Consider the following 274,795-nt stretch of genomic DNA (forward strand, 5'->3'; position numbering starts at 1 on the left):
TTCCGTAATTATCTTCATTCTATTACTGAAGAAACTGATATCAGGTTAAATAACTTGTTCAAGATCACACAAATGGTTAAGTGTCAGAGCTAGGACTTAACCTGGGTCTGACTCCAAAGCCCAATAAACCATCAAGCGAAATTATTATTTTAAAGGTGACCAAGTCCTGAATATACGGTCTCTGAACCGTCCTGTCTCCCAGCAGGAATTCCCAGCGCCTACAAGCGCGCACACTCCGCCTACCGCCCCTCCCTCCCAGCGGCAGGGCCTCCACAAATTGCGCAGGCGCGCTTCCTCTCAGAGGCGGCTCGGTGCAGCCTGCGCGTGCGTAGCGCTACACTCTCAGTTCTGAGATTAGAGATGGCGGAGGCTGGGGAAGCTTCGCAGGAGTCGACGACTTCAGAACAGCCGGCGGAGCTGCCTCCCTCGGTGCGGGCGAGCATCGAGCGGAAGCGGCAGCGGGCGCTGATGCTGCGCCAGGCCCGGCTGGCGGCCCGGCCCTACTCGGCGACGGCGGTTGCGGCTACCGGAGGTTTGGGTCCTGGCGGCGCCTGCCCCTTCCTTCTCCCAGCCGACCGGGTGCCGCGTCCCGAGTGTGGCGTCGAGTCCCCTCGCGCCTGCGCGCACACCCTCCCGCTGCCAGGAGGGATCCGCTCGGGGTCTTGTGGAAGCGAGCTGTCCCAGACGACAGGACGATTCCGCGGTAGAACCCAGCCTCCTGCCTCCCAGCCCGCGCTGTCCTCGCTGCACCTGGCTGTCCAGCCGCGGCCCAAATGCAGCCGCCCTCGGCGTCGGGAGGTGACAGCCGGGCCATCAGCGCCTCTGCTGTCCCTTTCTGTTCTCTTCCTGCAGCCTCCACCGGGACCAGAGGTGGCCCTTGTATACAGCATTTAGAATTGTTCTGTTTATGTACAAGGGCCCATATGGGCTTTCAATCGGTGACCACGTTTACTTACTTTTTGTAGGCATGACTAATGTAAAAGCAGCCCCAAAGATAATTGACACAGGAGGAGGCTTCATTCTGGAAGAGGAAGCAGAAGAAGAACGGACAATTGGAAAAGTTGTTCATCAGCCAGGTGAAGTGTGTTTTCAGAAAATAGATACCTAGGTTGGTCATTTTGAGTAACATGCATGATTCTTTGCAAGTTGATGTTAAATAAATAAGACAGTGGGCTGGTTAGCTTTATGAGAGCGATCAAGTTTTGCTAAGTTAAAAATTTAACAAATTTGGTCGTGATTAATAAACTTGTGTTTTGTATACAGTAATTCTTCTCTTAACACCATGGATAGGTTTTGTGAATTTAAGCAAAAACGATGTAAAAAACCCCTGATTTTATTATAGGCTAATTGATAGAAACAACAGTTAAAGTTCCTCTGGCATTTCATCAGTGTTGTAATGAAATGGCATTGAATGAAATGTTATTCCAGGACCTGCTGTACTTAGTGTTGACACTCCTTATTTTTTTTGTTTTTGTTTTTAGCGAGCGTTAGACAAGACAGGAAGGGAGAGAGATGAGAAGCATCAACTCGTAGTTATGTCACTTTAATTGTTTATTGATTGCTTCTCATACATACCTTGACCAGAGCTCCAGCTGAGCCAGTGACTCCATGCTCAAGCCAGCGACCCTGCATTCAATCCCACACTCAAGCCCGTGACCTCTGGGTTTCAAACCTGGGACACCAGTGTCCCAGGTTGATGCTCTATCCACTGCGCAACCGCTGGTCAGGCCACTCACTCTTGTTTTGTAATGAGCAGACACAGCCGATATATTGACTGATGGACTAAATACTCAACATTTCTTTGATAGGCTGAAATGAGAGGCTAGAACCAAAGAGATAAAATTTAGGACATTCTTTCATATTTGGAGGAAAAAAGCTGTTTACAAAGGATAAGATAGGGAGACCTGGCATAAAAAAGAGAATATAAGTATTACCTAAGATTAAACTTTTGGTAAATCACTTAAATATAGCCATGTATATATCCTCTCAGTGAGGATACTTTCATACTCTTTGAAAAAGTTCAAGTTTTATTTGATCATAAATTTGATAGCCAGTGGTGTAATATAACAGCTTACAAAACCTATTCAAGTTTTAGCTGCAGCCACAGAAGTGTTATGTGTTCATTAAGGTAGGTAATAGTCCTGTTCTGTTCAATGAGTGTCTATGCTATTGTTTGCAGAAGCTGAGACTTGAACTAGGATAAAGGTCCTTACCTAGGTATGTGAAGTTCTTGAAAGTATCTAGCTTCACTTTACCTAGAATAGTCTTTGTGCTAGGTGTTGAGGATGTATTGCTAAATACTATCTCTACCCTCAAGAAGTTTGTACTCTAGTGATCGAGACAAAGAGGAAGCAGTTTTCTCTTTTGGTAGGGGGTGAAATGGAAGGAGAGAAAAAGTTTCCCATTTTAAAAGTGAATTTTGTATTCTCTCTCTTCTTCTGCTGCCTTGCTCTTCACTGTTCTTTTATGTTATGTGTGAGTCAAGGAATGCAGGCAGCCCAAGGACAAGGTAATAGATTGTCTCATGAAACATCTAGAAAGAAGATAGCCCTACCAATATCCTTCTTTTTTTTTTTTTTTTTTTACAGAGACAGAGTCAGTCAGAGAGAGGGATAGATAGGGACAGACAGACAGGAACAGAGAGATGAGAAGCATCAATCATTTGTTTTTCGTTGCTCATTGCGACACCTTAATTGTTCACTGATTGCTTTCTCATATGTGCCTTGACCATGGGCCTTCAGCAGACAGAGTAACCCCTTGCTTGAGCCAGCGATCTTGGGTCCAAGCTGGTGAGCTTTTGCTCAAACCAGATGAGCCCACGCTCAAGCTGGCGACCCCGGGGTCTCGAACCTGGGTCCTTGGCATCCCAGTCTGATGCTCTATTCACTGTGCCTCCACCTGGTCAGGCCTTTTTTTTTTTTAAAAGTTTCAGTGAGAGTAAGGAAGGCAGAGAGACAGATTCCTGTATGTGCCCAACCGGACCCACCCAGAAAGCCCATTAGGGGGTGATGCTCTGCCCATCTGGGGCATTGCTCCATTGTTCAGCAGTTGAGCTCTTCTTAGCCCCTGAGCCATCCTCAGCACTTGGGGCCAACTTGCTCTAATCAACCCATGGTTGCAGGAGGGAGGGAAAGAGAGAGAAGCGAGAGGGGGAAGGATGGAGAAGCAGATAGGTGCTTCTCCTGTGTGCCCTGACTACTAATCGAACCTGGGACATCCACATGCCAGGTAACCATCTACCACTGAGCAAACCAGCCAGGGCTTTACCAGTATCCTGACTTTAGCCCATTGAGACCTATGCCAGACAAACTAGATCTGTAAGATAATAAATTTGTGTTATTTTAGCCATTAAATCTGGGGTAATTTGTTACAGTAGCAATATAAAACTAACACAGGCCCTGGACAATTGGCTCATTGGATAGAGTGTTGACCCAGTGTGTGGATGTTCCAGGTTCTATCCCTGGTCAGGGCACACATGAGAAGGGCACACATGACCATCTGCTTTTTCTTCCTCTCCCTCTCCCCCTTCTCTGTCTCTTCCCTTCTTGCAGCCAGTGGCTTGGTTGGTCTGAGTGTTGGCCTCAGGTGCCGAGAATAGCTTGGTTGATTTGTGCACTGGCCCAAGATGGGTTTCTGGGTGGATCCTGGTCTGGGTTCATGAGGGATTCTGCCTCACTATCTCTCCTCCTCTCACTTAAAATAAATAAATTAATTAAAATAAAACTAATACAAATAGGCCTGGCCATGTAGCTCAGTTGGTTAGAGTATTGTTCCAATACTCCAGGGTTGCAGGAAGTCCCAATCAGGTTACATACAAGAATCAACCAATGAATGCATGAATAAGTAGAACAACAAATGGATGTCTCTGTCTCTTCCTTCCCCTCTCTTCTGCTCCCTCCCCCACTCCCTCTGTCTCCTTCTGTCTCCCTTCCTCTCCCTTTTTTCCTTCTCTCTCTCTCCCTCCCTCTCTTCTTCTCTCTCTTTCTGCCTCTCCCTCTCCCTCTCTCCTTTCTTCCCTCCTCTCTAAAAATTTTTTTTAACTAATACAGATATCTTACACATTTGGGTTCAAAACTACTTGATGAATTGATAGGTACATTTTCTTCCTGATGTTATTTCCTTTTTCTTTTTCATCTTCAAAAATTTTCTTTAGTTAATATATAAGATTACTTAATCAATCAAGCTTTTATTTTGTCTTTATGTAAATTACTTGTGTCAGGCATAAAATACATGTTGAGAAGCTAAAAAAATAGAAGAAAATCTTCTAGTCACAAAAAAGGAAACTTAAAGAATTAATCTTTTTTTTTCTTTAGGACCGGTAATGGAATTTGATTATGCAATATGTGAAGAATGTAGCAGGGAATTTATGGATTCCTATCTTATGAATCACTTTGATTTGCCAACTTGTGATAACTGCAGGTACTTGGTTCATTTCAGACAATGTCCTCAATTGCTAAAGTTTAATGTTTATACATAGGCCTAGTGTAAAACAATTCGATCCATTTGGATTTAATATTCTTTTAGTAATTGTGATTTTTACTTTGGGAGTTCCCTAACATTTCTGTGGTTTCCATTTTGCCAAAGAAATACAGGAAGCCTGTGCTTGTCAAGGTTATGCTATCATGCCATAGATAGTTTTTTTTTTCCTTTCTGCTGGTCTTGGGTTTTTTAGCCATCTCTTCGTATCAGGATCCTTATTGTACTGGCCTCAGTGTTCGCTGACCCCTTGGTCAAAGGACTGGGGCTGTGACTGAGAGAGGGGAGTCACACCTCTCCGGCTACTCCCCTAATGCTCTCAGACCCCTCTTTCCGCTCATTTGTTAATTCTCCTGAATAGTCAGGAAGGGAATAGATAGGAAAAATGACATTCTTCTGTCATTCTTTTCTTCTCTCAGCCTTGATCCTCTTTTTACTTCACCCCATAATAATCCTTATTCCACATGGGTCTCCTGTTCCCTGTTTATCTCAGCCAAGTCCTGTGTTGGTGTTTTTCACACCTTTAGATCCTGTCTTAAATCTTACTTAGCCCTCTCACCTGTTCCCTGTTCCCGCTTACACCTACAGCCCGGATCAACTCCTCACCTGCTTTTTCAGCATACTGGGAGCCATCACCATTGACTTTTGCTCAGTGGAATCCTTGGAAGATGGAGAGCATGGAGTTGTTTTTGGTCTCATGATCACATCGGTGACTGGAAATGTCCTGACACCTGTTGGAATTATCAAGTGTAAACTCTTTCCGCATTGACACAGTGTCTTTAATGCCCAGGGTGGTGAAGGGCCACAGTATCACCACTCTCCTTAGAGTACAGACAGCTTTTGGAGACTGCATTAGCACATAGAATCTTACTTCCATGAGAAAATGAAAGCAACTGATGTATCGATTTAAAGAAAGTTGTGGGGTAGTCTGGAAAAAAATATACAGGGACTTTTAAAATTTAAACATAATTAAGAACATAGTCCTCCATTGTTTCCCTTTAGCATCTTCCAAGATTATAATTTTAGTTCAGTGTAGTTTACCAGTCCTCTCCTTTAGTTGAGACTTCTCAATTATTTAGCTTTTTTTTAAAAGATATTTCCAATTTTAAGTCTCCCTTCCCTGACCTACGCCTCCTCTTTGGTGTTCATTTGGCTTTTTGATTTCAGGTGTACATGGCTCTCTGTTCAAACCGTGTCCTCCTCTCTCCCACAGCACTTTATAGTAGGCTAGCCTCAGCTCTTGCCTGGGCCATCAGTGGGGATCTTTTAACTAGGCTCTTCCCCCAGCTTTGCACTGTTGGTCTCTTCTCCACATAGCCTTTTACTCGGAGCTCTCTAATGGTTTCTAACCCACTTGGAATAAAACTGTCTTCATTGTTGCTTACAAGGCCACTGCCTGTCTCTGACTTTCTCTCTCCTCACTCCGCACCATCACGTCAAGATCTGGCCGCAGTGGCCCTCTGCTGTGAGCTCCAGCTGCAAAGCACACTGTTGTCTTAGAGCCTTTGCATTCGCTCATCTCTCTGCTAGGAAAGTTCATTCTATTCAGTGTTCTCTATATTCTTAAGGGCCCTGCTCAAATGTCCCCTTATCAGTGACTTTCTCTGATTGCCAGTCTATTGGAAAATTTTATATTCCTTCATAGCACCTTTAGCTGTCATGTTTGGAGTCGACTGGCTTCTCCTTTACTTGAATGTAAGCTTCATGAAAACAAGGCTTTGTTTTATTCCTTGCTATATTCCTCATGCCTCAAACAGTACTTGCCATGTCACTATGGACCAGTGAGGAAAAATGTAACTGACCCTGTCTCCTTTGAGAAGCTCAGCACCAGCTGGAAACTTAACTGTTGGACCATGTATATCAGTATTCCTTCCATTTTGCTCATCCTGACTTTATGCTTTAGTTGATATTTTCATACTTATTGAGTCTTAGTTCTCATTTATATTTGTTCTACCCTTATGAGTCATTTCAAATCCTTTGTGGAAAAGAGGGACTTTAAGTAGAAAAGAAATCCTTAACATGGTAAATAACATGGATTTGCTGCTAATATAGCTTCTCAGGATGTGTAAAAAATAAAATATTTTTCTGTTAGAATTTTTATGCTGTTAATTTGACTATGAGAGCTGCAGGAAAAAGTACCGTATATGTCCTTGTGGCGTGCATACACCTCAGTTGTTGGGCTATGAAAACTTAGTTTATTTTAACTAACTAACTTATATAATGGACTTAATTTGTTTTCAGAGATGCAGATGATAAACACAAACTTATAACTAAAACAGAAGCAAAACAAGAATACCTTCTGAAAGACTGTGATTTAGAAAAAAGAGAACCACCTCTTAAATTTATTGTGAAGAAGAATCCTCATCATTCCCAATGGGGCGATATGAAACTCTACTTAAAATTACAGGTCTCTAATAAGTTATATTCAGTTATTTTATACCCTAGGACAAAGGGAAGTTTTATTTTATTTTATTTTTTTATTTTTCTGAAGTTGGAAACGGGGAGGCAGTCAGATAGACTCCCACATGTGCCCAACTGGGATCCACCCAGCATGCCACCAGGGGGTGATACTCTGCCCATCTGGGGTGTTGCTCCGCTGCAACCAGAGCCATTCTAGCACCTGAGGCAGAGGCCATGGAGCCATCCTCAGTGCCCGGGCCAACTTTTTGCTCCAATGGAGCCTTGGCTGCAGGAGGGGAAGAGAGAGACAGAGAGGAAGGAGAGGGGGAGGGGTGGAGAAGCAGATGGTGTTTCTCCTGTGTGCCCTGGCCGGGAATCGAACCTGGGACTCCTGCACGCCAGGCCAATGCTCTACCACTGAGCCAACTGGCCAGGGCCACAAAGGGAAGTTTTAACAAGAAAATAGTTGCTCATAGAGAGTTTTGAAAAAATCCTTTGTATTTTGTTGCTTTGTATATGAATCATAGTCATTCGTAATGACAATAACATGTTTTCTTACTATGCTTTTTGGTGTAGCACTTTGGAGCAAATTTATTTTTACTGAGTAATGTTAGGAGTACAGTGGGAAACTAAAAAAGCTTGGAGTTAGTACCTCTTTTTCTGGGGTCCCCCAATCTTTTTTTAAAATTTAGGAATTTCACAAATGCCTAAAATCTTACTCCACTTTGGAAGCTCTCATCTGAAACCCTATCAGGTGTCCATGTAACTCTAGTATGTCCCAGAGTAGATTGCCTCAGCTCTCCCTGCTGCCACTGTGTTACAGGTGAGCCGAGATGCTTAATCCTGGCAGCACCTGGTGCTGCTGTATCGCCCGGGCTGGGCGCCCTGAGCCACAAGCAGCCTCCTTCCTGCATCTACCCCAGAACGATACAAATACTGTAATATTATTTTTGTGCCATTATATAAAAAATATTGGGAAGCATTGCTTTAGAGCAATTTGAATTAGAATGTACTAGAAAATCCTAATATCCTTAAATAAAATTAAGGAGCCACATGTAAAACCAATCGTATACTGAATTTTATTAAACATAAGACACTATCCATTAGAAGAGTCACCATTATTTTATGTGCCATTAAACATTAAAAAGTGCTAAAAAAAAGTGCTAATTGAACTGATCCAGTTGTTACTTTTATAATTACTGAAATAGTGCCACAGGCTTATACTGTTTTTTGCTGTATATTGTGCTTGTGTGTATATAAAAAGGAAAACGTATAATGGATTTATTATGTATCCCTAAACTTCTTTACATTGAGAGTTCAATTTTTAAAATTTTTTTTATCTTTTTATTATTATTAAGTGAGAGGCGGGGAGGCAGAGAGACAGACTCCCCCATGCCCACTGACTGGGATCTACCTGGCAAGCCCCCTACCAGGCAATGCTCTGCCCCTCTGGGGCCACTGCTCAGCAACCAAGCTATTTCGTACTTGAGTGCCTGGGGCCAACTTGCTCTAATCCAGCCATGGGTGAGGGAAGGGAACAAAGAAGGAGAGAGAGAGAGAGAGAGAGAGAGAGAGAGAGAGAGAAGGGGGAGGGGTAGAGAAGCAGATGGTTACTTCTGTGTGCCCTGACCGGGGATGGAACCTGGGACTTCCACACAGTGGCCCGATGCTCTACCTCTGAGCTGACCAGCCAGGGCCAAGTTCAGTTCTGAACCATTTTGAGTTGTTAAAGCACATTGATGATGCAGCATTTTCAGGGAGTTCAATTACAGAAAATGTTACATAAGTTTTAGAACTTTAGAAGTAATAATATATCTCTATTATGTTAAGAAGAAATTTGAGTTTGGCTACATTGATTGATATTTTAGTCCCCTTAACATACAGTGAGACATAGATATCCTGAGCATAATTCTTAGTGGGTATAGTATTCTCCTAAATATAAATACATTTTATAAAGAGTAAGGCTATATAATTCAAAGTTTTAAAACTAGAATCAATTTTTAGGTCACTCAGCTACTAAAGTTTTTTGGGTTTTTTTGTGACAGAAGCAGAGAGAGACAGAGAGGGACAGACAGGAAGGGAGAGAGATGAGAAGCATCAATTCTTTGTTGTGGCACCTTAGTTGTTCATTGATTGTTTTCTCGTATGTGCCTTGACCAGGGGGCTATAGCAGAGCAAGTGACCCCTTGCTCAAGTCAGTGACCTTGGGTCCAAGCTGGTGAGCCTTGCTCAAACCAGATGAGCCCGCACTCAAGCCAGCAACCTCAGAGTTTCGAACCTGGGTCCTCTGCATCTCAGTCCAATGTTCAATCCACTTCAGTACCGCCTGGTCAGGCTAAAGTTTTTAAAATATGTATATGCTAAAGATCAGAAGTTAGTCAAGTAGATGAAAACTATTATTGATTCAGGAGAAGAGTAGTAGTGATTGCTTTCCTGTGGTGAGAGATTTTTGGAGATTACCTCAGACTGATCTGATGTGACTAATAAGTAAATTTTGGGGGTGAGCTTTCCAAAACTCATCAGACCCACTGACTTACATGTACTTACAATGATTCAAGTGAAAGAGCTGGTGAGTCAGAAACTATTACAGTCAGGACAACTTTTCTAGTTATATTCAAAGTCAGCATACATTTCCTGAGGGCCCCATAGGTTTAGATAGAGGTACTAATAGACTTGTTTCTCTATTTAAAATATTTTAAACTTCAAATAAGTGTTTATAAAATTGCACTTGAATTATATCATTCTTTGGAGCCTATGGATTTAATAATTATAAGTTTATAACTTGCAGCTCTGAATCACAGCTAATTTAAATATGGATTCTGTGTTAAAGATTGTGAAGAGGGCTCTTGAAGTTTGGGGTAGTCTGGAAGCACTGGAAGAAGAGAAGGAAGTTCGACAGAAAAACCGAGAAAAAATGAAACAGAAGAAGTTTGATAGAAAAGTAAAAGGTAAATGGCTACATTTATATCAAAAGACTGTTCTGCTGCTTTGCAAAAAGCCATTAGCTAAGTTCTTCATGTTTAAAGACTTAATGTCACTAGTAAATTGGATATTTTGTCACATACAATGAAGGAAAAAGACTTAATGTTTGCTCTTAGCTATTGTTTGAGGCTCCAAGTCCAAACCTCACAGTACTGCATTTCTAAAAGGTATGTAAGCCTTCATTTTAACGTGAGTCATGTTTTTATTTTTTTAAATTTATTATTATTATTATTATTATTTTTTAATATTTTTCTGAAGCTGGAAACGGGGAGAGACAGTCAAACAGACTCCCGCATGCGCCCTACCGGGATCCACCCGGCACGCCCACCAGGGGCGACGCTTTGCCCCTCCGGGGCATTGCTCTGCCGCGACCAGAGCCATTCTAGCACCTGGGGTAGAGGCCAAGGAGCCATCCCCAGCGCCCGGGCCATCTTTGCTCCAATGGAGCCTTGGCTACGGGAGGGGAAGAGAGAGAGAGGAAGGAGGGGGGGGTGGAGAAGCAAATGGGCGCTTCTCCTATGTGCCCTGGCCGGAATTGAACCTGGGTCCCCCCGCACGCCAGGCTGATGCTCTACCGCTGAGCTAACCGGCCAGGGCCTATTTTTGTATTTTTTCTGAAGTGAGAAGTAGGAAAGCAGAGAGACAGACTCCTGCATGCACCCGACCGGTGTCCACCTGGCAAGCCCACCAGGGGGCGATGCTCTGCCCATCTGGGCTATTGTTCTGTTGCAACCTGAGCCATTCCAGTGCCTGAGGCAGAGGCCATGGAGCCATCCTCAGCGCCTGGGTCAACTTTGCTTCAAAGGAGACTTGACTGCAGGAGGGGAAGAGAGAGACAGAGAGGAAGGAGAGGGGGAGGGGTGCTTCTCCTGTGTGCCCTGGGCAAGAATCAAACCCAGGACTTTTACACACTGGGCCGATGCTCTACCATTGAGCTAGCCGGCCAGGGCCCGTGAGTCATGTTTTTATATGGGATCATGGATGTGTCCCTGGTCAAAGATTTGACATCAGTTTAATCTTAAATATGACCAGAAGGGTTAGAAAGAGTGAAGATATCCACCAGCAAGCCTCTGTAAAATTAAAAAAATCATGACTAAGTCTTAGTTATTTAATTTAGCAGCTTGAAGGAACCTTTTCATGTCGGCTAGTCTAATGACGTTTATCTTACATATGAGTAAAAAGCTTAGAAGGGCAGAGTGACCTGCTGTATAGTTAGCGTGTTGGCCTGGAACCAGGCTTCCATGACTGAGGGTCGCATTCCTCTGTCCACATGTCTATCTCCCCACGTAACTGTCGCTCTGTTGTCCACCTGTCTCTACTTGTCCATGTATCCATCCCTGTGTGCATGTGTGCAGAAGTCTTCATCCCTCTCTCCCTCAATCCGTCTATTAGTGCAGCCAGTAATAGTGTGTCAGCTGTGGTCCAGGCGCTGTGCTGATGTAAATGCTGGAGTCCCAGTTTCTCAGAAGAGAAAGGCCAGGAAACTTGAAGTCGTAAGAGTGAAAAGTACTGTGATAGTGGTGAACACAGGGTACTGTGAGAACTGAGCACTTGCTGCTGTATCACAGAATCCCTAAAAAGTCTTAAAGAAGCAGGCACAGATGTTCGTCACACAGTATTTGTAGGGTCCAAGTATAGTGTATAGTGGATGTAGAGAGCATGCATTTTATGTGTATACAGGGTTATACATATACTAAATTGGTATATTTAAACTGAGGATCAGTGATGTGTACCTGGTCAAAGATTTGGCATCATTTCAATCTTAAATATGACCAATGGGATTATAAAAGCAAAGCTATCCACCAGCAAGCCTCTGTAATTGCTTAAAATAAAAAAACATTATTTTATTAGTAACATTTTAATGTGTATTTTTCCAGGTCTTTCTGATGCATAGACACTAAATATTTTTTATAAAAGTGGAAGCACTGTTGAACATAAATAACCCCATTATAAACATCCTTATATGCATCTTTATATAGATTATAATTAACTTAAAATATCAATTCTAGAATCAGAGTAGGGTAAGTGTACATTTATGGCTTTGTAGAGAGGGTTCCTATAGCAAACTATGCCAAATAAGAGCATTTATTTCACTAAAGCATCTTCCCCAAAAGGCCCCTGCTGTACCAGAAAGACTTCTTTGGACCTTTTGATGTCTACTGTAGCCCTTTCTCTCTTCCAGCATCAAAGAGAGCCTTGAAGGAGAAAGTAACAAGTGGCATCTTAAGGGACTGAATTTATAAACCAGTTACTAGTAGCCCAGGGGTTTTGTTAATCCTACTTTCCTGAATAACCTCAATTCTTCCCTCTGCTGCCTCCTTAAACCCCTTTCCTGACGGTATTTTAGTGCAGATGATAATATACAGATAAAGAAATTAAAAATTTGTAGCTGCAAAGTGAAGAAATATTTTTTAAAGGAGGGCTATGGTGATGTTTTTCGTAGATACTATTTCTATAGTTTGGTCAAGATATCATCTAAAGTTGACTAAATTTTTATAATTTGACTAACAAAAGATTATGGCATCTGTTTCAATTCATTATGCTTTTTCCTATAAAAATTCTATTAAGTAATATAATTTAAATTTTTTTATTTTTTATTTTTCTGAAGTGAGAAGCAGGGAGTCAGAGAGACAGACTCTCACAGGCACCCAACCAGGATCCACCTGACATGCCCACCAGGTGGTGATGCTCAGCACCTCTGGGGCGTTGCTCTGTTACAACTGGAGCCATTCTAGCGCTTGAGGTGGAGGCCATGGAGCCATCCTCAGCACTAAATAACTTTTGCTCCAATGGAGCCTTGGCTGCCAGAGGGGAAGGGAGAGATAGAGAGAGGAGGAAGGGTGGAGAAGCAGATGGACACTTCTCCTGTGTACCCTGGCTAGGAATCGAACCTGAGACTTCCACATGCCAGGTCAACGCTCTACCACTGAGCAACCAGCCAGGGCCTAATTTAAATATTTAAGATTTACACAATTTTCATAGGTGTTTTAATTGGCTGTTTTTCTCACTGTATTAAAATAACTATTAATCACCAGCTAAATTGCTGTGAATTTTTCTCATCCTTGAGGAGTTTGAATCTGTCCTGAATTCTTTCTTAGATCTCTTTCTTGTTTGGATGAAGCATGTCTTTAGAGGAAATTTTTCCAAGTTACATTAATGGTATATTTTCCAAGTCCCTACGAATCTAAGAATGTTCTGTTTCTTTTGCATATGAAAACCTAAGTTATCTCTGGTTTATGAATATTACTCTGTTGTTTTCTGGTATTTAATGTGCAGAGGTCAGTATGATGCCTTCTTTAATTATGGCCTCTTCTTGTTGATTTGCTTTAGAGGTTGGTGGATATGTTCCCGCCCTCCTGATTAGGCCACAGAAGGCTGAGACTGGCATAGACACTGTAGAGGTTAAGAGACAAGAAGCTTACTATGCAGTTTGCTTGGAAGGCTGAGAACAGAGAGGAATAGAAGCAAGTCTAAAAGTTTTTTAGTTGAAAAGGAGTTGGAACTTGGTCCCTCTGATTATGACCCACAAAGAAGCTGACACAAAATTTACTTCTTTATGGAAAGGTAAGAGATTACATTTACCTGCTCCTCTTAGGGATCAGTTTTTAGTTGCGACACCTTAGTTGTTCATTGATTGCTTTTTCTTTTTTTTTTTTTTTTTTTTTTTTTTTTTTTGCATTTTTCTGAAGCTGGAAACAGGGAGAGACAGACAGACTCCCGCATGCGCCCGACCGGGATCCACCCGGCACGCCCACCAGGGGGCGACGCTCTGCCCACCAGGGGGCGATGCTCTGCCCATCCTGGGCGTCGCCATGTTGCGACCCTCCTGGGCGTTGCCATGTTGCGACCAGAGCCACTCTAGCGCCTGGGGCAGAGGCCACAGAGCCATCCCCAGCGCCCGGGCCATCTTTGCTCCAATGGAGCCTTGGCTGTGGGAGGGGAAGAGAGAGACAGAGAGGAAGGCGCGGCGGAGGGGTGGGGAAGCAAATGGGCGCTTCTCCTATGTGCCCTGGCCGGGAATCGAACCCGGGTCCTCCGCACGCTAGGCCGACGCTCTACCGCTGAGCCAACCGGCCAGGGCCTGATTGCTTTTTCAAATGTGCCTTGACTGGGGGGCTACAGCAGACCGAGTAACCCCTTGCTCGAGCCAGCGACCTTGGGTCCAAGCTGGTGAGCTTTGCTCAAACCAGATGAGCCTGCACTCAAGCTGGCGACCTTGGGGTCTCGAACCTGGGTCTTCCACATCCCAGTCCAATGCTCCATCCACTGCGCCACCGCCTGGTCAGGCTGATCTGTAGCATTTTGAGGCTTGATCTTACTACAGAAGAGAATTAGAAGTATAAATAGTATAAGGTATATGTAAATATAGATAAAGTGAAAGACAAGAAAGAATTTTGTCAGCAAATCAAGGCTGCAGGAGTAGAAATGATGGCAACCCTGCTACACAGTTTAATTGGATTTCCCAAACCGCGGGCCCTGTTGGCCTTGATGCTGGATGGGAACTTTCACTGCTGCAAATACACAGAACGTTTTGGGATTGCATGCCTCCTTTCCACAAGTAAGGTGGAGATAGGCTTTTCCTTAAAGATATACTCAGCTTTCCCTTATTTAGTACTGGCAGAGTTTAGCTTTCCAAAAAAAGAAGATTGTCACTGTTCGTTACTATGCACTTCCCCCCAAAGAGGTGGGTAAAATATTCCATTTGGTGTTCCCTTCTAAATTTGTGGATATTTTACATGTTGGCCTGTGGTTATATATGATTTATGACTGTTTTAGGACTTCTCTCAGGAGAGGGTGAAGGACACAGTTGCCTGTTACTCTGCTTCAGTTTGTGGAGGTCAAAATAAGACCAAAGCTTCTTATGTTGTCATTTCCTAGTGGTTTTTTCCCCTCTAGTTAACAAGGGGCACCTCTGTCAAAGCTTCTGCCTGCCCATCGGGTATTTCAAGGATCAGCCTCCCTCAGCTGCTTCTCTTGTTTACATCATAAGCAGCATTTGGATTCTTTGAACACAGGCTGCCTCTTTTGCAAAATTAAGATATTAAGCTAAATAAAATGCAAATTTCAGAGTGGTGGAAAATAAATTTTTCACTGAAACAAGGATTTAGGGGAAAACTGTTTTGGGTAAAAATGATAAGCAGTCCCTGAAGATAGCAGTAACAAGATTGAACATTTGTGCATTTTAGTACATTTCCAGGTGAGGTACGGTAGTCCACAGCTTTCTGTGTGGTGGAATTCTAAGCCAGTATGATGAGGTTGTGACACTGCTGATTTGTTTTCCAGCTTCAGTGAGCTTTCAAGGCTGCTGGCTTGTCCCCTGCCACCCCCCCATCCAGGGCTCCTGAGCTCCCAGGGCCTGTCAGCCCTTTGCCCACCCTTCTGAAGCCTCTGACCTTTCGTCCTCTTCCCATTGGCAGCAGTAGGTCGTCGATCTCTACTTTACGAAGTTTTAAGTTGCTTAAATGAAGTAATATGAACAACATATTAACCTTTAAACAAATTTTTATTTCCATTTTGCCATAAATGTTTTTTCTGTCTCATTCACACATATACACATATTTTGCTGAGCTATTTGAGTTACTTGTAGACATTGTGATTCTTATTTAGTACATCAACACATTATCTCCTAAAAATATGACATTATTCTATATAACTAAAGGCGATCATACCCAATTAATTTAACATTAATATAATGCTGTTATCTACTGTATATATATTTCCCCAGTTGTTCCAATGTCTTTACCAGCATTTTAGTTGTTAGATCCAGGGGCCTTCAAGAATGATGCATATCTATATAGTCTGTGTTCCTCAGCCTTTTTATCTTTCATGATATTAAACATTTTTTAAACCAAGAATTGACAGTTTTTACATTTTACAATACAAATGAAAATTGCTTCTTTTTGTACCACGATTCCCCTACCGAACTACTCTTTGATAGTAAAAGGGAAGTGAGTCTTCCTTGTCATGCTGTTAGGAAACACCCAGAGTCCTAGTCCCATGATTTCCTGGTGAAATAGAACAAGTTATATATACTGCCAGAGGCCACCTGTTTTTCAGAATGTCCCTCCATTTGGATTTATTTGCAGCTTGTTTCCGCATCATTAGATTTCAGTCAGCCTGACCAGGCGGTGGCTGGATAGAGCATCAGACTGGGACGTGGAGGACCCAGGTTCAAAACCCCAAGTTCACCAGCTTGAGTGTGGGCTCATCTGGTTTGAGCAAGGCTCACCAGCTTGAGCCCAAGATCTCTGGCTTGAGCTCAAGGTTGCTGGCTTGAGCAAGGGGTCCCTTGTTCTGCTGTAGTACCCCCCCTCCCCCAGTCAAGGCACATATGAGAAAGCAATCAATGAACAACTAAGGTGCTGTAACAAAGAATTGATGCTTCTCATCTCTCTCTCTTCCTGTCTGTCTGTCCCTGTCTGTCCCTCTGTCTCTGTCTCACACACACACACAAAGATTTGGGTCAAACATTTTTGGTAGGAGTACTTCCTAGGCGATGTGTCGTCAAGTGCACTACATCTGGACATATACTGGTTCTCCTCTAAGCGAATGATACTTGGTTTGATTGCTGGATAAGGCAGATTTCTTCATTGTGAAGGAACTTCCCCTGTGGGGTGACTTTCTTTCTTTTTTTCTTTTTAAAGTATTTGTTTTCATTATTATTATTATTTTTTTTTTTTTTTTTCCATTTTTCTGAAGCTGGAAACAGGGAGAGACAGTCAGACAGACTCCCGCATGCGCCCGACCGGGATCCACCCGGCACGCCCACCAGGGGCGACGCTCTGCCCACCAGGGGGCGATGCTCTGCCCATCCTGGGCGTCGCCATGTTGCGACCAGAGCCACTCTAGCGCCTGGGGCAGAGGCCACAGAGCCATCCCCAGCGCCCGGGCCATCTTTGCTCCAATGGAGCCTTGGCTGCGGGAGGGGACGAGAGAGACAGAGAGGAAAGTGCGGCGGAGGGGTGGAGAAGCAAATGGGCGCTTCTCCTGTGTGCCCTGGCCGGGAATCGAACCCGGGTCCTCCGCACGCTAGGCCGACGCTCTACCGCTGAGCCAACCGGCCAGGGCCATTATTATTTTTTATTGTCGAGTTTATGCATTTTTAGAGAGGAGAGAGAAGAGGGGGAGGAGCAGGAAGCATCAACTCCCCTATGTGCCGTGACCGGGCAAGTCTAGGGTTTTGAACTGGTGACCTCAGCATTCCAGGTCGACGCTTTGTCCACTGCGCCACCACAGGTCAGACCTGTGGGGTGACTTTCTGACAGTATGTGAACATCTTATTCTGTAAGTTTCATGCAGTGGATTTTAGTACATGAGAGTGATTCTTGCCTGAGTTATTATTAAGGTGGATATAAATGGCAATTTTCTATGTTAGTCTTTCTATTATTATTTGGCATTTTTAGTACCATTTGGATTCATGGATTCTTATTCTCAAATCAGTTACAATTTGTTCCTATCATTTATTTTGAGGCTCATGGTTCTAAATTTGGTCAGTGGAAGCTCCCTTCAAGCTAGATCCTATCTCTTTTGTTTTCATCTGTAAATAATTTCAAACTTACATAAAATTGCACTAGTACAAAGGACACTCGTATAGCCTTTACCCAGATTTACCTAACACTTTACCCCATATGCTTCAACATTTGCATTCTTTATCTCTACACACATTTTTGTTCCCTTTTAAGAATGGGTTGCATACATCACTCTTTACCCCTAAGTACTACAGTATTTTCTAAGAATAAGAATGTTCTCTTACAGAATCAAATTATAATGTTGATTTTTTTTAATTCAGTGAGAGGAGGGGAGGCAGAGAGACAGACTCTGGCATGTACCCCAACCAGGATTCACCCAGCAAGCCCACTAGGAGACGATACTCTGCCCATCTGGGGTGTTGCTCAGTTGCTCAGCAACCAAGCTCTTAGTGCCAGGTAGAGGCCATGGAGTCATCCTCAGCACCCTGGGCCAACTTGCTCCAATCCAGCCATGGCTACAGGGGCATGGGGGAAGAGAGGGAGAGAGGGAGGGAGGGAGGAAGGGAGGGAGGGGGAGAGAGAGAGAGAGAGAGAGAAAGGGGAGCCAGAGAGGGAGGGAAGGAGAAGCAGATGGGCGCTTCTCCTATGTGCCCTGATCAGGAATCAAACCTGAGGAACCACATGCCAGGCCAGTGCTCTACCACTGAGCCAACCGGTCAGGGCATAATGTTGACATTTTTATCTAATGTCATCCATATTCTGGTTTTTAGCTGGCCCAGTAATGTCCATATGATTTTTTTTTTTTTTTTTTTTAAATTTTCTGAAGCTGGAAATGGGGAGAGACAGTCAGACAGACTCCCGCATGCGCCCGACTGGGATCCACCTGGCACGCCCACCAGAGGCGACGCTCTGCCCACCAGGGGGCGATGCTCTGCCCCTTTGGGGGGACGCTCTGCCGCGACCAGAGCCACTCTAGTGCCTGGGGCAGAGGCCAAGGAGCCATCCCCAGCGCCCGGGCCATCTTTGCTCCAATGGAGCCTTGGCTGCGGGAGGGGAAGAGAGAGACAGAGAGGAAGGAGGGGCGGGGGTGGAGAAGCAAATGGGCGCTTCTCCTGTGTACCCTGGCCGGGAATCGAACCCGGGTCCCCCGCACGCCAGGCCGACGCTCTACTGCTGAGCCAACCGGCCAGGGCCTCCGTATGATTTTTAAGGATCTAATCTAGGATCAGTTACTAGCTTTAGGTACCATGTCTTTCTAAATATCTTTATTTTAGACTATTTCCACAACCTTAATCATTTTTTTCTTTTTTTAAGCGAGAGGGAGGACAGACAGGGACAGAGAGACCGGAAAGGAGAGAGATGAGAAGCATCAATTCTTTGTTGCAGCCCCTTAGTTGTTTATTGATTGCTTTCTCCTATTTGTCTTAACCATGGGGCTCTAAATGAGCCAGTGACCCCTTGCTTAAACCAGTGACCTTATGTTGTAAAGTACCCAATCCACAATTGCGCAGGTTTTTGTAGAGACACCACGTCCCGATAAAATTTGAAAAGTTTTATTAAAGGAGGAAATTTATGAAATATGCCAGCCGCATATATCTTACACGGGGCAGCAGTCCCAAATTGTGTGTCTCATTAATATTCTAGAGGCTGGTTATATACCCTTAATTATACATGGGCGGGGGGAAAGCATGACATCACGACCTTTGTCTTTACCTACACAGGTTTGGGAAAAGGATGAAGGAGAGGGGACATAATTCATTAGCAAGTTCATAACATCTGTTAGGATCCACAAAAAATGTTTCTCCATATTAAAACTTACAAGGTAACACAATAGTAAAAGTGTCACTCCATACATTAAAAGACATTCCTACATCTTCCAGTGTTCACCTGCCATTCCTTTTTTCAGAGAGAGAGATATATATATACATTAACTACACGCTTTCAGGAGGGGAGGGGTAATTTCCATGGGGACAAATGCCTGCAAACGGCTCATCAAATAAGAAAAGGTTTAATTTAATCTTTTCTTTTCCTGTACCTGGCTAGCTATTCACTTGCTTCCCTACAGGTGTGGGGGGAGGTCAGAGAATCCAACTCTCCTTCACCTCTGCATTTACAATACAGTGCTATCGGCCATCCTAGTTTTGAAGCTAATCACACAAGCATAGAAATCACACTTAGAAAATCTTTCTGCATACCTAGCTCAAATTAATAAAATGTTCTTTAAGCTTCCTAAAATATTAATATTAATTCTGTAACTTTTTTTTTTATTTTAATTCTGTAACTTTTAATACCTTACGACACTTGGGCTCAAGCCAGCAACTATGGGTCATGTCTATGAACTTGTGCTCAAGTCAGCGACCCTGAGCTCAAGCTGATTAGCCCACACTCAAGTCAGCAACCTTGAGGTTTTGAACCTGGGTCCTCAGTGTCCCAGGTCAATGCTCTATCCACTGTACCACCGCCTGGTCAGGCTCCACAATCTTTTATTTTGTCAGAGACAGAGAGTCAGAGAGAGGGACAGATAGAGACAGACTGGGAGAGAGATGAGAAGCATCAATTCTTTGTTGTGGCACCTTAGTTGTTTATTGATTGCTTTCTCAATGTGCCCTGACTAGGGGGCTACAGCAGAGCGAGTGACCCCTTGCTCAAGCCAGCGACCTTGAGCTTCAAGCCAGCTACCTTTGGGCTTAACCTAGTGACCATGGGGTCAAGTCTATGAGCCCATGCTCAAGCCAGCCACCTCGGGGCTTTGTTTTTTTATTTTTCTATTTTTCTGTAGTTGGAAACGGGGAGGCAGTCAGACAGACTCCCGCATGCGCCCAACTGGGATCCACCCGGCATGCCCACCAGGGGTGATGCTTTGCCCATCTGGGGCGTTGCTCTGTTGCAACCAGAGCCATTCCAGTGCCTGAGGCAGAGGCCATAGAGCCATCCCCAGTGCCCAGGCCACTTTGCTCCAATGGAGCCTTGGCTGCGGGAGGGGAAGAGAGAGACAAAGAGGAAGGAGAGGGGGAGGGGTGGAGAAGCAGATGGGCGCTTCTCCTGTGTGCCCTGGCTGGGAATCGAACCCGGGACTCCTGCACGCCAGGCCGACCTCTACCACTGAGCCAACCGGCCAGGGTCAACCTTGGGATTTTGAACCTGGGTCCTCCATGTCCCAGACCAGCAGTCTATCTACTGTGCCACCACCTGGTCAGGTGAGGCTCCATAACCTTAATCTTTTAAGACAGTGACATTTTTTTAAGAAGTGTCTTCCATTCCCCCACCCTGATTTTTTAGAAATGTTTTCCTTTTGGGGCTTTTCTGCTTTGCCCTGATGGTACAAGATTCAGGTTGTGCTTTTCAGGAATAGTACATGAATGTTGTCTTTCTCGAGCATCACGTCTGGAGCCACATGATGTCTGTCTTCAGTTGTGATGTTAATAACATTTTTTATTTGATAAGCAAAACCTTGCAAAGATTCTGCTTCTCCTTATCATTTCCCCCTAGAATTTAGCATCTATCCATGGCTGATTCTTGCTTGAACCAGTCTTGAGTATGATGATTGAAAAAAAAAAAATTAGCTTCCACACACTCTGCATTTAAACAGTTAGAAGCCAGCATTCTACAGCATCCTTTCCCCCATTTGTTCCTTATTGGTTTGGAGCCATGACTTCCTGTTATCAGTTCATTACTGTCCTTAATTATTTTGCTGCTGAAATTGTCTCAGATTTGGGCCAACAGGAGTATTTTGAGACTAGCTCTTGAGTCCTTTTGACAGGTCTTCATCAGTTGTTGAGCACTCCTGTTTTCTACACAAAAACATTTTTTGTTTGCATATATACATATTATATATTAAAACCTTGGAATTCACACCGATAAACCCCATTCAATTCAAAATTTTAGGGTTCAGTTTTTTCCCCTTATTTGTAACTCCCTTCTCTGACAGAAATTTAATTGCCGTTATCCTTAATATAGCTGATTAATGTCCCTGTATGTAACTGATTTCCTATCACTGTGGCGCCTCCTCTGTAAGGAGAGCCTCCTTACCTTTCTGGGCCGCCCCACCCCACCACAGGTGCTTACTTTACTTGCTCCACTTAATAAAGGAAAAGGGCAAAAAAATGTAAAATGCCAGTTTTTCAGTATTTTATTAATTCCTAGCATGTTTTTTCCAGAAATGTAAATATTAAACATATGACCAATTATGGCTAGTAAGCTATATTTTTGTAGTTAAGTATTCTTTTAGTGTTGATAATTTTCTTCTCTTCCTAAATTCACATAATGCTCAGATTAGGCAAAGGTTAGGTTAGCTTAGCAGTGATGGGATGCAGTCAGATTTGGAGAGATTTTCAGTGGGGCAGTAAAGTGGCCAGGATACCTTACATCAGAGCAAAGTCCTAGTTTATAAACTAAGTGTGCATGTTGAAGCTTGAAAATAACCATCTCAGATGAACTGCTTTCATCCTGGAGGCATGAAAGGCAGCACAGCTCGGTGGTTAAGAACACAGACCTAAGATAAGATAGACTGTGCCTCTGCCATCGACTAGCTGACCTGTGGCACAAGTTAGTACCTTCTCTGTGCTTTACTTTTCTCATCTATGAAATTGAGACGATAGCTGTACTTATTTCAAAGGATCTTGAGGATGGAAGTGCTTAGAGCAGTGCCTGGTATGTTTGCTAATCCTCATGATATATTACAGATTAAAATGGAGTAAAGACAATGTGTGATCTCTTGGTGTACGCTGACTTGATGGGTTGATACAGAAGACAACTGGTGTATTCTCCTTTAGGTTGTACTGCTGTCAAAGACAGGGCTGGACTGGATCGATCATTGTTCAGAATAGAAAAACTGCAAACAATTCCTATTGCTTTTTGTTCATTCGGCTAGAAACTGAGAAGTTATTACCTTGTTAATTTCCAGGGGGTGCTGAGAACAGCTCCATGGCCTCTGCCTCAGGCGCTAGAATGGCTCCAGCCTCAACGGAGCAACGCCCCAGATGGGTAGAGCATCACCCTTTAGTGGGCATGCAGGGTGGATCCCAGTCAGGTGCATGCTGGAGTCTCTCTGCCTCCTTGCTTCTAACTTTGGAAAAATACAAAAAACAAAACAAAACCCCAAACCCAAAAACCACGTTCTAAACATAGGAACAATGGGTTTCCATGCTATTTTTGCTCAGTTTCCCTACCTGCAAAATAAAATGAAGTAAAAACCATGGTTCTTTCTAGCTGTTAATAGTCTATGATTCTTATATTTAGATTATACTTTGCAATAATAATTAGCAGTCTCCCAAAATATTATAGACTAGTTGCATAAACAGTTTTTCTAAGATAGAGTATCGGCACAGTGGCAGAGTTCTTGGCTTTCTTATTTTCTTGTAAGCAAAGCTTGACTTATCTCCCAGCTGACTCCCCTTTCCTGCTGTGGCATCCTGCCTTCAGTTGCTTGAACAAAATCCTGTTCTTTTACTCATCTTCTGACTTTCCCATTTCATACTACTACAACAATGGCATGATTGGTTTCATAGGCCAACCTAGAGATGTAAGTTTGTATAATCAATTTTGAGGAAAGTTAAGGTAAATCATACTAGATTTAAACACATACACAAGCATACACCCCACTTGTCTCCCCACCACTCCTCCACCCCAACCCCCAATCAATGGATTTTAGCTGAATAAAAAACGGGTTTTTTTTCCCTCCTTAGAATTACGGCGTGCAGTAAGAAGCAGTGTATGGAAAAGAGAAGTGGTTGCTCACCAACATGAGTATGGACCGGAAGAAAATTTAGGAGATGATGTGTACCGGAAGATCTGTACAATGTGTGGCCATGAACTGACGTATGAGAAAATGTGACTTTTAGTTAAGTGATCTGTTTTACAGAAGTTTAGGTTTAGATAAAGGAAATTTAGATTGGTCTTGTTCAAAATTCACTCAGGCACTGAGGATGGCTCCTTGGCCTCCCCCTCAGGCACTAGGAGGAACTCAGTTGCTGAGCAATGGAGCAACGCCCCAGATGGGCACAGCATCACCCTCTAGTGGGCTTGCTGGGTGGATCTGTCAGGGTGCATGCGAGAGTCTGCCTCTCTGCCTCCCCTCCTCTCATTGAATAAAAAAAAGAAAAATTCTTATAGATGAATGAAACACTTGTATAAATACTGCTTCATTAATACGTATGCATGTAATGGCTTAACTTAAACCAAGTTTCAGTTGAGGTCCAGCAGGTCTGGTTGTGGACAAAATATTGGGGTTGTGGTCATCTTTTTTTTAATTTATTTTTTTATCTCTTTTAGAATAGGATGGGAGCTGAGTGGTATTGTAGGTTCAATTGTTAGGTGAGAACTAAAGTTGAGAAATAAACCAAGGCAAACCTTAGATTGGGTTAGGAGGATGAGCTTAGTAAAGGCTGGTTGAACTGGATTCTTATCCCAAGAAACAGCAATGGTGGTAGACCCTGCACTTCAGAATCTGGGTTAGGACTGCTAGACTATTTGTCTCCAAATCAGGGGGAAGAAACTACTGCTGGACAAGTCCTGACTAACCAGAGGAATAAACATTGACTTGTGGGAGTCTGATCATTTTCTCTATCTCTAGAGTTTACTATAGGTCTTAATATTAGTTGCTAGCTAGCTGTTTATCGTAACTTGCTAACATTTACTGAGCACTTACATGCCAGGTAAGCAGTATGCTAAGTGCCTTACATGTACTCTGACTTAATCCTGGCAGGCAAGACTGCTTGCTTCTGTGGTTATTTAGCACTTAGAAAGGAAATGATAACCTAAAACCAGACATCATGCCAGACCTCTGGATCGTTTAGCTAGTTAAAATTTCCCTGATTATCTGAAAAGGATTACAAGGTAGTTACAGTTACTAAGAGGATTTGATCCCAGGTATTTGATTACAGGGCTTATGTAATATATATATATATATTTTTACAAAAACGAATTCAAGTTAAGATAAACTGGATATTTTAAAGTTATTCTTTGATAAAACTTTTATCCTACTGCTACAAATACAATAGGAAGTTTATACACTTCCATTTTTCTTTCTCGATCAATTCTTGGAGCTTATGCTCAAAGAAAGGCAAAAGTCAAAACAAGTCAAACCCAAAGAGGTTTGAGACTAAATTATTCTTTATATATGTAGTCGATACAGAAATGTTTAATATATTTTTGTGTTGATTTCCTTTACATGCTATGCTCCATATCAGAGTAGAAATTGATTCTGGTTTGTTTTGGGTTTTTTTATTTTTTTGTATTTTTCCGAAGCTGGAAATGGGGAGGTAGTCAGAGAGACTCCCGCATGCAACCGATCAGGATCCACACGCCCACCAGGGGGCGATGCTCTGCCCATCTGGGACGTCACTCTCTTGCAACCAGAGCCATTCTAGCACCTGAGGCAGAGGCCACAGAGCCATCCTTAGCGCCTGGGAAAACTTTTGCTCCAGTGGAGCCTTGGCTGCAGGAGGAGAAGAGAGAGACGGAGAGGGAGGAGAGGGGAAGGGGTGGAGCAGATGGGCGCTTCTCCTGTGTGCCCTGGCCAGGAATCAAACCCGGGACTCCTGCGACACTCTACCACTGAGCCAACGGGCCAGGGTAGAAAATTGATTCTGAACCAGCAGCAAGACCTTCCTGGAACTATAAAAACAAAACAAAACTTCCAGTTTGAGCTCACTGCCAACAGAAACTAGGGCAGGGGTTGGGAACCTTTTTGGCTGAGAGCCATGAACGCCACTTTTTTTTTTGTATTTTTCTGAAGCTGCAAACGGGGATAGACAGTCAGACAGACTCCCGCATGCGCCCGACCGGGATCCACCCGGCACGCCCACCAGGGGCGATGCTCTGCCCCTCGGGGGGTCGCTCTGCCGCGACCAGGGCCACTCTAGCGCCTCGGGCAGAGGTCAAGGAGCCATCCCCAGCGCCTGGGCCATCTTTGCTCCAATGGAGCCTCGCTGCAGGAGGGGAAGAGAGAGACAGAGAGGAAGGAGGGGGGGGGGGTGGAGAAGCAAATGGGCGCTTCTCCTATGTGCCCTGGCCGGGAATCGAACCCGGGTCCCCCGCACGCCAGGCCGACGCTCTACCGCTGAGCCAACCGGCCAGGGCCTGAACGCCACATATTTTAAAATGTAATTCCATGAGAGCCATACAATATGTTTAACATTAAATACAAGTAAATGTGCATTTTATGTAAGAACAACACTTTTAAAGTACAATAAGTCTCTGAATTCTTTTTAATAACATTGTTATGCTGTTGCTAACCAATGATGAATAAAGTACTTCTTACCATTAATGCGACTTCTGGTGCTGCATGGTTTTGCTGATGGCTTTGTAGTCTGGTTGATACCTGGTGAGGTTAAGCTTCATGCAGGCATTGAGACCCTCCATCCGTTAAACGTGATCGTAGGTTGGTCTTAACATTCTTTAGATGTGAGAAAGACTGCTCACATGCATACGTAGAGCCAAACATTGTCAGTACAGCAGTACTCACACTGCAGTGTGTGGTATGCGACAGGAAGTGCATTCCAAGTTTTGACAATCAGCTGGTTCGCGGGTTGAAGTTTTTTTATTTCTCCCCACTTGTGTTTGCTCGCCAACTCTGCTTGCTGTCGTGCAAGTCTTTCCAAATCTTCATTCTGTGACTTGAACTTATTCCATGAGAGCCATACAATAGAGGCCTACATGTCTGAGGCCTTCAGGTCAGCAGCTTGTAGTTCAAAATCTCTGATGGAGACACTGGGGATGTAACTCAGGTGGGTGCTGTCCACTGCACACTCATGTGGATGGGTGATGAACTTAAAAAGATGAGTGCGCTCATGAAATTCTCTAAAGCACACTTTGAATGACTGCAGATTAGATGTGAAGCCCGCTAGCTGCTAGAGATCAAGATGTTGAGCAGGGTCACTTGCTGTGCATTAATCTTTAAACTCTCCCAGTTTTAAAAGTGTAGTAAACTACCTGTTTCAATGTCCACAATGAAGAGTTCCAGCTTGTTTTCAAATGCAAAAACACTGCTTGTTGAAGGGATAAGACTGTATTTCCAATGCCTTGCATTTTCACATTGAGCTGGTTCAGATGTTCAGTCATGTCCATGAGATAGTAGAACTTCAGGAGCCACTCAGCATTAGCTAACTCAGGATGTTCAATGTTTTTCATTTCAAGAAAAGTCCAGATTTCACTCAGACAAGCTACGAAATGGCTGAGCACCTTCCCTCTTGACAACCAATGCACATTGCTGTGCAGAAGCAGACCAGGATAATTATTCTCAATTTCATCCAGCAGTGTTTTAAACTGGCGATCTTTTAAAGCTCGGGCAACAATAAAGTTGACCACCTGAATGACCAGCGACATCACCTCACCAAGCTGCTTACCACACATCTGAGCACAAAGCGCCTCCTGATGTAGGATGCAGTGAAAACTTAGGATGGGTCTCTTTTCATGTTCACGAAGCGCTATGAATCCTGTTTTTCCCCACCACGCACGGAGCACCATCAGTACACACCAAAATAAGTTTATCCATCGGTAGATTTTTTTTCTTTAGTGAACTCTGTGAAAGACTTGAATAAATCCTCCCCTCTTGTCTCTTTCATAGGCAAAACAGCAACTTTCCTCACATAGTGTATCACCGACAGCATACCTTGCAATCACACTGAACTGGGATAAATGGCTTACATCTGTTGACTCATCCAAAGCGAGAAAAGAATGGTGCTGCATTTATGTCCTTCACTTGTGTTGCCTCAATTTGATTTGCCATCATGATGGTAAGATCGTGAACAGTTCTTGCCGACAGAGGCAAGTCTTTTATTCGTTTGATATCTTGTCTTTATCTGAAAAGTCATCAAAAAGTTCATTGGCAACACGAAGCATGAATGTTTTGGCATACTCCCCATCTGTGAATGGCTTTGTTTCTCACAATTGCTAAAGCACCAGCAAAGCTAGCCGAATTCCAGTCACCTTGTTGGGTCCAAACACAGAGTTGCTGCTGACTAGCTTGTACTCTGCACAGTAACTCTTGACATACTTTCTTCCTGCTGTCCCCCGGTGGATACTTCAATGCAAATGTAGTATGGCGTGTGTTGAAGTGCCGCTTTATATTTGACTGTTTCATTGATGCAATTTTATCACTGCATATTAGACACACTGCAGAACCTGCTCTCTCCACAAAGGTGAATTCCTATCCATTTCTGCTGAAAATTATGATACTACTCATCTTTTTTTTTTAGCCATCTTCTTCATCAAAAGGGTTTCTGCAATTAGGTAGCTGATTACTTGATTAAAAGGAGGGAAGTTTACTTTCTGACCTCACAACGACCCGTGTACATTACACATTATCCAATAAAAATTTGTTGTTGTCCCGGAGGATAGCTGTGATTGGCTCCAGCCACCCACAACCATGAACATGAGCAGTAGGAAATGAATGGATCATAATACATGAGAATGTTTTATATTTTTAACATTTTTTTTTAAATTAAAGATTTGTCTGCGAGCCAGATGCAGCCATCAAGAGCCACATCTGGCTCACAGGCCACATCTGGCTCACGGGCCATAGGTTCCCAACCCCTGAACTAGGGGTTTAGGCTGCTGACAACAGCATTACTACATTAGGAGAGAAGGACCCCTTGAGCCACATGGATTTAGGTTCAAGTTCTACTTACTAGATGTGGACCTTAGGTAAGTTTTTATGTCAGATGGGCATAATTCATCTCTTAGAAAACTGTATGAGGATTAAATGTGGTGCATCTGTAGAATGTGGCATGTAACAGCCACTCACTAATGAGCACATACTGTCTTTAAGACAAATACAGTTACAGATTTGTCTAGCTCAGGTATGGTTCTAATCACTGTTTGCCTTATTAATTTAAGACAGTCCTGACATCCAGATATCAATGACAGCCAGGTCTGCTCTACTCAGGTTGGCAAGTTCTTTAAGTTATACAAATCACTATTAACTAAATATTAATAACTTTTACTTGTCTAAAAGTAAACCAACTTATTTTCATATGAGCTGCTTCCTGAATAATTCCTGGGAGATTTAGAATCAGGCAAAACAAAGTATATGTTCATGTTGACAAAAGCATGGTAAGTGGACTCAGTATAAGTTAATAGAATATTGATATTCTCCCCCCCGCCCCTGTACAATGTACAGTGACATGCTATTCTTTTGTCTGTGTGAGCTTCATTAATGAGAAAAGCGATTGCTAAATATTCACTCTTGTCCTCTTATTCCTTTAAAATTCAGTCTCTAGTCAGTTTTTTCATGTGCTTAGCTATCAGGCTGGGAAAAGGCAGGGCCATTCATATCAGTGCAGTTGTTAGAAGCAACCATAACACATAAAGAAAGGATCCAAGAGAATGGAAATGAAAACCTAGAAATTCTTCTAGAATCTGGATCAAGTGTCATTAGTGAAACTTTGCAATGTAAGGAGGAACAGTATGAACAAAATATTTATATATATTTAGCAAACAACCCGGGTTTTAGTCCTCTTTCTGCTTGTGACTTGCCACACAGCTTTATTCTTGTGAGTACCGTATGTCCCCATGTATAAGACGCACCTTAATTTGGAGGCCTGAAATTTGAAGGAAAAAAATGTATTACATAAAGTTATTGAGCTCAAGTTTTATTCATCATAAAATTCATACAACTCCTCATCACCGTCAAAACTCCCATCCATTAGCTTGTCTTCATCTGTGTCTGATGATGAATCACTGTCTTCATAGATTGCCTCATCCTCAGTTCCATCTCTGGCATTTGAAATGCCACAACCACTGTAGAAGATGCACCTAGTTTTTAGACCCCAAATTTTTCAAAAAGGGGTGCATCTTATACATGGGGAATATGGTAATCGTTTGTCTTAAGTGGTAAGGTATTTAAAAATCCTCGGAAGTCCCACCTTTTCAGTAGAGTATATTCTGTAGCCACTAAATGCATGGTAAACCAAAGAGATTATATGTTAATAAGGAAAGTGCTTAATGTACCAAAACTTATTTTATAAGTTTTAAAAAGACACATGTTGTACAATTGCTCAAAAATACTAGCAGTTGTGGGGTTTTATTGGTAAATTTTCCCTAAGGTTTAATGGAAAGTCGTGAAAATGCTAGAAATTGAAATGTCAGATAATCCCTTAAACTTGTATATTATTTTCCAGTGTACTCTCATTTATTATGTTAATACGCCTCATCACCATACAGGAAACAGGAAACTATTACTTGGACCAGGATCCACAGAAACAAAATCCAAATCTACATTTAATTCCAATCTAGCTACTTCTAGAGGAAATGACCAGGGCCTCAAAGATGATTCCCAAACTGTCTGCACATGAGCACCACCTGGGGAGCCTTAGGAACGTCCAATGGGAGTGCCCTCGCCCACCCAAGACTGTGGTTTTAAGGTGACTAAAGATTCCTAGTTGATTTATATTCAGACAAATTTGGGAACGGCTACTTGAAATAACATTTTTAAAAAATAACCAGTAGCATCTTAAAATTCTAAAGAAAAGTTTTTTGAAGGGAAAATTTCAAATAGAGTTAAGTATACCTTTAGAAAGAAATCATGAGTTTTAAAGTAGAACTGAGATGATAAATCATGAAATACCAAAGTTTAAAAAAATTTTTTTTTGTTTTATTTTAGCCATGTTAGGTTACCCATGAGCTGTGAAAAGCTATGCTACTTGGTAATAATCCCATCGGTTTTATATACTACTTTGTAAGCTTGACCTCTAGTGTTCACATACTTCAAATCAGTTATCTTTTGTGCCTTAAGGAAAAAAAATTATCAGAAAAGTTGTATCTGTCACATATATAATACATCCTATGGTCATCGTCACATTGTCATTGGGAATATTTGCTTTGTAGGGGCAATTACAGTGAATGCATATTCACTGTCCTCCATTTTCTTTAGAAAGTGAAACGATGCTACAGAAAGCAAGCATTCAAACCATCAAAAATAAGACAAATTATTTTGAGATATTAAAAAACAATCTTGACATAAGGGGGGAAATGACCCTTAGGCCTGCAGGGCACAGAACTGCTGGAACACAGCCAGGATGTGAGGGTCTAACTCAGCAGTGAAGAGCAGGTTCTCCAGGGTCACCATGTACTGCTGGATGATCTGGTGATGCTGTGGACACAAAGGGGGATGTTTAGGTCAGGAAAAAGCACCTAAGCAGGTCCTGGACGGTTGGCTCAGCGGTAGAGCGTCGGCCTGGCGTGCAGGGGACCCAGGTTCGATTCCCGGCCAGGGCACATAGGAGAAGCGCCTATTTGCTTCTCCACCCCGCCCCTTCCTCTCTGTCTCTCTCTTCCCCTCCCGCAGCCAAGGCTCCATTGGACCAAGGATGGCCCGGGCGCTGGGGATGGCTCCTTGGTCTCTGCCCCAGGTGCTAGAGTGGCTCTGGTCGCAGCAGAGCGACGCCCTGGAGGGGCAGAGCATTGGCCCCTGGTGGGCGTGCCGGGTGGGTCCCGGTCGGGTGCATGTGGGAGTCTGTCTGACTGTCTCTCCCTGTTTCCAGCTTCAAAAAAAAAAAGGCACCTAAGCAATTCTGCACATCATTCCCCTCAGCAGCCCCACCCACAATGAGGAATGATGGGAAGAGGCATGGGGGGGGGGATGGTTATGCTGATGGGAATGATGGCCCCATAAAGAAAATGTAGAGGGAAATGAGGGGGGAACAGGATGTTGAATAACAAAGAAAAATCTGACCAGCTTCTATGTAAACACAGCTCCTGCTTCAAGGCAGTGACTGCTGCTCCCACTATTAGACTAGGCTAAGCTGGATCTCTCCCCTAATGAGGACAAAACACAAGTATAACTGTAAAAGTAGCCCACCAGGGACTGAACTAGGAAGATTTTTTGTTTTGAAAAGGAAAGGTGGTACATGTTATAAATAGAAATGAATAGCACAACCACTACTGTTACGGTTAAAACCATGGTCCCCGAAATGTAAGAAAAATAATTTTGGAATCTTTTTATTTTTGGTTAGTGTTAAAACAATCTCTTTTCAAAAGATAAAAATTTAATTAGCCAGTGATCTATTAAGTATTTCACATAATAAACTCAAACCTCATTCATCTTTTATCTTTTAAAAATAGCTCATCTGTCCTACTGGAAATCAGACTTGCTGAGCTTACATGGAAAAAAAATGTCTAGGCTCTGGCTGGTTGGCTCAGTGGTAGAGCATCGGCCTGGCGTGCAGGAGTCCTGGGTTTGATTCCCAGCTAGGGCACACAGGAGAAGCGCCCATCTGCTTCTCCACCCCTCCCCCTCTCCTTCCTGTCTCTCTCCTCCCCTCCTGCAGCCAAGGCTCCATTGGAGCAAAAGTTGGCCCGGGCGCTGAGGATGGCTCTATGGCCTCCGCCTCAGGCGCTAGAATGGCTCTGGTTGCAAGGGAGCAACGCCCCAGATGGGCAGAGCATCGCCCCCTGGTGGGCATGCCGGTGGATCCCAGTCGGGTGCATGCAGGAGTCTGACTGCCTCCCCATTTCCAACTTAAGAAAAACACACACACACACACACACACACACACACACACAAAGTCAGAAAATTGAATAATCTATATAACTTGAATATACTCAAGAGATCCCTGAAGGACTAGGGGCTGTTTAAATTGGCAGTAACTAAATCTACATTTTTATTTGGAGGCTTAAAGAACTTTCTTTGCTTTTAAGACTTCTAATTTAATAACTTTTCTGGGATAAGTGAGGGTTTGGGCTCTTAGTTCTGAAAATACAAAGAATTAATTCCACTCTCTTACAAACCTTTAACATAACCTTGATTCTGGGGGCATTGTCTGTCATGTGAACATTAGATTTTGAGAACCTTTGTTAAAGTAATTACTGTTCTCTTAGCATTTTGTAATATAGCTAGGCTTCCTAGCAAAGAGAATGGCAATTAGGAGTGATAAAAACCAATTCAAGACTAAATAGTCTAATGAGCAACAATAGGAGCAAACGGATATGAACTAAAAGGGTATTACATAACCTCATAACAAATTTGACGATTTTTAAAAATGGAATAGCTTTGCAGTTAGAATAGTGATGTTCATTATCTAATCAAAGTTCCCACACACCTGTAAGAAGATCTGCTGGAGCCTTTCTATACAGTTCTTATACCATGGTGTTAATACGCTGGTCCCATCAGTCTCACATCGTACTAAGTGCTCGGTCAAGATCATGATAAAGCGCTGCAAAGGAGGCACAAAGTTAAAGATGTTTTAGAGAGTGAATTCTTCAGAAACAATCACATTTTTGACCAAGGGATATCAAAGGTATTGTTTGATCCACTGTCTTTCATAATTCAATAAATGCTGTCTAGAAAGGTACACCAAATCAAGTGAGTTTGCATATACTTTTTGGCAATATGTGAAGACCTTTATGTCTAGATTACTTAGCTAGTACATAATCAGAAATGTTAAGAGGACTTAATACACAAAAATGTTCAGGAAGGAAAATAGTCATCTAAATGATCACAACTGGGAATCATCATAACATAAACATAACCAATTTTTAAAAACTAACTAAAAATAACATTTTTGATTAAAAGCAATACATTATACTTTTATATGATATATTAATGTCCCAAGCCAAATTACCTGAAATATGACAAGGAAGAGGTTCTTCTGTTCACTCTGAGCAGATTCCACCTTTTCCTGCAGTCTTTCTATTTGCTCCTCAATAGCCCTAACCTTCCTGTCACTGCTTCTGTCATCATCGTCACTTCTCTACAGAACATAGAGGAACAAAAGGAAAATGCCACTTAGAATTCCAGTGTATTTAATCCCAAGTAAAAGGAAATATTTTGTTCTGTCTGGCCAAATACTATTTGAAGACTTGCATTCCACAGGGCAAGTACTCCACCAAACAAACACACATACACCCGGAAGTCCTAGGGCCAGAGAAGTTTAGAGGTACTTGTCTTGGATAAGAGCAATGGGAGTGTTGGCTATAAAGCAGAAGTGTGTTGCACCTTTAACAAGATAGCCCAATCAGGGAGGAAATGTGTATCATAATTTTCCTCCAGTCAAAATGAAAACAACTTTGAGCCCCATGGAAAATGTAGTTGATCCCTGTCATTCATCATAGCTGTATTTTCTGATGTAGCTATGAACCCTGAATTAGTAAACACCGAACCACTGATCCTAGGGGAAATAAGAGGGCCGGTTCTTGTGAAGCCTCGTGTCCTGTTTTCATCAACCGTTTATAACCTTATTTTATGTGTGTTTCTGTTTAAAGACACCTTATTTACTATGTCTTACAAATAGTTGTACACAGTATTTCTTTTACTAAAACACTCGCTGAGGAGGATATAACATTTTCCTGATCCTCAATAATATGACTAAATTTCTTTGGCTTTCAGCCTCACAAGAATGTTGCCCACTGTAGCTTTTTATAAATCAGTCATCATCTCATAAATCAGTAAATTTTGCTGCTCTTCCATAGCTTTATCACACACTAGAGATGCTACTTTAGTGCTTGATGAAGCAGCCACATATACAGATTGGTGAGTTCCTCTTCCTTCCTCTGGGTTATATGGTTGATCCATATTGAACACACAGCCAGTAGCACTGTAACTCATGCCTGGATGAAGTTTATCTGACACGTTCTTTTCCCATCAGGCACATCATGACCTTCTTGTGCTTAGAACACTGGACAGCCATTCAGTCCTGTGCTTGGGACTGAAACAGTAACACCAACCAAAAGGCCAGCACAGTGTGAAAACAAAAAGCACAAATAACATGGCACTAAATAACACCACGGAATGGACATTTATAGTAGTAGGAGAAATGAAACAAGGCAGAGAGTTGCCCTGTTCGATTTCGGCTGCAAACAGGTCCACTTGGTAACTCATAATTTCCACTGCTCTGCCAGTGCCCAGGAAAGTACTGTGAGTACTGATTTTAAGATTACAAAGAGGCCCTGGCCGGTTGGCTCAGCGGTAGAGCGTCGGCCTAGCGTGCGGAGGACCCGGGTTCGATTCCCGGCCAGGGCACACAGGAGAAGCGCCCATTTGCTACTCCACCCCTCCGCCGCGCTTTCCTCTCTGTCTCTCTCTTCCCCTCCCGCAGCCAGGGCTCCATTGGAGCGGAGATGGCCCGGGCGCTGGGGATGGCTCTGTGGCCTCTGCCTCAGGCGCTGGAGTGGCTCTGGTCGCAATATGGCGGCGCCCAGGATGGGCAGAGCGTCGCCCCTGGTGGGCGTGCCGGGTGGATCCCGGTCGGGCGCATGCGGGAGTCTGTCTGACTGTCTCTCCCCGTTTCCAGCTTCAGAAAAATGAAAAAATGAAAAAAAAAAAAAAAAAAAAAAGATTACAAAGAAATTTTAGTGTGTAGGTAATTTTCTAAAAATAGAACCTGCAAATAATGAGGACAATGTTCTTATAACTCTACTACTCCTTATTCCACAAAGTAGATGACCAATAAAAAAACCGACAGTGCCTTCTTTTCAGTCATTAAGAAATCAATTTGACCATGTGAGCAGTAACAGACAGCTTGCTAATTTTCCATTCTAATGGGCAACCAGAAAAACTTGGCAAGTCCTTATGTAGCTCAAGAGCCATAGGCTGCTCAACCCTGTAATAATTTAGAAATGGCTACAGCAGACTGTTTTAAGACTCTGCTGGCAATATGGGCTCAATGTACCTCTGTTAAAGTTCATCAATTCCCTCCCAGTGCACTGTGAAGAACTTAGAGCATTTGCTTAGATGATGTTATTTTAAAGACAGAAGAAAAGACTTTCCAGATAAAGGAGGCTCAGAGGTCCCATGACTTTTCCAGTGTCACATAGCCGGCCAGTGGCAGAGCCAGAACCTGATCCTAGGTGTTATATACCAAGGTTCTTGTAGCAAGAAAGTAGGTGTCACCAAACCTAGAAAGCCCATTTTTTTCTAGATAGCAACTATTGGTAAAGCCCCATCTATGATAGCCTCTTTTACTCTTGAAACAAAATTATCAGAACCACCCATTTTTACAAAATTCTGCTTTTATCTCTAACACACCTGTAATGGGGTCTGCCTTATTATGTTCTAGGCAACTTGACACATTATTTGTATTTTCGTAACACCACACTAAGGCCAAGTTCTAGTGTACCAGTACCTAATACACTATTCTGCAGGGAGGGAAATGTGACATAAATCTGTACTGTCTGTTGCAATAGCCACTAGATACACATGATTATTGAGCACTCAAAATGTCATTAGTGTGACTAAGAACTGAATTTTAAATTGTACTTAATTTTAGTTAAAGTTCTAAGGGGCTAGTGGTTATTGTGTTGGACACCACAAATCCATAAAAAGTGGTGTGGCAGGAGGAAAAGTTCCTGGACTTGGGCAGATCCTAGCCCTATCTATCGCTTGTAAGCCATGGAACCTTTAGCAAGTTATTTAACTTCTCTGAGCCTCATTTTGTAGTTGTATAAAATGGGGATGACATTATTTACGTTGCAGTGTTTTAGGTCTGCGAGAGTGTAAACTACATAATACATGTCTATATAGAGACTAACAGCATTTGCACTTGCTATTGGTTTGTGTAAGACTATTAAACTTGTTCTCACCTTCTACTCTGGTAAATTTGTATAATACTGGAAAAGACTATCATGAAAAAAACCAGCATTACTATGCTAAATCACAGAATACAGCCAGCTCACTGCCTCCCCACAAAGTGGCAAAGCACTAGATTTCTAATTAATATGAGAAGTACACTGTGAATCTGGCAAAGACTGCCTCACCTCTTCCCAGGACGGGTGAAGCAATGACACCAACAGTCTTCTCCTGCCTCCCCCCTAGCCACAGAAACGTTATAGAAACAGAGCTGTTCTCTTTCACTGTCCTCTTCCCATCTGGGAATGACAAGCCTGAAATGGATCCAGAGATGGTGTACTATGGAAAAGTAAGGTTTGTGGCTTCCTTAACAGGTTCACCATGCAAAACAGTAGAGAGCAACAAACCCCCATGTTCTTCCTCTTCCTCCACGTCTACAAACAGCTCTGCATAATCTGAACACAGAAAAATAAGTTCCCATACAGGTAATGAACTCTGAATAGTCTCAAGTTTCTGATATGCTTTCTTTGGCCATTCATGAATTGAAACAAGACTTACCCGTTTGTGTTGCTTTGTGAGTTTTTCTTTAGCTTCTTCCAGCTCTTTCTGGATCTTCAGAACATGTTTGTTCATCTTACGAATTGTGGAGTGTAAGATTTCCCAAACAAACAATCTAAAGTAAAATAGAATTTGGTTACTGTATGTTAAACTATACTCATAGGAAATAAGACTGCTCAACTTTCATAACCTATTCGCTCTTAAGGTCTGATGTAGCCTTCCACTCTTTAGGCAGAATTAGTCATATCTCCATCAGCATTTAAGCTTCTATCTTTACCCATGAGACTCAGGTGAGGCTTCCTGAAGAGAATACTGGATCCTTGTCATTTTTCCTATTTCCATCACCTACTACACACAACTGAAGGGATGTGTAGTACATATTCATTGAATTGAAATGGCCAACCAGAAGAAACAAGAACAAAATTACATGTTCTCTTATTTAAACACCAAGTACTGGAATTTTCTCAAAATGAAAAAACCTAATTTAAGGCTCATTTTATATGCTTTATATATTTAGCACATACTCAACTAATTCTCTTGGAATGTAACTCATTAGATGATAATAGCAATAAACTGCTGGACTTTTAAGAATGAGATATTTTTATATCAGCTACCTTATCAGCAAATTACTAAAGTACCAGGATTGTTTTGCAGATGCTTTAAAATGTTTGTTACATAAATGATTTATTTTTTTTAAGCAGCTTCACTTTTCTGTCTACAGAGTAGGCACTCCTGAATTATAGCACAGAAGAATATTTCCTTCTACAAATTTTGACTTGGATGACAGTTTAAGTAACCAACAGTAAACCAATCTGTTTATAAAACTCAAAGTTTAGAATGTCAGCAGATGGGATAAAAGTACAGAATACTTTAACTTTGGAAGGGGTGTTCAGAGAACACTGCAGAGTTAGAAGCTGAGCTTGGTGAAGAACAGGAGTTACTGAGCAATGTGTCCATTCTAGCTCTGCACTTAGCACTCTGCAACTTCTTTCTGCTTTGTAAAATACAGAGGACAATGTCACCCTCTACAGTGATGCAGTGAGGAGTACATGAGCTGCAATTGTAAATCACTCAGGATAATGGCTAACATAGTAGTCAGCAAACTCATTAGTCAACAGAGCCAAATATCAACAGTACAATGATTGAAATTTTTTTTGAGAGCCAAATTTTTTAAACTTAAACTACATAGGTAGGTACATTCCTTATCTTGGTAGCACCCGCACGTGGTATTTTGTGGAAAAGCCACACTCAAGGGGCCAAAGAGCCACATGTGGCTCGCGAGCCGCAGTTTGCCGACCTCTGGGCTAACACATACTTGGGTGGCCAGTTTTCTGAGTTTACAAATCTGAGAATGTCTTTATGTTGCTTTCATTTGTGAATGCCAACTTAGCCAGTATGATAACCTTAGTTCACACCACTTCACCCTAAGGACTCAGTTTATTTCAGACCAGTGTCTTCTGCCAGTAAAGGACACAAGGAAGAGGATAAAAGCTTGTGAGATTTGTGACAGATCTGTATGTCTTTGCAAGTAATTCTCCCTTCTTTCCTATTTTGTGTCCACTCCTGCTGTCCTAGTCCTGATCACTTAAAAAACTGGGGACTCAACCACATGAATAAAAACCAAACTTAATGAAAAGTCTCTTTCCTTTAGGGGGAATGGGTCTCAAATGAACTCTCTGCATTAGGTCTATTATTTTTATGACTAAGGTGTGACCTCCATCCCTCATAGGCACCTGGGTGCCAGACAAGCTTCCTTCAACCTCTCCAAGGATGTGTACTTAACCTATTGTGCTTGGTTTCTCCTAGTTTCTATCCCAGTGTGCATTCCAGGTTCCAAAGGAGCTGGAATTCTTTTCCATGTCCCATTATCTAGCCAAGACCCTGACACATGGCCTGATCTTCTCTCCTAATAGTCTAGATCAGTGTTTCCAACTGCCGCTCCACAGATGGGAATGCTATAAATTTTGTGTCAGTCTGTGAGACTGTGAAAGAGTACCCTGCTTTATGAAGACTATGAACTCAATGATCTTAATCAAATTTGCTTATGCTCAGGATAATTTCTGCCTTGGCAGTCCTCAAAATCCTTCTATTTTCACTGGTCCCCAAGTGCAAAAAGGTTTAAAATCACTGATCTTGATCCTCAGCAGCATTTCTACTTGACTGATTTGAGTCCTGATTCAACTTACATGTGTGTCCCTAGAAGGTCCTGCAACCTGACTGGCTGTATTACCACTGTCCAGGTATAATCCTACCAGACCGTAACATCAGTATATGTTACTATCAACCTGGTTTTGATCAAAATTTGGAGCTTATGTATAAGGGACCACACGAAAACCAATTCTTAGAGAATATGAACCTTAAAATAATTCCTGTTACCTAGTAAAATCACGAGACAGTTCTGGAGAGAAGATCCAATTTGCTACTGCAGCACAGTCAACAATCTGTGTACGAATCATCTTATCCACGAGTACAGCAATCATCTAGTGAAGAGACGACAAGGTAAATCACACTCACACATGGCCATAATAATCCCACCGCTACAAAAGTATAACAGGGCTGTGAGACTCGCTTTCAATTAGTTTGACCATTAGGCCTTAAGAATTATTGCCCTGTGCTTGGCTCTGGTACTTCCTCTAAGAATACTTAACACCAATGAAGACTGAGCAAAAAGAAAAACTCTGAATGATAACACAAACTTTTAAAAATATTTTAGACTATACCTACAGAATTATATAATTTCCAATGAATTCTAAAATTTAATATGTGTTTTATTATAAAAAGTCTTAAATGTATTCTGATATTTAAATGCCTTTTTATAACATGGTATGAAAACGATATGTTGAGATTGAGAAATGTGGGGCGTATTTTCAGAAATTAGATAAACTACATAATTATTTCCTACCCAAGTGGTAGAATCTTTAAGCAACAATTATTCTTACTAGTTAAAATGTTAATAGTATAGTTTGAAACCAAATCATACTTGTTCTTTAAAAAAAAAACAAAAACCAAACATCATTAATTCCACAGTATTAAAAATTATAGATTTAAAAACCAATCTATAAACAAACTTCATGTTTTACAAACTATAACAATGGTAATAGCCTTATTTTTATATCGATACAGTCAGAGCCTCAACACATCTAATTAAATAGCTTTTACCTGTGGATGGTTCCTCCAGACCTCAAACATAACTCTTAGAATGTGTAGCTTTCCTTCATCACTTTCTGCTAGGGTTTTGAAGACTTCATGAAACCTTTGGTAGCGGAGGAAAAAACACCTCATAAAACCTTAAGCATTTTAATGTTTCAAAACCTTTTCAGTATTACTCTATTACTCAATTTACAGTGCAATATATAAATGCAAAATAACCAGATGTTAACCATTAAGGATATAAAAGGTATGAGTAGAAATTCATAGTCTGTATGGAATTTGTCACAAAATCCCAAGAGATTTACAATATACTATTGTTAGCCCAGGACTACAATTTACTGTGTTCTCTAAGAATAAGTGAAGGCTAAGGAACCAGCTCCAAACACAGGTAATGTACTTTGTGTGACTTACCCTGTGGGAACCCTGCAAGTAATACAGAGACTTGAAGTTGAGATGAGGTGGGGAGCCAAAGTTTCTCTGCTTGACTGGAGGAATATCTGTATGTTCTTTCTTCTTTAAACTGCCTGACCAGTTAAAAGCTGTCTTTAGATGCCAACCTTTAAAGTGGCTTCCAAAATGTAGTTGGCTTTCATTTCTGCTTAACTTCCTTTAGGAAGATGTATAGATGGTGGGAGCTTCTTGACTATATACTATATACTATATATGACTGTCCTATGGACCCAAGTTTTTCACTGGTTTCTCTAAAAGTCTACATAAAAAAATACCCCCTTTCCATGTATATATGCATACTGTACATGCAGATGATGGAAGCCACAGGACAGAGATTTTAGCTATCACATACCAAACACACTGTATCAAGTTATATCATAAGACTGTTAACATCTTCCTATTCAACAATTTCAGGTAAAAATGGCTATACTGTTGATATTCAAGCAAACTTCTAAAACCTAAAGAAAGGGTGTTTGTTCTTGTTGCACTTACTTTGCAAGAGCACTGAAGGAGTGGCTGAATGACTTGGCTGCCAAGTGTAGCAGAGTCTGCACAAAGACCTCAATTTTTAATGGGTTAAAGCTGAATCCTTCATCTGAAAAATATTCCCCCATAAAAGAGTTAGGAAAACGTATACAATTCCTTGCTCCCTCACCTGGAATGCTAAACAGATGGCATGCTCATATCCAAATATTAAGTGAGACAATTCACATAACATCTTTGAGTACTAAAAGACGATCAAGACCACCACTGATTTCAATTACTCAATATAAAACTAAGCATAATCTTAATTCCTCAATTTCTGGGTGCTTCTGTAATTCTTCTATATGATCCATGTCTTTTACAAATACCACACAGATTTCCTTTATTCATATCTCTCTATATGGTGGCAAAGATAAATATATTAATAGAAAAAAAAAATAAAGCCCCAAACACTTAAGTCTGTATCTTCAGATGTCTAAATTTAATACCATCATTTTGACTTAAGCTTTCTAATTACATTTTCTCTAAAATCCTAAATGTCTTAGAAAAATCCCAGTAATAAATAATACAAAGACCTTAATGTTTTGTTTTGATTAAGCCCCTTTTTATGCACATGTCCTTATGTATATATATCTAACAAAAAAAAATTTCCCCCCAAAATGGTTACCCAGTTGTCCCATTAGACTTGCCGATTTGTCTCTTTTTATGTCAGTACCACACTGTTTTAGTTACTATAGTGTTCAAGATATAGTTTATATGTGATCAGGCAAGTTCCTCTCATCTCTTGTCTTATCCATTTACTGATTCAAGTAAACTTATAGATTACCTTGCCAATTTTCCCATTCTTACCTCTCCTCCCTAAAACCTAGTTGTTGTTTTTTGTTGGAATTCCATAGTACGTACTCAGTCAACATCAAACACCATTATAATAGCTTAATTTGGAGAAAATATCCAACTTTATAATACACCAAGTCTTTCTGTTCAGGAACCTCTCTACTGAAAGCTGGGAATGCTTAAAAATCTTTTAGTGTTAACAGTATATTTGACTTTGTTCGTATACTTAATGCAAGCTATTCCATAAGGATGTTAGGATGTCTTTTTACATAAGGGAGAAAATACCTCTGTTCTAGGAACTTGCAGGCTAAATAGCCCAAAGGAATACATCACTTTGTAAGCATCCAGAGAGACTCAGGAGGCACTCGTGTTGCCAGTTATGTTTACAATCTAACCTGGCCCATATGTAGTTACACTCAAGAAATAGTTAATTCCCTTACCGTCATCATCATCCTGGTTAGGATTTGGTACATCTTTCAGAATGCTGAAGATTTCACCATTGGTTGCTTTACTTTTAAAGGCAACAGCTAAACAGAGGGCAACCGAATGTCCAGGGAGGGAACCTAAGCATAGAATAGGGCGGTGAGTAGATCAGTTTAAGACTATTCTTGCCAATAGTTATAGACTGAGAAATTTAAAAAATCCCTTTCTTTCAAAATAGAATACTCTTTACCCCAAGATCAGTATTTAATCTGTACAAAGATAACCACATATGAAAGTTTCATTTAATAGGTCAATGGCTTTTCACCTAAGATAAGGCATAATTCTCACTTCAATACTTCCCAAGAGCACTTTGCTAATTGAAATTTACAGTATAAGAGGTGCTGATCTTCAGGGATGGGGGTGAACGGAAATGTGAATATAGTGCATTGTCCTTTGACAGTCCTTAAATCCCTAGGCTTTAATAAGCAAAAAGCTGAGAATCAATTTATCTCTTTCATTTTTGCCAGTTCCTCTTTCTTCTTCCTTTTCTGAGATAGTAGAAACTGAGTTTGAGTCTGAACAATGAGTCTGAAGCCAACTTAAGACAGATGCTTTGCTTTTCTGAGTCCATCTATAAGTCTGAGGCTCATGTGCTGTGACTCCACGTGCGTACTGTTGGTCAGTCTGTCAAGTCCTTGGTGTAGAAAATCTGTGCTAGTATATCCTGCAAGGCCTCACCAGAGCAATCCACCTTTTTTTTTTTTTTTTTGTATTTTTCTGAAGTTGGAAACTGGGAGGCAGTCAGATAGACTCCTGCATGTGCCTGACCGGAATCCACCTGGCATGCCCACCAGGGGGCGATGTTCTGCCATCTGGGGCATCGCTCTGTTGCAACCAGAGCCATTCCAGCACCTGAGGCAGAGGCCATGGAGCCATCCTCAGCACCTGGGCCAACTTTGCTCCAATGGAGCCTTGGCTGCGGGAGGGGAAGAGCGAGACAGAGAGGAAGGAGAGGGGGAGGGGTGGAGAAGCGCCCATTTGCTTCTGTGTGCCCTGGCCGGGAATCAAACCCCGGACTTCCGCACGCCAGGCCGACGCTCTACCACTGAGCCAACCGGCCAGGGCCGCAATCCACTTTTAATGTAAGGCAGACAAAGGTAATAAAGGCAATTCTGACTTGGAATATGAGTTACTAAGTACTGGAAATGAATAAATTCAATTACAATAGGTCACATGTACTTTGTGCTTTTCCTTGAAAGTGAGAAAGAAACTAAGTGACAAAAAGAGAAAGGAATCCCTGCCACTGAGGAGTCTATATTCTAGCTGGGGAACCAAAATATTCAGAAAGGAAGTAGCCAGAGAGCAACACAGAAGTGGCTTGCTTAAGGTTAAAAAATATTTACAGCTGTGGAGGTGTGACTAGACACTAGAAAGAAAGCAGGGACTGGAGACAGAAAGGGCTGCCCAGCCTCGCGTAACGGCACAAAGGCAAAACCAAGAACCAGGAGGATGGAAAAAATAAACAAAGAAGTGGGCCTAGCTAGAGCAGAGGTTCATGGGGGAAGAACTGACAAATAACAAGCCAAGAACAACTCTTAAAAGAGGGCCTTAAATATTAGACTGAGTTGTTTCTATGGGAAAAAAGGAAGCTCAGTGTCAACAAAAGCCTGAGCTTCTTGGTATCAAAGACTGTATCTTATGACTCTGAGGCAGCACAAGGCAGGACTGAAAACTAGGCACTCCTGCCTGACTGGGCAGTGGCACAGTGAATAGAGTGTCGGACTGGTATGCAGAGGACCCAGGTTCAAAACCCCAAGGTCACTGGTGTTTGTGCGGCCTCATCGGTTTGAGCGTGGGATCATGGACATGACTCTATCATCACTGGTTTGAGGCCAAGGTTGCTGGCTTGAGCAAGGGGTCACTCATTCTGCTGGAGCCCCCTGGTCAAGGCACATATGAGAAAGCAATCAATGAACAACCAAGGAGACTAAGGAGCCGCAATGAAGAATTGGTGCTTCTCATTTCTCTCCCTTTCTGTCCCTCTCTCTGTCTCAAAAAATAAATAAAAATACAACTAGGCACTCCCTAAGTGCCGCACCAAGCACTGCTCTTCCAGGAAAGCACAGTGGTCAAGAGCATGGCTGCTCAGTCAGTAAACCTGGTGTGAACCTGGGCCCTAACATTCAGAAGCAATCACACTCTCGCTTATTAAAGCCCTTTCCTCGTTGTTAACTTGGTATAATAAACATATCCATTTCTCAGAGTTGTTTTAAGGATTAAGTGACATAATATTGGAAATACACTTAGCAACAGGACCAACTGAGCTCATTTCAAGGAAAACAGGCGTAGTCTGTCTGAGGTGTAGGTGAAGAACCAGGAGAGCAGTATGAGAAGGCAAGTTTCCAAACACAGAGAACCTACACAAGATAAAATGGAAATGGAAAGCTCGTGGAGGAGCCATGTTCAGTGCCATTTGAAAAGACTCACTTGGAAAAACTTCACCTCTAACTCTCAACCAGTGACCACTAGTGTATGCCTTACCTTCATTAAGTGTAAAGCATAAAATGGCACATCCAATTATCATGCAACCTCCATGTAAATCTAGTCTGTGTACACCTGTGTTCTCACACTGAACTGGTATCAGCTGATAATCAATCTTCACCACCATGACTAATTATCATCCCCATCTTAGTAAGTTCTGGCCATAAATTCATCTTGCTGTGCTTTGCAGCGTACTTAAAATAATGTCATGACTATAACATATTAACCAATATTAAAAGAAAAAAAATTAGCAGTAATAACTAAGTATATCACAATGAATCTTCAAAATGATGACAGGGTAAATAAGACAATAGTGGCTAGAAACAGATCACCTTTCAAATAGAGAAAATATAAGCCCAAGAAAAAGTTCACTTTTTCCTTCTTAAAATAACTGATGTCAGAGAGCACTTGCATTGTTACTTTTTATTACTTACTGCTACTTTCATCTCCATACTTGTAAATGCAGGTTGGGTTTGCAGGACACAGAGCTGAGAAGGTAGGAGGAACAACATCTAATATACACTGATGGTAAGACAACCTACAATACAAATAAGAGTCTCAGAAAATACCATTCACCAGTTCCATTCTTACCCAGAAACTCACACTCTCCAACACCCTCACAGTAGATTGCCACCTAATAAAAGAAGCAATAATAGAAAAAGAGAAACATTACTTTGCAATCATCATAATGGTGGCAGGTAAAAGAAGTTGTCAGTGGGAGTTTAATGAACAGGATGAATGTAACCTCAGAAATTGCCTACAAAATAATCAATTATGAAGGAAAAAATGGTGAGCTTAGGTGGAGAAGCTGGCAGACGCTGACATGGCCAGTATTCAGGTTACTATCTTCAGTGGTGGGAGCCTTGTGCCTCCCAGTGTGATGCACTGAGAAAAGCACCAACAGCATAAGACCTGAGTCTGGTCACAAGGACACAGCACGGTGACCCAAGAAAGTGGGTTTAGTCTTCAAAACTGTTAAGGACATGAAAAATAGAATAACAACTGCTCAAGACTTAAGAATCTGAAGATAATGACAACTAAATGCTACACATGTTCCTGGATAGGAAAAGACATTGCTGGGATGGCTGGCAAAATTTCAGCAGCATCCACGGATTATGTGGTAGCACTACTGTACCATGGCCGAGTTCCTGATATGGGGGGCTGTATGCTGATTGCAAGACAGCGTCTTTGTTTTGGGGAAACAGTCAATGGACTATTAAAGGTGAGGAGGTGTTGTCTGCACTTTGTTTCCAAAGGGTTCAGAAAAAGACCAGTGTAACAGGTGTAAACATACAAAGAGAGGAGAAGGAGAACTGGAATGAATGTGATAAAACATCTGGATAAACAAGATGGAGTAATTTGTACTATTTTGGCAACTTTCCTGAAATTTGAAATTATTTCAAAGCATATTAGACCAAAAAAACCCCCAAAAACAAAACCCAAAACCCCTTTTTGGCTTAATTCACAGAATCTAAATGTTATGGTTGACTACTTTATTCAGCCTAAATCTTGATTAAAAACTAAGAAAGAAGAGAGGCAGGTACTTGGATTTTAAAAATTATATTCTGGACATAAAAACACAAATTTAGAGGAGAGAGAAATTCTCCCACAGAAAGGAGATCTAAGTTAACAAGAAAACACAAAAAACTTACCTCATACATTTTTCTAGAACTTCTCTTACAAACTTTGGTTTGGGACTTTCAAGATCTTGAGAAAGACAATCTGACCTAAAGAGGAAACATAGTTTTGTACATTCTTACACAGAATCTGCACTTAACTTGTACTTAGCTAAAAATAGTTTCCTTCTGCCTAAACTATAGTTATATTTACATACGTAAATCAAAAATAAACTAAATTTTTTTTTTTTTTTACAGAGAAAGAGTCAGAAAGAGGGATAGACAGGGACAGACAGACAGGAACGGAGAGATGAGAAGCATCAATCATTAGTTTTTCCTTGCGACACCTTAGTTGTTCATTGATTGCTTTCTCATATGTGCCTTGATTGTGGGGCTACAGTACACCGAGTAACCCCTTGCTCAAGCCAGTGACCTTGGGTCCAAGCTGGTGAGCTTTGCTCAAACCAGATGAGCCCGCGCTCAAGCTGGTGACCTTGGGGTCTCGAACCTGGGTCCTCCGCATCCCAGTTCGACGCACTATATCCACTGTGCCACCGCCTGGTCAGGCACTAAATATTTTAGATGATGAAGATTGCTTTTATGTTATAGATTTAAATTTTTTTGTGTGACAGAGACAAGGAGGGACAGCTAGGAACAGACAGGAAGGGAGAGAGATGGGAAGCATCAATTCTTCACTGCAGCTCCTTAGTTGTTCATTGACTGCTTTCTCATATGTGCCTTGACAGGGGGCGAGGGGTGACTACAGCAGCGACCTTGGGCTTCAAGCCACCAACCATGGGGTCATGTCTATGATCCCACATTCAAGCCAGCGACCCTACTCTCAAGCCGGATATGCCTGCGCTCAAGCTGGTAACCTCGGTATTTTCAACCTGGGTACTCTGTGTCCCAGTCCTACTCTCTATCCACTGTGCCACTGCCTAGTCAGGCTATATTTAAATATTAGCAGTATTTTTTAAATAACAGGAGACTGTAGAGAAAGGAAAGCTAAAACCAAATACCACTTACCAGTCTTCCCAGCTCCAACGAAACCGGAAGTTACTTAGGTGATGGGAAAACCAATTAATAAATCTGTACAGAGAAGTGGGAGTAAGGAACACAAAAAGATGAATTGTTAGTTCCCACCAGGAACTAAGTAATCCTCAGGCAGATAAAACCCTATTTTATAGAGTGCAATGACAAGCACATAACCCCACCTACAGCTGAGTCTCCACCACTTATCCTCTTTCCTGCCAATCCTGCAACTCATCTTCTACTCCCAATGGTAAGTCTCCTATCGCATTCCTTTTAACAGTGCTATCCTTTTAAAGTAAATAATATGAATGCCAGTTTCATGCCAGGCACCTTTTATGTTTATATAAATTAATAACTTCTGAAGAATGTAGTATTTTTCTATTGACAATGAAAAAGGCATTAAATAAATTGCAGATAAAACATTTTATAAATGGCAGAATCAAAGTCTTGTTTCTCATCATATGTGCCTTCTTCATCACAAAGAACAACATATGCCACCAAAATCCCCCTTTTCCATAACAACACATCTGATCTCTCTGACTAGATAGAAATCACCTTAGCAAACTATAATGTTGCAAAGTTTTTCAGAGCCCAATAAACATTTGTTGAATGAATGGCATAATTTGGATGTACAGCACAACTGGTAGTTTTATTAATTAGACTGGGAGGAAAATCAGAAGACACTTTTTTTTTTGACAGAGACACAGAGAGAGTCAGAGAGAGGAACAGCCAGAAATAGACAGGCAGGAAGGGAGAGAGATGAAAAGCATCAATTCTTTGTTGCGGCACCTTAGTTGTTCATTGATTGCTTTCTCATATGTGCCTTGACGGGGAAGCTACAGCAGAGCAAGTGACCCTTGCTCAAGCCAGCAACCTTCGGCTCAAGCCAGTGACCATGGGGTCATGTCTATGATCCCACGCTCAAGCCAGTGACCCAGTGCTCAAGCCGGATGAGCCTGAAACAAGCCAGCGATCTCAGGGTTTTGAAACTGGGTCCTCCGTGTCCTAGTCTGACACTCTATCCATTGTGCCACCGCCTGGTCAGGCAGAAGACACTTTCTGAAAGCATGTTCCTCAGGTATCTACAATTTCAATCACTGAAATTAACCAACATCATAGGTCCCCTCCCGCAGCCAAGGCTCCATTGGAGCAAAGATGGCCCGGGAGCTGGGAGCTGGGGATGGCTCCTTGGCCTCGGCCTCAAGCGCTAGAGTGGCTCTGGTCTGGCAGAGAGCATCGCCCCCTGGTGGGCAGAGCGTCGCCCCTGGTGGGCGTGCCGGGTGGATCCCGGTCGGGTGCATGCGGGAGTCTGTCTGTCTCTCCCCATTTCCAGCTTCAGAAAAATACAAAAAAAAAAAAAGCCAAAATAGCCAAAGCAAGCCTAAGAAAAAAGAACAAAGTCAGTGGCATTACAATACCTGACATCAAATTACACTACAGAGCTGCAATAATCAAAACAGCATACTGAAGAAGAAGAAAAAAAGCCTGACCAGGCAGTGACACAGTGGATAGAGCGTCGGACTGGGATGCAGAGGACCCAGGTTCGAGACCCCGAGCTCGCCAGCTTGAGCGCAGGCTCATCTGGTTTGAGCAAAAGCTCACCAGCTTGAGCCCACGGTCACTGGCTCGAGCAAGGGGTTACTCAGTCTGCTAAAGGCCCACAGTCAAGGCACATATGAGAAAGCAATCAATGAACAACTAAAGTGTTGCAACACGCAATGAAAAACTAATGATTGATGCTTCTCATCTCTCTCCGTTCCTGTCTGTCTGTCCCTGTCTATCCCTCTCTCTGACTCTCTCTCTTCTCTGGAAAAAAAAAGAAAAAAAACCCAGCATGGTACTGGCAGAAATATAGACACACAGATCAATGAAACAGAATCAAGAGCCCAGCCCTGGCCCGTTGGCTCAGTGGTAGAGCGTCGGCCTGGCGTGCAGAGGTCCCGGGTTCGATTCCCGGCCAGGGCACACAGGAGAAGCGCCCATCTGCTTCTCCACCACTCCCCATCTCCTTCCTCTCTGTCTCTCTCTTCTCCTCCCGCAGCTGAGGCTCCATTGGAGCAAAGATGGCCCGGGCACTGGGGATGGCTCCTTGGCCTCTGCCCCAGGTGTTAGAGTGGCTCTGGTTGTGACAGAGCGACGCCCCGGAGGGGCAGAGCATCGCCCCCTGGTGGGCAGAGCATCGCCCCCTGGTGGGCGTGCCGGGTGGATCCCGGTAGGGCGCATGCGGGAGTCTGTCTGACCGTCTCTCCCCGTTTCAAGCTTCGAAAAAAAAAAAAATAGAGCCCAGAAATAAAAGCATATATATATGGGCAAATCATCTTCGACAAAGGAACCAAAAACACACAATGGAGAAAAGAAAGCCTCTTCAATAAATGGTGCTGGGGAAATTGGAAAGCTGCATGCAAAAGAATGAAACTTGACTACAGTTTGTCCCCCTGCACAGAAATTAATTCAAAATGGATCAAAGACCTAAATATAGTATAAGATATGAAACAATAAATTACATAGAAGAAAACATAGGTACTGGCCCTGGCCGGCTGGCTCAGCAGTAGAGCATCAGCCCAGCATGTGGATGTCCCAGATTTGATTCCCAGTTAGGCCACACAGTTGAAGCACCCATCTGCTTCTCCACCCTCCTGCCTCTCTTTTCTCTCTCTCTCTCTTCCCCTCCTGCAGCCAAGGCTCCACAGGAGCAAAGTTGGTCCGGCACTGAGGATGGCTTCATGGCCTCTGCCTCAGGCACTAGAATGGCTCCAGTTGCAACAGAGCAATGCCCCATATGGGCAGAGCATCGCCCCCTAGTAGGCTTGCCAGGTGGATCTTGGTCGCGCACATGTGGGAGCCTCTCTCTTTTTCCCCACTTCTCACTTAGAAAAATACAAAAACAAAACGAAAGAAAAAAACATAGGTACTAAATTCATGGACCTTGGCCATAGACAACAATTTATGAACCTGATTCCAAAGGCAAGGGAAGTGAAAGCAAAAATAAATGAATGGGACTATATCAAACTAAAAAGCTTCGGAACAGCAAAAGAAGTCAACAACAAAACAAATAGGCAGCCAACTAAATGGGAGATATTTGCAAACAACAGCTCCAATACAGGTTAATATCCAAAATATATAAAGAACTCACAAAGATCAGCAACAAACAAGCAAACAATCCAATTAAAAAATGGAAAGAGGACCTGAACAGACACTTCTCCCAAGAGGGCATACAAATGGCCAACAGATATATACATGAAAAGATGCTCATCTTCACTAGCTATTTGAGAAATGCAAATCAAAACTACACTGAGATTCCACCTCACACCTGTTAGATTAGCTAGACAGGTAATAACAAGTGCTGGAGAGGCTGCAGAGAAAAAGGTACCATCATCCACTGCTGGTGGGAATGCAAATTAGTACAACCATTATGGAAGAAAGTATGGTGGTTTCTGAACAAAGAATAGAACTAGCATATGACTCAGCAATCCCTCTACTGGTTATCTATTCCCAAAACTTGAAAACATTGGTACATTAAGACACATGCACCCCCACATTCACCACAGCATTATTCACAGTGGTCAAGAAAATGGAAACAACCAAAGTGTCCCTTGATAGAGGACCGGATAAAGAAAATGTAGTACATATATATACAACAGAATACTACTCTGCCATAAGAAACAATGACATAGTGACATTTACAACAACATGGACTGACCTTGAGAACATTAAACTGAGTGAAACAAGTAAATCAGAAAAAGCTAAGAACTGGATGATTTCACACATAGGTGGGATATAAAAGTGAGACTCACAGACATAGATAAAAGTGTAGTGGTTACCAGGGGGAGGGGAGTGTAATGAAAAGGGGAGGGTGGAGGGTGGAAAGAGGGACAAATGTAAGGTGACAGAAAATAATTTGACTTTGGGTGATGGGTATACAACATAATCAACAGTTCAAATACTATAGAAATGTTTACCTGAAACCTATGTACTCTTATTGATCAATGTCACCCTGTTAATTTTATAAATAAAAAAAATTCTTAATAAGGCAAATCAAATCCTTTTATAAAGTACAGGGAGTAGAAGCTGTTAACCAGTACAGAAATAAGGCAGTCACTGTACCTGTCTACGCACGTAGTATTCATTGTGTCCAAACGCATGTAAAGCATTTCAGTTGCCTGTGCAAGCTGTGAATTTGAGGATAAGGAAAACTATTCTCCAACCTCCTTCAAAATAAACTGTAACAGAGAAAATAACCTTTCCTAGACGTCTGTATAATGACTAATTATGTTGAACACCTTTTCTTGTAATTGAAACTCTTTAAAAAAAAGCTTTTAGGTATCAATCAATGTACAATAAATTTGACCTGTATAGACACCTACGAAATCAAGATAATATTTACATCACGTCCAAAATTTCCCCGTGCTCCTTAGTAATCCATTCTCCCTTCTCCTCAACCCTCGCCTATGTTCCCAAGCAAATATTGGTCTGCTTTCACTAGATTACTTTGCATTTTCTAGAATTCTGTGTAAATGGATTCATATTGTTTGATGTTCTTTACTCAGAATAATTATTTTGCAATTCATTCATGTTGTTGCCGGCATCAAAACTTGTTCCATTTTATTATGAAGTAATGTTCCACTGTAGAGGTATAATAACATTTGTTAAACCACTCATGTATTGATGGATATTTGGATTATTTCCAGTCTGGAGTTATTACAATAAAGTTTCTTTGAACATTAGTGCCTAAGTCTTTGTAAGGACATGTGCTTCCATTTCTCTTGGGTAAATACCCGAGTGGAATACTGGACTGTATGGCACATATGTTAAACTTTCAAAGAAATGTCAAGCTGTTTTCAAGAAGTGATTTACACCCCAAAGCAGAAATATTTAATAATCTTTTAAAGCTAGGCCAACGAGAGTAAGTTTAAAAACAAAAGAAAGGATACAACTTGGGGTAGAGAGCCAGGCTGAAGTCTACACAGTTCAATGAGAAGTGTTGTGTACATCACATCAATGTGAGGGGGTGCTGGAAGTTGAAACAGCTCTGCGAAGATCACCTACAAAAGAATCAGGAATCAAAATTCAATTCAGTAGCTATCTATGCACTTCTATCTACTATTAGAAAGAACTCAACATTCCAGACATAAACTCTAACTCCATAATATTTATAATGAATTACTTTATCTTTAAAATTATCCACTTTAAAACATGAAGACCTGTAATTTAATACTGTAATAAAAGTTTCTTATCTGTAAAACTCAATCAAAGGAGAGTATGCCAGTATTAATGCTTACTTGACACTTCCAGAGAACCATGCAATTAAATTCCAACTCTAGAAGTATAGGAGTTGATTTACCGAGGCACTCACAGATCCATCAATTTCATTTTTGTAAGTAGTAAAAACCCTTATGAGACTCTAAGGATGCAAACAGACGATAGTCAATTCATTCCACTCTGCTACTTGAAACTGGTGCCCAGAAACCTTTTTGATAATCCAGGACTTCTTTGCCATGGCTTGTGTCCAGAGCTTGTTTCCACCCTCCCTACATAACGTGTGGATCATCAACCTAGAATTTTAAAGCCTGATCTGCATTCCTTCCTCTGACCCCCAACTCCAACACTTCTGTACTTCATTCTGATGACTTTCTATACTTCTTGCACACTTAAAGATCTGACTTATATTTTGCACAACTGACACATCAGTGAGTCAAATTCAGAGCCTAAACTTACGCTCAAATTTTATAAAAACTGAACAGATGCAGTACTTTTAAGAAAGCATAGTGTAGTGTACCGTAAATAAAAAGTGAATCTGAAATAATATATCATAACTACTCCCATGAGTATTTTAACTTAAAGGAATATGTAATTGACAGTATCACTCGTGTGTCAAGTGAATATACTTTTTTGGGATATAACTCTCACAAGGTGTTCAAATTATTACCAATATCATCCTCTATGACTTAAGATAGGGTCAAAAGCATTATTCATTCTTCCTACCTGCAAAACAACTGGCTCTTTCGATTTCTAAGAATAAAGATTCATATTTCACCCTACTTGTGATATAGGAAATAATCTACTATTCAGGTATCTACAACTAATATGAGGCCAGATAAACAGTTAAAAATAGATTATCTGGCTGAAGTAATATAATATTTTATAGCATTTAAGCCATTTATACATCTATTAACAATGTATTGACAGCTAGAGGTAACTTACATTATCCATGATAACTATCCATGAATGAAGACATATTATATAATTTATAGGCAACTCAAAATTCCATTTTTCTATTGGTTTCAACCTCCTCTTTTCTCTGTACTAACATGGCTAACAGAGCACCAAAACAGACAGAAATTTCCTTGCTCCTCTGTTAACTTTCAGTACCTGACAAGTAGCAAGAAAAAACAGTAAGCCAAGAGGAGATTACACTTTAAGTCAACAGAAAGATTCTGAAACGGAGAAACAAGCTCCATGTGGAATGCATACCTCAACTATGTGGTAGTTCAAGGGGATCTTGTTTTTCCCTGGATATCTCACCAGCTGCGCAGCACTAGAAAAAGTATAATTGAAGTTTAGTAAGTATATAAAGATACATGAACTATCCAATAAGTAGCTTCAAAACAGTGTGTTTAGACAGAAGGAAAGAAAATCTTTTCTGAAATGTTACAGATTTTACTTACTTCACCGCAGCAGAAATTATTTAATCTACTACCACAAGGAAACTCTTTAATGCATCCAAAATACCTTGAACAGTCAGGAGTTTAAGTAATAATGCTAAGGGAGCATTTTAAATCTATTAACTTAAAAAGTTTTTATAGGGTAGACCATTCCCAAAAGACTCTTTCCACCTTAAAATCTAAACCAAACTTACCAAGATTTAAAAAAATATTAAAAGAAAACTTTTGCATACCTAGATGTCTAAAACTATAAAGCACCCAGGAAAGTACTATTTTGAAAAAGCACAGCAGACTGGTTATAGCAAGACAGGGGTGTCAGGTAGAGACTTTCTTATACTCTTAATATCCATTTAATTGCTACCGTTTCTCAGCTCTGAAAGTAAGAAAAAACGAATCTTACCAAGTCTTTCTTTCCTTCCGGTAGGACTTAATGATGCAGTGAAGATTCTCTTCTATTACAAATCTTTCCACCGAATGACTCCCTGGCATCACAGGACCCTGAAAAGAAAACCACATGTATATAATACACACTTAGAAAAAATATTTTCTTTCATTTATTCAACCAATGTTTGAGAGCTTATTTTGTTCGATATTATATTGGGGGCCAGGGATAATGAAAGCTCTGTATTCTCAGCAAACTTCACTGGCATGTTCACTTGTATCTACAACAGAAGTAGAGTGTCAGCTAGTTTCTTCTACACATCTGACACTATACTGTCACTGCCCACCTCAATTCTTAGGTGAAGCAAAAGTAATTTTATTAGCCCTACACAGTTTGGTTTATTTTTTTAAACTATAAGGGTATATTCCTTCCATAATAAATAAGGAGGAAAATTTTTTATTTCAAATACTATATAGACTTAAAAGAAAATCATGTATGCATTGTAATATACCCAAATTACATTTTTGAAAAAGGTTAAAAGGCATTACCAATTATTTAATTTTTTAAAAAAAAGTATATGCAGAGGAAACAGGTTCAAAGAGTGTATCTTTACTTATTTACTATTATAGACTCTTAATGGTGACTTTGACTTTTACTTTAATCTTCTTTATACTTTGATTTTTAAAAAATAAACACTTTTTTCAAAGGCTAGAACAAAAGAACCCAAACCCTCTTCATTTTGAGGGGAACAGATATTTTGTATTTTACGCTCTTCTGGCAAAGGACGATGGGCACATTCCAGAGGCAACACCCAGTAAGTGTAAATAGTATAGGCAAAACAAATCTTGAGGTCTCATTTTAGTTCCCCTTGTATAAAGATACCTAATCACAAACTGTACCAGTCTTACATGTAAATTTAGACTTTCAATTAAAGATACCTAACTAGCCTGACCAGGTGGTGGCACAGTGGATAGAACGTCGGACTGGGATGCAGAGGACCCAGGTTCGAGACCCCAAGGTAGCCAGCTTGAGCGCGGGCTCATCTGGTTAGAGCAAGAAGCCCACCAGCTGGCCCTGGCTAGTTGGCTCAGTGGTAGAGCGTCGGCCTGGCGTGCAGGAGTCCCGGGTTCGATTCCCGGCCACGGCACACAGGAGAAGCGCCCATCTGCTTCTCCACCTCTCCCCCTCTCCTTCCTCTCTCTCTCTTCCCCTCCCGCAGCCAAGGCTCCACTGGAGCAAAGTTTGCCCGGGCACTGAGGATGGCTCTGTGGCCTCTGCCTCAGGCGCTAGAATGGCTCTGATTGCGGCAGAGGAACGCCCCAAGATGGACAGAGCATCGACCCCTGGTGGGCATGCCAGGTGGATCCCGGTCGGGCGCATGCAGGAGTCTGTCTGACTGCCTCCCCGTTTCCAGCTTCAGAAAAATTAAAAACAAACAAACAAACCCCAAAAACAAAAAACAAAACAAAAAAAAGAAGCCCACCAGCTTGAACCCAAGGTCACTGGCTCGGTCTGCTGAAGTCCCGCGGTCAAGGCACATATGAGAAAGCAATCAATGAACAACTAAGGTGTCGCAATGTGCAACGAAAAACTAATGATTGATGCTTCTCATCTTTCTTTTCCTGTCTGTCTGTCCCTGTCTATCCGTCTCTCTGACTCACTGTCTCCATAAAAAAATAAAACAAATAAAAAAAACAAAAAGAAATAAAGATACCTAACTAGCCCATTACATAATGCTGACTATACCCAAGTGTTAAAGTTGATAATTTCATACATTTAACCAATTATCTGACAACTTCTTCCTGTGCGATACATTATATATATAACAAATATTCATTGGTCATTAGCAATTTATGGTAGGACAGAAAAGAAAGGAGAAAGAAAACTCAAATTTGATCTTAAGAAATGATAATATTGGTTCTTATGCCAATGGTTCTCAATGGGGGGCAATTTTACCCCTAAAAGAACATCTGGCCATTGCTGGAGTTATTTTTGGTTCTCACAACTGACATTAAACCTCTAAATGCTACTGACAATTAGAGGGTAGAGGCCAGTTAATTCACAGGTAGATGCTGTTAATTCACTGCCAGCCCCCAAAACAAAAAATTATCCAGCCCAAAATGTCAATTGCGCCAAACTTGTGAAACTGTTCTGTGCTGACTGGTCTGCACTAAGCAACAGGTATGGTACGTCAGCCGGGTGCGTTTCTAGTCAGAACGCATCCAGTAATCACTGTGCTTGCTGCCTGGCTATTAAAGTTGAGACAGTCATTCAAATGCAGAGTTAGAAAATAATTACAGCAGAGTAACAATGTAAATTTTTATACTAAATGTTAATGTTAAAATTAGACATCTTTGTAATTGCTGAAGTATAATGTCTTCCAACAACTTGACTTCATAATAATACAGATATTTAAAGACTACAGATCCAGCTTATACTCATCTTTGGGTTTTTTTTAATGAAAAATACTTTATTTTAAGAAAATAATTACATAATATGAATAGGACAAGCTGTAAATGTTAGAGAGATGGGCAATCTCTAAAACTAGGTATTTTTTTTTGAAAAACAGCTTTATTAAGAATAATAGCTAAAATTATTGAGCATTCATCATATATTACATTATGTTATATATGTGTTATGTTTATTAACTCTCATACAAATTTATGAGACACTATTATTATTTCATTAGGAAACTGAGGTACAGAGGCAATTACTGTATTTCCCCATGTATAAGACGCACCCTTTCCCAAAAAATTTGGGGTCTAAAAACTGGGTACGTCTTATACAGTGGTTGTGGCATTTCAAATGCCATAGATGGAACTGAGGACAAGGCACTATATGAAGATAGTGATTTGTCATCAGACACAGATGAGGACAAGCTAATGGATGGGAGTTTAGATAGTAGTGAGGAGTAGTATGAAGTTTATGCTGAATAAACCTTGAGTTCAATAACTTAATGTAATACATTTTTTTTCAAATTTCAGGTCTCAAAATTAAGGTGCATCTTATACATGGGAGCATCCAAGATCACATAGTCAGGATCTGACTAAACAGGATTAAAACTCAAACCAATCTAGCTCTCGAATCTACTCTCTTAAATTGCACACTGTGCTGTCTCTTAATCTATATGCACACACTAAACTTAAATTCTTCCATAATGAGGTGCTATCATTCACTGAATTACACTGTTAACTCCATTGCCACTGACTCTCTTCAATAATAAACCAATCAAAATCACAGGCATAATACAAACAAGATTAAACCACATGTACGATGCAACACAGGCTCTTTGACAGGAACTTTTAGCTGGTCACCCACCTCGGGATCATCTGTGTAATCGAACATTCTGAAGATGACCCTCGGCATTGGGTACGCCGAGTCCTCCGTGTGAGGAGGCGGTGTGAACGGAGGCAGACTGTGCTGCAGAGCTTCACACAGGATGCTGTCAAAGGCAAGATAAGGTCTTAGGATGTGCCGCTCCTGCCAGCGATCCTTTTTCAATTTCTGAATCTGGGCCCACAGGCAATCTAAATACTAAAGACATTAATTTTTAATAATTAATATATGTTTGGAGGCTAGAAAAAATAACATGTTGAGTAGACAAAACCCAAAATCACTAATTCTAAAATACAGGGTATAGCAGTAAGCTAACTTGCTATTAAATGTAGTACAAACGAATGGTGCTAAGTTTTTGTTTTAATGATTTTACCTAGTCTGTCTGAGGCTGTTACATTTTTCAAATTAGGCATTTAAGTAAAAAAATAAATAAATTGTCAACTCTATGACATCTGGAATCCCCAAGAACAGAGATGTTTCAATTACATTCTAACATTTATTAAAAATCCACCATATGTCTAGGCAGGGCAATAGTGGGCCCCTGATATAAAATGTGGAGACCTAGAGGTATACAATGGAATGATGCAAACACATCACACAGCTAAGACTCTACTCCAGAGCTGACTGCCTACGTCACAAGAGATGGAAATCACTTTACCTCTTCTTGGGGATGTGGCTTCTCAGCAGTCCATACTTGTAACATGGGCACATGAGTCTTCTGGCGTCTTCTAAAGACAAAAATAAAAATCCACATTTAGGTTTTTAAAAACATGAAAAGATGTTCAGTTGCTTTTTTAATGAATAAAATATATTTACCTATCAGACTGGCAAATATAAAAATTTTTGGTAGTATACCATATTAAATATATATAACATATGCATATATTACCAAAATGTAGGCAAATATGCAGTTTCAAACACTGATATCATCTCTTAAGATGATTTAGAAGAGTATAATGTCTTTGGAAAGTAATTTGACTACATTTATCAAATTAAAATTACAACACTTCAATCCTGCAATGCCATTTCTAAGAATTCATACCCCCAAATATACTGCTCTCAAAACTTAGAGGATATTTTACAGCTTCATATTCATTTTGAAATATCCCCTAATTTTTATTTGCACATGTACACAAAGACATCTGTATAAGAATATTCACTGAAACATTGTTTATAATAGCAAGAGACTAGCAATAACCTAAATGTCTCCAACCGGGGACCAGTTAAAAAAAAATTATGGCACATTAGAAGAGTAGACGACTGCACAACTGTTAAAAAGAATGAGGTAAAGCTGTATGTATTTATGCAACAAATCCAAGTTACATTATGAGGGAAAGCAAGCAAAGAGCAGTGTGCATGCTGGACTACCACATGTATAAAAAAGGGGATGGATACATATCAGTACTCAAATGTTAGTGTATTTGTACACTTTTATTTTTATTCTTTGGCAAATGCCTACATTTTTTAAGAAAACTAGTACAACTTTTCAAAAATATATAAACATTTAGAAGTCTAACATTTAAAGGCAACTTAACATAATAAAAGAGCAGATTTCTACATTTATTTGTAACTAAGTAGATAGTAATAATATCCAAAGATGTACCTACAAATAGATAAAAAATGAAACCTGTAACAAAATTATTCTGAAAAACTTAAAGCCATTACCTAGCTACTGGGTAATTAAGCATAAGTTCACTAATAAGACCTATTATTAGTATTAAAGGTTAAGGACCTCTGTTTTAAGGACTCGGTTTAGGATTAACCTACATGGAATAAATACATTGTATGGTCTCCACCTGTGGAATAAATTAATAAGACGATGTTAAAACCTCTAAGACATTGAGATTCAGTAGGTCTAGCGGCTGAGGTTAGAGTATATTTAAATGTCACATGTATTTTTATGTACACTAATATCTGAAACCACTGTGTAAAGACATTTATGCCTTTGCAATATTTACAAAAGCAACTTAAAAGCAGCTATGTTACCACTCCGTTGCACAAATAAAGCAAGTAACGTATTTGATTACTTTGAGATCTCAGTAGCTACATAGTAAGAGTATGAGACTACACAGAGAAAGCCTTGGGACCTCTACAGCATATTTTTGAGAAACGCAATTCAAATGGCATTACTAAAACAGATAAAACATAATACATTTATAATATCAGGAAGACAGCCTTTATCTAAATAATAAAGAGAACTGTATGAGCCATGCCCTTACTTAAGGTAGCTTTCAGTGTTGGCGAAGATGCGGTCCATCTCTGCATCTTTCTTCTCATACAACTCCTTTCCAACCCAGGGCAAAGATGACAGAAATGCATACACGTACCAATCGCGTCGCACCTAAAAAAATTTTTTAAAGGTATGTTTAAAACATGTGCTGATTAATTTTCATTCATACTGTATTTATTCTTGAATGAAATCCTGTGAAAGCTTTTTAACAGGGCTTGAGTAAGACATCTGGTTCCTTCAAAGCATTTCTAGATATTTCAGTTTTAATTTTCCTAGATAGAATCACTGAACGTACAGATACTATAAGAACCCACCAGTATACCAATTGACTTAACTTTTAGATATTAAGAATTTATAGGCCCTGGCCAGTTGGCTCAGTGGTAGAGCATTGGCCTGGCGTGCGGGAGTCCCAGGTTCGATTCCCAGCCAGGGCACACAGGACAAGCGCCCATCTGCTTCTCCACCCCTCCCCCCTCTCCTTCCTCTCTGTCTTTCTCTTCCCCTCCTGCAGCCAAGGCTCCATTGGAGCAAAGTTGGCCCGGGCACTGAGGATAGCTCTATGGCCTCTGCCTCAGGCACTAGAATGGCTCTGGTTGCAACAGAGGGATGCCCCAGATGGGTAGAGCATCGCCCCCTGGTGGGCATGCCGGGTGGATCCCGGTCGGGCGCATGCGGGAGTCTGTAGGACTGCCTCCCTGTTTCCAACTTCAGAAAAATACAAAAAAAAAAAAAAAGAATTTATTAATCTATTACCTCTTGTTTTTTAATAACAAGGGTTACCAGTAAAAAATTCCTGATACTATATGGACAAAATTCAGCCTAAGAAGCTATCTTTCTTTTTTTTTCTAAGAAGCTCTCTTACCTGAGGTACATCCTCTTCCTGAGTCACACTCACAAAATTTTCAAACATAGCAACCATGGATGGGGCTGCAATGACGTGACAATTCACAAGATCAGATAAAAAACGAACCTGTTGTGGAAAACAATTTCTATTAAGTTGAAATGTCCTTTATAATAATTATACAACAAATAATCTGATAAGATTGAAACCACACATCTGAAAAACTAAAGCTCAAGGGCCAAATCTAGCCTGCTGCCTGTTTTTCTGTTTTGTTTTGTATAACCTGTAGACTAAGAATAATTTTTACACTTGGAAAAAACCCAAGACTACTTTACGATTTATATAAATTATATACAATTAAATATCAGTGTCCACAAGTAAACTTTCTTGGAACACAGCCACGCTCATTTGTTTACAAGTCTACGCCACTTCTGTGCTACAACAGTAGAGCCAAGTAGCTGTGACAGAGACAGTATGAAGGACAGGAATCGTGCATTTACAGGTTTCCATTTTATATTATACTAAGAACCTAGACTATAATATTCTAGCTTTCAACCGATCACCTTTTTTTCTATTCAACTGTGGTGCTGCAAAAACCAAGTTATAAGTGTAAAGCGTCAGGATTAAGAAACCAATGGACTTGGTAATGAACTCTGTGGTACCTTTAATGAAAATAGTTTCAAAAGAGCAGCTGTTATAGTGAGTGGGGAACTGTATTTCAAGAGAAAGGACCAATTACTTTGTTGTAGTTCACCTCTCCTCTTTGTTCTTGTTTTTTATACCAAAAAAAATAACTTACCAAATATACAGCTTCATTATAACTGTTTGCTTTCAAAGATTCTTTAAGTTGACGAATCATGGCTTCTACAAATTCTCCACCAAAGTTATAATTCCTGGCATTCAGCAGTCCAACTAATGTTGTATAAATTGTCAACTTCTCAGGTAACAGACGTGCTCTGATTTGAAAACCCAGTACAGCAAGAAAATCCCAAAACAATAGCATTATGTTAAATTGCTAATTTTTGTATTACATAAATCTTTTGTCATTTTATTTTAACTTTGGAACAGTATTACTTTTAGCTGATTTTTATATTACTTCAGAAAAGGCATAAACATTGAGAGGAATTGTAAATAGAGGTCCCACCATTTTTCATTTATATTCTAATTAGTTAATCTAAGAGTTAAATAAGCAAAACACTATAATTATGAAGTTACTAAACTGAAAAAAAATGATAGGCCAGTTTTTATTCCATGTTTAGTGGAACTGAGCAACAGTTCTACAGAAAATGGTGTTCATAGTAAAATATATGGGAAATAATTGGGTGAAACAAGTTGCTTTAATGCAGGATCATTAGAGAAAAAATTCAGAACTGAAACTAGTCTCAACTAAGATTCTTTCAGTTAAATTATTGAATTTTTAAAATAGTACTCTGATATAGTGACATTTCTTTACATCCCAGTTTGTTTACTCCAAGTGTGTGAAATTTTCATTAAGTTATTTGAAAAGAACGGAAGAGGATTACAGTAATAAACATTTGGAAAAAAGCAATGTTACTTCCTAATTTATGCAGCCTTTAAAAATTAGCTCAAAAAGAAAAGCAAATAGGAAACTCATGCTCATTCAGATTCTCATATACTTTCTTTGTTTTTCCAAAGTACCTAGCAGAGTGTTAGGGCAATTTAGGTTAAAAAAAAAATCTTTCCCTGGTAGTAACCCCCATGCTCCTAAAAGTCATGACTTTCATCAGAACCTAAGCATAAATCTATTCTATTCTAATAAATGCTTTCAAAACAGAAGATATCTTATGGATAATTACAACAAAATGATTTTTCTTAGTAGTTTCTTAGTCTAAGAACATGTCTTCTGGAAATGCTGAGGTCGCCGGTTCGAAACCCTGGGCTTGCCTGGTCAAGGCACATATGGGAGTTGATGCTTCCAGCTCCTCCCCACTTTCTCTCTCTGTCTCTCTCTCCTCTCTAAAATGAATAAAAAAAAAAAAAAAAAAGAACATGTCTTCTTGAATATTAACTGGATTCTTCTTAAATGATAACCTAAATTATTTGTATTTTATGAGGGATTAAAATAAATCTAACAGTAGTTTCAATTTGGACATACATTACTAAATTTCAAAAATTGAGTCATAAGCATTAAAATCATTATTTTAAAATAACTGAAAGGACACCTTAAAAGTAACCTTCACAGCCCTGGCCGGTTGGCTCAGCGGTAGAGTGTCAGCCTGGTGTTTGGAAGTTCTGGGTTCGATTCCCGGCCAAGGCACACAGGAGAAGTGGCCATCTGCTTCTCCACCCCTCCCCCTCTCCTTCCTCTCTGTCTCTCTCTTCCCTCCCGCAGCCAAGGTTCCACTGGAGCAAAGTTGGCCTGGGTGCTGAGGATGGCTCCATGGCCTCCACCTCAGGCTCTAGTATGGCTCTGGCGGCAATGGAGCAATGCCCCAGGATGGGCAGAGCATCGCCCCCTGGGGGTATGCCGGGTGGATGGCGGGGGGGCGCATGCGGGAGTCTGTCTGATATCTGACTGTCTCCTCGCTTCTAACTTTGTAAAAATACAAAAAAAAATCACCTTCATAATTTAAAAATACCTAATAGATAATTTATAATTTCACATAAAATACAAAACTCCCTTAATTCAGAAGCCATAGTTACTTCTTGCAAGTCATATAATTCAGAGTCTGAGAGATGAGAAAGTCAATTCTACCACTAAGATAGACTGTTTCATGACTCCACGCAAAACTTTTCCCACTTTAATTTTCTTACAAATTAAATGCTGATATTTGTTCTAGCTAATTTAACTCAAAAAATTATGCCTATTAATAGCTTCAAAAGCTTCTTCAGTCTTCCAAGAAGGACTATTACTTGAGTGATCAGTTCTCAAATTTGTTTGGTACTAGTTAAAAACACAAGTTAAATTCTAGTCCATTTATTTAAATATACATCCTTTTTTTTTTTTTTTTTTTTTACAGAGACAGAGAGAGAGTCAGAGAGAGGGATAGAGTAACCTCTTGCTCGAGCTAGCGACCTTGGGTCCAAGCTGGTGAGCTCTGCTCAAACTAGATGAGCCTGCACTCAACCTGGGTCCTCCGCATCCCAGTCCAATGCTCTATCCACTGCGCCACCGCCTGGTCAGGCTAAATATACATCCTTAAAAGAAGATCTCTGAATGTGAAAGTGTCTACTTTCTCATTTCAAAACAGTCAACTCAAATGATTCTCAGGCCCCAAGAAACAAAACATAAGGAAAATGCTCAATTTTATTTCTATTTATCTCTAAGAAAGAGAGTTAACCAAAGGGCCAGAAGTCATTTAATTTGTACAACTTTCCCAACACAAGGAAAACTGTTCACATATGGAACATGAACACATCTTTTGAACATTTCCCCAAAGCATTAAGAGTAGATAATACATTATCACCTGGATTCATAAATCTTTTGCATACATACACTGTACAAAGAAGTCTTAAGATCGTGCTCTTGTAGTTAGGAAGATCAGCTTCCAAAACACCAGCCAAGCCTTCTAGGTTGCTCTCCAGAGAGTGGGCACTCTGTGGGGAAAAGCATATTAAATACCTGTCAAGTATTCACAAGTAGTAAATTAAAACTTTTTAGGTGATCATAAAAAAAGTTAAAAGTTTTACATGCACAAGACATTAAGACAGGTTTAATATAAATAAATTCAAGTACTTATTGATTTTTAGAAACCTATGAAAAAAGAATGAATGAATTTTAAAAGAAGTCTAAGATAGAAGAACAAGCATTAGAAATAAGGACACTACAGGCTCTATTTTATCTGTCTAAATCATTCACTATATGACTGAGCAAAGTAAGTATCCAGGACTTGTTTGGCTCTTCATTTATAAATAGAGAGGCTGAATATTCCTTAAAATCTCTTCTAAGACTCATAGTCAATGAAAATCACTAAAAACATTTAATTCTCAATGATCTGCATCCCAAGGTTTTATAAGATGTACACTTTGGGATACAGATGCATGGCAATACAAGCTTTGCCTACAACAGACCATCACACTGTCAGTTGATGAAATTAAAGCACAGTCAACTCAACCCTAACCCATCATAGTTTGTGTCTACTTTAGTGCGTACCTTTTCTCCTACTCTGCATATTAAAGATTCCAAATGATCTTCAGTTTTATTTGCATCAGAGGTCTTTCTCCTTTTGTGAGGCTGTCCCCCTGTTTCAACAATGAAAAGAAATTAACATTACATGATAAATTCACTGTCACAAATTTTATTTAATTTTTTAAATGTAATAGTTCTCTTTTCTACCAGAGCCCTACTTTTTATACACAGTAGAAGCTCTTAACTAACCCTCCACTTCTCAGACTAGGCTGGATTAACCAACAGTCTCCATACCTAGGGCCACTGTAACTCTAGGAGGTATTCTTTGTTAAATTTTGTGTGAAAGGTGGCCTATGGAGCTATGAATGCAGCTGCTCTCTCTATGCCTGTGGATAAAAAGGAATGGTGCTAACCACTGGCAGACAGAACGCCATGTACTCACTCTCTCTCTAACAGCATGTACTGCTACTGCCATTCTTTAAGAGTTGTTTACTACTCCTCAGTTGCCTATTCCTAAAACCTGTTAGTGCCAGCAGTACTCACTGTAATAATAAAAATTATTTTGTAAGCTGATAAAATATGGTGCAAAACCAAATGAAAGCTTTGGAAAGACTTGATTAGAAGATAAAGCTTTTTATATTAGGTATGAAGAGGAAAACTTCAAAAGATTAGAAAAGCATAAAACATAATTTTTCACAAGCATTACAAGTGAGCTCTTAACTCTTCAATTAATAGTTTTGGTTCTGTAGACCACACACAGCACTAGGGTAGTTTACTACAAGCAATGGGAATTACAATCAGCAGACATATATTCAAAGTAAGTTCTTAGCATTACACCAAATAATTGGTGGGGAAACAGTAAGTGTTTTATGATTTCCTGTTTTAACTAGATCTTGATTCCTGAATATAACTACTGATCCTATTATGTTCAAAACTGTATCATTTCAAGACTCTTTAAAAAAAAACTACCATTCTGAAATCATTACTAATCATCTATCTGTCTTGTTGGTTGCTCAAGAATTCAAGTTGAATGAAGTTGTGCTACAAATCAACCTTATGTAAGGATTGTCTACTGTTCAGACCGCTGCTGTTAATGATCTTTTACTATTTTGTTTAAAACTCTAATATACTGACCTCACATCCTTTTGTAAAATAACATAAGGCTAAAAAATTTAAAACTAATGTTGTTAAGTATGGAACATAATGCTGTTGCCACACGATGCTCACCAGTTTCTCAATTCAATTTTTGACTTCCAACAATTAGATTATTGGGACAGCATGTGGACAAGCAGTAGTCTATAACTGTGCTGGGGATCTGTATAAATCAGGGGTCCCCAAACTACAGCCCGCGGGCCACATGAGGCCCCCTGAGGCCATTTATCCGGCCCCTGCTGCACTTCCGGAAGGGGCACCTCTTTCATTGGTGGTCAGTGAGAGGAGCATAGTTATTGAAATACTGGTCAGTTTGTTGATTTAAATTTACTTGTTCTTTATTTTAAATATTGGATTTGTTCCTGTTTTGTTTTTTTACTTTAAAATAAGATATGTGCAGTGTGCATAGGGATTTGTTTATAGTTTTTTTTTATAGTCTGGCCCTCCAACGGTCTGAGGGACAGTGAACTGGCCCCCTGTGTAAAAAGTTTGGGGACCCCTGATATAAATAATGAAAATCTGCAGTTGGAGACAGGGTTACCCAGGAGCAAGCTATATAGAACTTCAGTCTTCTCCAGATTTGTATGGCCAGAAACACTGAACCATTTTTACAGAATTCATCACCACTTACTTGCCACTGGAACATCTGGCTTGAAATATATGGTAATTATCATAAAACACAGCACTTATCTATTCAAAGGTTGGAGTGTTAAGGTTGCTCCAATGACTGAAATGATTTTCATGTACCACTTCAACGTATGCTGCATAAAACCAATCTATACTGCTCACAAAAATTAGAGGATATTTCAAAATGAAGTGATAAAATATCCCCTAATTTTTGTGAGCAGTGTGTTACTATCCAGGTTGGATCAGATGGAAGTATTACATAAAGCTACAAGGTAAAGCACTCAGTGCCTTGCCCCCCCTACCCCTAAGTTATCATTATGATCTGGCTTAAATAACCACTGAATATAGTTTTGAGCCATAAAAAACACAAAGGCATATATAGTAGGACAGCTGAGACAGATATATTCTTGGAGAAAATAAAATGTAAACCTAAGCCACAGGAGCTATAAATGTTCCACCACCTGAAGAGCCAACTTTCATACAAAGGTTTTCTATTTCTAGGATTCACTCACTGAAAAACAAAACAAAACAAAAAACAAACCCTGCATATTTGATGTAATGTTTATGTAACTATAAGCTAGGGCATTAAAAACAGCCTTTTCCTAAGAAAAGTGGTTTACAACTGGGTGAGATTTTGCTCCCAGCAAAAGGGAGCACTTGGCAATCTCTAGAGACAATTTTAGTCATCATAACTTGGGGACTGTTGTTGGCATCTAATGGGTAGAGGCCAGGGATTCTGCTAAATATACTACATCGCACAGGACAACTCCCAAACACAAAGAATAACCCACCCCAAAGTGTTAACAGTGCTGATGTTGAAAAACTCTGTTCTAGAAAGCAGAATACTAATAGTTCTTCGGAACCAGATTCAAGTATGGTTCGGGGAATGCACATGTTAAAAAACCAGCTGAATGAGAGCAGTCTGTTACTGCTTTAAACCCAAACCCCTGCTCCCTTCTTTCTGGCCCATCTACTTTGCCAACCCTTTATTCCACAACCTCCCTAAATTAACCATCCAGCTAGCTTGTTCCCATACCAGTTTGGAATCATACTCGTCTTTAAAGCTACCCTCCCAGGCCCTCTTGTAAGCTTGAGAAGGGGGAAATGACGCTGTAGGGAGAGAAAGTAGGGTCACTGAAGAAAAGCTAGGTAATACAAGTATACAATCCTATAAATAGGCTACAACAGCTCTTTTTTTCCTCTTCTTCCCACTTTGATTATATCAAAAGACAAATTTATTTTGGAGAATGGAAAGAGGCAAAAAGTATTAAGAAGAGATGCCTCACTTTCATCTGACATTAGAGAGAATATGAAGGGAGGAGGGCACTATGGACACAATTTGAACTCATGGACAGTAACAGGATATTGAACTCAGAAGAGAACTTGGGAAAGAGCATAGAGTAGGATAATAAAACACCTTAACTAAGAATAAAGTTTGGGAATATTGCTTAATGTTTTCACGTACCCTCAAGAAAATGTATTTATGGTAGCTCCCAAAAGAAGAACAGATTTTATATTAAACTGTATGCAGAAGTTTTGCAGTATAAATTAAATATTGCACTTCATACCCTTGGCTAATACAGAACAGAGAAGCAAGTCTTTAATAAACCCATCTAAAAGGATCTTAATATACCAAATAATTTTCTCCTTTGTAAGGTGGTTCTAATTTTATATGGATATGTTATCCTACAGCTTATATATAATTATACTTTCTTAGAATTAGGTATCCTATAAGAAGTTTTAGACCCACAAAGTCAAAAACAAAAACATACATAGTAATAGGGATAAGTACCTTGACCTGCAGATTTAAAGCAGAGGTAAGCATCACTACTAAAACACTTCCCAGTAATAATTTCCTTTATTTCTAGTCATTGTTGTTCTACAGTTAAGTGAAAAAACCCAGTTAGGATCTAATTCTAAGTAGCTTAAATGGGGTAATGTGGGTTTTTGGCTAAGATTATGGACAATCTAAATACTTCCTTAAAGAACAAAGCAATGTATTTAACAAGTTGTTATCCTACCCATATCCTACAATAACCAAAAAGCTGAGATATTCTTAAAGAAATTCTAACAGATTTAGGACTGGACTAATATCCATACACCCTAATTTCTATTTAGGACTTCCCTTTCCTTGTCTATAAATTGACCTCTGGGTAAACTGTTGATACTGTCTCCTGTCTCCCGGGATCCTGCAGTTGCAACACAGAGATACAATTTTTAAATCTTCTTTTATGAGTATATCTTCTGCTATTTTTTATCTTATCTTCCACAACTCTCTCCCTCCCTCACTCACTCTGTTCCAGAAACACTGGCTCCTTGCTGTTTCGTGAATAAGACAGGAATGTCCTAGCCCTAAGGTCTTTGCACTTGTTCCCTATGTTTACAGACCAATGCTTTTCCCCACATAGAGCCGTTTAGTTTGTTCCCTTACCTCCTGCAGATGCCAGTCTGGTGAGACCTTCCCTGAGCAACCTATAGAAAACATAGCAACCCCCCCCCCCCCCACAGCAGTATCTACACTCTTTAACTAGTTTTATTTTTCTCCATAAAAGTTATCACCATATGATACACTGTATTCTACTTGTTGTTTTTTTTTTTTCTTTTCCATTTTTCTTAAGCTGGAAACAGGGAGAGACAGTCAGACAGACTCCCGCATGCGCCCGACCGGGATCCACCCGGCACGCCCACCAGGGGCGACGCTCTGCCCACCAGGGGGCGATGCTCTGCCCATCCTGGGTGTCGCCATGTTGCGACCAGAGCCACTCTAGCGCCTGGGGCAGAGGCCACAGAGCCATCCCCAGCGCCCAGGCCATCTTTGCTCCAATGGAGCCTTGGCTGCGGGAGGGGACGAGAGAGACAGAGAGGAAAGCGCGGCGGAGGGGTGGAGAAGCAAATGGGCGCTTCTCCTGTGTGCCCTGGCCGGGAATCGAACCCGGGTCCTCCGCACGCTAGGCCGATGCTCTACCGCTGAGCCAACCGGCCAGGGCTACTTGATTGTTTTTTGATTTTCATCTTTATATTGTCCATTGCTGTACCAACACTAGTTAGGACAATGCTTGGCACTGTTGAATATTTGTTGAATAAATGATTATATCTCAGTGTTGTTGTTTTTTTTTTTTGTTTTGTTTTTATTTATTCATTTTAGAGAGGAGAGGGAGAGACAGTGAGAGAGAAAGGAGAGACAGAGAGAGAGAAGGGGGGAGGAGCTGGAAGCATCAACTCCCATATGTGCCTTGACCAGGCAAGCCCTGGGTTTCAAACCAGCGACCTCAGCATTTCCAGGTCGACGCTTTATCCACTGCGCCACCACAGGTCAGTCCATATCTCATTGAACATATGGAAAATCATGGCAATCACTGACTAAAAGCTGACAATAACCCAGAAATGCTCTGACATATCTATTAAATTATAATTACAATAACTCAGCCTATGATTATAATAATATAACCTTCAATAATATTTAAGCTTCTAATAGTTCTAATTTAAAAAAGAGATGCTCAACTAAAAGGAAAGTATATAAAATATTTGATTCAGATCACTGTTTAGGGTAAGCCCTAGCAAATCATTAGCCAAATTATGGCAATTTATAAAAGTTCCAGATTTGGTATAGTATACAAGAGGCACTATAAACCTCTCCATTACTAAATTAACTGTCACAGTAAAATTTTACTAACTCCTTATTTTACTGTTTATTTACTTATTTATTTATGCTGAGGCTGCTGCAGGAAGACCCAAATGGACAATGATTTAGAAGCCAGCTGATATAAAAAGAAACTAACTCCTAAGAAAATTATGCCAGCATCCCAATAACCAAAGCAAAAATTGCATTTCTACATATTGAAAGCCAATTCTCCAGGTTGTCTTCTGGAAACACTTTCTCTCCCTTTAGGTTTACTCTAGGAGGCTGAAGAATGGAGAAATAAAAAGTACAAGAAAAGCAAAGAAAATGAAAGAACTTCAAAAGCACAAGGTCTCTAAATCCCAAGTGATGACTTCAAGCACATTAGCTTTTAATTAATCAAATACAAAGCATATGAAAACTGTATTTTCTGTGCCTCAAATGTACATTACACAAGAAGCCTCTTACATTAAAAAAAAAAAAAAAAAAAAAAAAAAAAAAAAAAAGCCTGGCCTGTGGTGGCGCAGCGGATAAAGCGTCGACCTGGAACGCTGAGGTCGCCAGTTCGAAACCCTGCGCTTGTCTGGTCAGGGCACATATGGGAGTTGATGCTTCCTGCTCCTCCCTCTTCTCTCTCTCTCTCACACACACTCTCTCTCCTCTCTAAAAAATGAATAAATTAAAAAAAATTAAAAAAAAAAAAAAAAAAAAAAAAGCCTGACCAGGCAGTGGCGCAGTGGATAGAGCGTTGGACTGGGATGCCGAGGACCCAGGTTCGAGACCCCGAGGTCGCCAGTTTGAGCGCGGGCTCATCTGATTTGAGCAAGAGCTAACCAGCTTGAGCCCAAGGTCGCTGGCTCCAGCAAGGGGTTGCTCAGTCTGCTGGAGGCCCACGGTCAAGGCACATATGAGAAAGCAATCAATGAACAACTAAGGTGTTGCAACGCGCAATGAAAAACTAATGATTGATGCTTCTTATCTCTCTCCATTCCTGTCTGTCTGTCCCTGTCTATCCCTCTCTCTGACTCACTCTCTGTCTCTGAAAAAATAAATAAATAAAATTTAAAAAACAAACAAACAAAAAAACATGAAGCATAGCACCTGCGTAGTGAAGAGAACCCTGGACCGTGGACATGCTTTCCCTGGTATCTGGGCATTGCTAGCTGTGACTCCATGTTTATATTAAATTTGTGTTGTTGACTGATTATGTAATATATCAGCATCTTTTTCTGGTTTTGGCAAAATTATTCTTGGTTTTTATGATACACCATGATCCCCATGAGCACAACCATCCAAATGGGGATGGTAATCCCTAATCTAAATCTCTAAGAACTTTGCAGATAGTTTTCCAACACTCTCTTACTCAAGGGCAATATAACTAGCCAGTTCAAAATCTAACATAATAGTATGTATCTGTTTATTGGTGACCTCTTGGGTGTGGGTAAGAGATCTCTTTCCCTGCAGCTTTTTTTTTTTTTTTTTTTTTTTGTATTTTTCTCAAGTGAGAAGCAGGGAGGCAGAGAGGCGGACTTCCGCATGCACCTGACCGGGATCCACCCGGCATACCCACTAGAGTGATGCTCTGTCCATCTGGAGGCACTGCTCTGTTGCAACCAGAGCCATTTTAGCACCTGAGGCGAGGCCATGGAGCCATCCTCAGCGCCCAGGCTAACTCTGCTCCAATGGAGCCACGGCTGCGGGAGGTGGAGTGAGAGAGAGAGAGAGAAAGAAAGAAAGAGAGAGAGAGAGAGAGAGAGAGAGAAGGGAGAGAAGCAGATGGTCACTTCTCCTGTGTGCCCTGGCCAGGAATCGAACCTGAGACTTCCACACGCCGGGCCGACGACGCTCTACCACTGAGCCAGCCGGCCAGGGCTTCCCTGCAGCTTTTAGGAAGGCAAGTCAAGGCTAACCCATGGGGGGAGATCACATTGCGATTCATCAGATCTCTGTCACGGCTTTGTTCCCTGCCCTCAGTACTCCGCCGAGGAGTCTTTTTCAGGTGCAGTTTGAGAATCAAAACCAGACAGTGAAACTAGAGGGTCCCGTCCCTGTCCCTAAGAGTCGGCCATACAGATACAGGTGTATTGCTGTGTTCGGCGGTGCTAAGGCTCAAATCCTGAAAAGTCGTTAGAGACGTGGAGCCCCTCCAGGGCCTCCAACCAGCCAATCGCTAAAGAAGATGCGCGGCGGGGGTGGAGTGGAGGTGGGGGGGTCAGGAGGAGCTTTCAGATGTCGCCTGGCCACACTCGCGCTCTTCCACCCTCCTTCCGAACGCTCTCGGGTGGGAAGGGCTCCCTGTTCTCTTCCTAGAGTCTCAAAGACTACAGATGCCAAACCTCGACCCCCAATTGGGCGCGGCCTCGGCGGCCGGGCCCAGGGCACTCACCGTCGTTCTCGTCGCTGTGCCGCCGCCGCGACATGCCGCACACCCCGAGCCGAGCCGCCGGGCTGAAACAGAAGGAACCGTCCGAACGCCGGCCGGCCCGAGGACAGCGGCGAGGCGCGCGGAGTGGCCGGCGCGCAGGCGCACTCGCTTCTGACGGCTCCCGGAAGCGCAAGGGAAGGCTGCCGGGTGGGCTCAGCAGCGTCCAGGAGCGCCCTAGGCCTCGGGCTTCAGAAGGTCCGCATGCAACCGCCCCCTCGGCCTTCTCCGCCTCTCAGCTGCTTCCCTCTCCCGCCGTTCGCTCTAAGTCCTTCCGGGCCGCACAGATAGCACCGCCTCTTCAGCCAGCCAAATCCTGGGCTGCGAGCCACGCCTGGAGGCGGGCGGTCTACGGCCACTGCTTTAGCCCCCGCCTTAACTTCAGCCCCTCCGTCCGCGGCGCTCTGGTTTTTCCCAGCGTTCCATTCACTAATAACCTCGACGACTTCCGGAGCGAGGTGACGTCTCCAGCGCTCCTTCCTACGTAAACTTCAGGCGGGGCCTGGAGGTTAGAGGGCGGTGAGCTTTGTTAATTTCTAGGCGGAGATCGTTCAATGAGGAAAAGTCTAAAGAGAGAATTAGGACGGGCAGGTATGTGCTCGTCTCACTCCCACTTCCGGGCCTTTTCCTCTTCGGCAAAGCTGGGCGGAGAGATTGGGCTAGGCCCGTCGCGCCGTTACGGTAAATAGCACTATTCATCCGATTGTTTAATCCAAAAGTGTAGGTAGGGGTCGTTCTTGGGTCTTCTTTTTTCTTCACTTCTTACGTAACAGTGGAACTGTAAACCCTCTCGGCTCTACTTTCAAAAAATATATATCTAGAATCAGACCACGTCATTTAGGTCTCAGCTCAAACATCAGGTCCTTAATGAAGCCTTCTCCGTTTTATTTCACTCAACAAATACTGTATTTATGAACATTTAGCACCCCCTGTGTGCCAGGCAGTGTTGTAGATGCTGAGGATGCAGAGGTGAGCACCCTGTTTTCTTGGTGCTGATGACAGATTCAGGAATGGGCAAACAGTGCAATCAGAGGGAATGGGCAAAGGGACCGTAGTAGAAGATGAGATTACAGAAGTAGTGGAGGACCTCTTGACGGACCTCGGGCTTTATCTGAGTAAGTTGAGAAGCCTTTGGAAACTGATCTGACTTATTTTTTAATAGTTACCACTCTGGCTCCTACCTTGTTTCCCTGAAAATAAGACCTAGTGCAATTTTTTTCAAGCTTAGAAATATAAGGCCTCCCCTGAAAATAAGACTTATAATGTCTTTAGGAGCAAAAGTTAATATAAGACACTGTCTTATTTTCAGGGAAACAGGGTACATGAGAAGAGCACTTAATCTATTGCAATAATTCAGTCAAGAAATGAAGGTACCATGAATGAGATTAGTAGTGAGGGTAGTGTAAAGTGATCTGACCTGATTGTGTTTCAAAAACAAAGTTGATAGGATTTTTTGAGGGACTGGGTCAGGGCTTGGGAACCTATGGCTCGCGAGCCAGATGTGGCTCTTGATGGCTGCACCTGGCTCGCAGACAAATCTTTAATAAAAAAAATAATGTTAAAAATATAAAACATTCTCATGTATTACAATCTATTCATTTCCTACCGTTCATGTTCATGGTTGCGGGTGGCTGGAGCCAATCACAGCTGTCCTCCGGGACAACACCATATTTTTATTGGATAATGTGTAACGTACACAGGTTGTTGATGGCTCTCATGGAATTACATTTTAAAATATGTGGCGTTCATGGCTCTCTCAGCCAAAAAGGTTCCCGTCCCCTGGACTAGATGATAGTGTGAAAGAATAAGGAGTCAAGAAGAAGCCCAAAGTTATTTCTCTGAGTAATAGGAAGTATAGAAATGTCGTTTACAGAGGTAAGGATGACTGGGGAAGAGCAAGAGTTTGGTCTTGAACAGTTAGTTGCATTTGAACAGCCTAATAGCCATGCAGTTGAAGCTATCCAATAGACAGTTGGCTATGCGAATTTGGAGTTCGGGAGAGAGGCCCAGCCTGGATACAGAAATTTAGTGTCAGTTAGTGCATAGTATTCCAAACATAAATTTCCTTTTATTTATGATTGCTTACCTTTCCTTTCCTTTTTTTTTTTTAACAGAAGCTTCAAATATTTACACAAGTTGAGAAAATTATGTTATGAACCCCATGTACTTTATCAACCAGCTTCAGCAATTCCCAACTAATGGCCAATGTAGTTGCACATATATAATTCCCCTTGCACAGTTAGTCTGAGGAAACTTTAGTTTTTCAGTTCTTGGAACTAGATGAGATCACTTAGAGGGTGAGTATAGATCAGCGGTTCTCAACCTGTGGGTTGCGACCCCAGCGGGGGTCAAACGACCAAAACACAGGGGTCGCCTAAAGATAAAGTAATTCAACATGTAAAGGCTGGGGTGGATGGTAAGGAGGATCCCAAGCAAAGGAAATTGAGAAGCAGCAGCTCTTATCACTGATATTTTCATTTAGTGTCTCATCTCTTCCTAGAATATAAACTTCAAAAGATCAGCGACCTTGACTGTTTCATTAAGACTTTCATCTGCGGCACAATTGTATGTGCCAGGCACAAAGCAGTCTCTACACAGAATGGTTAAGAATATCTAAATTAAAGCGAGAACTGAAAAGGATTTAGAGTGAAGGGAGGTCATTTTGAGGTGGTGGGTAGGATATGCGTGGAGGCTGTGAGGCAAGAGAGGGCATGGGTCATTTGTGGTAACTATATATAACTATATATAACTAGGCAAAGTCTGTTATGGCCAGAGTAGGATACATGACAGGGAGAGTGTTCTCTGAGATGAGCCTAGAGAAGTAGGGGAATTAAGAATGTGCCATACTCGACATATTCCTTTCCAGTCCTCACTTCAACCCTGCAAGGTAGATGCTGTTGTTGCATTTTAGAAATTAGGGAATTAGTTTAAGAATTAAACTAATTTAATTCTTAAAAGTTTAATATCTTGCCTGGGTTCATATTCTTGGACTCAGCTACACCAGGATCCAGAGCAAGTGCCTTTAGCCTGGTGTTTCATGTTACCTTTTCTTGTTTCATGCTGCCTCATTTTCACCTTTAACATTTGCTTTAGAAAAGAAAGAATGCAGTATGTTGGTTGTAGTGTATCGACTTTGACAAGATTTGGCTACACTTGCAATTTGTATGTTTCTTTTAGCTCATTAAAATGGGGCTCTCTTGGTAGTTATTTAGTCTAAGAAAGGGAATTTGCACAGCTCAAAAATTATGTAACAAAAAGGAACAAAGTGTTTACGACTGAAGTTACTAGTACACAGCTTGGTTGTACCTGGTGCCTCTTTGGAATCACTTATCTTAAATATTTGGGTGGCTTATCCCCTAATTCGCATTTTTGCTCTAATGCTACTGCCTCAGGCTTTACCTGCCCTCTGTGTTTATTTATTTATTTTTTTAAAAAGGACCTTATTTATTAAACTGTTTACCCACACAGTCTTCCATTATGTTTTTTTTTTTGTTGTTTTTTTTTTTACAAGGACAGAGAGAGAGAGAGAGAGTCAGAGAGGGATAGATAGGGACAGACAGGAATGAAGAGAGATGAGAAGCATCAATCATCAGTTTCTCATTGCGACACATTAGCTGTTCATTGATTGCTCTCTCATATATGCCTTGACCGCGGGCCTTCAGCAGACTGAGCGACCCCCCTGCTCCAGCCAGTGACCCTGGGTCCAAGCTGGTGAGCTTTTTACTCAAGCCAGATGAGCCCACGCTCAAGCAGGTGACCTCAGGGTCTCAAACCTGGTTCCTCTGCATCCCAGTCTGACACTTTATCCACTGTGCCATCGCGTGGACAGGCTGCCCTCTGTGTTTTAAAGATCCCCTCCGTCACTCTGGCTCCTTACCATGCTTGATTGTCTTCATAACCTCTTTTATCATCTGGCTTTTTAAAATAAATAAATAAAATTATTTAACTCATCTCTTCTTGTTGGAATGTAAACTCTAAAAAAGCAGAGACTTTTCCTGTTTCATTCACTGCTATATCCCCAGTATCTAGAACAGTGCCTGCCAAATAAATATTTATTGAATGAGCAAGTGAATGAATGGATAGCTTGGGCTACTGAGCCCATGCTCATTTGCATGATTGATTAACTTTAGAGTTTACTTTGCATAGTAAACAAAGACTTGGACAGTGTTTCCCTTACTCTCTTCCTAGGAGATAGTCAACGGAAAGGATTCTGCCCCACTGCTGCAGCCAAACCAGATGCCTTCCTCCACTTCACCAGACCAAGGAGATGACCTGGAGACCTGTGTGTTAAGATTTTCAGACTTGGATTTGAAAGACACAAGTTTTATCAATCCCAGTAGCAGTCTGAAAGCAGAGCTAGATGTCAATACAAAGAAGAAATACTCATATGCAAAGAAAAAGGTAAAATTGCTGTTTGTTTCAGGATCACTTATGTATAGTTAATACAGGTAGATCTAGAAGTAGCTTATCAAGTTTGGCCTCTGGCCCTGGCCAGTTGACTAGAGTGTCAGAATCAGTGTGCAGAGTCCTGGGTTCTATCCCCAGTCAGGCACATATGAGAAGTGACCATCTGCTTGGCTTGCCCTCCCTCTCCTCCTCTCTCTCCTCCTCCCTCTACTCCTCTCTCTTCTCCTCTCACAGCCAGTGGCTTAATTGGTTTGAGCTTCGGCTCCAGGCATTGACGGTAACTTGGTTGGTCCAAGCATTGGCATCAGGCACTGAGGATAGCTCTGTTGATTTGATCATTGGCCCCAGACAGGGGTTGTTGGGTGGAACCCAGAAGGGGAGCATGCGGGAGTCTATCTCTCTATCTCCCCTCTTCCCACTTAAAAAAAAACAGAGTCCTCCAGGGAGTGGAGGGATAGTGAGATAGTAGGGTGCTGCCATGCTCAAGGTAAGGTGTGGTCAGGGCCATTACCGGTGACCTTAACTAAGTGCCAGGCAAAGGAGAATCATAGGCAAGGTGTGGCTCAGGAACATGTATGTGGAGTACTTGAGGACAGATTGTAGACAGATGGGTTGGATTCTTTGCCCACCTAGGGTTATGGGAGGAATCCCCTAATCACAAGAATAGACAGGCAATAGGCCAGCTGCTGTCTAAGACTGCTGATTTGGTCCAGCTGGTATGAAGCTTATTAATAAAACTTACTTTTCCATGTTCTTCCATCAAATGGTAGGACTGGAAACTCCTGTGAAAAGATAATGAAGGAATTTCACTGAGATTTCCATTAGTCTTAAACCTAAGGTTATTTAACACTGACAATTTGAAATGTAATTGCAGGCATTTGCCCTTTTTGTACAAACCAAAGAAGTTCTGGCACCTTCTTATAAATGTAAAGAAAAATGGTGGAAATGCTGTCAGCAACTATTCAGAGACCAGACCACATTCCATAGACACGTGGCAACACAACATGCCGATGAGATTTGCCACCAGACTGCTGCCATTTTAAAGCAGCTGGCTGTGACATTGAGCACCTCAAAGAGTCTTAAATCTGCAGACAGAAGGAACCCTGTAAAAGAGTGCCTTACTCGAAACCGTGAAGTGTCTGCTTGGCTCCCTGATATTAGTTGCTTTAGCCCTGATGAGCTGATAAGGTAAGAATTTCATTCTGTATGTACTTTGTTTAATTTTAAAATGTTTTTATAACCACAGTGAGATATCACTGCTCATCCTCTAAAATGGCAAGATCCTAAAGGCACAGAATGTCTCTTCGGGCCTAAGCTAGACCAGTAAACATGTACTATGTGTCATAGATGATGATAGCCCGTGCAGTAGCATACACTCACACAGCTGGTAGTGTCGCTGAGTTTCTCGAAAGCCATCCTACATCTTATCTTTAGGGAGAAGTGAAGAGCGAAAACGATATTATTTTCAAAGAGAAATTGGAAGGCCCAGAAACGCTAATGATTCCTCTACTCTGAAAAATGTCAGAGCTTAAAAAAGGTTTTTTGCTACCAAATGTGGTTTTCTGAGCTGCATATGCTTTAGAAAGGATGTTAACTTTTAAAACGGGGGCGTAGGTTAGAGGTTTAGATTCTGCCTTTGAAAAATTTACCAAATCATACTGCAGTATTCCAGAGGACAGATTTCTTATTTTAAGCAATTCCTGAACTATTTGGTGAATAGAAAATGTCCAAATATAATATACTTTTATCTCTAATATTTAGTGCCAAATTCACCTGTTTATCAGAAAGAAAAGGAGAAAGAGTCTTGAACTTGGAGTCAGACTTGAGCTAGTCACTAAAATTTTTGTGCCTTTCCTCACATCTATCAGTTAAATTGTATGGTTCAGATAATTTGTTACCGGAGTTTAGATATAATAGGCTCCAAAATAGAGAAGGTGGCTTTGGGGGAAGCCAAGCCCTGAAATATGATGAGGATATTGGTGAGTTACAGATTCCAGAGCTGGACGGGACCTTAATTAACTACTATAGCATTCTCTAAAATATGTCTGTCTGTGCAACATTTTGTAATCGAGGATGCTATCAGATGTTAAAAAGAAGTACTAAGGAAAATAAGTTTGAGAAGCACTAGTTTAAAATATTCTCTACTGAGAAAGAAAAAAAATGTTCTTTATTGTAGGACTTCTCAGAGCCTTCAATAGGTAAGGGGCTTGGGCTCTAAGGGAAATACTGTCTGCAGGATTTCTCAAACGTGATTTCAGAGAACAGCTTCAGAGTACACTTTGGGGAAATGCAGCTTATTTCAGTTCTCTAATTTTACAGATGACGAAATCAAGGCTCAGGAAGGATAGGAGACCTGCCCAGATCCCACACTAGTTAGTATAAGACAGCACAGTGCAAGAGAAAGGGTATGGGTTCTAGTGTCAGAAATCTGGTATTCGCGTCCTGACTGGCACTTCGTAGCTGTCGTACCTAGAAGGAACTGGCCTCAGTTTACTCGGCTCTGAAGTGCAGAGACTGCCTTCTTTAGAGCAAATTCAGACAGGTGTTGCTTCTCATTTCAGGAGAACAATGGTAGGTGCAAAGGCAGACACGAGTGCTCCATCTAGGCCTTCCCTCTGATGCTGACTGGGTATACTTTATGAATTGTGGCTTCCTTATGTCAGGGCCTCAGATGCTCATTCCCAGTGGTTTTCTTTTACAGTGGCCAGGGCAGCGGTGACGGGGAAGTGCTGCTTTATTACTGCTACTGTGACCTGGAGGATCCCCACTGGCTCTGTGCCTGGCAGACAGCCCTGTGTCAGCACCTGCACCTCACAGGCAAGGTAACTAACACGTTCTTCTGCACCCCATCCTTCACTGGGCCCCTCTGTCCTCTACTTGGATTGCAGAGCCTGCGCTTCTTACAAAAAGATTCACTATTGAGGTCTTAGAAATTAGCAAACTCCTGCTAGGCATTTATAAGTAGAATACTAAATAGCTATTCACGTGGTGTTTTACGGAAATATTTAATGGCATAGACCAGGGGTGAGCAAACTTTTTCTTAAAGAGCCAAATAGTAAATCTTTTAGACTTTGCACAAAAAACTACTCCACCCTGCCACTGTAACATGGAAACAACTGTGGACAATATGTAAAATGATGGATATGCCTGTGTTCAATAAACCTGTGTGCAGAAGCAAGCATAGTTTCCCCTGGTGTCAGGAAATGTTCTTGAAACAGTAACTAGAAAAACATTTTACAGAAATACATAAGGTGTGATTCAAGCTGCTTCTTCATTTTTCTAGAATATTATGTCAGGGCCTTTACCATTCCTGGTACTGACCTTTGCTATTTTCTTTCCCTCTGGAATGCTTTTTCTCATAACATGGCTCATTCCTCACTTCAAATTTCTGCTAAATGTTACCTCCTCAGAACTATAATCTGAAGTGGTCCTCTCTGTGAGCGTTATCACTTTCTATCTTCTCCTCAAAGAATTAACTACGGTCTGAAAGTATAATCTTTGTTTAATTTGTTATTTCTATCTTCTATCTTGTAGAATGTAAGCTTCATGAGGACAGGAATTTTGCCTTAATTGGTGCTTTCTCAGTGCTAGAACAGGGCTTAGCACGCAGTAGACAGTGAATATTTGGAGAATGTTGAATAAAGGAATGAATGTGTTTGTACAAAACCCACAAGTGTCTGTGTAAAGATGGAGGGCAGTGGATATCAAAATGTTAATTATGGTGAACTCTATGAGAGGATTATGGATGATTTTTTGTGTGTGTGTGACAGAGAAAGAGAGAGACAGAGATAGGGACAGACAGACAGGAAGGGAGAGAGATGAGAAGTATTAGTTCTTCATTGTGGCTCCTTAGTTCATTGATCGCTTTTTCATATGTGCCTTGACTGGGAGGCTACAGCAGAGTGAATGACGTCTTGCTCAAATCAGCGACCTTTGGGCTCAAGCCAGCGACCATGGGGTCATGTCTATGATCCCATGCTCAAGCTAGCAACCCCACGCTCAAGCCTGATGAGCCCGCGCTCAAGCTGGTGACCTCAGCATTTTGGACCTGGGTCCTCTGCGCCCCAGTCTGATGCTCTGTACACTGTGCCACCACCTGGTCAGGCATGGATGATTCTTTTTTAAAAAATATCCTCAATAATTACATATCTATACATGTATGTGTATATTACAAAATTTTTAAAAATTTAAATCAAAAGTGAATTAGGTTCCCTCTGACATCCCCGCTAGCTATGACACTACTATCTGTGCTAATCTTTCCCACACATGCCCAGGTTTTAATTCTCTTTGGCAATCATTTGATCAGTCAGTGACATTATCCTTTTGTACATCCAGGTTTTCTAACAGACTCAAAGCTTCATTTATCTCATTCAGCTCTTCACCTAGTCCTGCCATTTCTACCTCTAAAATGTCCCTTGACTCCTTTCACTCTGTCCTCCACTTCCACTACCTTAGACCAGGGTAGTCAACCTTTTTATACCTACCGCCCGCTTTTGTATCTCTGTTAGTAGGTCTAGGTCAGGGGTAGTCAACCTTTTTATACCTACCGCCCGCTTTTGTATCTCTGTTAGTAGTAAAATTTTCTAACCGCCCACCGGTTCCACAGTAATGGTGATTTATAAAGTAGGGAAGTAACTTTACTTTATAAAATTTATAAAGCAGAGTTACAGCAAGTTAAAGCATATAATAATTACTTACCAAGTACTTTATGTTGGATTTTCGCTAAGTTTGGCAGAATAAATCTTTATAAAACAACTTACTATAGTTAAATCTATCTTTTTATTTATACTTTGGTTGCTCCACTACCGCCCACCATGAAAGCTGGAACGCCCACTAGTGGGTGGTAGGGACCAGGTTGACTCCCACTGCCTTAGACCAAGACCTCATACTCTCTTACCTAGTCCATTTCAGTAGCTTCCAAACTATTCTACTATTCTCCATTCTTCCATCCCTGCTCACCATTTAATCCATTCTCCACATAGCAGCCAGAAAGCTCTTCAGAGGTAAATAAAATTGTATTTCTCCTGCCTCCAAATCTTTCACTGGCTCTCCAGTGCACTTAGAGTAAAACCCAAGTCCTTCCCATGCCCTCAGGCTCCTGCATGATTTAGCCTGTTCTTACCTTTTCTGCTTCCTATATATCCTTGACTTATTCCAGTCCTTCAACACGGTCTTCCAGTTTCTGAAGCCCACAAAGTTGTTTTGGGGCGTTTATACAAGAAAAATCTTCAGGGAACTCTCCCACACTCCCTTGGTTTCTCCTGTTTAATTTTTACTCAATCTTCACTTCTCAGAGTTCTTTGTTGACCTTTAATTATTTCTGTTTTTCCAAATAAACTCTCTTCTATCATATTGTAGTTATGTTTTATACCACTTGTCAGTTTGTAACTTTTTTTTTCTTTTTTATGGAACGCTTTACAAATTTGCGTGTCATCCTTGCGCAGGGGCCATGCTAATCTTCTCTGTATCATTCCAATTTTAGTATATGTGCTGCCAAAGCAAGCACTCAGTCTAACTTTTATCTTAGTATCTGTGACCTCCCTCAGTCTGTAAGCTCCAAGAGGGTAAGAACTGTATTTTTTTCAACCACTGTATCCCTAATTCCTAGCACAATTCGAGGTGCGTAGTAAAAATTATCACTATATCTTAGATATCATCTTAAAAGATAAATATTCTCACAGTAAACCTGAATTACAAAATATCGAATCAATTTCTTTTCTTGGTTTAGGATCAGATTTTTATTGGCCTAGCGCCCTAGCCCCAGGTGAACTAGCAATGAGGGTCCTTCACCACCAGGGGGCAGCATCTGCCTGGATCTTAGGTCTATCATAGGTTTCACTGGTAATGTCCGGTTTACTATTTTCTGCTGGTAGATTTGTCAGAATATTGGCATTTAGATAGGGAAAGAGGAGAACTTGAAAATTCTGGGATTATAGAAGGAAGCTTCTTGTCCCTATTGCTATACATTCCTTATTGCCTAAAGAGACCTAAGGGAATGCCTTGGAGGCTTTGGAAAGGAAAAATTACAAGATTCAAAGCCAATAAGATCTGGTTTTGAATACCAGATCTCCAGCTACTTGTGGGCCAGTTACATGATTTCTCTGAGCTTCTGTTTCCTTTTCCGCTGAATGGGGATTATGACATCTACCTTTCAGGTTTATAACATAAAGCTCCTGTCTTATAGTAGGTGCTCAGTAAATGCTAACTACTGCTCTTCATCTCTGAGGTTTAAGGCCTTCCTCACCAAGGAGCTGCTTGGAAGGTTCCTGTTGAAAAATCCTAGAGACTGAAAGTCTAGAGCAGTGGTAGTCAACTTGGTCCCTGCTGCCCACTAGTGGGTGTTCCAGCTTTCATGGTGGGCGGTAGCAGAGCAACCAAAGTGTAAATAAAAAGATAGATATAGCCCTGGCCGGTTGGTTCAGTGGTAGAGCGTCGGCCTGGCGTGCAGAAGTCCCAGGTTCGATTCCCAGCCAGGGCACACAGGAGAAGTGCCCATCTGCTTCTCCACCCCTCCCCCTCTCCTTCCTCTCTGTCTCTCTCTTCCCCTCCCGCAGCCAAGGCACCACTGGAGCAAAGATGGCCCCGGGCGCTGGGGATGGCTCCTCGGCCTCTGCCCCAGGCGCTAGAGTGGCTCTGGTCACAACAGAGCTACGCCGCAGAGGGGCAGAGCATCGCCCCCTCGTGGGCAGAGCGTCGCCCCCTGGTGGCGTGCCCAGAAATACGGTGGTCAGGCACATGTGGGAGTCTGTCTGACTGTCTCTCCCTGTTTCCGGCTTCAGAAAAATACAGGGGAAAAAAAAAAAGATAGATATAACTATAGTAAGTTGTTTTATAAAGATTTATTCTGCCAGACTTAGCAAAAATCCGACATAAAGTACTTGGTAAGTAATTATTATATGCTTTAACTTGCTGTAACTCTGCTTTATAAATTTTATAAAGTAAAGTTACTTCCCTACTTTATAAATCGCCATTACTGTGGAACCTGTGGGCAGTTAGAAAATTTTACTACTAACAGAGATACAAAAGCGGGCGGTAGGTATAAAAAGGTTGACTACCCCTGGTCTAGTGAATGAGTTTAGGCAGGGGTCCCCAAACTACGGCCTGCAGGCCACATGCGGCCCCCTGAGGCCATTTATCTGGCCCCCGCCGCACTTCCGGAAGGGGCACCTCTTTCATTGGTGGTCAGTGAGAGGAGCACATTGACCATCTCATTAGCCAAAAGCAGGCCCATAGTTCCCATTGAAATACTGGTCAGTTTGTTGATTTAAATTTACTTGTTCTTCATTTTAAATATTGTATTTGTTCCCGTTTTGTTTTTTTACTTTAAAATAAGATGTGCAGTGTGCATAGGGATTTGTTTATAGTTTTTTTTTTATAGTCCGGCCCTCCAACGGTCTGAGGGACAGTGAACTGGCCTCCTGTGTAAAAAGTTTGGGGACCCCTGGTTTAGAGATTGCTCCACCCAGCCATGTAGGGTGTGGATGTCCTTGTTTTTACTTGGGTTCTGAGATTAAAATAACATAGGAAAGACTCTATTAACCTACCAAAAGACAGTTACATAGAAGTATGTACCTCTTCATCATATCTGTCACAGTCAGAAAGGGTCAGGGTAGATTTCCTCACCCTTACACTGATTCAGCTCTATTTTTCTATATAATCACTTAAAAATAAGTAAGTTGAAACACCTAATCAAAAAATTCTTTCCAAACCTGGTTTAGAAGGAAGTTTCAGGTTTAGTGGGAGAGTAGATAGTTAATATTACTCATAGTAAAAATAAACTTTAAACATTGACCCATCATTCAGACCCAGAAATACATTCATTTTAAATTATCTCTGTCCTTTGCATACTTGTTATTAAAATAACAAGTAGAAAAGTGTATTACATATATTTGTGTTTTTATTATTAATACCTATAGCCATCTCAATTTTAAAATGAAGCCTCCTTAGTAAAGAACTTATTAAAGTTGGTAATAGGTATAGTAGACTGTATAGCAGAGATGATGTATACTGCCAACTTTTTTCTCCCGTGCTGAGAACAGGCTTCCCTAGACTTCAGTACTCTTCTCGGGGAGCCTAGGTGTGGTGCAAAACGCTCATCATGGAGCTCCAGATAGCCACTCCCGGTGAGCTGGCATTGGCCTGTAAAATGAATCCTGTTTATATCCGTGACCTAAAAGAATTAAATCAAATATGGCAGCAATGAAGTATCTTCTCTGGCCCTGAAAAAGGGGCAGCCTTTACAAATTTTTCAAATTCTAATTCATTGGGAGGTATCATCATTACATATATATAGTAATAATAATATAGGACCTTAAATTACCTCTCTTTCCAGAGAGTATCATGCTCTAAGTCAGGGGTCCCCAAACCTCGGCCCGCGGGCCACATGCGGCCCCCTGAGGCCATTTATCCGGCCCCCGCCGCACTTCTGGAAGGGGCACCTCTTTCATTGGTGGTCAGTGAGAAGAGCATAGTTCCCACTGAAATATTGGTCAGTTTGTTGATTTAAATTTACTTGTTCTTTATTTTAAATATTGTATTTGTTCCCGTTTTGTTTTTTTTTTTACTTTAAAATAAGATATGTGCAGTGTGCATAGGGATTTGTTTATAGTTTTTTTTATAGTCCGGCCCTCCAACGGTCTGAGGGACAGTGAACTGGCCCCCTGTGTAAAAAGTTTGGGGACCCCTGCTCTAAGTGTTGCACTTTCTCTCTAGCACGTTTCTCTAGAGAGCTCAGCTCCCTCTAAAGATGATCCGTCTTTAAACTCATCCAAGGGTTTTTTAGAACTAAATGACTAAAAATGCAGGGTCCCTAGAGCATTGCCTTTTCAGGCAGGGACCTTCATCCAGGCTCTAATGTCCCCTAACCAGTGAAGTATTTCAAAGAGAGCACAGGGTTTGAGAAGCCAGAAAGCCCCAGATGTGGATGCATATTCATTTGTTCAACAGGTACATATTGAGTGTATGGTGAGGAGGGCACTGGTGTAGGCACTAGTTATACAGCAGGGAACACAACAGACACACACTCCTCCTGCAACTTGGTATTCCAGCGAGTGGGTTTGCAGTGGTGGGCTTTCCCCAAACACAGTGTGGAGATGGACTCACTCCGTTCCCGGCTCTCAGGTGTACTCTGCTTTAGCAGTGGGTATGTCTCCCCAGCAGTAGTTTTCATTGTTGGTTCTCTTTTGTCCCTGTTTTAGCGAGATGAAGAAATTGAGGTTCAAAGAAGAAATTAATTTTCTCAGGGCACTTGGCAAATAAGTGGCAAAGCTGAATCTTGGTTCTAGATCTGCTGACCTAGATGAAAGTCAGAATTTGTTCTTTGGCAACTGGAGCTCTCCGTAGCAGATGGGGCTTACCAGTAGTTTCATCCATTTCCTGCTCTTACTCAGCATGCATTAACTGAGCGCCTCACCTCAACTATGGGCAGGACCATTTGGAGAGCTACAGTATCTTGGCATGGCAACACTTTGGTGTCCAAAGCAGTGTTTCTGCATTTCCTTTTAAACTTAGCGACGCACCTGAGCCTGTTCTTCCTGGGGAAGGTTTAAACTAAGCTGAGAACACAAGGAACTTCTCTCACCTTCTGTGTCTCAGGTGCGAATTGCTACAGAAGGAATCAACGGGACAGTTGGTGGAAGCAAATTGGCCACGAGACTGTATGTGGAAGTCATGCTTTCCTGCCCATTGTTTAAGGGTTATCTGTGTAAGGATGATTTTAAGGTAAGAGAAATTGAAAATAGCTCTATAGCCATTTGCTCCTGCCTCAGTGCCTCTTCCTGCTGTAGGTTATGAAGAGCAGGTCAGTGTGGAGACACAGCAGCGCAGGGATAAACACCCTAGTCGTCCATTCCAGGGCAGCGCCTTGGAAGGATGTGCTTGCTCTAGTCCTTCCACTGACTTGCCATGTGATCTTGGACAAGTTAGTACCGTCTCTGGGCCTCGGTCACCCTTCTTAAAGAATAAGGATGATAGAGTTTACACAACCTAAACTCTAAATCTTAGATGTGTTTGCTCATTATTTTGGTAAACATGGAATGATCCGATCAGCACGGCACACCACACGGGAGCAAGGTTGCTCTGACAGCCAAGCTGCTGTGAGTGACTCTGCTTTACTGTGGCAGGTCATAGAGGGGGTGGGAAGTACCTTGCTAGTGTTTGTGCTGGTGGGGGTAGTGAAGAGGGGACATTGCTCCAGAACAGAAGCTGGGATGTACTCTTACATGTTGAATTACTCAGCAGCATTTCAGTTTTAAATGTTTATTAGTGTAAAAGCACCTTTTTAATGTAACATTTCTGCATATGGTAGACACGCAATAAATAAGTACCAAACATTAGCGTTAAGTCTGTTTTATAATAATACGACAGCTGCATTAAAAAGTCTCAAATTAGAAACCTGTTTTAATGGGAAAGGGAATTATGGTATAGTCTAGAATGTTCCAGATAATTCAACATTATTAAATGTCTTACACTTGGAGATGGAAAGACTGTGTTCTGCTTTGTTTCTTATTGGCTAGACCAGCAAAGGAGGGGCTTGCTGTTTTCCAGAATTGCGTGTTGGTGTATTTGAAGAAATCGTGCCTATGGGGATCAGTCCCACCAAGATCTCCTATAAGAAGCCTGGTATGCTCACTTTTATAAGAAAAATTTTGCTTTTCTTCAAAAGGACAAAACAACATAGAAACAAATGTGAAATTTAGATCAACTACAGTTGTGATGAACCTTCTCATTAAAATAGCTATGGGGCAGCCAGACCAGGCGGTGACGCAGTGGATAGAGTGTCGGACTGGGATGTGGAGGACCCGGGTTCGAAACCCCGAGGTCGCCAGCTTGAGCATGAGCTCATCTGGTTTGAGCAAAGCCCACCAGCTTGAGCCCAAGGCCCTGGCTCGAGCAAGGTGTCACTCGGTCTGCTATAGCCCCCCAGTCAAGGCACATATGAGAAGTCAATCAATGAACAACTAAGGAGCCTCAACGAAGAATTGATGTTTCTCATCTCTGACTCTGTCTCTGCTTCCCTCTCCCCAAAACAAATAGCTATGGGGCAGGGCTCTATCTGGAGCATGCCCATGCTTATCTCAGGTGTGAACTTTTTATTTTCTTTCTACTAAACCAGGGGTCCCCAAACTTTTTACACAGGGGGCCAGTTCACTGTCCCCCAGACCATTGGAGGGCGGGACTATAAAAAAAACTATAAACAAATCCCTATGCACACTGCACATATCTTATTTTAAAGTAAAAAAACAAAATGGGAACAAATACAATATTTAAAATAAAGAACAAGTAAATTTAAATCAACAAACTGACCAGTATTTCAATGGGAACTATGGGCCTGCTTTTGGCTAATGAGATGGTCAATGTCCGGTTCCATATTTGTCACTGCTAGCCGTAACAAGTGATATGACGCACTTCCAGAGCGTGACGAAGTAGTACTGTTCATATGCTACGCTGTGCTTTGTGGCGCCGCCACATACAGCATCTGCATCCTGTGCTCCTCTCACTGACCACCAATGAAAGAGGTGCCTCTTCCGGAAGTGCAGCGGGGGCCGGATAAATGGCCTCAGAGGGCCGTAATTTGGGGACCCCTGTACTATAACTGTCCCCAAGCTTTAATAAATGCACCTTTTTTTTCTTCTTTTTTTTTTTTTAAAGTGAGGTTAGGGGAGATACAGAGACAGACCCCCATATGTGCCCTGGCCAGGATTCACCCGGCCACCGCCATCTAGGGCCGATGTTCTGCCCATATGAGGCCGTGATTGCAACCAGGCTATTTTTAGCACCTCAGGTGGAGGCTCCATGGAGCCACCCTTAGCACCCGGGCCAACCTGCTCAAACTAATCAAGCCATGTCTACAGGAGGGGAAGAGAGAGAGGGGGAGAAGGCGGGTATAGAGAGAAAAGCAGATGGTTGCCTCTCCTTTGTGCCCTGACTAGGAATCAAACCCAGGACTTCCACATGCCAGCTTGATGCTCTACTGCTGAGCCAACTGGCCAGGGCCAATAAATGCACTCCTTTTTTTAAATTTATTTTTTTTTACAGGGACAAAGAGAGTCAGAGAGAGGGATAGATAGGGACAGACAGGAGCGGAGAGAAATGAGAAGCATCAATCATCAGTCCCTCGCTGCAACACCCCAGTTGTTCATTGATTGCTTTCTCACATGTGCCCCGACCACAGGCCTCCAGCAGACCAAGTAACCCCTTGCTCAAGCCAGCGACCTTGGATCCAAGCTGGTGAGCTTTTTGCTCAAGCCAGATGAGCCCATGCTTAAGCTGGCAACCTCGGGGTCTCAAACTTGGGTCCTTCCGCATCCCAGTCTGACGCTCTATCCACTGCGCCACCGCCTGGTCAGGCTAAATGCACTCTTAAGTCACCAGAGTCCCCACCAGTGAGGTGTGGTTATTCCACACTGCCAAATTCACCAAAAGTTCCTTAACAATCTATTGAGATGTCTGAACCTTGAAAGACACAGGAATTTCTTTCCTAGAGAGTCGAGAAGGCAAAGGGCCCCACCAGACAGGTTCTCTCTTCCTCTCCTTCTCTCCTCTGTCTTCTTCCTTTTCATTCTTTTCTTTCTCTTGCTCTTCTTTCTCATACATCATTCCTGCTGTCAGCCCCTCCCATCCTTTTCTCTGCTTCTCATGCACACAAACTTAGACACATTCTTCCTACCCTTTTTTTCTTTTTATTTTGTATTTTTCCAAAGTTAGAAGTGGGGAGGCAGTCAGACAGACTCCTGCATGCGCCCAACCGGGATCCACATGGCATGCCCACCAGGGGACGATGCTCCATTGCAGCTGGAGCCATTCTAGCACCTGAGGTGCAGGCCATAGAGCCATCCTCAGCGCCTGGACCAACTTTGCTCCAATGGAGCCTTGGCTGAGGGAGGGAGAGAGAGAGAGGGGGGAAGGAGAGGGGGAAGGGTGGAGAAGAAGATGGGCACTTCTCCTGTGTGCCCTGACCAGGAATCGAACCTGGGACTCCTGCACGCCAGGCCGATGCTCTACTGCTGAGCCAACTGGCCAGGACCTACCCTTTTGTTTTTTAAAAAAACATATTCTTTTTCCCACAACTTTATGCTAACCCCTGCCTTGAAATTAGGCTCCATCTGGTATAAAACAGTTTATAAAGTCTGTAGTCAAGCATATAAATGTCCAGGCTCCTTCCAGTGTAGTGACAATATAAGACTGGCCACAGAGTGGACCAGCAAACCCACATGGCAATTCAGATCCCAACTGTCTGCCTTTTATTGTTGGATTAGGCCACGTATGAGGATGTAAATTTCTCTAATTATTTCTAAACTGCCAGGTCTCCTAGTGCTCATCTTAGGAGGAGGGAGGAGAGGACTAGAATTACTAAATTATTTCATTGTGATTGTTATAGTGTTATTTTGAGACATAATTGTAATTATGAAAAGAAAAAGTTTAGGTGTAAATAAACAAAGCAACATATAAGTCATTAGCCTGGGCCAGTTGTGATTGGGTTTTGTTTTTTCTTGTTTTGTTTCAATTAATTTTTTGGTTTGGTTTTAGGAATCCATTTGTCCCCCAGTGAATTTCATAAAGAAGTAGAAAAGTTTCTGTCTGAAGCAAATCAAGAACAAAGTGATACTATTCTACTGGACTGCAGAAACTTCTATGAAAGCAAAATAGTAAGTAAGAACAAAAATTGAGTCCCCAAAGTATGGCCTGGTCTTAAAGGGGGCCCTGTGGGTGCCCACCTGTGGGCAGGTCACGTGGATCTCTTCCCACTGCCAGCAGCTTCAGAAACAGCCCAGGCCTTTGAACGCAGGATCCGGTGAGAAAGCCTGAGAAAGTATGAACTAAAGACATCTTGGCACGTGTGCATTCTAGCTTCTGTGTGCCTCCCCTTGACATGTGTCAAGGGCCTTGTAGAGTTTGCTTGGGCACCCCTCCAGTTCCCCTGAAGACTTGGGGCAAGTGTCCCATCACCCACCAGCCTTGTCTCTAAGTCCCAGATCTTGAAGTGGAAAGGTCAGAGTGTGGGATGAGGGCAGCAACCAGCAGGTGTTTCCTGGCCGGGGTGGGGGTTGGGGAGGGGAGATTGACAGAAAAAAAGCTTACCAGGTATGCTTCTTAGACCATTTTCCTTCTGCTTTCGCATTATAGGGACGCTTTCAGGGCTGCTTAGCCCCAGACATCAGGAAATTCAGTTACTTCCCTAGCTACGTTGACAAAAATCTAGAACTTTTCAGAGAGAAGAAGGTACTGATGTACTGCACTGGGGGCATCCGCTGTGAGCGGGGTTCAGCCTACCTCAAAGCCAAGGTGAGTCACTGTGCTTGGGGGCACTACAGACCTGGCAGCTGAAAGGCTCCCCCCACAGCATGTGCAGAGCACCCTCCACCCCTGCTACCTTCATTCTCGGTCCCACCCCCAGCCAGTCAGGGGTTAATTTTCCGCTTGTATGGTTTCAGCTTAGAGTTTATAAGGACAAAATCTGAAGTTCTTAATCTTAAGATGTGAAAAACACTTAACAATCTTAAAGAGTCTTCAGGTACAAGCAGGAAAGGTTAGTTAACATCTCCCTTTACCTAATTAATACTCCTGCTTGATCCTGAGAAGAGCAAATTCAGTAACATTACATGTCCCAACAGGTGCCTTCCTATATTTAGGGGGCAGCAAAAATAGTTGAGCTTCCCAGGATCTAGAGAGTGAAGGCCCTGAGTGCTGCCATCACCCATCCCCCCGGAAGGCAAGCTCAGGCCAGCCGATTCCTTGACCCCTTGGTCAGCAGTTCTGTGTCCTGCGCCGGGAGCCAGGAGCCGCACTCTGGCATCCCTCCCCGCGCGCCACGCCTCCGTGCGGCCTCTTACGGGTCTCTGCTGGCCTCCTCAAGTCTCCTGTGTTTTCTTTTTCTTTGTGCATAGGGGGTGTGCAAGGAAGTGTTCCAGCTCAAGGGTGGCATCCACAAGTACCTGGAAGAGTTTCCTGATGGTTTTTACAAAGGGAAGTTGTTTGTTTTCGATGAGCGTTATGCCTTGTCCTACAACAGCGACATAGTGTCAGGTAGGTCAGCATAGGCCCAGACCCCGGGCTCGTGGTCAGGCACACTCTCCGCGTTAACCATTCTGGAAGGCAGGCCAGTGCTGACTACTTGAAGAGTTAGAGAAAAGGAGGACGTAGCCCCACCATTGCCCATCAGGGCTGGAGACGCAGCACTGGAGCATCAGGAGGCCTGTATCGGGATCCTGGCCTCACCATTTATGAGTTAGGCGGGTCCTTACATGGAACAATGTCCCTTGTTCTGTCTACCTGGTAGGGTTGAGCGAATAGGCTGCATCAGAGGTCTTCACTGAGGGTCAATATCAAGGATTCAGGGATTCTATAAATTTGGAAGGGAAAATAATTATAGTAATTTTATCTCTATTTTTATAACCCCTCACTAAATGTAAAAACACTGCCATCAATTATGAATTTAAGCAACAAAACCTATAGTATTAGTTGTACCTGTGACTTTGTCAATAGAAATTACAGTATTTTCATTGATTATAGTTGTTACCAATATCTCAAAATAGCATTTATGTTCATCATTGCTTCAAAATGGAAACAGCTGTTAGGCCCACCACTAATTTATTTAATGTGCTAATATCTTACTATATTCCAGATTTTTTTAAAAATTGAATATTTTGTATATCTGTATAATTGGTTTCCTTTGTAATCCTATGTAGTTTCCTTTGTAATCCTATGTAGTTTATTTTATGCATTTAAAAACTTTTTTTCTAAGAGTTCATAGTCTTCATTAGACTGCCAAGTAAACCTATGGCACAAAATAAAAGAACCCCAAGTGTAGATGTCTGCATACACAGGTGGTGTGCACTTTGCGTGGTGGGTGGAGCACTCTGAGGTCGGAGCTGAACCTAGGGCCAGAGGCAGGGTGGTCACAAGAAGCATGTGGTGTGGCTGTCGTTTGCAGTCCACATTAACTTGTGGTATCAAATGAGGGCAGACAGTGCAGGATGGAAATAATCCTTTAGAAAAATGGGTCTTACCCCTGGATGCCACAGTCAGCAGTAGGCAAGGTCACAGGCAGACAACCCTAGTGGCTGTTCCAGCTTTCTAGAACGGGGATCAGAGACAGATTGCATTCCTACCCAGGTAATAACTAAGATGTGAGTTTGTACTCCCCCTCTTCTTGATCTTTTAATTATTTTGGATGGTCTTGTGTTTGTGTCTCTTATTGAAAGCTACTTCATTCACATCTGTTTTGGAGCCAGATGGAGTATCCCAAAGGTAGCTTAGATAAGCTAGGTAAGGGGACTTGAAGAAGAATGATGTTATCAGTGGTAACAGATCAGCAGGGAAAAACCAACTAAGAAAGCTGATAATGTGAATTTGAGGAATCCTGGTAGTAAGTGTCCACTAGCAACAGCAAGAAAACCTCAGGCCAGGGAAGAGGGGCATGGGCTGCAGAAGCTGAATGTAGATGTGGGATCATTTGCAGTCAGGCATGTTGTCTCCCAGTGACAAAGGGGGTGATCTAAAAGAAAAAGACCGTTGACTAGGTTTGGGATCGTTAAAGAGAGAAGCAGTACTACTTTTTTCTAAATAAGAAAATAAAATAATGGTTCAGTGAGTGCAGGAATCAGGAAGACAATTCCCAGGACCAGTCTCCCCCCAAAAAAGTAGAGATGGGGAGCATTTTTTGTTAGAAGATGGGAGACTTACTAGTTAGAAACCTTCCCCAGGCCCTGGCTGCTTGGTGGTAGAGCGTCAGCCTGGCGTGCGGGAGTCCCAGGTTTGATTCCCGGCCACGGCACACAGGAGAAGTGCCCATCTGCTTCTCCACCCTTCCCCTCTCCTTCCTCTCTGTCTCTCTCTTCCCCTCCCACAGCCAAGGCTCCATTGGAGCAAAGTTGGCCCGGGTGCTGGGGATGGCTCCATGGCCTCTGCCTCAGGCGCCAGAATGGCTCTGGTTACAACAGAGCGATGCCCCAGATGGGCAGAGCTTCGCCCCCTGGTGGGCGTGCCGGGTGGATCCCGGTCAGGTGCATGCGGGAGTCTGTCTGACTGCCTCCCCATTTCCAACTTCAGAAAAATACAAAAAAGAACAAAAAAAAAAAAAGAAACCTTCCCCAGGTACAAAAGGATACATTAAATTCTGATGAGCTAAGGGTTATATTTAGGACCTGGAGAGATGCCTGTCTGTGTGTATGTGAGTGCACATGTGCCTGTTTATAACAAAGATTTTCTTCCTTCCCCAGAATGTTCATACTGTGGAGCGCCATGGGATCAGTATAAATTCTGCTCCACTCCACAGTGCCGCCAGCTCGTCTTGACCTGCCTTGCCTGCCAAGCACAAGGATTCACAGCCTGCTGTGTCACATGTCAAGACAAAGGGAGCAGGCCAGCTTCAGGCCCTACCCAGAACAGCTTTAAAGAGGAATGTGAGTGTACAGCCCGACGGCCACGTGTACCTAGTGAACTTGCACAGCAGGTGCAGCTCCCCAGGAGCCCAGAGCCGAGACCAGATGTGGGTGAGGATGGGGATGGGCCATGCTTGTGTGAGCGGCACCATCAGCAGCTCCCCAGGAGCCCAGAGCCGAGAGTGGATGTGGGTGAGGATGAGGATGAGCCATGCTTGTGTGAGTGGCACCATCAGCAGCTCCCCAAGGGCCCAGAGCTGAGAGTGGATGTGGGTGAGGTTGAGGATGAGCCATGCTTGTGTGAGTGGCACCATCAGCAGCTCCCCAGGAGCCCAGAGCCAAGACCAGATGTGGGTGAGGATGGGGATGGGCCATGCTTGTGTGAGCGGCACCATCAGCAGCTCCCCAGGAGCCCAGAGCCGAGAGTGGATGTGGGTGAGGATGGGGATGGGCCATGCTTGTGTGAGCGGCACCATCAGCAGCTCCCCAGGAGCCCAGAGCCGAGAGTGGATGTGGGTGAGGATGGGGATGGGCCATGCTTGTGTGAGTGGCACCATCAGCAGCTCCCCAGGAGCCCAGAGCCGAGAGTGGATGTGGGTGAGGATGAGGATGGGCCATGCTTGTGTGAGCGGCACCATCAGCAGCTCCCCAGGAGCCCAGAGCCGAGAGTGGATGTGGGTGAGGATGGGGATGGGCCATGCTTGTGTGAGTGGCACTGGCAGCATTTCCCTAAGCCCTCACAGAGCTAGGGTGAGGCGACCACGTGTTGGAGAATATCAGGGCTGCAGCAACAGAGAAACGGAACTTCGGTGCTGGCCAGTACCACCGTGACAAACCGGTCACCATACTGACCACCTGTACTTCACAAGACGAGGGAACAGGGAGTTGGTCCTGACCACTTACCTGAGACATCTGACTCAGAAGATGCTAGAACACAGACAAGGTGAGCTGTGTGGGATCCCACCGCAGCAGAGGGATAAAGTCTTGAGCCTGGTGACCAGGTCCTGCCCTTTCTGTGTCACGCAGCAGGCTGGTAATAGTCATTCTTGTCATCAAACCTGTGTCCTGATGGCAAACGTGTGAAAGCCATGTCCTGGGAAGTGGGCTCCTTGGAACCAGGCTCCTCAGGTCACCTGCCATCTACCCCTACCCTCACCTTGTCTGTGTTAGCGAGAGCTCTAGACTAGGATCTGCAGACTATGGCATTTAGCCCATCTCTTGCTTTTGTAAATAAAGTTTTAGTGGAATAGCCATACCTGTTTGTTTGTACATGATTTATGATGGAATAAAATCTTCAGAAGAGAAAAATTATGTCCTGAAAAACCTATATTTATTATCTTGCCCTTTACAGAAAAAGTTGCCACCTCCTGGTCTAGACCAACAGCTTGTGATGGAGCAGTGGGTCTTAAAGATGTGGCCCCCTTCCTTTTTCATTGATGAGGTTCCTAACAGAGATGTCCCCCTAATAGCCTCTGAATTCCTCAACACTCACCACACTTAGTTTTTTTTGTTTGTTTGTTTGCTTTTTTTATATAGCTGAAAACGGGGAGAGACAGACAGACTCCCGCATGTGCCAGACCGGGATCCACCCGGCACACCCACCAGGGGGCGACGCTCTGCCCCTCCGGGGCATCGCTCTGTTGCGACGAGCCACTCTAGTGCCTGGGGCAGAGGCCGAGGAGCCATCCCCAGCGCCCGGGCCATCCTTGCTCCAATGGAGCCTCGCTGCAGGAGGGGAGGAGAGAGACAGAGAGGAAGGAGAGGGGGAGGGGTGGAGAGGCAAATGGGCACCTCTCCTGTGTGCCCTGGCCAGGAATCGAACCCGGGACTTCTGCACGCCAGGCTGACGCTCTACCACTGAGCCAACCGGCCAGGGCTACCACACTTAGTTTTTAAGTATTTTCTATGAGAGGTTCAGGTGAGCTTGATGACACCGACATTTGGGCAGTTTTAGAGACAAAACATTTGGAGTGAGGTCATTCAAGCAAGGTTGTGGTTTCCTGGCCTTGTCAGGCACATGTCCCTGTCACACAGGTTCCAAGAAACACATCACAGCCATTCAAAGACCAACAGATTTAATGTTATATTGCTGTTTCCAGTGATGCAGAATACAGCTGCAGCTGTGTTTCAAGGAGAAGCTGGTGGGGTGGCTGTCCCTGCAGCACGGTGCCCTCGTGGGCCCGTCTGCAGCCTCAGTCAACACTCTTCCTAGTGGGAGGCCCTGGCTCCACCTCTGGTTACCCGGCACCGTCCGCGTCATTACAGTTCAGTTGCAAGCCTCTTCCTTCTCCATCAGAAGCCCCGCTGCTCAGTGCTCGGCAGCTCCCGGCTTGTCCTTTAACGTAACATTTGTCCACTCACTCATGAAAATAACTCCCCAAGCAACAGAAGTCCTAGCTTAACTGGCACTGTGGCGTGTTAAAAGGCACAAGGGCATCGTGGCTTCACATTTTTGCTGGATCCCAAGCGGCACACGAAGTTAGAGAGGGATGCAGAGGAGATACCAAAATTACATTTTCAGAATAATCATCTGGGGATGGTTTGGCCAGGGTTTCCTAATTCTTTACTATCTGGAGCTTCACCATTGGCCTTGAGAGGCTTAATTTTTACAGGCATGAGATTAGCAGTGACTTGTCTAATAAAGTGCTGCCCCAGGTCGAAGTCTGTCAGCATAGCTACAGTGGACCTGAAAATTATCCCTGTTTGACCTCACATAGCCATCAGCCCACTGTGCAACACAGGAAGGTGTTTTCAAGTATTTGGCCATAGGTATTCACATCCATCATAAGGCTGGCATTTGATAAAGAAACAAATCTGACTCCGGTTTAAATTGTAAGTAAATCCCAGATGTCATACAGAACACTGCAGGAGCTGTTTGGTGCCTGGGATTGGTAAAGAAAGGCCGGTTCTGATACCTGGAACTTCACTATTGGCTTTTCTGTCATCTCCTGGCATCCAGCAAAGGGAAGCTTGTGTTCTTTGGTTCCTGGCAGCTCTGTGGCTTCAGTCTTTGTCTTTCTTGAGGGGCAAAATTGTCTTCTTGATCCGATAATCAATTTGGCAACTTGAATCTTGAGGTTCTTAAAATTTAAAGGAGAGTTAATAAAGAATCTGTTCTGTTTGCTAAATAGCTAAGCTCAAACTTGTAATAAACTGTTTATAATGCTTCTAAATCCTGCGGAAGGGTGTGCTGTCTGTTCACACGTTAAAGACACCCGGAACAGCTCCCGGCAAGGCCACCACAGCCAGGCTCTGGGGGTTGTCACTGCTGCGAGAACTCCGTCTTCAGTAAGATCTGCTGGCTCAGGGGCATCTTAGTTTTTAAATGTTAACCAGACTGAACTTCTGTGACTAAAGAAAAACTTCACATTAACCACAGTTTATAAAATTTTCAACTATAATCACTAGTTATCTTAAAACCTTAGTGCATAAAGAACTGAACCACAGAAAGGGTTTGTGCCGCATTCTGCTTTCTGGTTTTCACTGCAGAGCACAGTATCAGTAGAACATGTCCAGTTCAGAGGCGTGGTCGTCACTGCCACCACACACTAGACTCCACTCCGGCACTTGGGAATGATGGGCCCAGTCAGGTCCGCGAGCCTCCTCTTCCTCACTGGAAGGGAATGGAGACGAGAGGTAAGTCCGTTGTCCCCTTGCACTGGGAGCCACCTGTGGCCCCGAGAAGGCTCCGTGAAGCCTCTCACTAACTTCCTGGTTAGCAAAGTCTGAAGTCAGTTTCTAAAGGACAGTTACATGGGGTAGTGTAACATCTGTCAGCATTCAGGGACAAGGGTCTGTGGTTCTTAGTGTAGGTTCATTCATAAATTACTTCTACCTCGCTGGCCTCACAGCAATAAAACCTCCTTGTCCAGCCCCGCCGGTTCTCCTCTGCGAACAGAGGCCCTGCAGCTGGAGAGCCGCACTCCGGTTCAGGTCAGAGTCAAGCTCGGCTGATCTTAATGAGACTAAGGTCCTAACCTGCTGGAAACGTTCTTCAGCTCTTTCTAAGAGCTCCTGGCCTGCCTCCTGCCTATATAAACAGTTTCTACCCTAAGATTTCCCTGCATTATGTGTGCTACGGCTAACCTTAACATTTTCCCAGGGGCAAGATAAGCTCAAACACTGATCACATAAGCAGGTAAATGCCGTACAGAAGAAAGCACTAGTCGGGGTCGCAGGCTGGAGGCGTTGGCTTATAGGATGATGGGACAAGGAGGTGGGGGCTCCCTTTGTTGTAACGGGAGAGTGTTTTGAAATGAATTAAGTGCCTGCAGATGAAGACCAAGCAGCAAGCTAGATCAGCCCCAAGAGAAGGAGGTCTGTAGAGCAGGGAGGTGGCAGTCAAGGGGCTGCTGGTGGGGCAGAGACAGGAAGCAGAGGAAAAAAGTCTGTCTATGCTTAGATGTCTTCTGGTTCCCGGGCTGAGCTGGTAGACCTGCGGCCACCAGGTCGATGCCTACGAGCTGCAAGGAGAACCGGATCAGCCTGTGCAAACACTGAGCATTTACAGAACTATCCAGGAAGGGGCGATCTCAGGTTGTGGCTGGGAGCCGGCGAGGAGGGCATGGGGGCACATAGATCACCCAGTAGAGGTTCAGCTGTTGCCTGAGCTCCCCCATCATAACAAATGCGACTCAAAGGGCAATCCCCTGGTGAGAAAACACTGGCCAGATTCCCAGCAGTGAAGGTCCCACAGCTTGGGGCTAGATGTGGGGAAACAAAACCCAAAGAGCAGAAGAGGTTCCTCTCCGCATTAGCTGTGCACGTGCGCCCTGCGGGGCAGTCCCCATCACACCTCTGACGCTCAACACCTCACTGCAGCCCCTCCAGCGATTCTGGAGTGTCTGTCCTGTCACCCTCCCCCTGTCGTGGATGAGGAAAGAAGGGCAGAGCAAATCACAGCACTCCAGCCGGTACCAGAGAGAGCCAGCGCCTCCCTCAGTCCAGTCCGGGCCGTCGTGTAGTTATGTATCCGCATCTCATCTGGCTCTCACAAGGGGATTAGCTCCTTTCCTCTGGAGAAGAAAAGAGCCAGGGTCCCGAGAGCTGGCGGCAGACTCAGGACTGGAACCCGGTCCCAGCCCGAGGCTCGGTACGGAGAGTAATCCCATTTCTTTCCGCCTCCATGCCACATGGCAGACACTGGGTGGGCCTGTGCCGAGGTCCCTGCACTGACAGCACAGGGACTGGGACACCCATGGACTCAGGTATTGTCTTCCCCCATTTTAATGTTGAGAAACCGAGGCTGAGAGAGGGAAACAACATGCCCCAAGCCACAGTGAATAAGGGACAGAGCTGGGGGTAGAAGCCAAGTTTCCCAACGTCCCCCTTCAACTCAGTCTGCTTTTCACTACCATGAAAGCAAACTCCTTTGTGGTGCTTATGATTGCAACAGCCAGAGACTCATCTATTGTCAGAGCCCGAAGGAATCTGCAGTCATCTGTACCAACTTCCGTGGTGGCTAGAGCTCCCTCCACCACTTCCTGTCAAGGTTGGAAACCTCCTGTCATGTCTTTGGGAAGCATTTTGCATTCATTTACACATGCAACAGCATTTACTGAGTGCCATTATGTACCAAGCACAAGAATCAGAAATAAAGATATTACTTTACAGGGGACTGTGATATACCAACAATAAGTTTGATAAAATATTACAGGTACCAGGCAGGTGTCTATGAAGTATGAAGCGTAATGAATGGAGTGGTCAGATCTTCTGAGGATGGGCAAGGAGCATTCTGCTGAATCGTACACGATAAAGGGGTAGATGGTGGGAAGGGAGCAGGAGCATTTGCAGTAATGGCCCTCTACAGGAATGCTTTGGCCTGGGTCACTCGGAGGCATGCTAGCTGCCTAGACTGGTTGCTACTAATGTGGCAAAAGGATGGCTCATTGGGGGTAACGAGATGAGTCTGGCAAAGCCTCACTCAGAGAATACTCTGGCAAGAGCTCAGGACAGGGTGGAAGGATCATAGGCACACCAGTTAGGATGGGTCCCAGGCAGGTACCTGTCTACAGAGGCACTGGCTGACGCCACAGCCTTGGGGGCTGAATATCCCCCAAGGAGCCCACCTGCCTCACAGACAGGCAAAGCCCAAGCACCACAGAGGCCTGGCCATGGGCCGGGACCAGGGGCCAGGAGCCGGGGCAGAGACAGGTCAGAGTGAGAAGGGACCAGAGAGGCTCAGAGGCGCCTGACAACCGCAGTGGCTAGGCAGGGCCCACAGGTGGATTTTATGACACAAATACTCAGCTGGGAGACCCAGGAGCCTGTCTGCCTCATGGGAGCCTCAACAGCGAGATGAAACTACTATGTTGGAAAGAAAGCATTTCTTTTATAAAAATTAGCAGAGGGCCACAAATCTTCTTTTAAAGCTAGAAATCCCACATCACCAACAGGTGTTCTGAGCATTGTATGTAACCCCTGAAATGATTCTGCTCTAATTTCTTTGGGAAACCCCAAGGGACAGCTGTACAGTTCCCTGGGTTAACCCCAGAGGCCCACTTGTATCACCGGTCAGTCCTGTCCAGGAAACTGCCTCAGTCCCACTTCCCACCTGCTTTCACCACCAAACCCCTCAGGTTGGCATTAAAGGCCTTTGGCTCACATCTACTAAGTTCCATTCCTTGTGAACACCTCCTACGCCTGTCAGTCATCCTGCTTTTTGCCCACTCTGTTCCCTCCGTTTGAAACGCCCTTCCTCCCATCTTTGTGAGTTCCTATTTTTCGTTCTAGGTCTAATTCCTCATAATAGTTCCTCAGTCCTTTCAGATCTTTCTGTCTGTCCTGTCACCTTGCCTTTGCCTGTGCTAGCACCCCCATTAGGAATGCCTCCTGCTCTACCCTACAACCTACCTCTTCCTTTCAAGGCTGGTTGAGGACCCACACTAACCAGGATGCTTTGTGTAGCTGGTCCTGCCATGACCTCAGGAGACCCCTGGTGACAGGATCTGGGCCTGGACTTTGGAATTGCAGACTCTCAGGACAGGGAGAGTCCTCTAGGACCATTTTATTAAACCTCCAGCTGATTTGGGTGTCTCCTCCCCTCTTGCCTGCAGTACCCCTGATCTCTATTCACCTGGAAACTTCTGTCCCCAGAAAAAAAAGACTGCTGCCCTGGCCAGTTGGCTCAGCAGTAGAGCATCGACCTGGCGTGTGGAAGTCCTGGGTTCGATTCCCAGTCAGGGCACACAGGAGAAGCACCCATCTGCTTTTCTTCTCCTCCATCTGCCTCTTTTCTCCCTCTTCCCCTCCCACAGCCAGTAGCTCAGTTGGTTCGAGTGTCGGCCTCAGGAGCTGAGGACAGCTCCCTTGATTCAAGCAAGCCCCAGATGGGGTTGCTGGGGTAGATCCCTGTCAGGGTGCATGCAGGATCTATCTCCCCTCCTCTCACCTAAAAAATAAAAAAAAAAAAAGAAAGTCCACCAGACCTTTTTGCTACTGGAAGAGCAAAGCTGGATTAGCCCTGAGATAGGCCCTCAGGGGCACACAGGGAGCTTAATCTAAACTGGGAGGAAAAATTGTGAGGCTATTGCAGAGCAGAATAGAACCGAAGATAAGTGCTTATGCTGAAGCTGAATCACAGCTGGGCCCATAGAGAGTCTGATGGCGCAGCTCAACAGTTCAGGGTAGCTGTCACCTTTGCTGCACCATAGTGATCATGGCTCTTAGTTATTAGTGTGTTTTTTTTTTTATTTCAAAGCAGGGCACTTGCAATAAACCAGGGCATTGCATACATTTATTTGTTTTACGGAATTTCCTAGCTCTACCAAAAAAAAAGTGTCAATGGGAGTGAGTAATGACTGAATAGCCTCTGGGCTATGATATCCTTAAGAGCAAGAACCTGTATCTTCAACACCCAGTGCCTTTTGGACTTTGACAAATGTTTGTTGAATTGACTAACTCAATCTAAAGTGTGTGTGTTTGTGTGTGTGTGTGTGGGGGGTGGTGGTGGTGGTCTAGGAGGGGTTTCATGAGCACCTGCCCTGTGCATACACACCTACACATACCACACTCATCTCCATTCTCCCAGGCCTTCCCTCCAAGTATTAACCTCACCTCTGGTCCATCACCATGCGCTTCAGTATGAGGCTCACTGTATTTTACTGAGTGTTAGAAACAAAACAAACAGCAACAAAAGCCACGTGTAAAGCAGGTTGGAATGGGAGGAAACACGCACCGGAGACACTCTATAGTTATTTCATAATTCAATCGCAGAAAGTAGCTTTCTTTCTTTTTTAACTCATTATGCTTCCTTCTCATCTTTAATAAGAATAATGGAACTTGATTGGTATCCTTCCTGCCTTGGCTTGAGCAAACTCAATGGCTAAATATAATAATGTTAACAGATTAAGCCTACTCCTTTTCTTTTTTGCTTTTTCTCTTATTCTCCTTTTGCCTTACCAGACGCACTCCTTCTTGGACACTGTATCAAGTTCTTTTAGCAGCCAGCAGGAGCACACACAACTAATGTCACACGGAGCTTGAGAACAACCGGCATCCGAGAAAGTCCATGACTCCATGACTGGTCTCAAGTGTCAAATGCTAACTGGCATTCCCAGCTCCCTGTGTGACCTTGGGCAAATCCTTTTCCCTCTCTAGGCCTCAGTTTCTTCATTAGATACTTACTGGGTGTATGCTCACGAGAAAGAGAGGGACATTTTCTTTTCGGAAAAGACAAACCATGCCTTTAACTAAGATGCAATTAATGTAACCTGTTTTCTATGAAGTCAACCTTTTCAACTTTTACCTGAAAAGCAAAGAGAAGTGTCTGGGTGTTGGGCTTTGGGTAATAGTGCTGGTTGGGGGCTTTGGGTCCGGAGCTAGAGCCAGACCGGACCTGGACAGAATTCTTGCATTCAGAGAAGTGTGTTCAGAAGAGGAGACTCATGATGAGCCTGTGTCCTCCCATGGTTCATTGCACGCAGCTAACATGCAGAGGGTGCCCTCTGGGCCCAGCCCCGGGCTGGGCTGAGCTGAGCTTTGCTGATGAGAGGAGAGGTCCCGGCCGTGGCTCCCTGAGCCAGGATGCTCACAGCCAAGGGGGGAGACGAGGCACAGACACAAAACAAATGCAACCGACATGAAAGTCGGGAGTCAGGCTCACCAAGAGGACGCCCTGGAGAAGGTATCAGTGACAAGTCCTCTGCCATACCCCCCAGGACAGGTGGGTGGGGAGCACATTTCCACTCACCAAGGTCGTTGTTGTTCATCATGGCATTGGAGGCCCGCAGCCGGGGCCCCTGCTGGGTGAAGTGGTAGCCGAATTTCAGAAGCGTTGTGTTCTTTTCCAACATGTTCACGATCTCCATTTCCACTTTGTTGCCCAGGGGCTGGCTCTTTGGTCAAGAAAAAACAATAGTCACCACTCAATTCCATTCGCACAGGACCTAAACCTCCTCTACCCAGAAGAAATCCTGAGTGGTAGGTGGGGACTTTAAACCCTGCCCCACCAAGAGCAGGAAATGGAAGCCTGGGGAAGGTGAGAGGTCGCGCAGCCAGAAGTAAATGAGCTGGGATTCAAACACATTGCTGCTGGACACCAAGGGTAGATCCTTCCGCTGGCTCACGGCAGCCGTCCTAGAAGGTCTGAGCAGGGAGGACCTTCCAATCAGCTAGTCCCAAAGAAATTTTAAAATCCTGCTACCCGGGCTATCCCCCGTTAAACCAGAATCTCTGGGAGTGAAGCTCGGGTGTCTATGGTTTTTAAAAATCCCCAGATGGGCCCTGGCAGGTTGGCTCTGTGGTAGAGCGTCGGCCTGGCATGCAGGGGTCCCGGGTTCGATTCCCGGCCAGGGCACACAGGAGAGGCGCCCATCTGCTTCTCCACCCCCCCCCCCTTCATCTCTGTCTCTCCCTTGCCCTCCCGCAGCGAGGCTCCATTGGAGCAAGGATGGCTCGGGCGCTGGGGATGGCTCCTTGGCCTCTGCCCCAGGCGACAGAGCGATGCCCCGGAGGGGCAGCGCATCGCCCCCTGGTGGGCAGAGCGTCGCCCCCTGGTGAGCAGAGCGTCGCCCCCTGGTGGGCGTGCCGAGTGGATCCCGGTCGGGCGCATGCGGGAGTCTGTCTGACTGTCTCTCCCCGTTTCCAGCTTCGGAAAAATACCAACAACAACAACAAAAAATCCCCAGATGATGCCAATATATAGCCAGGTTTGATAATCAGTCATTTGTAGATTAATCTCCAATTTACAAATGAAGAAACTGAGGCCTAGAGAGGGAAAAGGACTTGCCCAAGGTCACATAGGGAGTTGGGAATGCCAGAGTTAGCTTCCCCAGCTGTTACTTCCCTACCCCAGAATCTGTAGCAGTCATCTGACAACGATGAAAAGAAAGGAAGGGCCTGGTAGGATACGGGGTCAGGGTGGAGAGGACGATGTTCATCAGCCTTGTTTATAATAGTGGGGCAGGGGAACGGCTTAAACATCCATCAAGAGGGAGGTGCTCAAGTGAACGGCAGTTGAGCTTTACGGCAGAACACAGGCAGCTCTGAAAGGATGGTGCAAATCTTTGGTCACTGGGCTGGGAACACGACCACAAAACAAGACTGAGTAGGGAAAAAAAGCCCAGTTACAAAACCGGTCATATTTCGGTAAAAGGTCCTTTATTTTTCATACACGTATATATACATTGACAAGGCCTGGATGTTTATTTGGTGGTGGTGGGATTCGGAGAGTTTTGTTTTCTCTGTTCTACCTTATTATGTTTTCTGTTACCATGTACAGGGGTGGGCAATAGTAGGCTTACAGTTGTAAATACAAATAATACAATAATTAATAATAATACAAGAATAAACTCTGTTTCATGTACTCCCAAAAAGTAAATCTACTTTTGCCCACTCCTGTGTAAGATGAAAAATAAACATAAAATCTTAAAGAGTTTTGAAAAGACATAGAAAGCAACATCATATTCAATGGTTCCAGATTTTTCACCTCAGAGCAGGAACAAGACAAGGATGCTCACTTTCACTAATATTGTCTGGGAGGTCCTAGCCAGGACAATTAAGCAAGAAAAAGAAAGAAAAGGCGTCCATATTGGAAAAGGGGAAGCAAAATGATTTGTATTTGCAGATGACACAGTATTGTAAATAGAAGATCCTAGGGAATCCATAAAAACTACACAGAGCTAATCAGTGAGCTTGGAAGATTGTGGGTATAAAAGACTACTACCCAAATATCAGCTACACACTAGCAATAAGCACTCCAAAAATGGAATTAAGAAAATAATTCCATTTATAATAACATAAAAAATACTTAGGAATAAATTTAATAAAAGAAATAAAGGCTGTTCACTGAAAATTGCAAACAGCACAGTACATTAAATAAGACGTAAATAAATGTAAAAAACATCGCATACTCATGGATCAGAAGATTTAATATTGCTAAGATGGCAGTGTTGCCACATTGATCTAAAGAAGCAAGCAGAAACACGATCCCCCTCCAATGGCTCCCCTTTTGCCAGTAACTGCCTCTATTTATTGAGTGCTTACTATGTTTCCAATGCCTTGTGCCCAGCTTGGAGGATCTCAGTTCATTACCTGTAATAATCCAACAGGATGAGCCCCACCTCTTCCCCAGCCTGGCACTCAAAGCCCTGCTCAACTTAGTCCTTGCCTTCCTTTCCTCTCTCAGCCCTTACTCAGCCTGTTTACCCTGGGCGGTCTGGTACATGGTACCCAGTGCAGGCAGAGGTTTACTTCTAAACCTGTGCCCTCCCGCCTCCATGTGGAATGCTCTTATCCTCTTGTGCCCACCTGCTGATGTATCCCTAGTGCTTTAATACCCATTGTGAATGCCCCCCATACAACAAGGCCTTTCCTGATCCTTATCCCTGGAAATGATCTTCTCCACTCGTCATTCAAGTGGCACATTGTACGTCCTTCTCACCCTCAGCCTGGTCCATGTGCTCTATTTGGGTCACCTGCCTGCATATCTGTCTCTCCAACAAGCCCAGGTTTTTCGGTATAGTAGCCATTAGCCCCATGTGGTTCTTTCAGTTGAGGTATAATTGACATATAATGTTATATTCATTTTAGGTGTACGCCATAATGATTTGATGTTTATACACATTGTGAAATAATTACCAAAATAAGTCTAATTTCTGTCATCATACATAGTTACAAGAAATATTTTTTCTTGTGATAAGGACTTTTAATATTTACTCTTAGTAACTTAGCAATATAGTATTATTAATGTGCAGCCCCATAACTTAGTATTTATTTTATAGCTAGAAGCTTTTACTTTTTTATCCCTTCACCCATTTTACCCACACTGAGCACCCCCAAACTCTGCCCCCAGCAATTACCAATCTGTTTTCTGTATCTGTGAACCCAGGACTTCTACACGCTGGACCGATGCTCTCACTGAGCCAGCCGGCCAGGGCCACATCTTATTTTTAACCCATTCATCCACTGATGTACACTTAGGTTGCTTCCATGTGTTGGCTATTGTAAATAATGCTGCAGTGAACATGAGGGTGCATAATATGTCTTTTTGAATTAGTGTTGTTTTCTTTAGATAAATACTCAGAAGTGGGATTTCCGGGTCATATGGTAGTTTTATATATTTTTTGAGAAATCTCCATGCTGTTTTCCACAGTGGCTACATCAATTTACACTCCCACCGATAGTGCACAACGGTTCTGTTTTCTCCACATCCTTGCCAACACGTGTTATTTCTTGTCTTTCTGATGATAGCCATTCTGACAGGTGTGAGGTGATATTTCATTGTGGTTTTGATTTGCATTTTCCTGATGATGAGTGATTTTGAACATCTTTTCCCGTACCTGTCAGTCATCTGTATGTCTTCTTTGGAAAAATGTCTATTCAGATATTCTGCCCATTTTGTATTTGCATTGTTTTTTAAAACTTTAAATTTAAATGACTAAAATTAAATAAAATTTAAATTCAGTTCTTCAGTTGTACTAGCCACATAACAAGTATGCAACAGCTACTGGCTACCACATTGGTCAGAATGGACACAGAACATTTCCGTGATCACAGAAAGTTCTTTGGGAGGTGCTGCCCTAGACTGTGAGCCCCTGGATAGCACATAGTGCCCAGTAGCTCTAGGCCCCTGGTCGGCAAAGTGCGGCTCGCGAGCCACATGCAGCTCCTTGGCCCCTTGAGTGCAGCTCTTCCACAAAATACCACGTGCAGGCGCTACCTCGATGAGGAATGTACCTACCTATATACATAGTTTAAGTTTAAAAAATTTGGCTCTCGCCTGACCAGGCGGTGGCGCAGTGGATAGAGCATCGGACTGGGATGCGGACGACCCAGGTTCAAGACCCCGAGGTCGCCAGCTTGAGTGTGGGCTCATCTGGTTTGAGCAAAGCTCACCAGCTTGGACCCAAGGTCACTGGCTCCAGCAAGGGGTTACTCGGTCTGCTGAAAGCCCGCAGTCAAGGCACATATGAGAAAGCAATCAATGAACAACTAAGGTGCTGCAACAAAAAACTAATGATTGATGCTTCTCATCTCTCTCCGTTCCTGTCTGTCTGTCCCTATCTATCCCTCTCTCTAACTCTCTCTCTGTCTCTGTAAAAAAAAAAAAAAAAATGGCTCTCAAAAGAAATTTCAATCATTGTACTGTTGATATTTGGCTCTGTTGACTAATGAGTTGCCGACCACTGCATCTAGGTCAAGGAATTGAACTGCGTGGAGGAAACAGGAAGAGGTTCAGCACACAGGAAGGTTGAGAAGGTACATCAGCCCAGCATCCAAAGGGACAACGTATGGAACCGCAGTTGAAATCTTGACGGAGTGCTCCTCCCAGGTTATTCTAAGTTCACCAGAGCTTGTCTGGGTTCAGATATGGCTGGGACACTGATGAGGGCAGGCAGAGGGACTCTGGTGAAATTCTACCAGCCCATCTGGCAAGGCTCCTGACAGTGCTAAGAGGCACTGTGGCCTGTCCTCAGAGGACTCAGACCAGCCCTACGCTCTGGCCGGCTTGGCCTGGCAGACAGTATACAGACATCTGAGGCCCCAAGAAGGAACTGGCAGGCCCCTCGCCCACGCTAGCAGGAAGGCCAGCCTCTCCTCGAGGTCACTTGCTGGGAGAGCTCTGCTGGAACTCAGGATGGGCTGGTCTCAGAAAGTGCCAGTCTTCCACGGCTGGAAGGGCTGCTGGCGCTGCTGGGGCTGCCCCCAGTCAACCTCCCTACACCCCGGGGAGGTGGGCCAGGCAGCAGGAACTAGCACCTCCGCCTTAGAGATAAGTGAACTGAGCCCACGTATATATGGAAGCTGGGCTTTGCTTAATGACAGAGCCGAGGCTTGACCTTGGCCTGGGGCTGGAAGGACGTTGAAGGATCCTGTAGGCCCACTTTCTCAAACCAGCATCCACTGTCCCTGTGACATACACATATCTGGGTGTGTATGGGTGTGTTTGAGAGGATACAGGATTCGATTAGACAATTGTGACCGGTCTTCCTGACATCTTCATCTTGGACCCAAACCACTATTTTTACATTAAGGAGTAAAACAGAAAACATGCGTGCATCTCGACAAGCTTCATACTTGCTCCATTCTCGCCCCCCTCCCCCTTTCTCAGGGACTCTGAGTCTAGAATGTCCCAGTCATCTCACAGATGAGAGAAGAGGCTGTGGGGATGGTTAGGACTCCAACTCTGGTCTCACTTATTATTCTAGTACTTATTACTTAGTGATTATTGTACACCAGGCAATGTGATAAGCACCTTACATACACTAATGCACTTTCTCCTTACTGTGAACCTATGGAGTATGTACTATTATTGTACCTTTCAGCTTACAGGCAAGGACCATGAAGAACAGAGGTATTAAGAAATCTCCCTGAGTCACAGAGCTAGCCAGGTGCAGACCAGAATTTGAACAGGTGCTGTTTGCTCCAGAGTCTGTGCTAGTCCCCTCACGCTCGGGGGGGGGGGGGGGGGGCTCTGAGAGAGCTTGGAAGGCAGGCGTAGGGCCGATGAGAGGAGGCAGCTGGAGTCAGGCTTTGTGCAGCCCTGCGGTCTGTCAGCAGGGACTGCACGTGAGAGGAACTGCCTGGTAAGGTAGCGAATTGCCCACCCCTGAAGGTGTGCAAATAAAGGGCTGACTGTGTGCTGTGACGGGTCCTAGATGTCATCACAAATAAGGAAAGCTGAGGCTCTGTGACATTTAAGGCTTCCGGGGCCTGCATTCTGCAAGTCTATGAATAACTTACTTGGATGGCATAAAAAAAAATCAGGAGACGACCTCAGCAGTGGGTGAGAGGCAATCAGGAGCCCCCTGGGGAGAGACGAGGGGCTGCCAGGGCCAGGACTGTCCCATCAGTTCCGGCAGCAGGGACAAGGAGGTAGGGCTTCGGGAAGAACGCTTGCCTCCTTCAGATTCGCTTAAGAACTAAATAAATCACTTATGGACAAATATATATAATCTCATCAAATAATACCAAGGCAGACTGAGCAAAAGGAAAGTCTCCCTTCACCATTTATCCCCGACTTCCCCCACCCCGCCTTCCACAGAAGTAACCACTATGGCCAGCAGGCTGTGTTCCTATGAATTTTCTTCTGCGTGTGAAGTATTTAACAGAAATATACTGACTGTCATTTTAAATTTTTTTCTTATATGGATTCATAATATACTTATTGTTCTGCAACTTGCCTTTTCCACTTAGTCTTTTCTGGAGATCTTTCCAAGTCAGGACAGAGGAAGCTAACTCACTCCTTTGAGCGGCTTCATGGCATGCCCTGGAGGAGAGGGCCATGGCTAAGCTTCCACTTCCCCGGTGACAGACAGTGTGGCAGAGCTCTGCAGGGGTGGGGGGAGGACGTTTTAGGCTGGATACGGAGATAGGGAATCTACTCCGTTACAAGATAGGCATATTTTGAATTAAAATGCTGAATATTTTGCAAAAGGATACAAATGCTGACATGCCCTTCAGTGGTATATGACAGCTTGTGTGTCCTTACACCTTTACTATGATCAAATGTCATCTCTCTAATGAGAAGACGATCGGATTTGCTATCTAACAAAACAGCCAACCAGTGACTCCTGTGGAATTGAGCTGTGACCTGGAGCTGGTGGCTCTGAGACCCCCATTCTGGCCAGAGGCACCCCAGGCATAAAGACGCTCACTGAGTACATCTGATGGGGCCAACTGTAGCCTGTTCTTGGTGACCCAGGGGACAAAGACATCTGGGAACACTTGACAATACTACAGAAAGGATTCCTGTGAGTTGTCTAGTCCAAACCCAGAGTCCCAAGCCCTGGCTGATGTTACAGCTCCTTCCACATCACAGCTGCTAAGTTGTTCTGTTCTGCTTACACATCCGGCGATGGGGGCCATCACCCTCTGAGACACCCTGCTCTATCCTTGGGTTGCTCTGATGGTTAGAACAGTCTTCCTGGCCAAACTATAGCAACAGAAAGTAATAGATAATTCTCACTCTGGTGATTTAGAAATATGTCTGCAAATTTGTTGATACTACTTCTCTGAAATGTAGAGGCTAATTCTGCTCCCCTGGAGTTGTGCTACATGACTCACTTCTAACAGACAACGGCAGAACTGACTGACTACATCATACTGTTTTTTCTCTAATTTCCACTGACTTTTATCTCATTTTTCCCTGAGAAGTAAGGTCAGTAAAAGAACACAACTGGCATGTAGTGGGAGGAACAGTGGCACGTGCCTGTCCTCTCACTGAGGTCAGTAGTTCCAGACTGAATTACTGCAAACACAATGAAAATACAGACAGAAAAACGGCGCACAGATCAAGAGCTGCTGCTCAGGAGGTAACTGTATCAATATAAGGAACAAATCAGAGAGCAGGGTTGGTCCAAAAGACTTGCTCTTTTGGTTCTCAAGAGTGTTTTTCTTATGTCTTGCAGAACTAAAAGTCTATTCAGCCTCATTTAAAAGGGAGTTAGCCAGCTGACACAGTGTGTGATCTAACATGAGAGGGCTGTCACCATGTGTGACAACCTTCAGGATGCTATTCCATTGTAGCTTTTGTTTTCTTTCTAAACTTATTTTCATTAGGAAAATTATCCAATCTGGAAAAACAAGAAATCACAATCCAATCCACTTCCTTTTTAGCTCTCTTTCAAAACATTAAGCACATCCTCACTGTCAAATATCGGAACATCCCAGAGTTTGCACACATCTTCCTGTGGGGAGGGGTCCTGTTTTCAGGCATCCACTCAGAGGGGCAGGGAGAGCGGCCTGTGCCCGGGGGTCCTGGGGAAGGGCCGGCTGGAGGGAGCTCTGTTGGGAGTGAGGAGGGTGAATTGAGAGGGGCAGGGAGCCACCATTTGGAATGACCTGCTTGGGACGGATGGGCCTGTATAAACCCCATCTGTCGGGACTGTGCTCTGGGGGCTGAGCGGGTCTGTCCTGTCCATCTGCACATGCAGCCTGTTCGAAAGGCAGGGCATCTCAGCTCCAATCCAGCTCTGACTTTGAGCAAGTCTCTTCCCTTCTCCGATCCTCAGTTTCCCCACCTGGACAAGGAGGGTTGGACTAGCTGTTTTCTCAGTGCCCTTCGCTCTAGGCCTGGGCCCCCCTGTGCGCCCCCCCCCCCACTGCCGACTCAAGGCAACAACAGAGCGGTGCTTGGAGATAAAGACAGACTAGCTGAGTAAACAACGAATTTGTCTCCGTGTCACCCAGCTAGAATGCCCCAAGTCCCTTTCTTTGGCCATATAAGGAAAAAGGAGAACAGAGACTCACTGACACAGGTTACAGGCACAGGGCTGAGGAGAAAGCTATGCTTGATTGAATAACCAATAAGGAGATAAATCAAATGCCACTCACCACCTCCTTTTAGTCACACTCCCCAAAAGCCTAGGGGCTGGGGCACCCAATGGGAGGCAGTCGCCATGCCCAGGCCTCCAACGACTCACTGTGAAAGGTGTGGGTGGCCTTCCCCAGAACCTGGGTGGCAGAGCCTCTGCCCCAAGACCAGCCTCCTCCCCGCCCTCCTCCTCCCCTGCCAGACCCCATTCGGTCTCTAGACTCTAGGCATGTGGGAGCACTGCCCACAGGTCCCCTCCTTAGGAGGTCATAATACCCCTGCTGGTCTCCCAGTCCCTGATGCCTCTTCCTGCTCCAGTCCTCTCCCATCCAGCAGAGAACCATGTTCCCAGAGTACAACTCTGATTGGTGCTCAGGGCAGTCCAAAACCCACCTTCCCTCAACCTACCCATTCAGAGTTCCTGGGACTCCCATCTCTGGCCTTCCTCTGGGGGTATCATTAGCCATGTTTGGACGGGCTCCTTGGCTTTCTCCTCTCCATCTCTGTGTTCATGTGGTTCCCTGAACCTGAGATACCATGCCTGTACTTCACCCTCTGAGACACTGTATACCCTACAGGTTTACCTTAAACTTCACCTCCTCCAAGAAGCCCTCTCTGATGCCTGCTCCTGACTAACCCTGCTCACTCCAGTGGACCTCAGAGCCCACTATCTGTGGCTTGCTGAAGCACCTCATTTGATAGTCATTTCTGCATTTGAGTGGCTTCCTATGCAGCATAGAACCCCTGGAGGGCAGAGCCAGAGCCTCATCCACACACGGTGCCCAGCACAGCTCTGAGGGGCTGCTGGCACTCACCAAACACTGAGATGAAACCAAAAGAGAGGCTCCCAGGATGTGGGGGTAGGTAGTGAGAATGGTCTGGCCTCACAACAAAGGAAAGGGTCAGCTGAGAAAAGCCAAGTGATTTCCGCATGAAACTACAGTGGGGTTCAAGAGCGCAGACAGGCACAGCTCATGGACTTTGGAGTCACACAGACCTGGGTTCAAATCTTACTTGTGCCACTTACTTACTGTATGACCTTGGGCAGGTCAAACAGCCAGCATGGGCCTCAGTCTCCTCATCTACAATACCAAAATGGATTGTAATACCCACTTACAGTCTGCGTGATCATTAAATGATATGATGAATTCATGGTACCTGCTCAGGTAAGTAGCTTGGAATAAAGAGTGAACTCCCTAGATCACCTGTGGAGTAATTACAGTTCACGATTGCATAATTGACATCTGTCATCTCCTCAGAAGTAGAGGGTTTCTTTCTTTCTCTCTCTCTTCTTTTCTTCTTTCTTTCTTTCTTTCTTTCTTTCTTTCTTTCTTTCTTTCTTTCTTTCTTTCAGTAAAGCAAGGGTTTATTTGCTACGCAGGAGGAAAGTCAGAGAAAAGGGGCCTTGGTGACAGGTTCAGGGGGTTAGACCAGGATGAGCTGTCCATTGCTCCCCTGATTGCAAGTCTCTTGGGATCCCTTAGAGCTTAGGAGAAAGAGAGAGGCAAGGAATACACACCAGGGATGGGAAAAGAGGGAGAGGGACAGGGACAGATGGGAGGCACGGGCTTGCTTCTGGAAGGGAGAGCGCCTCAAAGTGGAGATTCTTATTAGCCCCATTTATGAGTAAGGTACTGGGGCTCAGGGAAGTGACCGTTCTTGCACCAGGGTGTTCAGCTAGGGTGACGGTGATGGTCAGCACCTGCTCCATCTCTGGGCTCCGGGGGGACAGTAGTGAGAAAGAAGGTGAGCAGCTCATTCCCTGACAGCTGCCACCACAGTGACCTGAGGCCAGTGCTCTGGGCCATCTTTGGCCAACATTCTGCCCTGGAGTCAGATTTCAGCTGACTCTGGGTAGACCCTGACTTCCCACACGGCCAGGCTTGAAGTCACATGACCAGCCAATCCCAAGGCCTGGTCCAGAGCTGTTGCCAAGCCTGCTCTATGCCTTTGTTCCGTCTGCTGTGTCCCTCCTGCCTCCAATAGAGCAGGGTCAGCAATGGCCAAAGGAGGGACAGCAAAGTGGGATGGGGAGGTGCTTGGAACAGGCGACGCAGCAGCAAGGCCACTGGCGTTTGAGAGATTCAAGGAGTCCTATGCAGCAACTTCACACGACAGGGCCGCTGCAGGCTCAGGTGGCCTTTTTATATGAATTAGAGAACAGTACACTCTCTGGGTGAACAGAGCCCCATACCACACCTTGGAGAGCAGAACGTGGGTTGGACTTCGACTGCTGCCACCTCCTTGTGCACTGAACAACATGCACCACCACCCAGGGCCACCCTGTGTACCAAGCACCACTGCAGAACTCGGCCCTGAGATATGGATGTGACTCAGACAAGCACCAGCTTCTGAGAATCTCACAAGGAAGCCAAGGCCCTAGGAGGACACAGGAGGGGAAGCCCCTAACTCACTCCACAGTGTAAATATTCCCATTAGGGGCAATTTCTTTTTTTTTTTTTTTTTTTTTCATTTTTTTCATTTTTCTGAAGCTGGAAACGGGGAGAGACAGTCAGACAGACTCCCGCATGCGCCCGACCGGGATCCACCCGGCACGCCCACCAGGGGCGACGCTCTGCCCACCAGGGGGCGATGCTCTGCCCATCCTGGGCGTTGCCATATTGCGACCAGAGCCACTCTAGCGCCTGAGGCAGAGGCCACAGAGCCAACCCCAGCGCCCAGGCCATCTCTGCTCCAATGGAGCCTTGGCTGCGGGAGGGGAAGAGAGAGACAGAGAGGAAAGCACGGCGGAGGGGTGGAGAAGCAAATGGACGCTTCTCCTGTGTGCCCTGGCCGGGAATAGAACCCGGGTCCTCCGCACGCTAGGCCGACGCTCTACCGCTGAGCCAACCGGCCAGGGCCCCATTAGGGGCAATTTCAAGGTACCAACGTGCATCACTGAAGGGGACTCGGGAAGAGATGTACACAGCCAGCTCTTGCAAGCTGGCCCTGGACCGTCACTGGGAGAAAGAGAGGCTTCAGCTGAATCCAGAGAGGGAGAAGTGGTGGGGACAGGGGAGGACACTGCCGCGGGCGAGAACAGCAAGGGCAGAGACAGGAGGGAATGAGAGCTAGTAGGGAGCACACTGTGAAGGGCTCTGAGCGGGTTACGACTGACGAGGGACTCTGGAAGTCTTCTGGAAGCTGGTAATGTTTTAGTTTTTGACCTAGATGGGGGCAGGGTGTTATAAGCCTGGTTTGATTCATTAACCTGTACATTTAAGTTTTATGTACTTTTCTGTATGTTTGTAATATTTTACAAAAAAGATAAATATCACATTCAGGGATAATCACAACATACGATTATTATATTATATTTCCTTCAAATCTTTCCCCTGGCATATACTTATATTTATTATTCAACAAAAATTTTCATGTAGAAAAAAATAAGTTCCCTATGCACACACCATAAAGAAGAACACATTTCAACATTGGAAACAACGTGGCATAATGAAGGGAGTGTGGGTTTCGGAGTCAGAGACATCTGGATTCAAATCCTGCCTCCCAGAGTGCGCCCTGGTGGCCCTGCGCAGGCGGCTTGTTAGACTCTCCGAGCCGCTGTGTCTTCTGCCAGCGGAGAGGTAATGCCCACATCCTGCATGGCGGTTGGGAAAATCGGAGATGACATATGTCCAGTGCATGACACAGAGCCGGTCCACAATAGACCCTCAATACAGGTAACATACAAGATGTCTTACATGCAAGATACTGTTATTAGCATTGTTTTTAAAAAATTGCAACTGAAAGCCTTGCCCTGAAAATAAAGAGCTAAACCACAGAAGTTAGAGAAAAGATAACCCCATAAAGATAAAGACAAAGTAGAATTTGTCCTGAGAATAACCTCAATGGTAAGGAGACTCAAAACCCATTGAGGTCGGAGAGGTGATTGAAAAAAATGAGATGTTTAGTCTGATGAGGAAGATGCCAATGGTATAAGATCTGTGCAACAGATGTATCCTGTGTGCAGCACAGAACAGAAATAAACCCAACAAATAGGACTTACAGGGAACTAACTTCTTCAGGATATAAGAAAGGATAGTCTCAATAATAGAAGGGTAAGGAGTGAGCTCCCCATCACTAGAAATGCACAAGCAGGAGTTGCAAGAACACTCGGTGGGAATGAAGAAAGGAGGTGGTGCAGGCCCCCTGAAGCCGCGCTCTGGGGCTTTTGCAATCAGCAGCATCTCCTCTGTGCAGCAGCACACAGGAACGTGCAGAACGGCAAGCCTCACACAGTAAAGGACATGAGGAGACCCTTGCTCATCCTACCTGGTTATCGATTTTTAGTTCCACCAGAGAAGTGTTGTGTGGAAGAGCTTCCACCAGGCGCAGGATCCCAGCTCCGGAAATGAAGTTGGATTCTACGTTCAGTGTCTTCAACGCCTTGTTCTCCTGGAGCATCTCAGCGAGGGCCTTGAGTCATGAGAGAAAAGTAAGGGTCCCCATGAGTCACCCTGAGCAAGGCTGGAGCCCCTCTTGGGTAAAATCTAAAACACTGAGGGACCTTGCTAGGAGCAAGAGTCCTTTGTACACGTGTGCTGTTCAAGCTGCGGACCAAAAGAGATGATATCCACAACTTCCCTCACCAACCACCATGTGTCTCTCCTCCCCTCCCACTGGCCATGGCTCCCGAGCCCCTGCCGGGTCACTGCACGCTCCGCAGCCTGCACCCAGGGCCCCCACTGCATGCAGACTCTGCTCTCCCATTCAGCCTCCACTCTCGCTGCTCCCTTGGTGGGCTCCTCCCAGGTCCCCGTGCATGCCCAGTGCTCTCCCACCACGTAGCCTTTGCTTACCCTGTCACTGCCACCTGGAACGCCCTATCCTTTCTGCTTCTCTTATCCAAACCCTGCCCATCCTTCAAGGCCATTCTCAATGCCCCTTTCTCAGACAGCCTTTGCTGACACCGCCAGCTAACTGTGGCTGACCTCTGGAACGTCATAAAACTTATCTATAACCTTCCTCATGGGACTTGTATTCCCTGCTTTAGATTGTTTTGATACTGATGTTGTCTCTCCCAATAGACTTTCTACCCTTCGTGAGCTGAAAATCCACCTTATTCACCTCTTGATGCCCACAGTGCCCATAGCGCCCATAGTGCTCAGCACATACGAGGTTCTCAGTCACTGTTTACTGAGTGACCAGTAGGGTGCCAACCTCCCTACCCTCCCTAAATATTCTCATCATCTCTTCTATTCCCTGTTGTTGTTTTTCATGGAGTTGTGTTCTCTTGTCTGAGCAGCAGAGAGCAGAAAGGGAAGTCTGGGAAACCACACCACTGGGCAAATGACCAGGGCAAACGGGAGAAGACAGCTCAGGTAGCCCCCAGCACGTTTGGGAGGAATGTGGCCAGGAGGTGTAGATGACAATCAAAGCCTCTGAAGGAAATGAAGTAATTAGCAGTGGGTGGAAACAACATGTCATGGAGGAAAGGAGACACCAGGGGCTGATGGGCCAGGATGTGTCATCTGGGGGCCCCGGTTGTCTGAAATGATGATCTGAGCCAGGAATGCCGTGCCCCCCACCCCCAGCCCTTACTTACTGAAACCATCACTCCCTCCTCAGCCCTGCTCTGTACTCCCAGCATGGCATGCCAGCCTTCTCTGTGACCCTGAATAGGTTGGATCCCTCCAAGGGGTAGACCCATTCTGTGTCCACTCCACAGCATCCCTCTCGCTCCCCAGCAAAGGCTTGCCTGGGCCTGATAATCACAACATATAACAACCAGTAGGCAAGTCTACCAGGCTGATCCAAGTAGCTGAGCTGGTATGCTGGTAGCTGAGCAGGTCCTAGAGGCACTATCGTACAGCTGTCAACTCTGCTGGACCAGAGTGGAGGTACTGGTGGTGAGGTGGGCAGAAGAGCTGGGCAGGCAGTAGGGGGACATACAGAGCTCTGGCAGCCTTATTTACCAACCAGCCCAGAGCATATCAGTATCTGACACTGGGTATACTGGTATGAATGGGCTGACATCAGCTGTTGGCCTGGAACAGAGTCAGTGCGCCGTAAACACTTGTGGAGCTGAGCCCAGTGCCAGCACGGAGATGTTGGTTTCTGATCTATGACATAGCAGTGTACAGGGCATGTGGATTTGCCAGCCATGTCTCCATGGGTAAACTCAGGATGCACTAGAGATCTCCTGAGGTCAGAGGTCATCTATCTGGGAACAATGAGAGACGTTGAACTATTTCTATCATTTCAAAAATATTAGAGGAAATTATGCTACCTATTTTCAAAACTCAAGAAGAATTGATTGTTACTGAATAGATTTCAAAGCAAGGAAAGTTATCAGGAACGAAGAAGGGCATTACATAAGGATTAAGGGGTCAATTCTCCAAGAAGACATAACAATCCTTTTTGTATGTGCACCTAAGAACAGAGCACCAAACTACACGAGGAATAACTAATAGAACTGCAAGGAGAAATAGAAGAATCCATTACTGGAGTCAGAGATTTCCACAGCCCTCTATCAGAAATGGACAGATCCAGCAGGTTAAAGATTAGTAAGGACATAACTGAACTCAACACCACTATCGTTCAACTGGATGTAAGTGGCACCCATAGACTGCTTCATCCAACAACAGGAGAACACATATTCTTATCAAGATAGACCGCATTCTGGGCCACAAAACTCACCTTATTAAATTTACAAGCATAGAACTCCTACAATGTCTGCTCTCAGACTCCACTGAAATTAAACTAGAAAACAGTAGCAGAAAGATAACTAAAATAATTCCAAAATATGTGGAGATTAAACAACACGTTTTCTAAATAACATATGGGTCAAAGAAGAAATCACAGGAGAAACTGAAAAGTATTTTGAACTAAATGAAAATGAAAACATAACTTATGAAAATCTGTGGGATACAGCAGAAATAGTGCTTAAAGGGAAATTTATAATATTGAATGCATATATTCAAAAATAAGAAAGATCTAAAAACAATCATCTGAGTTTCCATCTTAAAAAACTAGGGGAAAAAAAGCAGAAGAAAATAAATAATAAGAATTAGGGAAGAAGTCAATGAAATTAAAAATAGGAAATCAATAGAGAAAATCAATAAAGCCAAAAGCTGGTTGTTTGAAAAGATCAATAAAATCCACAAGCCTCTAGCCAGGCTAAGAAAAAGAAGAGAGGACACAAACGACTAATATCAGAAATGAAAAAAGAATATCACTTCAGTTCCCATGGAAATTAAAAAGGTAATAAAGGAATACTATAAACTCTTATGGATATATGAAATGGAGCAACTCCTTAAAAGATAATTTTCCAAATTTCATGTAAGAAGAAATAGACTGTTTGAATAGGCCTTTATCTATTAAAGAAATTGAATCAATAGTGAATAGCCTTCCAAAACAAAAGCACCAGGCCCAGATGGTTTCACTGGTGAGTTCTACCAAATATGTAGGGAAGAAATGATACCAATTCTCTTTCAGAGGATAGAAGTAGAGGGAATACTTCCTCATTCATTCTTTGAGGCCAGCATTATCTTAATACAAAACCAGACAAAAACATTCAAGGAAAACAACAGACCAATATCTCTCATGAACATAGATGCAAAAATCCTTTTAAAAAATGGCAAATCCGACAATGTACAAAAACAGTTATACACCATGACTTTTTATCCTAGGTATGCAAGGCTGGTTCCACATTAGAAAATCAACCTATATAATCCATCACATCAATAGGATAATGAAGAAAAAGCACACTAGTATATTAATAAATGTAGAAAAAGCACTTGTCAAAATCCAAAACACATTCATGATTAAAAACTCAGTAAACTAGGCATACAGGAAAACATCAACTTGGTAAAGAATATCCACAAAAACCTGCAATTAACATCACACTTAATGATGAGAAACTTGAAGCTTTACTACTAATATCAGGTTCAAGGCAAGGATATCCCTTCTCACCACTCCATTTTAACATATAGCTAATGCAATAAGACAAGAAAAGGAAATAAAAAATATATCGAATGGGAAGGAAGAAATAAAACTGTAGATGAGGCCCTGGCTGGTTGGCTCAGTGGTAGAGCGTCAGCCTGGCGTGCAGGAGTCCTGGGTTCGATTCCCGGCCAGGGCACACAGGAGAAGCGCCCATCTGCTTCTGCATCCCCCCCCTCCTTCCTCTCTGTCTCTCTTTTCCCCTCCCACAGCCAAGGTTCCACTGGAGCAAGGTTTGCCTGGGTGCTGAGATGGCTCTGCGGCCTCTGCCTCAGGTGCTAGAATGGCTCTGATTATGGCAGAACGACGCCCCAAGATGGGCAGAGCATCGCCCCCTGGTGGGCATGCCGGGTGGATCCTGGTCGGGCGCATGCGGGAGTCTGTCTGACTGCCTCCCCATTTCCAGCTTCATAAAAATACAAAAAACAAAACAAAACAAAAAAACTGTAGATGACATAATTGTCTATGGAGAAAACCTGAAAGAATTGACCCCTCCAAAAAAAGCCCCTCCCCAGAACTAAAAGTGATTATAGCAAGGTTGCAGCAAACAAGATTAATATACTAAAACCAACAGCTTTCTTCTGTACCAGCAATAAACAAGTGGAATTTGGAATAAAAAACACAATATAATTCACATCAGCATCCCCCGAAATGAAATATTTTATGAAATAAAGCTAACAAAAATATGCAAGATCTATAAAAACACTACAAAACTCTGATGAACAAAACTGAAGAACTAAATAAATGGAGAGATAGTACATGTTCATGGATAAAAAGACTCAATGTTGTCAAGATGTCAGTTCTTCCCAATTTGAGCTATATGTTCAATACAATCCCAGTCAAAATCCCAGCATGTCATTCGTGCATATTGACAAACTGATTGCTATTAAATGGTCAATTACCATCCCTGATAAGCTAGTCCTGTACTTTTTACTTGTTATTAGTGTATAATAATAACACAACACTGTAATCCTTTAGTTGTCTGCTTGGCCAAATGGACCATAAGTTCATGGAAGTGGGAGCTATGACTGTTTTGAGCACATTTGTAGTCCCAGAGCCTAATTCAGTGCTGGACACAGAAAGACTCTCAATACATTTGTCTTGAATGTTTAAAAAGAAAAAAGAATTGGTGGCTACATTATAATAAGTACAATTTAATTTGAACAGCAATATTTTAAAGACATGAATAAAAAAATAAAATAAAACTGGTCATCAAGACCCACTGATGAAGACAATGATTTTAGATATGGAGAAACTGAGGCACAGGGAAGGGCAGGTCCTTGTCCAAACATGACATGTTGAATGCAGAGAGATCCACGTGACTTGCATTCAAATCTCAACTCCACCTCCAGCTTGCTCTGCAACTTTGGTCTCTCATCCAAGTACTAACTGGGCCTGACACTGCTTAGCTTCCGAAATCGGGCACGTTCAGGGCGGTTTGGCTTTAGACATCTTTTTCTGTATCTCTGGATAAAGCAAGTTTCCCAAGCTCCCTGCATCCCAGGTCCTTCATCTGCAAAGTGGGGAGATCAGGGGTGGTTGTGGAGATTAACTAGGATAATGTCCAGGTGGTGCCTGGGTAACAACTGTGTGTCCACATCCTCTCCTGGTTCTAGCCTAGTGCCTTTCGCACCACACAAGGTTCTTCACCAGTGTGATATGGCCAGTCCTGAGGCCACAGGCCTTCAGTTTACACGCCACCCACCCTCAGTACAGCAGAACAGAAAGGTACATACATACGCCACGGGGTCATTGCTCCGTGTCCCCACAATGCTAAACTTCTTCACGTACGAGTTGTTCTTCAGGGCTTCTGCGTAGGCCTTGAGGGTGGGTATGGGGATATTCTGCAAAAAGAAAGGCAGGTAGTGACCAGCAGCCCTGCCAGGGGCAGGCTGAACAGACAGATGGGGAGTAACTATCTCACATGTGCAGTCTGATTTGTAGTGATTCTCTGACCAAAAGCTAAACAGGCAAAGGGTTCTGGCTTTGCTCCAGATGGCTGGCATTTGGGGAGAATTTCCTGGTAAACAGGTTGAGAAAATCCTCAGTGAAAATTTCGGAGAGGACCCACAGCTCCCTCTTTGTGCACACAGAGCGGAGAAGGAAAATATCAAGGCAGTGACTGCAGAGGGGTGTTATGCCAAGAACTCAGGCCTGGGGCTATGGGGGTGGGCAGGGGCTTGACCTCTGCCCCAGCAATTGGCAGTGTTTCCTGTTTGCTCTGTGACTCTGGGAAGGTCTCTTCCCTTCTCTGGGCCTGTTTCTGGAAAATAGAGGTGTGTGTGTGTGTGTGTGTGCGCGTGCACGCACATGCGTGCATGGCGGTTGACCTAGATGATCTTTAAAAGACATCTGTTCCAGAGTGTCTCAGTCTTGCTGCACATCAGAGGCTCCCAGGGAACTTTTATAAAATGCTCCTGCTCTCAGGCCTGCTCCTGACCAAATACAATCAGGATCTCGGAAGGGAGATTATAGGTCTGGACATGGGCATAATTTTTTAATTTTCTCAGGTAAAATACACGGATCTAGTCCAACTGCCTAATGTGCAGAGGGGAAACTGAGGTCTGGAGAGGGTGAACCCTTGCGGAGGCCCCACAGTGAAGGCACAGGGCCCGGGCCACACCCCACGCCCTGCAAGCTGGTGTCGCTGCCAGGGCCTGCCAGGGCGCACAGTCGTGAATTGCGCCTGTGTCTTCCTCCAGGCACATGGCAGACAATGGAGGCACTGAGAGAGGTCCTGGCTGTGTTGCAATGGTTCTCTCATTTCGGAGTGTCACTTTAGCCCCCCTCAGGGACCAAGCATGGAGGCCAGGTGGAGGAGAACACTTTGAACACAGGTTTCCAATCTGATTGTGCTCTGGGGCTGGCAGTCACTTAAAAGAAAGTGGAGAAGAGAGGAAAGAGGAGCTGGGGACCTAGGGGCCTGCTTCTTGTCTGACTGCCACCGCTCCCAGAACTGATCCCACCGGCCTCCAGGCTGGGCAGCAGCAGGTGGGCAGGCAGCTGGGCTGCTTCTGAACCCCTCCTGCAGCCTGCCCAGAGGAGGAGCCGGTCCATCTGCCCCTCCTCTGCCCTTGGTGGTCACACAGGACAAGTCCTGAGAAATATGGCTGACAGCTTGGAGTATGTCTTTGCTTGGAGTGTGTCTTCAGATATTTGGGCTGACAGCTCCCCCCCCAGGGCTGCAGAATGAAGCTGAATATGTACATGGTAGAGCAGCACAGTGGTCCTGGGGTGGCCTCTCCCAGGCCTTTTCCAGCCTTGAGACCATATGCAGCCCTGTGGGTGTGACTCATGACTGTAGCTCAGAGAAGCTCTGTGTTTTTTGTGTTTGTTTTTTATTTTATTTACTGATTTTAGAGAAGGAAGAGAGAGAGAGAGAGAGAGAGAGAGAGAGAGAGAGAGAGAGAGAGAAGGGGACAGAGGAGTGGGAAGCATCAACTCATAGTAGTTGATAGTAGTTGTTTCTTATATGTGCCCTGACCGGGCAAGCCCAGGGTTTTGAACCAGCGACCTCAGTGTTCCAGGCCATTGCTTTATCCACTGTGCCACCACAGGTGAGGAGAGAAACTCTGTTTTGAATAACATGGCAGGCTTCCTAAGCTGAAGCTGGGTTGGCCCCAGGGTGACTATCTGGGCCTGGTGTCAGTCCTCCGAAAGAAACCAGGACCACGGGACGTGCTTGCTTACACTGGCCGCCCCTCTGAGAGGTTCCGCCTGTACCCTGATCCAAATGCACACAGAGTTCAAGCAGGTCCCCTGCGCTCTCTGTACAGCCAAGCCTGCGCTGACTGCATCCTGTAGCCCCTCCCTCAGGGGAGGGGAGAGGGCGGGGACTTACCCGGATGTTGTTGAGGTTAACCTCTTCAAGTTTCGGGTCGTTGCTCTTTATCCGCTCCAGCGTTTCCTCCACATCTGTTGAATTTGGTTCTTCGTCGGGCACGGGCTTGTACTGTGTCGGTTTAATCACACCTAGAGTGGCCCACAAAAGGCAGGTGGCACAGAAATACAGGGCTCACTTTCCCTCCACACAAGCACACCCCGGAAGGACCGACGGCAGAGTCCAGGGCATGTGACAAGGGTGTGGGCCCTGCTTGGACTCTGTCTTTGACATCCTGCAAGAACTAGGTGATTTCCCTAAACTCTCTGAACCTCGGTGTCCTCATCTTACAGCCTGTGAACAAGGGCTCTTGTGAGGATGAAAAGCAACGTGGATGGGACAGAAATTATCCTTCTGGGGAGTGCACTCAGGATTCTTTTTGGCACCCGTTTCTCTCTGGACCAAAGTGCCAGCTTGAACAACGTGCCTGAGCAACTGAGACAATGCAATATTGGCACAGGAAAAGACCAGGAGACTCATGGGACAGGAGAGGCACCTGAGACAGAGCCGTGTAGATGCATGGAAGTTTACGATCGAGGTGGAGTCCCAAAGCAGTGGTGAAAAGACACACGTTGCAGAGAATGACAGGATGAAGAGATGGACCTGGAGATTATTATGCTGAGTAAAATAAGCCAGGCAGAGAAGGACAAATGCCACATGATCTCACTTATCTGTGCAGTCTAATGAACACAATAAACTGAGGAACAAAATAGAAACAGAGGCAGGGTCACAGGGAACAGAGGGACAGCTGTCAGAGGGAAGGGGGATGAGGGGACTGAATAAAAGAAGGTGAATGGATTAGGCAAGAACATATCTCTATAACACACAGACACAGACAGCAGAGCGACAAAGCCAGAGGGAGAGGTGGGGTGCAGGTAAGGGGATGGGGGGCAAAGGGGAGAAAGTGGGGGTGGAAAGAGACTTTGCATGGGGCCTTGAAGGGCACTAGACGGTGTGTAGAGGGTGTTATATGGAGTGGGGCACTTGAAACCATGTTCAATACAATAAATTAAAAAATGAAAATTTTAAAAAAATGAAAATTTGACCTCATCTCATTCCACGCACAAACAGGAAGTCCAAGTGGATTCAGAAGCTGCAGAGAAGTAACCCTCTGCAACTTCTAGAAGAAAATGGAGGGGGACATTTTAATAACACTAGGATAGAGAAAGCCTCTGTAGACCAGACACAAATCCCAGGAGAGTAAGAGGAAAAGGTGGATAGATTTGGCTACATAAACATGTAAACATTCTGCCATGAGCCAGACAATATGAGGAGGAGGAAGCAAGAAGTGTGAGGACGACTCCCCATCACGGAGCCCTCGCGGGGAGAGGGGTGCGGAGCCGAGCCGGAGCCGGGCAGTCTGGGCGGCGTACTCACTGTTGAGTCCCTCCTTGTTCACGATGGAGCTGCTGCCCAAGGCCTGGTAGTACTGCTGGTTGCTCATGAGCGTGTGCATGCCCAGGATCGCTGCGGGGACACGGGAAGGGCCCATGACTCCCCTCTCTTGGACAGAAGAGCTCCCCAGGCACGGGCGCTCCACACCCGCGAAATTTTTGCTTCCCAGAATGTCAAGAAACATGGCATTCTTTAATGTCTCATTCTAAAAGCATGAGAACTTTTAAATTTTATTTGCCTCCATGTACATGAATGTCAAATCTCTATCATTAGCCTGGACTTCTCTAGTCCCTGGCCCCAGGTCCCCAGATGTCCCCTGATGTCCCACTGGCATATCCAACCCAACTTGGCCAAAGCAGAACTCATCTTCCCCAGCAACAGCCTCTTCCTTTGGATCACCTTCCGTCTGGTCAGCCTGCCTGTCCCTCAGGTAGAACCTCAGTGACCTGGCACCTTCCAGTCCCCACGCTTCTAAACAGTGTCTCGTCTGCCCTACCTCCCACTCTATCACCCTCGTCTTGACTGAGGCCCTGTCATTTCTTGACTGGATGGTCATAGCTGTGTAGTTGCTGGTGTCCTGGCCCCAACCCCAGCATCTGGCAGAGTAGCCAGAAAGATCTTTCTGGAAATGCAAATTACACCTGTGCTCAGTTATTCTTTTATCCATTCATTTATTTAACATTTACTGAGTGCCGACACCAGGTGTCCAGCTCAAGGGACAAGGGGACAGCAAGGAACAAGACAGACAGGATCCCTGCCCTTGTGGCCTATAGTCTGCTGGGGACAGAGCCACTAAGCAGGTACCCCCACAATTAAAAACACAGGCACAGAGTACGGTGGGTATTTTAAAGGAGAAGTGCATTCTGGGTGAATGGAACAGAAGGACTTGGATAGGAGTGATGAGTAAGTGTCGGCCAAGTTAAGAAAAGGGAGATAGAGCATTCTGGGCAGAGGGAATGGTGGGTGGGAAAGCCCCAGGAACAGGGAGTGGGAAACCAGGAGGAAGGAGGAAACGAAAGACGGACAGCGATGAAGCTGGACACGTGGCGGACGGTGCAACACCCCACTCAGCGGCGCACTCTTGGCCATCAGCGATCACTGCTGCCCATCAGTGATTCTTATTTGGCTGCTCATTAAAATCACAAGGGAATCTTTAGAAACTCCTGACACCGGGCCTTCCCTAGACCAGTTACACCACAATCACTGGGTCCAGGCTAAGCAATCTGCCTTTTTAAAATTTCCCCTGGTGGTGGTTTCACTGGGCATTCAAGGTGGGGAACACTGCCTGACACAACCCCTGTGAATCCTGTCAACATCCCTTCGGAGTAGATTTTATTCAAACAGTCGACAAGAGTCCTGTAGGCTCTTCTAGGTTTAGGGGAGGAGTCTGTATGTCTTCTCGGGACAGCCTGGGAAGCCAGTGAAGGCCGGAGCAGGGCACGAGCTGGTCTGACTCGAGTCCTGTGAGTGCTGAAGCGGTTCTGGCTGCCCGGAGAACTCTGGAGGGGAGGGAAGAGCATGGAAGGACTGAGGCTGTTACAGCCATCTGGGGTGGGGTAGACGGTGGTTGGTTACCCCCCCCCCCAGAGCCTGGCTCCACTGGCCCTGCTTCAACAGCCTTGTCCCTCCCCACACCCTTTCTGCCCCAGGGACACAAACAGTCACTGCTTGGTAGATTTTCCCGCTTCTGTGGGTGCCGGGGTCCCCTCTGCTGGCGAGTCTCTCATCACTTGCAGTACCCGCTGCTGATATGTCCCTAGTAGTGTTGCTAGATTTAGCCCATAAAATTAAATGCACCCAGTTAAATTGGAATTTCAGATAAACAATGAAAAATATTTTATAATAGAAGTAGGTCTCATTCAGTATTTGGGATCTACTTATATTAAAAACTTATTCATTGTTTATCTGAAATTCAAATCCAATTGAGCATCCTATATTTGACCTAACAACTCTATCTCCCCATTCCTCAAGACTTAGAGTAATACTCTTCCTCCAGGAAGTCTTCCTGGATTCTTCCCTCTCCCCTGCTAGTTCTCCCACAGTACCTGGCGTCCTTATCACAGCATATAGTCTATAGGGTGTTAGAGATATCTGGGTACCTGTGTGCTTACCTTACCAGACTATGGAGTTCCAGAGGTCAAGAAAGAATATAATTTCTCTTCTACCTCCTCCAGAAGACGGTAAGTTCAATACTATTTGCTGACGACTATTTTATTCTCCCAGTCATTTCATTAGACATGAATTTTAGTTAGAGAGAATACACCAGGGCCCTTGGGGGAGTCAGGAGACTGGTCCCGACTCTGCCCCCAGTGCTGTGGACCTTGGGCAAGTCCCCTCCCTCTCAAGGCTTCAGCCTCCTCTGTTCAATAAAGGGGTGACAGGACCACAGCTGGACATACGATTTGCCTGGGAACTTTGAGAAAATAGCCATGCTCCTCCCTGGATCAATGAATCTGCATCTCTGGAGGTATATTTTTTAATCTCCTTGGATGATTTTGATGTTCAGTGGGAGCTAAAAACCACAAGATGAGATGATCTCAAAGTCCCTTCTGTTTCTCACATTCTAGGAGTCTTCTCTGCTAAAATTAGACCTGCCTGCTCATCACTAAGGAGAACTGGTAGGGAGAGAGGCCTCTGCATTTTTACAGGCTCCCTGGGCTTTAATTTAGGCTGAGGCTACGTGGGCAGTGGGAGCGGACGCCTGAGTCAGCGATGGGTGAGTCAGAGCACCGTGCAGACTCCTGGAGCTGCCTGTCCAGCTCCCACACGGCGAGCAGCTCGTGGGGGCTCCGGCTGATGCTGGGATTGCAGGTTTGAAAAAACAGTTTGGAAAGGTTGCTGGGAATCCCAGGGAAGATGTGACTTCATGTGGCTGGCTGGTCTTGCTTAGAGTGTAGAGATAGAAAATGCATTTTGTACTCAGATGATAGCTTCCTGTAATAGTCCAGAAAGAGGGTAGAGGCAGGAAGGTTACAGAAAGTGCCAGGGGACAGAGGAAGGAGACCTGGGTTCCAATCTAGCTGTGGTACTAATTTGCTGGGTAACCCTGTCCAGGTCACTTCTGCTTGTGGGCATTAGTTTTCTCACCTGTAAAATGGGGTGTGTTTGAAAGCTGATCTCTTACCTTCATATCAGACTTATCACCTTTTAGTGAGGACTCTTTGGCTTCTAAGTTAGATTCCTACACATTCTTTCACACACTATGCCACCAGCAGTTCTAAAGTTCTAACACTTCTTCTCTACTCTGGAATTCTAAAAACAGATAACATGCATTTTAGGAGGTAAATCATATCAATAGCAAGCCTAAGAGGAAAGAAAACCATCCTTCAGCTCTGAGGAAATTCGGGTTCCAAAAAGGAGGAAGGAAGGAGGGAAGGGAGGGAGGGAGGGAGGGAGGGAGGGAGGGAGGGAGGGAGGGAAGGAAGGAAGGAAGGAAGGAAGGAAGGAAGGAAGGGAGGAAGGAAGGAAAAGAGGGAGAGAGGAAGAAAGGATGAAGGAAGGGAGAATGGAAAAAAGGATAGAAGAAAGGAAGGAAGAAAGGAGGAAGGGAGGAAGGAAGAAAGGAGGAAGGGAGGATGGAAGAAAGGATGGATGGAAGAAAAGAAGGAAGGAAGAGGGAAATAGAAGGAAAGAAGAAGGAAGGAAGGAAGGAAGAAGGAAGGAAGGAAGGAAGAAGGCTGAAAGGAAGGATGGAAGGAAGGAAGAAGGGAGGAAGAATGGAAGGAAGGATGGAAGGAAGAAATGAAGGAAAGAAAGAAGGAAAGCAGAAAAGAAAGAAGGAGGAAGAGAGGAAGAAAGGAAGGGAGAGTGGAAGGAGGAGGAAAGGAGGGAGGGAGGAGGGAAGGAGGAGGGAGGAGGAAGGGAGGAAGGAAGGAGGAGGGAGTGAGGAAGGAGGGAGGAGGGTGGGAGGAGGGAGGGTAGAGGGATGGAAGAGGGAGACAGGAGGGTAGGAGGAGGGAGGGAGGAGGGAGGGAGGAGGAGGGAGGGGGACGGAGGGAGGAAGAGGGAGGAGGAGGAGGGAGGAGGAGGGAGGAGGAGGGAGGAGGGATGGAAGATGGAGGGAGGAGGGAGTGAGGAGGGAGGGAGGAGGGAAGAAGGAGGAAGGGAGGAGTGATGAAGGAAAACAGTACAGCAGCATTGCCTGCTGCTTCATTCTTGGTGGGTATTGGCAGCGCTGAATTTAGCACTGGGGAATGTAAATTTTTTTAAAAATAAGTCTAGATCTTCCTTAAAACTCAAAAAGGACTATTTTTGAACTCTGAAAAAGAACATCAAGTTCTCTTTCCTCTCTCTGCCTTGGCAGGGTTCACTCAGTTCGTAATTCTACTAAGGATACAGAGATAACGGCCCACATCCCAGGGTCCTCCAGCTGCCAGCTGCCCGGACTGGCTCAGGCAGAGCAGACAGCAGACATCCTCGGAACAGGTGGGAGGAGCTGGCTCTGGCCCAGGACCTGGGTGTAGCTGAATGGCTCCTGGATAAGTCACACCCTGACTCTGGTAGAACAGGAGCCTAAGGGCATGAAAGTACACTGCCTCTGATAGTCACAAGAGCCAGGGGGTGCCAGCACCTTGGGGTTGTCCCCTCTGAAGGGTGAGTCTTTCTACCCCCAATTCCTTCCTTCAGGTCCCACCTGAAGAGTGCCTAAAGCCAAGCCGAGATCACATCCCTGACTGGGGAGGGGAGCCATTGATGGGACACATGTTTGCAGATGACTCACAGTGGCCTCCCAGCGACAGGCCAAGGCCACATGCCAAGAATTTAGTACTGTCAGGGGCCTGTGCATTCTTTCCATCACCCCATGGTGACACTTTTCATGTTAAAATTTACATGTTTCTGCTCTGTCCTCCTCATCACATTCCGGGCCCGCCAAAGGCAGGGACTGAATCTGAGTCACTCCTACAGCAGAAGTTCAATAATGTGTGCCGACACCATGAGTGAATGGGCGCATGCGTGATGCTCCAACACAAAAACAGACAGACCCGTGAGAGTCCGCAGGCCTTGCCTTACCCGTGTCACACCTGAGTCAGTGTGACACACCTGCTGGTGCCCTCCTGCGTGTTCCTGTCAGCATCAAATAGCAAACCACATGCCTGTACAAAGCAAGGGCTTAGAGGGCCTGCTCCTCCCCCTGGTTCCCCCGCCCTCCCCTTCATCCTTACCCTTCTTCCTTTAGGATCAGCTTCCTATCTGGCCTTTGCTCCCCAGCCCCTCCTCCCCCCAGCGCAGCCAAAACCCCACCCACCCTGCACCCTGTCTTTCTTTCCTCTACTTCACTTACTCTCACTTGTCATTTCCCTTTGTCCTCAGTGTTCGTGTACGTGGTGGCTCTGCGAGGGCAGAAACCAGGCTGCTTTCTTAGGGTTCTTCCACCAGGGCTCATCCAGAGCCTGGCACACTGAAGGAGGCCAGTATAAGTGTCTGTTGAGTGTGTGAATGAATGAACCAGTGAAGGCAAAACTCATAGAAGCACTCCGCCTGGGCGCTGAGTCATGAAAGCTCGAGCAGATGCCCTCCTCTGCCTACTCTTCTGTCTCTAATGACTGGTCCACACTCACGGCTCCAACCAATCCCTCCTTGAGAATAGCCAACCCCTCAACCCTCCCACCCCTGCCTTCAATTGGCTCACCATACCCGGCACTGATAAGAGGTCCTGCCCATATTGTCTCCATCTTTGCAGCATCTTTGAAATTTTTGCCTCTGGTCCAGCACTAGGAACAGCTAGCTGGTCTCTCAGCGGAGTCACATTTCACATGCAGTCCCATGGTTCCATCTGGCCATTGGCCTTACCTGGGGCCTGCCTCCTATGCCTCCTCATCCTCTAAACACCACTGCCTCTCTGCCCACAGCCCTGCTCTCATCTGCCTCTCTCAACACTCCCCTAGCCCCAGGTGTCAACACCCTAGTGTACCCTGGCTGGTTGGCTCAGTGGTAGAGCACCAGCTTGGCTTGTGGATATCTTGGGTTCAATTCCCAGTCTGGGCATACAGGAGAAGCACCCATCTGCTTCTTCACCCCTCCCCCTTCCATCTCTGTCTCTCTCTCTATCTCTGTCTCCCTCCCCCTTCTACAGCCATGGCTCAACTGGTTTGAGCATGTTGGCTCCCCAGCACTGAGAATGGATCTGTGGCCTCTGCCTCAGGTGCTAAAAATGGCTTGGTTGCCAAGCAAAAGAGCAACACCCCAGATGAGCAGAGCACCGCCCAGGTAGGGGGCTTGCCGGGTGATTCCCCATGGCAGTGCATGTAGGAGTCTGTCTCTCTGCCTTCCCTCCTCTCATTTAACAACAACAAAAATAACCTCGTGTGGTATCCAGAGCCTTTCCTACTGTGGCCCCATCTTCCCCTAGCCGACTCCATGAGACTTGGAACACCTCCTCACCCACCATCTGCGTGTGCACTGTGCCCCTCAACCCTGGAGGGCTCTATCCAGGTTGCACTGAATGATGCTGCTGCAAGTAGACCACGAACAAAGCTACCTGGGTTCAAACCCCATGCGCAGGGCATTTAACCTCACCATGCCTACTTCTTCCATCTGTAAAATGGGGACAATAAAATGTACTTCAAAGGATTGTTATAGCCAACAAATAAAAAGCAAGGTATTGGAAGCACCCCCCACAGCACCTGGGATGTATTTGGTGGTCAACAAACGTTCAGCCCCTCCTTTCCCAGAGACACTGCCACCTTTAAAATGGCTGATGCATGATGACAGATGCCCATGGCTAGCCAGTGAACATTGGTGTCGACACTGGAAAGGGTATGGTATCATGAACAGATAATAATTTTTAGCCACACCAACAAAAGTGAAGAGACATAGCTTCAAGAAATCAACACAGAAACTTAGCCCAATATTGCAGTTCTATTTTGGCCCAGGAAGGAACTGGTGGTTCTGACAGCAGAGTCATTTGATAATCCCTCTGAGCTGACTAATGAGGGGAGAGATGTCATGGAGGGTAAGTGGAGGAGAAGGACCAGGGTAAAAACAGCTCCAGGCTGAGTCAGTGTGGAGATGCTGCACAGCGGTGTCACCCACACACCCACCTCCCTGCTGCACAGACGAACCGGAAGTCAAGGGAAATGGTTCGGTTAAAATACAGGAGCAATGATGTGGGGTCTAATATGACTTGTATGGTTTGGACAAAACAAAACTTGAACTTCAAAGCAAACCGGCCACGGCTCTCGAGTTATGTGTTCCGTTTTCAATGAACACTGGAAATGAACAGTGAAAATGAAAACCTTTCTCTCTCAGCCCTGATACCCTTCAGGCCTTTTGACCTTTCCCAAATTTTCTGCCTCCTGAGAAAAAGGTTGGACGGGCAATCTGCACACTGGCTTTCCACATTCACTCTTTGAGTCCCCGCAACCTGGCCTGGGCCACCAGTGCCCAGGGTCGCCCCTCTTGCATATTTGGGTCTTTTCACTGCCCCTGCCCACGTGGTTCCAGTTTAGAACACAGCCATCCCCTTTCCTGCTCCCTCCCCTGCAATAAATGCCACCAGGACTCCTGCACAACACCCACGAGAAACCAGGGGATGTAATGAGACAGGAGACCAAGGGCCCCAGCCCTGGTGGCTTCACCTGGCCTCTAGCCTCACAGACCTCTGAGTCTCAGGCCAGCCCTGAATCCTCATTCTGTCTCCCTAGCTCTTGCATTAGGTTTGTTCATTTTGATTTGGCCTTTGGTTCCCACGCCATTTGTGGCTAACTGGCCCCCACTGTGGCTGGTCTTGCCCCATTTCCACTCCTCATCTCTTAACAGTTTCTACCCCTCTACCTCGTCCTGGACACCTGCCCGCAGAGCCCCATGCCCAAACTCCTGTCATGCCCTCTGCCTAGAGCTTGACAATGACAATGCTAATGATGCCCACATCTCATGCTAATGATGCCACCAGGGCTCCAATGTGGATCCCTTGTAGAACTCGAGACTTTCATATACAACTGTCCCCACCTGGGTGCCTGGAGACACATCAAACTCCAAAGGTCTCAAACTGAACTCAGCATTTCCTCCCTCCCAAATCCACGCTTTAACATTCTAATCCCTAGTACCTTAGAATTTATAACTGTATTTGGACATAAGATCTTTGAAGAGGTGATTAAGTTACAATGAGGCTTCAGGGTGGGCCCTAATCTAAGCTGACTGGTATCTTCATTAAAAGAGATTAGGATACACAAAGGAACACCAGGGGACACATGAACAGAGGGACACAGTGAGATGTGGCCATCTGCAAGCCAACATGAAGGCTCAGAAGAAACCAAACCTGCTGACACTTTCTTTTTTTTTTTTTTTTTTTTGCATTTTTCTGAAGCTGGAAACAGGGAGAGACAGTCAGACAGACTCCCGCATGCGCTCGACCGGGATCCACCCGGCACGCCCACCGGGGGCGATGCTCTGCCCACCAGGGGTGACGCTCTGCCCACCAGGGGGCGATGCTCTGCCCATCCCGGGCGTCGCCATGTTGCGACCAGAGCCACTCTAGCGCCTGGGGCAGAGGCCACAGAGCCATCCCCAGCGCCCGGGCCATCTTTGCTCCAATGGAGCCTCGGCTGCGGGAGGGGAAGAGAGAGACAGAGAGGAAGGAGAGGGGGAGGGGTGGAGAAGCAAATGGGCGCTTCTCCTGTGTGCCCTGGCCGGGAATTGAACCCGGGTCCTCCGCACGCTAGGCCGACGCTCTACCGCTGAGCCAACCGGCCAGGGCCAAACCTGCTGACACTTTCATCTTGGGCTTCTAAAGAACTGTGAGAAATTAAATTTCTGCTGTTGAAGCCCCCAGCCCGTGGTGTTTGGTTATGGCAGCTGAAGCAGACTAACACACCCGCCTGCATTAATGGTGCTAATATCCCCTTAGTTTCTGGAGCTGGCAATCTGGAACCTTCCTTGACTGCTCCCCAATCTCACTGTCACAGCCAGACAGACTCAACCCCTTCTTTCCTCTCCCCTTCCCGCTTGCCTTGAATCTCTCCCCACCCTGTCCCCCCTCCTGTCATTGTCCGGGTGATGGTTAATAGCTCCAACTCTGCAGAATAAAACACCACCCATCGCATTGGCCAGGGTCCACAGCACGATGCGGCAGGCATAGTGTTTACTGTGGCCAGACCTGACTCTGGGTGGGCACGGGCTGCAGGCATGTGGGGCAGGGACTGGACTGTACCAAGGAGAGGCGATGAGGTGGTGAGGGGCTCTGAGGATCAGGCCGCCTCCTGGAGTTTTAGGGGCTGTTTGTGCAGGTCATGTGGAAACACGCATGAAGATGGAGGGTGATGTATATTAGGAGATAGCAGGGTTTTCTGAGCTGTGCAAAGTGGTAACAGCAGATGGCTTTGCTCCAGCTTTTGTGAACCTCCCAAACTTGAGATGTCCACAGCCCTCAGTCTGTCCCCCTATTCTCTCTTCCCAGGTGGTGTGGGCAGGATTTGATTCAGGCTGGGCACAAGGGCCATGCAGCCCCACCCTCCCACCCCCATGATGCTTCTACTTCCCTCTGGGATGGGGTCTCATGGCAACAGATGGTTTCATGGTGTAATAAGTTTGGGTGGTTTTACAACAGATGGCTCTGTGGTGTGATGGGTTTGGGTGGTTTTATCTCTATTTTCCTCATTTTGGTTTTTGATGATAGACTTCTATTTTAACATTCTTGGTCTCTCCCTAGTCCTTCTAGAAAGACAGAGGGTGTTCATTTTGAAACAAACCAACCAAGGCTCCCTGCAGATGTGGCTCAACTCCTTCTGGAGGGCACGGGAGCATCTGGAAGGCCTCTTACCTGCGATGTCACAGAGCTCCGCGTCTGAGGCGTTCGCCAAGGCCTCCTCCAGCTCCGGCTCCAAGGTCACACTTTCCAGCACGGGATCCATTGGCTTCTGCTTGGGGACCCAGACCTTTCCTGCAAACATACGAGTGTCTGTTACAGGGAGTGTGGCGGCCCTGGGGCGGCCTCTGGAGACAGCCCTGGGGGACCATCCCAGAGCCTTGCGGTCCCTCGATGCTGACAGTCCCTGGACGTTTCTCCCTCCGGAGACCCAGTGCCAAACTTCCCCAAGAACAGCAATCAATGATTTCCAACAAAGCACCGCTCACATCTGAAAAGACCTTTATAGCCTGGTCAAGCTAGACTGCTTGCTACTGAAAACACTGGTCATTTAAATTTAAATACCGTAACCTGTAAGTAGGAAAAAGATACAAGAGAAAACTATGTTAGAATGCTAGGGACTGGGGTGTCCTAACCAAGGGTTCTGATAGCAGAGAAAAATTTAGAAACATCTCTAGACAAAATAAATAAAATATACTCAGATGATTAAAAGAGGAATAGGGAGCAAGAAATGTCTCCTTGCCTCATGGGACAGGATATTTTTAAAGTGTTGGACTCATAACCGAGCGAAGGAGCAGAGGCACACACAAGGATGGCCACTGCAGTGTCCACCAGTGGGGGCGCCACACGATGGGGCGCCAGCAGTTCTTACAAGGAGGGTGGAGATCTCCGCTCACTAAGGAGGAAAATGCCAAGACAAAATGTGGCAAACGCAAGTTTACATAATAGCATGAATAATTTAATTCCATGTATGAAAAATTAACATCTATATCCATGCCAAAAGATACTTATTGCGTGTTTCCCAGGTGCCAGGCACCTTTCTAGGGCTGGGGAATAGCAACAATTTACAATTCGGTGAAAAGAGATGGATAACAAACAAGTGTGTAAAGCTATTCCTTGGTATTGTGGAGAAAAATAAGGCAGGGTAAGTGACTTGGAAGTTCTAGCCAGGGTGTGGGTGAGGTGGGCTTGCTCCTTCAGGTGGGGGGCCAGGGAAGGGCTCACTGAGACCCTGGCCTCTGAGTAAGAACAAATGCGGAGGAAATGAGCCCCTGAAATCAGCAACAAGACAAGACAGCTGTTCTCGTAGCTGCCACTCGCATTAAAAATTCTAGTCAGAGTAAATGAACAAGAGAAAGAATTACATAGCATTCAGATTGGGAAGGAAGAAGAATCTCTCCCAATAGGGCACATCTTTTTATTTTTATTTTTTTACTCATTTTTAGAGAGGAGAGAGAGAGAGAGGGAGAGAGAGAGACAGAGTGGGAGAAAGAGGAGAGAGAGACAGAGAGAGAGAAGGGGGGAGGAGCTGGAAGCATCAACTCCCATATGTGCCTTGACCAGGCAAGCCCAAGGTTTCGAACCAGAGACCTCAGTATTTCCAGGTTGACGCTTTATCCACTGTGACACCACAGGTCAGGCAATAGGGCACATCTTATGTGTAGAAAACCCAAAAGATTCCAGAAAATAAACTAATAAGTGAATTCAGCAATATTACACAGTACATAATCAACATCTAAAAACACGGGGTATTTCTGTACACCAGCAATGAACAACCTGAAAGGGAAATTAGGAAAATAATTTCATTTACAAAAGCGTTCAGAAGAATAAAACACTTAGCAATAAACTTAACAAAGGACATGAAAGATTTCTGCGTGAGACACTACCAAACATGGCTGAAGGCAATTGTAGAAGACCTAAATGAACTTTAAAAATCCCAAGTTCATGGGTTGGAAAACCATATTAAAATGGCAATAATGTCCAAAGCAATCTTCAGATAGATATGTAATCCTTATTAAAATTCCAATAGCCTTTTTTTTCTGCCCAGAAATGGAAAAGCTACTCCTCAAATTCATATAAAATTTCAAGGGGTCCCAAATAGTCAAAACAATGTTGATAAAGAACAAAGTTGGAAGACTCAGATGTCCTGATTTAAAAACTTTCTACAAAGTAAAGCGCCATAGCATCGACATAAGGATAAATATATAAACAATGGGTAGAATTAAGAGCCCCCAAACAAACCCACAGAAACATCTACGGCAAATTTATTTTAGGGTGCAAGTCCACTCAATGAAAAAAAAAAGAATAGTTTCTTCAAAAAGTTGCACTGAGACAACTGGATACCGACAGGCAAAGAGGGAAGCTGGAGCCCCGTCTCACAGCGTCTAGAAAACTGAACTGGAAATAAACCAATGACTTAACCGTGTTAGTGAAAACTACAAAACTCCTAGAAGAAAACACAGGTGTGACTCTTCATGACCTTAGATTTGGCAGTGTTCTTAGATATGATAACAAAAGAAAAAATAGGTCAACTGGACTTCATCAAAATGTGAAATTCATATGCACCAGAGGATATTATCAATACAGTGAAAATACAACATACAGTATGGGAGAAAACACTCCCAAATCATATAGTTGGGAGGTTCTAGCATGCAGAATACATAAAGGACTTTTACAACATAGCAACCACAACAAAACCCAATTTTAAAATAGGCAAAGGATTTATAAACATTTCTCCAAAGGGTGTATACATATGGCCAATAACACCTAAGAAGATGCTCAGCATCATTGGTTGTTGGACAAATGCAACTCAAAACCACAACGAAATGCCACCTCACACCTGTGGAGATAGCTGTCATAAAAACCAAAAGCAAGGCCCTGGCCGGTTGGCTCAGTGGTAGAGCGTCGGCCTGGCGTGCAGGAGTCCTGGGTTTGATTCCCAGCCAGGGCACACAGGAGAGGCGCTCATCTGCTTCTCCACCCCTCCCCCTCTCCTTCCTCTCTGTCTCTCTCTTCCCCTCCCGCAGCCAAGGCTCCATTGGAGCAAAGTTGGCCCGGGTGCTGAGGATGGCTCTATGGCCTCTGCCTCAGGTGCTAGAATGGCTCTGGTTGCAACGGAGCAATGCCACAGATAGGCAGAGCATCACCCCCTGGTGGGCATTCCGGGTGAATCCCGGTTGGGCGAATGCGGGAGTCTGGCTGACTGCCTCCCCATTTCTAACTTCAGAAAAATACAAAAAAACAAACAAACAAAACAAATGTTGGAAAGCACGTGGAGAAAGTGGAACCCTTTAGTGCTGGTCGGAAAGTAAAATGGTGAAGCTGCTTTGGAAAAGATTTTTAGTTCTTTGAAAAATCAAACGTGGATTGCCACATGATCCAGCAAAAAGAACCGAAAACAAACACTCAAATTTGTACATAAACGTTCATTAACAACACTAATCAAAACAGCCAAAAAGTAGAAACAACCAAAACTATCATTAGTGGACAGACGGATAAACAAACTATAACATATTTTTCAGACATAAAAGGGAATGAATGAGTCCCGAAAACAATACACTGAGTGAAAGAAGTCAGGCATTCAAAGTCACACATTATCTGATTCAAACAGGTAAGTCCACAGAAACAGGGTGGTGGTTGCCAGGGCTGAGGGCAGGGTGGAACGGGAGTAATTGCGTATGGGGTATAGGGTTTTGTTTTGGAGTGATGAAAACATTTTTGATCTAGATAGAGATGGTGATTGCACAACACTATGGCTGTAATAAATGCCATTGAATTGTTCACTGTAAAGTGGTTGGTTGATTTTTGAAGTGGTGTATTTTACCTCAGTTAAAACACAAAACAAAAAACCCTGCTCACTTTCACTACTACTTGAGAACAGCCTGAGAGGGGCGAGGATGGATGCCAGCAGTCCGGTTGCAGGAGCCCAGAGTGTTGTTCAGGCTCCAGCCAGGCTGGCATTCTCTGGAGGGGCTGGGTGATTGTGTGCTGACCAGACTCCCTTCCCCACCCTCACCATCTCTGGTTCTGCCCCTGGGAGAGGGGAGGGTGCCTGAGGAAGCGGACACTAGCAGTGCCGCACCAGCTGTCCACCCAGCTCCACTGCTGACTCGCAAAGCCCCGGTCTCCCCATTTTTCAAATGTGCAGGTGAGACGTCAAATATGTTAAGGTCCCATGAGATGCAGAGTTCCTATGAGCTTTCCCTGCTAGACAGAAACCACTCCTCATGGCACAAGTGCCTTGCTTAAAAACATCTTGTGCCCACATTCTCAGTGGGGCACACCTAGCCCTTATGGTCAAGGCCCCAGTCATTTCTATCTCTTGCCTGCCAACACCTTCAGTAGCCTCAGATCACGCAGTCCTTCCAGAATTCTGTATCCAGATGCCCAGGGCTTTCCCGACCCTCCAAATTTTCAGTAAAATCTGGTCTGAGCTCCGATGCCAGGGTTTGAGATGTATCAACGTCCTCCCCACTGTGTCTACTTCTGCTGGCTTTATTTGATTATTTATCAAGCAGATACTCTGTGTAGGGAACTGTGCTAATTCAACGGGGATATAAAGATGAAAACCACAGATCTGGACCCTTGGCTCATCACACATTCCTGGGGGTTGGAAGAATGGATGATACTGAAAATAAACAATTAACTAATTAATTCAGCAAGTATATATTGGGTCTCTACTATGCCCTAGGGATGATTAGACATGGATGCAATGAACAAGATAGTTGCGGCTCTGGTAATCATGGGGCTGGAAATCTAAGGAAGTAGCCCCTGAGAGTCATACATTTATTTAATTTGAACTCATTCCTTCATTCACTAACCCTCTACTGAGCCCTACTGCATACCAGGCCCTGCTCCAGGTGCTGAGGGTACCGTGTGAGCAAAAACAGCCCGAGCCCCTCCCTCGTAGGGCTTCCGGCCAATGAGAGACACAGAATGGAAATTGCTATGAAGGAAGCACACAGGACCCTGGGACGGTGAACTACTAAGGGGAGCTGAAGGGACTGCACGTCCTGAACCGAGGCTGCAGGAAAGGCTTCCCTGAAAGAGGAGACGGGACAGTTGAGACCGAAAGGATACTAACAGCTAATACATTGCAAGCAGTCACTGCGGGCCAAATGCTGTTCTACGTGCTTGATAGATATCTTAATTCAGTCCTCATTATAACCCCACGAGACTGGTCACATTTGTTTCATCGCCCCCATTTTACAGACAAGGACATGGAGGCAGGGAAGGATTAACAGTTTGCTCAAGCTCACACAGCTAGGAAGGGTGTCAGGATTGCCACCCAAATGCACCCTGCTCCAGGCTGTGTTTCCAACTAACAGGGCAGGAAGACAGCACAGAGGCAGCTGGCCGGCCCGGCAGGCCTGACAGAGGGCACACGTGCACAGGTCCCGGGGCAGGGAAGAGCTCCGGAGGCCTGTGGGAAGCAGTGTGCCGATCAAGGGCAGCCGTGAGAGAAGAGGGCAGAGAGAAGGGGTTGGAGTGCAACAGGGAGTCCCAGAAGGGCTGGATAGTCAGGGACCTCTCTGTTCCCCAGACCCTTCTAGAAGGCTTGCCTTAGGCTGAGGCAGAGACATGGAGGGACCGACAAAGGAAGGCATAACATTATTGCCAGAGAGAAACTTCTGGGAAAGGGCAGGGATGGTTAGGGTAGAGCTAGGGAGTCCCTTGTCCTTGTTTAGGTCTCACGTCCTGATATCATGAGTAACAGCTACTTCTCTCACTTCCAAAAGTGTCCAGGTTTGTCTGCAAAATAAGCAGGATATTGCGGTTAAATGGGATTAAGGGGGAAGTTTTGCTGGTCCAGTTTACCCCAAAACTTCCCTAAATTGACATCATCGGTGCTCTTGGAGTTGGGTTTATGTTTTTTGGCCAGGCAGGGACGTGGGCCAGAGGCCCGGTCACATCAGGCCTAACACAGGGCCTGGCACACAGCTGGCACTCAGCAAACGCATGGGGAGCGACATAGTCAGAAGAGCAACATTATTCAGTACCTCGCTTCTCCCCTGTGTAGGGAACCAGATCTTCTCGGTCCTTAAACTCCTTTGCTTGCTTTTCCAAGTGATCCAAGAGCTCCTCCCTTTTAAAGGGGCCCGTGGGCGCCTTGGTGGTCTGATCCTTCTGCCTCAGGCCTGCAGGCAGCAGTGCATTCTACAGTGGAGGTGGTGGCCCGGGTGACAGAGAGAGAGAAAGAAAGAGAGAGAGCAGTCAGCTGCTGAAGACTGTGCATTTCTTCAGAAACTCATCATTGAACAAGGAGACTCGAGCCACTTGTTTACAAGTAAGGAATCGGGGCCGGGACTCAGCCATGGCCACACAGCACACGAGGGGCAGAGCTAGGCTGGGTCTCTTGATCTCCCTGCGTTTCTCAGCCTCTAACATTTTTCTGAAGGCGAGGGGGTGAGGGGTCCGCCAACGCAAGGCTGAGCCCAGAGGGATGCTCCGAGAAGATCTGTTGAGTGACAAATATGATTAAGTTGGTGTTTGGATGCAGGAGGATATTTATAGCCATTGTGTATAAAGTGATTGAGGAGAGAAGATGGCCAGGGGGTTTGAGACAGGGCCCTGGATACAGAGGCAGGCAGGAAGAGGCAGACCCAGAACACAGGCAGGCAAAGGCTCAGCATCTGCAATGTGGGGGAGGTGGGAGAGGTTGGAGAGGGGGAAGAGGTGGGAGAGGTGGGGGAAGAGGTGGGAGAGGTGGGGGGAGGGGCAGAGGAGGGAGGGGGGGCGAGGCAAGCATTTAGGCTGCGGCCCCAGAAGGCCGGATCAGCTGCCTTCTACCCTCCCTACAGTCCGTGCTCATGCCATACTGGCTGTTAAATATTTTGAACGTCGCCCCTGGAGATAGGTCTCTGAAGAAAGATAGCATCAACCAATCATTGTGGTGTCTTCTTCAAACACAGGCAGGCTTCTAGGTGTGGGCTTCCTACTAAAGCAGATTCCTAATTAGGGTGGATTTGAATTCCATTGGACTCCCTTTAACTCAGCCCCCAGTACCTTAGAGATTCAAAGTTTATACTTGCAAAGATGTTTAGAGATTATCTAGGGCATGCAGCCTTCCTTCAAAGGGAAACTGAGGTTCAGAAAAAGAAAAGAATTGCCCAAGTAGTTTCAGGGACAAGTCTAGAACAAAAGCCAGGGTTCTGTAGATTTGGGGGAGGAGGGTAATCTTCAGTTCTCACAGCTCACATCCCCTTTCCTGTCTCCCCTTTCATTCAAAGAGATGGTGGAGGATACCTGAAGGCTGAATCTCATCACACTTCCTGCTGTACCCCCCAAATTGGCTAAACCAGACAGCCATTCTATCTCTGGCCTTTGTACCATCCAAATGCCTGTCTTCAGTCATGTACCCACACCCCAGCTCCTTTCCTGAAAACCTTTCTGAGAGAGGAATGGTATCAGGTATATGAAGGTAGCTATAGCTATGTGCACAAAAAGGGATAAAGACTGGGTGGGAAATACTACTTTTTTTTTTTTACGTGAAAGGAGGGGAGATAGACAGACTCTCATATTCACCCCTACTGGGATCCACCTGGCAACTACCACCGTCTGGGGCTGATGCTCTGCCCATCTGGGGCCATGCATGCAACCAAACTATTTGTAGTGCCTAAGGTAGAGGATCCACAAAGCCATCCTCAGCTCCCAGGGCCAATGCACTCTAATCAAGGGAGCCATGGTTGTAGGAGAGGGAGAGAGAGAGAGAGAGAGAGAGAGAGAGAGAAGGAGAGAGAGAGAGAGAGAGAGAGAGAGAGAAGGAGAGAGAGAGAGAGAGAGAGAGAGAGAGAGAGAGAGAGAGAGAAAGAGAGAAAGAAAGAGAAAGGAGGAGCAGATGGTTGCTTCTCCTTTATGTGCCCTGACTGGGAATTGAACCCAGGACTTCTACATGCTGGGTCGACACTCTACTGCTGAGCCAACTGGCCAGGGCTGGGAAATACTACTATTTAACTGTAGTAGAATTTTTTTCTTTACAGGATGTTTCACCAGCACTGTTTAGCCACACAGCGCTGTATTAGTAAGAGCAGTGGCTGTGTGATCAGGGAACCGAGTGTGACCCCGGCTCTGGGAGAGCTGAAGGTGAGCCCGCCTAGCTCAGTATGTGGTATGTGCAAAGGGCTGGGGAGCTGTGCTGGTGTACACACAAGTGGATTTAAGCCACAAGTTAGGAGAGACACTTGGGAGTTGGCATATGTAACAAGAAGATGGCCAGTAGCTAGAAAGTCAGCCTTTACTGATTTGGGGGTGACTGTCAAGAGCATAAGTGATGTCACAGACATCCAGTTTTCTTTCAGCAGCAGTCCTCAGACTCTGTTCACTACGATATGCAGGACGGGTGACAGTCACAGGTGAGCCACCCATCTGTGGGCATGTTCAAGGTGAGACGGGCTCTCCTGGGGCTAGCTGTGCGTCCATTCCTTCTCTGCCAAGGCAGCACACTAACTGTGACTTCACTGAGTGAGAGAACAACCCAACTGTTTCTCTGTGATTACCCATAATAAGTAACCAAATGCTACATGACATGTCGGCACCTCACAGCTGACCCCTCCCCCCGTTGGGCTATGCTTTGACTTGGAGTAGTGAGGACTCATGTGATTTGGGGCCAGTCGCCTCCTCTCATTGTGCCTCAGTTTCTATGGTTCTAAAATGTAAATAGTAGTCACTCTCTCAGAGTTGCTGAGAAAATTAAATTTAATAATGCAGGAAGAGCTTAGCACAGTGCCAAGCACTCAAAATTACTTATTATAAGTATTTGTGAGTGTTCTATAATCAGATAACATACATTTTAACAGGAGGGTGGTTACCCAAATATGTATGTTGAAAAGGGGGTGAAATATCCAAATACATCTCAAAATTCAAAAAATGAAAACATACAAGTGTAACATAAACTAAGCAACAAAAAGTGTTTTCCCAATGATCTTTACAAGAAAAAACCTGATAAATCTCTGTAGAGGGCTGTGATGGGAGTTAAGCTTCTGGGGCACATTCTGGCCTCTGAAAGGCTCAGTATTATTATGAGAAGAAAAGGGTTTGCAAACTTACAGCTCTTCTCTAATATATCTGATAGAGGTCAAGGGCTTAATTAAAGTAGGGTTTTCGATCTTGGCACTACTGACACGGGGCTGGGTGATTCCTTGTGTTGGGGGCTGTTCGGTGCATTGTAGACTGTTTAGCTGCATCTCTGTTCAGGGGACGCCAGAGCCATCCTCCTCACAATGCCGCTTGTAACAAACAAAAATGTCTCCAAATATTGCCAGATGTCCCCTGAGGTTCAGAACCACCCCTGGTGTTAAAATGAAGCCCATATCATTATAGGAGAGGAATAAAAGGGTTTTTAATATTTAAAAAATATTACTCATATAGCATGTTAAAATATGGTTTCATCTATTTAAATCCTTACTGAAAGTGATTGATTTAAAAAAATATAAACAAAAATGTCAAAGGCCTTTTCTAACAATTCTTAACTTATAGAATTCTTAAAATAAACATGAAGAATTATCAGCATTATTAGGAGTTAATTTTTTTCCATAAAATTATATGTTTAGCCCTGGCCGGTTGGCTCAGCGGTAGAGCGTCGGCCTGGCGTGCAGGGGACCAGGGTTTGATTCCCGGCCAGGGCACATAGGAGGAGCGCCCATTTGCTTCTCCACCCTCCCCTCCTTCCTCTCTGTCTCTCTCTTCCCCTCCTGCAGCCAAGGCTCCATTGGAGCAAAGATGGCCCGGGCGCTGGGGATGGCTCCTTGGCCTCTGCCCCAGGCACTAGAGTGGCTCTGGTCACAGCAGAGCGACACCCTGGAGGGGCAGAGCATTGCCCCCTGGTGGGCAGAGCATCGCCCCTGGTGGGCAGAGCTTCGCCCCTGGTGGGCGTGCCGGGTGGATCCCGGTCGGGCGCATGCGGGAGTCTGTCTGACTGTCTCTCCCCGTTTCCAGCTTCAGAAAAATACAAAAAATAAATAAATAAATAAATAAAATAAAATGATATGTTTAATGAAACAGACCATGACTTTTAATTAAAATCAAAGACAATTGCAATGTTTTTTAAACTCCTGATTATTTCTCATTTTATCTTTAAAAATGGCATGTGACCTCACATGGTATACAAAAATTAACTCAAAATGGATCAAAGACCTAAATGTAAGAGCTAAGACTATAAATCTTTTAAGAGGAAAACACAGACATAAATCTCTGTGACCCTGGATTAAGCAATGGTTTCTTTGATATGCTACTAAAACAATAAGCAACAGAAGAGAAATAAATTAGATCCTCAAAACTAAAAACCCTTATGCTTTAAAAGATACTATCAAGAAAGTGAAAAGACAACCCACAAATTGGGAGGACATTTTTGCAAATCATATATCTGATAAAGCCTGGTAGCCAGAATATATAAGGATCTCTTATAACTCAAAATATAAGACACATAACCCAATTTAAAAGTGGGCAAAGGGGCCCTGGCTGGTTGGCTCAGCAATAGAGTGTCGGCCTGGCGTGTGGAGGTCCTGGGTTCGATTACCAGTCAGGGCATACAGGAGAAATGTCCATCTGCTTCTCTACACTTCCCCCTCTCATTTCTCTCTCTCTCTCTCTTTTCCCCTCCTGCAGCCATGGCTCCATTGGAGCAATTGGCCGTGGGCACTGAGGAATGACTCAACATTCTTGCCTCAGGCACAAAAAGCATGGCTCCAGTTGCAACGGAGCAATGCCCCAGATGGGAAGAGCATTGCCCCTGGTGGGCATGCCAGGTGGATCCTGGTGAGACGCATGCGGGAATCTGTCTGTCTGCCTCCCCCCTTCTCACTTCAGAAAAATAAATAAAAATAAATAAAAAAATTTAAAAATGGACAAAGGATCTGAATAGGCACTTCTCCAAAGAAGACATAAAAATGGCCAGTACACACATGAAAAGCTGTTTACATCATTAGCCATCAAGGAAATGAACATCAAGCACAGGAGATAACTACTTCATACCCACTATGATAGCTATATTAAAAAAGGCATAACAAATGTTGGCAAGAATGTGGGGAAATTAAAACCTTCATTCACTGCTAATGGGAATGTGAAAGGGCGCAGCCCCTTTGGAAAACAGTCAGGCAGTTTCTCATAAGCTTAAATGTGCACTTATCCTCTGATGCAGCAACTCCACTCCTAAGTACATACTCAAGAGAAATGAAAGCAGATGTCCACACAAATACACTTCTCCAATTCATAGCAGCATTACTCATAATAGCCAAAAAGTGAAAATAACTCATGTCCAGCAAATGACGAATGAATAAATAAATTATGGTATCCATACAACAAAATACTATTTGGCAATAAAAAGAAATGAAGTACTGATACATGTTACAACTTAGATAAAACCTTGAAAACATCGTGCTAAGTGAAAGAAGCCAGACAAAGAGGACTACAGTGTCTGATTCCATTTATATGAAATGTCCAGAATGGTCAAGTCTATAGTGACAGAGAGTAGATTAGAGGCAGCCTAGGGCAGGGGAGGTTGAGGGAAAATGGGAAGTCATAGCTAATGGGTATGGGATTTTCTTTTGAGGTGGTGAAAATATTCTAAAATACATTGTGGTGCCTGACCAGGTGGTGGTGCAGTGGATAGAGCGTCGGACTGGGATGCGGAGGACCCAGGTTTGAGACCCCCGAGGTCACCAGCTTGAGTGCAGGCTCATCTGGTTTGAGCAAAGCTCACCAGCTTGAGCCCAAGGTCGCTGGCTTGAGCAAGGGGTTATTCGGTCTGCTGTGGCCCCACGGTCAAGGCACATATGAGAAAGCAATCAATGAACAACTAAGATGTTGTAACAAAAAACTAATGATTAATGCGTCTCATCTCTCTCCATTCCTGTCTGTCTGTCCCTGTCTATCCCTCTGACTCTCTCTTTCTCTGTCTCTGTAAAAAAATTAAATAGAATAAAATAAGTAAATAAAATACATTGTGGTGATGGTTGTATAACTGCAAATACACCAGAAAACATTGAGTTGTACACTTTAGATGGGTGAATTTTATGGTATGTGGATTATGTTTCAAACAAGTTAGTAAAATGGCATATGTTATCTAGCCAATGGCTAGTGCAATAACTATACTAAATGGTTGTGGACCTCTGAGGACAGAAGGCTCTTTGTGTGCCAGTGGCCGACAGTGATATTGAGATTGGCCGGCGAGAGCTGGTCAAGTTTAAAATGGTGTCCTGTTTCATGGCCTGATGTGCCTTAGTATGTGAATTAGCTGTTGAGACGTTATACAGGTAAGGAAATACCGCTGTGGATCTCTCATGACCATTAGATCCTAAAACCGCCTCTCAGACCCAGGTATCCAACAGGTGAGGACAGAGCTCTGCAGCCATGGAGGCTCTGACCAGGGGAGAATCTGGTGAATGTTGTATACTTTTATGGTGCCTGTCAGTAACTGGAACCATCAAACCTTTAAGGAATTTAAGTCTCAGTCTCCTAATCTTAAAATCTTCACAGAAGAAATTTGCTGGGCACGTGCCTTCTTTATAGTTAGTTCAAAGGGCAGCATCAGCCTGGCTCCTCGGGACAGTGATCAGTTGTGCATTAGGGGAATCTGAATCCACATGCACTGGTCGCATGTACATGTTCAGTCCAAAGACAGATTGGTTATGGGTCAGATGTGCTTTGGGAAAAAGGTCTGGAACAGGGGTCCCCAAACTTTTTACACAGGGGGCCAGTTCACTGTCCCTCAGACCGTTGGAGGGCCAGACTATAAAAAAAAACTATGAACAAATCCCTATGCACACTGCACATATCCTATTTTAAAGTAAAAAAACAAAACGAGAACAAATACAATATTTAAAATAAAAAACAAGTAAATTTAAATCAAGAAACTGACCAGTATTTCGATGGGAAATATGGGCCTGCTTTTGGCTAATGAGATGGTCAATGTGCTCCTTTCATTGACCACCAATGAAAGGGGTGCCCCTTCTGGAAGTGCAGCGGGGGCCAGATAAATGGCCTCAGGGGGCCGCATGTGGCCCACGGGCCGTAGTTTGGGGACCCCTGCTCTGGAATATAGGGCTCTGAGCGTGTCTTCATGTCTTTACTCACAGTTGGAAATTTGCTCACGTGAGGAAGGCACTGACTAATGCCTGGAGGATCTTATCGTCTCCTGAGAGGAAGGTTAGCATTGGTTTTAAGGAGAAGGAATTTCTCGATGCTCTCTGATCTTAGCCTAAAATTATAGCTGTTAGATATATGGCAGTGGTGGGGACCATGGTACACCGGAGCTTCAGGGCTTCTGCACAGTACTGCCATGTAAGAATGTGGGCACACTGGCTGGGTAGCTCAGTTGGTTGGAGCATCATCCCGATACACCAAGGTTGCAGGTTTGATCCCAAGTCAGGGTACATATAAGAATCAACCAATAAATGCATAAATGGTGGATCAACAAATCAGTGTTTCTCTTTTTCTCTTTCTCTGTCCCTTCCTCTATCTCTAAAATCAAGCAATCAATCAATAAAAAGAATGTGGGTGATGCTATTAGATCTATCAATTTTTTATGTGAAATCTCTTGATTTTTAAATATTGACACATGATCCAAATTGTTTAAAAACAATGTTCAGCCCAAAGAAAACACAGTTGCAGGACAGACTGTCCATTTTGCCACATCTCATCTAAGGTTCCTGTGAGACTAAAATTCTATGTACAGAAAAATCAAGATATTCATTCATTTATTCCACAACTCTTTAGTGGGTCTTTTGCCCACATCAAGCTTTGCACCAGAGAAAGAAAGGGGAATATACATGGGTTTTAACTTAGGTGTTTTAATGTTAAAAATACATTATGAGTTTAATATGTTCTTAAAAATAATCACGGGGGAAAATAAGGCAATCTCTCCCCATAGTGCCCTACTCATGTTTTTTAAAATGGTGACATCCTTTTAAATGTTGTAAAATTAAAACTGGGACGTGCAGCTTGACAGACTAATGTCTTAGTCTAATTTTTCCACCCACACTCTGGAGTCCAGCTGTCCAAAGGACGATGGAAACTTTGACAAATCCTCAACTGTGCTGTGAGCTCTAACGCCCTGAGAACAGGTGCCAGTAATGCCTGATATCAAGTGTCTCCACAGCTAATTGCTATAGATAGTTAGGGCTACGTGAGAAGCCATGCTGACTAGAGCCATTGCGGGCTCATTCAGATGTGTATGTGTGCATAATACATGCACACACAGGCAGCACAACACACATACATACACGTGAGTGCACATGCTCACAGTTTATGAAGAGAAGCACAGACTCCTGGCAGCTCAGAGCTGTGAAGCCCTTAGAGAGCCACTGGGCCAATTCTTTTGTTTTCAGCTAGGAAAACTGAGGCATAGAAAACTGAAGCTATTTGCCCAGAGTTACACAGCTCATCAGCCACACAGCCAGGAAGCCAGAGCTTACATAAGGATGACACGGGATATAAACAGCATGTCCAAGGATCAGTATGCATGTTTCAGACTGGTGGCTAGTCCTATAGATAATGTCCCCTAACCAGATTCTTCACAGTGACAAAATATAAACAATTTGATCACTTTCCCCAGATAAATTAGCTATGTCTAAATAAGAACAAGGGAATATAAAGGGTGCCCCCTGGGTCTGGGCTCCAGGAGTCCTGGATTTCTGTCCTCTGACTGAATCAGACCCAAGTCCTTAGAAGACGATGGACCACGTGCTACAACTTCATTGGCTACGGGGAGCAGGAGCACCAGGGAAAGGGAGAGCCTTGCCTGCTCACACATTGGACCGAGAGCCCAGGGCTCTTGACTTCCAAGCCACAGGAACTTTTCCATCCCACCTGACTGCCTTCCTCTAGGAATGGATCCTGGAAGCCAGATGCGGCACCACATGAGAACCAGGTTTCCTCTTCAAATGTTAGAAAGCCAGAGCTCCCCTCCTGTCACTCCAGCCTCACTTTACCAGGAGAGAAACCGAGGCCCAGAGCATGGGGGCACTGCCCTGGGGTAAGGCTCACCTTCTCAGGATTCCCATGCACGTCTCTCCCCGTCCTGTCTCCATTGAGCTCAGCGTGCCCTTGCCGCCGACCTGAGGCCACGCGCCTCCACCCACCAGCCAGGCCAAACATTTTACAGAACAGTCACCCAATTTCCTTTACAAGGTATTTAACCAAAAAAAAATTTTTTTTTTCAAATGGTCGTGAGGACTTGTATTTTCTGGTTAACTGCTGGGTCTGTTTCCCCTGGTGTGAAACGTCAGGGCCCCGTCCAGATGAAGGACGCCCAGCCTCTGCATCGTTGCCCAGCAGCTCCCAGAGCCCACCAGAGATCATTCAGTGGGGTTTCCACAGAGATTTCTTGTCACATATGGGGGAATTTAACCTGAGAGTGTACAGGGGCCACACCACTCATGCTCCAGTCATAGAGGGGACAAGCAAGGTCCAAATCTCTGAGAGCCCCACTCTCCAAACATACCCCCCAACCCAACAAACATACTCTGAGCATCTTCTCTTCTTCTCCAGAAAGACCCAGGCCTTTGCTCACCCATCATGACCTCGCTGCAGGACTGGTGAAACCCAGTAACTGCTACTTCCCGCCATCAACTTTATCGGGCATTAGTGCTGACTTCCAAAGGCATCCCTGTGGCCCAAGGCCAGTAATTGTTGATGGCGGGAACTACCAGTCATAACAACACACTTTTCCTCTCTCTGGCTTTCATGGCACAAGGTGGGCCCAAACCTTCCCTTCCTAGCTTTCCCCTAATTCCCCTTTCTGCACATTCACTGCTGTGCCAGCACTGGGCATCCAGAGACAATAATTGTGTGATCCTGCTCCCTAGGAAGAGGAGAGACACACCCACATGTGAAAAGCTCACTGTTGCCCCTACCCCTGTGGGCTTCTTGGAGGAGGGGGTACAAGATAAGAAACAGCCTGATGAAGAGGAGAGAGGACAGTGTTGCTACGTGGGCTAGAAAGCACAACAGTAACAAAGGCAGGGCAGTATGGGAGGCAGGTTCGCTAGGGGAAGGTGTTTGGGTGAGTCCAGTGGTGCAGGGTTCTGAACTGTCTCCATCCCATGGGCACCACCCTCGCTTAATCTGTCATGCCTTCCTGGGACCATGAGATCAATCTGTTGGCTGGTCTCCCTTCCTTGGGCCTCTCTACCTCTACTCCCTTCCCCTCCCATCAGCAGACAGACCTCACCAACATAAGCATCTGGTCATGGCACTCCTCAACACACTCATAAAAGCGCCTCCGCTGACCTACAGGATCATGACCAGATTCATCAGCCAGGCACGGAGATCTCTTTGTGATTTGATCCCAACCTACTTCAGCCTCCTAAGTTGTTCCTGGCTTCAAGTGTGCCCCATCCCAGCCACTGCGGGCTGCTCCGCATTCCTCAGCCACACCTTGCACTCTCACACTGCTGTGCCTTTGTTCAGGCTGTGTCCCCTGTCTGGAATTCCATCCCTCCACCTCCCCTGCCTTCATCCTTCAAAGTCCTCCCCGTGGGCACCCTGCGCAGCCTTTGCAGTGCTCCCCACACTGATCTGGAAATTCTCTTTCCACACTCCCCTAGTCATCTTGCCAGCTCTTATGTAATGCTCATTCTAATTTGTCTCGGAGCACATTTATACCAAATCTTGCTCCCAGAAGAGACTGGGTGCCCCTCAAAGGCCAGCTGGAATGCATCTTAGTCTTCTCTGAATCCCCAGCCCCAAGCACTGGGCACCAGGAAAATGTGACCTGAATCATCCAGACCCCATAACACTGATGCTCCAGGAGGAAAAGGATGGCATTACTTGGACACCCTTCAGGGCGACATCACACCTGCTGCCTCAGCTGTTTACTGGGCCACCTAACTGCTGCCCCAAGCAGGGTTGGAAGAAGGGGCACATTATGAAAGATGTGGGCCGGTTTTCTTGAGGCATGGGGTTAAGGTGTCCAGAAATGGACCATAGTTCACTGATGGGGATTTTGAGAAATGCCAAGCTAGAGAGTAAGATGTTTGTAATAATTTCTTTGGGAGCTTGGATTTGATTAAAACCCTTACCAACTCACTTCATTCTTCCTCAGAGTTTTTGGCAAAGCAGAACATCGGGCCAGGAAACTGGAAAACCTAAATTATCCCTGATAGCATGTCTCCCTTTCTTCATTAATAAAAGCACTCCATTCTTTTAGCTGAGCACACAGATACTCAGATTGAAGACTATATTTCCCAGGCTCCCTTGCAGCTAGGTTAAACCATGTATGAAACTGGCCAATGATGAGAAGTGCCCAGTGTCAATGTCCAGTAGCCTTGTTTAAAGCAGACACTGGAATAATGGCTTTTCTCCTTTCCTTTCTTTTTGCCCTGTTCCTCTATTGTGACGCCTGGAATGCAGCAGTCAAGGACAACACCCCAGACCATGAAGAGGAAGGCTATATCCCAGGGATAACAGGAAAACGAGCTGGATGAAATCTGGGACTCTGGAAAGTTTGGGCAGCTGAACTCCATACATGTTCTAGACTACCCACCTCTGGGTTTTTACCTGAGGGATAAATAAATCACTGCTTAGGTCATGTTTTTTTTGAGTCTCTATTATTTGCAACCAAACTGCATCCTAACTGACAACCTGGGTTCTTATCCCAGGACTGTGAGACCAAACACAGGGCTCTGGTGCTCTCTGACTTTGGACTCCCCTTCTGTAAAATGAAAGTCAAAAGCCCCTTTAGCCTGAAATGTCAGGATACAGATTTGAATTCGAGAAGCAGCTATTGCCTTCTCGAATTCGAAAGGAGAAAAGCCATTATTCCAGTTTTATCACCATAGGGCATAACTGTTCGCTTCCACTCAACTGAACAGACATTGCATTCTGGAGGCACTCTGTCAGAGCAGCTGCATCTGGAGTGCCTGTTGTGCACTGCACTACTCTCTGATTTATGTGAATGGTGTCTCCTGGAGTTATTCAGTTCACAACTCGCACAACTATACCTGGTCGACCTGTAGCCACAGTAGTACATGTGGGTCCAAATCTCAAAAAGCCTAGATTCTAGTGAGCAAATCATATATTCAGGTTCAACAAACATTTATTAAGCACCTACCATGTGCCAGACACTGAGCTGAGTGCTTTGAATATATTAATATTTAACTATATTTACATATACTGCACAGGCATTCCCCGAGGTAGGGGAGATAGGTTCTGCAGGTTTGAAAATGTTTAAGTATTTATATGCACAGAAAGGTAAAAATAAATTCTCTGTAACAGCAAGCATCTAAGTTACATTTAATAGGTAAATGTTTCAACTTACATACAAATTCAACTTAAGAACAAATCTACAGAACCTATCTGGGAACTGCCTATATATGTGTGTGTGTGTATATATAATATATATATAGTGTATATATATATGTGTGTATGTGTGTGTGTGTGTGTTATCTGTATAAACAAAAAACATGTCATATGGAACAGAGCCATAGTTGTAAGCTGGGTGTCCTACAGTCCAATCAAATGCTAAAATGTGGTTTGTTTGGTCTGTGTGTTTGAATGAGTTGCCAAAATTTTAAAATAGGTAACTCGCACATAAAAATTCAGAATTCAGTATCTCTTGAAAACTATTTATAGATGTGGCAATATTGGCCCTGCACTTTCATATTGTCAGCAATTGGTAGAACTGAATAGTAAGTGCCCTTTAGTCAAATACAAATGCTCCTACTTACCTCAGTCCTCACCACTCCCTATTGTCTCTAACATAGAGGCTAAGAAAGAATGATCATTTATCACTAGCTTTGTTGTTGCTTTTCTTCCTGGAAGGTTAAGTGAAAGCTTCTTATGCCCATATCTCTTGCGAGAGTGGAAAAGTAAAAAACAGTCCAAGATGGCCCCATGCCTCAAGAAAACCGGCCCATCTTTCTTTCTTCATGTACCTTACCTACCTAATGTTGTGGGTGCTTGGTTTGCTGCCCCCCCAAGTAGGAAGTGTTTACTAGAGGGGGATGGATAAGGAAGAAACTGAGGGTGGGGGTTGGGGAGGGGAAGACTGGGTTTAAACTCTATAGTGGTTATTTTTCCTAAGGGCGATTTGAATCAAATTAGGTAAAAATTTCTATTTGTTAAATTTGGATGATGGAAATATATATTTTGTATTATCCTGTTTCCTATTAAAAATGTCAAAATCAAAAAGGAACTAGTCCAGCGTGCTCTGTGGCAGGTGCTGCCCTAGGGGCCTGTGGCAGGGCCGGGGGAGGTGGCATTGGGAAGGCTTTGCAAGGAAGGAGCAGGAGGTTAAGCCTTGAAAAATAAAAGGACCCAACTTGAATGAAGGGATCCAGGTCCAAGAGATCTCCCAGCCAGCAGCGCCAGAGGGGAGGGGGCTAGAGGGAAAGGGGGCATCCTGGGGAGGCTGGGGAGGGGCGAGGGAGGTGATCATGGGGCCAAAAGATAGAGGTGGGGTGGGGACACACTGACACCTGGCTTCACTCACCCTCACCACCCTCCCCCACACCCCAGGCCCATCCTTGGCTCTGTGGACAGCCTGCAGTGTTTCTAAGGATATGTGCCTATTTTTAGAGCAGAGATTTATTTCTTTCCATTTTAACTGTTTACTTCTGTCCCTGGCTTGTGAATCTGCCAGTTTGTGTTACAAGGGAGAACCATGGCCCTGTGGACCAAACTTGTCCGCTCCCTTCATGGCCAGGAGCGTCCTCCAGCTTACAGGTTATGGTGTGGGCCACTAGGAGGGAGGCTCTCATTGTTTGCAGAGTCCGGTGGGAAGCCATGCGATGGGACAGGAAGTCCCAGGCTCTTGTCTTGGCTCTGTAGCCGACTTACTGTGTGACCTTGAGCAAGGCCTTTCCCCTCTCTGGACTTCAAGGTTTTCATTGTTGTTGTTTTGATTTTTCATCACTAAAATGGCAATGACAATACTTACCCCACAGGACTGGTATGAGGATTTGATGGGATACATGCAGCACCAAGTCAATGACATGTGTCCACGGGGGTCCTTGAAATCAGGGTTTCTTTACTTGCTCAGTGTATGTCTATGCAGGGGCGGGGGAGGAGGGTTAGGTAGTTGCTAAATGTCCTATCTCTGAGCTTCCACAGTTCTAGGTTTTCTCCTCCATCATTTCTACCTACAGTTCATGAACTCTTGACGCACTGTGGGCTACGGTAGCAGGTCTGCCTGAGTTTGGCCCATCACTCACTAGCTGTGTGATTCTAGGCACCCATTTCCTTCTCTTAGAATGATATGAACCCTGCCTATGATGGTCAGTCTCATAGGATCCTTGCAGAAATTTCATGAGATGGCCCCCATGACACACAGAGTACAGCACCTGGCAGGTAAGAAAACCTCAAGAGAGGATAATCGTTATCACTATTATTATTTTTTTTCCAGGCTTTTCAGGGGGCTTGTTGTTTTCCATTGCTGTTTCTGTGGCTATAATGTGCCACAGAGTGCCAAGGGCTCACTTCAAAGTCAACTGTTAAGATGCAGTTTCTTTGCAAGGTTGGCATTGATTCTACCATCTTCTCTCCTGCAAATATTTAGATCTTTTTACAGAAACACATTAAAAACTTTTCTTCCTTTTCCCCCAAAGCCTCATTAACAAGCAATATATGTAGTTAAATTCTTTGTGTTGGATTTCTTTCTTTCTCTCTCTCTTTCTCTCTCTCTCTCTCTTTCTTTCTTTCTTTCAGATTAGTATTTATAGTAAAAATAACATAACTTCAAAGGAAATCGAATTAAAAGGAAACAAAAAACAGAGTTGCTGATAATCGCCAGCCTGTTCCCTTCCAGGCCCCTCCCACACATGTGCACAGGAGGCGGTGGTAACAGCACAGGCGACCGGGTCACGACTGTCGTGTCTGGGATCCCAGCACCACCGTGTCGTGTCCTAGGCAGGTTACTTCATCTCCCTAAGCCTCAGTTTCCCCATATTTAAAATAGGGCTGATAACCAAACCTCTCAGAGGACTATATGAGATCATTCACACAGGGCTTTGCCCATGGCTTGCCCAGTGAATGTTAGCTACCTGAAGATCCTGTAAAAACTTGTACATTGCTCCCCAAGCAAGTCAGCATGGCTTGCCAATCTTGGACGTGTTTGTACGTCGCTCATTTTCCCCACTGCTGGTTCAAAGGCAATCTGAACCAAGCCGTTGGCTCAGCTTCAGAGCAGCATCCACTTAACTCCAGAGAGACAAGAAAGGGCAGGTCCTCTTGGGGAATCGGTCAGCGGTGGATACTTTTAGCACATGGAGCATTCCTCTCCCGCGGGAGTCCAAGTGCAACAATCTCATGATAAGCTCGAGTTTTTCCAGCCGCTGGGAGATAGAAAGTTTCAGGGACTTTTTTTTTTTAAATGTGCACAAGTCTAGAATCCTCTGTTGCAAACATAGCTGCTGTCCAACTCCGAGTACTCCACTCTGTCACGTGACCCTGGGGCTTAACAATTGCATCACTGACAACGTAACCCTATGCAGTGTGAGCTGAATTCAACTAATAAGACTGCCAGGACTTACCGGGGTGATATCTTTGTAATTTATACAAACATCCGTTCACTATGTTATATATCTGAGACTAATATAATATTGCATGTCAACTAGAGTAGAAAAATTTGAAAGAATTATGGTGATTATTTAATAGTATATACAAGTATTGAATCATTATGTTGTACACCTAAAACTAATATAATGTTATATGTCAATTACGGTACACCTCAATTTTCTTTTTTTGTGTGTGTGTGACAGAGAGAGTCAGAGAGAGAGAGAGACAGATAGGGACAGACAGACAGGAAGGGAGAGAGATGAGAAGCATCAATTTCTTGTTGTGGCACCTTAGTTGTTCATTGATTCTTTTTTCATATGTGCCTTAACTAGGGGGCTACAGCAGACTGAGTGATCCCTTGCTTGAGCCAGCGACCTTGGGTCCAAGCTGGTGAGCCTTGCTCAAACCAGATGAGCCCATGCTCACGCTAGCAACCTCGGGGTCTCAAACCTAGGTCCTCCGTGTCCCAATCTGATACTCTATTCACTGTACCACTGCCTGGCCAGGTGGTATACCTCAATTGTTAAGGAAAGGGAAAAGCATGGATGCTGAAAGCTGGAGAGGGTATCCAAGGGCATCTAGGCTGACTGCATCCATTTTACAGATAGAAAAACTGATCCAGAGAGGGAACAGCACGTGCCTAAGTTGGAAGCAAAGACAGGAGCGAACTTGAACATCTGCATCTCATGTTGTTTCCAGGAAGAAAGGAAGATGATTTTACATAGAGCACCCTCCTCAGCTACAAACCAGAGCACGTCTATGGTTCAGATTGTCTTCCTGGAGACTTTCATGAAGCTTTATGGTGGCGTGGCTAAGACGCAAACTCCCAGAACAATGTGGCTCAGCCACTGCCTGGTTAGGGCACTTGAACAAGTCATTTCACCTCTCAGTTTTATTGTCTGTAAAATGGGGATGATAATGGTGATGTGATGATAGGTGAATGACTTAATATTTTCAAAGCACTAAGAACAATGCTTGCACATAGAAACTGCCATGTAAGCATGTAAGCTCTTGTGAAACAAAAATTAGAACAGGAGCATAGAGAGTATATCAGAGCCGACCATAGACCTGGGTTCTGGTCCGGCCCTTTTTGGATGTGTGACCTAGAGCAAGTTCCTCCCCCTCACTGGGCTCAGTTCATGCTCTGCAGGTTGGAGGGCTGGACACCTGCTGGGCCTGCGGCCTCTCCAGGCTGGGCTCTGCTCCCAGGCCTCTCAGGTCGTCTGCATACCTTTGGCCTCTCTCTGTGCTGGGATTCTGGAACCTGGGCCAGGGGCGGCTAAAATGTGAGCTGGAATGTTTGTGCTCTTAGAAAGAAGGGAGGCTCACTAAATCTTTTCAAAACCCACATATTGACTTGCAAATCAGGTAACAGAGACATCTCAATGAAGGGGCCAATTGTATGGCTGGGACCAAAAAATCCCAGTGGACTCTGTTATCTCCTATCCTTTCTCTGGTTTCTCTTTTCTTTCCTTGAACTTAGAGAGAAAGAGTCTTTGAAAATGTTCATTTCTAAACCACTATAGTGTGAGTAACACAGGTCTCAGATGGCCCAGCCCTACTCCCAGATCCAAATACACCGGTACCTTCCTCCTTCCAGAGTGGGAGGGGCAGGCAACCTGAGTCTCCATGCCCCCGTCTTGTGACACTGGGCGAGTGGTCTGCTTTCGGGGCCCCAGGTTCTCCACCCACCCAGTGGACACAGTATCCCTTCCTGTTAATCCCCTGGGAGAAGGGCTCAGGGGAGCTGGCTACGGGACAGGTGCCAAGGCCCTGGGAATTTGCTGCTGGAGCAGATACCCTGATATTTGGGGTGGGGACACTGTGGGAGCTCTCTGCCAGTTTAGGAGTGAAACAGAGCCCCCCAGCTGGAAATCAAGCAGTCCTTGGGTGCTACACCCTGGGTTCTGAAAGGGCTCCTCCTTCTGCCCCTCCCCACTCTCAGGTCTGATGCCTGCCTCTGGCCCTTGTTGTCATCTGTCCTATCTGCTGTCACAGTCTAATCTAACCTCATTCTTCTTCTTTTTTTTTTTTTTTTCTGAAGCTGGAAACGGGGAGGCAGTCAGACAGACTCCCACATGCGCCCAACAGGGATCCACCCGGCACGCCCACCAGGGGGTGATGCTCTGCCCATCCGGGGCGTTGCTCTATCGCAACCAGAGCCACTCTAGCGCCCGGGGCAGAGGCCAAGGAGCCATCCCCAGCGCCCGGGCCATCTTTTGCTCCAATGGAGCCTTGACTGTGGGAGGGGAAGAGAGAGACAGAGAGGAAGGAGAGGGGGAGGGGTGGAGAAGCAGATGGGCGCCTCTCCTGTTTGCCCTGGCCGGGAATCGAACCCAGGACTTCCACACGCCAGGCCGATGCTCTACCACTGAGCCAACCGGCCAGGGCTCTAACCTCATTCTTATCCAGTGGCTCAGGGCAACTCCAGCAGCCCCCAAGGACAGAGGGAGCAGGCCTTGAGAACCCCCTGGGGGTTTCTACCTCACCCTGGGAACAGCAAAGATAACTAATATGTTGGTAGGGTTGTGGAGAGGGGCAAGAATCCTTTCTTATCATTCGAACTCTCCCACCACAGGCTGGGCAGGACACCTTTCACACATGTCCTGACATCTCCTCCAGTCCCTCTGTCCTAAGACACCAAGCCCACCAAATCATTGCTCCTCAAAGGTTTCCTGGACCTACTGAGGAGCTCCAAACTCTTCTGTAAGCCCCTCTCTACTTTATCCTAAACCATTCCAGGCTCCTCAAACCCTCCACAGAAACCATACTGAGACTCTCTGTCCCCAGTGACCTTCTGTACAGGACACTTTGCTCATGGCCTTCACTTGGTGTAGAATTATTTGTTTTTATTCTTGACTTAGAAAAATCCAGGATCCAGTTCCAATATCACCTGTTCCGTGAGACCTCCCACCAGTAAGGATTGATCCCCTCCCTGAGCTCCTGTCTGCTCTCATTTAGAACAGGGTTTATATTGTGCCCACTGCCCACCGGACTGAGTGCCTGAAGGACAGAATCCCTACCAGGTTCCCCCGTCCGTAGCCAGCACCTGGCCTGGCGCCTGGCAGGTAACTGAGCTGTGCTCACTGAGTTGACTACAACAGCACATCCCCCTTTAGTTTTCACATTTTAAAGCTGTTTGTTCTCGCGGCAGTGATCTAGGATAGAATTAGAATAGAATAATTTTATAGTGAGAAAGCTGGAAGCTTGATTGTTTCTTGCCCACATCGCTCATTTTTAATGGAACGCAGGCTAAGAGGGAGCCATGATGCCGGGGGGCCGGGAGGAACCCCAGGCTCGCCTACCAACGCTGCCTTCTAATCAACCTGAGAAACCCTGTCAGGGGAACCCTCTTCCCATGGCTGGGCCAGAGGACGGTGTGCTGCTGGAGGAACCTGCCATTCTATGGGGCCTTGGACCCCCCAGGACCCCCCGCCAAGGATTCTGGGTTATCTAGGAAGAAGCCACTTAATCAAATCTGGAGATAAGAACATGTTATAAGCTTATAAAAACTTGGTCCTAAAAGGGATCAACAATTCTATCATTTTATGGGTGGGGACACTAAGGGCTAGACAAGGACAGCAACTGGTTCAAGGTCACAAGGAGTGTAAGAGACAGGGCGAGGGTTAGAATTGGGACATCTAACCTCTAGTCCTGCAGTTTTCCTGCTAACCTTACACTGGTATAGAAGTGTTCTTTTTGTACAGATCACTGTTAATCTAGAGTTGAGCAATGACAAGTTTTTTAAAAAGGTGTGAAATGTTCCATTTTTTATTTAAAAGTATATCCAAAGGAAAATTTACTGAATAATTCAATAACCTTCATTATTTACCTTCTTCTTGCTGGGCATTGACCTGTGTATCTGAGACAGAGATATGGGATAAAGGCCCTTGTCTAGTAGCTGCCTAGGAATCTCTCCCTAACCCTGCTCATGGCTCCATGGTGCCTGGCCAAACCGCAAACATGACCAAGGAGCCTCCTGCCTTTTGATGCTGTGATCCTAACAGCAGAGGTGAATTCTAAGCATTAAACACACATCTTGCCCTGGCCAATTGGCTCAGTGGTAGAGAGTCAGTTCACTGTGTGGATGTCCTGGGTTCGATTCCCAGTCATGGCACACAGGGGAAATGACCATCTGCCTCTTCACCTCTCCCTCTCCCTTTCTCTCTCTTTTCTCTCTCTCTCTCTCTTTTCCCCTGTTGCAGTCATGGCTCAATTGGAGCTCATCTGCCCTGGGTGCTGAGGATGGTTCCGCAGAGCCTCTGCAACAGGCACTAAAAATAGCTCGGTTGTGATCATGACCCCAAATGGGCAAGGTATCAGCCCCAGACAAGGGTTGCTGGGTGGATCCCAGTTGGGGTGCATATAGGAGTCTGTCTCTCTGTCTCCCCTCCTCTCAGTTGGAAAAGAAGAAACAAAACAAAATCCCACACTTAAGTGTGCCAGCTATGAATTGCAATGATAAAAACATCAAATAGCCTGACCAGGCAGTGGGTGCAGTGGATAGAGTGCCAGACTAGGACACGGAGGACCCAGTTTCAAAACCCTGAGGTTGCCAGCTTGAGTTCGGGGTAATTGGCCTGAGTGTGGGATCATAGACATGACTCCATGGCCGCTGGCTTGAGCCCAAGGTTGCTGGCTTGAGCCCAAGGTTGCTGACTTAAAGCCCACAGTCGCTGGCTTGAGCCCAAGGTCGCTGGCTTGAAGCCCACAGTCGCTGGCTTGAGCCCAAGGTCGCTGGCTTGAGCCCAAGGTTGCTAGCTTGAGCAAGGGGTCACTCGCTCTTCTGTAGCCCCTCCACCCCTGTTAAGGCACATACGAGAAAGCAATCAATGAACAACTAAGGAGCTACAACAAAATATTGATGCTTCTCATCTCACTCTCTTCCTGCCTGTCTGTTCCTGTCTATCCCTCTCTCTGACTCTCTCCCTGTCTCTGTCACAAAACAAACAAACAAACAAACAAACAAACAAACAAACAAAAACATCAAACAAGTGAAGGTGACTCTTCTTTCTAGTCCTTTATTAGTTGATTCATTCCATAACACATTTTCCGGCCACCATCCTGAAGCAGCTGCCTGGATGGAATGGAGGAACGGACTTATTCAGACTCAATTGCGGTGCTAGCTAGGTGGCAACACCTTGCAGGACTGGGCCAAGGTTCTCTCAGCATCTGCATGTGCCCTGAATCAGTGCCCATCACATGGTGCTGCTTGTCCCCCAGCCAGGAGTCACGAGGCCAGGAATCAAGTGTAGAAATGGGAGTGGCACCACTCACTATTACCCTTAGTGACTCACTGGCAACATTTTAGCTTCCTGTTCCTGTGACCTTATGCTCTGCTGGCCTAGAGGTCTTAATTCCAAAGGGAGAAATGCTTCCTCCAGAAGATCCAACAATGACTCCATTGGACTGGAACTTAAGACTGATGCCCCACCACTTTGGGCTCCTCATACCACTGAACGATAGGCAGAGAAGGAGTTTCTATATTAGCTGGGATGGTTAGATCCTAATTACCCAGGGGAAATTGGACTGCTGCTCCACAATGGAGGTAAGGAAACACACGTCTGCAACAGAAGATTGCTTAGGGCTTTCTTAGTATTACATGCCCTGTGGTTAATTAAAGTCAATGAAAAGCGACAACAACCCAATCCAGGCAGCCCACTAGTGGCTCAGACTCTTCGGAAACGAAAGTTTGGATCATTTAAGCAGGCAAAGCACCATGACTAGCTAGGTGCTTGCTAAAGGCAAAGGGAATACGGAATAGGTAGAGGAAGAAGGTAGTTATAAATACCAGCTATAGCCAGGTGATCTGTTGGAGAAACAAGGACTATAATTATCATGAGTATTTCCTTCTTGTTTTGTTATGAATATGTTTGCAGGTGTGTGCGTTAAACAAGTATTTTCATTTTCTTCCCTCCTATACTCATATCATGTAACATATTTGATTTTATGTTGTAGCATTTAAGTATTGTTAATTTTATACCACTTAAGTCAAATACTTAAGTGATGGGCTACCAAGGAGAAGAGCAGAACTGAACCAACAGCTCTTCCTGGGTCTCGAGCCTCCAGTCTTAGGACTAAAACGACACCATCCACTCTCCTGGGTCTCCAGCTTGCCAACTGCTGACCTTGGGACTTGTCAGTCTCCCTAATCGTGTGAGGCAATTTCTAATAATAAATCTCTCTATTTGTACATACATCCGATTGGTTCTGTTAGAGAGCCCTGGCAAATACCACACACACACACCTGCAAAGGCAATGTTATTCCAACATGATTGCCGTAGAAGGAAAGTGGGAATGGTAGCTTCCAGAAGTCTGCACCTGTCCCTCCCCCAGGTGGTAATGGTTGCTGTCCCTGGGACAACACTGTCCCTTTAATGCCTACTCACATCAGGGTCCAGCTCATCCAGCTCGTTTTCCAGAGTCCTGAGCTCTTCCTCTGTTAGGGCTCCGAGGATTTTATCTTCATCCAGGTCGCGGTATTTCTCTAGTTCTCGTCTGTACGACATTGTAGAAGAACTTGTCTTTGTCTTCTGAGTTTTTGTGCTGATCTAAGACCTACCAGAAAGAGAGAGGTCTTAGAAAGTCCCTTCTTGTATTTGTTCTCAGAGAAAATAAATGCTGGTCATTCCCATGGTGGCCTGGGCATGTTTTATGAATCGTCAGGATGACTGCTGTCATGGAACACTGCACTAAGTTGGACTAATTCCATAATAAAACTATGCACGGTAAAAGTCCCGAGGGCATGTAAGTCAATGAATTGTAATTGATTGTATTGGCATGACCATTAATTGTTTAAGTAACAAGTGATTATAAATGGCTTACTATTTTATTCTGCAAGTAGTTTAAATATTTTCCTGTACAATCCTCCACCCTTCATCCCACACCTCTATGGAATACATGAATACTGGAAACTCTGCCCAAGCTGTTTTTTTGTTTGTTTGTTTGTTTGTTTTGTATTTTTCTGAAGCTGGAAACTGGGAGGCAGACAGACTCCTGCATGTGCCCGACCAGGATCCACCCAGCATGCCCACCAGGGGGCGATGCTCTGCCCATCTGGGGCGTCGCTCTGTTGCAACCAGAGCCATTCTAGCACCTGAGGCAGAGGCCATGGAGCCGTCCTTAGCTCCCGGGCCAACCTTGCTCCAATGGAGCCTTGGCTGTGGGAGGGGAAGAGAGAGACAGAGAGGAAGGAGAGGGGGAGGGGTGGAGAAGCAGATGGGCGCTTCTCCTGTGTGACCTGGCTAGGACTCAAACCCGGGACTCTTGCACGCCAGGCCGATGCTCTACCATTGAGCCAACCGGTCAGGGCCTCAAGTTGTTTTTATAAGAGGGGCAGCTTCATGGTTAACTGAGCACCTGCTTCCTGCAGACGCTTCTCCTAGAACATCTCATTCAATCCTCACAAAAAGTAGCCAACAGGAATGCGAACTCTTACTACCACGCCAAGCCATGTGTTGAGCAATTCATAAGGATTTCCTAATTTAATCTCTGAGGTAGGTATTAGCTGTTATCTTCATTTTACAGATGAGGACATTGAGCTTAGAGATGTTGGGAGACTCAAAGAAATCACGATACTAAGAAGTGGCAGCACTGTCCTTTGACTCCAGCCAGACCTGCTGGCTCTCTGAGGTCTTGTTGCTCTAGCCCAGTGGTTCTCAACCTGTGGGTCGCGACCCCGGCGGGGGTCGAACGACCAAAACATAGGGGTCGCCTAAAGCCATCGGGTTGAGAACCGCTGCTCTAGCCATTCTATTCCGACACCTTCTGCATAGAACCTCCTAAGTCCAGGCAAGAAGGAGGTTGCCTATTTAGACCCTTTGTCTTACTCCTGAGAGACCTGGCTCAGAGGGAGAAAGTGATTGGCCCGAGGTGTCCAGGAAGACCGATGTCCAGATCTGCCATGTCCCATGCTGCTCTCCTTTGCAAGAGAAGGCTACTGCTCACTTCCCATGGCACAGATGAGATACAACACCTATGTCTGGATCTGGTTTCTGCTACTTCCCATAACCATGATGTCTTCACACCTGCGAACTCATTTGATCTTGACATTACTGTAAGTCAAGTTTTAACCAAAACCATTTTATCAATGAAGAAACTGAGAGATGGCCTAGGACCCTGGTTGGCGAACCACGGCTCGCGAGCCACATGCAGTTCTTCGGCCCCTTGAGTGTGGCTCTTCCACAAAATACCACGTGCAGGCGCTACCTCTGTAAGGAATGTACCTACCTATATAGTTTAAGTTTAAAAAATTTGGCTCTCAAAAGAAATTTCAATCATTGTACTGTTGATATTTGGCTCTGCTGACTAACAAGTTTGCTGACCACTGGCCTAGGGCTTGACTTAGGACCACTATCATGGCCATAGCACTCATTCTTCATACAGCTCACACATCTGTCTCCCTTGGCTCCCACATGACCAGGGGCTGGGTTTGCTTCATCCCACTCTCCTTGGAGCCCAACCCAACATGTGCACACGGCAGAAAGTGTTTTACTGAAACGAACTCAATTCCAGTTCTCTACCTGTCATTGTTGGTCCAGTCTGATAGCCTTAAGGAGATTCTGGGCTCTTCTCCACTAGGAAAGAAATGTCAGCTTGCTGTAGAAGCTGCTAGCCTCTCTGTGTTTGTTCCAACTGACCGTCAACCTCCACTGAGCTGAGCCACCAGCCTTCCTTTCTGAAACTGACAGAGAAAGGTGAGGCAGCAGCTCGGCCTTCCTCGGATACTGTGGAATGGAACGTGGGTTGCTGTATAGACCTGCTGTAATGGGTTCAATTGGGTTCCCTCCAAATTCATGTTAAAGTTCTACCTCCAGTACTTCAGTAACCCAGTACCATACTGCAAGTAAGAGGGTAACAGTACTCGGAAATAGGGTCCTTGCAGATATAATTAGTTAAGTGTAGGTGAGGTCATGGTAGAGAAGGGTGAGCCCCTATCCAACATGACTGGTGTCCTTGTAAAAAGAGGGGAGTTGGACAGACCTGCATGCAGGAAGAATACAATGTGAAGATAGCAAAGGCAGAGGTCAGGGCGATGCTTCCACCAGATTGCCAGCGAACCACTAGAAGCGAGGGGAGAGGCTGGGACACATCCTCACAGCCCCTGGAAGGAACCAACCCTGTCGATACCTTGATCTTAAATTTCTAGCATCTAGAACTTTAAGACAGTAAATTTCTGTTTTTGGTTTATGGTACTTTGCTATGGTATTCCTAGCAAACTAATACACTCAGCATTGCCTTCTTCATAGTGCGTGTTTTCAGCTGTCCCTCCCCACCCCCTGCAAATACACAAACAAAATCCCTGGTTCATTTGCAATGACTGATGAAACTTTTCAAGTAGGGAGAAACAAAAACTAGAAATAGATAACCAAAAAAGGTGGAATTGTTAATTAAAAGCAATTAAAGTAGCCCAATCAGTGGTGGCACAGTGGATAAAGCACTGACCTGGGATGCTAGGTCCCACATTCAAAACCCCAAAGTCTCTGGCTTGAGCACAGGCTCATCTGGTTTGAGCACGGGCTCACCAGCTTGAGTGCACAGTCGCTGGCTTGAGCGTGGGATCATTGACATGATTCCATAGTCACTGGCTTGAGCCCAAAGGTCACTGGCTTGAAGCCCAAAGGTTGCTGGCTTGAAGTCCAAGGTCTCTGGCTTGAGCCCAAGGTTGCTGGCTTGAGCAAGGGGTCACTTGACTCAGCTGTGCCCCCTGGTCAAGACACATATGAGAAACAATCAATAAACAACTAAAGTGATGCAACTACGAGTTAATGCTTCTCATCTCTCTCCTTTCCTCTCTCTCTCCCTTCCTGTCTCTCCTTCCCTCTCTCTTTTTCTTTCTCTCAGGTGCATGTGCACTAAAACCCATAAAAACAAACAAACAAAAAAAACCCAATTAATTAAAAATAAACTAAAACTGAAGTTCACTGAGCTAACAGAAAAAGCCTCCATTTCAGAAAGCAGAGACACGTGTTATTAATGTAAGTTTGTGCGTGTGCGGGCATATTTGTAGAAGAAATCCAAGTGGGTGACAGCTGGCTTGATAAGAAAGAACTTGCTTCCCAAATACAGAAAACCCCAGTGCCATCGTTTCCTCTAAGAATGGCTCCAGTTGGCCTGACGTCTTCCTTTGACCAGACCCCAAGAATGCAATGTTCAGACCATAAATGCGCCCCCCCCCCCCGATTCATTTCTATTTAGTTCCAAAGAAAGCACAAGCAGCTGACAGTGTTCTGGTATAGATGGAAAAAAGCTTCCTGGGGCTCTCAGAGAATAACCTAATTTGGCTTTTCCTAAGTGGAACCAGAAGAGGTCTCCATCCTGGGACCAAGAGGAAGCCTAGTCAAGGACTTAGAATCTTCCAGAACCAACTCACAGAGATACCTCCGAACTGGTGTCTCTTAGGTGGGTTGCAAACTGTGTTTTTGGTGCTCCAACAGGTTTTGGGTTACATGAGGCTGCACAGGACTCTGGACTGCAGGATTTCTCAAAAGTGTTGGTCCGCGTCCACACACAGGATCTCTGAGAGGGACCGGTTCCAGGCAGAACGGCCCTGTCCTATGACCACGAAACCAGGTCTCTGAGAAACTGCTCCTGGGATTGGAATCTCGTGAAACAAAATGGGGAAACAGTCTTAGACTCACCTCGGGGTGGTCACAAGAGGGGCCACTCAGACTGACACGAGAAGCGACACAGGGACAGGACTAGCTACAACCAGTTTGGGACCCTGAGCGCTTCCCCTGCTTGTTATCTTCGCCAGCTGACTCATGTCCTGGATGATCTCATTAAAACCCTTAGAAAAAGTCGTGGGCAGACCCTGGAAGAAGGATAAACCAGGCAGAGGGGACAAGGGAGAAAGGGTCCATATCACAGCCAGCTTGGGACAAGAAATCGGGAGGGGCTGAAGAGAGAGGTAGGCGGGGACTATGGGGTCTGATGAAGGAGGGACAGGCTGGGGTGGCAGGCCACCCTGAGGGGCACAATCATTAAATTTCCTGAGAATCAAGCCTCTCTCAGCACACACAAGAAAGTTAATGATCCACTTACATACTCATCGGTGCTGTTGAATTCAAAAATCCTATTTTGGAGGATTTAAAAGGCTCTTTCTAATGTCAAGTGTCCTTGGATATTACAGAGTGAAGAGGCACTACATTATATAAACTGAGAGGAATGGAGAATGCCTAAGGTAATCCTGGAAGCTGTCAGCTTCAAGCCGCACTCACCCATTTGGCTGCCAGGGATGGTTTTTCTACAGCAAGATTCTCCTCACTTCAGTGACTTGGGGGAACCAGAGGTGGGGGAGGGTCAGGGTAGGGAAAGGTGAAAGCCACATGTGACTAGAGCCCACTGCAAGCTTGGCCTTAAAACAAGGCATGGAAGAGATGGTACGTTGTAGCTGTTCATAAAATGGCTCTGCTGCCCTGGCCGGTTTGCTCAGTGGTAGAGCGTCGGCCTGGCGTGCAGAAGTCCTGGGTTTGATTCCCGGCCAGGGCACATAGGAGAAGCGCCATCTGCTTTTCCACCCCTCCCCCTCTCCTTCCTCTCTGTCTTTCTCTTCCCCTCCCGCAGCCAAGGCTCCATTGGAGCAAGGTTGGCCCGGGCGCTGAGGATGGCTCTGTGGCATCTGCCTCAGGCACTAGAATGGCTCTGGTTGCAGCAGAGCAATGCCCCAGATGGGCAGAGCATCGCTCCCTGGTGGGCATGCCAGGTGGATCCCAGTCGGGCGCATGCGGGAGTCAGTCTGACTGCCTCCCTGTTTCCAACTTCAGAAAAATACCAAAATAACCCCCGGCTCTGCTTCCTAATTAAAGAGCTGTCGTGGATGGACACAGGCCTGAGATTCCTAAGACTTGGTAGTGAGAGGGTAACAGTATTTACCCCCTAGGGCAGGGGTCGGGAACCTATGGCTCGAGGGGGCTGGAGCGAGAGCCATGAAGGTCGCTCCCCAAAGGTACCTTCACCGGGCTCCTCTCCTCTGGGACTCTGTTTGCTCATCTGTAAAATGAGCATTAAGTTTACATTATGGACTTGGAAATTCTGCGTGTAACCTATCTTTCTTGGAGGAACTCAAGAACTGGATCATGTGAATGGTCTATTCTCTGTGCTGGGGGGAGCTTAGGCCCTGAGAAAGCCCCTCCAGTGCCCCCACAGGGGGTTAAGATGGAGAGGCTAACCGAGGAGGCTCGCCCCTGATTTGTTTATTTGGGGTTGCATATAAGAATTCCCTTGAAGAAAAGATTAGCTGCTGAAATAAAAAGTTGAAAATCACTAAACTGCGTTTCTTTATCTATATAGTGAGAGGGTAACAGTATTTACCCCCTAGGCCAGGGGTCGGGAACCTATGGCTCGCGAGCCAGATGTGGCTCTTTTTTGATGGCTGCATCTGGCTTGCAGACAAATCTTTAATAAAAATAATAATAATAACATTAAAAACATAAAACATTCTTATGTATTCTCATAAAACAATCCATTCATTTCCTACCACTCATGTTCATGGTTGCGGGTGGCTGGAGCCAATCACAGCTGTCCTCCGAGACAACACCAAATTTTTATTGGATAATGCGTAAGGTACATGGGTCATTGTATGGCTCTCACGCAATTACATTTTAAAATATGTGGCATTCATGGCTCTCTCAGCCAAAAAGTTTCTTGACCCCTGCCCTAGGGTGTTGGGAGGATTAACTGGCAACAAGCAAGTAAGGGATAAAGCCTGGGACTGGTGCTTGGTCAACACAGGCTCAACACGTGGGAGAAATTATTACGAAGCTGCTGCTGGGGCGCCACCTCTCCCCAGCCTGCTCTCCTCGTGCAGTCAGACTGTCGTTCCCCTCAGGTGCACCTGTCTCGTTCTTGTCTTCATGGCCCAGTGTCTAGTCCTGGGCCTGCCGAACACGCTAGTAGGGAATGAGCACGTTTGGGTTTTGGTCTAGTGTTCTGGGAACTTTGATCAAGTCCCTTCTCTTCCTGGACCTTCCCTTTTCCCACTTTAAAATGGAAAGATGCCACCATGGCCCCGAGGGCTGGGAGCCCCAGGGGGAGGGGCAGGAAGGAAGCAGGTGATGGAGCTCCGGCTCCCAGCAGGTCCCCCCCAAAGCAGAACAGTGCCTCCGTTGCCTGCTTTCTAAACAGGGTCCCGAGTAAGAGTTGGTGAGAAAAATAAGGGCAGCTCAATATGTTTAAAACACATTTAAAAACTTAAGTCTTTCAAAGCTGGGGTTTATATTACGCTAATGGCACACCTGGCCATCCTGCTTCTCAGCAGCCTTAATCTGCTGCCTGCTAAATATGAAAAAAGTAGAAGTTACAAGCTGTGCCAGGACATAAAACGAGGCGGGTTGAACAGTAAAAATTAATGGGTCAAGGGCTGAGGCCACCCATCAGGAAACTTCAGAAACGAAAGCTCGGAGACAGGGACACTCGTGAAGTACCAAATATGCCTTTAAATCTCTCTCCCAAGTGGTCCTGTCACTTCTGCTAATGGCTTCTCCAGCACCCGCCCCAGTGGGGATTCGTGGGGAGGAGGTGCCAGAGAAGCATCTTGATTTATGGGATATATTTCCCCTGAGGTCAGGAAGAGCTGAGTCACTAGTTCAAATGAATATTTTCCAGTTATACCATCTTATTTCAGCCACGGTGACGTCTTAATGATGGGCAAAGAAAAGCTGATTTACCAAGTTGGTTCTTCAAGCCCTGGTCGAGTAGCTAGGTTGATTAGAGTGTCATCCTGTTATGCCAAGGTTGTGGGTTCGATCCCCGGTCAGGGCATGTACAAGAATCAACCAATGAATGCACAAATAAGTGGAACAATAAATCAATGTTTCTCTCAAACTCTCCCTCCCTCTCTCCCTTCCTCTTTCTCTAAACCCAATAAATAAAATAAGGAATTAGAAAAAAAAAAAGGTTGATTCTTCATACTGCACCTCCTCCTGTCTTTGTCCCTTCTCTTTCAGAAGACACCTCAGCTAAAGGGTTATGCCATGATCCCTTACCACTGAAGTCTGTGCCTCTCTCTTCCATGGGCTTCAGGGATGCAAGTGCCTGAGATGAGGACCCTGCTCCTTCTGAGGGAGCTGTCTTCCCCCTGCCCTCCTTCAAAGGGCAGCCATACTGTATATCATCACACTCCCTCCCCCCAGCAGATTGAACGGGACAGGTGCCTGGTTCAAGTCAATGACCTATGAGGTGGGACAAGAAAAAAGGATGAGTTGGATGAATATGAGCTCCTTTATTTTCTGGCACTGGTATGAACTTGCTAGGACTGCCCTAACAAAGTATACCACAAACTAAGTGGCTTAACAACAGAAATGTATGTCTCTCAGTTCTGGAGGCTGGAAGTTCAAAATCTAGGTGTTGGCAGGGTTGGCTCCTTCTGAGAGCTCAAAGGGCAAATCTGTTCCATGCCTTGCACAGTGCTGGGAGCCTCAGGCGTTCCTGGGCACGAGCGGGCTGTCTCCCAGCTCTGTGCGTGTCTGTCTTCAAACGTCCCTGTAGAGAGAGACCAGCCACACTGGATAAAGGCCTGCCTTGCAACCTTATCTCAACTCAATCATTTACAAAGAACCTATTCCCAAATAAGGTCACATTTATAGGTACATCTTTTGGGGGGAATACAATTCAACCCATAACAGCACTGGATTGGGACATAAGAAGAGAATGTGGCAGGTGACAGAGGAAGTTGGGGATGAAGAGAGGTGAACATGCAGAACCCAGGCTATGAGGTAAGAGATGTGTGGGGTAGTGAGTCTTTGTGGTGGGGGTGGGGGTGAATTCACAGGGCTGGGAGATGGAGGACATCGTGTCCCCAGAAGTGCCCCGGCCCTGCTCCCTCAGGCCTGGATTGCTATGGCTCATGTTGGATTCATTATGTGGCCCCTGTCCTCCCACAATCCTCAGGAGGCTCACCCTCACGGCACTCTGATACCCTGACGGAGTCTCTGCTCCCTACAGCCGAACCAGAACAGAGCTCAGACTGTCGGTTCCCTCCTTCCCTTCTGCTCCTCCTTCTCAGTGTGCTTGATGATGAATTCTTCTTGGCCCATCTGTTTCCCTGGGTTCTGCCCTCTTCTCACTTCCTACACTTCCCCAGGGGTTCTTATCTCCCCTGTGAGGTCTGTTACCAGCGAAAAGCTGATGCCTCTCAGGCGGTCTCTCTCTAGTTCAGGCTCCCTGCTGGGCACTTCTCCTGGAGTCCTCAGACTCACCGTGCCCAACCTGGAGCCCGGCCCTCCTCACTGCCACCACTGTCTGCTCTCCTGGGTGACGGTGCCTCTGCCACCCATCGGTCACCCAGGCAGGACGCTTGGGGTCAGCCTGAACTCTCGCCTTCCCACTCTCCCCAGCTCTGGGAGGTCCCCGCACCTGTCAATCCTCTCTCTCCCTCTTTCTCTATCTCTATCTTTATCTCTTTTGAATGTTACAGTTTTTTGTTGTGGTGGTGGTGATGGTGGTAAAATATAAGTAACAAAATTTACCATTTTAATCATTTAAGTGTGATTTTCTGCAGCATAAGTGCACTCATATTGTTGTGCTATCATCGCCACCAGCCACCCCCCCCCCAGCTGAAACTGTCCCCATTAAGCACTCACTCCTGTCCTCCTCCCCCCACTCTGGCCCACAGCAGCCACCATCCCCTCTCTGACTACCCTGCGTGCCTCATCATAGTGGGATCATACTTTGTCTTTTTGTGACTAGAATCCTATCTCTTTAACATCCTATGTATCTGCCTCTCCTCTCCCATTCCATGGTGCTTGCCTTTTTAAAAATCTACGTTATCTGCCTGACCTGTGGTGGTGCAGTGGATAAAGTGTCGACCTGGAAATGCTGAGGTCGCCAGTTCGAAACCCTGGGCTTGCCTGGTCAAGGCACATATGGGAGTTGATGCTTCCAGCTCCTTCCCCTTTCTATCTCTGTCTCTCCTCTCTCTCTCTCTCTGTGTCTCTCCCTCTCCTCTCTAAAATGAATGAATTTAAAAAAAAATTAAAAAAAAAATCTACGTTATCACAGCAGCTACCCAACTGGTCGCCCTGCCTCTGTTCTGCTACTGTCCCGTCCCACTAGACCCAGCCATGGGTCTTTGTGAAAATCAGTTCTGATGCTGCCCCCGAGCTGAGAGGCACCTTCAATAGCCGTGATGACAGACAGAGAGCAGACTCCCCAGCCTCGAATTTGAAACCAACCCAGCCACTCATCCCTGAGCACCCCTGAAATTTCTGTCCTCTGGGTCTGCTCATGCAGTCCTTTCAGCCTGGGCCTCCCCGGCCTCGCGCAGTCTGAAGTCAACAAGTAGCTCAGAGCACGGCCTCTGCACACGGCCTCGCGCAGTCTGAAGTCAACAAGTAGCTCAGAGCACGGCCTCTGCACACAGCAGCCTGCCTCTTTATCTGCAAAGGTGGCCACTCCACTGTCTCCTGAGCAGCCTGGGAATGCAGTGCTTGCTCGCCCTGCAGGGGAGACTGAGGATCCCACCCTTCCCACCCTTCTGGGCCCCCAGGCTGGGTGGGTGAGGGCAGCAATCACAGTGACCAGCTCCCCATCTCAGCACGCAGCCCTGGCCTGAATCCGAGTCAAGGCACCATGACGATGGATCAGCCAGGAATACAGTCAGGAGCAGGGGGACAACCATATTCTATCCCAGGCCAGTGACCTGCAAGATAAAATGATCACTGGCCCTGCATTGGGAAAGGGGGTGGGGTAGGTAGGGGGTGAACAGGGTAGACAGCAAGTAATGGAAGTTTTTTGTGGGTGGGGCTTTCTCAATGTTTATGTTTTAGAACTGAGTCATGAAATAAGACGCAATAATTATATTGATAACCACCCCAATGTGTAGAGAACTTTGCTGCTTATAAAACAACAACCACTTTCAGGACTGCAGATTTATGTCCCCTGTAGCCTGGGTGTGATGTCACCCATGATGCCAACCAGACAGACAGGGAGAGGGAGACAGCCGGACTGAGAGAGCCAAGCTCTCCCAGCCACCTGGTTCCCAGTGCCCTACCTTCTCGCATCCCCAGGGAGCCCCTGCCTGGGGCCTGGCGCCCTCCCCGCCCTGCCCTGCCCTGCCCCGCCCTGCCCCGCCCTGCTGCTCTCCGGGCATGGCTGGCTGCAGAATTGGCCAGGTCTAGTGCAAAATAAGACTGTGGGGTCTTTTGTTCAAAAATAGAAAAAGTGCCATTACAGGTACTGAGACATGAAGTTTTTCCTTTCTGTCATGGTCTCTCTCTTGTCATAGTGTTTTTAAAATGTATCATTTAATGTCACTATCTACACAGGTACCCGTGTGCTGCGGACTCTGAGCACGGAGTTTGCCTCCCCTGCCAGATGCAGGCCAGACATGCCTGCCCTGGCAGGGGGCCGAGCAGTTGGGCCAGGAATCTCCCCTTCCCAAAGGCCACTGCCCGACGCATGGAGATGGGCGGTCCTCAGGTACTACCATCTCTGTGCCAGGACACTAGGTGCCTGGATCGGGGTAGATGGGAGGTTGGCCCTGCTCAGTTGCCAGCAGAATGCACAGGGGGCAGCGAGCCCCAGTGGCAGCTGGGGAGGGTGGGGAGGGGAAACTGGTGGGACTTGGGGGTACCAGGAGGTAAGGCAGATGGAGACTAAGAACCCATCTGCAGGAAGAAAAGAGGCCGCAGGAGGTGAGACCCCCTGAGAGCAAAGGTTCCAAGCCCTGGTGCATACCACTGTGTCAATGGCAAGTCACTTAAAAATATAAACCCAAAGATAAAATTCATAAATTCAAGAAAGCCTCTGCAGAGCATTTAACCAAGCACAGGCCCCTGAGAAATGTCTGTGTGCACCTGCACAGCCTACAACCAGTTCCCAGCCCTCTTTCCAGAACACCTACCCTGAAGGCCCCAGGGCCAGGCTCAGCCTTGTCTCACCTGAGATTGTTCTTTTCCTCCCTAGTATCTTGCAAACCACTGGAATCTCTGGTCTCCAGGGTCTGCCATCAGGAAACAGAGGTAATGGTAGAAGGAACACTAAGATGGGAGTCAGGGGACCTGGTTACAAGTCCTGACTTTGGTTGAAGATGTTGCTGTGTGACCTTGAGCAAGTTGCTCTACCTCTCTGATCTCAGTTTTCACAATGTAATTCATTGAATTAGTATTTATTGAGGACCCATTTTGTGCAGTGTGGGCTTTTATAGGAGAAACAGAAATCAGTAAGAGAGTCCCCTGCTCTCAGGAAGAGTACAGGAAAGTTAGGAGGCTAAGACACACAGAGAAATCCTTGAGGTGATGTCACATACACTGTCCCTTCATCTACTACCCTCAGAGTGGGGGACAACCTGGGTCATTATTAGCCCCACTGTACGGGTATGAGCCTCCTGTCGGGTCAGCTTGATCAAAGGTGAAAGCTTGGACTAGGGTCATGCCAACCTGGGCTAAAATCCCCGCCCTGGCTCTCACTGGCTTGGCAGCTTCGGGCACATCACTTAGTGCCTCCTGGATTCATTTGTAAAGTGAGTGTACAACAGGGACCTCTCAGGGGGAGCTGTGAAGCGGAAGTGAGATAAAAGATGATGTGGTTCAGAATGCTGGTTTGTACACCCCTGCCCCAGTCCCACGAAGCACTGGCCCAACGAGCCCACCCCAGAAGCACTGGCTGCACTGAGCAGCCGTGAGAAAGGTCTGGGAGTTCTCAAGTGACTGTCCCCCCAACGTAAGTCAACAGTGTGAGGCATTGGTCCCAAAAGTCATGATGTTACTTCAGCTGCATTTATGAAATTTCAGTGGCTAAAGCAAGGTCTTGGTCTTGCTTGGCTTCATGCTGGAGCTCAGCTCTGGGCTCCCACTCTTTCATTGGGGAGATATTTTTCTTTTTTAAATAAGAAATTGCTTATATACAGTCAAGTGGGCAAATCTTAAGAGGACAGCTGACTGAATTTCCTCATATGCATACACATATGAAAACACCACTTTCTTATATACCTCCTTTCCAATCCCTCTCCCTAAAAGGTAACTACTATTCTGACTTTTAAAACCACGGATCAGCTTTGTCTGTTTTTGAACATCACATAAATGGAAAAGCACAGCGGATATGTGGCCACTAGGGAGTTGACAGGATGAGATTTTAGGCCCTTCAAGACCTGATTCTATTATGAAAAACATGTTTTTGGGGCCACTGAGTGGACAGGATGGGGACTCAGAGACCAGCAGTCTTTAAAGGATGGTTTGGCCTGTCGCGTTTGTTTTCCCTGGCTGATCTCACTCTCTCAGTCATATGGGAAAGTACCTTCTGCAAAATCAGAGAAACTAGACACAGGGACGCCATCACTCTCTGCAGTTGCTACAAGCTCTGTCCCAGGGCACACTGAGCCCTGAAGGTCCACAGGCCCATCAAAGTTGTCAAATGGTTTAAATGAGAAAGGCCCAGTGTGTGTTTTCATCTTGCATTTCTTGAGGTTATCATGGTGTCTGGGTCACTGCATAAATCGTTTTAAGCAACAGGGTTCCAGGAAAAGCCTGTGAAATCATCTCTCTGCCCCAATTGGCCTTTCTGACCACCTGCCCTGTAGACCATGCCCCTCTCCATCCTATGGCTTCTCCCCCGTCCCTTCAACTTCCCTAGTTCAGGCCACCGTGAGCACTCATCAACCTCTGTCTCTTCCATGTCATCTTTCTCCAGCCCAGCTTAAAAGGGTTCCAGCAACCAAGTGTCCTCATACAAATGGGAGAGGTCATCAGCGTTCTGCCATCAGACATCATCTTATTGGACCCCACCCCCGCTCCAAGATGGAAAGCTGCCAGAGGGCAGGTAACCCTGTCCCCCGTGGTCCAACACAAAGTCCTATACCTCTTAGGTGCTGAAGGCAGATGAGTTGAATAAATGGACAGAACCCTAGCAGGATTATTCATTCTGATAGTCACAAGTGAAAACCATTGACAGTTAAAAATTGGCTTGTAGAAAAACTTGTGGAGCTCACATCTACTTTTGTTCTCTGTTTCACAAACACAAACTTGATCCCTTTGCCTCCCAGCAGGTGTTAACATAAGCTATTCCTTTATGGAAAACCAATATGAAAATTAGCACTAACAATGCCAAAAGGTAGATGGCACATCAGGGAAAAACATCTGCTGCTCATTGAACAAAGGGCTAATTTGTTTAACAGACAAAGATAAAAGTCTGAGGCTTGCCAGTGTTCACAAGATGTGGGGAGACCAGCATTCTCACAGTGAAGAGCCACCTACATTGTACACCCTCTGTTAATACAAGTTCATTCACATCTATTCAAATGCATACACCCTCTCTTAAATTGAATTTACTGGGGTGGCCCTGATTAACACAATTACATAGGTCTCAGTCGCCCAATTCCATAACACACTTCTGTACAGCATATTGAATGTTCACCCCTCCAGGTCAAGTCTTTGTCCATCACCATTTATGCCGCTATGCCCTCCTTCTCCTCCTCCCTCCCTGCAATCACCACAGTGTTGTCCAATGCACACACCCTTGGACTCAGCAATTCCACTTCTATGAATTTATCCTGCCAGTTTACTCATTGACTTGTACAAATATACACACACACACACACACACAAATTATCTGGTTATTACCTATATTAATAAAAATATTGGAAACCACAAAAGTGTTCATCAGTAGGGTAATGGGTAAATAAATCTAGTGTAGATTTTAATAAAAACACTATCTTTCTTTTTTTTTAAAGATTATTATTTATTTATTTATTTACAGTGAGAGAGTCAGTGAGAGGGATAGACAGGGATAGACAGACAGGAACGGAGAGATGAGAAGCATCAATCATTAGTTTTTCGTTGTGCATTGTGACACTTTAGTTGTTTATTGAATGCTTTCTCATATGTGCCTTGACCGTGGGGCTACAGCAGACTGAGTAACCCCTTGCTCGAGCCAGCCGAAGACCGAGGTTCGAGACCCGGAGGTCACCAGCTTGAGCGAGGACTCATCTGGTTTGAGCAAAAAGCTCACCAGCTTGAGCCTAATGTCCCTGGCTCGAGCAAGAGGTTGCTCGGTCTGCCGAAGGCCCGCGGTCAAGGCACATAAAAAAAAAAAAAAAGTCTTTCTGCCTCAAGTCTTTTCTTCTGTGCTGCTGTTAAAGGATCTTTGTGAGACATAGCTATGACTGTGTTGTTCCTCTCCCTTCAGGGAATCCCCATTTCCTACCATATTCCTTAGCATTGAACACCAGGACCATCTAAGATCAGGCCCCAAGCCACTGCTCTAAAACCATCTCTTGGCACTTACACAAGTTCTTGTCATGGCACAAGCGTATACACGTTTATGCCTCTCTGCCTTTATCCCTGTTGTTTCTTCTCCCTGGATGCTGTTTTCTCCCTTCTGAACATGATGACTTAAAATTACCCTCTAAAGCAATGCTCTTATTGCCTCACCTGTGCTCCCACAGCCCTTTGAATGGGCTTCAGAGGACCACTATAGTGTGCGATAAATTCAATCATCCACCTACATCCTTATCTCTGACTAGACTGATATCTCCTTGGGTCCAAGGTGGTTAGTTTTTGCTCAAACCAGATGAGCCTGCACTCAAGTTGGCAACCTCGGGTCTCGAACCCGGGTCCTCCGCACCCCAGTCCGACGCTCTATCCACTGCGCCACCGCTTGGTCAGGCTAAAACACTATCTTAACGCAATGGCCAAGGGAAAACTTTGGGATACCTAGTGCTCATTTTGGTGCTCAAAGTGTGATCGTCTATGTATGCAGGATGAGCACACTATTATGTGTTTATTAGAGCTTATTAGGAATTATTAAGCATATTACCTAATAAGCTTATTAGAAACAAGAAGCTTATTAGAAATTCAGAATCTCAGGCCCCTCCAAAGCCTACTGAGCCAGACTCTGCATTTTTTCAACTAGATCCCAAGTTATTCCAGTGCTAGGGAAGCACTGATATAGAACACAGGAATCTCGTTTCTCAAGTTTACCAAACTCTGGAGAGCAATTTGGTTTTTCTAAAATAGACACACCCCAACTGGATGACCTGGACCAGTTCCTATTGGTGTCCACTGTCCTATCCACAAAAAAGGGAGTAATAAGACCTGCTCATTATAGGATTACTGAGAGTTTCAAATGAGCTCATGGATTTGTTCTATTTATTGTGATGGAGCTGACAGGGGCTGCGGAGTCAGTGGAGACTAGAGGAGGTGCAGTTTCTGCCCTCACTAGGCTGATGGTTTGTGGGATAGGGGGACATGTGTATAAACTGCTGGACGTTGTGTGACTGTCATGGTCATCACAAGGTTCTCCTATGCTTACTCTTTTACTCATTCATTCATTCATTCATTCAATGCAGTCATTTATTAAAACATAAAGTGGCTAAGCAGAAACAAATGAGCCATAAACTCTGTCCCCAAGGAGATATCAGTCTAGTCAGAGATAAGGATGTAGGTGGATGATTCGATTTAGAGCACACTATAGTGGTCCTCTGAAGCCCATTCAAAGGGCTGTGGGAGCACAGGTGAGGCAATAAGAGCATTGCTTTAGAGGGTAATTTTAAGTCATCATGTTCAGAAGGGAGAAAACAGCATCCAGGGAGAAGAAACAGCAGGGATAAAGGCAGAGAGGCATAAACGTGTGTATGCTTGCGCCATGACAAGAACTTGTGTAAGTGCCAAGAGATGGTTTTAGAGCAGTGGCTTGGGGCCTGATCTTAGATGGTCCCGGTGTTCAATGCTAAGGAATATGGTAGGAAATGGGGATTCCCTGAAGGGAGGGAAACAACACAGTCATAGCTATGTCTCACAAAGATCCTTTAACAGCAGCACAGAAGAAAAGACTTGAGGCAGAAAGACTTTAAAGAGGCTCTGACAGTAGCTCAGGGGAGAGATGGCAAAGCAATGGATTGGGGTAGTGATTGTGGGGACAGAAATGAATAGGAGAGATATTAAGGGAGGTAAAATTGGCAGGGCTCTTGACCAAATGAATTGGGTGGGAAAGGAAAGGGAGGTTTCTGGCCCAGTGTCTGGGTGAAGGGTGTTATTGTTGACCAAAATGAGGGATAGCAGAGAAGGATTGGGTGATGATGAGCCCCGCTCCGGGAGTACTGGTTGTGGGTGCCCTTGGGATGCCCTATTGGCTTTGTCCAGGAGTCACAGGAGGAGAGTAGTCCCGCCTGGACACGTGAGTTTGGGAGTTGTTAGTTTATAGGAATGCTTGGAGCCATGGGAATGAATGAGATTGTAGGAGGGGGCGCAGTGAAAAGAGAATAGGGTTGAGAGTGGCAGCCACATTTAAGGACTGGCAGGAGAAACGAGTCCATGTAGGAGGCTGAGTGAGGCCAAGAGGCATTTCTGCTTCCCCAGTTCCCAGGGGCATGGGCAGTGAACACCTCAGTGGCCACAACTCAGCATCCCACAGACTCATCTCCAGGAATGGCCCCAGGGTCACCACCCCAGGGGTCCCAGAGTGACTCGTGGCTCAAGCTAAGGACTTTGAGAAGAAAGACTGAGACAGGGACATGGGCTCGGCTTGCCCCCCTCTCCCTCCCATTTTCCTCCTCATGCACAGTAATGTCACAAATCTGCTTTTCTCTGAGAAAAAAACAAGAGGATGTAAGAAAAGGAGAAACAAAAGAAATGTTTGAGTTTAGTTTTTTTCCGTTTTGTTGTTTTTTATCAGACAAGGACCAGCGCCTCCCAACGTCGGATCAGACCTCCCAGACATGTCCTAGGTTGTCTCCAATGAACTCACTCTTTCATTACCATTAAGAGCAAAGACAGTCAGGTCCTATCATGAGTAACCAAAGGAGGATTTTACAAAACAAAGCAATAGAGAGAAAATGGCTCAGGAAGAATTATGCTATCTGATTCATGTGTTTTTTTTTTTTTTTTTTTTTTGTAGAAACAGATCTGTGCCTTTAAACTGATAATGGCTCCTCGCAGCCAAACAATTGATCTATTTGGTGTTCTGGCTTTAAGTAAAAAGTGAAATGGCCTCTTTAGAAATGTTGGCAGCCTGGCTGGTCCATTAGTAAGGCCAAAAAATCAAAACATTGACGGGAAAAGGCCATTATGACTGGGCTCGGCAGGAGTCATCAATAGATGATGTCATTTCAGAAATCAGCAAGCCGAGGTCACGAGGCCCTTGGGCAGAGTCAAACTGCCCTTCATGGCCCATCATCACCCTCCTTTGCAGATACTGAAGTCTGCCAAGGGGACACAGGAATCTGAGCCAGGACGGGCCTCATTTTATCCTCTCTTTGCTCAGCCTTATTCTAGGGGAATGTAGTTCTAGAGCCTGTGACATCTGGCAGGTTATTCAGGAAGGCCCTCAGTCCTCCCATGTGCACAGCCCTTCTATTCTCTTTTCATCCCCTTCCCCTCTCCTGGTCCTTCTCTGCCGCTTCCCACACACCTCATCGCAGAAACACCTGCCTCCCCTCTGTGCCCTGTCTCCATCTCCTGGTACCTTCCCTCCCCTTTCCTTTCTCATCCAAGCTTCTAGAAAGAGTCATATGCTGTCTCCACTTCTTCAGCTGCCATTAGTTTCTGCCTCTTCCCCTCACTAACACTAATGATATAATCGCAGGTACCAAGCACTGGGCTGAGGGTTTTGCCTGCATCATCACCCTCAATCCCCACAGCAACCCCTATGAAACGGGTGCCGTCATCCTCCCATTGTACAGAGGAAAAACCTGAGGCTCAGAGGGACAGGCAGGCTCACTAGCCCCACTAAGGCAGTAGCAGATCCCATTTTTGAACCTTTTGAAATGCTCTGGCCAAAGTCACCTGTGACTCCTTGCCAGTCCTGGTGGCCCCTGCCCAGTCAGTCCTCATCCCCTCTTTGTGCAGCAACTGGCACTGCCACCCTCTCTCCTACCTCGGCTGTTGGGAAGTTACTTTCTCCTACTCTTTCCCTCCTCTTCACAGAATGAGTTCCGCCAGCTTTCATTCCTGGCACCTCACTTTTCTCATACTGGAATGTCTTTCAGGAAACTCCAAGCCCTTTTGATTCCAGGTCCACTGGAGACCTTCTTGCCCACCCCTCCTGGCTCATGGTCACTCTAAGCGGGCGGCAGAGATGGGGCTGGAGCCAGGTGTCTGAATCTACAGGCGAGTCTGCTTTTTCTTACTCAGAGCTGCCACCATTACTTATTCCCTATTTTTGTGTTTCTGCTGAGCAGTAGGAAGCAGCCCTACCCTGGAGGAGGGAGAAGGTGTGAGACCCTGATAAGGTGGGCGGAGGCTATTTTTAGAGAACACCCGCTTTCCACCATGGCTGGGAGGAACTCAAAAGCCAGGCAGTCAAAACAGGGGTTCCATTCTCTGCCTGTTGGTTGCATGACTAGAATTGATGAGAACTTTACTATTTGTCTCCATTTCCCCTTAATTCTATCTGTGAGGCTTTGAGATGACATTAGAGAAAATACATAACAGAAAGTAAAGTAGAAACAAAAACGAAACTTCAGGATGAGGGTGCTATTGTCTGAGCAAGGGGAAAGTCTTAGACAACAGCAGATCAAAGAAGAGGGGGCACTGGTGGGTGCTCACTGATCCCCAACACCTGCCTTAGCAGCAGGAAGGGTGGGGAAAAGAAAGGAGAAGGGCTGGTAGAGACTGCAGACCTCCTGGTGTGTCCAGCAGCATGTGACCTTGAGCAGGGGGCTCTGGGACCCTTCATGGAGAACAAAATGGCTGTCACCCCTGGGAGAATTCTAGATGGGGATTTCTATGGTGCTCCCGCTGAGAGCCCAGAAATTAGAGTAGGGTCTGGTTCTGTGATTCAGGCGCAGAAAAGCTTTGGCCAGATCATCTCCAAAAGTCTAAAAGGGTGAAGGTCCAGGCCAAGTGCAGGGTCGGTGATAGCAGAAGGGGTGGGGTGTGGGGGTGTACCTGCACCGCTTGGAGGCTGCCTCATAATTACTGTATGGGAGGGGAAATGAAAGCCAAGGGGCAGCTGGACTGCAGCCTCTGGCCCTGCCTAGTTCTTTGGGTCTAAGGCTTTTGAGTCACAGTCTGCTTTGTAAAGGTGATGGCGGCTACCTGGCATGATACCCTCATTACCGCAGAGCGCGCTCCCTGGAGGTGTACGGCCCAGGCTAGAGGGTCCTATCAGGTCCCAGAATCCGATCTGAGTCGGAGACATCGCCCAAGTGTCTGGTTTCCGCGCCCGCTGCCATGTGCGCCGCTGTGTCCCCCGCATCCCGGCTGGAGCAGGTGAACAGGTCGGGAGCATGGCCTGCTGCTCTCAAGGCCAGGCTCCTAGCTTTGTCCCGGGAACCGAACCCCGTCCCAACAATGGAGAAACTGAGTCCCAGAGAACGGAGAGGGCTTGCCAACCCTGTGAGTTGGCCACAACCAGGGGGCTACAGGCTCCTTCCCGCTCCACCGTGGTGCGGAAGGTGTGTATCGTGGACTTTAAATCTCCTCATTTCCCTCAGTTTGGAAAACTTTTCCTGCCACATACAGGCGCAGCCCAGCCCCGGTTCCACGCCCACCCAAGCACGTACGCCCCCACTGCTGCCCCCAAACTCGCAGAAGCCGGAGGGGCGGGCGCACATCGGTGCGGGCTGCGGCGGGCACCTGATCCCAGCGGAGCCCAGCACGCCGGAGCCAGCAGGGGAGACCCCCAGCCCGGCGTGGCGCTCCTCTCCCGGTTACAGACGCGGCGCCGCGGTCCAGAGCGGAGGGCGCCCGAGTCAGGGCCACACGTGCCCAGGGGCGCAGACCCGAGCGTCTGACTCCGGACCCCGAGACCCGGCTCCCCGGCCCCGGAGGCAACCCGAGGCGGCAGCTATTTATAGAGGGAGCCACGCTCAGTCCCTTTCGGCGGCGGCGACAGCTGAATATTTTGCCCAGATATGGCTGGGGTCCCGGCGCTGGGGCAGGGAGCCCCGCGAGCGCGAGGGGGACCCCCGGCCGGGAGGGGAGCTTACCGGGTTGTAGAACCGCAGGGGCCGACACGGGTGCGCGCGAGCGGACGAGCGGAGCGCGGGGCTGGATGAGCTCCGGTGCGGCCGCAGGCGGACGAGCGCTGTGGGCTCCGGGGGTGGACCGCAGGGGCGGGCCCGCTCCGAGCTGTCACCGCGCCCCGCCCCGCCCGCCGCTCTCTCTCTCCGTATCTCTCCCTCCACTCGGGGGCGCCGGGGTTCAGCGCGTGGTCCTCAGCCCGGGAGCTACACCCGCAGGGGGCAGCGCGGGACAGGGGCCGGGACGCCCCGAAGCTTAGCTCTGCCGACAAGTGGGTGCAGGTCGCTCCTCAGTCTCGGGTTCCCCGCTTGTACCAGGAGTTAAAGCGATGGTAGTTATGTGGGAAAAGGTGGGTAGATTCTTATTCTTGAGGGTCTTGAATGGTGCAAAGCCAGCCAAGCAGCTGCTGCACCTTTACTTGATTGAAGTTTCTTCTATGGAACCAGCGAGGTCTGGTATGAGCCGAAGCTTGAATAACCATCCTTTTGTGAACATGTGGTTTCAACAGAGCCGAGTGCATTGTACTGAGAGAAAGCAGTGTCCAAAATAACTACCTAAAAGAAGTCTCAATTTCTTAAAAGGCTAATATATTTTCCAAAACAAACCACTTGAACCCAAACAAACTTTAAGTGATTTAAGTTTTAAAATGGCTCATAAAAAGAAACAATTGGTATGGACAGAAGGTACAGAAGGTAAGGTCTCTTTGGATTATTATGGGAAAGTTTCTGGTAGGGACAAATAATACCAGCTCTTTTTAATTCTGGTGGTATAATTACTACTGAGAAACACTCATGTGTCTGTTTTTTAATCTCGTTTTCCACTAAAATATATTTCTACATTACAAAAGAGTTGTAAGAGGATGCTCTTCTCAAGGTGTTGATGCCATATATTTTAAAATAAAGCAATGATTTAACAGTTCAGATTTTTAAAGTTTAAAACCATTTGCTGTGGAATCTAACATTTAAGAAAAGTGCATACAAGGCAGGTGTGCAAGTCCACAAGAATTTGTATCTCTGAAACATCTGTTGCAACCACCATTCATTCAGTCAAGAAACAACTTGGCCAGCAAGCCCCACAGCTTATGCCCTTCAGGTCACAACTCCCTCCTAAAGATGATTCCCTTCTTGACTCTTAATGGAATCATTTCCCGGCTTCTCTTCCCTCCACATTTGTCTTTATTTGTTCTACTCTATGTTGTGAAATTATTTTGTTTCATATGGCTGTCGTTTCCTCTCATTGCTGTAGAGGCTTCCACTGTACACCACAGTTCTTCAGCATCCATCTTACTGTTAACGGAGAGTGAGGTTGTTTGCAGGTTTCAGCTATTACAACTAGTGCAGCTGCAAACAGTCTATGCCAGCATCCTCCTGCACAAGTGGCACACATCAACAGCCCTTGGAATGAACAAAAATGGAAACATTTTCACCATTTCTGGTGCATGAGCTGTGGTATCTCACTGAGGGTTGAATTTGTATTTTCCTGTGTCTTACTGCCTTTTCATGTTTGTTGGCCAGTTAGATTTTCTCTTTTGTAAAGTGTTTGTTCAAATGTATTGCCCATTTTGCTTCTGGATAGTCTTGTTGACTGAAAATATTCAATATATTTTCTCACTACATATGTACAAGATGGGACCAAAGGGTTTTCAGATGTTTGTATGGAAAATGATACAATAATAAATAATAATATAATAAAATGTTTCACATACACTGTAAACCTACTTTGGTCCCACCCTGTATAGTATATATATTCCTCCATTCTGCTTTGCCTTTTCTTTAAGAATTTATTCATTTCAGAGAGAGAGAGTGTGTGTGTGGGGGGGGAGCTGGAAGCATCAACTCCCATATGTGCCTTGACCTGGCAAGCCAAGGGTTTTGAACTGGCAACCTCAGCATTCTAGGTTGATGCTTTACCCACTGAGGCACCACCACAGGTCAGGCAAATTGTAGAAAAAAATTTTTATTGATTGATTTTAGCAAGAGAGAAAGGGAGAGACAGAAACATCAATCTGTTCCTGTTTGTGCCCTGACCAGCGTTCGAACCAACAACCTCTATACCTCAGGACGATGCTCTGAGCTACCTGGGCAGGGCTGCTTTGCCTTTTCATTTCATAGTAGTCTTTGATAAATAGCTGTTCTTCATTTTAATACAGTCTTTTCCTTCATTGTTAGCACTTTGTGTGTCCTGTTTAAGACATCTTTCCTACTCCTGGATGATAAAGGTATTTTCCCGTGTTATTATTATTTTTTTTGTATTTTTCTGAAGCTGGAAACGGGGAGAGACAGTCAGACAGACTCCCGCATGCGCCCGACCTAGGCGATGCTCTGCCCTTCCGGGGCGTCGCTCTGCCGCGACCAGAGCCACTCTAGCGCCTGGGGCAGAGGCCAAGGAGCCATCCCCAGCGCCCGGGCCATCTTTGCTCCAATGGAGCCTCGGCTGCGGGAAGGGAAGAGAGAGACAGAGAGGAAGGAGGGGGGGTGGAGAAGCAAATGGGTGCTTCTCCTATGTGCCCTGGCCGGGAATCGAACCCGGGTCCCCCACACGCCAGGCCGACACTCTACCGCTGAGCCAACCGGCCAGGGCCCTGTGTTATCTTCTTACATTAGCCTTTCAGGCCCAGGCTCAGACCCACCTGGAATCGGCTTGAATATGGTATGAGGTCCAGGTCAGGTTTCCTTTGTCTGGTCTCTCAGGCTGTCCCAGCACCAGATTAATCTTTCCAGTTACATCAACAACACAATTTATTGTTTTATTTAAAAAAGTAATAGAAACATTCCTAAAGTCAGTGAAATAGAAACTACCTCTTCCTTATCTGTGGACAATTTGAGAATTTTTTTTTTTGGGGGGGGTAGCTATTATAAAAACTTACTTTATTTATTTTATTTTATTTTATTTTTCTGAAGCTAGAAATGAGGAGAGACAGTCAGACAGACTCCCACATGCGCCTGACCGGGATCCACCTGGCACGCCCACCAGGGGGTGATGCTCTGCCCCTCCCGGGCGTCGCTCTGCTGCGACCAGAGCCATTCTAGCACCTAGGGCAGAGGCCAAGGAGCCATCCCCAGCGCCCAGCCATCTTTGCTCCAATGGAGCCTCGCTGCGGGAGGGGAAGAGAGAGACAGAGAGGAAGGAGAGGGGGAGGGGTGGAGAAGCAGATGGGCGCCTCTCCTGTGTGCCCTGACTGGGAATCGAACCGGGGACTTCTGCACGCCAGGCCGACGCTCTACCACTGAGCCAACCGGCCAGGGCCAAAACTTACTTTATTTTATGTAAACATTTATGTCATTTTTTTTTATTCTATCACAAATAATTATTTCAATCACTGGCATAAGCATTCCTGAACTTTTAATCACTTCAATTATAAATATTAAATATAAAATGTAAAAAGCTAGAAAGATCATTTTAACGTTTTACATGAAAAACTTAAAACATCTGCTCTGTAACTTCTTTCTGTTCTCACTTTTCCTAGATTTTCTCACGTAAAAATAAGCAAATGACTTTCAAGTGTTTTCTCTTCAGCCTGGTCTTCTCCCTGAAATCCACTCCACACTACCAATAGTTCATGCATATCCTCACACAGAGGTCTATCAGCTTAAACACATTATGTTCAAAATCAAAATTTTAAGCTTCCCAAAGTGAGGGTCATCATCTTAGCCACACAGGCCTTAAGACCTGGCATCACTCTTTGACACCTCCTTTTCCTTATCTTCTATATCCAAGATGTCATTTCTAATAATTCTAACCAAAAACTTCAAAAAGCCTTTAGTATTTTTTCTTTAGTCTCATTGCTCCACTCTTAGTTCAGGGCCTCCCCTCCCCACCTTAGGCCACTGCAAAGGCCTCTAATCTCTCCCCATTGACCTATTCCGCCCATTTGTTATCAAGCACATACCATTATATGTGCCTGATACATGCAAGGTCTCATTCTGTCTGCTGGGAAGGATTCAGGCAGTGGTGTGCTGCAGTCCACTGGCAGGCTTTGCAAATGCCACTTGGGCGCATCTCCTCCCGACTCCACATTCAGTGATGTCACACTGTTAGCTGGAACTGAACAGTGCAGGGAGTATTTACTACATGGGAATCATCAGACTCTACAAATCAAGGCTCACTCCCCCCACACATGCCCACTAGAACCAGTTGTCAAACATTTACCAGTATATCACTATAGTTTGGGAGGGGGGAAGCAAGGCTTGCTTGAGAATACCAGGAATCCTGATGAACATGCACAGGGTTCAGGGACCAGATAAAGGTCTAGTGTGACTAGGACAGGGAATGGTGGACAATGAGGCTGGGTAGCGAGATTGTAGAAGGCCTGGGTCTTCATATGGATTCCCTGGGCAATGAGAAGCCATGCAAGATTGGGGGGAGAGACGTGTTGGTTTGCCTGGCTGTTCCTCCCGCAGTGCCACAGGCAATGCCGATGTGCTAAAGTCTCAGGACAGTCCACACAGTGTGGTGACTTGGGGACACAGCACTACACATCAGGGTAAAGTAATGAGATTCCCAGTCTAACAGGAGGAGAACCCAGCGCCGCAAGGAAGGCAACATGAATAGAAAGGGAAAATCTTCATCTGAAGATCATAAAGCCTAGAAATTATGAGGTAGTCAGTTTTTATATTGATAAACATTTTTATTCTAATACAGTAATAATTTAAGTACAATTTTCTTTGAAAAGTCAACTGTTAAACACAACTTAAATATTTCCCATCGAACATAACATACTCTTTTCAATCCTCACAGCAGTCAGAGCCATGTAGCAGAGAGAAGATTTTTTAAGTCTACTACTACATTTTGTTATTGCTAGAAAATCTGAATTAGTTGTCAAGGTCTCAGAGGCAGTGATTAATTAACTTTTGAAAGCTCTACCAGATATTCTGACATGAAATCATGAATCCAGATGTCTGTGTCTGGCAGCGACGTGTCCACTAAGTAGACCACTACTTTCTGGTCCCAAGGGTGAGCACTTTCTGTGACTGTCTGCACCAGCGCCACCAGAGCTTTCTTCTCCACATGATTTCGAAACACCATCGAAGCCTCCTCAGACCACTGGCTGCACTTCACTCCTAGGAGAGAGCAGAGCAGTGAGGGGCAGATGAGCCTTTCTTTGATCCGTTAAAATGGAAATATATTTAGTCAATTCCCAAGTAGCTTAAACATGCCAGGTTAGACTTGCCTGACTGAAAAAACAGTTTCTGAACAATCTTGAAACAGTCCAGCATATAGTTTTTCTATCCTAAACAGGGTTACTTCTGTAAGCTTTTACCTACAGACAGTTTTGGGATTTAATGCTGTGTTATAAATGAAGGTACAGTCACTACTGCCCATTCCTCTACACACAGTATATGAAAACTTAAACAGATAATGGAGATAAATAGGGGGAATAAAACATCAGTGATATTGACGACATTTCTCTTATTTATAGATTCCCCCCCTTGATGAACCAGATATAGTAAAAAAAATTAAGATACTGATTTTTCAAAATTATTATCTACGACATCATGGGAAAAGCACTGGACTGAAATCTGGAGACTCAGTTACTGTTTCTGGCTCCTCCTCTATCAAGTGGTCCGATCTGGAGCAATTCAGTGCATTTCCCAGGCCTCGGTCTCCTTCTGAAATAAACTGGTTGGGCCTAATGAGTTTTAAGTCCCAGGTTTTTCTAACTCCCCATGACTTTTTAAAGTTGAGAGCTCAAGTTAGAGAATTCTAAATCAGGTTTGAAAACAAAATTGAGACAATATGTATTTTTCAAGAAATACTGTTAAGCTAACAAATTAAGCTCACATATATACTGCTCACAAAAATTAGGGGATATTTCAAAATGAATATGAAGTGATTAAAAAAAGATGCAAAACCAACCTTTATTTCATTGGTGAAAATGTACTATACAAAAGGCTAAAACTACTGGAGTTATCGGCTTGTTCCCTGATCCCCTAATTTTTCTGAGCAGTGTACTGGGAATATAGTAAACTATATTTATAGTAAACTATAAATTATGTCCCCTAGTGATAAAGGTCCAAGAGTTTCATATGTAATTTAACTATTTTTATTTTATTTTTTTGTATTTTTTCTGAAGTTGGAAAAGGGGAGGCAGTCAGACAGACTCCCGCATGCACCCGACCGGGATCCACCCGGCACGCCCACTAGGGGGCGATGCTCTGCCCATCTGGGGTGTTGCTCTGCGCAATCAGAGCCATTCTAGCGCCTGAGGCAGAGGCCACAGAGCCATCCTCAGCGCCCGGGCAAACTTTGCTCCAATGGAGCCTTGGCTGAGGGAGGGGAAGAGAGAGACAGAGGAAGGGGAGGGGAAGGGGTGGAGAAGCAGATGGGCACTTCTCCTGTGTGCCCTGGCCAGGAATCGAACCTGGAATTCGCGCACACCAGGCTGACACTCTACCACTGAGCCAACCGGCCAGGGCCACTTTCATATGTAATTTAAAAGATTTACTATCTATATAGTGAATGGGCTAAATTTTTCGACTATTATGCATTTTCCACAAGAGAAGCCTAGAATAGTTTCTAAGTTGCTGTTTCCTGATCTGTATAATAGTCATCCTGACAGGACCTGACCTTCTGCTGTGGGGGGATTTTAATGAAAGGAAGCGGCTGGTAGAGCCCCATGCCCACAGTGAGTACCAGAGACGGCAGCCATGACGCGGGTGTGGGGATAGCAGTGTTTTGGGGAATCCTTCTCCAGACAGTTTGATTATCATGTTTCACAAAATGTATTGTTAACAAAATGTGAACATCAGGAAGTAAGATGAAAAACCTATCCATAAAATCTGAAAACCATTTAGCGGTTTGAGTTCAACGCTGAGCAGGGGTAGCCATGCCATTGGTAAAATGCCATTTTGGGTTTATATCCAACTACCACGGGAGTTCCTCTGAATCTGAGTAGGAGACACAAAGAAACTGGCAAATACTTCAAAAATAAGGCAGACTATACCTGGCCAATAAAAGCTGGTCAGTAATAATTACAAGAAAACCCCACATACAGAATCGCTTTCATTTCTGAGGTCAAATCACTTCTGCCATGTACTAAGTGTGTGGAGTGAGCAGGGCTGAGGACTCAGGTGGCATGATGTGGTCACAGCTCCCCACAGCCAGCCTAGAAGGACACAGAGAGCCCAGACAACTGCAAGTGTCTGTGCCCCCTGCCCTTGCGGCTGCCACACCCTCTGCAAATGCCAACACGCCTCAAGGCGAGCTGCATCTGAGTGCTCAAGCGCCCTACGGGTACAGTGCATGCAGAGAAGCCACCAGGGTTTGGACCGCTCTTACAAAAGAGAGGACAGAAGTCTCAAACACAATATTACATGTAAATACCACTGTATATCTATTAAGTTAGTACCTCAAATTTTAATGATAGTTAATAGGCTGGTGGGAATATGAAATCAGACACTTGTGTGCTGTTAGTTGCAATGAGACTGGAAACTCAGTTGACCACGACAATGGTCATAGTCTATGACTCAGGAATGTTTTATAATTGTGAACATCTATCATGTAGATTATAATTTATGCAATAAATTATGAAATATTTAATTGTGAGATGTTCTTCTCCTATTGGTTATTTAGGTTGTCTCTGTGTGTGTTTGTTTTGGCTAGTATACATAGCAGCAGTTTTTTTTCTTAATGCTACAATAGTATAGACAAGAACCTAAACATTTAACAATAGGGAAATATGATTAAACAGAATATTTTGCAGCTATTATAAATCATTATCAAGACCACCAAACAGCCACCCCAAAATTAGGGAAAAAATGCTAAATGTAAAAAGCAGATTGCAATATTGTACCTGTGCTAAGATTACAGCTTTAGAAATAAACTCATACATGAAACCAGAGAGAAAGGAATGTGGAGAAACAGAAATAGCAGATACAGGGCATGATACAGACACAGCAGATACAGATAGCAGCTGGAGGGCATGACTGGGAAAGATCATTAAAAATTATCTCCATTACGGTCAGGAAGTTGTTCGTGCAAAAAGAAAAAAAAGTGAAAGTTACCTCAATGGGCCAATGATTCTGTACTCCCTAAGTACCCAGGACAAAATGACAATATAAACTATGTTGGGGAATGAGTTCGAATTCCACAGAAATCACCTGCTAGTTGAGCCGTGACTGCTTGGAACGGCAGCTTTCGGAACATGTCCACCAGGGGCTGCACCTTTCTTATGTTGACCAACTCATGCTTGCCATAGTCCAGCTCATACACGGATACCAATCCATTCGTCAGGATTCCCTTTAAAAGCACCCTGTACCACCTACATGTGCACAGGATTGAAAAGGAAGAAGAAACACACAAAGTCAACATCTGCTTAAGGATACCATTTTATGATAAAAAGAAAAATTAATATGAGTGACATTATCAAAATATAAAACTATATTATCATAGAAGTTTTTAAAGAGATTGCTGCTGCTTTTTCTGAAGGTTACTACTCTCGGCTTCATTACCGGCCCGTTTGATGGAACTGGCTCACCTCCACCACTTTCCTCAGGCCTCATGGAGCTAAAGGAGAATGAGACATAATCTACCAAGCATCACAACGCCGAAAGAAACAGATGCCATGGAGGATGGTCAGGACAAGGCTAGTGGATCCCTTCATTCTGTTGGGCGGACAGGGATGGCCATACCTTTGGGACAAGGTACATGTGTAAGAAGATGGGCAGAGGGAGGCAAGCAGGACCAGGCCAGGGTAAAGACACACCTGGGAAAAAAGCCCAGAAGTCTACAGGGCCTGGTGGTTTGGAGCGGAGCAAACACTAAAGGACAGCTGGGAGGTGGAATGGGGGGGGGGGGGGGGAGGTGGAATGGAGGAGAAAGTCAGACTGGGAAGGGAGGTTGGGAAGAGATTACAAAAAGTAATGTAAAGTTGACAATTTTAATTATGCCAAGGAAGATATTAAAAAATAAAATAAAAAATCTAACCTACCACTTCAAGAACCTGGAAAAGGTAGGGGAGTATGGGGGAAGATCCAGTGTTTGAGGTGCCAGAAAGTCACACAATATACAGATGTACATCGGGCCTACAGTGTTAAAATGAGGAAAACCTAGGCTTGCAAACTCAGGAATGAAGGGCCATTTGAAGGTCCTATCATCCTGATGACATGATTACACTAAGGCAGGGACGATTGTTCACGATGTCTAACAGGAAGTGTCTATGGAGGCGCTCTCTGCTCCTCTGAATGGTGTGGGTTGGGCTCTGCCTCAGGGGGCAGACCCGAACACCCTCTGAAACAGGTTGATTAGGAGCAAGCCCAGCGGAACAGGAAAGCAGTCCCACACTCTGCTGGGCTGGGGCTGGCCACACTGGACTGATGCCCTAGCCAGCTCACACCTGGTGGAGAATGGGTACAGGACACTTACATGGCTGCTCTCAGGTGAACTGCAGTAAGAAGCTACAGAGTGGCCAGCTCTAACCCTGTATGTCATGGGGGGCTTCTGAGGGAAACTCTAGAAACCTTCAAATTAGGCAAAAGCACAGCAGGGAAAAATCCATGAGTTGCAGAGATAGCAGGGACACAAAAAGGTACCAAAGTAAGTACATCAGAGCTTTGGGGGCCAAACTCCTGGGCGGAGTCCCACCTGCGCTGGGCCATTGTCCAGTTAGGTGACCCTGGGCTCATCATTTATTCTCTGAGTCTTGTTATCTCATGGGTAATATTTAATTTTAATTTTAATTCACTTGCAGAAATAATATATACAAAGTGCCTAGCACTTTATTTATTTGGCATACTAGGCACTTGGCAAATGGTAGCCATCATTATCAGTATAATTAGTATTAAAATAAAGATAAGAACTTCAGGCCAAATTCAAGAGAAATTTTCATATGTGGAAATGCTAGTTTGGTGCATGTCGCTAATTTATTTAAGTGTAAAAGGAGATGAAAACCTTTGGTTTCTACCAGCAGCAATGTCTTTAAATTGTACAGGGCAATGATGGCAGTCTGTGCTTTGAGTCACTCAATAAGAAGGACAGAGCAGTGGGCAGAGAGCCATCAGTGAACTTGAGTGTTGCACCCTGTATTTCTCCTCAGCTTTCAATTTTCAAAACAGCTTAATATACAGGCTTGGTTTCCAATTTCAGTACAAGGCTGCTTGTGTATCACCTGATCCTGGGGTTCCACCCCCAGAGATTTTGATGCAGGGTGTCTGGAGTGAGGAAGGAAAATCTCTATTTCAACAGGTATTCCAGGCCAGTCTTAGCCAATATAGATTTGGAAACCACTGTGATAAAAAATGTATCCAGCACTACTATGTCTTAACTAACCATAGGGGGGAATAAGGTTTAGTAGACAGTTCTGGGTTGTAAGCAAGATAGAAACTCTAACCATTTTACATGCATTCAGTTCATAGAGTTTAAAAAAATATCAGGTAATCTGTTCTTGTCTACAAAACATCCCTTGCTTATCTGGGGACAGATGAATCCGTTAAAGCTCAAAGGCCCTGCGGTAGATCTGCCGGCCACATGGGGTGGGGAAGAGTCTGAAGTCCTAGACTATAGGTCTCCAGCTTGTGGGCGCTCCTCCTCCACACAACACTTGCCCCCATGTAGAACACCCCACCCCCAGCTGAGTATCATTAATCTGCCCCTCAGACAACAGGTAACATTAGTTTGATTTTAACAGCAATTAAATTATCTTGCAAAGAATTCTGATTGAAGCAAAGTTATACCAATAATGTTCCTGTACTGAATTCAACCCATTTATGCTTATGGTTATAAATAACCTGACACAGTGAAAATGCTATTTTGAAGATGAAAAGCTTGCACCATAGAAGTTGGATGCTTTTTTGGAATGAGAGCTACTATATTTCTCACTTTTAAGATTTAAAAATTGGTATTTTTCTCCGATGAAAATAATAAAACTTTATCAATTCCTACACTTCCTATCATAAGAAAGAATGAAAATATTTTTTAGAAAAAAAAATCAGTTTGACCTTTGAAATTGAGTTGGGCGTGTATGTATGTGTGTTTGTGTGTGTTGATGTGTTTCGGGGCAAGAAGGAGATACAATTCCTTGTTTTCAGCATCATCAAAAAAGTTTGGTCATTTTCTATAAGAAAGCTGGCTAAGGGAATGGGACAAGGGGCAGTTGTGCCATTTTCCAAGGCTCCTGGGGCCTGTGTGCAGAGTTTAGGGCTTGGGCCTCACTGGGTTGGAACTAGCCCGTACTTCAGGAAAGGGCTCCAGGAAAGGAGGAGCTGGATTCAAGTTTGAAAAGAAAAAAAGGAGACCAAAGTGCTAAACAAATGTCAGGAACTGTGGTTCTCACTGTCCAATGGCCAGAGTAATGAAACGCAATGCATCGCTGCACCTTACAAAAGGTGGCGCACACGCTCTAGGAAGCAACTGACAACACATATGAAGAATCCTTAATCGAACAAGTATTCTCTCTTCTACAAACCTATCCCATAAATAATTAGATATGTGAACAAAGATTTATGTTCAACATTATTTATAATAGTAAAAAATTTGGGAGAAAAAATCCTATAATTTGATGACTATTATTCAGCCATTAAAAATGTTTGTAAAGCAATTTTATCACATGAAACACTGTTCACAGGATTGTGTCAGGTAAAATCGTTAAGTACAAAATTATACGTAACAATAATCCAACTGTGTAATATGTATAGGAAAAATTAGATTTATGTAAGTAGTTGAACAAAGAGAATGTCTAATTGGCTGATTTTAATTTTGTATATATTTTTGTATTTTTAAGTTTTTCTACAATAAACATTTTTAAAATTAAAAGGTTATTAAAAACATTTTCTGAAAAAAATTTTTTTCTAACAGAAAAGTAGAAAAAAATGTAAACCTTCAGTTCAGATATGATTAGGTTTTAACAGGAATATGGTCACTAGAGTTTTAGATACAGGACATCATTTTAAATATTAGAAAACTGCACAATTCATTAATCTAATTTCACATTCAAAATTTCCATTCATCAATTCAACGTCCCCCTGCAGGGCTCAAGGACTGCTGGTATCACTCTCTATATCTTTCTCAGGACTAGAATAAAACGCCTTGTCCAAGGACCTACTTATTCTCCACTTTGGCCGCGTACACTTGGTCTTTCTCCACTGCGACGTGGCGCACCTCAGACACACTGTAATACAGGATCATCTCTTCCATCAGAACTTCTAGCTTGTGAATCTCTTGCCACGGCTGGATGACAAAGTAGCCTGGGTGACAGGCCACAGGCACGTACACATCCATGTGCTCCCCTGGCCTTGACAAGGGGACAGGCGGAGGCAGAGGGGGCAGTTCCTCCATGGGGAAAGAACAGCTGCGCTCCCCCATGAACTTCTTGTTGACGTCCTGGAGGCTCTTTCTGACGTTCGTTGCGGGGCTGCCCGCGCCAGGGGTGTTCCCGGCTTTGCTGCCGGGAGAGCTGGCACCACCGGGGATGGCGCTCAGAAACACATCCTTCTGATGCTTCCACAAATCTGCATTCATGATCTGACGGTTGATACTGCGGTGAGGGTCAGGGAAATTCTTAGGAGTGAATAAGTAAACATATGCGATCCCTCGTGTTTCGTCCACTTTTGTAACCTTTGGGAAACATGAAAAACCAATTCAAGACATTCAGGTTTACACTGAATCCTGAGAGGTGGTTATAATATTAACTTTAATATTAAAATAGTATTTTGCAGAATACAAAGCCAAAAAACCCAACTTGCTCAGAGTCATTTTAGTTAAGGTCAGATGAATTATCTATCATGGCTGTAGCAATGAATAAGCTCATAACTAGGCCAGAAACCAGCAGCTTATGGAAACGAAAAATTTACTAACTTCTAAAACCTCTGAGAACACCTTATAACTTGCTAGAGGGCATGATCACTGGAAGGAAGTGATTCTATATATCATGATTCAAAATTTTTTTATTAATGATATTTTAAAACACTCAAAATAAAGAACAGTAGGACAAGTCCCCATGTGCTTAGCACCCAACCTCAACAACGACAAACAATCACAACAATGGCAAAATGCCTTCTGAGCACTGTGCTTAAGGCTGGCGTACCTCAGACTGGGAGGGAGGAGAGGCTCTGACATTCACCATACCCTCTGGGACCTCTGGTCTGATTTCCTTATTTGTCCTACTATCTGTCCTCACTCCTCACCCCTTCCCCAGCTATAGGAGAGAAGAGGGGGCTTGGAAGTAAAAGAGGGAGAAAGCTCCAGGCCAAAACTGCAGTTCTGCACATTTTTTCCAGGAGACCCTTGGCTTCCTGGCTGTTTCTTCTTGTCAGATCATCATACATCGATAACTGGGACTGTACTGCTGTGGTTCCCAAAAGGCTAGGGGACTGTAAGTCACCTCACCAGCTCCTTTGGTTTAGCTCAGAAATGACAAAAATGAGATCCTTCTAGCCACATCTATTTTTTTAAAAAAATCACATTAGGCTAGAAACAAAAGGTAGAGACACAGGCATGAAGACAGGGAGACACCTGCAAGGGGATCCTTCCACAATACTTAAAAAGGTCTTTCCTAGCAAGATAACTCTATTTAAATTCATCATTTGGAGTGCTAATGAAGTACTACCTGCTAATTCATTTTAACACTTACAATACAGAAGTACCATTTCAAAAATCAACCATTAAAAATAGTTTTATTGAATACCCACTGCCCTGGTTTTAGGAGCTGAAAAAGTAGCCAAGAATACAATAGTAATTATCATGCATCAATTAAAGAATATAAAATGGTACATGATTAAGTGTGTAACTGTACATTATAAACCCAAAAAGTGTGAAGATAGGAAAATCGGTGTGGGCTAGAATAATTTAGGTATCTTCACGAAGGTATTTCTCAAGGACATTTCATCGTTAAATTTTTATATAAAATGATAAGAGTATATGCATCAGTTAAAACAGAAGAATGTCATTTTACATTTCTATTCTTAAAAATATGAGCAATTTCTTGATGTGAAGATGCAAAGTGAAGGACAAAAAGCTAGTGAAATAAAATAAAACAGTGTAAATAATTTGTTTATAAGTTATTATACTTTAGAAAAAACAAATAGCGAACTTAAAAGATTTGTGAAAACATTTATCAAGAGATATATGGTGGTCCCTCTCTTGGGGACTTAATGCCTTATCCCAGTACAAACTGGGAGCAGAGAACGATGTCTGCTACCTTAATAATAATGGGAAAATTTTATAAAGGATGTAAAAATAGTACTGGAGATACAGAATAAATTCTTAAATAAAATTTAAGCCATGAAGTATCTTCTCCCTACATACGTAACCAATCTCTTGACTATAAAAATGTGTCAGATGTGAAATCATCAGTTCACAGTAACATAAAATTCTTTCACAAAAACCAAGTGAACCCTTCCAGGTGACAGCTCCCTTTCTAAATGTATCAGACCAATAAGATAACTAACCTTAATGCTACAGTCCGAGCAGTTCAAAACAGAATCTCTTAACCAAAGCACAGCATCTGGCGTCCACATGCCGACAGATTGTGGAATATCTGCTAAACAGCACTTGATGGCCTGAAAAGAAAACAGGATGGAAAAGTGAATACACTACCTTAAAATAGGTACTTTTGAGTAATGTTGACATGCTGTTCCCACAGTCAGAGGTTGCCAAGATAAAAAGCAAGCAATGGCAAGCCCTGGCCAGTTGGCGCAGTCACAGAGGTGGACCTGACTTGTGAAAGTCCTGGGTTCAATTCCCTGTCATGGCACACAGGAGAAACACCCACCCTTCCCTATCTACTTCCTCTCTATCTCTCTCTTCCCCTCCCGCAGCCAAGGCTCCAATGGAGCAAAGTTGGAAAAATACAAAAAGAAAAAAAAAAGCAACAGCAGTAGCTAATAATGACAATGACAGCACTCGGGCTGGAGCACCTGCTTTGTTCCTGGCTCTGTTACATTAAGACTATTGTCGTTACTCCTATTATGAGCCAGGACTTACACCAGGTGCTTCAGGTCCTTCTCACCCTACAATTTTCTGTTTGGCAGGCCAGCATCACGCCCCATTATACAGATGGTGGAATGGACGCAGAGAGACGGTTAGATCACAATACTGAGAAGACAGGATTGGGGCTCATATCTAAGACTTCTCTCTAAATCCAACTGAAAAATGAAGTGTCACTTGGATGAAAACTGACTCCTGTTGCAAAAAATTTTTGGAGGCTTATGTGCTTCATTCAGCATTTTCTGAGTGCCTTGTGGGCGCCAGGCCTTTGTGTTCACCTTTGGAAGGATGTGGTAATGATGAGAATTAAAAACTGGAATCCACAGATAGCTAGCTAAAAAGCCTCATTTTCCCCAGTGCTTTCTGCCTTCCACTGTCACTGCACAAGCGTTTGTAGAATGGCTCCAGCAGGGAGTAAACGGTGACCTCAGGGACCCCCTTCAGTCTTGTGGGAGTCTTTCAATTGACGGAGGCAATTCTATGAAGGGAAGGAAGCCTACTTCCAGGCTTCCTGGATTCCTTCCTTCCTCTCTGAGCCCCACCCTCCCCATCTAACCCCCCTCCCTCCTTGGGGGTTCCCCGTCTCTCACTGTGCCCCTGGGAGAGGCCGCAAACTCTAATACCTGCAGGGCCATGCAGGTCAAGAGGGAGTGAGGTGGCCAGGCGAGGCCAGCGCACTGGACAGCATGGCCCTGCAGGGGAGCTGCCACTTCCCAAGTGCCCACAGAGTACTGGCCCAAAAAGGAGAATGCTTAATATTGTCAGATTTTCTACTTTGTCAAGAAAAGCTAGAAGTAGGGATTTTGGTGGGAAATTACTTGATTTTTAAATCCTGGCATCCAATCCACATTTTAAAACACTGTAAGAGCCAAGAGCCCAAACTCAGTTTCATGGGTCATGAATACTTTGCAATATTCATGCAAGTCATAACGGCCAACAGGTCATCAGTTTGTGGCTCTGACTTAGATATTTTGGGGAGATGCTGTTAGAGGCATGGCCTTGCTGGCTTTTAAAGTTCCCCCAAGGCCCTGGCTGGTTGGCTCAGTGGTAGAGCGTCGGCCTGGCGTGTAGGAGTCCCGGGTTCGATTCCCGGCCAGGGCACATAGGAGAAGCACCCATATGCTTCTCCACCCCACCCCCTCTACTTCCTCTGTCTCTCTCTTCCCCTCCCGCAGCCAAAGCTCCACTGGAGCAAAAGATGGCCCGGGCGCTGGGGATGGCTTCTTGGCCTCTGCCCCGGTGCTAGAGTGGCTCTGGTCGCGACAGAGTGACCCCCCCCCATGGGCAGAGCATCGCCCCCTGGTGGGCGTGCCGGGTGGATCCTGGTCGGGCGCATGTGGGAGTCTGTCTGACTGCCTCCCCGTTTCCAGCTTCAGAAAAGTACAAAAAAGAAAAAAAAAAAAAAGTAAAGTTTCCCCAAATTCACAGCTATTAAACAATGAATCTACACAAAATTCAAAGAAAAAAATTTGTCAGGGCTTTTAATGCTGTAGCACAAAGAAGGCACTCTGGGTGCCTTTCAGTCAGTCGGGCAGTGGGATGGAGCTCCGTCCTCCCCCCACGGTCCAAGGGACTTTTCTAGGTAGGGCTGGTCCTTGGAGGCTCTAGCAAGGACAGAGGCCAGAGGTGCTATCAAGTGAAAGGAGCACTTACAGTCTAACCGTCTTCAACATATGGCTGAGCAACAACAAAAGTGATTTTGAAAACTGGCTTGATCACAAGTTAGTTTCTCTGTAATAGTAATTTTACTATAAGCAATGGTGAGAGGAGTGAGAGAGTTATAAAAGCCTGCTAATTATGGTCAAGTGCTTTTTCTTCACTGAGTTTCAATGGCACCAGATACCTTCTGACACATATAAATCAAGAAGTCTTTTAAAATTACAGAATGCCAAATAGTTTTAATTTCAAAAAATGATTAATTTTCATAAAAAAATCCTCTACTTTTCCTAAAGGTGGAAATAGTTCATAACAATTTTAATTAATTCAAAATAATTCAAAATTCGAGTCATTTTTACCAATAGAGGAGGAACAGGCTGAGGTTAATCTTTTTACTAAAATCTATGGGGGAAACATTATACAAGAAAATGATTGAATAAAAACAGATTTCCAAAGAGAATGGTTACTTAATTAAACTAAGAACTCTGGAGGTAAATACAGAAAATACCCTGAAGCTGCGTAGAAGTCAGCATTGACTAAATTATTAAGGTGGGACTTTTAACTGCACTACATAGCCTAATGACTCGACATACTTGAAAACAAACATGTATCAAACAGTGTTCTGTAAGTCTGACTGGTCTTCTTGTCCAAGTCAGTTGAATTTTACATCTGAAAACCAGTGAACAACCCCATTTGGATCATTTCCAACCTTGCTACGGACTCAGACTTTGATCATTCCCAAGATCAGAACGAAGAGGGCACCTCACGCCACGACTACACGCATATTCAAGTCTCTTCCAGCAAATCTCCCGGCCTCTAACACACAGTACCTGAGAGGGTATCGCAATCACTTCCTGTAGAAACCGTGGGGGAATTTCCCTGAGCTCAGATACTTTTATGGAGGTCACCGTGCCAGAGTCCAGGAATTGAACGTCTAGAGTCCGGCTGCTGTGAACGTTCATGATCTGCAATGAGACAAGTGTCAGCTAATTTATTAGCACCTCCAAACAGCCAAATGGTTCTGGGCCATTTTGTTGATATCTAAACTGCATACAAAAGCAACAAAGACTTCTGTTATTAAATTTTTTCTTATTTTAAAATGTACTTATAGTTATTCTTTCAGAGTAGAATTGATTGCAACATCTAGTTGTTCATTTATTTAATCAGTAACGATCACTAAACAATTACTAAACACTTTTTAATCAGTAAAAATCACTAAACTAGTAATAATTAGTAAAATTAATAAATATAGTAATATTTACTATGTTTGAAATTCTAGGGCACTATTACTTGTAAAATAATTTGATACATTATATATTGCTGTTTATAATATACAATCTATTCTCCAAAATATTAAAATGTGAGAAAAAGCTATTGTATCTTAGCAATGAGGAAATAAAAAATAGAATTAAGAGACAGAATTTTACTTATAGCAAATAAATACTAAACATTTTTATATCATAATGTATTTTGGTATTTACAGCTTTGTCAGAAAACCCAATGATAATTATTATAATTTGTCCTAACTAAAAATTTGAAACTCAGAAAGTGAGAGAGGTAAAATAAGGTCAAATTATTAATTCAAAAATGGGAAAAATTACACATTGAGTTGAGACAATAATTACTTATTTGTGATCAAATGGCAACATCACAATGTAAGATACTGGGTGCATCTTTAAACACCCATAATTTCTCTTAATAAGCCATTGTGGTATTTGCCATCACTGGATATAGTCACACTGGCCAAATACAGCCCCACGGGGACAGCTATGGGCAGGGACTTCATCTTGCCTACAGCTGCATGGACGGCCACTGTGAGAATGGCGGTGCTTCAATCTGGTTACTGTTAAGAAGAACTGGACCACTCTTGAGGTGGGAGTCAGTTACCAAAAGTAAAGCCTTTCCTACTGCTCCAGAAAATATTTTATTAATTAAAATATCTCTTAAGACATAATAAACAAATAGTAGTATGGGGCAATATTTTTAAATGTATGTATTTAGTCAAACATATATACTGCACATATATATTAGTATGGATGGCATACATTGACTAATGTATCCAGGCATAACTGGGCCATGGAGACATACTTTCCCATCTCTAAGAGTTCCCAGTCTCATGAGAGATGACACATATATAACCATAATACAATGGAGTAAGGACAATAATTAAGTTATGCGTGGGGTACTATGAAGTGCAATTGGAACATAGAGGATGGGTAGCTGACCCAGCCAGGAAGTGATGTTAGAACAAGCTTTCAGAGGAAGAAAATGCCTAGAATTGGTGCTTTTCTTTAAAAGGATTTTTTTTCTTATTTTAGTAAAATGCCTCCATTGTAGAAAATTTAGATACTTAAAAGAAACACATAAAAATCACTTGTAATCTATAGAGTATAATTAACCTTCTAGTCTTTTATCCATGCTTTTTACAAAAAAAAATGATTTAAAAAATGAGAACATGCTATAGTGGAGAAAGTGAATGCAGACCATTCAGGATATGTTTGGAGGAAGAGTGAGTGATGGCCACGGCATACAGTTGGCTGGATACATGGAATAATTTCAAAATGTATCAGTACTAAGTAGTATATACTATTTAATAACTGACTACCTTTCACTCAATGTCTCAAAAATATTTCACATCATTAGTCTTCCACATCTTTTTTTTTTTTTTTTTTTTGTATTTTTCTGAAGCTGGAAACGGGGAGAGACAGTCAGACAGACTCCCGCATGTGCCCGACCGGGATCCACCCGGCACGCCCACCAGGGGCGATGCTCTGCCCACCAGGGGGCGATGCTCTGCCCCTCTGGGGCGTCGCTCTATTGCGACCAGAGCCACTCTAGTGCCTGGGGCAGAGGCGAAGGAGCCACCCCCAGCGCCCGGGCCATCTTTGCTCCAATGGAGCCTTGGCTGCGGGAGGGGAAGAGAGAGACAGAGAAGTAGGGGGGGGGGTGGAGAAGCAAATGGGTGCTTCTCCTATGTGCCTTGGCTGGGAATCGAACCCGGGTCCCCCGCACGCCAGGCCGACGCTCTACTGCTGAGCCAACCAGCCAGGGCCTTCCACATCATTTTAATGTTGCATAAATCTATATAGATACACGGTGACTTACCTAACAAAACTTTTGGCTGGATAATTTAAATTGTGTAAATTTCTGTTCCTTTAAGAAATAATCATATTTATTGGACATTTGTATTTTTTTCACAAATTAGAATAATTTTCACAAATTTATATCTTTTCAGAGCTGGACCTTAAATTATGAATGGGAGTAAACCCAGTTAGAAGAAGTCTAGTTCGGGAATAATCTGGACATTTCAAACACAGGGGAGAGGACAGGCAAGACACACAGGTATTTATTATGTGTGGGGTCCATAAGCATCTTGGTTATGTTGGAACATAAAGTGAGAGGAAGGGCAAGACAAAAGATGAGGCTGAGAGACAGGCAAACAGGCAAAGGCAAGGTCTTGGAGAGCCAGATATATGTCTTAAAGAACTTAGATTTGCCCTTCTAGATGAGACGCCGACGTGGAGTGTTAAGTGGAAGAATGAGATGGCTTTAGAAGAAGCCCTGTATTGTTGATAGTGAGACTGGGTGAGGGTTTTACAATCAGATAGATTTGATTTTAAAGTTCAGCTCTACCACTTTCTAGCCAAATTACTTTCTCTTGTTATTAAGAATGGGGATAGCCCTGGCCGGTTGGCTCAGCGGTAGAGCGTCGGCCTAGCGTGCGGAGGACCCGGGTTCGATTCCCGGCCAGGGCACACAGGAGAAGCGCCCATTTGCTTCTCCACCCCTCCGCCACGCTTTCCTCTCTGTCTCTCTCTTCCCCTCCCGCAGCCGAGGCTCCATTGGAGCAAAGATGGCCCGGGCGCTGGGCATGGCTCTGTGGCCTCTGCCTCAGGCGCTAGAGTGGCGCTGGTCGCAATATGGCGACGCCCAGGATGGGCAGAGCATCGCCCCCTGAGGGGCAGAGCACCGCCCCTGGTGGGCGTGCCGGGTGGATCCCGGTTGGGCGCATGTGGGAGTCTGTCTGACTGTCTCTCCCTGTTTCCAGCTTCAGAAAAATGAAAAGAAAAAAAAAAAAAAGAATGGGGATAAAAGGGTTTTGTGAAGATTAAATGAGATCAGTCATGTTTAAAAAAAAACAAACATTTAGTGTCTGGGAAATTGTAAGCCACATTAAACATTGGATGCACTATAATTTGTTATTTTCATTTTGGTTTGCTCATTCTAGTGGTATGGAGCTTGATTAGAGAGAGACAGAGTGAAGGCAGAGGAGACAGCTGGCGTGGTGTCGCAGGGATCCAGGCAAGAAATGACAACGCTATCCAATTGGCAGGGTTTGGTGACTAGTTGCACTGAGGGCTGAGAAAGGTACACAAATTAAAGATAATGATTAAGGAACAGTTTGAATGGCTACATGAATGGAGGTACCACCAAGATACAGACATAGTTGGGAAGACAAGAATGAGAAAAGACAATTTTGGTTTCAGACACGTAGAGCTTGAGTTTTTGAGATGGACAATTTCAGTTGGCTTTTCGCCTAAATGTGAAGCTCGTCAAGGGCTGGAAAACTAATTTGGGAGACATTAGGACCAAGACAGTAACAGAAACTATGAGATGGAATTGCCCAAAAGGATGAAGAGGCTGAGAAGAGTGGTGAGCGGGACAGAACTGGGAGATGCTGACACTTCAGCCATGGGGGTGGGTGAGGCAGTTAGGCTGAAAATGAGAGAAGGAATCATTAAAACATCATGAGGAAAATTAGGAGGATTTGATAACATGGTAGCCTAGTGAGAAGAAAACTTCAAATTCAACACTGTTAGATGCAGCAGAGAGGTCTGGTAAAGTAAGAGCTGGCCGGTAATAATCAGATTGTGCAACAAAGGCTCTGGCATCATGCAGACAAAGGTCACACAGCAGCAGCAGCAGCAGCAGCAGCAGCAGCCGAGGACTAACTGGAAGGTGGTGTAGAAAGTGAATGCAGACCGGGCAGGGTGTGTCTGGAGGAAGAGTGATGGTGGGAGAGGGATAACCATAAAATAGAGTTGGCGGCATGTAGAGAATAGAATAGTTCCAGGTGCACAGGCACTAAATAAAGCTGAGACACTGGATCTTGACACAGGGATGATGTTGTGTCAAGAACAAATACATCATTAAAACACAGGATCTACATTTCATTAATCATTTTTCCTTCCTGAATATGTAGATATCTCAAAGGTAGACAATACACAATTTGAGAGTATTAAAAATAATACTGGATAATTATCTAAAGCATCTGAGCATCCCCTGAAAAGTTATTTTTGCCAAAAAGGCATAACCTGATTCTACACATGAGGAAACTCAAGTTGAGAGATACTCTACAAATAATGCGATCCTTTAGAAGGCCACGGACGACCAAGAGAGACAGAGCAACTGCCAGGCTGGAGAGAACTGTGAAGATGTGACTACTGACTACAACCTGGGATTCTGGACCAGAAAAAGGACATTTGAGGGACAATCTAGGAAATGTCAGTAAGTTCCAAAGATTCATTAATAATAATTTATCAATGTTAATTTCCTGGTTTTGATGATGGTTATGCAAGATGATAACATTTAGAAATGGTTTGGTAAGGGACATATAGGATCTCTGAGCTATTTTTGCAACTCTCTGAAAGTTTGAAATTATTTCAAAATAAAAGTTTTTAAAAATTAAGTATTTCTGCATTTTCATATTATACACTAAACCTTACAGAGCTTTAAAATTCAAATAATGCTGTGTTCTTTTTAATGAGTTATGTTTTTGAAGTTTAAAGCTAAGCACAAAATTCTTGTTCATATAATCCCAGACCTTGGCCTTCTGACACAAATTCGCATTGATGACAATAATTACTTCAAAATTACTGCTTTCATTAATGTACCCATGACCAAGTTTTATTTAACTAAAAAGAAAATCAATATATGTAGTTATCAAAATGTTTCTATACAACATTAAAAAATCAATAAAGCTATGGTTCTTAACTGTTAGGGTTGGTTTATTTGAGACTCTTCTGATAATTATGGCTATTTCCCCCCCCAAAATACATAATAAACACACATAAAAAGACACAATTTGCAAGAACCCCTGAAAGTAGAGGTCCTCCCACCTATACCTCTATAACAAAATAAATAAATTAAATAAAATCAAGCCCAAATTTGCCACTTCAGCAATTGGGCAAACTAGATTTAAAAAAAAAAAAAGAAGTAAAGAAAGAAATAGCACAAAAATAAAAACTCACATTTGAAAAATATATAAAAAAATATAACAAACCTTTCAAATTAGTATCTGAGTTTACAAGCAAATAAGAATCATTAAGGACTGGAAATAGAGGAGTGTGTGGACATTGAAGCCAAAGCCATCTTGGGCAAGAGAGAGGGAGGATCTGAGACTCCTGGAAGAAGTCAGAAGTCTCAAAGGGCCGCAGCTTCAATGGAAGGGTGACTTTGGAGAGCAATTAGACAATGTCTAGTGAAGTTGAAGATATGCATTTCCTATACCCAGAAATTTCATTCCTACATTTGTACCCTGGGGGATATACATAGGAAGGTTCATTTTAACATTGTTTATAGCAAAAAAATGAGAGACAATCTAAATATCCATCATCAGGAGAATGGAATGATAACGCTGGCATATTCGTATCCTGTTACATCACACGACACTGAAAAGTGAACTGGAGCGGCACACGTTCACATGGTTGGAGCTCAGTGAAATAAAGAATGAAATGTATGTTTCAGAAGAACCAATACATTTTCCTATTTTTATATATTTTTAAAACATATTCATATAGTTATGCTGTATTATTCATTTTTTACTATATTTTATATACATATTCATTTCTTTATTTCTACTACCTATATATGAAAATATGTACAGACTAAAAGTATGTATATGGATACAAATATAGTAAAAGTATAAAGAAACGAACAGGAACGAGAAATACTGAATTCAGCGGGCAGCCTGCCAGTGGTGGGAGTAGGGGAGAGAGGGATGGAGACAGGAGCATTGGCCAGGTTGGTCACATCTTATTTCTTAAACTGCTTTTTCCATTAAAAAAAACCCCACCTTTTTATATGTCTGAAATATTTCATAATAAGTCCAAAAAAAAGAGTCAAGTGACAGGTTTTACCTCTACTCGTAACCATTTTCCTTTGCAGTGGAAGAGGCAGATTTTCCCACAGAAGGGTAAGGAAACGAAGTACTCTGAAGTCATGTGCTGCAAAACAGAAGTGCATGACACCTTACTACTCTTAGCAAAGAGCTCATCGCTACGCCATTAGGGACACTTCATGTGGCACAGGCTGACTGCTCCACCCACATGTAATCAGGGGACGCAGCACATATCCAGGGGCTTATGGAACTCTGCCTTCTCTGCATTTGCTGATGGCATGATCTACGCTCCTTCCTTGCACGAGGCTCGTAAATCAGCCCTGTTAATATGTCTAAAAGCGTTAGTACGGGAGGTCAGCATGATTCACTCAGGCGCCAGCGCCTCAGTGGGACATGGAGAGAGAGGAAGGATGAATCTGACAATGGGGAGAGCTGCTTGGATGCAAAGTGAGGAGGCTGGGTTTGCTCTCAATGAGGTCTCTTTCTTTCCATATTTTAACATTTAGATTCAAAGATAGGATTTTAATTCCAAAACAAAACAAACAAGGGGTCAGCGCCAGTGAAACGCCCACACCAGCGTCCTGGCTGCAGGTCTCCTCCTCCGCTTCCGCTGCAGCTTGAAGCTGGGAAGCTGGGGCCTGCCTGGTCTCCTTCCTTCAGGGGACGCACTCTTCCCCACATGTACCATCTCCACCTGGGTTACCAGAGAACTAGGGGAGATTAAGAGTGCCTTTTACCACCGCAGGTCACAAGCATGTGCATGCAAATGAGATGCTGGAGTCAGCCTCTCTGAGTGTCTCAAATTTCTCCAAACAGACTAGCAAACTAAACCCAGGTAATGACCTTGAGATACATCTAAAACATCTGTAACACAAAAGAGGTAAAGGTATAGATCTAATGCCTTAATTCTAGGCTGTAGTCTGAATATAGGCTTAACGTGATGCAGCAAAACCTCTGGCTAGAATCCCTATTCTCTGTAAAACACTGGATTAGGTACCGTGGTACCTGAATGAATTAGGGGCTTACCAGTAAAGTGCAGTCTCTGCCCTTGAGAAGCCTACACTCTATTGAGACAAATACCCAAGTAGCTGACAGACAGCATTGCATCAGAGCCACGAGGCACTCAGTGTGCTCTGTAGCTTAGTGATCAGGGGTCACTTCCAGGGGCAAGGGGTCAGGGTTGAAGTGGCACTAGAGTCAGTCACTTGGAAACCACAGCACATTCTGGATTATGACTATAATGTCCTAACGGAGGTAAGGAAACCGCCTTAGAGCCTACATATCCTCATTCAGAAAAGACTACTGGATTGAAAGGTTAAGGATCTTATTAATAAATTTAAACTGCAGAACCACATTTACTAAGGTGGTAAGTTCTCAGAGACCATAAATAGCTTGGGGAGTGATGCCTTAGAAGTTCTAATCTCCTCAATTCTATGGTTTCATCTTTACACAAGGCAGAGGGGGGCCAGCTGGCTCCAGCAGAGACACAGGCAGCTGCATTGCAGGGTCATCACTTGCACCTTCTAAGCAACAAATCTAGCAGGTGTTGAGCACTGACTGTGAGCCAGGCACTGCTAAGTAAGCAGGCTTGCAACTTGTTCTCATGAGTCCTCTGGGTGCATACTACTATTCCCCTCATTTTACAGTGCAGAAACCAGTGAGGGGAGGCATTGTTTTAAATTATTCAGTCTGTGACTCTCACCCACTATTCTAGAAATTCTACCTCCAACTATGCTAATGTTAGTCATACAAATTTAGTGACCACTCACTCTTACTTGTGATTTTAGGACTAATTTTAGAGGTGGACGATGCGCTGCCATACCTTACAATAGAAGTAGTCCTCTATCTTCTGCAGAAGGTCATTGAGCTTGTTCAGACCCTTACAAGGCACCTGGCAGTAGAGTGTGCCGTCAGAGCAAATATTAGTCACTCTGACATTTGTGTACATGGCGTCAACCTGGAACAAACAAAGGGCATGCCAGGAGGCTTGAGAACAGAACCTAGCTCTTACCTATCTCGGCTTCTACCTAAACCTCATTAAAACTCTTTGCATTTTAAAATCTTCTAAGTTGAAGGATGGGAAAGAATGAAATTCATAACTTAAATGTGAAAAACTAATTTGATACCACTCTTTCCAAAAGGAGTATCTGATAGCATTTGTATGAGGCACAAAGTAAACTCTGCATACATTAACATACTAATATTTCCCATTGTCTCAAAAGCTGAGACTATCCTTAACTCTAGTTTATATCTCCCCATTAATTTAGAAAATAAATTATAACATAAAACAAATTTTTGCAACATTAACAGAAATGAAAATAAGAAGCTCTCACCAAATCAATCCCATTATCAGCTTACTTTCTAATCTATATCCATAGATCACATAAATTTTAGTCATTAAAAAAATTTTAATCATAGTAAAGGTTTAATTTTAGCCTTCTTTAGTCAATCATACTATATAAAAATAATTCACTGTTGATCTACTTATTAAAAAAATATTACCCCAGTGTTGCTATGAAACCTTTAAAATGATCATTTTTAACATCTCATCCTAGTCTTTAAATAAGTTATAGAATAATTTAATAATCTATTCCTCTTTGTGGACATCTATACTGTTTACATTATAAAAGTGTTAAAGCTAATAATTTAATAAACATCTTTACTGATATACTTTTCCCTCTCTTTATATTATCCTCCCCTATCATCTTTGCAAAATAACTATATGAAATTAACACATGCTTATTTAGAAGTTGGAAAATAAAACAAAAATCCAATTCCTAATAATTACCACATAGGTTTTGGCATTTTCCCCACTTCTGGTCCCCCTTCCCCTTTTTCTCAATACATACATAATCTGCCACTATCTAGTGTTAGCTTAAAATTTATAACATTCTGCCCTATCATATGTGTAACAGATGACAACAGTAGTCACAGTGGTACCTGAAGGTGAACCTTTAGTGACTTGTCACACATGGCCTTTAAGCAGGTGGCATTAATATTGATATCATCTTCTCCTGAGGTATCGTACAGAACAACAAGTGGAACGTCAGCTTTTTCAAGAATTTCCACTGCAAAGATCTTTCCACAAGTTAAAGATTCAACCACCTTCACTAAACCAGGATCATCACTTAGAGCTTCCAACCCTGAAAAATATTGAATATTTTAATTTCCACTTAATTAGTGGAATCATTTTAAGATAGGTAAATTGATCGTGTTTGTTTTGTTTATTCATTTTAGAGAGGAGGGGGAGAGAGGGAGATAGAGAGAAAGAGATAGAGAGAGAGAGAAGGGGGAGGAGCAGGAAGCATCAACTCCCATATGTGCCTTGACCAGGCAAGCCCAGGGTTTTGAACTGGCAACCTCAGTGTTTCCAGGTTGACACTTTATCCACTGCGCTACCACAGGTCAGGCTGATCATGTTTGTTTTGGATACTTACTACAGGTATGAATCTACTACAAAATTCTTAAATCTTATAGGAAAGATTTGTTTTACAATCTCTTTTACATGACCTACCCTTAGGTTTTAAGGTACATATTATAATGCGAATGCCTTTTTGAATGATCACACTAAGGCAGGTAATTTAAAACAAAAAGAAAAATGATGGTCAATCAGGATTTTTACCTTAGGAGAAACAGCCTTCACTTATATAAGGTCTACCGGAAAGTTCTGTCCGTTTTTGGAATAAAACAAAATACAAATTTTTCTTACTGTCAATAAACTTTATTTTTTTTTTTTTTATATTTTATTTATTCATTTTTAGAGAGGAGAGAGAGAGAGAGATAGAGAGAAAGAAGGGGGGAGGAGCTGGAAGCATCAACTCCCATATGTGCCTTGACCAGGTAAGCCCAGGGTTTCGAACCGGCGACCTCAGCATTTCCAGGTCGACGCTTTATCCACTGCGCCACCACAGGTCAGGCAATAAACTTTATTAAATAATATAATTGCCATTATTAATGATTTCTTGCCATCGTGAGGGCAATGTGTATATCCCATTTTTGAAAAATGTTTTATCTTTTGATGCGAAAAATTGAACCAGTGCTTGTTTGATATCTTCTTCATCTTTGAATTTTTTGCCCTTCAAAATATTTTGTAAGGACAAAAACAAGTGATAGTCAGAGGGTGCTAAGTCCGAGGAATACGGTGGATGCAACAGACATGCTTCTGTAGCATTTCTTCCTTGTTGAAATTCGTAAAAATTATAGTGGCGTAAATGAACTTTATCAGTAGCTGTGGGTACACTATCGCTTCACACATAAGACTAACGTGAATCAACTTTGTTTTAGTTAATTTGCTAAGTCAGTATGTATACATTAAGTGATAAAAATGGAGAGGCACACATGCGCCAAATAAACATGTGCTTACGTGTTGAAACTTGTAATAAAAACGGACAGAACTTTCCGGTAGACCTTATATAAACACATATTTAAAACAAAAAGTCTAATACATAAAAGAAGCTATCAATTATGTCTGCTGGTCATATATTTGTAATGTTCTTCCTAAAATGATACCCTTGACTTCTTTCATTTTTCTAATTAAATATATACAATTCTTTCTTTCTTATAAAATAAAATGCATTTGTTGGAAATTAATAGTGTTTAACATGGTATAAATATAGGTGAATTTTATTTTAGTTTAATTACTCTAAGTTCTTTGAAAATTATAATTCCATGTTTATCATACATATGACAAGTTGTTAATATATTAGACTCATTAAAATTAGCTTATCACTTCCCCTATGGTACTAGAATGTCTAGTTCTATATTTAGCCCCTTTAGGTCCACAAACAAAAGAGTACAGACCCCTCTGAGCTACCTTTCTCTCATTTTGTTCTGTTCTCCAGACACACAACTTGCTCTTATCAAACCTTTGATTATAGCATCCTAAATTTTGTCCTTGTTAGTTCTTTTCAAAAATAACTCCCACAGGTTTGTAACAGGCTTTTAAAATAAAAGCGAGATTTATCTCACAGATAGAGCCAAACCCAGCTCCTCTGACATACAGCTTTATCCTTGCTGGGGAGGTGGGATTTCTTCACAGGGCTAATTTTCATGAAAGAATTTTGATCACTTTCTGAATAGCTCAGGCTCTTGGCATGCTGCATACATATTTCAGTGCCTCTCTTCATCACTGACATGGCCCCTGTATCGTCCACACTTCCGGGTCATCCCTACAATGTCACTGTCGCACACATGCATTCCTCTATGCTTCCTTTCAGAGGAAAGAAAAGAATGGTGACACGTGACTGTGCCAGAGACCGCGTGTGACCCACAGCCAAGCTGGAGGACGGGCACATGGGGGTAGGCTACTGGGTAAGCAGCACCAGAGTCCATCTCATTGGGGATGAGGTTGGGAGTCATCTCAAAACAGGTTGAACAACACGTTTTAAACTGATCAAATTCCATGACGTAGGGCCTCTAGCAATTAGAACAACAAAACCCTTTAAGATGAGCAATAGACATGTTTATAATAAAATAAATGTTAAATATAACGAAATACAATAAAACCTAACATTTTTATAATAATAATCACATCTTACAAAGGTAATAAACATGAATTTGTTTATATCTGTCAAGAAATAACACCTTATAATAGATACCTAGTGCATTTTAGCATTTAACCACAAAGTACAATGGTAATAATGCATCAAAACGAAAAGAGCTTTCTTTTTTTTGGTATTTTTCTGAAGTTGGAAACGGGGAAGCAGTCAGACAGACTCCCACATGCGCTCAACCAGGATCCACCTGGCACGCCCACCAGGGGGCGATGCTCCGCCCATCTGGGGCGTCGCTCTGCTGCAACCAGAGCCATTTTAGCGCCTAAGGCAGAGGCCACAGAGCCATCCTCAGCGCCCGGGCAAACTTTGCTCCAATGGAGCCTTGGCTGCGGGAGGGGAAGAGAGAGGAAGAGAGAGGAAGAGAGAGACAGAGAGGAAGGAGAGGGGGAGGGGTGGAGAAGCAGATGGGCACTTCTCCTGTGTGCCCTGGCTGGGAATCGAACCCGGGACTCCTGCATGCCAGGCCGACACTCTACCACTGAGCAAACCGGCCAGGGCGAAAAGAGCTTTCAAAAAGGTTTCTCTTACCTGCTAGCTTACACTTTGTAGCTTGGAATGAGAGTGAACAGAATTTGGGGCTCAATCTGCATGCTTTGCTCATTTCCATATTTTCACTAAATCCATAGTCCACATAGCATACCTAATGATAACAAGAACAAGGTTCAGGCTCAAATAAAATTCTTTATTTTCATTTCTTAAAAAAGTCACTTGAAAAAAAAAAAAAAAAGTCACTTGATACACTTAACTGGTTCTATTTTATTCCGTAATTACCATCTATGAGAGGTGCCCCATCTTAGCCCAGAAGAGAAAGGCGGGGGCTGGGACCAGGGAAGATAGGGTCCTGACTTGGGGCTGCACTCCTCCACTGTGCCTTCCGCCTTCGGGCAGGGAGGGGGGTCTGCTCATCCCCAACGTCTGCTATGGCCAGCTTCTCTGCAGCACCCCCCCTGGTTCTGCCAGCTCTGACCGCCCAGCCTCTCATTAACATCATAATGCTTCTTTCACCTGATTCCTTCTTGATTTACACACGTCTTGATAACTGGACGTCCACTAAGTATCTGTGTCCCTGGGCAGCAGTGTTTGTTTCTAGAGAGGGAGTGGCTCAGGTAGTATTTATCAGATTCTAAATCCACGAGGCAGCTTTCACAAGGACTGCTCTCGGCCATTATGCTTCCAGGACCCGGAAGCTTTCTGTCCATGACGACAGTGCTGTCGTGGCTGGAGAACACTGAATTCTACATTGTAAAAACAGATACCTTCCCCACCCCCTCACCCCCACAGTATGAAGCCTGGGTAGGCCTTCCTGCAGCTCAGCAAAAAGGTTCCAAGTCTGGACAGTTTTGTGTCCGCAGAAACCCACATGACACTTCCTCACCATTACTGCAGATCATTAGGAGTCTGAATATTATTTTTAGAGTATTAATAAAACTCTCTGCTGAGAAGGACTCTATAAACAAAGCCTTTCTTTGGAGAAAAATAAAATCTAGAAACATTAAGCTGTGGTTTAGAATGATAACTAGAATGATAAGGATCTGTGGGGAAGTGTTGAAAACCTATTATGCGTCTGCAGTTAAAGCAGATGATTGTTACTACAAAAACAAAACAGAACAAAACAAAACCCAGGGCAAAGAAAGACTAAGCAACAGAGAGTTTTCCTTTCTGCAGCAAACTAAAGTTCACAGCCTCTGAGTACCTACATTAGGGCACTAAACACACAAAACAAAAGTTCTTCCCAGCAGAGAATCTAAGGAAAAGAAGAAGAATGGAGAGAGCACTGAGGCCTCTCCCGGGGCGCCTGATAACTGGACCAGCGGGGCCTGGGCATCCGCATACCGAGGGGTCCTCTAGGAGTCCATATCCTGACCCGATGCTCCCGCAGGCCCAGATCCCCTCCCTGCCAGGGCCCCCACTTCAGGCCGCCAGCCCAGGCAGTGGGCTGGTCCACTTCTCCAGCCTCAAATTAGCACCTGTTCTTTCTTCCCACAGATGCGAGGGCTCAGGCAGCTTTGTTTCCTTTAATAGCTGCCACCTCCTGCAGCTTGGATTCTGCTCTTCCCAGACCTAAACTGTAGATAACATGACCCGACAGTGGGACATAACATGTGAAATCACGATTCTTGGGAAATTTAGAATATATCTCTAGCACCAACAGACTAAAAAATAACTGCTCTAAAGTCTTCAGAGTTTCTGTAATGTTTAGACTTTGATTTCTTCTTCTTTCTTTCTTTTTTTGAACACGATGCCATGTATTTGTATGGCAGCTGAAGTTTATAAGACGTTTGGCCAGGGACTTCCCAGTTTGACTCTCCATACTCTGCCCTGTGTCCTTCGCTCTGTGAGAGGCAGTCAGTAGTGTTTCTCTCTCTAATGCTCTGGGATCAGCACAAGCAGGCTCATAATCCTGCCATCAGGCCCCAGTTCATTCCTGGTTCTGTGGAGCCATCTGGCGGCCAAAGATCTTACAGCACCACTTGAGTAATAACTAGGAGACATCCTCCAGGTGTGGTCTGGGTCAGGCCAAACTGGCACCAACCTCAAGGTTGACTGCATGTTCCTGTTTCTCATACTCACCAAGGTCTGTGGAAAGCAAGGAGGGACTGAGTACTCACGGTCAGGAACAGTACAGTTCAAGAGAAACAAGACTTCCTAAGTAGCTGGGGTTTCTCCTGATAAAGGGAAACATTCATCTCTATTGGATGTGGAGATGTGGGAAACAAGACCTGGCCAGAACTGCTGTACCTACTGCTGTCTTAAAACCTGACCACTGTACACTATGCCAAGGCACCTTTTTAACTCCTAAGGCCAGTGCACACGCCTCAGCAGCAGTGTTGCAGGTGGTCGCTCCCTCCTCTGTAAGATGCTTTCTTGTCCTGGCTGCCCTGACACAGGCCCTCTTGGTTTTCCTCCTTCTTTGTCTATTCTGCCTTAAGTCCATTGCCTAAATGCTGACATGTTTCAGAGCCTGGTTCTAGACCCCATTCTCTTCTCTACGGGCATTCTCTCTCTGGATGATCTCACCCAGACCCTGACTGCAAGCAGCTCCTATATGCTGATGCCTCCCAACCAGACATAGCTCCATTCTGACTTCCCTCTGAGCTCCAAGTTCACCCATGTGAAACCTGGTAGCTATTCTCAAACCTGACAGTCCAACAAAATTCCTGGTTCTCCTCCCCACTGGTTCTCCTCCCTGACTTCACAATCAATAAATGGCACCACCGGCCACCTAGTCACTCAAGTCCCAAACCCAGCGGCCACCCTGAATCTTCTCTTTTCTTACCTTTCAAACCCAATGAGTTAGTATCTTATCAGTTTTACCTCCAAACGTATCCTGTTACTGCCATCTGCACTAATGCCACCCTAATTCAAGTTACAGTTTGCTGGCTAGTGCAATAGCTACCGGGTCTTACTTTCCTTCTGTGCCCTACGATAACCACCCTCACACACGGACTGGAACAATACTGGAGGCAAATGAACCAGATCCCATCTCCCTGCTTATCCCTTCTTCCTTGCTATCACAGCTCCTGGATTATCTCCCTCACTGCACTCCAACTGTCTCCTGCATGTATCATACACTGGCTCTTATATCTGTCCCTTTTCCCTAAAATATAAGCTTCTTGAGAAAAAAGGCTTGTCCATCTTGTCCTCCAACCCAGAACAGTGGAGGAGGGGGGGGATGAAAAGTCTATCAAGCAGATAGCATGATGACACTATCTGATTTTACAGGAAAGGAATCAGAGAAGTTAGATATCTTTGCCAAGTTCACACAGCTAGAAATGGCAGAGCTGAGACTCAGATTAAACTCGCTCCAGAGCTCAGACTCCCATAGTGGACGTAAGGGAGGGAGGCCCAAGTGATTTCTGCCTGCCAGATTTCAGAATGGGAGAGACACCCTTGTGAGTTCTGCATTACTTATTGAAATGCGGTTGAACTGCTAATGTGACACTAGGCTTTGTGTGTGGTTCACCTCTTCATAAGCTATCTCTATGCTTTCAAGTAGCTAAGGGCAGGAAAACGGTCAGGAAGTTGAAGTTTATCTAGGAACATTTAGGGAAGTTACTCAACTAGAGGTCACTCAAGTTTCTCATTTAGCTGAAAGCAGTGATGGGGTCCCACCAACTGGGGTCCTGGCCACCCGGACTTCTGTCCCTTGCTGTGTTAAGGTTTCTGAGATGTGCTAGCCCTCCGCCCACCCAGCACCCTTCTCCTCCAGGGGTCTGGCTGTGGTGCTGGTACTCTCTCCCACACATTCCCCACCCCCACTCTTCTCCACACACCTGTGTTCAAGGCCAACCCTCTGTGGCTGTCTTTCCCAGAGGAGATGTCAGGGAAGACAGGGGCCCTCTATTGGAGTATTTTCACGCATGTGCCAGCCCCAGGGGAGAATATGCCACATACAGCCAAGGGACAGCTAAAAAGAGTCCTTGGGGACCAAGAGTTCAGACTCCAAATCACTTAGTCCAATGCCTTTGCTTTGTAGGCCCAGGGGCATGGGGAGCTTGACCAAGGGCACTCAACAATTCACAGGCACAGTTGGGACTAGTGTCTAAGCTGCTAATCACACCGTGCTTTCTGTTGGTCATTATCATCTGGTCCTTAGCTTTTTCCAGGTATTTTCCAAATTTCATCCAAGTATAATTTACACTGAAAAAGAATGCCCATTTAAAGTCGAGTGTGATGGGTTTTGATAAATGTAATTATCACTTCAATCAAGATAATAGACCACATCTGCCACTCCAAAAAGTTCTCTCTTTCTCCTTTGCAATTAACGCCCCCTCCCGTCCCAGGCAACCACTGATCTGATTTCTACCAGACTTCATGATCTGGAGTCACTCAGTGTAACTCTGTCAGGCTTCTTACCCATGATAGTGTGTGTTTTCATCCATGTGACTGTGCTTTCAGCACTTCCTTCCTTCTTATTGTTGAGTAGTACTCTATCCTATGGATAAACCATGGTTTATTTATATACATATGTTCACCTGCTGGTGAACACCAGGGCTGTTTCCAGTTTAAGACCAGGAATAATGAAGCTGCTATAAGCATTGTGTGCAAGCCTTTGTGTGGACCTGTGTTTCCTCTGGTGTAAATACTGAAGGGTCATATGCTAAGTATTTCACTTTTAAGAAACTGCTAGAATTTTCAGACTTTAAAAGTCAGGTCAAATTGTTTTAAAGTTTTATTTTGGTAGATTTGGTTAAAGAATTTCCTAAATTTCTCTGTGAATGGCAAAAAGTGGCTGGGCGGTCAAGGCCTCTGCTATGAAACAAACAGGCAAGCAGCAGCAGCCCTCCGGCTGACAGTGGGTGTGAAGGCAGGCTCGGGGGAGAGGGCCTGATGGACCGAAGCCTGGCTTCCGGAGTGGGGTCTGCATTTGGTGACACAAAAGGGGTTATTTCCCAGGGGTCGGCTCTGGCACAACAAACTGTTTTTATTTTAATTTTTTTACATTTATTTTTCAATTATAGCTGACATATACTATTACATTAGCTTTAGGGACAGAGGACACAGAGTGGAGGTGTATTTTTGCACTTGTAGGGTCCAGACAAGACTGTGCCCTCAGGGTGAGAGAGTTCCCCTCCCTGGTCCCCGCCCTGAGGGACAGAAGCGACTATGGGGAAGAGGTGGACCACCCAGAGTAAGGCCCAGACCTGAAGCCTTGGACCGGCTGAGGGAAGAGACTGATAAAACAGTCCTCTGGCCTTTCCAAGATGACCCAGAGGGCAAGACTCAGAAAATGTCCCAAGCCCTATTTGGGGTCCTCCGCTGACTGCAGAACAGGGGAGAGAAGAGTGTAGTATCCTCAGGACTGAACAGTCTCCCTCACTCCCAAGCACCGACTGGAGCAGAGCCCGCAGGTCCCATCAACACGTCCCTTCCTCCCGGGAGTGGCAACAAAGGGCGCTTCCCCATTACGTCATGGTACAGACACTTCCGTGGAGGAGGATTTTCTTCTGGGCGTTATTTTTTCACTAAAACTTTGAGATAATATAACTACCGCTGACTTATCAGTGATTCTCTTTAATAGACTATCTTTCTAATTTCTGGAGAGAACTAGCGTATTTACTGTGTCTTTAAGAGACACTAGTAGAAGCAGCCTTTTCAGGTGAAAATGTGTGTGTTTGTCCTCACAATGCTATGACAAAGTAAACTGCGCTTGCCTTTACTTTGTTGCCCTCCGTTGAGATGATCTGGGCCCGTAACCACGCGTCCTCCTCGGCATTGACAGCCAGCAGCTGCCCGACGTGCACAGTCTGAACTGGTGCGATTTGAGGGTTCTTACTGTAAAACTCCTTCATTTCATCTTCCATCAGCTCCTGAGCTGCGGAGTAGTCTTTGCCCACATACCTGAGTCAGATAAAGGAACAGAACACAAATGAAGCAACACAGGAGGAGGCAATCCATAAGAACTCATTAGTACTACTGTTTTCTACATGGAAAATGGAGACTCCAGTGAAGGCCAGATGGCAGGGCGGACGTAGACTGAGGCTGCCTGCAGTCTCTGCAGGTTACTGGGAGAATCTCGTTGACAGTTCTGCCCTAACTAAGGGTGAGTCTAAGCAAGGCTCAAGCTCTGAAAACCAGTGAAATCTGGCTAGAGAAAAAAAAAGAGCCTTAAACACACTAAACACAAACCATGTGACAACCCCTCCCCAACTTAATGAACACATTGCAACAGAATGTTGAGTTCTGATACCATTAGAAGAGATTAAGATGCCTCGGAGAGTGTTTGCTTTCTAAGAAGTATTTTTTTCGGGGTATGTTACTATTTCCTTCTACAATTTTCTGTTTTGACAACTGCGGTCACCTGGTACCAGTTCATGTTAGGAAAACGCTCTATTTGCCTTCGGCCACAAACAGGCTGCCACATTTCTGCCCTCCAGTCCTAAGAGACGATTCCATCAGAGATCTCCTTCCAGGAAGTGAAACCGGTGAATCAAGTGTGGCTTCTGTACCAGACGCTGTCCTAGCCGCATGATGGAGGCTGTTCAGCTAGGCTATGCCCTCGCTTGGCCAGGAAGATATGCCGTAGTGCATTGCTCTCTGCATTGTCCTGACTTTTACCTAGGCCCAAGTGGTCCTGCTGAGCACTTGAGACTACTCCTTTAGGAGTGTTTTCTTGTATTCTTGGTCATTATCAGCAGAGCAGAAGGCATCACAGTTAATCTATTCATTACCAGCAAAAAAAAAGCTTTAAAAAGTCCTACACAAAATGGAAAGAATGCCTCCTTTGAGGCAATGGCCATTTTTAAAACCAATGATTAGGTCTCCTAGGACCCGCGGAAGCAAGATGGTGGGCTTGCGGTGAGCAGCTGTCAAGGGATGAAAATAGATGACTATAATTGCAAAGTAGAGCTTGTTTTGACATCTGATAGCCGGACAATAGTTTGCCACCATCCTTCTGTGGACATTCCATATGAACACACAAAACCTATCCCTCGGCCAGATCCTGTGCATAATTATGAAGAAACACAGGATCAAGTACTGAAAACCAGATTAGAAGAAAAAGATGAACCCTTTGAGCCAGGACCCATGATAGAACAACTTAGCAAAATGTTTTTTATTACTAAGCATCGTTGGTATCCTTGTGGACAGTATCATAGACGTCGTGAGAAACTGAATCTGCCAAAAGACAGATAATATTGAGGTTTACAGTAATCAAAGAAAGATGTTATCCTGTGTGTCTCATTTGCCATTTGAGAAAATGCTATCAGATATATTCACTACTATGTTATATTGCAAAATAATAATAAAATGTCTTTTCACCTAAAAATAAATAACTAAATAAAACCAATGATTACATGCATATTATTCACTCCAGAAACAGCCACAGGAGCTTCGTCAAACTCTATCATATAAGTTTATTAAGCTTTACAAATGTTAAGGGACTGCCTGGAATACAGCTGCACTCTTAGCTCTAAGGTCTCCTAGAAGGTCTGTAATTCTGCCTAAGTGCCCATTTCCTGGGGCCTGGAGTCTCAGGGGGCCTCTGTGTAGGACTCTACAGCCCTGGGAGCTTGGCCGGCAGGGGCTGGGAGAGCCCGCGGGTCTGCACAGGCTCCTGCCCAGGAGGGAGAAGGTGAGCAACAGCAGGAGATGTGCAGGCAGCTCTGCTCTCTGCAGCACCCAGCGCAGGCCCATGGCTCACAGCACAGGTGGAGTGAGGGGATGACGCTACAGCTGGTGTGAGAGTGGTTAGTAGCAAGAATGAGGTCACACATGTTGTCCCCAAATTACCTGAGCTATGGGCAAAGAATACATGTAGGACAGTGTAGGTACATCATAAGTACAAAGTTTTACAAAGCTAATTTTTGAGACCGAGACAACAGATTCCCATACGTGACCTGAGGGTCCTGCTCCGGCACCTATCCAGGCCCTTTACACATCACAGGCCTAGTTTCCAGAGCTCAGAGAACAGGTCTCAGCCTGGCTGGGATCTGCTAAGTCTTCAGGGCAGTGGGGGATGCCAGTGATCTCAGGTCAACCTTCTGGCAGACATTACCCATCTGCTGAAATGTACAATGCTAGCTCCTGGCTTCACGTTTACACTGGCATCTCAGTAATCTGAGGCCCTGGGCCTAGCAATCCGGGAATAGATTGGAACCACCCTAATGAAGTCCTGGAACTGATCCAGATTCCTGCCAACCCTTTGGTAAGAATACCAGAAATCACATGACTGATCCAGCCTTGTGCTTGGCCTCTGACAATGTCACCAATGACTATTGGTAACATAACAAAGCATCCTGCCAAACAGGCAGATTTTGATTTTTAAAATAATGTCAAATGGTAAAAGTTAGTAATGTACTCCTCAACATCCATCCTTCATCTCCATTTATTAGCGAACCAGAATGGAACCCCTAACCTTTAGCTACCTATTTATATCTCCAGACCAGACCACATCTTTGAATAAAAGCTTTAGATGTTTATTCCTCCTATATAAAAAGACTGCTCTAAAGTTTCTATACAGTTTTCTAGTTTGAGCATCCCAAGAAACTTAATTCTCACTTCATTATCCATTCAGACTTAGTTTATTCAAATAGAAGAGCTTTCATATTTTTGATCTACCCTTTCGTTGAAGAACTTTATTTTTTGTGGCCTTCCTTTCGGCCTCCCAGCTCAGCTATGATTCTCGGGAGGAGAAACAGGCCAAGCCATAAGGACAGTTTTGTTGAAGATGGCTGGATTCTGTTCTGTCGGCCTTCTCATTGGTCCAGCCACAGACACACCCGGAAGCTGGTATCTCCAGACACCCGGCTACACTGGCTTCCATTATTTATCGCGAGTCAGAAACTGCAAATTAGTATTTCAATATTTTCTTTTGTATTCTATATTTTCCCCAAAACTCCATGCCAAGGGCCTGGAGCTGGACTGCTTTTTGTGATTCCAATGATCCCTGGCCACTCAGGTGATGACGTCTCTTCGCAGGCAGTAATATCAAAAGGCTCAAGACCCAGAGTGCCCTTGGGTCCAAGGTCTGATCTGATGCATTATAGTCAGAAGGTCATGTTTAGCTCTTTGGCTTTTAAGAAATGTCACAGAGTCCCAGATTAAATAATATTAACTACCTAGTGGGCAACCCGCTCTTTTTATGGACTAGGTATTGCTTTTGACGCAGAATTTTTCAAGTTCAGACCACGATATCTTTCCAATTATTAAAACTGCTAGTGATCTTTTCTCACAACAATGGCTGCATATTTGGAACATCTTTTTTTTTTTTTGTATTTTTCTGAAGCTGGAAACGGGGAGAGACAGTCAGACAGACTCCCGCATGCGCCCGACCGGGATCCACCTGGCACGCCCACCAGGGGGCGACACTCTGCCCACCAGGGGGCGATGCTCTGCCCCTCCGGGGCGTCGCTCTGCCGCGACCAGAGCCATTCTAGCGCCTGGGGCAGAGGCCAAGGAGCCATCCCCAGCGCCCGGGCCATCTTTGCTCCAATGGAGCCTTGGCTGCGGGAGGGGAAGAGAGAGACAGAGAGGAAGGAGAAGGGGAGGGGTGAAGAAGCAGATGGGCGCTTCTCCTGTGTGCCCTGGCCGGGAATCGAACCCGGGACTTCTGCACACCAGGCCGACATTCTACCACTGAGCCAACCGGCCAGGGCCTATTTGGAACATTTTAAAAATATTAAAAATATATGTAGAGATTAATTTTTAAGTACTTTGATTTTAAGATGCTTACCATCTACTGAGTGAGACAAATGTACTTACATAACCACATGTAGAGGAAATAAAAATTAAGTCTCCTAAGAGACACAAACAAAATAAAGTTTGAGCAGTTGAGAGAAATGTGCAAGATATAAAGATAAAGAGAAAATGTTATTGTTCATTATAACTCTGGAGAACTTAGAACATATCATTCTTCCTCAACCCCCAGCAGCCATGTGAAGAAGTAACAACTATACACCAGGATCCTGAAAAATTAGCGAATGAAACTTGCCTGATAACCACTTCATTTGTGTTGCTCAGTTCAACCACCAATACAGAGGGGGACGCCTCAGTTGGAATGACTAGAGGAGGAACTGTTACATTCTCCATAATGGTATCGTCACTTTCAATAATGCTCCTTTCTATCCTCAAGTATTCTTGTTCAATCATAGCCTTGCTGGTATAGTCGCCATGTGCTCGCCCTGCATCCCTCAGGATTTTGTCAGTGGGCAACGGAAGTTTAGCATAGAGAATGGCCTTCTGGGGGTTCCCAGAAATGTAGTCTATGGTGCAGACGTCAGAGAGCAAGGCAAGATTTTTTAAGGCATCCTTGGGTAATTTTACTCTGTACGTGTCCTCAAATGCTTTAGGAAGTGCACTGGCCCAAAGACCATTTGAGTATTTCACCAGCAGCCCAGCAATTTTCTCTTTGAAGTCTCCTGGCATAACTGCTGGACACCCTTTTAACGGTGGTGCTTGCTTTGGAGCAGGTAGGGGAGGCGGGGCTCCTTTCTCCGTGTCCAGGTCACTGGTCTTTCTTTCAGGCTGCTTTCTCTTAGCTGGATAAAGAAGCAAATCTTGACTACCATTGTAAGGTTTTTCCACCTGAAATTTTTAAATAAAGCAAATGATAGATAATGTAATGACTATTAACAATCTGAAAACACATTAGTGCATTTTAAATTTGAGAACACTTAAAATTAATCAAGAGAACACAAAAGTGTATGTTTTACTCAGCTACTTAGACTTGAATGTATTGCCTTCACCTGCAAATAGCACCATGAGCCACGTTTCAGAAATAAACAGAAATAAAATGGCATTAATTTCCCTTGAGAAGCATCTGGCCTCCCACAGCCCTAGGCCAGCACGTGTGGTTCTGCCCGGTGCACCACGTATCTCACTCAGCGCTCCCTGCCAGCTCCGAGGCCACAGCCTACAGACGGGGCTGAACACAGGTGGAGCGAAGCTGTGAGGAGGTGCCAGGCTGTCAGATCTAAACCACTGGGAGGAAAGGTAGGAAGTACTTAGATGAGACTGACGTGCTGTCTCTCTTCTTCCTGCAATAGCTTGAGAAAATCCTCAGCTTTCCATTATTTAGAAAAAGACACTCCAGAGGGAAGGTACCATTTTTACAACCACTGCAGTCAAAAGTTAGCTGAACATGTTGTCCCTCCAATAAACAAGAGTTTAAAATGCCTGGCATGTGTATGTCACCCCATCTCTAATTCTATCTGCACAACATTCGGGAGAGGCATGGCACAATGGTGCATCTGTATGTATGAGAAGAGAGGGGAGGGCAGGGGACGGGAGAAACTGATGTACAGGCCATTTCTTCCCAAGTCGAAGCCTTTCTGCTACCAGACCAGGGGGCAAAAACTCCAGGTCCCAGTTCAGTGCAGCTCATCACCTGCTTTTGCAAAACCCATGAGCTAAGAATGATTTTTATATTTTAAATGGTTGAACAAAAAACCAAAAAATTACTTCATGATGTGAAAATTATATGAAAGTCAGTGTTCGTAAAGCTTGTTTTGGAGCCCAGTGCGCTCACTTGTTTACCTCCTGTTCTTCACTGAGATAGTAGGGTCCAGGAGCTGTGCCGGGCTGGGGGGTGACAGTCACACAGCTCTGGGCCTGCAAAGTCTCAAAAATTTACTATCTGGCCTTTTACAATAAAGTTTCTCGACTTCTGATTAGACTGAAGTTAGAATTTACAGCCTTCTTCAATGTTCCTATTTTGTCAGATTCTGTTCAGCTATTCCTTCACTACAATGTAAGCCTTTAGGAGAGTCTTCCCACCACACAGGCAATAAAGCAAGCTTGCAAGAAGTTCTCTTTCCTAAGAAGAATAGAATATTAAATTATGCTAGGCGGACAGCTTGATAGTAAAGAATATTTACTTCATTTATTTTTATTTTTTTATTGAGAGGTGAGGAGGCAGAGACACACACTCCCATATGTGCCCTGACAGGGATCCACCCAGCCTTTTACTGGAGGATGCTCTGTGCATCCGGCCGCTGCTCCATTGCTCAGCAACTGGATTAGTTTAGTGCCTGAAGTGAGGCCATGAAGCCATCCTCAGTGCCCGGGCCAACTTTGCTCGAACCATTCAAGCCATGGCTGTGAGAGGGGAAGACAGAGAGAAAGAGAGAGAGAGAGAGAGAGAGAGAGAGAGAGAGAGAAGGGGGAGGGGTGGAGAACAGATGGTTGCTTCTCCTGTATGCCCTGACCATGAATTGAATCTGGAATTTCCACACGCCAGGCCAACACTCTACTGCTGAGCCAAGTGGCCAGGGCTTACTTCATTTTTAAAACATTGAGGAAGAGAATACATATACGTACATATATATAATATATGTAAAGAAGATATTGTCTTGTTACCAGAGATGAGATTTAATAAGTCAAAGACATAGTTAATTTAACATTAAGAGAGATTCCTTTAGTCCAGGGGTCCCCAAACTGCGGCCCCCTGAGGCCATTTATCCGGCCCCTGCCGCACTTCCGGAAGGGGCACCTCTTTCATTGGTGGTCAGTGAGAGGAGCATAGTTCCCATTGAAATACTGGTCAGTTTGTTGATTTAAATTTACTTGTTCTTTATTTTAAATGTTGTATTTGTTCCTGTTTTTTTTTGTTTTTGTATTTTTTTGTTGTTGTTTTTTTTTTTTGCTTTAAAATAAGATATGTGCAGTGTGCATAGGGATTTGTTCATAGTTTTTTTTTATAGTCCGGCCCTCCAATGGTCTGAGGGACAGTGAGCTGGCCCCCTGTGTAAAAAGTTTGGGGACCCCTGCTTTAGTCTGAATATATATTCTAGATAATATGTGGGGAGGATATTAATATAGGTATAAAACATTAGGTTTTCCTTCTCCTAGTCTTCTGCCAATATGTGCTGCTTAAATTTTGAAGACTGAAGAAAAATTCCTTGCGTGAAAAACCTGAAGCATCAATGAGAGCAGAGTAATTCCTAGAGACAGGTGACTGGGTCTGTGAGCAGCACCAGCGGCCATCCCTGTCATCACTGGTGGACTCCTGCTGACACCTACTGGCTCTCTGAATGCTGCATTAAATGACAGTCACAACTTATGCCCTTAATTTTCAGCCTTAGGGATGCAAATATTTAAAACTCCTCATTTTGCTCTCAATGGTTAGTCTACCTCTCTAGAGACTCATGTTTTCTAGGTCAGGAATCTTAAAATGCCAATCTTCACTGTGCTTTAAGATATTTAATAAGATTGGGTATCCAGAGAAGGTTTGAGAAACATAGTTTTGGAGCAAATAAAAAAAAATAAAACAATTCTACGTGAACTGTTCACTTGTCATATAAAACCACAATTAAGGTAAGCTTAGATTTAGACATGGCAGTTCTCCAAATCCAAAGCCGGCTGAGCCTCTGGGTCCATCCTAAACCCTTCTTCAGTTCTCCCCTACCAACCTCTTCTTAATTTCAGTGGGTCAGTGCACTGTCTACGGGCCCTCACCTTCACCTCCTCACAGGAGCTACAGGCAGGAACATAAAAGATGAACTCCCTACACCATGGATGGTGATCAGCAGATGATTCTGGTACCTAATGTGCCTTACACTTTCTATTCCCATGAGTTCATATATTTAGCTCGATTTTGGCCTCTTTCAGAATCACAACTTCAATGAGATACTTGTCATACTTCTCTGGGTTCTGTAAGGTTGGAGTAGACAGATTAGATTTGATACAGGTGAGACTTAAGGACTTAAAACATCAACTTGTTCAGGAACTCTGTATGTTCAAACAAATCAAAGTCTCCATCCTATATACCCAGAAACACTCTTCTCCTTAATTCAGAGAGGCCTTAACTTCTCTTTTAATTTACCTGTGCTATAAAAAAATTCTTTTTTCATATAAAGATATTTTCTTTATTCCTTCAAATTTATTGTTAACCAGGAGTGACTGAAATAAAAAACAGAATTGAGCCCCATCATCAACATGGAAATGGCTTTAAGAGAAAACTGGTCAGATGAATATTATTGCTTCCATTTTCAACCAGCAAATAGTTGTCATTGATAAATAGCCAACAGTCTGTCAAGAATGCTCAAGTTATGTGACATAATACAACATGCCTGTTCTCAGTGGCAGGGGAGGGAAGACTAGGAAATAACTTAGGTGAACTTCTTGATTTCATCATACAAAACAAGCACAAAAGCACCACCCAAGCCTCTGAGAACATTGGACCATGCACCCTTGAAGAAAGCTTTGCCTCCTTCATCACGAGCAATCTTCCTCCAGCAGTCGAGTGTGCCTGTGTACATGATATCAGTTCCTTTGCGCCCCGACTGCATCATCATGCGGCGACGAACAGTGTCCAGTGGATAGGAAATCAACCCAGCCACCACAGAGACGGCCTGTGCGATCATGCAGCTGATGAAGATGTGAGTATTCTTAGGATCTGGAAGCATTCCTTTGGCAGTATCATAGATACCGAAGTAGGCAGCTCGGTAGATGATAATACCCTGCACAGACACATTAAAGCCTTGGTACAGGCCCCTAATCCCATCAGATTTGTAGATCTTAGCCAGGCAGTCACCAAGGCCTTTGAATTCCCTTTCAGCTTCAGCTTTGCCCACATCAGCTGCTAGACGGGTACGGGCAAAATCAAGAGAATACACAAAACACAAGGAGGTGGCCCCAGCGGCACCACCTGATGCCAGATTCCCTGCAAAATAGCGCCAAAACTGGGTTCTCTTGTCCACACCACCCAGGAAGATCTGCTTGTATTTATCTTTGAAGGCAAAGTTGAGAGCCTGGGTGGGGAAGTATCTGATGACGTTGGCCAGGTTACCACGCCAGAAGGACAGGACTCCCTGCTCCTTGGGGATACGAACCACGCAGTCTATAATGCCCTTGTATTGCTTATCTGCGGTGATCTGCTTGCTGGCATCCTGCACCTGTAGTAGCAGCTTGACCCGCTCAATGGGCGCTACTGCTGTCTTGGAGACGGCTGCAGCCACTCCACCTGCCAGGAAGTCCTTGGCGAAGGACACAGTGGCATCTGTCATGTTGAAAGAAAAGAAGAAGCAGGCAACTGCGAAACTGAGCAAATAACTGGCCGGGACTCCGGGGCTGTCAAAAAAAATTCTTGAAGTCAACTCCTCTGAGCCCAGGAAGGCCCACCTGCTGCACGGCTCGGGTACAACTTACTGTCGCTATGGAATCAGAATTCCCTGGGATTCTAAAACAGAATTGACATTGTTCGCTTAAGTCAGAGTTTTCTGAAACAGAGGTATGGTTCCATTGAGCCCCAGTTTCATTTCCATTGGGTAGGGGTTCTTTGTGTTGAAGCTCTAAATTGAGTTCTAAATTTCATTTTATACGGTCATCACCCAATCCAGCCTGACACAGTACAGCCCCTCTGTGCCACTTACTGACACTAGAGATACTTAGCCCCAGAGAGTCACAAAGGGTTATAATTTTTTAACTGTTTCTTTTAAGGATAAAGTATAACTGTTCATGGCATATGGCACAGAGATTTAACCAAAGGTAATGGCAGAGATTCCTGGTAGAGGATAACTCCTGTTTACAAGTCATCTACCCAGGAAGACTCTTCCTCCACGTCTTAGAGAAGTAGTTTTACATACTCTATATCTTTCAAGGCCCGGACTCTTTTTCACAGCCAACCCTTTGCCTAGAAGGACTTTTCACTGATGCTGACTGCAAATATTTGTACTGGGATAAACTTCAAGTCGCTTTCTTTCAGCATGGCCCAAGGTCAGGGTCTTGCTCACGGGTCTCTTCAGGAAAACAATGGAGTTTTCTCCCAGTTAAAGATGTGCAGAGCTTTGGGGGTGACCCTGCTGCCAGCTGTGGCTTTCATGTGCACTCCTGGCCGAGCGGGAAGGCAAGACACTATGCTCTCATCACCTTTGGCCGTGGGCAGGGTGATCCCTTCCTCTAAGATGGCAGAAACCCACCTCATCTTGGAGTTTCAATTCTTTTGACTTCAGTTATTCACTATTCCTTTTATTTTTTCTTTCAATGTAGACTTCTGTTCTTTCCCTGTAGCGTTTCCTGTTTTCATTGAGAGAAGCTCCTTTGGAGAGCTTGCAGGGCATGTCTCTGGTTTACCAGTGGGTTGTAACCTGCTTCAATTCAAGCCAGGATGTTCAAAAAACAGCAGCAGCCTTTTCCCAAACAATGTTATGGTTCTGATACTGCACTGGCAGCTGTTTTTTATACTTGGTCTCGTTAATTCTAACAATCCTATGAAATGTTTAGAAATAGTCATACTCTAGAATAGAGTGAAGCCCTGAGCAGATGATTTGTACCCTGAACATAATACAGCCAAGAAATGGCCAAGGCAAAAATCTTACTCCAAAGGCCAAACTCTTTCTACTGTATGCTATGGCCTCTGGGTATCTGCTCTATATCAAATTCCAGAACAACAATATCACATTACTCCCCACCTTCTCTATTCTGATTTGCCACCGTGCCCTTCTATTTTTCCACTATTCAGATGGTCGCTGGAATTAAATTTAAAAACTGTTCCAATGTGTTCACTGAATACTTCTTTTTATTGGTGGAAAAAAAAAATCAGAAAAGAACTTGGACTCCAATGAGATACTATGACTGTACTTCCCAGTCCTCAGTTCACTTTTCACTGCCCTGTCTGCTGGCACTACTGCCTAGAAGGTTCCCATATCAGTAAGCCTGGGGATGCACCACCACTGTTTAGATGCCCTTCCTTAGAAGTTTAACATCAAGAGGTGTTGCCGTCCTTCAAGAACCCAATGGGAACTCAGATTCCAGTATCCATGGCCTGTAGGCTCACTGTCTTGGGCTCTTTGTGTTTTCATAAAATGGCATTCTGCACAATTGCCATTTCCCTCACAAGCTGTCTAAGAACACTGTGAAACTGGTACATCATCGTTACTATGACTTTATATTTTCTTTAGCTTCCAAAACTCTCAGTCCACATTTTGCTGTTGGAGAGCTCTGAAAGGTTGAGAACAACAGTTAAGCATCCTTCTGTTTGTATCCAAGTGGCACTGGGCATCCTTGTGATGTGTCAACATATAGCTGATTAGAACCTCTAGGAAGGTAAAATTTCAGAGCTGCTATTTGGTCCCTGAAGCTGATTCTCCTCACTCTGATACTCAAATGGAGATCCCTGCAAGTGGTTATCTCTGGGTGGTAGGACAATAGGTAATTCTCATTTTTTTATAACTTTATTTTTCAAATTTTTTTAATGTAGGATATTTTATATGACTTGGGGGAAAATAGTTTTTTTTAAAGAAAGAAATACAATGGTACCTTGAGATACGAGCAGACCAACATACTAAATATATATATATTTTTTAGATACAAGCTGCAACTTGGTTCGTATTTTTGTTCGAGATCCGAGCGAAATTCTGAGATGCAAGTCATGATTTGGGAAGCTGCCGCTAGTTGGCGCATTGGTGCACGGGTCCAGTATCGGCAGCACACTACCAGCATCTTGTTCTTTCTCACGTGTTACCCACAGAATCAAGTTGAATCTCATGCACTGTACTTGTTCTTGCATCATTTTTGCACTTTTTACTAACTTTTTTGTGTGCTATCATGGGGCTGAAGAAAGTGAATGTAAAGGACAGTGGTGAGAAGAAGAAAATGATGTCAATAGAAGCAAGAAATAATAGAAAAGCATGAGCATGGTGTACGAGTGATTGAATTGGCAAGGCTGTACAACCGCAATACATCTACAATTTGTACCATCCTTAAACAAAAGGATGCCATCAAAAGTGCAAATTCAGAGAAAGGAACTACAATTCTGTTCCAATTAAGGACAAATATCCATGAAGAAATGGAGAAGCTTCTGCTGGTGTGGGTGAAAGAGAAAGAGCTGGCAGGAGATACAGTGATGGAGACTGTAATATGCGAAAAGGCACGTGTTATTTACGGTGACTTGAAGAAAGAATTTAAGGCAAGTCACGGCTGGTTTGAAAATTTCAAGAAGAGATCTGGTATCCACTCAGTGGTGAGGATGGTGAAGCTGCGAGTGCTGATGTTAAGGCAGCTAAGGAGTACATTGCACGTTTTGCTGTGCCTATCACAAAGGAAGGCTACATCCCACATCCCCCAATAAGTGTTCAACTGTGATGAAACAGGATTGTTTTGGAAAAAAATGCCCCGGAGGACTTTCATCACCGCAGAGGAGATGAAGCTGCCAGGCCATAAACCCATGAAGGACTGTCTGACCCTTGCATTGTGTGCAAATGCTAGTGGTAACAGTAAAGTAAAGCCACTGCTAGTGTATCATTCTGAAAATCCTCGAGCCTTTAAGACTCACAAGATTATTAAAGAAAAACTGCAGGTTAAGTGGCTGCCAATGCTAGGGCATGGGTTATGCAGCAGTTTTTTTATTGAATGGGTAAATTTCATCTTTGGTCCTGCAGTGAAGAAATATCTTCAAGAAAATAAACTCCTAGGCCCTGGCCGGTTGGCTCAGTGGTAGAGCGTTGGCCTGGCGTGCAGGAGTCCCGGGTTTGATTCCCGGCCAGGGCACACAGGAGAAGCGCCCATCTGCTTCTCCACCCCTCCCCCTCTCTTTCCTCTCTGTCTCTCTCTTCCCCTCCCGCAACGAGGCTCCACTGGAGCAAAGATGGCCCGGGCACTGGGGATGGCTCCTTGGCCTCTGAACCAAGCGCTGAAGTGGCTCTGGTCGCAAAAGAGCGACGCCCCGGAGGGGCAGAGCATCGCCCCCTGGTGGGCAGAGCGTCGCCCCCTGGTGGTCGTGCCGGGTGAATCCCGGTCGGGCGCATGTGGGAGTCTGTCTGTCTCTCCCAGTTTCCAGCTTCAGAAAAATACAAAAAAAAAGAAAAGAAAAGAAAAGAAACTCCTGATGAAAGCATTACTAATCCTTGAAAATGCTCCAGCCCACCCACTTGGTCTTTAAGGTGACATTCTCGATGAGTTCAAATTCATGAAAGTCCTCTATCTCCCACCCAACACGATTTCAATCTTGCAACCTATGGATCAGCAGGTCATTTCCAACTTTAAAAAGCTTTACACAAAGCACTTGTTCCGCTGCTGCTTTGAAGTGACTGAGAATACAAATCTAACCCTTCAAGAGTTTTGGAAAGATCACTACAACATCGTGATATATTTATGCATTATTGACTTGGCATGGCAAGAGGTTACAAGAAGAACCTTGAACTCAGCATGGAAAAAGTTATGGCGTGGTGATGTTGTAGACAGGGACTTCGAAGGAGTCGAACCAGAGACCGAAACTGAGGTAGAAGTGTTGGAGGAGACTGTGTCCCTTGGAAAGTCAATGGGTCTAGAGGTAGATGAGGGTGATGTAAACGAGCTCGTCGAGAAACATGAGGAGGAACTCTCAACTGAGGAGTTGAAGGAGCTACAGATGATGCAACATACGGAGCTTCTGTAAGAGATTAGTAGTGAGGAGGAGGCAGAGTCGGAGAAAGTGAATTCTATAAGTGAAATTAAAGACATGCTGGCAATGTGGGAGAAGCTTTCAAGTTTCATTGAAAAGAAACACCCAGAAAAAGTTTCAACTGGTTGTGCTTCAGCACTTTTTAATGACACTTGTTTGTCACATTTCTGTAACATTTTAAAAGGCAGGCATAAGCAAACCTCTTTGAATAGATTTTTACTCAAAAGTCCTGCAAATTCCCGGCCAGGGCACACAGGAGAAGCGTCCATTTGCTTCTCCACCCCTCCGCCGCGCTTTCCTCTCTGTCTCTCTCTTCCCCTCCTGCAGCCAAGGCTCCATTGGAGCAAAGATGGCCCGGGCGCTGGGGATGGCTCCTTGGCCTCTGCCCCAGGCGCTAGAGTGGCTCTGGTCGCAATATGGCGACGCCCAGGATGGGCAGAGCATCGCCCCCTGGTGGGCAGAGCGTCGCCCCTGGTGGGCATGCTGGGTGGATCCCGGTCGGGCGCATGCGGGAGTCTGTCTGACTGTCTCTCCCTGTTTCCAGCTTCAGAAAAATGAAAAAAAAAAAAAAAAGTTAAAAAAAAAAAAAGTCCTGCAAGTGAAAGTGCCGAAAGTGCAGCCAAAAAGGCAAAAACAGGTGATGATTAGATGAAAAATACGTGATGTTAAGCTTAGGTTAAGTTTAAAGTTAAGAAAGTGCATTTTTACTTAAGCTTTTGTGGTTTAATTTTAAGTAAAGAAAGTGCAGTTTTAGTTTTGTTTAAAGTAAAGAAAATGCAGTTTTAGTTTACATTTAGTGTTGAGAAAGTGTTTTAGTTTATACGTGTCCACAGTGCCTGCATCCCTTCCTCCCTCCCTCCTCCTCCGCCATTCACCTCTGTTAGCCACACTCATCTGTCTCCAAGGTAAGAATACAGTACTAAATAACACTTTTTTCTTTTATTTCATATAATTTTTTATGCATTGGTAAAGTATACATGTGTTTCTTAATTTAAAAACATGCTTTTATCATAATTTAGGATGGTTTGGGGATGTTTCACAGGGCTGGAACAGATTAAATCTATTTCAATTATTTTAAATGGGAGAAATTTGTTTGATATATGAGTTGACTGACTTAAGAGCTCGGTTACAGAACGAATTAAACTCGTATCTCAAGGTACCACTGTACACTGCACTTGGATTTCTTCTTCAGTTACATAACAAGCCATTTAAAGAGATAAACAGTACTAAGTCTTTTTTTTTCTTATCCTGAATTTTTTGTACTGTGCTTAAGGCTGTCTGACCTTGGTCATAGAAGCATCAGTCTGGGCATGATATCAGCACTTCTGTTTTTCCAAATCAGACAAAGAAAAAATAACCATGGTACAACTGTTTAAAAGTGTTTACTTTTACTAGTAGGCTTTAAAAAAATATTCAGAGGTTAAAGTTAAAAAAAATTAGTAGATGTCAATAAGATTGGCAGTTTTTGGCATCCTAGACACAAATGCTCATACTTAATGACTGATGATGACTGCATCTAAACAGTCCTCCTCAAAGTCGAGAGACACAGAGTATCAATAAAAAGGTGTATTATATTTCTGTTTTATGTTCCACCCTTACTGGTATGCAGGAAGTGATCAAGCAACAGTGATGAATTTAAGAGCTGAAAAAAGCAACCAAAAACACAAAGTCTGTTGTTTCTGCACCTGAAATTTAGTAGGAAACCACTCATTTTGGGTAAAGTTTTAACATCAAAGAGGTACTTTCTCACCTAAAATCCTAGCAAAAAAAATTCTGGGGTTTTGTAGATATGTGGAGTAGCAAGAATAAAAAATTTTCATCAAAGGCCATAAATTAAGGCACACCAATAGTAATTATCATGGATATAAAACAACCAGAAATATAATACATTAAGAAGAAACTGTGAATTAAAAAATTTTTATTCCAAAGATCCCTTCTTTATCAAAACTTAGTAATGAGTTATATATATATCCTGATAATAAAAAAGGCTCTAAGTTTGCTGAAGATATGCTATAAGAACATGACTGTCCCCTGATCAGGCAGTGATGCAGTGGATACAGTGTCGGACTGGGATGCAGAGGATCCAGGTTTGAAACCCCAAGATCACTGGCTTGAGCATGGGTTCATATGGCTTGAACGTGGGCTCACCAGCTTGAGTCCAGGGATCATAGACATGACCCCATGGTCACTGGCTTGAGCCCAAAGGTTGCTGGCTTGAACCCAAGGTTGCTGTCTTGAGCAAGGGGTCTCTTGTAGCCCCCAAGGGGCTGTAGCCCCCCAGCCAAGGCACATAATCGAAAGCAATTGATAAACAACTAAGGTGCTGCAACGAAGAACTGATGCTTTTCATCTCTCTCCCTTCCTGTCTGTCTGTCCCTATCTGTCCCTCTGATTCTCTCTCTCTCTCTCTGTCAAAAGAAAATAAAAGAACATGACTGTCTATGCATTTAAAAAATGAAACCATATTCATTCCAAGAAGTAGCTCTAGACCATGAACCTTCAAATTGAGCATCCTTGGTAAAAACTCAAAAGTCCTCCTCAAGATTGGGGAAGTCTGAGGGGGTAGGTACATCGATGCTCCTAAGCCTGCATCCAGTGAGAAGATCCTTCCCAGAAAGGAGTAAAAACGAAATGAAGAGCAACCTTGGGAATTCTCATCATAAGAATAAACTCCACATTCCACATAAATCAGGGGTAACATTCTTATGATTGTTAAGTATTCTGACTTTATAACTAGGGAGACAGCCATATTTCCAGAGTTTGACACTTCACACTATATAGTCTAACACATCAGGTTGTCCTACAGTGTTCTGAGCAACAAAGGAGTGACTAGCATCTGCAGGCACATGGTAAAGTGGTGTCTGAACAAACAGGATGGATGGATGAGTGAATAAATCTTGCTTGGACAACTTTTGGGACTTGAGCCGGTGTCAGTGGCCTGGAGGAAAAAGCAGCTACAAAAACAGATGCTGTCTTTAGGCCAGGTGTTTATGAAGAGGGAGTGGCCTACACTTTGCCCAAGAGGATTCAAAGCCAAAATATATATTAAATTAAATAAATAAAAGCCTTCTATCAAACACTAATCATCATGCATTATTTGATTCTACAAGCTTAGAAGCAACAGCAGCAATGCTATTGCTATCATTTAAAATAGTTACATTTTTTAACCTATTCTGTGTAATTAAACCTTAAGAAACATCTAAAAGTTACTTTGGTTTAAGAATCTAGTCATCTTTATGTCTGAACTAAGATTTCTAATAAACGATTCTCATCCATCATTTTATAATAGACTCTCAGTAATAATATGTATGATAAATGATGTAAACTTACTTTTCAATTTTTTTCCTCTAAAGAAGTTAGTAAAAATTTTAAATCTGAACCCTATATTAAAAATTTTAAATAGAGTGACATCAGAGAGGAGCGCTACCGACAAATCTCCCCAAAATTTCAACAAGTTCATCAACCAGAGACAGAAAAATCTATCCTTGGAGCATCCGGGAGTTCCACATACTGAAGGCAAAGTGCTATCAACAAGACCACTCTCAGATGCCATTAAGAAAAAGAAAATCAAATATCATGGATACAAAAGATAGAGAAGTAACACAGATGTGGAAAAATCTATGGAGAAAAAATTTAATATATTGGAAACCTTGGAGCTAAATGACAGAGAATTTAAAATAGAAATCTTAAAAATCCTCCGAGATATACAAGAAAACACAGAAAGGCAATTTAGGGAGCTCAGAAAACAACTCAAAGAACACAAAGAATATATTACGAAGGAAACTGAAACTATAAAAACAAATCAAACAGAAAAGAAAAACTCAATTCATGAACTGAAAAACGAGGTAACAAGCTTAGCTAATAGAACAGGCCAGATAGAAGGTAGGATTAATGACATAAAAGACAGCAACTTCAGGCACACCCGAGAGAAGAAGAGAGAGACTCAAAAATTAAAAAAAATGAGAAAGCCCTACAGGAATTGTCTGACTCCATCAAAAAGAATAACATAAGAAAAATAGGTATATCAGAGGGAGAAGAGAGAGAAAATGGAATGGAAAATATATTCAAAGAAATAATAGACGAGAACTTCCCAAGACTGTGGAAAGAACTAAAGCTTCAAATTCAAGAAGCAAACAGAACACCAAGGCACATCATAATGAAAATGGCACAAACCAACGACAAAGAAAAAATTCTCAAGGCAGCCAGAGAAAAGAAGAATACAACATATAAAGGAAGGCCTATTAGATTATCATCAGATTTTTCAGCAGAAACTCTACAAGCTAGAAGAGAGTGAACCCCAATATTTAAAGCCCTGAAAGAGAGAAACTTTCAGCCAAAAATACTATACCCATCAAAGCTATCCTTCAAGTACGAAGGAGAAATAAAAACATTCACAAATACAGAAAAGATGAGGGAATTTATCATCAGAAAACCCCCACTCCAGGAAATACAAAAGGGGGTTTTCCAACCAGATCCAAAGAACAAAACAAAACAAAACCACAAGTAAAGCTCCACCAAGAACACAATAAAACCAAACTTAACTGTGACAACAAAAGCAAAAAAAATGGGGGAGAGAATGGAGATTAACAGTAGCAAAGGATGATGAAGTGCAGAAACACTCACAAGATAGGGTACTACAATGAATATGGTAGGTACCCTTTTCATTACTTAATGGTAACCACCCTTGAAAAAACCACCACAGAAGCACATGACTTAAAAAAGGTAGCAACAGAAGAAAGAAGTATGGAATACAAACAAACAAAAACAAAGGATAGAAAAACAAAAGAGAAGAATCAAACAAGATACAAAACTAACAGAAAGCAATTTATAAAATGGCAATAGGAAATCCACAAGTGTCAATAATTACACTAAATGTAAATGGATTAAACTCACCAATAAAAAGACAGAGTAGCAGAATGGATTAAAAAAGAAAATCCAACTGTATGCTGCCTACAAGAAACACATCTAAGCAACAAGGATAAAAACAAATTCAAAGTGAAAGGCTGGAAAACAATACTCCAAGCAAATAGCATCCAAAAAAAGCAGGTGTAGCAATACTCATATCTAATAATGCTGACTACAAGACAGCAAAAGTACTCAGAGACAAAAATGGTCATTTCGTAATGATTAAGGGGACACTGAATCAAGAAGACATAACAATCCTTAATATATATGCACCAAACCAAGGAGCACCAAAATATATAAGACAGCTACTTACTGACCTAAACAAAAACTGATGCCTGACCTGTGGTGGCGCAGTGGATAAAGCATTGACCTGGAAATGCTGAGGTCGCCGGTTCGAAACCCTGGGCTTGCCTGGTCAAGGCACATATGGGAGTTGATGCTTCCAGCTCCTCCCCCCTTCTCTCTCTCCTCTCTCTCCCTTTCTGTCTGTCTCTCTCTCCTCTCTAAAAATGAATAAATAAAATAAAAATAAAATTTATAAAAAAAAAAAACTGACAAAAATACAATCATACTTGGAGACCTCAATACACCACTGACGGCTCTAGATCGGTCATCCAAACAGAGAATCAATAAAGATATATTGGCCTTAAACGAAACACGAGAGCACCTGGATATGATAGACATCTACAGGACACTTCATCCCAAAGCGACAGAGTATACATTTTTCTCTAGTGTATATGGAACATTCTCAAGAACTGACCATATGTTGGGCCACAAAAATAACATCAGCAAATTCAGAAAAATTGAAATTGTACCAAGCATATTTTCTGATCATAAAGCCTTGAAACTAGAATTCAACTGCAAAAAAGAAGAAAAAAAACCCCACAAAAATGTGGAAACTAAACAACATACTTTTAAAAAATAAGTGGGTCAAAGAAGAAATAAGCACAGAGATCAAAAGGTATATACAGACAAATGAAAATGAAAATACGACATATCAGAATCTCTGGGATGCAGCAAAAGCAGTAATAAGAGGGAAGTTCATATCACTTCAGGCCCATATGAACAAACAAGAGAGAGCCCAAGTGAACCACTTAACTTCACACCTTAAGGAACTAGAAAAAGAAGAACAAAGACAACCCAAAACCAGCCGAAGAAAGCAAATAATAAAAATCAGAGCAGAAATAAATGAAATAGAGAACAGAAAAACTATAGAAAAAAATTAATAAAACAAGGAGCTGGTTCTTTGAAAAGATCAACAAAATTCACAAAACCCTTGGCAAGACTCACCAAGGAAAAAAGAGAAAGGACTCATATAAACAAAATCCAAAATGAAAGAGGAGAAATCACCACAGACATCATAGATATACAAAGAATTATTGTAGAATACTATGATAAATTATATTCCACCAAATTCAACAATCTAGAAGAAATGGATAAATTCCTAGAACAATACAACCTTCCTAGACTGAGTCATGAAGAAGCAGAAAGCCTAAACAGATGGATTAGCAGGGAGGAAATAGAAAAAACTATTAAAAACCTCCCCAAGGCCCTGGCCTGTTGGCTCAGTGGTAGAGCGTTGGCCTGGCGTGTGGAAGTCCTGGGTTCGATTCCTGGCCAGGGCACACAGGAGAGGCGCCCATCTGCTTCTCCACCCCTCCCCCTCTCCTTCCTCTCTGTCTCTCTCTTCCCCTCCCGCAGCCGAGGCTCCATTGGAGCAAAAGATGGCCCGGGTGCTGGGGATGGCTCCTTGGCCTCTGCCCCAGGAGCTAGAGTGGCTCTGGTCGCGACAGAGCAAGGCCCTGAATGGGCAGAGCATCGCCCCCTGGTGGGCGTGCCAGGTGGATCCTGGTCGGGCGCATGTGGGAGTCTGACTGCCTCCCCGTTTCCAGCTTCAGAAAAATACAAAAAAAAAAAAAAACCTCCCCAAAAATAAAAGTCCAGGCCCAGACGGTTATACTAGCAAATTCTATCAAACATTCAAAGAAGACTTGGTTTCTATTCTACTCAAAATCTTCCAAAAAATTGAAGAAGCAATACTTCCAAACACATTTTATGAGGCCAACATAACCCTCATACCGAAACCTGGCAAGGATGGCACAAAAAAAGAAAACTACAGACCAGTATCTCTAATGAATACAGATGCTAAAATACTAAACAAAATACTGGCAAATCGAATACAACAACATATTAAAAAAATAATATATCATAATCAAGTGGGATTCATCCCAGAATCTCAAGGATGGTTCAACATACGTAAAACGGTTAATGTAATACACCATATCAACAAAACAAAAGAACAAAGACCACATGATCTTATCAATAAATGCAGAAAAGGCATTCGATAAAATACAACACAACTTGAAGACACTCAACAAAATGGGTATAGAAAGGAAAATATCTCAAATGATAAAGGCTATATATGATAAACCATCAGCCAAATCATATTAAATGGCATAAAACTGAGGACTTTCCACCTTAAATCAGGAACAAGACAGGGTTGTCCACTCTCTTCACTCTTATTTAACGTGGTACTAGAAGTTCTGGCCAGAGCAATCAGACAAGAGAAAGAAATAAAAGGCATTCATATTGGAAAAGAAGAAGAAAAGGTATCACTTTTTGCAGACGATATGATCCTATACATCAAAAACCCCAAAGACTCCACAAAAAGATTACTAGAAACAATAAACCAATACAGTAAGGTCGCAGGATACAAAACTAACATATAAAAGTCCATAACCTCTCTATATGCCAACAATGAAATATTAGAAAACAAACTCAAAAAAATAATCCCCTTCGGCCCTGGCTGGTTGGCTCAGTGGCAGAGCGTCGGCCTGGCGTGCAGAAGTCCCAGGTTCGATTCCCGGCCAGGGCACACAGGAGAAGCGCCCATCTGCTTCTCCACCCCTCCCCTTCTCCTTCCTCTCTGTCTCTCTCTTCCCCTCCCGCAACGAGGCTCCATTGGAGCAAAGATGGCCCGGGCGCTGGGGATGGCTCCTTGGCCTCTGCCCCAGGCGCTGGAGTGGCTCTGGTCGCAACAGAGCAACCCCCGGATTGGCAGAACATCGCCCTCTAGTGGGCAGAGTGTCGCCCCCTGGTGGGTGTGCCGGGTGGATCCCAGTCGGGCGCATGCGGGAGTCTGACTGTCTCTCCCCGTTTCCAACTTCAGAAATAATAATAATAATAATAATAATAATAATAATCCCCTTCACGATTGCAACAACAACAACAAAAATACCTAGGAATAAACATAACAAAAAATATAAAGGACCTATATAACAAAAACTTCAAAGCATTGTTAAGGGAAATCGAAAAAGATACAATGAGATGGAAAAATATTCCTTGTTCGTGGATAGAAATAATAAATATAATCAAAATGGCCATATTACCCAATGCAATCTATAAATTTAATGCAATTCCCATCAAAATTCCTATGACATTCTTTAAAGAAATGGAACAAAAAATCATCAGATTTATATGGAACTATAAAAACCCCAATTAGCCAAAGCAATCCTAAGGAAAAAGAATGAAGCTGGGGGCATTACAATACCTGACTTCAAACTATATTATAGGGTCATGACAATCAAAACAGCATGGTATTGGCAGAAAAATAGACACTCAGACCAATGGAACAGAATAGAAAGTCCAGAATTAAAACCACATATATATGGTCAAATAATTTTTGATAAAGGGGCCAACAACACACAATGGAGAAAAGAAAGCCTCTTCAACAAATGGTGCTGGGAAAACTGGAAAGCCACATGCAAAAGAATGAAACTCGACTACAGTTTGTCCCCTTGTACTAAAATTAATTCAAAATGGACCAAGGACCTAAATATAAGACCTGAAACAATAAAGTACATAGAAGAAGACATAGGTACTAAACTCATGGACCTAGGTTTTAAAGAGTATTTTATGAATTTGACTCCAAAGGCAAGAGAAGTGAAGGCAAAGATAAATGAATGGGACTACATCAGACTAAAAAGTTTTTGCTCAGCAAGAGAAACTGACAACAAAATAAACAGCCAACTAAATGGGAAATGATATTTTCAAACAACAGCTCAGATAAGGGCCTAATATCCAAAATATACAAAGAACTCATAAAACTCAACAACAAACAAACAAACAATCCAATAAAAAAATGGGAAGAGGAAATGAACAGACACTTCTCCCAGGAAGAAATACAAATGGCCAACAGATATATGAAAAGATGCTCATCTTCATTAGTTATTAGAGAAATGCAAATCAAAACTACAATGAGATACCACCTCACACCTGTTAGATTAGCTATTATCAACAAGACAAGTAATAGCAAATGCTGGAGAGGCTGTGGAGAAAAAGTAACCCTCATTCACTGTTAGTGCGACTGTAAAGTAGTACAACCATTACGGAAGAAAGTATGGTGGTTCCTTAAAAAACTGAAAATAGAACTACCTTATGACCCAGCAATCCCTCTACTGGGTATATACCCCAAAAACTCAGAAACATTGATACGTAAAGACACATGTAACCCCATGTTCATTGCAGCATTGTTCACAGTGGCCAAGACATGGAAACAACCAAAAAGCCCTTCAATAGAAGACTGGATAAAGAAGATGTGGTATATACACACTATGGAATACTAAGCCATAAGAAATGATGACATCAGATCATTTACAACAAAATGGTGGGATCTTGATAACATTATACGAAGTGAAATAAGTAAATCAGAAAAAAACCAAGAACTACATGATTCCATACACTGGTGGGTCATAAAAACAAGACTAAGAGACATGGACAAGAGTGTGGTGGTTACCGGGGGTGGGGGGAGGGGGGGTGCAGGAGGGAAGGAGGGAGAGGGGAAGGGGAGGGGGAGGGGCACAAAGAAAACTAGATAGAGGGTGACAGAGGACAATCTGACTTTGGGTGATGGGTATGCAACATAATTGGATGACAAGAAAACCTGGACATGTTTTCTTTGAATATATGTACCCTGATTTATTGATGTTACCCCATTAACATTAATAAAAATTTATTTATAAAAAAATTAAAATTAAAATATTTTATAAATAATTAAAATAAATATATATTTAGGTATATATTAGCTATATTAATATAGTTATATATTATATATTAATTATTATATATACTAATAGTTATATTGGTTATATTAGTAATATGATATATATAACAAAATAACTAAAATTTGTTCAGCTGAATATCTTTAAAAATGCTTAGAAACAAGCATATACAATTTAAGGCTAATAAAAAAAGCTTTATTACCAGTAAGTTCATTATTAAAATGGCCAAGTTATCAGTATCTATTGGTAGCAACGCAATACAAAATGGTGTACCTATTATCATATATTAAATACATAAAAAATAATTTAAAACAAAATATATAAAAACAGCAATTATAACAGACACAGTCCTTGACCCTTAACATGCTTGTTCTATAAATAAGAACAGATATGTGTTAACCTCAGAGATAAAGATTAATGAAGCAACATTATGTAAAGTGCTTCTGGATACAAGGTGCTATGACTAATAACCCGACTCGGAAAGTAGAGGTGGCATCAGGAGGGAGAATAAGGAGAAACATACCGTGCAGACATGTGGCCAGTGTTCAAACTGTTGTAAAATTCCTTGATTAAGTTCTTCTTTATATAACTCTTTGTAAAAATGTGGAATCTTAGACATCCAAATGCCATTGTTATACTTGTTTAGCATTTCCTTTATGCGGTTTTGAACCTCATCCATTTTATAAGTGTAAGAGGCAGGAGGCGTGACATTTGGTTTTTCAACAGTCTGAATTAAGTTATCTTTAAATTAAAAAAATGATATAATTAACCAAAATGCTTAATTTAGATTATCCCCATCACCTAATAATTGTGTCTTTAGGCTTTGTTAAACTTCAGGCTTGTGGAGGTCAAGGGACTTACAGGGGAGCAGCATTAGGCAAAGCAGGACCATGACAACTGCATTTCAAGTTTTAACCCGGAAGTAACCAGCAGGGTCAACAGGCCCCACAGAGAGAACCTGGCCCCTTTATTTTGCAAGGGTACTTCATTTAATTTAAACAACAGAATAATTTTGCTTCATAAAGAATAATGAAATTCTATTTAATTTTCTAACTGCAACTAAGAAAGGATAAATTTTAGACAATAATGGTTATATGCAATGCTGAATTTAAAGCTATATTCCACAAGGCATGAGGGACAATGACTTAATAGAAGGATCAAAGAACATTTTATAAAAAGTAATAAATTGTCCAGGTTTACCATGTGATCAATTTTCCCCTTTATTAATGAAAAAAAAAATTTAACAACACACAGTTCAAAAAATGATCCATTTATAATCATCATCCTAGCCTTAGTTTATAAATATTAATAAAAGGTTTGAACCCACAGATAACAACTAATGATTTTTTACTTTCCCAATTTATATCATTTATCCTTCTAAGTGAATACTGACAAAGTGTTGACTAGCATTCTTATTCATTTTTTATTTAAAATTCAGAGTGCCTGACTTAACATCCTAAGACAATGAAAAAATTGGAGTGTTCACGACAGCTGACAGTCTTGGTAGTTTAAGAACTATGAAATGCATTCCAAATATCTTCTAAATTTCACTGAAATACAGATTAGAGTATTTTAAAAATTACCAACTACAAGCAAAATATGTTCATGTTTTTAATCATACAGGATTTCTGCGGGCACTCAACAATTTTAACTTTATTTTAAACAGCCCTTTATAGACACACAGACCAGTTTGGGGACACTGGCCTCTGAGGAGGCCGGAAAGTGAAAGGCGAGCTGCTCCTTGAGGACAGCCGGACGTGGACTGCTTTAGCCAGCACGGGTGCGAGACCTCACCTTGCTGAGACTGTTTGGCTCGGTGAACCAAAGGGCCCAGGATGCCCATCTAAAACTCCTACTGGAGGCAGAGCTAATTTATTTAAGTTCTTCTCAAATCATGATATAAAAATACCAGAAAAAAGATGAGTTTCTCAGAACTGGCCAGACCCACTTACAGAGAGACTGTGGGCAGCCGAGGCAGAGTTGGAGTCTCTGCAAATGCACCCGCTCCTGGGGCCTAGGTAGTCACCTACGCTGCTGCACCTTTTGTTACAAGTCAAGGAAGTAGTCTACTTCCTAAATCCTACCTGCAGTGGGCAGGTATAAGAGGCTGTGTGTAAGTGTGCACACAAGCTACTCGTGTCTCTTATCCCCTCTCACTCGTTAGAGGGTAAGATATAAAATACATAAATATGAAACTTAAACTCAAAAAATAGTTTCAGATACTCCACCATTTCAAAGCTGGGGCCTAAATTGTGTGCAATGACCACTAAGCATCTAAATATATGAATATAAATGATTCCTCGGGTTATAAACTCCAAAAGGTCTGTTAAGAAAACAAAAGACGTGTATCAGCTGCCAGGTGAACTGCAGTCCTCTTGAGTAAGTCCCTTTGGTTCCGCAGAAACGTTTGTTCTGATTTAAAAGGATTTACAACCTCTAACAGGTATACAAGTTTAATGAGTAGCCCATGTTTCGGAAAACGCGTTTATAAAAGTAATTGACATAAACAAAAATCATAGTTTAATTAATTTCTATAAGAAATACTGGAGATGTGTTCTTATGGAAAAAGTTATATCAATTCAGTAAGAATCACACTTAAAGCAGCAAGTCCTTTAAAATCATATTTGAATTTCATGCAACATAAGTACTAATTCTGAAAACATCATGGCCCTCAGGTAGAGCTTATTAGCAGGGGATTTAGACTCCATGGTTCGGTCAGTGGAGGAGACAAGATGACAGATGACAAGTAGGTACATTTCTAATCTTTAGAGTCTTTGACTTTATATTTTGTCTCCAATTCTTTTCTTAATAGCCCCTTTTGAATTTTATAACCCAAGGAATGATTTACATTCCTATTTAAATGCTTAGTAGTCCCTGCACACCGTTTAGGGTCCCAGCTTTTATTTTATTTTATTTTTTTAATTTTATTTATTTATTTTTTACAGAGACAGAGAGTGAGTCAGAGAGAGGGACAGACAGACAGGAACGGAGAGAGATGAGAAGCATCAATCATTAGTTTTTCATTGCACGTTGCAATACCTTAGTTGTTCATTGATTGCTCTCTCATATGTGCCTTGACCGTGGGCCTTCAGCAGACTGAGTAACCCCTTGCTGGAGCCAGCGACCTTGGGTTCAAGCTAGTGGGCTTTTTGCTCAAACCAGATGAGCCTGAGCTCAAGCTGGAGACCTCGGGGTCTTGAACCTGGGTCCTCTGCATCCCAGTCCAACACTCTATCCACTGCGCCACCGCCTGGTCAGGCGGGTCCCAGCTTTTAAATGACAGAGTATCTGATTGTATGAGTTTAGGTCCATATTGATGTACTTTAAATCTTACCCTTAATGGGTGAGAGGGTGACAAGGGACACAATACCTCTACAGGTGACACATGGAATTGAAACAGAATAGGTCTGGTGTGAGGAAGGTCTATCTTCTCTTTACATCACTTTAATTCACAACTCAAAGAAATTACTAAAGAGCAGGAGAGATATATTCCAAGCAGGAGAAGGTGAGAGCAAATATCACAAGCCACCCCTAGAGTTTTCCTGGGGCTCTGAGGCTCCAGAATCCAAAATGTATCATGAAATTAATGTTTAGGAAACATACCACTCATTTCCTTAATAGAGGGTCTTGAGAGATGCATCTGAAAAGGTGGTAGAAGGGATGCTTTTGGGATAAACCTAAGGTATAAAAAAAATAATAAATTAAAATTTAAATAGTGAAGTCTATACCAAGTTTTAAACACTACACTTTTCATTAAAGTCTCTGTGGCTTCGAGACCCTGAGGTCGCCAGCTTGAGTGCGGGCTCATCTGGTTTGAGCAAAAGCTCACCAGGTTCGACCCAAGGTCACTGGCTCGAGCAAGGGGTTACTCGGTCTGCTGAAGGCCCACGGTCAAGGCACATATGAGAAAGCAATGAACAACTAAGGTCTCACAATGAAAAACTGATGATTGATGCTTCTCATCTCTCTCCGTTCCTGTCTGTCTGTCCCTGACTATCCCTCTCTCTGCCTCTCTCTCTGTCCCTGTAAAAAAAATTAAAAAATAAATAAATAAAAGAAAAAAAAGTATCTGTGGCACTGAACAGTAAAACTAGTCATTAAAATATTTCAAAATGAGCTGAAATAAAAATATACCTCATTTGAGCTTTCATGTTTCATAGACACCCAGAGAAGATGTATTAAAAACTAAATTTAAACTAGGACTATAAAAGAACTTGGAGGTCAGATTTCCAATTAATCACCTTTAAGGAACTATTTAAGTATTAAATGCATGAAATAATAAACTAAAAAAAAACAAAAACAAAACAAAACAAAATTAAAAACAACAAAAATCTTGCAAAAAATAAGCAGTTGAACACAAAGACTATTTTGGAATATAACCAAAAACATGAAGGATTTGCATCACTATATATTAAAATGTATTATAATGTTACATTTAAAATAGTTGGACAGATACATGAAAGTTGTAGAGAGCTATGAAACACTCAATTTACATTATATGTTAGCACATGACAAAGGTGGCATTTCAAACAAGAGCGGGGATTGCTCAAATTACTTAGAAAAAATAAACAGATTTCCCACCTCATACTTCCACAAAAATAATTTTTATATGAATTATATTGTATATACAAACTATAGAAATGATCCCTGAAAGTATAGTCTTTTATATTGTATATAGAGCAAGATTCTTCCAAATAGCACAAATAAACAAACCACATGTAGAGACAGAAATAATTTGTATTCATGTCTGTCTTCCTCACTAGAGACTCCAAGTGTCTTAATTACCTGTGTTCCCAGTGCTTGGTACATACAAGGAAGAGTGAATGTTGTAGGAATAAAATGATATAAACTTTGTGGCTGACAGTTCTTTTATTTCCTTTCAGTACTAGAAAATCATGTCACTTTCTTCCTCCATGGTTGTGGATGAGAAATCCACTGTCATTAAAACTGGTATTCCCCTATAGGAGATGTGCTATTTCTCTCTGGCTGTTTTCAAGATGTTTTCTTTGTCTTTAGTTTTCAGAAATTTAATTATGAGATGTCCTTAGCCAAATCTGAGATATTTTCAGCCATTATGCCTTCAAATACTCATTCAAGATAAACTATTGTTCTATCTTCAAGTTTACTGATTCTTTCCTCTGTCACATTCATCCTGCTACTGAGCTTATCCAGAGCATTTTTTATTTTGGTGTTGCATTTTTCCATACTGTGCTTTACATTTGGTTCTTTTTCTCTATGTTCTATTTCTTTGGTGAATTTTCTTTTATTTTCATTTTTTTTTGAAAATCCTTGCCCTTGCTCGTGGAAATACTTTTATGACAGCTGCCTTAAAATCCTTGTCAGATAATTCTAACATTTGATTCATTTTGCTGTGTGTGCCTGTTGATTATCTATTCTCACTCAAGCTGTCATTTTCCTGCTTCTTTTTTTTTTTTTTTTTTTTTTTCTGAAGCTGGAAATGGGGAGAGACAGACAGACTCCCGCATGCGTCCGACCGGGATCCACCCAGCACGCCCACCAGGGGTGATGCTCTGCCCCTCCGGGGCATCGCTCTGCCGCAACCAGAGCCACTCTAGCGCCTGGGGCAGAGGCCAAGGAGCCATCCCCAGCGCCCAGGCCATCCTTGCTCCAATGGAGCCGTGGCTGCGGGAGGGGAAGAGAGAGACAGAGAGGAAGGAGGGGGTGGGGGTGGAGAAGCAAATGGGCGCCTCTCCCATGTGCCCTGGCCAGGAATCAAACCCGGGTCCCCCGCACGCCAGGCCAACGCTCTACCGCTGAGCCAACCAGCCAGGGCTTCCTGCTTCTTGGTGCAATGATTTTTTTTTTTTTTTTGGTATCCTGGACTTTAGGACATATGTTAGGAGACTGTTGATCATATTTAAATGTCTTATTTTAGCAGGTAGTTACTCTGTTTGGGTTTAGCACATAGCCCCTGACCCACTTTTACAGGACGCAGTTCCATTGATAACTTAGTTTAAGGGCCCTTATGATACTATTCTGGTGTGGTACATTCATCTGTTGCTGCTGGGGCTCCTGCCTGGTTTCTGCAGATGCTGCCCATGGGAGCCGAATGCCCTTGGCCTGGTGCGTCTAGGTGGGAGTGGTAAAGCACACTGGGCTGCAAGTCAGAGAGCACCAACTTGGGCCCACTATTTAGGCTGATGGCAGCACCCCCCCACACACACACACACCCTACCCACACTCAATCACTGCTGGTGCTACCTGCAGGGACGGAAGACACTTACTGGATTGCTCAGTGACACCAAGTGAGGGGTGGGAAACACCGATCATGGGGTCGAGAATGCTCCCGTGACCCCACAATCCAGGACTTGATTTTGCTATCATTTTATAGATCCAATTAAAAAATAGGACTTTGAAATTTGAAACTTAGGCATGCAACTAGAGGTGACAATCATACCTCAGTCATACACTGAACCCAACCAATGCTCTGGATCAAGATCCAACTTTTAATTATGTATTTACTTTCTAGACCTTACCAAAATTATAATAACCAAAATCATCATTATGGCAAATATTTAAGGGTTACTTTATAAATAGACACCATTATGGCAAATATTTAAGGGTTACTTTATAAAAAAACCAAAATACAAAAAAATTAAGACCCTTTTACCTAACTTTAAAAAATTATTTCTAAATATTCTATTACTGAGGTGGAAGGGTACCTGTATGTGGGGGAGAACTATGTGTGTGGGAGGAACTTACACAAAATGGAATTTTTAACACTAAATTAAAGAAATTTGATACAACAAAATTTGTTTTGTAAAGGCACAAACCGACGGGACAAAGTCATACTGACGCGTCTGTATCAGGAGTAGGCCAACTTTTTGTGTGAAGGTCCTTTAGTCCATACTCCAGACTTCCCAGGCCATACTCCCTCTGCACCACTCCTCAACTCTGCCGCTATGCAAAAGCTACCACAGATGCTGTAGAAACAACGGAATGTAGCTGTGTTCCTATAACACTTTCTTTACAGAAAACAGGCAATGGGCTAGATTTGGCCTATGGGTTGTAGTTTGCTTACCTGAGTGACTTCATACAACCATAAAATTTAAAGCCAGAAAAGAAATTTGAGATCACCTTGTTAACATTTTATTGGCCAAATGAGGACACCACAGCCCCAAAAGATACAATCATTTCACTAATTTCCCCTGGCTTGTGAACAGCAGCAACCAAACTAAGACTTCAAGGCTGTGTGATTATCGCCAGCGCAGTGTTCTGACGCACAGGTGTATTACCTTACTGTATTATTATGGATCGAGCACTGGAGCACAGTAGAGTGTGCAAATCAATCAGATTTTATTTAAAACTTACAAAATTAATTATAAGAAAGGTTTTCAAAAAAGTTGTAAATTATGCTGAAATAGCACCTTAGAACAACTTGGGAGAGTTCTTAAAATGAACTTCACAAGGAAAGGCAACCAAAAATGTGGAGAAAATATGAAATGGAGCTGTTCAGAGAGTAACAATCATGCAGCCCGGAAAAGCAGACTTACTAGTAACGCTGCATTTCTCTACTACAGTTGAACTTACAGTAGATAAAACAGAAAGCATTTTTTTCTTACCCTGAACATACATTTTTTAACTCTTATTACCCTGGGTTCACTACACATCTCTTTTTAGCCAGGCAAAGTGCAAATACCTGTTGTTGATCACATGCCTCTGCACTGGAACATCTTTGAATACTTCGCTTCCAACATTTGTATGTAATGCATAAGGCGGTATTTCAGCATCAGACTTAACTCCAAGAGAGTTTCCTCTGTCTCTTGACAGTGCTAAATTAGGCTTTTTGCTGACAGACAAATCTGAAGAAAATCCTGGTTGTCTGAGAGTTGCTTTTGGTTTTCCTATAAAGTCAGACATACAGAATGGAACCAATTAGCTTCCCAAGCCCTAGTTTCATTATGTCACTTCCCTGTCCAGATGTTTTCTATGGGTCTCTACTCTCAGAGCAGTGTGTAAGGACATGAGAAAGTTGCTATGTGAGTGTTGGTCAGTAGGGGAAGAGTAGATTGGTGAGACTAGCCAGTTACCTTACCTCTACTTACCAACTAACATACCAGCGGCGGCCACCTCACATTATTACAATGCAGCACACTCCACCCTGTCTCAGTCCTCCCATCTCTTCTCCATCAATTTAAGCTCTTCCACTCAAGGTTCAAGTCTCCTCTGCATCATAAAGCCCTCCATTGCCATTTTCACTCACCTGAAATGCTTGCTGTGGCATTTAGGCATTTTTTAAATGAAAATTATATTTAATGAGGTGACATTAATCAATAAGAGTACACAGGTTTCAAGTAAACATCTCTATAGCATTTTAACTGTGGATTGCTTTGTGTGACCATCACCAAAGTCAGATCATTTTCCATCACCATATATTTGCCCCTCTTTACTTCCCTTCCCCATCCTCTTCCCCCTGGTAGCCACTTCACTTTTATCTATGTCCATGAGTCTCAGTTCTATATCCCATCTATGTGTGAAATCATATAGTTCTTATGTTTTTCTGATTTACTTATTTCACTCGGTATGTATAATGTTCTCAAGGTTTATTCATATTGTCGTAAAAGCAATAGGTCATCATTTCTTATGGCTGGGTAGTATAGGCATTTACTCTTTTCTATTATCACTGCACTATTTCTTGAGAGTTTGGTTTTAGAACCGATTGTAAGCTCCCTGAGACGAGTGTTTAGTAAACACAGGCTGAGGTACCTATATAACACCTTTGTGTATTGTATAATTCACATTTGTTTTGTTTTTTAAATAGAGGATTTATATTAAAAGACAATATTTGCTAAATAAGACCTACAATTATAGGTTCTTGGTTCATCTAACACTCTGGATGAGGTTTTCCCTCAAATAACCTAAAAGATAATTAAAATATTTTAAATTAAAAAGATAATTTAAAAAGATTAAAAAATTAAAATCTACTCTGAGATATTTCATATTGAGTAAGGACTGCATTTAGTAAGTCATGCTCACCATATTCATTTAATTTCAAATGTAAATACTAGCTTCAGGATTTCACTGTTGACATATGAATGTTAACAAATACAAGTGTTTATCATGCATACAAGCAATATTTCCATAATTCCACATAATTCCATATGTCAGTGTATTCACAGATAGGCTTAAAATGTTTTAGCATGTCAAAAGATCTTACCTTCTAGGAAAAATGGCAGGGTTTTCTTGACTCTCATCTGACAGTTAACCTGCCGTCCAGTTTTCCTTTTTGAACTTCTCTGACGAGCCACAAGCTGAGCGATTCTCGCAGTTTCTGTGCAGGCCACAGCGTAACAGGTGATCTGCCCAGGTAAGGCAAAGTGAGAGGAGAGACATTTCTCAGGTACACCGGTGCTTAGAAGCCAATTTTTTTTTTATTGATTTAAATTTATTGTGCTTACATAGATTCAAGTGTCCCACCGAATACAGAGGCCAATTTTTAAAAGTGGATTTTAATGAGTTTACATGTCCCAAATCAAGCTGTATGAAAATATTTGTGCCTCTCTCTCTGACGTTAGAGCAAAATGATACTCTCTACAGAGAAATCAAGTACAGTCTAGCACATGGAATTATATTCTTTGCTTAAATTAAAAATTTCATTTATTCCTTAAACAGGTATTTATTAAGTAACTATAGGGCACTAGGTACTATGGAATTAACAAATAAACCAAAACAGACCTGTAAGCTACACATATTATCTCATATAATCTGTGAGATAAGTTTTATTCTGTTTTATACAATGGGAAAATAGAGGCTCAAGAAAGTTAGCAACCTCCCAAGTCACACAGCTAGGCTATGTCTTTGAATCCAAAGTAAGTCCTCATAACTGCTATGTTGCATTACCTTCCAAAGACCACTAACTCTAGTCTTGCCACTGTATAGATTAGTTGGGCGATTTAGGACGAATCAATTTACCTCCTTAATCTCAGTATTTACAGCTATAAAACAGGGTTTACATCTGGCGTTTTCCAACTGTTCAATGGAACCATAGGGTTCCACGGAGGTGCCTCAGAGCCTCACAGTGGCAAGGGTGCAAAGGTCAGGCAGGGCAAGTAGAGGCTGGGACCCTCTGCTCCTGCTTAAAGCACAACAACTTAGCTTTCCATCTTTTAAAAAACTGGTGTGACACATACAATATTTGAAAAATATCTGAAAAACGTATGTAGACTATTAGGACTAGATGATCTCTAAAGCCCCATCTAGCCTGTAAGTCTTTGATTCTAAGTTGAAATGAGGAGCAGGAAAGCAAAAACAAGCCAAAACATGTTTCTATTCTTTGGCTCAGTATTTCTATTCCAGAAAATATATTACAAAAATTCAAAAGAAGAAAAAGTTACATACTCAAATATGTGCAATAGGGGCTATTAGTAGTAAAAATCTGTAAACATTAAAAATGTCCAAAATAAGAAAATAAAGAGTAAATTCTAGTTTAGTAACTATATGAAGTATTATTAATTTATTAATTCATTCAGATATTTTATCATTTTATCATTCAGACATTCAACACATTTATTAAGCACCAACTAACTATTCGGGATGAAAACCAGTATCTCATCTTCAAGAAACGTATGAAGGAAAAAGAGAGAAACAAAGGGACTGGCTAGAAAACACTGTCAAGTAGTACGTTGGATGTATCACCAGGTGCCCAGTGGACCAAAAGGACGGCTTAAATCTCTCTGGGAGACTCCGGGATGCTGAAGAAAGCTTTATTATTAATATAATATTTAACTAACTTATACTTGCTCTTATAAAAATTATTACAGCTTAGGCGAAGCTCCCCTTTTAGACCATTCTCCTGATTCTGGGCCCCTGTTCCCTCCTCCACTCACTGCCTCCCCTAGTCACTGCAAGCAGAAGAGAAACTACTATAAATTTTGGTGAGAAATACTTCATACTTGTTCTATATATGTAAATATACCCAGAAAAATATACTGTTTTGGGGGTGGGTGTTCTTGCTTATCTTCCGGGTGACGGTTTTAATCCATATCTTTCATACTGTACCTTGGGCAGATACCAAGAAGTGCACCTCCTGGGTCGCAGGGTAAGGACAATAAAAATTTTACTTGCTAACAACAAGGTCCCCATGTTATACAAAAATATTCCTCCAGAGAATATAAATATGAATATATAATATTATTCTAGAGAAACTAAAGCATTTGAACTTATAGAACAACACGATCATACTGGCGTGAAGGCAAGACAAGACTAGAGAGAGACAAGACTAAAGACAGGGAGAGCAGTAGGGAGGGCCCTTTAACAATCCAATGCTAAATGACCGAGTAGAGACAGCAGGAATAGATATGAGTAAGGTCTAGCGATGAGAATTTAAACGGGTTTGTTAGTTTGGTAACAGGAGGTCATTAGCACTTTGAGTAGTGAATTTTTTTCATGCTTGCTGACCCCGGGAGTGAGTTTTTTTTTTTCAAAAAATGAAATTAGTTCCAGTTCCAGTTTTATTAACTTAAAATCATGTTTGTTTGATAACCAATTTATGGAAACAAGAAGAACATACATTTGCCTTTTTTTAATGTTGCCTTACACATTTTTAAAATAAAAATTTTGTACGATCTTACTCTGGATGGTCAGGAAGCACGAGGACGTACATGAGCATTTGCACTGCTAAAAGGGTTCGTCACCTGGGGAAACAGTTGCAGCAAGGTAGTAGTGGAGGGGGTGATATTTAGACAGTTAGGGTCTCCAGTACAGTTAATGTTTGGATGTTGAAACTGGGTAAATTTTAATTTTAAAACTTCTTATTTAATGTGGTTAACATCTTATTTTTACACGTAAAGAATCTGAGGGGTTAACCGAAGTAGCCAGAATCTGGGTGGCTGTGTGTGGATGCTGGTCTCTGTCACTACCAATCCCAAAGCACTCAGACTTCTGTCACAGGCAGGAGACTGAAAGTGCCGGGCAGGCAATGAAGGATTGGTCTGACTTTTCTGACGCGCACAAGTACCTCCTTACCTCACCAGACCTACTGGTCTCGATCCTGACAACTGTTGGCACGCTTCTCAGATAGGCTTCCAGTGTAGGGTAACCTAACTGCTTGAAGGGGATCCAGTCTCCGGTCAAGGATCTGTACTCTCCCTGCAGCCGAGGCAATGCTACTCCGTTCTTATGAGACTGCAGGACAGCTCGCAGCATTTTTGAAACCAGATCTGCTTCCAGCATCTTCACCTACAAGAGCACAATAGAAGATTACTGTGAGATGATCATTAGCCTGTGAATTCAGGTAGATTCCCAGAGCTCACACTTGTTAGAGTATTCCATCAACGGTTACTGGATAGTTTCTGTCCTATCACAATGCAGAGCAGTAACTGCTAGGGTAGAGAAAAGCACAGAATATTATGAGACCACAGGGGAAGTCAGAAAGGCATGAAGACTAGCCTGCAGACGGAAGATATCAGGGAATGTTTCCAGATGAGGGGAACCCCAAATGGAAACCTAAAGAACGAGAGGAAATCAGCCAGGCAAGGAGGAAAAGGGTGTGTGTGTGTGTGGGGGGGTGTAGATTGGAAGAGGTAACAGACGCAGGTAAAGGGAACAGGAAGTGCAAAAGACACAGTGGTAAGAGAGAAGCACGTAGTTGGTTCTGAAAATTCCAGGCAGTTAAGTGGCTGGACATGGCTGAACAAAGATTCCAAGCTAAGGACTGAAAGATAGGGATGGGAGAGGACGGAAGAGGCAAACCAGAAGAGATTATCACATTCCACTAATAAATTTGCATTTTTGCCAAAAGTAATGCAGTACTTTGAAGGGATTTTAAATGGGGGTGGAGATTTTAGGAATGGCATTATTCAGTAGCAGGGAAGAGAGATTAGAAGGAGAAAAACTAATAATGACTTCTAAGAATACTTAGAAATGTTAAAGGACCTAGGAACAGGGCCTTGGGAATAAACAAAAAAATCAACTAGAGAGGTAATTAGGAAGTGAAATCAACTAGAATTGATCAACTGGTTTAGATGATGAAGGAGGTTCTTATTGCAGAAGCATTTGGATAGTAATGACCCACACTGAGATGGGTTTGCAATAAAGGAAGAAAGGGACTTAATTTTGGACAGAGGTACTGGGGATGCTCACAGGGCAGCCACAGAGATATACTTACCAGGAACTTTAGTTAGAGGCCTGACCTCATTATAGATTGCTGGCCTTCAGCAATACCACATGGTATTTGGTGACTAGGGAGCCAAAAACAAAGTAAAGGATTGACCTCTGTAGACAACTGTCATTTAAAGAATGGGCAGAGGAAAAAGGACCTATAAAAGACTGAGTGAAAGGGACCAAAGAAATGGAAGTAGAAAAAAGGTAGAATCACAGTGTCAGAAAAACAAGTGGAAAGAACCAAGGAGAAGGCATGTTCAAAAGTGTCACAGCAGCAGATAAGTCAAGTGAGAGGGGAAAAAGGTGACTACTGAATTTTGGTACCTAGGAATTCCATGAGGACCCTGGCTAAGAATTTTCATTGATCAGTAATAGTTATGTTTCAAAATTAACCACTCAAATTTTCTTTACACTAATGGTAAGCAGAATGAAGGTACATTTGGAAAATGACATTAGTCATTTATTAAATGAAGGAGAAAGGGAAGCCATGGATAACTTGTTATATTTTTCTTCAACAGTGCTATCCAAAAGAATTTCTGTAATGACAAAAATGCTTTATATCTGTGCAGTCCAATGTGGTAGCCAATACCCACATGAACTACTAATAAGCACTTGAAATGTGGCCAACATGACTAAGGAACTGGATTTTAATTTAATTTAAATTAAATATAGCTATTAGATACCATATTGGACAGCAGAAAATTCTATCAATTTTCTCATTTGTCCTTTTGAAAAAGGAGACAAAATATCAGCTCAACATGGGTACTTTTCATTATAAATAATACTCGAATGACAGCAAGTTTTAAGTGGCAAATAACCTAAGTATTCATCTTGTACTTCCTTTCACTAGACATTAACTTTTTTCAAATTGTCACCACCAACACCAACATTTCATTAATACCACAATCTAGGAAAGCCCTATATTGGATCTATATTTTTATTCTCTCTGTAGGTAGATAGACAGACACATACACATGTATATACATACGTATTTATACATAGAAAAATCTTTCATTTAGGTGTAATTTACATAAAATAAAATTCAATCTTATGTGTAACATTTATTGAGTTTTGAAAAATATACACACTTATGCACTCATCATCACCACAATCAACATACAGACATGTCCATCATCAAAAAGTTGCCTCACGTGGGGTGCATAATTATGTGAAAGTAAAGTGTACAATAATAGCTCAGCGAGTGAGAGAGGAGAGCTAAGAGTATGCCACTGGAAGGTTCTTATGCTGTACATAAAGTAGTATAATATTATTTGAAAGTGGAATGTGATAAAGATGTAAATTGTGAACAATATGGCAACCACTATTTTTTTTTGACAGAGACAGAGAGAGGGACAGAAAGGGACAGACAGACAGGAAGGGAGAGAGATAAGAAGCATCAATTCCTCGTTGCAGCAGTTTAGTTGTTCATTGATTGCTTTCTCATATGTGCCTTGACCAGAGGGCTCCAGGTGAGCCAGTGAGCCCTTGCTCAAGCCAGCGACCTTGGGCTCAAGCTGGTGAGCCTGTGCTCAAGCTGGCGACCTTGGGGTTCAAACCTGGTCCTCCGCATCCTAGTCTGACGCTCTATCCACTGTGCCACTACCTGGTCAGGCATCACTAAATTTTTTTAAAGAGGTAAAACTAATAAACCAGTAGTAAAGATAAAACAGTAAAAAATTCAATAAAAAAAGCAGGCAAAAATAACAACAACAACAAAGAATAGATAGGGCAATTAGAAAACAGCTAGCAAAAGGGTAGATTTAAAACCAACCATACCAATAGTTATATTAAGTGTAAATGGCCAAAATATGACAATAAAAAGTTACAGATTGGCAGAGTGGCTATATAAAAAACCCATTTATATATAAATACATTAACCAAAAAAGGTTAATAAAAAGGGTTTTAAAGGTTAAAAGTAAAAAAAGACAGAAAAATATATACCATGCTAATACATGACTATATTATCAGTATACTATCAGAACACGAAATATTGCCAGGGATAAAGAGAGACATTATACAATAATTAAGGAGTTAATTCATCAGAAACACATAACCATCCTAAGTGAGACTGCACCTAACACCGGAACTTCAAAACACATGAAGCAAAACCAATAAAGCTCAAAGAATGAATAGACAGATTCATAGTTATGGTTGGAAACTTCACAACTCCTTTCTCAGTAACTGGTAGAGTCAGTAAACAAAATATCAGTAAGGATATGGAAGAGCTGAACAACTCTATCAACCAAACCAATCTAATTGACATTTACAGAATTCTCCACTCCAATGACAGAATACACATTCAAGAGCATATGGTACATTCATCAAGATGGAATATATCCTGAAACTTAAAACAATCCTTGACCAATTTAGAATACCTGAAATTACACAAAGGGTATATTACAACCAGAACAAAGTTAAATTAGGTATCAATAACATCAATATATATAGGCAAATTTAATGATACACTTTAAAAATTAACCAAGAATCAAAGAGGAAGGCTCCTCCAAGTCAGAACATACTTTTAAACAAATGAAGACACCATATATAAAAATTTACTTGTTGTAGTAAAAGCAGTATTTACAGAAAAATTTACAGCATTATACAGTTATACTAGAACAGAGTATCTGATCTAAATCATTAAATCACTATTAAATCACTGATCTAATCTACACTGTTGAGAAAAAAGAGCAAATTATGTAAGTAGAGGAAGGAAATAATAAACATGAGAGCAAAATAAATATTGAAGTGATGAAACAGATCTATAATAAATAGAAAAAAAAAGTAGAGAAAAAAATGAAAACAAAACTCATTTTTTTAAAACAAGAAAATCGATAAACTTCCAGGCAGATTAATCAAGGAAAAGAACACATAAATTGCCAATAATGGGATTGAAAAGGGGGCCATCAGTTTATCAGGAAGACATAACAATCCTATAGACATTTAAAAGAGAATATTATGATCAAGTTATGCCAATAAATTAGATACATTAATTGAAACACAAATTTAAAAGCTTATCCAAGAAGAAATGGATAATCTTAATATCCCTGTATCTATCAGAGAAACTGAATTTGTATCAATAGTTGAAAACCTTCGTATAAGGAAAACTTAAAGCCAAGAAGGCTTTATTGGTAAATTATACCTCACTCTTAAGGAAGAATTAATACCACTTCTACACACTTTCTTCCAGAAAATAGAGGGAAAGGCACCATTCCTGAACTGATTTTATGAGGCCAGCATTATGCTGACACCAAAACCAGGCAGGCATTACAAGAAAAGCACAGACCAGTATCCCTCATGAACATGAATGCAAACATTTCCTAACAAAATATTACTCCATCAAATCCAACGATATGTAAGAGGGGCAGCTTATGATGTTGGTTTGAAAGGGCAGGCCTAACCCTATCTTAGAAACTAATTAGAGGTTTGTCCTATGGGCTGCCCTACATGAAAGCCTCCTTCCACTCCTTCCACCCTCCGGAGGACAATTCTAGATCACTTTCTCAGAAATGCCCCCCTCTCTTATTTCTGCTCTGAAACATCTGCCAGCAGGGACCTCTCAAATGGGGCACTTAATAATTTGGGGTGTAGAGGGGAAGGCCCCAACTCCCCCCCCCACACACACACACACAGGCTGTCTGACTGCCTCTGAGTATATAGTAAAAGCTGGGAAGCTTTGCCCGATGCTTGGTTCCTTAATTCCACCCTCTTTAAATGTGTCTTTTTTTTGGGGACCTAGATTCTTCCAAGAGATGCCTTTTAGCCTGTATTCTAATAATCCTATCCTTCTGCCCCAACGCTCAGATATGTTTCATGTACATACAGCATATGGATTTACAGTGAACAACTGATAATAAAATTGAATAAATAAAAAACCAGTGCTAATATATGTAGCACAAAAGTGCTGATCCATATTTTTCACTTTTCCCATCTCCTGTAACCATGCGTTTGTCTAGCTTCCTTTAAGGGCAACTGGTGGATATTTTTTCCTAAATTATGCTTCTCAACCTGACCTGAGACAGGTTCATGCCATACACACATATGCCAGTTTCACTCTCTAATGTGCCTATCATCATAGTTAAAACCCAAATAAGTTTACTACTTCCTTGATTTAACTTCATTTGGGGGAGGACTAAGGGTTTGTACAAGGTTGTGCCTGTGCCTCCTCTTGCTTGTGACCCTAAATTCAATACCACTATGTAGAGGGCACTTATTTTCCTGGGACAAATCCCTTCTCCTGGGCCTTGGTCTCTCTATCTGTAAGAGGAAGGGGTTTGGTATTAGTGGTTCTCAACTTCCCACCAAAACCACCACATGATACAAGAATATAGACAGACTGGTGGACATCCACAATTCTGCCACTGCTCACCAGATCCACGGTGAACACCTCAATCCACTCTATGCCAGCGTCCTGGCTGGCATGGGGCACCTGCCTCCTAGCTGGTTTCTCTACTTCCACTTCACTTCCTAGAATCTGTTCTCCGTAACACAGCTAGAGTGATCCTTATATATCATACATCCTATCACATCATTTCTCTGCTCAAAACTCTCTAAGGGCTTCCTGACTTATTCAGACAAAGGCTAAAGTTTTCACAGGGCCATACACAACCCGTGCCCACCCCACTTCTCTGACCTCAATTCCTCCTTCCCTTTTTTTCACTCATTTCACTCCACCCAGGCCAGCCTCCTTCCTTCTCCTGGTACATGCCCTAGATAGATTCACATTAGGGCTTTTGTACTTGCCGTTCCCTCCGCGTGGCAAGTCCTTGCTCCAAGGTTTCACACAGTTCACCGCTGCCCCTTCGGGTATTTGCTCAAATGTCACCTTCTCAGTAAGGCCTCCCCTGGCCGCCCAATTCAAAGTCAGAGCTGTTATGCCTGCTGATCAGCTCTCCCTACTCCCCTTCCCTTAGCTCACTCCTTAGCACTTACACCATCACCAAATACTTGTCTTTATTTGACCTCACCACCTATCTCCCCAACCTGAATGTAAGCTCCAGGAAAGCAGGCATTTGTCAAGTTTTGGTCACTGCTGAATCTCTAGTGTCTAGCCCACAAAAAGAGCTCAATAAACAAAAACAAAATAAATGAGAAATTCTCCATATACCGAACACCACTGCTTTTCTCTCCTGCTCACTAAAATATATGCATGTGAACTTTTAAAGGAATAATCTTTATTTAAAGAATTGTTTGCAAATTTTAATGATTGTTATAAACTAAGACAGCCAACTGCGTCATGAAGCTGTCATTGAGAACTATCAGGAGGATTATTTCTGGGCCTTTCTACCCTGCAACAGTTCTCCCGGGCAGGCTCAGGTCAGGGCCCAGCGTCGCTGCAAGGAGTCACACATTCCGATGAGCAGTAGGCATTGCTTGAATACTGGTGTCTCATGTGTATTCCTGTTTTTCAAATAATGGGCAGATACCATTGGGATTCACAAACCCAAAGTGATACTGAATTCACAACAGCTTTGGGTAGTGATATATTTTATCAATCAATAGACACTAGTGTGTGAGGTTTCACAAAGTTTTTTACAAAGCTAACAACAAAGGGACCTTATACTTGAGAAGGCTGGGAAGCAATGCTTGACCACACAGCTGCAGTCTGAACTGAGTATCCCTCTGCTTCCACTCTCTACCCCCTGCCTTTTAAAAAATATGCTATTTTCATGGAATACTATAATTCTCTATTTGCAAACAACTTTTTGGAGAGAAGGAAAGTTTCTTCGACTGTAAAGGCTGAGAATCTCAAAGCTGGTGAGGAGTAGCTCAGCATAGTAAAACTTGGAATGGTAAGTGTGATTGTATGTCTTATTCAGATGTATGTCTTGATCTCATGCTTGTCAATTTCTTCCAGTCTGGCTTGCAATCCCTACATTAGCAATATCACTTTGGGCACTGAACAAAAAGAAAGTTTTGCCCTGCCGGTTGGCTCAGTGGTAGAGCGTCAGCCTGGCGTGCAGGAGTCCCGGGTTCGATTCCCAGCCAGGGCAACACAGGAGAAGCGCCCATCTGCTTCTCCACCCCTCCCCCTCTCCTTCCTCTCTGTCTCTCTCTTCCCCTCCCGCAGCCAAGGCTCCATTGGAGCGAAAGTTGGCCAAGGCGCTGAGGATGGCTCTGTGGCCTCTGCCTCAGGCGCTAGAATGGCTCTGGTTGCAACAGAGCAACGCCCCAGATGGGCAGAGCATCGCCCCTGGTGGGTGTGCCGGGTGGATCCCGGTCGGGCGCATGTGGGAGTCTGTCTGACTGCCTCCCCGTTTCCAGTTTCAGAAAAATACAAAAAAATAAAAAAATAAAAAGAAAGCTTTACAACTAGAGCTTAAACCAGGTGTCCCCAAACTACAGCCTACGAGCTGCATGCGGCCCCGAGGCCATTTATCTGCCCCCCCCCCCCCCGCCGCACTTTCGGAAGGGGCACCTCTTTCACTGGTGGTCAGTGAGAGGAGCACTGTATGTGGCGGCCCTCCAACAGTCTGAGGGACAGTGAACTGGCCCCCTGTGTAAAAAGTTTGGGGACCCCTGGTAAACAAACACATTATTATTTTCTAATCTGTAGTGGTTCAAAATGCTCTTAAGTTTTGTTAACCTCTTGGTTATCGTGGCATATTTTGAGATTTCCTAAAGATGGCAATTACACCGAGAACTTTTATAAAAGGTACAGTATATAAGAATACTTTCCTCTAACTATAAAAATCAGTTTACCATCTTGGACGTTATTCATTAGAAACAAAAAGGAAGTTTATCACAGGATTTTCAACTCTTAGTGTCTCAATGGCAAACCTTTAGGCATCTTCCCAAAAATTAAGTTTGAAGTTTCTCTTAAAGTTGCCAATTTGATCTTTCAAATTTCTTCTCCTTTATTTCTGTTCTCTAAAAGTATTGTGATAAATACAATTTAAAGTTTAAGAAAATTCAAATTACTTTTATTTTGAGAATGTTATGCAAGCCCTGGTGAACCACAGGTTAGGCCAGGCTGGGAGAAATAAAATTGGCCATCTCTGTTTTAGACCATAGGTTCTCAGGTTAAAAGACTTAAGTGTTTCCCTAGACAACAAAGGGGCTTAAGGGAGCTATTTTGGCTGAGTAAGAATCCTAAACAGTAAAGTGGAGGTGGGTCTGAAAAATTAATCAAGAGTTTTTGATTTAAAAAAAACTGACCAAGGTCAGCAAGCAAAGGCCACAGTCGAGGAAGAAGAAACTGGTCACAACAAATCACAACACATTGCACTTGACTTTCATTTCCTCCTCCTCACTCTGTTTCCTCCTCCTTTCTTTGCCTCTCTTTCTGAATGAGAAGTGTCAAAAGTAGTTATATGTGCTCACCACAATATCTGGCATTCAGTAGTTACTTAAAAACAGTTCTCTAATGGCGTGGATGGGAAACTACCTATGAATATATGTTTTAAATGGCTAAGAGCACAAAGACATGAGCATTGATGTATTAGAAAAATTTTTAGTATGCCATTAAATTTGAAAAACCAGAATCGTCTCAGGTTTTCTTACTTCCCTCACTAACATACTTACAACCTGGAAAGCTTGGTAAGAAAGCCACTGGATCTCTTTTAAGATCTCTCAACCTACACAGTAGGCAAAAAAATCACTTACTGCTTTGGCAAATGGACTCTCAGCAGAGATTCCCTGCCAGACTTCAACCGCACAATGTCCCCCAAGCCTGCCTGGCTGAGGAAAGCAGCAGGGATAGGGGCCCAACGTCAGCAAGCGCAGCTGAGAGTTGCATGGAATTCTAGTGGGCACCTTCACACCATCTCCTCCAAACTCTTCAGTTTACAGCTGAGGAAACTGAGGCCCAGGGTAAACATTCCAGGTCTCACATATTTTTATGGCCAGAACCATAACAAAAACCCAGGTCTTCTGGCTCCCAAACCTGGAGCTTCTTTTCGGGCAGCTGCTCCAAATGTAGAGTGGAGTAGGCTTCTGAGAATAAGTTTGGCTTAGGGTACGCTCAGAGGCAGATTTAACAGCGGGCACACCATTAAAGCGGCATGTCCCTGGGCCCCAGCTTCTGAAGGGCCCCGCAAAACCCCAACTTTACACTTTTTTCTAGTGACATCAAGTTTAAGGGGCCCAATATTTTCTCCTGCACCTGGGGCCTCAACCGACCTTAATCCGCCTCCAGTACGCTGACAGCAACACTGGGGGATGCTAGCAACTCGCCTGACATCAAACAGGGACCTGCCACATTCTGACTGAAGGGTGTGGCATCCAAAAGAACTGACAACTGTTGTAAAAATTCAATGGTGACAACTGATAATTTTTTATCCTTTCATTCCTCTCTTTTCTCTTTGATACACAAGTAACCATGAGTGCCCCACAGTGCTGGTATGTACAAGGAGTGGGGCAAGAAGTAGGGGAAAGTAATGACAACCTTTAGAAAAGTAGGTTTAAACAATTTCAATAGCCTAAAACAATTCTCACATCCAAAACTGTATTTTGGAAATTCACAACTTTTCTCTTTAATACAACTAAAAATAGTCCCAAGAAAAGAGTCTTGTTCTAAAGAACCTGGTTTTGGTGTCCTCTAGCTCCATGCCTTCACCACTGACTGATCTTCCCTGGCTCAGTCATTTGATTTTATCTGCTTCCTTCGCCTGAGTTTCCTCACTGCCGGTGCCCAAAGACCTTACTTAGCCATGTTGTCCGGCTCTCACCTATGCTTCCTCTTCTCTAAGGAGTTCTCTTTTCTCAACTATTCCCAAATGTACTATTTGGCTCATCTTCCTCATTGTATTTTTCATGTCATAAATTTGAGTTGTAGAGTGGCACTAAACCCCCAAAATAAATCTGAAGAATTATTAGGGTACACTGATATCATCAAGTAATCTCTTTTACCTTCCTTGGTCAGCTACTCAATTTGCAGTATCTCCTCAGGACATAAACCTCTGGCAACTGGATGCCTTTATCCTTGAAGACACCATTTTAGTAACAAACCAGCCTCTGAAGTTCCAGAATGTCTGCACTGAAAAGATCTTAGATATCATCCCAAACCCCTCATTTTACAAAACCATACACTGAGCCTAAGAGAGGAAAGGCTTTTTGCCTAAGACCCTTCCCCGTCCTGCAACAGTTTAACATGTTATCTTTGTCACCAATTATAGTCTACTTTTTACCACTTGAATTACTCATTTATCAATTTTTTTAAAAAAAGTAATTAATGGCTGAGGTGGTGGTATACTTCCATATAGTATCTCTACCAACCAGTTTTTTTTATTACTATAATTTCAAACTCCAAGTTATATATGCATTACTAGTTTCATACTATAATTATGTATAAGCAAGAGCTTTCCATAACTCTATATACTAGAGAGGACAAACTAGTTTATTTAAGAGTGTGGATCTGAGCCTGACCACACTGATCTGAGCATCGGACTGGGATACAGAGGACCCAGGTTCGAGACCCCGAGGTCACCAGTTTGAGCGCAGGCTCATCTGGTTTGAGCAACACTCACCAGCTTGGACCCAAGGTTGCTGGCTTGAGCAAGGCATTACTCAGTCTGCTGAAGGCCCATGGTCAAGGCACACATGAGAAAGCAATTAATGAACAACTAAGGCGTCGCAACAAAAAACTGATCATTGATGCTTCTCACCTCTCTCTCCGTTCCTGTCTGTCTGACCCTGTCTATGCCTCTCTCTGACTCTCTGTCTGTTAAAAAAAAAAAAAAAAAGTGTGGCTCTTAATCCTATTTATGCTATGTAAAGCCAGAAGCCACGGCCAGACATTTTATCTGCCCAACATGCTACTAATTAGATGTGACCCTGTGAGCAAGTCACTTCAGGCCTCTTTTTCCATATGGAAGATAAGGAAGGTGGATGTAAAGCCAGTAGCCAGGGCTGCCAACAGAGCAGCCTGGCCCACGCAGGTTCGCATTGGATTCGGACAGTCGGGAAAGAAACAACGGAGCCAAAAACTGATGGGCTGTCATCTTTAATTCTAGCTTGCACCCGGCGGGCAAGTAAAAACGCACACTGGGCTCCAAAACCCACTCACATTCAGTGCAGTGCTCACAAAGCTACTGACTTATCTGAGTTTTCTAGAATCAAAGGTTTCTAGCTCACCAGACTTATTCACCTCTGTTCCCCATCAACTTCCTTCTCCCTGCACAAACTGGCTTCTCACTCAACACTCCGCCATCTTGGCTGCCTCTCCTGGCCTCTTCCATGTGGCCTTTCTCTGCTCTCCTCTCTAATGATAATCTCAGGAACCAAGAGCGCAAGCTCCCGCTCTGCCCCTATTTTATAGTGTAGAAATCCAAACCTTTAATCCAATATACAAAATAGGGAAGTCTCTAATACAAAGTCACTTATCTGGGGCATGATGGGATTGTACCACCCAACATCAAAAAGGGTGGGAAAGGCTTAATCCAAAAACCAAGCCCCAGGCTACAAGGATTCTGCCTGCCTTTAGCCCACCCCCAACACACATTAATATCACCTGGGCAACGGCCTCCACATGGGCAGCGTCATCTTTAACAAAGTGAGCATAATATATTTTATCTGCCCAACAGTGGACAAGACCCATGACTCAACTTTCCTTGGGAGTCCTTTGAGTTCTGAAATGGGGTACAAATATCTAAAGGCAACCATAGGTTTGTTTCCTCCTGACAAAGCTGCACAGCTAAAATACTGAGTTCACTTTGGGGTCATACTGGGTAACTTGTGCTGATCAGAAGCTCTAATTGGCAAATACACACATCTTCAGGTAAAAATAACAAAGTGAAGTACTTTTCAATAGCTTGTTTGAAAGACAAAACTTTTTTTAAAAACTGGCCCACTGGGGAAATAATAAAAAGCTTTAAAAGCACAAAGAAGGAGTAGAGGGTACAGAAAATCGAGTTTACATAAAGAAAGATAAATCAATTCACACAACTATGAAATTAGATTTTGCTCCCCACACTAAGGCATTTCTGTCCTTCCTGCATTTATTTGCTGACCAGGAAAGCACCCAGAAGAAAAGTACTCACTCTATGTCAAATCTCAGTTCTTGAAAATAGCGCTTGATCAAACACAGAATAGGCACATTGTTGGGCAAATAAAATGTATTATGCTCACTTTGTTAAGGATGGAGCTGCCCATGAGGAGGCCATTGCCCAGGTGATATTAATGTGTGTTGGGGGCAGGCAGAATCGTTGTAGCCTAGGGCTTGGTTTTGGGATTAAGCCTTTCCCACCCTTTTTAATGTGGGATGGTACAATCCTATCATGCCTCAGAAAGTGACTTTGTATTAGAGACTTCCCTATTTTGTATATTGGATTAAAGGTCTGGATTTCTACACCATAAAATAGGGGCAGAACGGGAGCTTACTCTCTTGGTTCCTGAAATTATTATTAGAGGAGAGAGCCAAGTGGAGAGCAGAAAGAGGCCATGTGGCCAGGAGAAGTAGCCAAGATGGCGGAGTATTGAGTGAGAGGCCAGTTTGCGCAGTTTGACGCTGGAGAAGGAAGGAGATGGGGAACAGAGGAATAAGTCTGGTGAGCTAGAAACCTTGATTCTAGGAAACTCGGATAAATCAGTAGCTTTGTGAGCACTGAATGTGAGCGGGCTTTGGAGCCCAGTGTGTGTTTTTACTTGCCCGCCAGGTGCAAGCTAGAATTAAAGACTACTGCCCACCAGTTTTTGGCTCCGTTGTTTCTTTACTGACTGTCCGAATCCAATGCGAACCTGCATGGGCAAGGCTGCTGTGATGGAAGCCCTGGCTTCTGGCTTTACACACTTGGAGTTGGATTAAAAAGTGTTTTCCTTTTACATTCAAATTAAATCTCCAACTAGATTATATTGCACAGAGAATTTAAAGAGAGGTCCTTCAAGGAGTTTAAGTCTCTTCATACAAAATACAATAGTTCATTCAGCCCATTCAACCAGTACACTTAAAAGGGCATTAGCAGGGATTATATTTCATTTCCAATCTACAGGGACTGAAATCTGAAAGCACCACCAACAGCTGCCTCACAGTGTCACTATTTTAACTAGCAAAGAGAGAGACCATGTGCCACCAAAGGACCCTACACAGCAGGCGTCCCCAAACTACGGCCCAGGCCGCAATGCGGCCCCCTGAGGCCATTTATCCAGCCCCCACTGCACTTCTGGAAGGGGCACCTCTTTCATTGGTGGTGAGAGGACCACTGTATTTGGCAGCCCTCCAATGGACTGAGGGACAGTGAACTGGCCCCCTGTGTAAAAAGTTTGGAGACCCCTGCATACAGGGCACAGCAGAAGTGGGTTCTAATCCAGCTGGCCCCAGGAGCAATTCCCTGCACCCAGCACAGTGCTTTGCATGCAGTGGATGCTCAATGAATGTCAGCTGAGTGAAACTACAAAAATCTCCATCATGTGCCTCTGTATATTACATTAAAAATGTGTTCCTGCTTCCAGGAAGTTGAAATCCAATTATGTAAATTATGGGAAGTTTGGTGGAAGGGAATTAACATTTTCTGACTAGTATTCTAAGCCAAAAGATTTACAGTAGTTATCTCACAAAAGCCACGCAGACTAAGTTAAATATTTCCATTTGATACACAGAAAACCAGGCTCAAGGAAAGTATGTAATCTATTCAAAATCACAGTAAGAGGAGAAGCCTAGATTCCAAGCCAGGTCTGCAAAGCCCAGGCTCTTTTGCAGTATGCAGCACCTACACATCATGACATCTGGGGATAAACTGGGGACTTGGGTCTAAATTTCACTTTTTGTCATTAAGCCGTTACTTATCATTAGGCAGAACACTCTTCTGCCATTTTTCTACTTGTGCAGTTGGGGATGGCAGTAAGATGCCCTAGATCAATGGTTTGTTTTGTTTTATAGGGCAGTTAACAGAATTCTTTGGTGTCAGGACTTTTTTCTAACTTAAGTATTTTCCTCTCCTGTTCAAATAATTGTAATTATTTGAGAGAGACACCCTTGGTTATCAAGGGAAACGTAATACACCCCTCAAGTGGATTACAGCACTTTTCCGTTGTGTGGGCTCCCATCCTTCTCCCATTAAGTTGAGGCTAGAAACTTAACCCTGTTGGATCCTGAAAGTTAAGAGACAACTCATTCAAGGATGCGCGTTTCCTTCCGGGCTTGGAGATCTGTACCCAGCCGGTGCTCACGGTTTGATGGAACGGACGGTGTCGTTGTCCTACATTATCTTGAACGGCCTGCACGGGCTCGTCCATTAAAGAGAAGCCCGTGCCTTCATGGAACTTAAAGCTCCCGGTGAAAAATGCGTTCACACAGCCTGGGGCTCCGGCATCCCCGGTCCCGGGCGCCAGCTGCGGCCGGTCCCGCCGGTGCCGGAAACCACTTCCTGGTCAGCCCTCCCGCCCCGTGTCCACACCCCCGCAGCTCTGAGTTTCCCAGGCGACAGGGTGTCTGTCCGATTCCCGGGTGAATGTCCCGCCCGGCCCCGAGTGGCCGGGGGAGGTTCCCATCAGAGATTTAAAACACTCGCTCTGTAACTCTAACTCCCCCGGCGCCCTGCCCGGTTTCCGGGGGTCGGGACCGCAGCATCCCTGCGGCTGCAGCCAGGAGGCCTGTCCGGGTCTGGCCGGGAACGGGGTCCCGTCAGAGACACAGGTGCGCCGCGCCGGCTCCAAACCTGGTCCCATTTCGCCCCGCCTCTTACGCGCCCTCGGCGGCAGGACTTGCGCTCACCTCGTTCCGGGGACCCACGGCCGGTCCCCGCGCCTACGGCCCTAGCTCCCGCCGCCGTCTCCGCCAGGGCTACAGCCGCAGCCACCGCCCACTTTCGGTTTCCTCGCACCGCCGGGGCTGCAGCTGCGGCTCGGTAATCACCTCAAGCTCCCGCCCCGCTCCGCTCTGCCCCGCCCCACCCGGGTCGCCCAGTGTCGGCTGTGCGCACGCGCGGGCTCCTCGGCTTCGTCAACCCACGCCGGCGTCCGCGCGTGGGAAAGGAAACCGACGCAGCCTAGCGGTTTCTGCGCGTGCCCACGCACGGGCGGAGGGCGAACGCGATTGCGGGGCGGGCTCGGGAGCGCCCCCTCATGGGCAATGCAAGTAGCGCGGGCCGGGAGTGTCGGACCCGGCTGTGCTCACCAGCCTGGGACGCGCTCCTTCTGCTGCGTCCGTCCTCCCATCAGACGTTCGGTTCAACTCTTGCTCATTTAAGTTTCATTCTGCTAGACAGCCACCCGGCTCGCTCGTTTCCTTTAGGCCTTCTTGAAGCATCACCCGTTCAAGAACGGTGGCCACACCTTCATAAACGTCAATCTCCTTCCCTCATATATTCCCTGTCTCTTCTCTGCTTTCCCTCTCCTTAACACACTAAACGTGTTTTACTATCTTCTCATGTCTACTATCCTCAAGTTAAAGATCAGTAAGCACAGGGATCTTTGTCTTGATACCTAGTCTATTCCCAGAGCCTAGAGTAGTGACTGACACATGATAAGGGTGACATAAATATTTGTCAAACTCATGCATTCATTCTAAAATTATTGAACACTTACTGTTTATTCACTTACTTCTGCACATACATTCTACCAACATCAACTGGGCATATTGGCTTATATTAAGCCAACATACGACCCAGCAATTCCATTCTCAGAGTTCACCCAAGAAAAATGAAAGCAAGCCTGACCTGTGGTGGCGCACTGGATAAAGCCTCGAGGTCGCTGGTTCAAAACCCTGAGCTTACCTGGTCAAGGCGCATATGGGAGTTGATGCTTTCTACCCCTCCCTCTTTCTCTCTCTCCCTCACTCCTCTAAAAAATGAATAAATAAAAATATTTTTTTAAAATTAAATTTTTTTTAGAAAAATGAAAGCATATGTCCACCTAAAGAACTGCACAAGAGGCCCTGGCCGGTTGGCTCAGCGGTAGAGCGTCGGCCTGGCGTGTGGGGGACCCGGGTTCGATTCCCGGCCAGGGCACATAGGAGAAGCGCCCATTTGCTTCTCCACCCCCACCCCTTCCTTCCTCTCTGTCTCTCTCTTCCCCTCCCGCAGCCAAGGCTCCATTGGAGCAAAGATGGCGCGATGGCTCCTTGGCCTCTGCCCCAGGCGCTAGAGTGGCTTTGGTCGGGGCAGAGCGAGGGGCAGAGGGGCAGAGCATCGCCAACTGGTGGGCAGAGCATCGCCCCTGGTAGGCGTGCCGGGTGGATCCCGGTCAGGCGCATGCGGGAGTCTGTCTGACTGTCTCTCCCCGTTTCCAGCTTCAGAAAAATACACACACACACAAAAAGAACTGCACAAGAACATTCATAGCAGCTTTGTTAGTAATAGCCAAACATGGAAACACAAATGTCCACCAGAAGGTGAATGGACAAAGAGTATATATTGAACACCCACTGTTAAATAAACGTTCATGGAGTGCCTACTATATGTTAAGGCACAAACCTGTGCTTGGGGAGCTTTTGATTCAGAGAAAAGATGGAGTGGTCAATTGAAAGGTAGATTGGAAGTAGATCATGGAAGGCCTGATAGTCCATGCTCAGGAGTTTGGACCTTTCCCCAAAGGCAGTGGGGACTGTTCAAAGTCTTCTTTGCACACTGTTCTCTTTTATACTCTCACCTTTAGTCCCTAAGTCTGCCCAATGCCACTCCCTGGTACTTCTCTCCATCCTGTGCTGTATTTCAGTCTGTTTCGGAGCTATTTCTCCCTTCTCTCCTTGCCAATCTGCTCCAGGCACTGCAGTGGATTTAATAGACCTAAAATACAACCAGACCCAATTTGGACTCTGCAGTACTTGTAACGTCCTCTGGTTTCGTATTTAAGATGGGAAAGATGCACAAAGCTGCTCCCCGTGGAAAGAGTGCCAGTTGGAGTAGAAAATTAGGAAAAACTCCAGAGTTCAATGTACAAAATAAATTATAAAACCAAGTGAGTTGACCCCAAGTCTGAGATCCTTTATCCTTGCAAAAAGGTTCCATGTTTGGACGGTCCTATAGATTAAGGAAAAAGGTGCTCTGCAGCATTTTTTTTTTAAATCAGCTTTACTAATGAATACTTTAGCTGTAGTAAAATTTAAATATACAGTTTGATGAATTTGAGAAATGTATTCAATTATATGTCCATTGTCACAATCAAGACAGAGAACTAGTTGATCATTCCAAAAAGTTGTGCCTTTTTATACTTCATTTTCTCCCCCTTCATCCAGCCCCTTATAGCCACAGATCTGTTTTCAGTCACTATAGCTTTGCCTTTTCTATACAGCGGGTCCTCAGGTTACAACACAGTTCCGCTCCTACAACAGTAACATAATCTGAATTTTGGTGTAAGTTGAAAATACCTTAGCCCAGTGGTCGGCAAACACATGCGGCTCTTTGGCCCCTTGAATGTGGGCGCAAAGGCCAGCTTAGGAGTACCCTAATTAAGTTAATAACAATGTACCTACCTATATAGTTTAAGTTTAAAAAATTTGGCTCTCAAAAAAAATTTCAATCGTTGTACTGTTGATATTTGGCTTTGTTGACTAAGGAGTTTGCCAACCACTGTTTAGCCTAAGTCACTTACCTATCCTGATATAGTTGTAAAATCATAATCTAGAACATAAAAACACAAACATGCTGCATTACTATGTATTTTTCTGCCATGAGCAACCATATTCATTTTGAAATACCCCTAATTTTTGTGAGCAGTATAGTTTGCCCACGTAATCCTTAAGTATGACACTAATGGTATAAGCTGAAACACACATGTCTCAATTTCTTAAAGTTTTTATGGGAGTGAGCATCATAAACTCGAAATGTCGTATGTCAAGACTGTCATAACCCGAGGACGCCTTGTAAATGGAACGATACAGTATGTAGTCTTTTGTCTCTGGCTTCTTTCACATTACGCTTTTTAGAGTCACCCATGTTGTCACATATATTAGTAATCTGCTCGTTGTGTGCATGGATATATCACAATTTGTTTATATGTTCACATTAGATACAGAGTTGTGTTGTTTCCAAATTGGGGCTATTATGAATAAAGCTGCTATAAACAATCACATGCAGATCTTTGTGTAGTCCTATGTTTTTCTTGAAAAAAGACTTGGAAGTAGAATTGCTATTTATTATGTAAGTGCATGCCTAGTTTTATAGGCACTATCAAACTCTTCTCTAAAGTGGCTGCCCCATTTTGGACACCCCTCCCCCTTACCTTTCCAGCAACATATGAGCGGTCCAGTTCCAGGCCCTCTCTAGTGCTTAGTATTGTCCATCTTTTTAATTTTACACATTCCAGGGGATATATAGAGATGTCACATTGAGGTTGGAATTGGCATTTTCCCCATGACTAACGACACTGAGCATTTTCTCATGTTTATTGGCCCTTTATATATATTCTTGGGTAAAGCATCCATTCTAGATATATATTTTTAATAAGACATATCAGATGGCCTGACCTGTGGTGGTGCAGTGGATAAAGCATTGACCTGGAACACTGAGGTCACCAGTTCAAAACCCTGCACTTTTCTGGTCAAGGCACATATGGGAGTTGATGCTTCCTGCTCCTCCCCCCTTTCTCTCTCTCTCTCCTCTCTAAAATGAATAATAATAATAAAGAAGACATATCAGATGTTTCTCAGAAGTTCCAGGGTAGCTGACATAGCGAGGACAGGTTAGAAAGTTGTTTTTATTTCCTTTGGGAATGGTCCAAGGCCCAGGGAGTTCAAGAATTAACTCCTATGTCCTGAATATAACTGGATTTCAGGGGAATTAAAGGACGTTGGAGATGACACAAACTGGTTACTTGTTAACACAATGGTTCTTACCTTTTGGTGGGGAAGGAGGTCAGAATATGTGAAAGTAACACAGAGATACAAAATTGGATATGTGATTTCAGAGAAACTTTTGCATTCCCTTTTCATGCTAACCTCTCCTGAAGTGCAAATCAAGGCTCAGATGTGAGGAAGGAAGATGAATTTGTTGCCAGCTGATCCTGGGCTGAGAAAGGTGGAAATATTTCAAGTATGAAACCTCCATCGAAAGCACTCCATACATTTTTTGTCCACACCTGGGGAGTCTGTTCATTTGGGGAGAGCCACATTGAACACAAACACCAAAACACCTGTACAAGGCAGACAGGATCAAAGCTATTAGCTGAGTTGAATTTCTGATCCTTCCCTGCTTCTCTCAGTTCAGCAAGTGCCGTTTACAGTGAAGAGGAGACAACAATATGTTCTAAGAACCTGTCTCTCACTTTGTTTTTATCTTACCCGATAGATTTTTGTGTTTGCTATACAGCTAAGAAAGAGACTCATCCTCCCTCTTGGGGCTTCTTGGATTTCACAGCTGCCATAGGCAGCTTCACCAACGCCTCTTCCACCCTCCAAAATTTAGAGGCAATGTTAGAGACCTCTGGTTGCCCTCAGCTCACTTCCTATATGAATTCGTCTGTTTCTTCTGTATACAGTCTTCATAAAAAAAACCCAAACCCAAACTCTCATTTCTATTACCACGTGTACCAGCAGATGAGCCTCAGGGACTTGGCTGTCGCATTAGTGTCTCGAGTAATTCCTGTGCTGAGAAACCGTCCCTGAAGCCCTCACGGGAAAGTGGTTCCTCCTTTAGCTAAGCTCCTAGAGCACCTCAAACATGTTTAAGGTGGAGGATTTAGGACGTGAGTCTGCGTCTCATCTCCCTTGTGCACAACTTGAAAAGAGTTTAGAATTTATTCTTTTTTTCCCCTCTGAGTTCTTTAATCACAAATAATTTTAACTCCTTTTTAAAGCTAAACAATATGTTCAAAGTTGTTATCTGTGGATGAAACCCAGCCTCACTGGGACTGTTTGCTTGTAAGGTCGGGGAAAACAGATCCTTTACAAAGGGATCTTTTGGACAGACCTACTTCTGGTTAATCATTAATATCGCCAATCACTCCCTCTCCTATCTACTACTGCCTCACAAACAAAATGCAGAGAAATTTCTAGACAATTGCATTTGTTTTAACTGAGTAAGGAGAAAAAAACCAAAACAAAACAAAGAACAAAAGGGAGAAGTGGCCAGAGCCCTACTAACATCCAGGCTGTGGTACAGAAAAGGATGTGCTGATCAAGCGAAACTCTCTAATCGGCCCACAAAGGCCTCCAAGGTGAGTCAGCTGAAAGGGGCTAATCCCCAGGAGAGACTGATCCATAAAGCTGTAGAGGCCACACAGCCACAGAACGCTGGAAAACAGGGAATAACAAAAGCTGAAAGTGATATTGTGAGAGAGGTCATAGAAGCAACAGGGGAGGGTCGTGGCTGTTCAAGAGGTTGCCTCTGCCCCGTCTCGGCGTGTGAGTCATTTACACAGCCCAGCCTTGGACAAGGCCTGGATGTTAGGATGATTCCACAAATGAAGATATTGAGTTGTCAGCTGGTTAAGGGACAAGTTGTGGGGCATGGAGGTGGGGTAACTGTCACTTTAAGCAAGGCAACCAACTAGTATTACTGAGTCTCTAATAGTTAATCAATCAGCCGGTACAAAATTCATACTGCATTAGATGCTGGGGTGACAGAAGGAAAAGGCAGTGGAAAGAAACCACATTAAGCATATAGGAGCCTACCTCATGTGTCATTAAAAGAGAGGAAGCATGTGAAAATGTGAGCTGAGGCAAAGTCCACATGCCAACCATGTAAACGAGACAGGAGTGCATGACATTGAGGAAGGAATGTGAGCAGCCTGTCCAAGTGACACAGAAAGAAAGCTACTGACAAATG

General features: G+C 43.9%; 5 protein-coding genes, 1 non-coding gene and 1 pseudogene across 10 annotated transcripts; 2 read left to right on the forward strand and 5 right to left on the reverse strand.

Moving 5' to 3' along the window:
• Positions 1 to 326: 326 nt before the first annotated feature.
• Positions 327 to 29,313, forward strand: XPA (XPA, DNA damage recognition and repair factor). 2 transcript variants are annotated; one of them, XM_066256688.1, is made up of 6 exons: positions 327 to 532; positions 966 to 1,076; positions 4,314 to 4,419; positions 6,718 to 6,883; positions 9,707 to 9,824; positions 23,012 to 29,313. In XM_066256688.1, the coding sequence occupies exons 1-6, from the start codon at positions 361 to 363 to the stop codon at positions 23,158 to 23,160; spliced, it is 822 nt and encodes a 273-aa protein (XP_066112785.1). In that variant the 5' UTR covers positions 327 to 360; the 3' UTR covers positions 23,161 to 29,313. The 2 variants fall into 2 exon arrangements, with proteins under 2 accessions (XP_066112785.1, XP_066112786.1); XM_066256689.1 differs by having other exon boundaries at positions 398 to 870.
• Positions 29,314 to 29,897: 584 nt separating this feature from the next.
• NCBP1 (nuclear cap binding protein subunit 1) lies at positions 29,898 to 72,697 on the reverse strand. Of its 2 annotated transcripts, XM_066256686.1 has the most exons (23): positions 72,242 to 72,697; positions 64,482 to 64,570; positions 63,825 to 63,925; positions 61,167 to 61,323; positions 60,389 to 60,496; positions 59,516 to 59,637; positions 57,955 to 58,024; positions 57,279 to 57,494; positions 53,979 to 54,076; positions 53,388 to 53,451; positions 51,848 to 51,958; positions 51,021 to 51,085; positions 46,911 to 46,973; positions 45,921 to 45,995; positions 44,703 to 44,806; positions 41,745 to 41,867; positions 40,480 to 40,582; positions 39,547 to 39,640; positions 38,764 to 38,867; positions 36,388 to 36,502; positions 32,888 to 33,016; positions 32,366 to 32,479; positions 29,898 to 30,417 (listed from the first exon to the last, which is right to left on the reverse strand). In XM_066256686.1, the coding sequence occupies exons 1-23, from the start codon at positions 72,273 to 72,275 to the stop codon at positions 30,304 to 30,306; spliced, it is 2,373 nt and encodes a 790-aa protein (XP_066112783.1). In that variant the 5' UTR covers positions 72,276 to 72,697; the 3' UTR covers positions 29,898 to 30,303. The 2 variants fall into 2 exon arrangements, with proteins under 2 accessions (XP_066112783.1, XP_066112784.1); XM_066256687.1 differs by lacking the exons at positions 64,482 to 64,570; positions 72,242 to 72,697 and having other exon boundaries at positions 63,796 to 63,927.
• Positions 72,698 to 72,751: 54 nt separating this feature from the next.
• Positions 72,752 to 95,376, forward strand: TSTD2 (thiosulfate sulfurtransferase like domain containing 2). 3 transcript variants are annotated; one of them, XM_066256690.1, is made up of 10 exons: positions 72,752 to 72,958; positions 76,466 to 76,678; positions 77,559 to 77,872; positions 79,386 to 79,506; positions 86,279 to 86,404; positions 87,199 to 87,304; positions 90,212 to 90,330; positions 90,809 to 90,967; positions 91,570 to 91,708; positions 93,904 to 95,376. In XM_066256690.1, exons 2-10 carry the CDS (start codon positions 76,514 to 76,516, stop codon positions 94,812 to 94,814), a joined length of 2,160 nt encoding a protein of 719 aa, XP_066112787.1. In that variant the 5' UTR covers positions 72,752 to 72,958; positions 76,466 to 76,513; the 3' UTR covers positions 94,815 to 95,376. The 3 variants fall into 3 exon arrangements, with proteins under 3 accessions (XP_066112787.1, XP_066112788.1, XP_066112789.1); XM_066256691.1 differs by having other exon boundaries at positions 72,752 to 72,868; XM_066256692.1 differs by having other exon boundaries at positions 72,752 to 72,868; positions 76,469 to 76,678.
• LOC136327901 (U6 spliceosomal RNA) lies at positions 82,084 to 82,190 on the reverse strand. The gene has a single exon (XR_010729959.1). It is a non-coding gene; the product is annotated as a U6 spliceosomal RNA (small nuclear RNA).
• Positions 95,377 to 96,123: 747 nt separating the features above from the next.
• TMOD1 (tropomodulin 1) lies at positions 96,124 to 183,078 on the reverse strand. The gene is made up of 10 exons (XM_066256694.1): positions 182,972 to 183,078; positions 162,498 to 162,666; positions 140,619 to 140,775; positions 134,794 to 134,913; positions 125,019 to 125,108; positions 123,603 to 123,733; positions 121,498 to 121,605; positions 116,090 to 116,233; positions 103,256 to 103,400; positions 96,124 to 97,678 (listed from the first exon to the last, which is right to left on the reverse strand). Exons 2-10 carry the CDS (start codon positions 162,615 to 162,617, stop codon positions 97,614 to 97,616), a joined length of 1,080 nt encoding a protein of 359 aa, XP_066112791.1. The 5' UTR covers positions 162,618 to 162,666; positions 182,972 to 183,078; the 3' UTR covers positions 96,124 to 97,613.
• A 4,547-nt stretch (positions 183,079 to 187,625) lies between these two features.
• TDRD7 (tudor domain containing 7) lies at positions 187,626 to 268,970 on the reverse strand. The gene is made up of 17 exons (XM_066256695.1): positions 268,807 to 268,970; positions 254,025 to 254,237; positions 251,218 to 251,359; positions 249,700 to 249,904; positions 245,643 to 245,716; positions 242,563 to 242,780; positions 222,688 to 223,280; positions 218,411 to 218,597; positions 212,784 to 212,895; positions 209,641 to 209,843; positions 208,523 to 208,657; positions 206,720 to 206,806; positions 200,411 to 200,545; positions 197,387 to 197,497; positions 195,043 to 195,554; positions 191,105 to 191,265; positions 187,626 to 188,065 (listed from the first exon to the last, which is right to left on the reverse strand). The coding sequence occupies exons 2-17, from the start codon at positions 254,229 to 254,231 to the stop codon at positions 187,845 to 187,847; spliced, it is 3,303 nt and encodes a 1,100-aa protein (XP_066112792.1). The 5' UTR covers positions 254,232 to 254,237; positions 268,807 to 268,970; the 3' UTR covers positions 187,626 to 187,844.
• On the reverse strand, positions 226,584 to 227,752 carry LOC136322794 (ADP/ATP translocase 2 pseudogene; annotated as a pseudogene).
• Positions 268,971 to 274,795: the final 5,825 nt, after the last annotated feature.

This window comes from Saccopteryx bilineata, chromosome 2 (assembly GCF_036850765.1).
Source record: "Saccopteryx bilineata isolate mSacBil1 chromosome 2, mSacBil1_pri_phased_curated, whole genome shotgun sequence".
In the NCBI taxonomy this organism is placed as follows: domain Eukaryota; kingdom Metazoa; phylum Chordata; class Mammalia; order Chiroptera; family Emballonuridae; genus Saccopteryx; species Saccopteryx bilineata.

Coding starts and splice junctions, on each gene's coding strand:
- TSTD2 (XM_066256690.1), top strand. CDS start 76,514: ATGCCTTCCTCCACTTCACCAGACCAAGGAGATGACCTGGAGACCTGT. Junction 90,331..90,808: donor ACTTCTATGAAAGCAAAATA/GTAAGTAAGAAC, acceptor TTCGCATTATAG/GGACGCTTTCAGGGCTGCTT. Junction 90,968..91,569: donor CAGCCTACCTCAAAGCCAAG/GTGAGTCACTGT, acceptor CTTTGTGCATAG/GGGGTGTGCAAGGAAGTGTT.
- NCBP1 (XM_066256686.1), bottom strand. CDS start 72,275: ATGTCGCGGCGGCGGCACAGCGACGAGAACGACG. Junction 51,959..53,387: donor TGAACTACCACATAGTTGAG/GTATGCATTCCA, acceptor ATTCTTTTGTAG/GTGATCTTCGCAGAGCTGTT. Junction 32,480..32,887: donor TCTTCCTTGTCATATTTCAG/GTAATTTGGCTT, acceptor CCTCCTTTGCAG/CGCTTTATCATGATCTTGAC.
- XPA (XM_066256688.1), top strand. CDS start 361: ATGGCGGAGGCTGGGGAAGCTTCGCAGGAGTCGACGACTTCAGAACAG. Junction 533..965: donor GGCGGTTGCGGCTACCGGAG/GTTTGGGTCCTG, acceptor TACTTTTTGTAG/GCATGACTAATGTAAAAGCA. Junction 6,884..9,706: donor AACTCTACTTAAAATTACAG/GTCTCTAATAAG, acceptor TCTGTGTTAAAG/ATTGTGAAGAGGGCTCTTGA.
- TMOD1 (XM_066256694.1), bottom strand. CDS start 162,617: ATGTCGTACAGACGAGAACTAGAGAAATACCGCGACCTGGATGAAGAT. Junction 125,109..134,793: donor GGAGCTCTGTGACATCGCAG/GTAAGAGGCCTT, acceptor GTGTCCCCGCAG/CGATCCTGGGCATGCACACG. Junction 103,401..116,089: donor AACTAAAAATCGATAACCAG/GTAGGATGAGCA, acceptor TCTTGACCAAAG/AGCCAGCCCCTGGGCAACAA.
- TDRD7 (XM_066256695.1), bottom strand. CDS start 254,231: ATGCTGGAAGCAGATCTGGTTTCAAAAATGCTGCGAGCTGTCCTGCAG. Junction 223,281..242,562: donor ACTGGCCACATGTCTGCACG/GTATGTTTCTCC, acceptor TAAAAATTTCAG/GTGGAAAAACCTTACAATGG. Junction 200,546..206,719: donor GAAAATGGTTACGAGTAGAG/GTAAAACCTGTC, acceptor GTCTCATTGCAG/ATCATGAACGTTCACAGCAG.